The 288,358-nt window shown below is 36.7% G+C and overlaps 1 protein-coding gene across 6 annotated transcripts; it reads left to right on the top strand.

Annotated features, from left to right (window-relative positions):
- The first annotated feature begins 148,839 nt into the window (after positions 1 to 148,839).
- Positions 148,840 to 286,501, top strand: Tle4 (TLE family member 4, transcriptional corepressor). Of its 6 annotated transcripts, none has more exons than XM_027951338.3 (20): positions 148,840 to 149,701; positions 150,541 to 150,638; positions 151,739 to 151,802; positions 152,919 to 152,963; positions 182,348 to 182,410; positions 196,616 to 196,690; positions 218,600 to 218,801; positions 220,041 to 220,057; positions 265,539 to 265,658; positions 266,546 to 266,599; positions 267,074 to 267,226; positions 268,557 to 268,689; positions 269,032 to 269,225; positions 269,721 to 269,797; positions 278,896 to 279,145; positions 280,212 to 280,459; positions 282,211 to 282,358; positions 282,585 to 282,735; positions 283,092 to 283,168; positions 284,782 to 286,501. In XM_027951338.3, exons 1-20 carry the CDS (start codon positions 149,657 to 149,659, stop codon positions 284,887 to 284,889), a joined length of 2,322 nt encoding a protein of 773 aa, XP_027807139.1. In that variant the 5' UTR covers positions 148,840 to 149,656; the 3' UTR covers positions 284,890 to 286,501. The 6 variants fall into 6 exon arrangements, with proteins under 6 accessions (XP_027807139.1, XP_027807138.1, XP_027807143.1 ...); XM_027951337.3 differs by having other exon boundaries at positions 218,597 to 218,801; XM_027951342.3 differs by lacking the exon at positions 196,616 to 196,690.
- The last annotated feature ends 1,857 nt before the right edge of the window (positions 286,502 to 288,358 follow it).

Here is a 288,358-nt window from a genome sequence, read left to right as displayed (position 1 = left end):
GAAGTAAGTCAATCTCAAAAAACCAAAGGCCAAATGTTCTGATATCCAGATGCTAACACACAATAAAGTTATGGTGGATAGAAGTTTGTTGGATTAGACAAAGGGGAGTGAAGGGAAGGGAGGGGAGATGGGGAATAAGAAAGACAGTAGAACCCGGGTACAGTGGCACATGCCTGCAATCTCAGTGTCTTGGGAGGCTGAGGCAGGAGGATAAGTTCAAAGCCAGACTCAGCAAAAGCAAGGCACTAAGCAACTCAGGGAGACCCTGTCTCTAAATAAAAAACAAAATGGGGATGGGGATGTGGCTCAGTGGTTGAGTGCCCCTCAGTTTAATCCCTGGGCAAAAAAAAAGACAGTAGAATAATGAATCAGACACAATTTTCCTACATATATGTATGAATACACAACCATGGAAACTCCACATCATGTTCAACCTCAAGAACAGGATCCTAATTAGAATAAGTTTTCCATGTGTGTATAATACGTCAAAATACACTCTACTGTCATGTATATCTGAAAATAACAAATTTTAAAAAATTAAGTATTCTTCAGGGATGGCATTATATTCATATTCTATTTTTATTGAACTCCTAAACTACTCCAGATGAGCTGAGGTCATGTATGTGATACACTGTCCTTGAATTCAAAGGAACTTAGACCTTATTTGATCTAGCGCTTTCATTTTGCAGATGAGCAAACTGAGCCCCAAAATTAGGTATTTCTCAAGTTCAAACAGCCAGCAAGTTACTAAGTCAGCAGTATAAGAGGAGGCAAGGAGACTTTGATTTGTAGAGTGCCTGCTTTTACACACATTTTCTAACTTAACTCTAACAACAGCCCCACAAGGTAGATATTATCTACATTTCACAAAACAAAGAGCTAAAGCTCAGAGAAAGTAAAAAACCTACCCAAGTTCTCATAAATGGTTTTAATAGAAGGCAGAAACTAAAAGTAAGCCTCCAAATCCTATGATTTTCCTCCTTTATAATCTTCTAAAGACATGTACTAGAGATGCTTAGCTCACATGATTCATCTAGTGCTATAAAGAAAGCACCCAGCTTCAAAGCCACAGGACGCTTGGCAGAGGTGGTTTTCTCACACTGCCAAACATGTAACTCACCCTTGGCGTAGTTCTGGCAAACTTTATAAACTAACTTTGGTCATTTATAGACTTACCTTTGACATTCTTCCCTAAAATTAAATTGTGCATGTGTCTTCATTCCGTAAATGCTGCTTCCCTTTCAGGAATGCCATGAGGTAAAAATCTGGCTGTAGTATTTCTGTCATGCCTTAGTCATACACTAGGTCAGACTAATGAAGCATTTATTTTCATCACCAAATATAGGCTTACCCAAGGCTTAGTTAAAATTCAGCTTTTGACCATCTATTAGTCATATAGTGTGGTTATACAGTAATAGACTCACTCTTTACACCCCCCGCCACTCCACCCCGCCCCCCCACACAAAAAAAAAACAACACACTACAACTCTTACCCCTAAAAGATCCTATACTTTTCAAAGGTTGTGTTAAGAAACTAGCTAGATGTTTACACCCTGGTCATTTCCTCTCCTAGCTGAGTTTGTGACAAGATTACATTTCCCAGCTTTCATTTTAATTAGATGTGGACATGTGACTTGAGTTCTGGGCACTTAAATGTGAACAGAAGAGAACCACGCCCACTCCACATCTGTCAATAAGCCCTTCAGCACAAGCATCCATATTTCATCTCTCTCCTCATATCTTGGCCACACAAAGATCTGTTGGAGAGTCTCTAAACAATCTAAGAAGTGATGAGTCACTGAAGGTAAAGAAACTAAATCCATCTGACCTCTAGCAACCTGCACTGGACTGCCAAAAAAGGAGAAAATAAGCTTATTATGTTAAGTCACTGAGATTTGAGGTAATTTGCACAGCATTTAGACAGCCCTGAAGATTCTAAAGCAATTCCATTGGAAGGTGGTGTTCCATGGCTCAAAGGTTAACAGCTGTTTGATTTTCTTGTTCCTTTTGCATCCTATCTCCCTTTGTTTGAATAATTCAGGAAGGACAGCTCCTTATTGATTACTTGCAACAATGAAATGATATTTGATATCAAGTTTTATAAGATTAATCACATTGATCAAGAAGGTTACTAATCAAAAATAATTAGTGATTCTGCTATTGTTTAGTTATGATTTCTCCTCTAAAGATTTATGTGCAGGAAGCTTGGTCCCTGGTGTAATGGTATTAAGACAAAGTGGGACCTTGAAGAGATGAAACCTAGTCAGAGGTGATTGAGTCACAGGGGCACCATCCTTAGAAGGGATTAATGCCTGTCTTACAGGAGTGGGCTAGTTCTTACAGAACTGGATTAATTACCACAAAAACAGGTTGTTGTAAAGGAAGACAGGCACCTCCCCTTAGTTAGTGTCTCCTCTCCTCTCTCTCTCTCTCTCTCTCTCTCTCTCTCTCACACACACACACACACACACACACACACACATACAGTCCTTCCAAATATGCTAATTTCCTGTCAACGCTTCTCCACCAATGGATTGAGAAGCCATAGTCCACGAGAAGGCACTATTCCACCCAAAGGACTAGTATCCAGAGTAAATAATTGCATAACCGGAAGCTAATTAAATGTGTCCACTGATCATGGATAGAACTGTAAGGCAAAATAGACCTCTTTTCTTTGTAACTTACCCAGCTTCAAGTATTTTGTTACCAAAGGAAAAAAAAAGACTAAGATTCTAATGCAAATTTGGACCACAGTTAGGTTTTTATAACTAAAGTCTTATTGCAACACAGCCATGTTCACTGTTTATATACTGTCTCAAGTTGCTTTCACATGCTACAACAGCAGAATTGATAAGTTGCAACTTAGCCTACAGATTTTTAAATAATCACCATTATTTAAATAATCACCTTTATAGAAAAATTTCCTGACCCTTAATACTAAAGGAAAATAAATAATTTCCTTCTTTAATTGTCCTTCAGGCTTTGAAAGTAATTCCAAAATAGAAATTCCAAAAAATTTCAGGAGTGTCATTGTAGGACCAATTATAGAAATCAACAAAAAAATTATGTGGAAGACACAATTCTCTTGTGAAAGTATATGTTCCTTGAGGTTGGTTAAAAGGTAGTCATCCACTTCCTAATGCTTTAAAGAAAGTTAAAACACAAGTTATATGCCAGAAGAAAATATTTGTTGATAAAGGATTAGTGTACAAAATAAGCACAGAAATACTGCAAATTAATAATAATACATAATAATAGAATATGGACAAAATATATGCACATGCAATTAACCAAAAACAAAAGTCTTAATTCCACTGAACATAGGAAAATGGTTTCTATCTCAGTAATAACCAAGGAAATACAACCTAATACAACAATGAGGTAACAGTTCACCCCCCAAAAACCTGACAAAACTCTAAATTGTAAAAACTTCAAATGGTGCCAAGAATTCAAGAAAGCAGAAACCTTATTGCTAGTGAGTGTGCAATTTGTATTACCACTTTGGAATACAATTTTGCAATTCCTAGTCAACTTGACTTCATGCATGCACATCTTACAGCCCAACAATTCCAATTCTAGAAATGTATCCTATAGGAATTCTCACATTTGAGCATAAGGAGACTATCCAAAGAAGTTCATTGCAGTCCTGTTTGTAACAGAGAAAAGTGGAAACCACCATCAGTAGGAGGCTGAGTATTAGAGTGGGGGATAAGTCATGTTTGTAAAAGTATACAAGAGTTATAACGAATTAACCACTTCCATCTAGATAAACTCAAAAACATGATGGTGAATTAGAAAGCAATTGCAAATGAAATACAAAAGAGCATACCATTTGAATAAAATTTTAATACACATGAAAACATTTTTATAATCTTACTACAATTTTTATATAGTAAGATTATAGATACAAGTTTAAAGTAAAAAAAATGTAAAAATTGACAAAAACACACAGAGATCAACTTCAGATGATTGCTAAGTCTGAGAAGGGAGAGAAAGAGAATGGATGAGGTCTTATACTGTACCAGTAACCTCATGATTCTTTCTTTAAAACAGACAGTAAAAGTAAGTGTGATAGTCAGCTTTTCAACACAGTGAACAAAATACCTGACAAGAAAAACCTAGGGGAGGAGAATTTTATTTTAGGGTCAGAGTTTCAGAGGTTCAGCCCAGAACCATCTGACCGCATGGCTCAGGCAGAGCATCATGACAGAAGGCGTGGTGAAGGAAAGCTGCTCAGCTCATAGCAGCCAGGAACCAGAGACAGTGAGGAGCCAGGGACAAGGTCTAATCCCCAAGGACATGACCCCCATGACCTATTTCCTTCCTTCATGGCCCACCTGACTGCAGTTACCACCCAGTAGTCCGTTCAACTTATCAATCATCATGTAATAATTTTTTATTTGGTCAATGATGAGCCACATATATAATAGAGGCCCTGTAAGATTACATCACATAGTGGCACCATAGCTGCCTTAGATTGTTTAAGTGCACTCTATTCTCACAATGATAAAATTCCCCAGGGACACATTTCTCAAAAACTATGCCCATCATTAAGCCATTCATGACTGTGCATGTATATGTGCGCACACACACACACACACACACACACACACACATATATATACATATATATATACTGGAAAGGAAAATCATACTCAGTCACTTCCCTTTACAGATGCACTGATTTCTGGCTTTCTGAACACATTTAGACACTAGACAGAATGTACCACATGACACTTGAAATTCAGGAGACCCTGCATTGCCTTTCCATTCAGGGCTGGGCCCACCTAGAGAAGCTAATTCTTATGATTTGTATTATTGCCTTATAATTTTTGAAAGAAAATGATCTGTGGACCTCAAATAAGTGTGTACCTCCTTGCTTCCCAGGAGATTAATGCCTCACAAAATCACAACTTTCACATATTTTGAAATGTTAACCTATGATTAAGCTCCTTCCCTTCTTCTCCATAACACAGGTTTTCTTCCACTGCATCTGAACACAGATGTAACTGATAGAGATTCTGCCTCAATGGCTAAAGTTTGCTCCTACCTCAGTCTACACCCTTGTCAAGTTTCTGCAACATAGTCACCTTCTTGTGGCATTTCTCCTAAACATTAATCCCCCTCACATTTTACCCTGTCGCTGCACTCTTCTCCTCTCACCTTGTAACTCATATTAATCATGGGTATTTACATATGATTGATGTCTGTCTACCTCTCTAGATTGTAGGCTTATAGGGCATGGCTTTAGACTTGTCCCCAGAGCCAACTTTTGTGCCTAGAATAAAAGATCCACTAATTATTTGTAAAATGAAAGGCTTCTAAGCTGCAGAAAGAACTCCTTCTGCAATCGAAGCCTGGGCATGAACAAAATATATGTTCTGTATCTGTTTGGTAAAAATACTAATAAATAATGCGTTGATTGAACTCGAAAGGTTGGATTTCCAACCCTGGCTTTGCCACTTATCAATTCTGGGATCTTATGACATCATCATTGAGAGAAGTCTGTAGCCTCATATGAGAAGCAATCAAGTCAGTCCATGGGAGGCCCAGCTCACTCACACACTATGTGGTCTTAAGCCATTCTTTAACATCTGAGTTTTTTTTTTTTTCCTTATCAAAAAACAGCAAGGAATCATTTTACCCATAGTGTGGATTGTAATAACTATGAGAATACTGAATAGAGATCCCTAATTTTATAAAATAATCAAAAATATAAGAGAGAAGAGGAGGTGGAGGAGAAACTATAGAAAAGTTTGTAAACAAGAAATAATAACACAGTATGGTGGTATTAGTATTCCACGCAAAATATCATGCCATGCTCTACAGAAAATGCATAAAGATATATGTTCCTTGCCCTCAAGCAGCTTATGGTCTCAAAGACAGAGAAAAGTGTATACATGTCTATAATGAAGAAATGATCCAGCAGTAATACTCCTTGGCATTTACCCAAAGAAGTTAAAATGTAAGTCTCACACAAAACTGGCTCACAGATGTTTATAGAACCTTTATTCATAATTGCCAAAACATGGAAGCAAACAAGATGCTCTTTGGTAGGTAAATAAGGAAATAAACTGCAATGTTCCATTCCAGAAAATGAAATATTATTCAGCACTAAAAATAAATGAGCCTATCAAATCACAAAAAGGCATGAAGGAAATTCAAATGCATGTTACTAAGTGAAAGAAGCCAACCTGAAAAGACTACATACTGTATAACTCTAACTATATGACATTCTAGAAAAGACAATGAAGATGATAGAAAGGTCACAGTCTGTCAATAGTGAGGGAGGCTGTATGTGGACCTAAAACTGTTCTAAAAAATAAAGGTTATAAGCTGGGGTTGTGGATCAGATGTAGATGCTCGCCTGGCATGCGTGAGGCACTGAGTTTGATCCTAAGCACCACATAAAAATAAAATATTGTGTCCATCATAACTAAAAAATAAATATTAAAAAAAGTAAAGGCTACTTTATAAAGGAGTAACACAAATAATGCAAGAGAGTTCTAAGTTTCAGGGTTATAGAGTAGATCAAAGTCAGCTCAGGCCAGAGGACAGAACTGAGTGTGGTCCCACAAACACAAGAACAATCCATTAGGACTGTTTGGAATCCCACCTGGCCTAACCCTGCACAGGAGGAAGAGGAAGCCCCCTTCTTCAAGGACATATTTAAAAGGCGATTAGCCAAAATGTTTTTACTAAAAAGAGCAGTAAACACTCATCTCAATAAAACTCCTTAAATACAAAAATATTTAGAATGCCCATTCTGGCTTCTCTTGGTTATTTTTTTTTTTTTTTTTTTTTTTTTTTTGTTAAATACTCAATGCAGAATACAATTTACTTCTCCATTAAAAAAAAAAAAAATCTTTTTTCCATTCTGTTTTGGTTTGTGGGTTTTTGTTGTCATTTCTTCCTAAAGCGCTGTTTCCTCACATTTGCATCTCCCAGCCTTTTTAATGTGATATTCCATTTAAACTGCCTTTTAATTGTATGTGCTGCCTTGGCAGAACATGACTGATGTACTCGCGTTAATTAGGGCTCCAGTCAGCAGCCCGTGCCAGCTGGAAACTGAGAAACAAGCGTAAATTATTCTGTCATCAATCAGCTCGAAAATGTTTGAATCACTAATTAGTTTGCAATTTGGGTGACAGTTTATCTGACGCAGGCGGTGTCAGAAACTTCAGATCCTAGATGAATAATTTGCCAGGAACAAGCACAGATTCCCTGCTTTTAAATACATGAAGGTTTATCTGCATGTTGAAAGGTGGCTCAGCAGTCTTCATTAACTTCCAACTGGGACTATGTAAATCAGGAATCAGTGTGAGCCTCTTCAGGCCATGGTGGCTTAGCAGATGATATTTAGAAAAAGAAAGCCTCTTTTTTTCTTCTTCTTCTTTTTTTTATTAATAATTCATAAAGTGATAGACAAGGATGTTTGGGCTTTAACAGCTTTTAAAAAATCACAATGGTTTTCAAAAAAAAAAAGCAATCATTCCCCTTTTACATGAAAATTAGTTGTGCTGCATCTTGCTGTTTAACTGATTTATTCTCCTTCTCCATCATGTGACTAGAATGTTAAACGGTAGTGATTATTAGCCCTTGTCCTTTCAAGAAGGATCGTTATTGGGGTTTTATTAAATGGCAGACTTATGTTTCCTCTTAAAGGGAAAGGTGTATAGACTAGGAAGAGGGCAAGAGGAAAGAATAAGCTGTAAAAATAGAAAAGACAAAATTTTGTCTAAAAGCATCATAAAATATATTATTTATCCAGTTAAGGATGTTAGAATAGCCCCTGGTTGTTGGAATCAAGGAGTATGCCTCAGTAATAACTCCCTGTGTTAACTGTCGATGGGAGGAGGGGGGTCATCTACAGGATATTTTCGGATTACAGTGCGATTTGGATCTGTAGCTCCATTATCCCTGCATTTATAGGCCACACGTTGCTGTCGCACAGAGGACAGAGGGTAAAGAGAGTTGGCACCTTTCACAATTCATTTGCAAGAGGTCAAATTAGTCCACCCAGCGAATTTTAATAGACCTAGTAAACTGGGGGCAGCAAGACCAGTGCTCTCCACTTCTAGCATGGAGAAGAGAAAGAAAGAAAGATAGGTGAGTTTAAAACACGCCACACCCTACTCAGAGCTAGCCATCAGGGTCAGTGGAGCTGACTAAAAAAAAAGCAGAGATTTAAGGTGTCCCCTTAGTGGGTAGAGGCTGTGGAGCAGTGGACAGCCAGACTCCATGGCTTAGTTTTATGTGAAGTCTTCAGGACCCTGAAAGGCAAAGACATGGTGAGAGAAAGCAAAAAACTTTTACTTTCACTTTTTTTTTTCTCTCAAAGCAACGCCCTTATTTCTTTTCCAAGGAGTTTCTTGATAGTCTCTCACAGTCCCACAGCTTGGCTGTCAATTATTTTAGTTCACCGTTTTATTGCTGGTTTGGATGTTTGTCCTCTACAAAACTCATGTTGAAATTTAATTGCCGTTGTAACAACATTAGGAGGTGGGATCCCTACAGGTGACTAGGCCTTGGGGGCTGCACTCTCACTGGTGGGATCGGGCTATTATTAAAGGGCAAGCTCAGCCCTCTCTCTGCTCTTCCCCTGGAACAGTATAGCTCCCTTTGCTCCTGAGGATGCAGCATTAGGACTGCCATCTTAGAAGCAGAGACTAGCCCCTTACCAACAGAAACCTACTGGTGCCTTCATCTAGGGCTTCCTGGCATCCACAACAGTGAAAAATGAATTTCTACTTTTTTTATAGGTTACTCACTCTGCATTCTGTTTTAGCAACACAAAACAACTTAAAAAACAACCTTATGCCACCACTTTATTAAGACCCTACAGCTTTCTCATGTATTAAAAAAAACTCCCACCCAGCATCTCCCTTCAATCTCTTCCCTTCCTCCTTCTTCCAGCACCCCCTATAGAGCCATTAGAACTCATTCTTAAAGAATAAGTGGATGAATGAGAGAATAGAAGTTCTGTCTTTCTTTTTCCTTTTTTTTTTTTTTTTTTTTTTGGTACTGGGGATTGAACTCAGGGGCACTCAGCCATTGAGACACATCCCCAGTCCTGTTTTGTATTTTATTTAGAGATAGGGTCTCACTGAGTTGCTTAATGCCTCGCTTTTGCTGAGGCTGACTTTAAACTCACCATCCTCCTGCCTCAGCTTCCCAAGCCACTGGGATTACAGGTGTGTGCCACCACACCCTGCGAAAGGACAGAAGTTCTATTTTCCAGGGCAATGAAATATCTAAAGATAAAGAATGTGGAAATTCCCATCCATAGTGTGTTGAGAAGATGGCAAAAATATAATCTAATAAATGTCATAAAACACGGGTTGTTTAGGTTGAAGGATAAAAGATTTATCCTGTGGATAATGGGAAATTATTTTAAATTTTCAAATGAGGAAGTAATATAATGAAGTTAGTTAACGAAATACATAGTGTCTACAATTTGAGTAATATTATTTAAATCATATTCTTAAAATTGGCTTATTTGAAACAGAAAAGTTTTAAATATCTTCCCCTCTGATCTGCTTGAAAGTCCCTCATTTAATTGAAGATAAACTTTTAGGAAGTTTTTATAAAAGCATAGATAGGGATGTAGCTCAAGCTAGCATGCGTGCGGCCCGGGGTTCAATCCTCAGCACCACATACAAACAAAGATGTTGTGTCTGCAGAAAACTAAAAAAATAAAATATTAAAATTCTCTCTCTCTCTCTCTCTCTCTAAAAAAATACCATTGGTTTAAAAAAAAGCATAGATACAAAAAAATTGTAAGACAAGCTGTATATTCAGGTAGAAAATTGTTTCAAACCATATATTCAACAAAGGACTAGTACCCAGAGTACATAAAGAATTCTCAAAACTCAATGGTAATAATAATAATAATAATCCAAATAGAAAATGAGCAAAAGATCCAAAGTGAAATTTGCCGAAGAGGATCTACAGATGGCAAATAGCACATAAAAAGATGTTCAGCATCATTAGCTATTAGGGAAATGCAAATTAAAGCCATAATGAGGTATTACTTCATACCTGTCAGAATGGTTAATATACAAAATAGCAGGATCACCAAATGCTGACAGTGATGCAAAGAAACTGGGTCAGTCATGAACTGCTTGGAGAAATACAAAGTAGTTCAGTCACTCTGACATTGAGTATAGCAATTTCTTACAAAACTAAATATGTAATTACCATATGACCCAGCAATTGCATTGTTAGGCATATAGTCTAGAGAAATGAACACACATTTACACAAAGAACTGTTCATAAATGTGCAAAACAGCTTTGTTTGTAGTAGCCAAAAAACTCATATATTCTTCAGTGGGTGAGTGTCAAACAGATATACATCCATACCATAGAATACTCCTCAGCAATAAAAAGAAATAGATGATTTATACATGCAACAACTTGAATTAATCTCAAAAAGATGATGCTGATTCCAAAGAGTTAATCCCAAAGGGTTATGTAGTATGTGACTGCCTTCTATGTAACATTATTGAAATGACAAAGATCGAGAACATGTTGGTTTCTAAATGTATATGGGACTACAAAAACATTATGAGGTATTTCTGTGATTATGAAACTGCTTCTGTATCTTGACACAGTGAAGGATACACAAACTTACAAATGTGACAAAATTCCATAGAACTATGCAATTGTGCACATGCAAACACCCACACACACACTCACAAATGAGTACAGTAAAACTTGGAAAACCTGAGTGAGATTAGTAGACTTTATCAATATCAATACGTTGGTCATGATAATGTACTATAGTTTTTATACATTTTTACGATTGGGGACAAATGAGTAAAGGATATATAGCATCTCTCTGTATTATTTCTTCCAACTGCATGTGTATCTATAATCTCAAAAAAAAAAGTTAATTTTAAAAATATATATATATTCTGGCACAGAAGTGGAAAATAGGCATAAATAGGAGAGACTCATGGAGAATTTTTTTCTCAATATGTCAGGGACAGGAAAGGAAGTAGATGTTCTACTACAGAAAGTTGTTCAAAGATCCATGCTGATGGTGGCTCTACCATGTTCTGCTCACAGCTTCTAAAGTAACTTACAGTGTAGGTGAGTGGAGACACCATTTCAGACAACTGGAAGAATATGAAGAAAGATACAAGTAAGATTTCAGGACTCATGCTTGAAAGAGATGCTCCCCATTTACAAACTTGCTAAATGAACAACAGCATTCATCAGAGCCAAGGGGGTGACTCTAGCAGTACTCCAAACCTTTACTTCCTCAATACTTATGCAAGGAATCAAAGTAGCCTCTTATAAAAACATTGAAAATCACATTTCTAGGAGAGAAAAATGAAAGATAATGGTGCTATTTACTACTGCCAATAACAGAAATGTATCTGTAAGTCTTGATTTTTTTCAGATCATCTATTTCACTATCCAGCAATTCACTAAAATTTTTAAACTGACCACAAAATCAACGACAAGTATGTAAGGTAATAGTGATGTTGATTAGCTTGATTTAGCCTTTCCACAATGCATACACATGTCAAAACATTGTTATACATAATAAATATATATAATATTTTCAGTTTAAATTTTTAAAAAGTTGGAAAAACAATCCAATGATCATAAGATTAGTAGCATCTAAATTGCCTTATATATCCATTATATTGATATAAATCAAACATCTGAGGGAACAGTACATGAGATAAAATTCTCTATAGGAAGGCAAGAGGAAAGATAGGTTCAAAGTCTGTTTTCAGGAGATCACTCCTGGGTAGGGCATGACAGGAAAGTGCTTAACAGAACTTAACTTACAAGGAGATTAGACCTCACTTTCTTCCCAACCAGTTATCTGATCTTTCCAATAATCCATTTCACCAATGTTCACAAACATACAAGTAGTAGGTGCAGGGAATTCAATAGTTAGCAAAGTAGACACAGCCTGTGCTCCATGGAATACATATCCCCTTGGAGAATCCAGACTTATGGAGTGAACCATTTCAAAGTGTAATTCATGCTCTATAGGGGAATTCACTATGAGAGCAAATAGCAGGAGTCTAGCCTTAATCAGCAAAGACTTCCATGTGGAAGATTAAGCTAACACCTGATGAGTAATGAGGAATTAACTAGATGAGGAGGGGAAAGAGACAGAACTCTTTGTATTGGATCAAAATTTTTCTCTTGTGATGGAAGCAATTATAACAAAGAAGTAGGGAAGTTTGGGTGAATATCCATGGCCCCAATCAATGTAAAGAAATGGGAAGCTTGGAAAGGAGAAGCAAAGTCTAGATGCTTTGTAAGTTCAGACACTGGGTCTGAACTGATGCCCAGGAATGGAGTCTGGTTATAGCAGAAAGGAAGTCAACAGAAGAAAACACATTCTTACTCTGTACCTTTCACTGCCTTCCTTCTGCCCACTCCTCAGTGATAAAGACAACTCAATCCCCAGTTGTGTATCTTCTTCTCCTAGGAAACATCTTTCCCAACGTTAATTCATTCATTCAGCCCCATGCTTCAACCTTCTGGAGAATCCCTGAAATATTTATATACAGTTTTTTTAATCAATTAGACTATGGGTTCAGCCATTTAGTTATATTTCCTCCCTATCACTAGAGTGTTGCCCTAAGGAGATCCAAGATGGCTCATCACTTTGTTCATAGGCCAGCCAGCAAAAACTGGGAAGAGTTTGGCTGGGCATGTAGCTCAGTGTTATAGTGCTACAGTGTCTAGCAAGCACGAGGCAGTCACTTCAGTCCCCAATGCAGCCACACACACACATACACACCAAAAAAAAAAAATGTAGAGAGGGGCAAGGGGAACAGGGCGAATGTCCCTTCCTGCATATGAAACTTATAACCTCCCATTCACATGCCTCCCACAGGTCATATGACTTCACCAATCCCATAGAAAGTCTGGGAAATATATCTTTTGTTTTAGGTGGCCACATGCTTGGCTAAAAATTGGAAAATTAGTTACAAAAAGATGAAAGGGAAAAGGAATATTGAGACAAATGGCAATCTCCTCCAGCCCATTTTCTTTGAAAATGATGGAGCCTTCATGTAAGAGTTTAAAGTAACTTCAACCGAGACTAGCCCAGTAGTGCAGTTCTATTGATGCTGAACTACAAAGAAAGAAAGTCATGTTATCAAAAAAATCAGATCATTTACTTAATGGGGCATATCAGAAAACATTATTTAGGCGTATAAATCTGTAGACTAAATAAAAACAATTTTTTCCACCAGTCATCCTGCATTATGCACTCTGAACCCCCATAACTTCGGAAAGTTTTTCTGAAATTAGAGAAAGATTTTTTTAACCTAGTTTGATTCATTATTCCTGTTTAAAATTTGAGAAAATCATTGGCCTGCTCCTTTAACCTATCTTATAATGTCAGAACATGGTATTTCCACTCAAACCCTATACAAATAACACCACTTACATTCTACCTGCAGCTTCTGGCTGGCTCCAGGCTCCTAGCAGCTTCCTGGAGGGAAATAATACCTCCCTGCTTTAATACTGACCCAGTTTTCTCCTAGTTCTGCTCAGACCTTGGTATTCTAATTACTCAAAGATATGGTTCATGTCTAATTTTCATTTCTCACTGGCAAAATACTTACCTTGATGCCCTTTTCCCCTACAGGTCAGTTCCTTTCTCATAATTCCTTTTTAAGGCATTTCTTCTGTGACTCCCTTCACATTTATAGTCTTCAATAACTAGGTCCCTTCATTCTCTAGGTAAAACCACTGCCCCATTCATCACCTAATTCAATGATTAGATTCTTGAACTTCAACTTCTTTGGGAGAAAAGCCATTGCTGGACCAGTCCAGTCTTAAATTATTCTATAATCCATTTATACAAGCTTGTTTCTCTCTCTCTCTCTCTCTCTCTCTCTCTCTCTCTCTCTCTCACACACACACACACACACACACACACACACAAACACACACACACACACACACACGGAGCAGAGATGGGTCCAGTATTCATCTCTTATAAATGGTACTAGAAGTTGTGTCTACCTGTCCTTTCCCATATTAGCTACTTTCCTAGTTTGAGATCTGCATGGAGCCTTAAGATTGCTATTCCAGTGTATTCATCCTTGGGATCAATGATTTGGGCCCTAATTCCCATGTTTGAACTTGTGGTATTTTTTTTCTTTCTAGATTTCTGATATCCCAGAAGAGATAGTCCATCCCTACCTCAGCTGGTGTGTACCTTTTTGGAATGATGTTCTGGTCAGTTTTTGCTAGGTTGTGCTACAAACAAACCCACAATTTGAACAACAAACACTAATTTCTCATGTTATATGTTGGCAACAGTTTGGGGGGAACAAAAATCTGAAAACATCACTATTTGAGGTATGTCTATCTCCAGGCAGAAGAAAAAGAAGAGTGGCACAGACAACGATGGCTCTTAGAGCCTGTACACAAAAATGTCATGTGTCACTTCTACTCATGTACCATTGGCTAACAGAAGTCACAATTCCAAGTCACACACCAATGCAAGAGAAATTGTAAACCATCCACAGAGACAAGCCTGGAAGAAAATGACTTAAATCTTTCAGAAGAAATACAATCCACCAAACTTTTCCAAACTGTCCCTGAAAGCTTTCTATTTTGTTTGGAAATGACTATTTAAGACTTGGGAAACTTCTCTGAAATTGGAGAGGTTAAAAATCTACACATGTCTCATACTTTTCATTAATTGGTTAATTGTTTTTTTTTTTCCATTCATTATTATAAATATCTGACACTTATAATCCTACTGATAAAGCTACTTTGAATCTTAACTCATAAAAAAGAGAGCAAAGAAGGGGAGTTGAGAAGGGCTCCAACCTGGAGCACAAACCACAGCACTTCCACCAGACCCCAGAAAAACATGCCATTGTGCAGGATCCAAGAAATGGGAGACTGTATGCCTCCAAGGTAACCTGTGATCCTTAATCCTCGTTCTTAACCCCACTTGGCCCAGCATTCTGGAGTTCATTCTCACTATGGTTTTCCATATTGGGGTCTAAATTTTCAGGGCCTCATCAACAGGCCATTTTTATTTCCTCCTGCTCAGTATCATAATTAAAGTAGCAAACAAACCACAACCTTTTGTTCCAAATAGCCTGGCTTCTCATAATCATGGTTAACTATATCAAAAATATTTTTTTAAGGAATTTTTTTAAGGAACATCTGCATGATGTTCCTTAAAAAAAAGTCAGTAAAATAGCCAATGCCAACAATTATTAACATTAGTCTATTATCCTTCATTTTTAAAAAAATGAGCATAATCTAAATAAACTCAAATATCAAGGCAGCAGTAAGAAATGATCCTTAGATATTTAATTTCCCTTAGCAAAATGAAGAGATGCTGTTTAACAATTTCTCTTATTTACTGTATAATAGTTGTAAAAAGTCCTTGGGCTTGAATGGTTTCAAGTTCTGCCAGGAGCTTCAGAATGTGTTGGAGTTTTGACTATGTGACAGAGATCATTTAGTTGCTAAAGTAACTCATAACAAAGTTCAAATGGGTTAGATCTCTATTATCACATTCCCAACTATATTTGTGGAAGACATTAGCAAACAATCCCAGCACTCTTTCCTTCCTGCTCCAAATTCTTCTATAGTATCCTGCTCTATATAGTATTCCTGGTAGCAACTTACCATTGAAAAGGAATCATGCTTGAAAATGGAACCCATCCACCACCTTTGTCCCAGTGGTAACTTTAAATCCTTTCTTTAACACAACATATGCCAGTAATCAAACTCTTCCTCATCTAGTCCAGAGGTGTTTCTCCAAACTCTTTGTTTCCTTATTCTATGAATTCAACTTCTTTCTTTAATATATTCTGGCCATATGATTTTAATTGAGGAAGTTTGACTTTGATTATGGAAGTTTTCTTCCAGTCAGTGTCACTTGTTTGTTGGCTACCCTTATTTTACTCCAAATACATAAAACTACATAGAAACTTGCAGCAATGCTAATAATTTCTATAGCAGATTACCAGCTCGCCTAAACACCTCTGCAAGCATCAAAGTTTTTTTGTTGTTGTTTTTTATGGTACTGGGGATTGAACTTAGGGGCACTCAACCACTGAGACACATCCCCAGCCCTATTTTGTATTTTATTTAGAGACAGGGTCCCATTCAATTGCTTAGCCCATTGCTTTTCCTGAGAATGGCTTTGAACTTGAGATTCTCCTGCCTAAGCCTCCCAAGCAGTGGGGATTACAGGCATGCACCACCACGCCTAGCAGCATCAAAGTTTTGAGCAGAGATAAATAATAAATTTTACTAAATGAATGCATGAGGCATTAAACAAGCAATTGCAAATTCTGAGAGTAATAATTTCCCAAAACTGCCATAACAAAACATCACAAATGGTTGGCTTAAAATAACAAAATTGTTGTCTCAGAGTTCCAGAGGGTAGAAGTCCAAAATCGTGATCTTGGATGGCCATGCTCCCTTTGAAATCTGTAGGAGAAAATCCTTCCTGGCCTTTTTCCTTACTCCTGGTAGATTGCCAGGGATCCTTAGTAATCCTGGGCTTGCAGCTGCACACTTCCATCTCTGTCTCCTTTACCACAGAGCATTTCCCCCTCATATATCTGTGTCTTTTTGTCTCTCCTCTTCTAATAAGGAAGCTAATCATATTGGATTAGAATTCATTCTAATGACCTCATCTTAACTTGATTACATCTAAAAAGATAATAAGGTTACCTCACAAGTACCAGAGGTTAGGACTTCAGTATATTGGGGGTGGGGGGAGACACAATTTAACCCACAACACTGCAAAACATGGGTTTGGATGTAGTGCTAATTACCTAAGTTAGCAGATTTGAGCTGGTGCCTAATTGAGGGAGATGATGCATCATCTTCGTGTGAGACGTGCATAACTCAGGTATTTCATCTGCTTGTCAGGGTGTGTCATTTCAAGCATTCCTGTTTCCAAATGAGGCGCTGTATACCAAGTGACAAAAGATTTATTGTTTACTCTTCACACAAGCAATCTTGCCCTGAAGGAACAGTTATTAATCCAGCAACTGCTCTAAATAGGTCCTAAGTCCTCTTCTTAGAACAATATCTTAATGTTTAATAGTACCCTTTGCAAGACAAAATGAGTTTGGATGAAAAGAAATGTATGAATTTATTTACATAGTTATTATATATTATGTATAATTTTTCTCCTTTCTATAAAAATAACACATTACCATTAGGTAAAACAAAAAAAGGAAACCTGAATAGTATTAAAGAAAAATAAAACATAATAGTCCATCATCCTTATCCTATTAATATTTTTATGTAACATCTTTTAGTTTCTGTGCATGTATTTTTGAATGCAAATACAAATATGCATATTTCCTAAGTAAATGACTATAAATATATAATTGAATTATGATGAAGGAGGCAAAGTTCAGTTGGTTCCAAAAAGAAAAATACACTATTCATTAGCCCCAAATCTTAAAAGTTACAGGGTATGAGTGAACAGCTTTCATTTATAATAAATAACTAAATATTAGGTGTCAGGTTTATAAAAGATAACTAAGACATTATATCTGCCCCAAAGGTGACTATGTATATAATGCCACCTTTTGTTCCCATCAGACTCGAAGAAGATGATGGCAATTTATTTAATAGGCATAAGTTTGGCTGTGGTTATCAGGTAAACCTAAATAACTAGCAATGTAGAATCCCATATGCCTCCACCATCACATCCCTTCTTGAGAAAATAATATATCTTTCTTAGAGCTAGTGAAATATATGAGAGAAATATGAGGCAACATCTTTAGTTTCTCACTTGTGTTTCCTCTTCTCTCATCATTCTCAGCAAGTTCAATATATCTATACTGACAGTTCAGCTGACATTTTGACCTCTGCACCAGTCACTGTGCCAATAAAGTTACTCACTGATGAAGGCACACCTGGAATCCCTGTTTCACTCAGAATCTTCTGTACCTCTAGCTACAACCTGCTGAACTTCTATCTTATTCATTTTATTTATTTGTTTGTTTGTTTGTTTGTTTGCAGGAAATGATCCCAGGGGTGCTTAACCACTAAGCCACAACCCCAGCCCTTTTTATTTTTTATTTTGAGATAATTTTATTAAGTTGCTCAGGGCCTCTCTAAGATGCTGAGGCTGGCTTTGAACTTGCAATCCTCTTCCTGTAATCCCAGGCTTCTAGCCATTGAGACAGCACGCCCAGCTCATTCTTTTATATTTAAAGAATGTCCAGTTCCTGGAAAATTATCTATTTTCTTTGTTTAAGAAGTTCACCTTGACCTCAAATGTCTTCATCTGCTCAAGTAGCTATAAAAAAAACTACCAACTGACTTAGAAATTAATTTCTCATACTACTGGAGGCTGGGAAGTTCAAATCAAGGTACTAGTCAATTCTTTTCTGACCAAGTGCTCTCTTCTTACTTGTAGATGCCCATCTTCTTACTAGGTCCTCACAAGGTGGAGGGAGAACTCTTCACTTTCTGGACACCAGTCCTATCATATTAGAGCTTCACCTTTATGATCTCATTTAACCTAATTACCTCTTTATAGGCTCTATCTCCAAATATGGTCATATTGGGTATTAGAGCATGAACATGTAAATTTGGTGCGGGGAGGGGAGGGCACACAATTCAGTTCACAGCATCATGTTTCTGTACAAATCCTTAATCTTTAGTCCTGTACCAATTATTTTCTCCATGGAACAGTATAGCCAAAAATCTATGCTAATTTCAACTAAGTGTTCCTAGTTCACTGTCTCAGTCAACGTACTAGGACTCCACAATAATTCTTCTAGTTTTGTCATTATTTCAACTCTTAATTCCTTACCAAGATTCACTCTCCACACCTAGGAAATGACCTCACCTACAATTGTAAACAGAAGGTCAAGGCCTTTATGGTCAGGCAGATCAGGGACACAGTACAGTGTAACCTCAGGAAAGTCAATTTACTCTCTGCCAGTCCCAGGCCTATTGTCAGGATGAAAAACAAATGAGGTTTGTAAAAGCACATCACCCATCGCATGTAAAGTGTCAAAACCCAACAAATGTGAGCAAACCAGAAAAGTCGAATGTTAGACAGTTGCCTACATACTCTGTATTCATTCCAGCCCAAGCAGAGTTTCTCACATTCAAACTCTACTGTCACAAAGACTGAAGGGCTGGAAGTAGGTGATGAGACCCAATAAGGATTTGAGCCTACTCAAGTACTATCATTTGCTTTCTTTTGTTTTTCTTGGTCTCTTTCCAAGATAGCTAATGTTAGGATTTATAAAAACCATTGAAGAATCAGCAGAGTCACACTGGGTAAAATCAGGAGAAGGGATCCAGTTTCATCAAGATTGACTAAGTTTCCTGTGTTCACTTGCTGAAACTGGAATGCAGAATTTCATGTCAGCCAGTCCCAACTGAATAGATTATCTATGACTTAACATGACTACTAGTTAGGCCAAAGTGAGGTTTCAAAAGTTTAGGGCACAGTGAGGTTTCAAAGATGTCTTTGGTGACACTTTTCTGCATGTATTTAATGTTCTCCACTGTCAACAGGTCCTTCATGTTCCTATGCATGCCCTCTCAAGCAATTCAGTACTGCACCTAAGTCTTCTCTTTCTGGTGAAAACATGGACCTCTCCTTTCTTTGAAAATTTATCTCCCCTGTGTTCCAGTCTCTGGGAGCTAAGGGAGAGCCACTCTAAGGCAGGAACTTTGCCAAAAATTGACTGATATCCTTATGAGCTGTATCTCTCCATCCTATCCCAGCTAATATGTTTTCTCATTAACCCAATGTTATGGCTCTGAACATGACTATTGTGGCCATTTCAACAGAGATTAAGGAGACTTTCAGTACTCTGTAACCCTACTGGTAGAGGTGACTGTCTTTCTAGTTTATGTGGAAAGTTCAATTTGCTGTCAACAGTCCAGAAATAGCAAAACTCACAGCTACTGATTCAAAGCAAAACAAGATGCTTGAGTAATTTTGAGGGTTAATGAATGTTGTGACTCACATGGGCTGAGTTCGATGATGTACAGGTACTATAAACCAAACTGGAACTCACCTTTCTAAATCAGGTCATTCTAGGAGATATGAGTTCTGCAATGTGCTAGTCATTAGATAATTTTATAAACAAGAAAAACAACCTAAACTAAATTAAAAGTCCTTACCCAAAATAGAGGAGTATAGGATGGCTATGTACGTATATATGTGTACAAATATGTGCATGTACATGCACACATACAACCCTTTTGAGACAGATGCTGTGTTAAAGACATTCTGCTACCATTCACAAGAAGAGTAATATTTATGGGAATCTGAGCCAGGTGTTATTCTAAGAACTTTACATTTAATAACTAATTTAAATGCTCACAATAACCCGGTGAAGCAGGTGCCATTATTAGCTCCATTTTACAGAATCCAATGTAGAGGTGCACAGCTGGGAAGAGTGAGACACAGATTATGTGCTGCCTCAGTCCCTGTAGCAATCTGTGATATTCATGTTATTATCTTCCCATTTTGCAAAAGAGACAACTAAATCTCATAAAATTATGTAATCAGAGGTAGGTAAACATTCTGTAGATTTGATTCCAAGTCTCTGGCTCTGCAGCCTGTTCACATTGCCTAGTGCTGTCTGATTTTCAGAAGTCATGGGCTTCTCCTTCATGCAGAAGTGGCAGCTGACAACTGAATGGCTTCCTGTCAACAGGCACAAATGGGATGGATGAATTCAGGTGTCTTGGCAGATCTCCTCTGTGCATTATGGGCTCAGCAAGGAGGGCCATAAAACAAGGATAAAATGAAAGGGCTTATGAGTACTAAAAGGCTATAAAATCTCCTTGGATTTGGTTTCCAACAAATCAAATGTGGAAGAAAAGCCATCCTTTTTCTGAGCTCTGCAGAGGAAGTCTAATTCTGAGTTTTTTTTCTAAATACTTCAACACTTTGCAACACAAAACTCAATTTCTGTTTTCAGAAGCCTGCTATTTTGCATAGTGTACTTTTTAAGTGGGTCTTTCTTCTAGTAAGAGCTCTTGATTATTATCTGATTTTTGGACTGTCTAAGAGGATCTCCCTGCCATCTGTTGGAAGAACACTTGTATCCCCACTCCATTCCACCTCACATATTTCTGACTTCAAAAGGACTGCTTTGCAACATGTGTTAGTATCTGTTTTGATTTGAATATTAGGTGTCTCCCAAAAGCTCACGTGTGAGACAATGCAAGAAGGTTTGGAGGAGGAAGGATTGGGTTATGAGAACTTTAAACCCAATCAGTGAATTAACCACCTGATGGGATTAATTGAGTGGTAACTAAAGGCAGGTGGGGTGTGGCTGGAGGAGGTGGGGCATTGGAGGGTGTGGCATTGGGGTACATATTTGTATCTGGAATGTGGACAGCTCTCTCTCTTCTTCCTGACCATCATGTGAGCTGCTTACCTCTGCCACACTCTCCCACCATGATGTTCAGCCTCACCTTGAGCCCAAAGGAATGTAACAGGCTGTCTATGGAGACCTCTGAATCCGTGAGCCCTTGAATAAACTTTTCCTCCTCCACAGTTTTTCTGGTTGGGTCTTTAGTCACAGCAGCGAAAAATCTGACTAAAAAAGTATCCTGCAATGGGGTTATCACTAATAAAAGAGAAAGAAAAGAATGTCATAGAATATTAGGAAGGATGTGTTTGGGCAACAGAATATTTAGATGAGTTTCATAGAAATATAAAAGTAGCATAACTTGCAGCCACTTGGTGATTTAGTTAAGAATTTTACTCTGCAAAGGAGAGCTTTATAAATGTTTAGGTTCACTTACTTTTTTAAGAGTTTGATATTTACACAGCATTAAAGATATTCCAAACACATAGTAGGGACTCAGTAAATTGTTGTTGAAGGAATAGATTAACACAGTTATTAAGAGGAGATAATGACATTTTTAAAATTACAAAAGAGAAAGACAATAAAATGTTTTAACATTCATTATTTTATATATTGAGGAAAACTTCTTTTAAAATATTCATTTCCTTTTGCCTCTGCTTTTGTAGCCTTTCTCTCCTTATGAATAATGCTAACACATTATGTAAAAACTACATGTTGTTAAATATACTTTATTAAGACTGTGGCTGCTGAGTTCTTGGGGATTTTCTTTTCCCCCAAATGAAAAATTTTCACTAGATTTGGCTGTTGTGATTACTAGGGAATGACAAATCAGTCAAGGAAAGGGGCCATGATTTATTGTTCAATCTGTTGTCCTCACCCTGGACCTCAACAATGGCCACAACCCCAGCTATCTGTCTATATACATAGAACTACATTGTTTGCTGTACATTCTGTATTCTGTTCATGCAGTTTATCCAAAGGAAGCCTTGACTTCCAAATTGAGGCTGGATTAATCCTCTCAGTAGAAGATAAGGACAGAGCAGAACCTGCTGAAATAGGATGTATCCAAGAGGGAGGGGGAGTGGTCAGTGGTAGTTCAGGTCCTTATTTAAAAGGAGATTTAACAGAAAGAATCTTTAATAGGAAGCCAGCCAGAAGAAGCAGTAAAATTAGAGTAGAAACAACAGCCTGGACATGGGGTTGAGGGGCAAGTGGCTGCAACAATGAAAGATAAATGTCAACCATTCCAGGTAACATTTCAGGTCTTCAGCTAGTCCGACTGGGTGAAGTTGTGATGAATAACATAGTACAAAGAGTGAGAGAGTCCAATTCTCAATGAATCCTATGAAGGAACATCTGAAAACACATAGGGAGAAATGTAAATTAGACAAATGGGGAACCATTCAGGCAACACAAACAGTGACACTGGGTTGACTCAGTGTCCATAGAGGAGTTGACCAGAAGTGGGGGATGCCAGTGGACTAATGGGGTTGCCAAAAAACCCAGGCACAAGGCACTCCATAGATTACCTAGATTTCCTATAAGGGCATGGTAGCTCCATTGGCATACCTGGTATCTCTACTTTGTAGCTTAGAATAGGTGAGACTATCCCAAACTTCTCATATAGAGAGAAGATGCTCTAGACCAGGGAAGAAGGTCCTGGGGCAGGCTGAGAAGAGTGAATAATGTAAATAATTGAGTCTCAGGATTCATTTATTTGATGTGAGTTTATGTTGCCAATTTGCAGTGGTAGACAAATGGAAATGGTCATTCTAATGTGAAATTTGCAAGTAAAAAGACATTACAAATGCAAAGTAAAAATTGCTGCAATGTTAATGGCCAAAGGCTTGATGAAAACACCTATTTGTGGGAATTAAAGAATGTTTACAAGAAGAAATGACTCCTAAGTTGAAGCGTAGGGATAATAAGTAGTTCTGCAGATAAAAGGATATGTAGAGTGTTGGAGTGGAAAGAAATTCAGATTTCAGAGTGTTGAAGTCTTCACTGCATAGTGCAATAGATAACTAAAAGTCATTCAGGTTAGTTGGAGTGGAAGGGATGTTCTGGAGAGATATCCAAGGGCCAACTCATGTTAAAGAGAGTGCTTAATCAATGTATTTTAGCCCACTCTGCACTTTCAATTTTTAGATATGAATGGTAGAAATCCCATCCTATCCCAACACTTCCCATACTGCAATCAGGCATATAAGTTTTGGGTTCGGTGAGTCGGGTTGGGTTAAGTTTAGTTTAGTTTAGTTTAGTTTAGTTTAGCTCAGATTTTTGTTGTTGTTGTTGTTGTTTGGTTAGTTGGTTCTGGTTTGGGATTTGGTTTGGTTTGGTTTGGTTTGGTAGTGAGGATTGAACCCAGGCACACTTTATCGCTGAGCTACATTCCCCAGGCCTTTGTCTCTGTTTATATATATTGTTTATTTTGAGACAAGCTTGCTAAATTGCTAAGGGTCTTGCTAAGTTTCTCAGTCTGGCCTAGAACTTGCAATCTTCCTGCCTCAGCCTCCCAACTTGCTGGGATTACAGGTACACATCACTGTGTCTGGCAACATATGAGTGTAAGGGTAGGGAAGAACTGTTTTATAACCTGACTCTGCTACTTATGAGGTGAAAGTGGATGATTCACCAAACTCTCTGAGTCTCAATTACCCCTCCTATGAGGTGAAAATTCTTTTCTCCTACTGATGTAGGAGATAGTTATTTTTAGAATTAGAGTGTTTCTCACATGTAAAGGGAAGTTATCCATTTGGGGAAGAGCATTCAGTAAATGGGAAAAATGATTCATCCAGATTTCTTATTATCTTACAATACCATTAGAATTCTTGGTGTTTTCATTAGGAAAGGACAATGGATACAGTACTGATAGAAAAGATAGATTTAAATCCCCTTCCTTATGTGCCACTAACAATGTGAGCCAATTCACAGAGTAATGCCGTTTCCTTTCTGAAAAACAGGGGCAATAACACTTGATTCCTCACTTCCAGACACGTTGTAAAGTTTAATTAGATGTTATCCATAAAGTACTATGAACTTCTCAGGGAGAGACAGCATATAAATACAAGTTACAGAGCTCTTATTAATTCATCTTCCTTTTCTGATTTAACTACAAGCCAGTCCCTGTAACTCAGAACCTTGGCATTTTCTGTCCATATATTCCTGATCTTTCTTTCAGGAAGAGTCAGGGTTTTATTCTTTTTATCCATTTCTTGACGTTCGGTACTTTGAATTTCACTTATCCCTCTGGTCATTCACTTATTAAATCCTCTGATGGATTTCCTTCACTTACCCTATGCACTTGGGTCAAGAGATGTTTCAGACTATGGAGAGAACTTGATCTTCCTAAGTACTCTTCTGAACTTTCAACTTTAAGTTTTAATGGGACACCAGTCAGATTCTAATCAAGGCAAGGCAGATTATTGATTATTTGGTCCACTCGTGTTTGCACGGTTCTCTAAATCTTTTAGGCTCCCTTGGTTTAAATCGGTTAGTCATTAAGATGGAGATGGTGCCCTTCTAAACTGAGACAGATTTCTAACTTTTCAAGTCACTTGTGGCCTAGTGTGTTTAGTGTCCATAAAACAGTCATTGCTGCTTAGTTTCATTTTTTATACGTTATTAACCAAGACAGATGTCATCACCTGCTTTCTTCTCATGAGTGGGACTTCTTTTTTCAGAACTAAAAGTGATGTGATCCTATAGGACAGTTAAGCCCTGTGAATATGTCTTAGCTCCCTATCTTCTCAAATGAAATTCATTGTTTTCATGTTTACTATAAAACAGGGAATTAATGTTTTTAATGATTAATGGGAAATTTTGAATTTTAATAGAAACAGTGGGGTTTTTCAAGGTTGAACTCAACTATTAGTCTCTCTGGTATTGTCAGTGTTTACAACAGATACTGCCATATGTCACAATCCACAACTGACAAAATGCTTTTTTACCAAGAGTAGGAAGAGATCAAACAATTTCAATGTATTTTAGAAGGTTCAAAAAACTACTTGATTTGATCATTACACATTGTACACATGTATTATCAGGCCGTAAATAGTTACAAATTTTGGGTAAAATTTAAAAAATTAATTTCTAATTAAAAGTATTTAAATAAATAAATTTGTCAAATCAGAAATAAAATGCAAGAGCATTGAAAAAATACTTAGATCCTGTAAGGATGTTATTTCTAAAAAAAAAATTAGTCAGGGCATAACAAATTTATATATCTTACTTCGAGATCTAATTCTAGAAGCAAGATATATAATAAGTTCAGGAAGTGGCTCACACAGGTCTGCAATTGTATTCAAAATATGGAAGTTCCTTTAAGAAGATCCAAAGCAAATAAGCAAAAATGCTAAGACTTTATAAGTGGGAAATACATGCATATTCATTGCAGTATTTTATTGATACATATTTGAAATAAGAAGTACTACTTAAAATAGTTGCTGTTTTGGAAAAGAATAAAATCGTACATGAAAAATGGTTTCCACCTGAAGGAATCTTGACTCTAGCCAAGGACCTTGTAAGACCTCCATGATAGTAGTATGCTGTGGCTGAAAGCTGACAATGAACAAAGAAGCAGAAACCCTAACTCTTGTTTTGAGGGTGCCATTTTTGAACTAATGCTACAGTCTTCGCACTACAAGCAGAAACTTAAAATTATCCTTGTGACTCTTTATCCTATGGGCCCACAAATCTAACTGATTTATTTCTCTTAAGAGCATTTATTCTCATAAGACTGACACACATATGGTTTTTAAAAATAAGTGATACAGAAAAAACTCACTGAAAATGCCATCCTCCAGAAATAAAGCCATCTATGCAACTTTTCACTCACAAATTGAATGGAAAAAATAAATAAATGTTATTAAATAAAAAAATTAATATTACTTTAACAGAAAAATATACAATGCATCTGAAAGAACTGCTGGCCTGTAGATAAGTGGGTGTTTTCCACAAGAGACAATTTTATGCTCTTGCTCTATGTTAAAAAGAAGGTTGTAAACTTCCAACTTCTGATCCAGTGGGTAAGGAGTTTAGAAGTTGCCATTCCATCCTAACATACAGCTACTTCAGAAGACAATTTGGTAATTTCTTACAAAGTATATGTATTTTTACCATGAAATCTCATAATCATATTCCTTGGTGTTTACCCAAGAAAAATGAAAATTTATCTCTACACAAACACCTGCATACAGATGGTTATAGAAACTTTATTTGTAATTGTCAAAACTTAGAAGCAACTGAGATGTTCCTTGTAGGTGAATGAAGAAACAAAAGTGTAATAACATTACAACAATTGGATATTATCTATCACTAAGAAGACAGGAGCTTCATGACACACACACAAAAAAAAAGCATAGAGAATTTCAGTAAGTGAAAGAAACTAATCTGTAAAGGCTATTGTGATGCTCAGTCTTGACTGTCTACTTGATTGGATTGGGAGATGCCTAGGTTAGTAAAGCAAACTAGATGTGTCTTCAAGGATGTTTCCAGGGATGATTGACATGTGGAGTCAGCAAACCATGATGGGAAGACCTATCCTGAATATGGGCAGCACTATCCAATTGACTGAGGGCCCAGCTGAAATAAAAGTGGAGAAAAAGGAAGCCTGTAATCTTGTACAAGCTTCTTTTTTTTTTTAAGCAGGTGCATTTTTTTTTAAGCAGGTGCATTTTTTACAGTTGTCATCACCAAGTACTTCTGATTCCAGCTTCTCCTCCAGGGGTCTTCCAGGCCTTGAGTATTGGAATGGAGTTGGATCACTGGTCCCTCTTGTTCTGAGACTTCAACTTCTTTAGCTGAAAAGTTGTTTTCCTCAGCTCTTCATTACAGACAGCCATTGTAAATACATATATATGTGTGTATACATATATATACATGTATACATATATAATGTATATATATACATACATACACGGTGCATATTTACATATATACTTGTGTATTACAAATATATAAAACATATATTTATGTATCATAATAATATAGTTTTTCTAGAGAATTCTGACTAATGTAGCTACATAGTGTATGATCCCAACTATATAACATCATGAAAAAGGAAAATCTATAGATACAGTAGAAAGATTAATGGTTGTTAGGGATTGAGGGGTGTGAGGGATGAACTGGCAGAGTACAGATGATTTTTAGGACAGTGAAATAATTCTGTATCCTAATCCAAAAGTGGGTACATCATAATTTTCCAAACTCATTCAATGCACAGCATCAAGAGTGAACCCTAATATAAACTTTGGATTTTAGGTAATAACAGTGAATATAAATTAACCAATTCTTAATTTGTTAATTAGTACAATTAACAAATTTACTAATATACTTCAGAATGTTAATAATAGGGGAAGTTGTGGGTGCTGAGGGAACAGAAGGTATGTATGGAAACTCTGTACTTTCCATTCAATTTTGTGTTGAATCTAAAACTGCTCTAAAAAAGTAAAGCCTATTTAATTTTTTAAAGCACATGGTGGAAAACCAGTAAAACAAATTTAAATCATTATGATTTTAATCTACTCACTGATTCTGAACTGTGAAAGATAAACTAATTCATTATGATTTTAATCTACTCACTGATTCTGAACTGTGAAAGATAAACTAATTTTTATTTCACAATTTCCTACTCTGCCACCTGTTTTTTAATAACACACAATGTAATGGCTGCTTAGTAATTTTTGTTAGGTCAATGGAGGTGGCTTAGAAACAATGCGCCAAGCAACCCACGTGGGAAAGAAATACCAATCAAGCACAGAGGGAACCACCTGTCAATCAGCAAGGTCTCCTGGCCAATCCTGGATCTTAGCCAGCTTCCCCAGCCAACCTCAGTAGGACAAGGGACTCTTGAAAACTCCTTTTCCTGACCCAAGCCCTCCCTTCCTGCCCTAAGCCCAATAAAAATTCCAGTCTGGAGCCCAGTGCGATTTTCCTCAGACCCACTCTATTGGTCTGAAGGTCCCGCCCAGGAACGAAATCTGATTAAAGCCTCCTTCCGCAGCCTTTTTAAATCTGACTCCTTTTGGTCGCAGGGGCCGAACTTACAATTTTACATATTGTCTACATTCTTGATTCCCTTATTTTGAGTTTCCATGCTGTGGGATAAATAAAATAGTATCACTGTGAAGTTCTTACATGTGTGTTGTATTCCCAAATTATTTGATGCTTAAAAATATTTTCCTGTGGCTTTCTTGTTAGACCTACAACTTAGCATTGCCAGAGTTGAGCATTCTCAAGTCACCCACAGCTTCCCATAGAGGTCTATAGCATTTTTGGTACTGGGAAGAATGAAGTCTGATTTTCCCCACTTGTACCTATTTTTTTTCTATTGATCCCCAATGTTTTACCTTAAAATTTAATAGCTTTGCCAGGATATGCTTTGATATTTATCATTCAGTAGAAGATTTATGAAATATAGGGAGCCTTTTGATGTACATATGAAATTATTTCATTCTCCTTAACTATCTCTGAAATTTTTTTCTATTGTCTGTTTGTTTCTGTAAAAGTCAAAAGCAAGTTACATATATCCAATATACAGTAGCATGTAGTAAACATTCGCATTCCAAAAGGGAGAAATGGGGGCATAGAAATAAAGGATGAGGTCAAAACAAGACCAGATCAGACCCCTTAATTCTATGAGCAAAATCTAGAACACTTGGTGGTGAGCAGTTGTTTACAAAGGGCTTGGACAGCCCCCCCGCCTTGGACCTTGCTGGTTCCAGCCCACATGATCTCTCTCTTATACAGGCTTTCTCTGCAGACAGCAGCTATTCTCAGCAGACAGTTCATGTTACTCTTAATTCCTGAGGTAACCATTCCAGTTTAGTATTACCTTCATAGCTTTATATATTGTCCACTCAGGGGCAGCCCACAGTGATTCCAACCCTGCCTCACTTTTCTTGGTTGTCCACATCTTCCTTTGAAGTCTCCAAGGAAGACTCCATGACTCCTTAACTTTAGCATTCTGTATTCCTAAAGAACCAGCACCATATGGATGATTCTGAGGTCTGCTTCTAGTTCGTACAATACCTGGTTCCCCTGCAATCATGGCTGCAGTGACCTCTGAGTATCTGCATGTCTCAGCATGGTGAAAACAATTTCCTACATGCCCCTGTGCAAGCAGGCTGCCCCCATTACCTTTTCTCAAAGGAATTTTCCCTTCTGTACTCTGGGGCATGTAGAGGGTGTGGTCTTGGAAATTTTTGAGATTCCCTCAAGGCATCTTTCCTATTGTCCCTGTGCAAAGTACTTAGCATCTCTTTAGGTGCTATAATCTCCTCACAAAGCACAATTTCCTCCATCCCAGATTTACAAGCATATATCTACCCAAACTGAAAGTTTGTAAAATCCTGTAACTCATTTTGCTGATCCTGAATCTCACTATAAACCTGGCTAAAAGCTGCCAGCAATATCCATGCCACTGACTGACTGCTGTTGTCACAATGGGCAAAAGTGTGACGTATGCAGTCAAGGGGAGAAATAAAGAATTTCCATGCACTATGCCCTTTTCAATGCTTTATTCACACAAAATCACTGAATACAATTTAACTCTATAGGTTATTAATCAAGAAATGACAATCCTTAATGCTGGGCACTGCAATAGACATAATCAATTCAAAGCAAACAAATTCTAAGTTAACTCCAAGCACTGCAAATACACTTAATCATGACAGACCTATAACAGACATTCTCTCTGCTTGCTAAGCTTAATTTACTAGATTTAAAGACCTAAGTCTTAGGTCTTAAGTCCAGCAGATGCACACTCACTCAGAGCTCAGTGACCAGGTCAAGATCTGATGGAGGTTTCTCCTGGTGTGGGGTTGATAGCTGGCTGAGGAGACGGTCTTAAGGAGAAGTCACTTTTCTCACCAGGGTCAAGAGGCTGCTGTAGAGTTTGAGAGCCATGAGGGTGATGCAGAGGATCAAGGCAGATGATGAGAAGAGTTGGGATGTCAGTCCAGGTCCTCATCAGGCTCTTTGGCATGTGTGCATCAGTATCGGCTGGCTTGAATGTCTGTTCATTTGTTTCATCATTTATACTCAATTTGGGGGTTTCTGCACACCCTTTGGTACCAGGTTTCTTAGTGACATCGTACATCGTACATCTTGGAGAGGACATATGGTCTGGTGGTTTCCACCCTGATATTACCCTTCTGGATCTTATCGGGGTTAAGGCAAATGACATGTGAGTTCACCCTGACTCTTATCGGGGTTGTAGAAAGTGACTTGTTTTATCAGGCTATGCCCAATGACATATTGGAGGGCTCTGTGAGCTTGCCTGGTGAGACTGCAGGTGTATTTTAAGATGGAGTTGCTTAGGTTGAGTCCATCCTTACAACTGTGCTGCCTGAAATTTAGTCTGCCAGATTAATTAGTCCATTGTCTTTAATCTCAGCCTCACATAAAGTCTCAGGACATGAGCAAAATGTAGCCAAATTGTTTTGCAAAATATAAGATGAATGAGTTCTAACCCAGCTCCCAATAAAGCCCTAATTTTCCTCCGAAATCTCATAAGCACAGTTCGCATAGGAATTGGCATTCCCATCTGAGCTCCCACCAGAATCATCCATTAAACTACCCTTATAACATTCTAAAGCTTTTTCAGCCTTAATTCCCAGACTTCTCAAATTTCTTTCAGCAACTGCTCCAAAGGCTTCTGAATCACACAATCAGGTTAGTCACAGCAAGGACCCCACTTCTTGGTACCAGTTTCTGTTTGCATCACTGTGACCAAAATGCCCAATAAGAACAATTTAGAGGAATAAAACTTTATTTGGGGCTTATGATTTCAGAGTTTTCAGTCCATAGATAGCCAACTTCTTTGCTCTGAGCCCAAGGAGGGGCAGCACATGATGAAAGAAGGTCCCAGCAGAAGAAAGCTGCTCAACTCATGTCAGGGTCAGGAAGGAGAGAGACGAGGAAGGGGTCTCAGGGAAGATGTACCCCTCTAGGCAAACTCCCAGTGACCCACTTCCTCCAGGCATGTCCTACATGCCTGAAGTAACCACTTAGTCAGCCAGTTCAAATTAGGATGGACTTAGTAGGGTACACCTCTCATAATATAATCATTTCACCTCTGAATCCTCCTGCAGAAATGCTGGAGCTTTGGGAAGGGGACACCTTCCAGAAAGATCCTGAAGGCCTGAATAAAACAAAAAGGCTGAATATTAAGGAATTATTTCTGCTTTGATGTCTGCAAGCCTAGACACCATTTTTTCCTGCCTTTTGACTCAAACTGAAACATTAGTACTTACTGGGTTGTGAACATGATGGCTTTGGGGCTCAAACTACACCATTTGCTCTTTTGAAACTCTGGCACCAGCTGTAAATTTGGGGACTTGTCAACCTCCATAATCCTGAGAACCAATTCCATATAAAATCTCAATATCTATCCCCCCTCCCTCCCCCCACCCCATATATTTTGGTTCAGTTCCTCTGTAAAATTATAATACGATTTCTTTTGCCAAATTCCACTAGGAATGCTGCTCAGTGGTAGAGCATTTGCCTAAATACATGAGACTCTAAGTTCAATCCCCCCAACTCAAAGCACAAAATAACAAGAAGTTTGGCATGGCACAGATACTAAGCACTCAAAACTTATCTCTAAGTTTTTAAAGTTTTTGCTTAATTACCTCCAAATAAACCTCAAACAAAATTTCAAAGATATACAACCCTGAAAATCAGAGAAGAAGTTTGAGCCAGAAATTTTTTAAAGTCTTTTTAAAAATTTTAATCAGTCTATAATTTCAGAATCTGTCTTTTTCTCTTGTGGAGAACAATGTTTACTATCTCTATTCTATAAGTTCTCAAATATTCAAATCGTCTACAAGTTTACCTCATAATGTATAATTCAACTGGGCCTAGAAATCTAAAGCTCAATTAGCATTCCCAGGTACTTTCTTGGTTAACTTTTTTTTTTTTTTTTGAGAGAGAGAGAGAGAGAGAATCTTTTTTGTAGATGGACACAACAAAATGTCTTTATTTTTATGTGGTGCTGAGAATCAAACCCCGATCCTGCCCTTGCTAGGCGAGCGCTCTAACGCTGAGCCACAATACCAGGCCCTATATTTTTACTTAGTACTTTAATTTCCTCTTGAAATATTTTACATATCCTCCATTGTTTGAAAATTATTCTCCCTGAGGAAAAGATAGAAGAAAATTGTGTTTTGGAAAACACATTGGTTTTGAAGACACAGAGTTGAAATTTCAGGGTGACAAACTACCATTAAGTCACTGTTTGGTCTTTGGCAAATTATTCATTCTCTTTGACATGCAAGTTCACTATTATAAAGTGGGATTTAATAATATTCAATGGTGCAATGTTTAATCAGAACAACAGTTTGATTAGCAAAAAACACCAATAGACAACAGACACCATTTCTTTTGGGGCTATTAAAGAATGAATACAACTACTTCTCACAAATGGCTTCATAGCTGAGAAAGACAGCATCAATTCTCTTGGTAGAGAGAAGCTTCCCTGATCTTCAAAATCCTATAAAGACACTCTAGCATCTGAAAGTATGTTCACATGATTAAAGAAGCTTTCTTTGCTATTCTGTTAGTCAGTTTTTCATCACTGTGACCAAAATACCTGACAACAACAACTTAGAGGAGGAAAAGTTTATTTTGGTTCACAATTTCAGGGATTCAGTGCACAGTTTGCCAATCCCATGGCTCTGGGTTGAGATGAGGCAGAACATCATGGTGGAAATGCATGATAGAGGAAAGCTGATCCATTGGTGGTAGCCAGTAAGTAAAGAGAGGGACGAACCAGGAGGCCAAGATATAATTCCCAAGGGCATGCTCCCAGTGATCCAAATTCTCTGGCCCTGTATCACCTGCGTATAGTTACCACATAGTGCCATAGTCCTTTCAAATTATTAATCCATCAAATGCATTAATCAACTGATTAGGTTACAGCTATCATAATCTAATGACATTCCTGGATTGTCTATCATATGAGTTTATTTGGGGACACCTCATCTTCAAACCATAATAGTTATTATCATTCTTCTTTTACTTTTCCTTTGGCTCTTCTGACTTCTCTACCCTTCTTATTAACTAGATCTCATTAACTGGTGAAGCCCCCAATATGTTCCCACAAGAAAGTCTTGAAGGGTATTCTGCTTCTTTGGATCAATTTCCCAAGTGACCATCCCATCCCTGGTCATAGCTTTAGGTTTGCTTAAATATATGCTTTCTTTCCACTCTTGGGGATGTTAGGAGGATCAAAGTGTGAAGGCACTCAGAAAAAAAAATACTCAAGAAATATAGTTCCCAGATAATTTTGCACAATCTTCCCAATTTTCTTGTCAGTTAAGAGTATTTTGGTTGCAAGTGACAGCTAAATGCAAATAGTCTCTGATAGTAAAGAGTATTTGTCATCTCATAAAACTTAAATTTTTAGAGGTAATTCTAACTTCATAAGAGTAATGACCAAATAACTCACTGGATCCATTTTCTCTCTTCTTCCCCTTTGTTTTAGAAAAAAAAATGGTTAAAACAGTTTAAGATGTCATATTGTTGTCACACCAGGTCATCTAAGAGAAGGAGTGTCTCATGGCTCTCACAGAGGCCTGAGATTCATACTTTTTCATTGGCCCCAACTGAGTCAGATACCCATCCTTGAATTAACCATAGTGGTTATGAGACACAAATGGACTGGATTAAATTATTCAGTGCCTATCTCATGGACTGAATATGTGATCATTTCTGCCTGAACTTCAATTGTGAAAGTGAACTCTCAAAGGAAAACTGGGAGGTGAGCTAGACAGAGAAAAAAGGAAAGGATCCTTCTATCAGTTCATTTTTTTTCCAAAAAAGTACTTCTTACCTGTCCCTAACCTCAACCCTCATAATGTCTTTCCCAGGTTCATACTGCTCTCTTGTAGCTGTCTTTTTATTACCTGTCCATCCACCCTCATCTACTATTTGTTTCAAAACTTAGTGTATAAGAGAAGTCCTGTGCCACCATGTTGATTTCAGTAATTGGTTTCCCTTACTTTTCTCAATAGATTATTCAGGAGTACATGGTTAGAAGTGTGATTCAGGCTCAGCTTCCATAGTTTCTTTTATATGTTTACTATATCTTTCTCTAAAGTTCTTAATAAAGGCACCTGACAATAATGACAATTATAATGTTATTAGGGGAGCTACAGCAAGCATGCCAGCTAACCCCATTTCTTTCTTTATAGTCTCCAGGTATTCTATATTTGATAGTGATGGGAGAGAAGTATAAACACATCATGAGATTGAAGTTGAAGGAAAATGTATTTTAATTTCTATTAAAGGCAGAAAATTTACTGATTAATCTTTATAGGGGGTCCAAAAAATTTTGACTCTTGACCACTATCCTAGAAATCTTTCTCCATATTTCTTCTACCTAGACCCACCTTTCTCTGAATCTGAGTTCCCTTTTTGTGAGAGTATGAAATATTTGTAATGATGAAGAAGAAAATACTCTGGCTGATTATATGCCATTGTGTTTTATCCGCACAACATCGGCCCAGGTAACTGAGAGTTGACTCCATTTCCCACTCTTACTGAAGTTCTTCATTCTCTCCTACCACACCTCTCTCTCTCTCTCTCTCTCTCTCTCTCTCTCTCTCTCCCTCTCTCTCTCTCTCTCTCTCTCTATATATATATATATATATATATATATATATATCCCTATTTCATTCTCCCCCTCTCACACATACACACTCAGTCTCATATAATGTCTTTTATCTGAAAATATAAGATATTCTAAATATTCCTGTTAGTAAGGAACCACTTGACACCTCTTGTAATAAGTTGGAAATATGGAGAAAGGTGGCCAGGCTCAATGAATTTTGTTTCAGCTGGAATTTTTATAGGTTTTGATGAATAAATTATGTGCACGTGTGTTCTTCATTTATTATTTTTAATTGCTCTGACTTAAAAATTTTTTTAACTGTATAATAAATTATTCACAATGAAGAAGTTAGAGGTAAGGTTTGAGTATCTCCCCTGCCTATGCAAATTAAGATATCAGAATTATCTAATTATCTTTAACTCCTACTTCCACTTCACAAACAAACAAAACACCCGGAAGAGGATTTCTCAGATATATACCTGGCAGTTTCAATGACACATTTAACCATATAGAATGATAAATTTCTCAGAAACATTAACACTCAATAACAATAATTATGACATATGTGTCTATACCTTCTTCCTCTTCAATTTTTGGGATAATTTTATTAAGAAAAATTCAACCATAATTTCGATCAACCCCTACTAAGAGATTCAACGTTCATAATTGAATTTTTATCATTGAATAAAATATTTTACCAAAAAAGTTAATGTTTAGTTCAGCTCACTAGATACCTTATGTTAAAACAAAATAGAACAATTTCCTCATTCCTTTTATTATAATCTAATCTATTTTACCATATATATTATGTAGACACCAATTGCTATGGGAGATTTGATACAAAACCAATAGTTAAGCCTTCTAAGGAAATGATAAATTAGTTCTTAACTTATTCTTAAATATATGTCAGATGTGTTGAAGTTTGGATCTGCAATGTTCCCAAAGGTCTCTTGTTGAAAACATGGTTGCTAATGCATCAAGGCTTGGAGGTGAGGCTTTTAGGCAATGATTAGATTATGAAGGTGCTGATCTTATCAGTGGATTAATCCACTGATGCCTGAATGGATTACTGGGAGGTGGGAATTATCTGGAGGACATAGGTCACTAGTGGTATGCCCTGGAAATTTTTATGTTTTCTTTATCCCATCCTTTCTCCCTCCTCCTCTTCTTCCAGTCTCTCTCTCTCTCTCTCTCTCTCTCTCTCTCTCTCTCTCTCTCTCTCTCTCTCTCTCTCTCTCTCCCTCCCCTCCCCTCCCCCACCTTCCTGGCTGCCATGAGTTGAGCAGTTTTTTCCACCATGCCCTTCCACCATGATGTTCTGCTTCACCTCAGGCCCAAAGACATTGAAGCGAGCTAACCATGGACTGAGATCCCTAAAAGTAACTTTTTTTTTTTCTCCTCTAAGTTGTTCTTATTAGGTATTTGGGTCATGCCCACACAAAGTTGACTAACACAAAATGACTTATTCATTGATATTTGAACTTTAAATATAAATAATTGAATAACACCACCATACATCCTTATTTTAAGACCCAGAAAATTCTTTTTATTTATTGTTTCCAGGTAAAATGTTCTAAGAGAGATTTCACAGTAAAAGTAAAAACCACCTTTGTTTGTTGCTCTTTACCATAAACACATCCCAAAGGCTGTCTAGGATGGAAAGTCACTGTATTCCAAGGGACCACATGAGGCTTACCAACTGATGATGGAGCCAAGACAGAGAAACTGGCTGATGGATTCAGTTGTAAGAGACCAGCTGGGAGAGCAAAAACTCAGTAGTTCGTTCCAAAGCTAAAGTCCAATGGGGTTCAAAGATAACCAGAAATGTCACAATATTGGGAATGAATATCCTTATCGGGTTATAAAGTTATGGGTCAGTCCCTTGGAGATAGATGGGTTAGTAGAGCTCACAGAACATGGTAGAGTTTGAAAGTCAAAATGGGCCACCTTGCAAGGGTGAGATTTGTCACCCCTTACATCTGCATATTGTGTTTCACTGGCTACTTCATGAATTTCAAACTCACAAAACTAATTTGAAGAGCTTATTATAATTGCTAATAGATCTAAGATACTTGAAGATGAGGAACAATTTGTCATCAATTCCGTCCTCCTCCTCCTCCTCCTCCTCACTCTCTTGTGCACGTACACATGCGCATGCACACACACATACACGTAAGTTTTTAAAAGGTATTAACCATATAAATCCAAGCCAACCCAGGAGTCCTTTTGGAAACAATTTCATTTAAATCATTAATTAACTATTCATTAACTTGTTAATTATTTGGAAATAATTTTATCTAAATATTTAAAGAAGTATTATCTAAGCCCAGGCTTGGTGGTGCACAACTGTAATCCCAGCAGATCAGGAGGCTAAGATAGGAGGATTTCAAATTCACAGCCAGTCTCAGAAACTTAGCAAGACTGTAGGGAACTTAGCAAGATCCTGCTCCCCCCGCAAAAAAAAATTAAAGGGGACTGGGCCTGAGGGCTCAGTGGTTAAGCCCCATGGGCTCAATCCACAGTAAAAAAATAAAAAATAAATCCATCTAGCATCTAAAATAATTGATTTCACAGTCAAATGTCCACTAAGCTGCAAGGCTTGACTGAGGGGGAACAATCAGTTTCCAAGATGATCACTTACACTCTGCTGTTGCAGAAGACCTCAGTTCCTTGATCTGAGCCCCCTGCCTCTCCTTAGGGCCATGTGAGTGTACTCATGAAATAATAAGCACCTTGCTTTGTCCAGTGTGGTGAAGACAGAGCATGGTGGAAGATGTAGTAACTTTTATGGCCCAGTGTCATAAGTCACACACACCATTACTTCTGTCATTACATCTGTTCAAGGCAAGTCCCTAGGTCTAGACCCTACTCAAAGGAGAAGAACCAAACTCCACAGGAAGCCTGATTTTGTGGATATATTTTTAAATCACCAATTCTACAAAGAATCTAGTCTTCCTATCCTCCCTTAAATAATTCTTGACTCTGTTCCCTATATACCTGGTTTAGGATTTCATCAAAGATAAGATTATAAAACAGAATACCTGAACATATGATAATGATAAGAATTATGTATTTGGCAAAGTTGATGTCACAACTCAGCAACAAAAAAGAAATTGTTATTTTTAGATATTTTGCAACACATTGGAAACATTCCATGTACAGGGTATTAACCCTTTATTTTCCTACCCAAAACTTTTTTAGAGTGATACTATACAGTAAGAGCTAGAAGATACAATCACCTTCTTTCTCAAATCAGACTGTATATATTGTGTTTCCTCTGTAATAAGCATGAGGAAACTGTGTGTCTCCCCCTTCTATAGTGTTCTCCATGGCAACATCAATTGACCTACATTTGGCATTCTGAGTAATGACCATGTTCCAGAGATTGCAAATTTAGAATAAAGGAAGATGAGGTGGGCTAAGGCAAAAGGCAAAAGGGGCATTTTACATTTTACTGAGAGTGCCAGAAGTGCCATAATAATAAAGAAAGGGAAAGGGAAAGGAAAAATATAGGAAGGTGTAAGAAGATGGGCACACAGAGAAGAGAACCCTAAATACCCAAGACTAGAACTCTAACTACCCAAGGTAGGAAAGACTTCTCCAAAAGTTGAAAACAGCAATGACACAGAGAAAAATTTGCACTTAGAGTTTACTTTAAGTATATGAGTAAAGACAATTCTGATTCAAATACTTCTCAAGACAAGAGTGTAAGACATCAATTCTCTGTTCATTCTGAGAAGATTTCATGGAAGAATGGAGTTTGGGAAACTAAGATAATGAAGATCTTGTTAGAAAGTATAGATTGGATTCATGCTTGGATAAACACTCAGAACTGGCACAAATGACTTGGGAGTTGTCTAAAAATTATTTTAAGAGAAAGGAACATGGAAAGCTGCACTCTAGATATGAATTGGATTTTGAAAAAAACACTTTCGAATTCTAAGACTTACTCATTGAGATTGTGGTTTTTCAACATGGATATTGAAGTACTTTATGTCCTTCCAAACATTTAGCAAGACACTATTTGCCAAGACCAAAATATGTTCATAGAATTCTATGGAACAAAGATGAACTCACCCTATGGGTAGGCACTCTAAGTTGCTAAAGAAGAGAATCAGGGCAACTGCTGTTTTTCATCTAGTCTAATATACCATGTATTTGATCATAAGATATACCACTATTTTAACCAGTGCTACCAATTCTTTCTTCTCACTTAAATACTTAAAAAACAGCCAGGTATGGTGGCACATGCCTATAATCACAATGGCTAGGAAAGCCAAGGCAGGAGGATCACAAGTTCAAAGCCAGCCTCAGCAACTTATCCAGGCCCTGTGCAACTCAGTGAGACCCTGTTTCTAAATAAAGTAATTAAAAAAAGTGCTGGGGATATTGCTCAGTGGTTAAGCACCCCTGGGTTGAATCCCTGGTAGCAAAAAAAGAAAAATACTTACAAAAACAAATGTTTGGGTCCTTAGAGATGTTGTCACTACAGCATCCCTGGTAACTTCAAGAGGATTGGTTCAGAAAACGCCCTCTGTTACTGTCTCCAGTGTTTTCTTCCAGGTCACTTACATTCATTTTGCAAATTTTGATGACAATACCATTTTAATTAATTGAATCACATGATTCTTGAAGCTAAGATGCTTCTGTTCAAAGGCAGCAAGACGTTTCTGAAAATTTAATGCATGGTGTCTTACACAATGCATGAACTGGTTCACATGTGTTTCTCATTGCTTTGAATTTTTTTGATGTGTTCCAAGGGATTTGGCAATTTCTCCTGGTTTACTTGCATTACCAAGATACAAGCAAATGATGGCCTATCACTCACTAACAATGTAGAACAAAGCATAATTTTCTTGTAGGCATCTTCCTTGCTTAGGTCAGATAAAGCATGCAGGTACTTTGTTTACTAGAAAATATAAAACTGAAATCCATTGTCCAGAAAAAAAAAATGCCCTGCTGTTCAGGATTCACACCATTTTTTATATACACCTTTTCTTTTTAATGAAGAATCATGATATAATTTTCAGGACATCTTATATTGTACACATAAACAGATGTAATGTCAGCATGCACAAAATATAACAGATGTAACAAAATAAAAATGACTGTAAGTATTACTGTACTTAAAACTATTATTTTATGAAAAAAATTAATAAAATTTTCATCTCCTACCACACCGCAAAATAAATTCCTACTTCTAAATGTTCTAATGTTAGTAGAGCAATAATAACTTTGATGACTACTGTCTGCCAAAACTGATTGCAAGACACCTTTCAATTTCAAAGGTGAAATTTTAAATGAGTACATCTATGGCTAATGAAATAAAAATTTCTTGTGAAAATTTTCATGTTGAACAATACTGTGTGTTAACCAACTACTTTGAAAGCAGTATTCCTGAGGATAAAGGTGGGAGGATGTCATTCAACTTTCTCTAGCAAATACAATGCTATGGCTATTAAAATAAAATAAGAATAAGTAAGAACAGTCGATAAAACAGCATGGAAGACCCCCAAACATGCCCTGACATGTGAAAGGATTATGCAAGAAGATACTTCAATATGGAATCATGAGATAGAGTAATGGGAAAATTGAACTTGAAAAATGCATTTATTCTTCATGAAAAACATTCAATAAAAATTTATTTCCTACCATACCCTAAAATAAATTCATATTAAAGATTTATATGAAAAGAAGAAAATTATAAAATAATTAGATTATCTCTGGGTGCCAGAGGCTGTCTTCTAGCAAAAGAAGTAGATTTGGTGACATTAACATTAAATGTTCCTATATATAGTAAAAGGCAAGTGACAAATGGAAAAAAGTTTGTTGCATAAATATAAAACAATAATAGTATCCTTCATATACAAAGAGCTTTTACAATTTAATAAGAAACTAATACCCCATAGAAACAGGGATGAAAGAAATACAACAGATTCATAAAAGAAGCATGCAACTAGCAATAACCAATGAGAAACATTAAATCTCAACAACATTTTTAATGCAAGTTAAAGCAATAGTTAAATATTTTTAATGCATCAACATTTTTTTTGCCTTAAGATTCAATCACCATCACAACTGAGCAAATAAAATGAGTACTTTCATACTCTACTAGAGAACTATAAATTAATGCATCTTTTCTGAAGGAAACTTTTAAGATTTTTCAAATATGTGTATTTCTCTTGGTAGAATTACTCAATCACAATATAAATCCTTTCAGGAATTTATCCTGAAAAAAAATTTAGCTGTGCGCAAAGAGATTTACACACAAATTTATTCATTGAAATATTAGTTACAATACTTTTAAAAATCAGAAATTGTGCAAAATTGGATGAATAAATTTAAATTTATTATTGTAAACCTCCCTAATGGAGTAATGTGCAAGCATCAATGTTTGTCCCTTTTTAGACTTTACCATGACATAGAAAAATTATATAATGGTTAGTGATAAAATCAGGACACAAAACCATATTCCAAAGGAAATATTTTTTAAATGTTAGAAGTAACTGCACTGCGTGGAAGGTTATTTTTATTTATTTCTGATACTCTTCTATGTCTTCCAAGATGTCTACAGTAACAGTGTTATTTTTATAACTAGGAAATGAGAAAAGCATAAAATAAGGAGAATACTTGAGTAAGTGTAATAAAAAGGCAAAAGCAATATATTCTTTTTTTCTTATCAAATAATGCAGATGCTAAAATTAAATAAAGTAGATGTTATAGTAATTCTGACTTACAATTCTTTCCTGTGTTTGGATAGATGAGAATATTATCACTTTATGTTTTGGATTATGAAGAGGAAAAAGGCAATATTTTTATTGGTTAGGGAAAAATTCAATTTACATATGTATTTGTATAATTTTCTCTAATAATTATTATGTACTTCTGGATGTTAGTCATGTTATTTCATAATATAGGAGTTTGATGATTAGTAGCCTCTTATATGTTAATCAGACTCTTGTTATCTAAGGGTTAAGATGCACTCAAATAGAGACAAAGAAAAGGCAGCATTCAGCAGGGAGATCTAGATATTTATTTCTGATTCAAAATATAGGAAAAAAAAGATATGTAATTGTAGATAATTTTTTAAATAAACCAAATTTTTCAGAACCAGAAGTGGAAATACACCACTGTGTTCAGATTCGAAATGATCACACCAACAGAGGAAAGTTTTCTCTAAGACAGATTAGAGACTAAATTTGTCATCTTTATGGGACTGGCTTTTTCACCCTGTTCCTCCAAATTACTCCAACTCTGATTACCTTCTCGGGATGAAGGCAAAACTCAGCCTACATACTCATAAAGTAGGAGATATTTTGAACATCCTGCCACTTTCGTCAGCTTGCTAAGAGAGACAAATTTCTTTCACTTTTTGCTAAATCTCTGACACACAGAAAGAACTCAAAATATCTCCCCTGAGAGTGGAGGTTGAGCACTTAGGTGGTATTCTGCTCTACTATCTGGCTCCAGGAAAAAAACAACAGTATTTTTTTCTAAGATAGTGGAAAGCTGAATGCACAATTCACCTTACTTTGATTGATGGATTTATCAATAGTCACAGAGCAGTTATGTAAGTAGTGCAGTTCCCCCAATTGTATTATTAAATGACAAGTACTGGGGAGAAAAATCATCACTTGCAGCATACAAAACTTTAAAACTGTCTCAAAGTAGAGGAAAATTGAGTGGCAGTTTACCCCCATTTCATGCTGCAAGATTTAACACACTTCTTTTTTTCCAAAGCTGCGCAATTTTAAAGTGATGTCTGTCTGATTTAATGTGTTTAAGCAAAAGAAAAAAGATTCCCCAAAACATATCTCATTTGAAACCGCTATCTGGGTGGCAGCAACAATGGCATCAATTACAAAAATGTTACTGACAACAAAAACATTCAATTCACCAACAAAGGTCAGCAGTAAATCTCTCTAAAATATGTACAGCTCATAAAAGTAATGGTTCTGCAACTGTGATTGAAACAGATGTTCATAAAATCAGCATTTAAACATGAAGACACTGTAAAATAAATGAAGATGAGATTAATTTAACAAGTTAATTCCAAAGCTGAATGGGGGAGAAAATTAACAGATATGCATCCAAGGCGAGTAAGTTGCTTTGCAATCAAAGAAAAGAATACTTCGGAGGGGCTTTCAAACCAGATTGTCTATGAAGGACCGGTGGGTGTAAGGAGTGGTTTAAATACAGCACAAACACTTACTTTATACTCTTTTGTTTCAGTAAATTGCTTTGTATTCTCAGATTATATCTCTATACATATATAACATTAAAAGATAAGGATATTTTGTCAGTTTCCTTCTTCCTCTTTTGGAATTTGGGAAAGGCAGGGGTTTTCTTTCAGCCAACTTAATCTTAGTTTTACCAAAACCCCCATGACAAAGAAAAAGATGATAGTACAATCAACAACTACTGCCTTCACATGCCAAGCGTGGGGGTGCAAAGGCAGCAGTGGAACCAAAATGGGAGTTCCCAGAACACCTAGGGAATGCTGAAGAATGTCTCTCCCAAACAGGTGCGAGCAATTACACAAACCTCATAAACATGTGCCTACAGCCAGACTGAAAACAGCCTCCCTGTTTGCATTTTGTTTCTACAAATAAAGGGATGTTGCAGAGGGTCATTTCTGGGGCAGAGAAGCCTCATGCTACTTTACATATCCACACACAAAGCATGACCCTGAACCCTGAGGCATTTCCATTATGCTCCTGAGTGTGAAGTAAAGGACTTCTTAAGCATGCTCTCACCACTCTGGAGCAGCAGGCAGAATTTGGGTGGCCTTGCTGTGTTCTGGCCTCCTGCTGTTAGCTGCAATTTTTCTTGTGGACACTGATGAAGGGCAGAAGGGCAACATCGACTTTAAATCTTCATAAAATGAAGACAACTGTGACTGAAGTTTGGATTGGACTGCTTGAATAACTAAAACGGGACAAAGAAGTAAGCACTGGCTGGGGCAAAAGGACTTGATCCTAAGGTATGTTTCTGAGAATTTTGCTCTCAATGAAAAGTAGATTCATACTTGAATAATCTTTCATTGTCCACTTTAAGAATGACTCCCTACAAGACTCTAAAGCTAATTCTTGCCAAAATAGTTTTATTTGAGGTCATTACGATTTTTGACAGAACTCACCATATAACTTGGTCAAATCAATTGACCTTGATATAAACCTTCAAATAATTAGATGACCTTCTTAAACAAAAGCAAGTTTTTACAGTCATCCAAAAATTCACTATATTGGACTTCCTGAATCTCTTGTGTTTCATTGACTTATTCTTTCATGTATATTTTTACCCTAGAGTGATTTTTATTGAGTGAATAAAAATACCAAACTGACAATTTTTCAGAGTAACAACTTAATATAACTAGTTAATGTCTTCTGCAACTAACAACAATAACAAAAAAAACAACTTTTTTTCTCATTTTAAAAGAAGTATGGGTTTCTTTATAATTTGGAACACATAAATATACAAAGAGAAAAATTTTGAATTGACCATCATACCACTACCTAGATAAAATTATTATCAACATTTAAAAATATACCTTTTATTTTGGAATTAGAAAACCTTTGGCTTTTGAATTATCAAAAATAAAAAAACTGCAAAGATGATTCTAAATGTTCTCATATACACAACACTCAGTTTCCTTTGTGATTGACATATTAATATAGTATATTTGTTAGAATTAATGAACTAATATTATTACATCCTTATTAAATCCAAATTTTATTTGGATTTTTTAGTCTTCCCCCCACAAACCCCTAACACTATGGATTGAACCTAAGGGTGCTCCACATCCCAGCCCTTTTTATTTTTTATTTTGAGTTAGAGTCTCAACTCAACTCTCCAAGCTGGCCTCAAACTTACAACCTCCTGATTCACTGGGACTACAGGTACGCACCACCATACCCAGCAGATTTTTTTTCACTTTTTACCTTATGATCTTTATTTGTTCCAGGATCCTACCCAAGGTACTGCATTATGTTTGGTTAGCTTTCTTCTTAGACTACTCTCGGCTATGACAGTTTCCTCACATTTTCCTTGTTTTTGATGACTTTGAGAGGTTTGAGCAGTGATCAGGCATTTTGTGCAATGTCCCTCAGCTGATATTTATTTGAAGTTTTTCTCATGATTAGCCTGGGATTACATCTTTAGGGGAGAAAGACCACAAAGATAAAATCTCATTTTCATCATATTGCACCAAGAGTACATGACCTGAACATGACTTATCATTTGCTATAGTCTAAATCTGGAATGTTCCCCAAAGGCCCATGTGTTAAAGGCTTGGTGGCAAGCCTAAGGCACTGCTGGGAGATGGTAGAACTGTTGGGTGGTACTCCTTGAAGGAGATATTAGAACCTCAGCCCCTTCGTCTTTCTCTTTATTTCCATGAAGTGAGAAACCTTTCCAACAATGTACTTCTTCCATGATGTTCTGCCTCAGAGACCCAATGCAATGGGGCCAACTGACCTTAGAAACCTGAAACTGTGAGCCAAAATAAAACTTTCCTTCTTTTAATTTGATTTTCTCGGGTGTTTTGTCACAGGAATGAAAAGCTGACCAACATGTCACTCTTGATGTTAACCTTGATCATTTGGTTACTGTTGATCAGTCTTCTACATTAGTATGTTATTCTTTCCACACTTCACTCTTTGGAAAAAAGTCACCATACACCATACACATAAGGAATGGTAAGTTAAGCTACACCTTCTTGAGAACAATGTATCTACATAAAGTATTTAAAATTATTTTGAATGGAAAATTTATTTATTCAAGTTTTATGAATAATTTCAAACAAAATATCTTTAATGTATCAATAATTTATATCAGGATGGACTCTCAGGCTATAATCCTATACTACTGTATTTATTTCCTTGCTCCGGTTTTTTTCAGCTTTGACTGCTGGGAGCTCTTTCAGTTGGCCCTATGTCCCTTTACATACCCCTATCATTGTGAGATGGCTTTTGATTTGGGGTGTTTTGGACAACTTCCTTACTTTCAGACTTCATGAATATCATGAAGCCCCAGTCCTAGAATCGGCCATTTCTCCAATGCTGGGAGCCATTAGCCAAGTAGGTATGGCAATTTCCTTGCCAGCGTACCCCATGTTGCTTAGTGGAAGGACTCGTGGAAATAGGACATTTTGCAGTGACATTGCATGTAGGTAACCTTGCTCAAGGACCAAGGCGGATCCGGGTTTAGGGTGTTCCCGGTTTAGGATGATCTGAGTTTAGGGCGTTCCCGGTTTAGGACTATCCGGGTTTAGGGTGGTTCCAGGTTTAAGATTATTCCTGCTGGGAATAGGGCGTATCCTGCTGCCTGAGTTCCCCTTGAGTTCTCACGGGATTCAGACAGTATTTTTTGGGAGACAGAAGCCCAGTGGGGGTGGATTTGGGCAGAGAACGTGGATTTCCCCAGAACGTGATTGTAGACGGCTGGTGTGAGTTCGGGAATAAAGAGTTGCTGTTTGAATCTACAAGCTGTGTGGTGGCTCGTGATTTTGTGCCCAGCCAGACTGTGGCACTCCAAGAAATCCTGGTTCTTTCTATTGGAAAATAGTATCAGGACCAAGAATTTGGTGCCAGGTGTGCTCATTGTTGCTGTAATGTCTTTATTTCTGAGCTCTTTCAACTGACAGCAAGGAAATGTATGTGTATGCTAAAATGTTCATATTTATCTCTAAATATTTCTATATGTGGCAGTTATATCTATATTCAACGTGAGTTCATAGTGAGGTCTCCAACTCTAATCCATCACCACTTTAAAGATTCAATGACAATGCCCATTGTCAGTTTTTTGAGTTTGAATCATCCCTAATATGTGAATAGTGGTGGTTTTAATTTGCAGTTTCCTAATAACAAATGATTTAGAGCATCATTAATATCCTTATTTTTCATATGTATTTCTTCTTTGGTAAAGTATCCTCCAAAATTTTCTTCTTCAGTATTAACTATTCAATATGTTTTGCCTTTTTATATAAACCTTAAAATCAGTTTGTTGGCATCTACAAAAGAGCTTAATGAGATTTTTATTGATATTTCAATAAAAATGAACTGTAGACCAAACTGGAAAAAAAATGTACACCATTATGTTTACATTCCCAATCCATGAACATGGAATATCACTCCATTTCTTTAGATCTTTTTAAAATTTCTTCCATCATAGGTTTGTAGCTTTCTGCATATAGATCCTATGGATATATGCTTAGATTTGTATATAAGTATTCAGTTTTTCTGGTGTGATTATGAGTGGTTCTTTTTTGTTTTAATTTTTGAATTCCAATTGATTACTTCAGGTACCTCAGAAAACAATTGACTTTTTATAAAGCCTGTACCCTGAAACCTTGCTGCTGTATTTGTTTATTAGTTCCATGAGACCTTTTTGTTTTCCTTTGTTTACTGTCAATACTTTGGAATTTTCTAAGTAAAAAACATGTCACCTACCCCCCCCCCCAAAAAAAAAAACTCATTTTATATCTTCCTTCCCCATTTGTATATACGTTTATCTTATCTTACTGTCTTGTCTGGTCCCTTCAGTGTGATGTTGCATAGAAGTGATGAGAAGGGATTTCTTTGCCTTGTTCCTGACCATAGCTATAAAGAATTCAGTTTTTAATTATTAGGTACCATGTTAGCTACTGGATTTTTGTAGAATTTTTTTATCAAGTTGGGGTCTTTTCCCTCTATTTCTAATTTGGATGTTGGATTTTGTCAAGTTCTTTTTCTAAATTAATTGATATTATCAGATGACTTTTCTTTTCCCCTCTTAATTTTTATTGGTGCATTATAAAAATACATATGGTTAAATTTATTGTTACATATTTGTACATGCACATAACATAATTTGGTCAATTTCATTCCTCAGCATCTACCCTTTCCTTCTACTCTTCCCCCTGATCCCTTTCCCATACTCTTCTGGTCTCTCTTCCAATTTCATGAGATCTCCCACACACTTTTTCCCCCTCCTTTTTTTCTCTCTAGTTTCTACATATGAGGAAAAAAATATGACCCTTAACTTCCTGAATTTGGTTTATTTCACTCAACATAATGCTCTCAAGTTCTGTCTTTTTTCCTGTAAATGACATAATTTCATTTTTCTTTATGGCTGAATAAAACTCCATTGTGTGTGTATTTATGTATGCATACATATATAGGCAGGTGGTAGAACTCTCTTTATAGATAGATAGATAGATAGATAGATAGATAGATAGATAGATAGACCTCACATTTTCTTTATCCATTCTTCTGTTGATGGATACTTAGACTGGTTTCATTACTTGGTTATTGTGAATTGCACTGTTATTAACATGGGTATGCATTTTCACTATAGTACAATGACTTTAATTATTTTGCACAAAAGTGGTTCTTTACTCTTTTGATGCGGTAGATTACATTGATTGATTTTTTAAAATATTAAATCAGGCTTGCATACTTGTAGGTTTCACATGATTATGGTATGTGACTCTTTTTACATATTCTTAGATTAGACTTGCTAATATTTGGGAAGGATTTTTGTGTCCTTATTTGAGAAAGACACTAGACTATAATTTTCTTGTATTGTGTTCATGTGAATACAGTATTAGGGCATAGGTGTCACTAAAATGAGTGTCAAAATTCCCTTCCCTTCCATTTTCTGGAGGAATTGATGCAGAGTTAAAGTTATTGCTCCCAGAAATACTGGGTAGAATTCACCAATAACACCATTGACACCTGATTTTGAATATATTTTGATTGATGCAAGGTAAGGGTCGAGGTTCCATCTTTTGAGTAGACTGTTGAAAAAACTATTTTTCCTGCATTAAAAAACCTTGACATCTTAGTTTCAAATTAGCTAATTGTAGCAGATGGGTTTATTTCTGAATTCTTAATTCTATATACGTTTATCCTTCTGTCAATATAGTCTTGATTAATGTTACATTAATTACTCTGTTTTTTTTCTGTAATCAGGTTTATTAAGTTCTAATTGGTTTTAGTGGTTTCTTAGGGTCATCCATATAGAAAAGAATATCATCTGCAAATGGAGATAGTTTTAGGTATTTCTTGCCAATCTAGATGCCTTTTATTTATTTTGCTTGCCAAATTGGCCTGATTATCTCCTTCCATTTTGTGAGGGAGGGGTTGTTTGTTTTGTTTTGCTGTTGTTTTTGTTGTTTGTTTGTCTTTGTTTTTGTTGTTGTTGTTTTTGGTTTTTTTAGCGGGGATGAACCCAGGGGCACTTTACTACTGAGCCATATTGCCAGCTCTATTTATTTTTTACTTTGAGACAAGTTCTCGCCAATTTGCCCAGGCTGGCCTTGAACTTGCCATCCTCCTGCCTCAGCATCCCAAGTCACTTGGATTGCTAATTACAGTCACTAGGTATGTAAACCACCTTACTTCATTTTTGAAGGCTGATTTCTTTTAATATTAAATATCTCTTTCACTCTTTTGCTTTCCTGGTTTCTGATTTTAAAGTTCTTTGTAATTCTTGTTCTTGCTTTGCTAAATGTTTAGTTCTTCTCCCTCTGCTCTCTTTTATCACTGTCTTTGGGGTTTTAAAGTTTGGCCAGTCGTAGATGTAGTTTTGTTTTGTTTAGTTTGTTTTGTTTAACTACTTATCCTACTTGGTCTTCCTTAACTTTCCCAAATCTGTGGTTTAGAGTCTCTCTCACTGATTTTGAAAATTCTGGTCTGTCATTGTTTCAAATTTTTCTTCTTTTTCATTCTCAGTTTCTTTTTTTCTGATACATATGTGCTATACCTATTGAAATTATCTTATAATTCTTGGATATTCTGTTCTGATAGAAACTTCAAGCTCACAGATTCATCAACAAGCAGCTTGTTAAGAAAAAACTAAAAAAAAAAAAAAATTGAAAATACTGCAAAAAGTTTAGTTGCACATCCTTTCAATGTTAAATATAGCAATGGTTTTCCCTAGAGTAAGGCAACTGACTCTTTACTATTTAACAGAAATTCCAAGATAATTGAGGTTACTTGTTAACCTATAGATTTTTTTCAAGATGGAAATGCAATTTTTTCTTTCTTATTGCTCACGTAGTTTTGTATCTTAACTAACATTATTACACTAATATTCATTTATTAAATTGCTAATAAATGCCAACTCCCCAAATGCTCTTTGAGCCAGTCTTAATGTCTTATTGATTTCATCATTAATATGTAAAATACAATCTTTAACATGCACTTTTATATTTGCATTTTATTTTCACATTTTGAAAATTATTTTTTGGTGTAATTTATTAGCTCACCTGAACATCTAAAACTGTTCCCCAATTTTTTAGGCAGTTTTTCCTCACATTTGATGTTAGAAAGAGCATTATAGTAAGTTTAACTTCACTTTTAAAAAGTATGAATTTTACTCATCTCTGATGGTTCTTTGAGATAGATAGATTTCTAGAAATAAAAGTTCTGGATCAGAGTCTCAAATTTTGTACTCATGTTGGTAAATTGCCCAATAAAAAGGATTGTACCAATTAACTCACTGAATCACAGGGAATTACAAAAATGTTCTTTGTAACTTTAATCTCCATCCCCCCAACCATAAACATTTTATTTATTGTAAATAGTTGAGCAGTTGGTACACACAGTATCTAGTTGTTGATTTTACATTTTTGTTTACTAGATTTATTATCAGTGAAGTATATAGTTTTTATATATTGGGGAAGGGGTAATCTGCCCATTCATATCTCTCATTTGAAAATTGTGGATTTATTGTCCATTGCCTGTTTTCCTGTTGAGATACTTAACTTTTACTTATTTACTCATAAAATCTCTTTAAATGTTTTTAATGTTTTGTTGCAAAGGTTTTCCATACTTGACCTATGGGGGGGTTAAATTTAATTTATGGTATTTTGGATATGCATTTTATTTATATTTTATCTATTCAAAATTAGTTTATATTTTCCTCTTGTGCTTAAAATATTGGATTGTCAGAATTTGCAGTCCCACCACCAATGTATGGGTGTACCTTTTTCTCCACATCCTTGCCAACATTTATTGTTACTTGTATTCTTGATAATTGCCAATCTGATTAGAGTGAGATGAAATTTCAGTGTAGTTTTAATTTGCATTTCTCTAATTGCTAGAGATGTTGAACTTTTTAATATTTTTTTGATTGATTATATTTCTTCTGTGAAGTGCCTGTTCAGTTCCTTTGCCCATTTATTTATTGGGTTATTTGGTATTTCGATGTTAATTTTTTGAGTTCTTTATATGTCCTGGAGATTAATGATCTATCTGAGATGTAGGTGGCAAAGATTTCTCCCATTCTGTAGTCTCTCTCTTGACATTTGAATTATTTCCTTTGCTGTGAAGAAGCTTTTTATTTTGATACCATCCCATTTATTGATTCTTGATTTTACTTCTTGTGCTTTAGGAGTCTTGTTGAGAAAACTTGGAATGGAACCACGATTTGACCCAGTTATCCCACTCCTCAGCATATACCCAAAGGACTTAAAATCAGCATACAATAGTGAAGCAACCACATCAATGTTTATAGCAAGCTCAATTCACAATAGTTAAGCTATGGAACTAACCTAAATGCCCTTCAACAGATGAATGGATAAAGAAAATGTGGCATATAAACAGTGGAATGTTACTCAGCCATAAAGAAGAATGAAATTGTGGCATTTACCAGTAAATGGATGGAACTGGAGAGTATCATGCTAAGTGAAATAAGCCAATCCAAAAAGACCAAAGGCCAAATGTTCTCTCTGATATGTGGATGCTAACACAATGTGGGGTGAATAGAAGTTCATTGGATTACACAAAGGGGAATGAAGGGAAGGGTGGGAATATGGAAATTGGAAAGACAGTAGAATGAATCAGACATAACTTTCCTATGTTCATATATGAATACACAACTACTGTAACTCCATATCATGTACAACCACAAGAACAGGAATTTTTATTCCATGTATGTATAATATGTCAAAATACATTCTACTGTCATATATATCTAAAAAGAACGAATAGGAAAAAATGGATTGTCATTTCTGCTTTTTCTAATTGTCCAGTAGTTCCATTATTGATATTCAAATCTCTACTATTTCTGAAAACTTAACTTTTTTATAACATGTAATGTAGGGCTTTTTCCAATTGTTACCACATTTCCTATAAATTAATATTAAATAATCTTTCTTTTCTTGCATGATTTTTGAGATGGTGACTTCTAAATACACTACTGTGTATTTGTTGTAAATTGTAATGTATAAATTTTGTATCTACACTCCTTGTTCAGTTCTGGAAATCTGTATTTGCTCTTATACGAGCACTCATTGTGACTAAATATGGAGTGCTTTCTCACAACTACCAATCTTTTCTTCCATATCCAAATGTTATTTGTTGTTCTTGTCTGTTTTTTAAAAATAACTTTTAGAACAATTTGATAATTTTCCAATTTGGTTGTAATTACATGCTTAAAATAAACAGGGACAGTGTGAGATAAAATATAGAATATTTATGTCCAATTTTCTTTAATGTCCATTATAAAAGCTTTTTATCGTCTTCATTACTGGTTCCACATAGTTCTTCTTGAATTATTCGTAAGTAGTTTACATTTGTGATGTTTTGAAAGTCTGGAATATGATGACTTCTCTGTGTTCCGTAGTAATTTCAAAACTACACATATGGTTTTGGTTACAAAGAGTGCAAGATTAGGTATGAATATATTAAGTTGAATATTTTGAGTCATAGTTCTTAAATTATCTGTATCATGTCTATCTTGTATCTAGATGATCAGGCTCAAAAACAATTTCACAACAATTTCAGGCCTGATATTTATAGCCATGTGTGTCTCTAAGTTACTCTACCACAGGCATTAAATTGGGGTATGTCTTAATCAGAGATCTGAATTCTGACTCACATTAGAATCACCTAAGAAACTTTTTTGAAGTAGGAACAACTGACCATGCATCCCAGAATGATTTTAAAAGAACCTCTGCAAGTGAAGACTTGAACTTGAAAATTTTTTAAAGTTGCACCAATGATTCTGAACTGGAGTTTAAAAACACTAGCCTAAGTCATCATCATAATCATGTAGAATTTACAATATAATTCTATAGGCAATCACATTAACAAGTGGGTAAAATGCTATCCCGAGTGCTCAAGGTATAGCATATTAAGGCACCAGTGTGGTAGCCAGGTACCTGAGAGAAAATCTCTGAGCATTAGAAATCCAAGCTCTAATCCTAAAACTCTGTCCAACTCTACCTCCACCTCATAGCTCTTTTGCTATATCACTGAGACTTATTTTTGTCACTTGGAGTGTAAATAGGGTGAATTAAATTATCCATATCATGTACATATCCATATCATGAATTAAATTATCACTTTAAGCCCAACGATTTAAAAACATTTCTACACTGATCATAAGAGAAAGTCAAAACCCAAACAAAATAAAAACAGAAAATATGTTCAGATATACAAATATAATAGACCTGCTTAGCTTAATGATGAAGTTTAATACAGAATCTCAAACTCAAATGCCTTCAGAGGCCAAAAAGAACATCAATTTGTGAAGCAGTCAGGTGCAAGAATTATAGAATCTATGTCAACTTAAGACTCATGAAATGTCTAAAAGACTTTCAGATTCAATTACATAGACCAGCAGTCTTCAAAGTGGGGTGGATACAACTCATTAGATACACCAAGTGATCCAGTGGGCTGCATTAAAATAATAAGCTTCATTAATATTTAATATGTATATAAACAGCAATAAATATGTAAATTGGTCAACTAAAACACTATATTGACAAAGGATGCTCAAATTTCACTAATTTTTTTCACGAATTTGATACACAGTTTCAAAAGAAAGTTTGGGCACTACTGATACAGACCAATTGCATGTCCTTGAACAAGTTACTTCTCTGAATGCCAGTTTCTTCAACTGTAAAACAAGAATAAAAACAAAACCATCTTTGCATGGCTACAGTGAAATTTAAATGAGACACTACACACAAGTCTCAATGAATGCTAGATATTATTACAATCAATTAAACATCTAAAATAATTTTCCTATGGTCTACTGCAACCATTTCTTATTTGAACTTCCTGTTTAAAATCCTTCTCCTATATTGAGTTTGTTAACACAATTATTTTTCTAACAACAGCCTAAACATGTCATCATTCTGCTTAATGCACTTGTTCATGCACACACGTGCACGCACACACACACATGCGCACACACACACACAGAGATCAGTGGCTGGTTCCTCATTGCAAGCAGAACAAGCGCAACAGCTGACCCAGTAGTCAAGAGCATCACAAGCTGGCCCCTCCCACCCTCCCAGTCCAACATGTCCTCATCCTTGATACAGACCCAACAGTCCACCCATACCAAATGGTCCTTTCTTTGATGTTCCAAGCAGTTTTATGTCTCCTTGTTCTCTCTTTTGGGATTTCCCTTCCCCTACCGTTCCTCCTAAAGTCCCACTGTTTGTGCTTGTTGATTACTTAATGTCCCTAGAGTGTACCCAGTAGAAATAGTAGTAGAAAGATTAGAAGGTGTTTGGGACATCTGGGAAGACATCGAAAGTTACCAATTGTGACTAGACATATGGTGAGTTGTCATAAGACATAATCTGAGAAAGTCACCAAGTCTAAAACCATCCAGGTTTATTGCAGTCTCTATCCAGAGAGCTTAATATTTACTATGAAAATCAGAGGAAGCTAGAACTAGCACTAAGAGAAAGACAAACAATATGAAGGCTAATACAGCAGGTAGAAGCAAACACAATATTGATTAAAGTGGAAGTACTAAAAGCTACAAGTTGACCAACCTAGGAGTGTGATAATCTGCAAGTCATTCAGTGACTCTTGGTCTTTTTCCTCTTTAAAATGAAAATTAAAATTTAGGGACAGAAATTGAGAATATATGAGATCCAGGTTTTAACATTCCATCATACTATTTAAAAGACACAAACGATATAATACATAAGTTTTTATTTACATTGTAAAACTTTAACCTACTGTGTATACTCATATGCACACAAATGCACATAACCTTGAAATCAAAGGGAAAATGTACATCCTTTACACTTTGGACACTCCATAGACACATCTATAGTTAACTTTCTACACTGTTCTAAATAAAATTAGTGCCATTTACATAACTGAGTAAAGGTAAAGCAATTGTCCTCACAGAGAAGAATGATATTTCACATGTTAAATTATCCCTATTTCATTTTTCTTGTCCTCTCTATTACCCAGGAGGACCAAGGTTTGAATTCCAATTAGATTCCTTTAGTATAAGGATATATGGGTGTTTCTTGGTTTATATAGTGCTTGGGTTACTCTTAAAAAGTTGGTTTAAAATCATATTTCTATAAATTAAATCATTTGAAATAAACCAAGTATTCTTATTTTGCAAAGGAAAACTGTGATGAATTTCTGAAGTAAGAAGACTTTTGGTAAGATAGACACTTCTGTCTGAAATTTAGGCTTTTTAAAAGTTTAGAAAATCTAGAAATACATATATAAATATAATTAATAATAATACATAATTATAAATGTCTCTAAACTACTATGAAAGGCACAAACTTCAAAGAAAATAGTCAACAAAAGTGAGTGTCCAATCTGATAGCCACTAATCCCATGCAGCTATTAAGCCTTGAAATATAGCTAGTCCAACTTGAAATGTATTGTTAAGTGCAACATAGGTACAGGGTTTTAAAGACTTAATGCCTCATTTATGATTCTCATATTAGTTACATCTTGAAGTGGTATTTTGCTATGTAAGTTAATACAATAAATCACAAAATTAATTTCACCTATTGCTTTTTAAAATATGGCTGCTAAAAAATTAAAATTACCTATGTGAATTGCACTATATTCCTATGGACAATGGTGATCAATCTAGAGACTTGAAATATGAAGTTTTACCAAGAGTAATACATGTGTGTGACCTCTGAACCTGTATTCAGCACAGGTACAGGAAGCTGGAAATTATAGGTTTCAATTGGTTTATTTCTCTATTTACATAGAATTTGTTTTTCTTCTTTCAAACTGAACATCTAATTTGGAATGGATTCCTCCGCTGACATTTCAAAAAAAAATATGTGAATTAGATAAAAAATATTGTCAGTGATGTTGAAAGCCTTTCTTCATTAAAAGATTTCCTAGCTGTACTCGACATGAGCTTTCTATAGCCTGCTTAGAAAAGAAAGTGCTGGAAGTAGCAGAATATACATAAACAAACAGCATGCAAATATGGGAAGCCCAGAAGTGGCTTCAGTTCTGTGCTTTTAAAAATGCTCCGCTGCTTTTAAAGTCAAAAATACCCATGACATGTATTTAATTAGTCATTGAATACCTGGAGATAAGCATCTGAATCTGGCTTATAGAGACTTCCTTTCATTAAAAAATAAATAATAAGTAAATAAACTTTTCCTTGAAAAGTTTTGAGCCTACTGCTCAAAAAATGGTCTGGCTTGACTTAGATACATAAATTATTCAGGGACATTATATCCTTTGGTGTAACACTTTTGAAGTGGGACAGATACAATAATATGTGAGGCTAAAATTTTCAAGTCTCTGAGAAATTTTTTTTTGTTAAGGTTTGGATCTGTAACTAATTAAAAATGAGACATATCTATGGAGATTCAGGTTCACAATAAAACTGTCCCAATGGCAAAAACATTTTGGAAGATAAAACTTTGTTTTTCTTTTTTCCTGTTGTTTTCTTTAATGGCCAGCAATAAAACAGAAGGAAATACATTTTGGTTCTAAGACACATCTGGAAATGATATTTCAAATAATTCTCCTATGGGTTTCCCAGAATGAAGTTTAAGCACCCTGGTGACCAACTTCCCTTACCTCTAAAAACTCTCGAGGTGAATCAGGAGATTATTGACAGTGCTGTGATTTCCATGGGGTCTGAAGAAAATCAATACGCATTCCTTTCCCTTAAAACTCAGCAGTGATCATACTGCGCATAGCAGTACTATTCACAATAATCAAGATGTAGAAGCAACCCAAAGTTCTATTGATGGATCAATAGATAACTAAAATGTGCTATGTATGCACAATGGAATATTATTCACCCTTAAAAAGGAAGGAAGTTTTGACACATGCTATAACTTAGATAAACCTTGAGGACCTTATGCTAAAGGAAATAAGCCAGTCACCAAAAGACAAATACTGATAATTTCATTTACATGATGTGTCAAGATCAGTCAAATTCATAGAAACAGAAAGCAGAAAGGTGGTTGCCAAGGGTTGGGGGCAGGGGGTGTTGGCAGTAAGAATAAGGAATAGTTTGATGGGTATAAAGACTCAGTTTTATAAGATGATAAGGGCATATACTTAACATCACTAACATGTATGCTTTGAAATTCATGAAATTCGTGTGTTTTTTTAAACACAATTTTAAAACTTTTAAAAAGAAAGAAAAACTTTATCCTTTAACTATTTGGCTATTTGAGTCAATGATACTTATGTACAAAGAGGATGGCAAAAATCCACTTTGGCAGGAAAGTTCATGAAGTATTCAGTGCTGGAACTCATGGGCCTTAGAAACGGCTAACCTGCAATTGTACATGCAGGTAAGAGGTATGGGGCCAAGGGAGGCCAGATGACCTTGACATGCAATTAGCTGGCAGTTCAATGGGGGCAAACAAAGTCAAATTCCTTTGCATCACAGTACAATGTTTTCTTACTCACCTCTGGGACCCAGAAATAAGGTATTATTGTGAATCTTTTTTCCAAAAACCAACTTATGTGTTAGTCACTGCTGATGTCTTGTTTTTAATCAATCAATTGCTTATCCCAACATTCTCTAGGAAATGCGAACAGAGTGAAATGTGAGAGTGATGAGGTCTCATTAATGTACAACTTGTCTGAATGTCTGACTTCAGTCATTCAACTTGTGTGGTTTTGATCTTCTTCAACACTGATGTGAATAGCTGATGAGACATTTGTTCAGAGGGCCCCCAAGCTGCGAGATGGGGTATGGTGAGGTTCATGTGGTTGACATGTTGAGAAGACCAAAACTTTTAGGACTTGTGATTAGTCATAATAGTTTGTGCAGAATTTCTCCCTTAAAGAGACTGGGACAAAACATAGAGAAACAAAGGAGTGTGCACTGCACCCATCAGAGCTCCCTCCTCATTATTTAGAACCTTCAGATGGCATATTCATAATCTAAAGCTTCTAGGGGATCTGCAGAAAGTCAGGCTCCCTGAGCCACCGACAAACACAATTCTTTTAATAATTAAGATCAGCAACAACAACAAAACTCCCAATGTCGACAACACTCACATTCCCTTTCTATTCCAAATGAATTGTGATTCCTCAGAACATACTCCAAGTGGCTTTTGCTTTTAATTTGGCCAGTCTTTTGAGTACTAATATCTCAATAATAATGTTATTTTTGCTCACAGGTATTATTACTACAACTCTTTAGAACTGCTATTCCCAACCTGTCCACAAAGCAAACTTGAGTATGCTGCAGTGAGCTTAGAGGGCACCCTGAGATATTTTAAATCATTGGGGAGACACTGCAATTTCTCAGTCACAGGCAGCTTGGATGTTATATAAACTATTGGCTCCAGGGATTTGATAGGTTCAACATTAAATCATACTGCATTCTCTGATGATATCAGATTTTGGTGTTGCCAGTTTATTCAATGGTTGTTGAAACGTAAATCAGGTACTAAAACATTAATGTGAAGGTAGCAGTACCCCATTTGATTCCAGGGTTTGAGAAGTTGTTGTACAGTGTGTGACAGGTACATGCATCTCATTCTAAGTAATTATGGTTACTTAAGAATAAAATAACAGTATTATTCTTTTCAGATGATTACCAAAGTTATTAGAACACACATATATATTGTTTTATTTGGATCTAAGTGCTTAATAAACAACTTTTAAGTTTGGGTTGTTTTGTTGTTGTTGTTGTTGTTGAGTTTTGTTGGTTGGGTGGTTTGATCCAGTGACATGATGAAAAAAATTTACCAAAATTGACAGAATTTGGGAATTTCTACTCTGAAAGGTCATAGAGTTGATGCTGTGATAATTTAGAGTGGTTTGAGTTCCTGCAAAGCACTGTTCAAGAATGCCTGCTTGTTTTGTGCTGGATTATTGACGCGCCAACACACCATCTAGCAGTGATAACAAGAAAGAATCCCATTATAAGAAGAGTTGAGCAACAGCAGGGAATGAAAATCTACTCAGAAATACCACTGCTAAGAATTGAATACGACCTCCAATCTGAAACTCAAATAGATTCCTTGCTTAAAGAATGGTTCTGAAGCATATTGAAGAGTCAGCTATCAGTCACTCCCCTCTTCAAACAATAACTGAGAAATTCTCATTCTATTTTAAAGCAAAAAGGGTACAGGGCCTAAACAAATTTCCCTCCAGGCTTGACACTCCAACCTTGGCAAATGCATCAAGGAAGGAACATCCAGGGTGCACCAGGCGTTCCAGGCAGGTACTTTTAGGTAAGAATTTTCATTACTGGCTGATGTCAAAGAAAAGAGTGGAGAAGATAGAAAGGGTCAGGGAAGGGAGGTTTGGAAAGCACTTCCAAAATACAGTTACAGGACGAATAGATTCTAGCATTCTACAGCACAGTAGAGTTACTATAGTTTACAACAACCTATTATGTATTTTATGATGAACTAGAAGAAAGGAGTTCAAAAACGCCACAAAGAAATGATACGTGTTTAAAGGGATTAAAATGCTAGTTATCCTGATTTGCCCATCACAAATTGAGTACATGAATCATCATGCCCACTCTATAAATATATACAATTATTATGTGTCAATTAAAAAGAAAAATTAATTATAAAAGAATTTTTATTATGTTACACATTTGGTTTCCAGGATCCCAAGTGTGATTAGAATGTTGTAATAAAACCCACAGAAAGAAGTCATGTATGGATTTCCTATGTTACCATGAAAACCAAAAATAAGTGATATTTTTACTTCCTGCATAATATTATTAAGCATTTTCTTCATTACAAGACAGATTCAAATGCTTGCAGTGCCCCTAATTTGGTCTTAAATGGCCCCTGTTATGGTTATAATTCTATACGAATGGTTGTAATGCATGGGCTACAAGCAGTGGTCATTTCTGACCATGAGTTTTGCTTTTCTATACCAATTTTACTTGCTTATGTCTTTTTCTAGAAGCTACCTTAAATACATTGGAGGAAAAAAGTGAATGAATGCATTCTAATAAAAATTATAATGAAGCCAGATACTGTACATATAGTACCAGCTACTTGGCAAGCTGAGGCAGGAGAATCACTTGAGCCCAGGAATTTGAAGTTAGCCTGGACAACATAGCCAAACTCTCCTCCTGGTCCATCCCCTGCCAGAAAGGGAAAATAATTGCTGTGAAGATTATCTGGACTTCCTTGAGACAGTTTCACCAACAAAACTGATTTCTTATTATTCAACATGTTCCTGCATGCTCAGCAATAGTAGTCAAATGAGGGGTGACTTTTGGAGACCTAATAATCTTCATCCATGATTAATTAATGACCAACAGACAAATAAGAATGTATCCTAGATGTTCCTTTGCCAGTATCTAGTCTTCATTCATTATACCATAAGAGATTTTCCTTGTTAAAAAGCCATGTGGCTGGAACAGATGGCTTGCATGTGTTATCTCCATCTTTATCAGCATCGAGGACATTTCTGTTGGGGTGACTTGACAGTAGCAGAATCTTCAGGAGTCTCTTCTCTACAGCCATCTGGCATTGATTTTTCAACTACAACCCCTGAGGTTTCATGAGTGTCTCAACATGAAGGAGGTAATAAGTCTGGCTACTGCAATTGCTGAAGCAAGTGACCAGAAATGTCTATACCTACTGATGTAATGTATAAATAACCTGGAAATAGATGTTATCTACTTAATAGTCAAAAGTTTATGAGGTTAAGCTGGGAGTTTGCTTTATGTTCACAGGACAACATGTAAATTCAAAGGGCCTAAGTGCAATTATAGCCCTTGAGCTTAGTAGCAGTAAAAGCTTATGGGTGCCATATATGTCCTCAACCTCAATTACCTTGTGTGTAAAATGGGGATAAAATTAACACCTAAATCACTGTGGCTGGAAGATTAAATTTGAAAGTGATATTTGAATGATTTACTATAATTATATAAAGGGGAAACTGGTGGTATAAATGCAGTGGGCTTAAGTAATCTGATTTTAGCATTTTTATTGCCTTTAAGTTCCTGTTGGTATTTTGTTGTGAATTACTATTATAATCATGATACCTCAAGAATATTTCTGCAGTATCAAAGTGCTTCTGTCAAAGGCAAGTTTTTTTACTACTTCCCATCCTTAAAAAGATACCTTTTTAGTCCCTAGGTAATATATAACATAAACCTAGAGTTTACTGCAAATTGTTTATAATTTGCATAAATATTTCACAATAACAGTGCTGTATCACCATCACCTTCTTTTCTTTTAATCCTTGAAATTGAACTTCTGGAAATTCTCTTCTCAAATTCAACTCCAATTTTCAATTTGATCTTTTTCTCTCAAAAGATGTAAGGATGTGTGTGTGTGTGTGCATGTGTGTGTGTGCGTGTGTATGTGTGTGCGCACGCTTGTGTGTATGTGTTTCCTAGATTTGTTTTCTCCTTAGTTGCTCTTAATTTGGTTTCATGGCTAGAAGGTTCCAAATGTCACTTTCTTGATAGACATTGGCAAGTGGAAGTCAAGAGGGAGGCATTTTGAGTTCTCAGAATTTTCCTTTCCACTCGCCTTCCTGTTACACCCGACCCAGAGACAGACAGTTGCCTTACACAATTTCAGTAAAAAATGTCCAATCCTTTATTTTTTTTAATTGACTCAAGATTGATTTAGTCTGAGGCTTGCTTTTGATGCCAAAGCTGACCATTCTGTTCCTGTCAGAGTCTTAAGAAAAGGCTTCCCCCCCTCTATTTGTCAGTTAATCCAAATCACTTGCATTACATTCTTCCCTTTTGCTGATTCTGCCCCACAGATGCAAAGACAGTGATAAGGACTGATTTCCTACAGTTGAACAAAATGAAGGCTCTTCAGTACTCTTAACATCAGCTTGGGCCCATGTTAGCATTTGACTTGGTTTTGGTGAACGGTGCCTCCCTCCTTCTCACTCAGTGAGAGTTTTAATTTTATTTAAAAATTTCAATTATAAAGAATTTCCTGATGGCACGTACATTGACCAAATACTAAACAATTACTTAAGGCAAACCTTACATACAAGGAAACACATACAGACTTTTTCCTAGATGTCCGCTCAGCTTGGGATAATGCTCCAATCACCAGCTTGTCTTGGTTGGCTTGGGACTGTCTCCATTTTGGCACTGAAAGACCAAGCCTCCCAAGAAACTCTCAGTCCCAGGCAAACTAGGAAAGGTGGTCATCTTAACACTACTGAGCATTATGATTGATTTGGCCTAACGCTCCCTCCTTGGGACAGTAACTTACTCTGACATCATTTCCACACAAAGCTCCTTTTATAGATATGAGCTCTGTATTAAAAGGTTCAACTTGTTTAATCATGACTTGAGGTCAGAGAATTCTTTGCAAGTGTGCCCTTCATTCATGAAACACTCTCTTCTTCCTAATTCCTAGCATCCTATTTTTATCCCTTTTCTTGTTGCATCCATTTGTAGGCTTTGGAGGATTTTATAATATGTGAACCCATGAGCTCTGTTTTTATGAATTAACTTGTTTGGTTTTAACTTAAGCAATCAGTTCAAAGAAAAAATGCACAATGTTATTTAAAATAGTAACTGAATTTATCATATAGGAAAGTTCTACATGATTTTCTTTCTCTCTTTCCTAAAAAGGAAAGTGGATTCCTTATACAAAACGAAATCTTATAAAAAATAATTTAGAATTAGATTTTAAATAGTTTCAATTAAATATGGTTTACGGTGTTCACCAAAATAACTTGTTATAAGTTCACCAATTCTGCTCAGGGATGCCCGTAGGAGCATACCTAGGAAATTATCTAGATCCTCTGTCCAAAAAGGACAGCATGCCCAAAAGGAAGACACTGGTGAGGATCCAAGAAATAAAGTGGGAAAGTTGAAGTTTTGTAAAGCAGGCCAGCCATGTGACAAGCTGACACAATCTGCTGAAGAATGGATGAGATGCAGGACCAACTGTACAGTATTTTTTTTTAAGTGAAAGTGTTATGGATAAAATACTCTCAAAGAGAGTGGGCTTAAGGGCATCAGGAATGCAAGGTAGGGTGGGTCAAAGGACTACAATTGTAAATTGCAGAGCAGTGAGGGATTCACCTAGTACAAGTTCTTAAAAGGAACCACAGAGTACCTCTGGCCAACAGCGAATGAAAACAATTACATTGGAGAAGTGTATCAGAATTCAGAATGCTAGTTGACATCCGACCTATAGGGTTGGTAGAACAAAAGGGTTAATGTCAACTGAATCTTGCCCAATTTGGGCCTTTTTAACCTGCAAATCTGTCTTTATTTCTTTACTGCAGATAAGATGAGCAAGGTCAAGTGCCAATAGTTTCCAAAATATTATATAGGGAACTAAGGAAAAGTTATTTTATACAGCATCATCTACATTAAAATTAGATTTTAAATAGTTTCAATTAAATACAGTTTACAGTGTTCACCAAAATAACTTGATGTAAGTTCACCAATTCTGCTCAGGGCTGCCTGTGGGAGCACATCTAGGAAATTTTCTACATCTTCTGTCCAAAAAGGACAGCATGCCAAAAAGCAAGACATTGGTCAGGATCCAGTGTTGTCTTCTACTGTGATCTGGGGTAAGATATAACCAGTTAGAATTCTCTGAAAGGAGAAAACAGGTAAGAAAGATTTCCATTTCTATTTTTTTTTCTAATGTCAAATGCTCCTGAAAAAACAAAAAAAAACAGTCTTTACATTTTAATTAATGGCTGATTTTCACATACACATATACACACACACACATACACACACACACACACACACACACAAACACGAATACATTCAATTGTGATGTAAACGTGAACAAAAGAATTTTTAAAAGATTTTGAACTACATAGATAAATGAAGCCATTAAGCCAATAATAACAAGAAAGCCCTTTGGTGAGAAATGTTACATTGCCAGTAATCCAGGATGTATTTAAAGTTTCCTTTTTAAAAAAAATTCAGTCTTGGAGTAAGTAAAACTCAGTTCTGTAAAGGGTGCAAAAAGAATATGTGTCAATGAGATGGATGGATGAATGAAAGCAGAGGTGAAGGTAATCATAGCTACAAACCTTCCTGCATGATGAAGACAGCCGTAGATCTTCTGTTGCTTTTCATTATAAAAACTGAGCCTCCAGAGGAGAAGCACTATACAGATTATGCTGTTTAAAAATTGTTGTGTTCATTATGAGGTGCTTAATTATGGTCATCATTTACCAAAAAAAAAAAAAAAATCAAGGTCTTGTCAAAGAATTCATAATAATGAATGTTTCTTATTAAAAATTAATGAACAAGTGGCTTATCTGAAGGACTGAAGTCTGTAGAATATCATTATTTTCCTTTCTTGTTTAAAAGAATTAATAATCATGCATATGAGATCTAAATTACTACTGTTTAGGCAGATAGAGGCAGTACTACAGATTAGGGATTTGTTTTTTATCAGAGAATAAACATAGGGCTGGATTATGCAATGATAAACAACCTTAAAATCTTGAAGGCTTAATGAAACAATGTTTCTTTCTTGTTCCTAAGAAGTCAAAGCACCCCTGGAAACTCCTTCTCAGTGACTCCGCACACTGTGTGGCTTCTGGTTTAAATCTCTACCATTTCAAGTTGCAAGATCATCATGGAACAAAGAAAGGGAGCAGGTAGTGTGTCAGCTCTTAAAAGCTTCAGCCTGAGGTAACACAAATCACTTCCGCTCACAGCTACATAACTCCAATTAACATAGCAGGGATATGTGAGGAAGTAGATGGATATTCAGTGAACAATAAGGGAGCTACAATAGCAGTATCAAAACCAAAAGAAGAAAATTGGTTCAAAACAAAACAAAACAAAAAGTATGTTATGTACCTACCTGGTGGTACTGCTATGATCATTTACATAACACAGAAGAGGGAGAGAGGGCAGAACATTCCAAACCATGGCCAAAGATAACTTTGTGTCTTGAAACAATAAAGAAACTCATCAATTCTTAACTTAGTGATATAATTTACATTGTGTCCTCATCACTGTAACGGTGCAATAATAATTGCCCATAGTGTGGGAGGGATCAAGCCATCAGCTCAGAAGATATTTCTCTAAGGAAATCCCTCTCCCTAAGGTGAGCTGAAGGAATTGCTTCCAATCTCCCTTCTTCAGGTGGATGGACTATTTATTTAAGTCTGAGGAATGCTCTTTTCGCCAGATTAACATGGTAGAGAATGCTTTGACTAGAAAGGAAAAGCTCCCAATTCTGAAGTCTTGTTTGAGCACACAATTTAAACTTCACTTACCTCTTCATCCCTAGGCTAAAGTAGCAAATAAATGAAGGACTGAGTTAATTAAATGCATATTTTAACAGCATTTATCTGGCATTGATTGGCTAAGGCCACTTACAGTAAAGCATGGAATAGTTAATACAAGTGTTGGCCATCTCCTAAAGGAGGTGACCTCAAGGTTATATAATTGTAGCAGTAATTTATTTAGCTTAAAATAAATGTGTTCTCAATTAGGTTGGTAGGCATTATAATAACACGAGTGGGATTTATATTTGCTTATGCCTTGGCTGCAAGGGTTTAGTTATTGGATGTGTTTGCCTATATTTAGTCCTGAAATTTGTGATCTCTCCTAGTAAAGTTGGGGTGGGGGTTCATGCTAATTAATAAGGGCCTAAATGTTATACTGTGGATATTGGCCTGATTCTGACAGAGGCAGTTAGGGTACAGAAGTGGCACAGATACCAGAAGACAGTGTTATGTGGTGGGTTCTGCTCATGGGAATTATTTTTTCCCTCAGTTCAGGATCTTAAATTTACCCCATAAATTGGTGCTTAACATGAAAATATACCACCACTAGAGCACTTTTTATCTTACTGGAATTCTTATTTTTCATACTTCAATTCCTCTGATCTGCTGCTGAGAAAGATGGCCTACTCATGACACTCTACTCTCAAATTGTGACTTTTCTTTTAGATACCAGAACCGAAGCATCTTTATGACTTTTTAAAAACTACATGTGAGATTGGCTGGTTCTTTACCAACTAGATCCACTAAGACCTCTGTAAATTTTTCAACCTTTATACATAGGCTAAGAGTATAATTAGTAATTTTTCATGGCAAATACAATAGTTATTATTATCATTTTCATTTACAGCCATGTACCACATAATGACACTTCTGTCAACAACAGATTGTGTAAACAACAGTGATCACATGAGTTTGTTACCTAATGATACCCTGGCCATCTTAGTTTATACAAGTATACTTTGTGATATTGACATGATAATGAAATCCCTCATAGATACATTTCCCAAAATGTATCACTGTCCCTAAGCAACACATGACTGTATTTACAAGTTTGTCAGAGATGAAAGGCCTGGCCAACAGTGGGTGCCAGTAGATTGGTCTACAAGCCCAGAACTCAGCCAGTAGATGTCTCTGTTAGACTCACAACACTGAAGTATTCATGCCCCCTTGGAAGGGTGCCAGCTCTTGACTGCTAAGTGTGGCTTGCTTGCTAAATGTATATTTCTGTCCAAAATTTTTAAAAAATCAAAAAAGGAAATCTGGCACCAGTTGTACTTGTGTTCCAGTTTACACTATCATCCTCAGAACATAGTTTCTGTTTAGATCACCCTACAAGGTCCAAGAGCCCACACATTCTATTAATGGAAAGAGGGCTATTCTCCTGATTACATCCCCAGCATAAAATATAACCCTCTGTACAACTTTCCTTCTGCAGGGAAATTGAAGCTAACACTCACCTCATTGTTGGCTCAGTGGCCATCTGCTTTGCTGGGTAGGATTTTGCCAGCTCAAATTTATGGTCCTTGGTAATAATAGAGAGCTTTTTTTTTTTAATTTAATCTCTTATGCAACAGATTCAAGTAAGTGATCAAAACTGTGAAACATGCTGGAGATGAAAAATGTCACCAGAGCAAGAAGGGAGGTAAATAGATCTGTTCTCCAGAGCAAAGCAAACTTGCCACCAACTCCTTTTTATTTGATGTCCATTGAAGAGAAGCAGTTTCTTTAGGTGTATGTCAGTCTAGGAGAAGAGAATATAAGGTCTTAATATTTAAAGTTTGCATAACCAAATCTTAGTTATAAATATGCTTCTAGTCTTAGGAAATACCATCCAGTTGACAAAAAATTGGGCTGGACATTAGCAGACCTGTTACTTTCAATTCCACATTATTCTCTGTGTAATATTGTGTCACTTGACTTCTCTGATTCTGTTTAGTTCTTTGTGACATAAGGATAGTGAGATTTACTTCTTAGGACTGTCCCAAAGCTTAAATTAGGGTAATGTACAATATAAACTCCTCCTGAATTGATTTCGATAACTGTTAATTTCTTTTCTCTACTTTCTTTTCTTGTTAATCTAATCAATGGCAAGGTTAAGAAGGTATTTTTAAAAGTTGAAAAGGGAATTAAGTATCTAGAATGAAACTTTACTATTCTAAGGGTATGTCAGAGACTTATTTACTGGACTCCAAAACACCCTCTCTGTTTCTTTGAACATAGGACATGTCTTCAGAGTCCAAAGAACAACACAGGTCCTATACTGTCGGATTGTTCACATGTTCTTGGGTATTAATGTTATTGATTGGTCTGTCTTCTTAGCTACCAATTTTGGTGGAAGAAGGACTTTTGCACCAACAAACGTAAACTATCAGAAATGTGGATAATTTCTGTAACAGCCCACTCATCCATCATTGGTTCATTCTCATATTTTATTGAGAATGTGTTTCATGTCTGGCCTTCTGCTAATAGGAAGAAACTCTCAGGTTCTGGTCCCCACTGTCAAGGGCTCACTCAATAACCCAGGGTGAACATCTCTAAAGTAATGTTTCCAAAGCAAAGTGACAAACTGAACAGGGAATTCGAATAAGGGAATTCTGCATATTCAAGATAATGATGAGAGGGTTTAGGATGGTTCCCCCCAAAAAACTAATATATAGCCAGGATTGGTGGCAAACATCTGTAATCCCAGAGGCTCAGGAGGCTGAGGCTGAAGAATTGCAAGTTCAAAGCCAGCCTTAGCAAAAGAGGCATTAACCAACTCAATGAGACCCTGGTACCAAAAAAAAAAAAAAAAAAACAACACTAATATAACAGTTGTACCTCAATCAGTAAAAGGAAAAATAGTTGGACAACAGATGAAGGAAGACAACCGAAGAGCAAAAGAAGACAATTTTTTTGGAAGAAGTTGAAAAATTTTCCACTACTTCACTCTTAAAAAAAAAAAAAGTGTCCAGGCACAGTGCTGCAGGCCTATAATCCCAGCAGCTCAGGAGGCTATAGCAGCAGGATCATGAGTTCAAAGCCAGCCTCATCAACAGCAAGGCACTAAGCAATTCACTGAGACCCTGTCTCTAAATAAAATACAAAATAGGTCTGGGGATGTGGCTCAGTGGTTGAGTACCCCTGAGTTCAATCCCCAGTACCAAAAAAAAAAAAAAAGTGTATGTGAATTGTGAGTGAATACACAGATGTGCAGAAAAATGCAAATTTTCATTTTCTAATGCTGCCATGATTTTCATGAGTACTGAGAGAAGGAAGGACTAACTGTAATCTACTTCATTTTAAAATCTAGTCCAATCCACCATTGAAGCAGCCTCTTCAGGTTTGACTCCTGCTCTTTGTGGTGGTTAGTCAGTCTTCCAGAATGTTCTTCCTTTCTTTGATTTCTCTCCTTTCCAACCTTCTATTATAGGATCACATAACTCCACTACAGAGCAATTTTGACTTTTGTTTAGTGTTTCCCACATCTCAAGAGAAAAACCAGACTTCTCAATCCATCTAATAAAGCTGTAAAGATAGGAGGACTAGGAGCCATCCTGACTCAATCCCTCCACTTTCTCAGTCTGCCCTTTTCAAATCAATAGGCTGGAAGAAAGAGTCTTGCCTGAGCTGCTCATACACTTTTCTTTTACAAAGTGACATCCATTCTCCTTGTTTTCCAAACGTATATGTGTCTATGTTATAGTGGGAGAGAACTGACTGAACTATCAAGGAAAATAAATTAAGAGAGCATATATAATATATTTGAATATTCCCTTAATTTATATTATATATACATATATAATATACATTCAAATATATTTTATGTATATTTGAATCCTCTCTTAATTTATATTTTATATATACATATATAATTTTTGAAATATATATTTTAAAATCATGCAAATAAAATGGTTCTTAGATATGTGACTTCACTTTCTAAAATTGCTCTTTGAGCACTACAGAGGTAACTAGGTCAAGTTTGTATCTTGTTCACATTTTAGATAATCAGCCTATACACAAGACACTTCTCATTGTTTTGAGTTTTTACTCCAAATTGACAGATAAGAAGAGGTTCATTCTATTGAAACATATCCTTTTCTATAGCACTGATGAGATGGCCATATAAAATTTACACCGGACACAAAGAGAATAGCACCTAACATGAATTTACTTCATGCTAAATCTTTTTTCCCAATGTCCAATTTGTAATGCTTATCAGGTCCAGTGAAAACATGGCACAAAACGTCACAAGTACAGCCACTCAGAAAGTAATAGAATTTTTTTGAAAGAGAAGTTTCTAGAAAAGAAACTTTGGGATGCAGGCAGCTCAGAAGCACTTGTGCTTTAAGTCCGTAAATACTCTGATCAACAAAGTGATCATGAAAGCTCGATGGAGCTCTTATCATTGTGCTGCATTAAAGTGAGGCTTTCCCCAGAAGATAAGGAAGACTGGTCTTGTCCTACAGCTGTTTTTTTAAGAGTTTGGGATAAATTTCTATTTTAATTTCTATTTAATTCCAATAAGTTCAATAACTTCTATTTTAATTTCAATAATTTCATTGGCATTACAAGGCAGACAGCACCCAGCTAGGAATTGTTTTCATAACATTTCTTTGTCCACAAATTTAATAATGTCAACAATAATATTCATATAGGTAATATCTTTTTTCACTTGTTTTTATGGACACCTTGCAAATATGACTCTGACTTAATTTTTAATGTGTTTATACTATGTGTGCCTATTTAAAACACCCCCCCCCAAAAAAAATAAACCAGCAAAACTTTAACAGTGGTTTTCTCTGTAAGTTGAGTTTACATATTTATTTTCTTCATTGTTTTCTGATTTTTTGCAATTTTTGTAATATCAGTGTGTGTTATTTATATGTTACTTTCATGTGGAGAAAAAATTTTTAAAAAACAGAGTAAACTGTATATCTACACCACTAAATATAATATACTGGTAGGTAAATTATGACATAGATACATTTAGCTACTTGAAATACTGGTTGTGAGGCTGGCACTTTGAAGTAAATGACATGTTTTAGGAACTTAAGGAGGAAAGAAATAAATTTTTAAAAAAGGAATAACAAGAAGCATCAGAGACTCCAAATATCTGTGCTCTGTGTGGGCATTTATAATAATCTTTTTATAATAATTATCTCCCATAGACAGAGATCCTAGGAAAAAGACGGAATTAGATAGAGTGGTTTCTTTATCTTTGTTTTCAAAAGCCTTCTGGAAATACAATTAAAACTCCATAAATGTTTGTTAACTGACAAATTATGTAGATTATACTCTAAAGAGGTTACCAGAGTGAGATACATACATACATACACATTTTATATTTAATAATTTAATAATTATACATATATGTATATATATATACAGACACACTAGATATTTTTAAATATGAAATGAACTTTAATGCATGTGGTAACAGAAAGAAGTTATTAGTTAGATTTATGAGGATTAACAGAATATGCCAGTGCTCGTCTATAACCAGTTCTGGGAAAGACTTTATGTAACATGAGTGTGTGCACATAGAATTATTACTATAATCTGCAGCAGTGGTTGGGCCCAAATTCCTCCATAATAACACAGATTAAATTATGCAATATAATAACTTTGGGAATAGCTCTATCATGAAACTGGATGTGTCCAGTGATTTTTATATGGCTCAGACCTCTTAAGGATTGTTTTCTCTAACACAATTTCTATGGCCTTATAAAACTTCTCCTATGTTTAATCTGTACATACAAGACCCACAAGATGAAAGTCCAATACTGCCAAGGTAGCAATTGCCTTCTCTATAAGGAAGACCACATGTTCCCATGAACTTTAAAGATAGAACGTAATTTTATTGTTCTGTATTCTTCATGGGATATTTCTGATACTTAAGTGTACAACATAACCTAAGCACATTTGAGGTTCTTTTGAAAGCTACTCAAGGATAAAACTGAATGTACATGGAGACTCAAACAGTTGTGTGTGTTGAAGAAGGACTGGCTGTTCCGTCATAGATCACTGACTTATGTCTCATTGGCATATGTGTCTCTTGCTTTCACAAAGATGACTTGTAGGCAATTGAATAGAAACTGTTTTCATTCTGACACTAGCAGATGAAGCCCTACTTACTTCTCCCAAAATAACTACTACACCATAGAAGACACCACTCGGCCTCTGCTCAGCCATGTCTGAATTCTAAGAATGGCTCAGAGCAGTTTGGTAGGAAAGACAGTGTTGCCAGCTATTTCAGTACATTTTTAATAAAATTCTTTCCGCCTTGATCAATCCATGCTCTTCAATTTAGAGCTGAGATTAATTTTCCAAGACATATTATGGTACAGTATTAACACTTGAAATCATCTTATAACTGCTTGCTTTCATATTTGGCATAACTATTGTACTACCTTAGAAACTGCTTCTATTGACCTTTAGATTAAAAATATGTTGGATTATCATGATTGACACTTTTAAAATGACTCATTCTTGCCAAACACAGCATAACAACTTTTTAACATTCCCTTTTCTTTACAACTGCCTCCACTTTTATTATGTGAAATATGGCTGTATTATACACCTCCTCTCTCATTGCGTAACATGCTTTTTTTTTTTTTTTTTTTTTTTTTTTTTTTTTTTTTTTTGCCAGAGTTCAAGAAGATTTACATTTAGAGTTAAATGTTTCAGTGATTGCTCTGTTGGGTTTCATTATACCAGTGTAGTTAATCAAAGCAAGCCTGGCCTTGCTACCATGATTCATTGTATGGTTTTTTGAACTTAATCATTTACACAGAATGAATATACACATTATCACCAGGGCTGGATTTCTTTAACAGCCTGCATGACATGGTACTGTAAAGCCTTTGTCAACTGCTGGTTTCTAAGAACCCCACAGTTTGATAAGATATTTCATTGATGAGCTTTTGATTAGACAAAAAGGGAGATAGGAAGCTCCTAGGTGGAGCTGCAGAGAGCTGAGGAAACGCTGACTGCTTATCACCAAGTTGGGTTAACTGGGAATCCTTTCATTTGTACATAATGTTGCTTTTCATAGTGTGTGTGGTCTTCACAATCATAATTAACAAGCAACCTTTCTTCACTCTCATCCCTAATCCTGTCATAAATTATTGGCTGTTGGCATCTGGGTAGGATTTGGCAGACCTTGAATTTTAAGGACAGCCTGAAGGAATTATAGGAATTGTTGCTTTAAAACTGAAGAAGCTAATTGTATAAGTATTAACATATGTGAACCAGGCCTAACAAGCTTGACTTCTGAGCAGCCAACAATGATGCTCCTTTAGACATCAGATTTGGAGGGGGCGGGGGTTGAGCAAGAACTAGTGGAATCCTGGAACCTGTTCTGGATTCACGGAATGCATTCATTAATTTTTGAAAAAAAACACTTTTTAGTTGTAGATGGACACAATAGCATTTTATTTATTTATTTGTTTGTTTGTTTGTTTATTTATTTATTGTAGTACTGAGGATCAAACCCAGTGCCTCACACATGCCAGGCAAGAGCTTTACCACTGAGCCACAACCCCACCACCCCCCCCATTGTCCATTTTTCAGAAATTTTATGAGGCAGGTGTTAAACATACCCATTATCTAAAATAAATTAAATAAATTATATATTTTTTAAAAGTTCAAATTTTCAAAATTCACTAGTTCCCAAATAATTTGCTACACTGTAGTGTTACCTATTCTCTTAAGGTTGTCATTATCTGTTTGTTGGAAATACTACAGAAGGCATGTTCTGCACATCTCTTCACACCTCTACATTCAGTAATGTCATATTGGAAAACTTACATCAGCCATGTTGTATTTACACAGTGAAAATCACAAATGCTATAAACTTGGACTTTATTTGCTAGTTTGCTTCTCTTATGTATGAGGGAAGTACAACTGGTCCCCTATATTTCTGTATTCCAGAGCCACAGGTTCCACATCTGCTGATACACTCAACCACCATCAGAAACCATGTAGCTATGCCTCCAAAGGTTGCACCTGTACTAAACATGTACAGACATTTCTTCTTGTCATTGTTCTCTAACAATGCAATATGTCCACTGTTTACATAGCATTTGCATTGCATTAGGTATGATAAGTAATCTTGAGATGATTTGAAATATACAGGAAGATATGTGTAGGTTATATGAAAATCCTGTGCCATTTTATACAAGAGTCTGGAACATCTGTGGATTTTGGTATCTGGAGTGGTCCTAGAACCAATGCTCTGTGGATACTGAAGAAAAACTGCACTGTTTCCTTTTACCTACCAAAACTCTAAGTCTCAGGGAAGTTCAATAAATGATCTGGTCCTAGGAATCCACTGTAAGGTTTTCGTTTTTCTAAATTCATTCTCTTTAAGTTTCAAATTCTATACTATTTTTAGTGGCCTTTCCTGACATCATATCATATACACTCATAAAAGCCCTTAGTGGCGTTAACTAGTGTTTGATTGGTGTGTTCACTGCATTCCTTGAGTAAGGTACAACTTAAGTACATTTAAGTACACATTTTTTTATGAAGAGTCAGTTACACATTTACCAACAGTTTTTGTCCTCTGGAATTGGGAGTTTCAATCGAAACAATTCTATCATTAGGAATGACCAGCTTACCCTGTAGCACTGCTATTGTTCGACTTCCACATCTCCATTGCCTATTTTCTATACCATTTTGTAACCCAAGAACACAATGAAAAGTATTTCCTGGAAAAAAAAATATTTCCATTCATCAAAAAATCCAATTACTAGAATTTACAAATCGGCAAAATGTCTCACGGCTCTTCTTCCACTATTCTGTAAGTCGCCATCACTACCACCAACTTGTTTTCTCACACCTCCCCAAATGTTCTCATTTAGTTTTAAAATATGCAACATGAAGTCTCCAGAATCTGAAATGTGTAAAGGAGGCAGTTGAACAGACATACAAAGAAGCACTAGCCCAGGTGCCTGGTCTTAGCAGGCTTTGAAAGAACAGGGTCTTGGACAACCTAAGAACATCTTCTATGTCATTCAGATTTGCTTTCCACAGGGAAAACAGTCTCTCTATTGGGGAACATAGAATAATTTTTCAACCAAATACTGCATTGCTGAGAAAGGGTGAAGGAAATGAATGGCTCAGTAGCTGAGAGAGAAAACAAGCCTGACAAAATACATTGGGCCTACCACTTCTGTTTCAAAGTCCCATACCATTCTTCGTGAGACTATTCAAAAATAGAAGTGAAATTTCTCTCTCTCTCTCTCTCTCTCTCTCTCTCTCTCTCTCTCTCTGTGTGTGTGTGTGTGTGTGTGTGTGTGTATTTAAACATCTTACCAGCTTTATGATATTCAGTTTTTGTTTGGGGATGAGAAGGAACCTGCTCTATTATCAGCATATCTCTAATGGATTGTTTAATTTCCACTCTTTTCATGAAGGTGTTTAAATGATGATCCAAAAACCTGACCTCCTAACACATCTCAATCTTTTTATAACTATTGGTACCATGCACAGCTAGAACTACCTTCAGCTTCACCATTAACCCTAGATGTCACAGATTTCTCACAACTTTATCTGCTATGGCATGAGGATTGTTTCTTCAAAACCATCAGTCACAGCAAATGCTTTCCTCATGTGTGCCTCCATTGACATTTTTGCCTGTATGGTAATTTCTAGTATAAAGAAACTGACAAATTTCTGCCTCACTCCTGTCTTAGAAATCATCTGGTGTGTTGCAGTTAGATACAAATCATACTCTTAACTTTCCAAGATGATTTGTTATAAAAGGCAAGAATATAAATTATAGCACCCCTCTTTAAGCAGCTATAAAATTTCTATGTAAAAGTGATATCAAAGAAAGAATTTACTTAACTGCAAAACTTAAAAATTAAAGAACTGAAGAAAGCTAGTCACCAAATTATGTCATTGCTGAAATTCTCTTTTTATCCACTCATTTAAAATGCACTATGGCACTAGTTTTTTTTTCTATACACGTGTACATTTTCCTCCTTTGTTGGACTAAGAATGAAGTATTGTGCAAACTTTAGGTGTGTGAAAACACTCGTCCACTGACGACATTAAAAACTGTGGGATTCTACAAATTGACCCATTAAGCAGCTGCTCCCACCTAAAAGTTTGTCCTATTAAAACTAAAATGCAAGGTTAGACATCACACAGATTTGGTAATGACAAATTTCATCTAGTGTTTAAATTCATTATGTCAGAATTCTAGTCAGGTTATAGGAAGCTGGGAACATAAGAGCTGAGATACCTAAAGATTTGACCTTTCATTCTATTTTATAAAGGAAAGTTTCTAGATCACTTACCTTGAGGTTGAACTGGAAGAATAAAGAATAAGCACTGATTGCATGCTGTAAACCCCTAGGAGAAAAAAAATTAACAATGTGCTTTGCTGAAATTCAATTTAGTTGAATGAGCAATTTCCATTCTGGAGTTTGGCTTTAAATTGCAGATACATTCTGTGACTTTGGCCAAGTCACTTTGACTTATCCACTGTCATACCCATGAAAAAGGGGGAAAGAATGCTTCATCAGAAACTATCCCTAGTTACAGAAGATAAAGATTCTGGCCTTGATATTGACACATGTTCGGAGGGCTTAGGTTACAAAGTTTTAGTGCATCCCTGGCTTGATGGCAATAGGGGAAAAGTCATTCTGAAGAAAATAGGCACAGCTGCGGAGAGAAGCTTTCTCAGCACATAGCAAGATCCTGGCCTCTTGAGTCTCCAAAACACTCAAATTCCCTGAACACAGATGAGGAGGAAGACTATATGTATTTATATATTGATCTGCATGCTGGGGTTTCAAATGTGATTCATTATGTACCATTTCCTTTACCCTAATCCATCTGCTAAGGTTTTCTTCGGCAGTACAGAAGGAATTTGAAAAAGAAATGCGACTTTAACTGAGAAGAGAGTAACAGCATGACATAGTTAGCACCACCTGCACTAAGAAAGATTCAAGATGGTATTTGTCAAATATTGGAAGATGTGTGTCTGCTAGCTGAGGGATAACGGGATGTTTTCAGAGACTGTTTTAAAGTTCTATGGCCAAAAAAAAAAAAAAAGCTGCATTTGCTTCTCATAATAGTGGTTATCATTTCTCTTATGAAATGTTTATCTACTGATGATCTCTCTATGGCTTCCTCTGGATTGTCTTCTTGTTTTATTTTCTCTCACTAGAAAAAGCAAACATTTTGGTTCCTTTCTCTTTCTATTACAAGTACTAAACATGTGCAAATTTAAAACAAAGGCTGCACACTTCCAAGGAACTAGATAAGTACTGTCAAGTGGATCCCAATGGAAACAGCATGGCATGGGCACTCAGTAACAAATACTTGTTGATTCTGAAAGAGGTGGAAGAAGAGATGGATGAAGAGGAGGAGGAAGAGGAATGGAGAGAGGAGAGAGAATGAAATACACATAAATGCGTAGCCACTTAGGGAGAGTCATTAAAGCATTATCAACTGTGCTTTATGTCTACATCCTATCTAAATGTCATCTGTTGAAATGGGCTTGTCTTCAACCAGGAATAAGCAAAATTGTAGATCATATCTATGTAGGCATTTAAATTTTTAATCATGTAATTTATTATCTATATATTTTAGAGTATATTAACTTTGGCTTGGTCAAAGCATTTTTTGTAACTTTGTTTTTCCCTTTTATTCCCAACTCAAAAAGAAATTTCTATCATCAAAGTATTTTAGCCATGATACTAAAATTTTGAAAATAGAAAAAATGAGAACAAAGAGCTATAAAGTAACCTGTGACTACCATAAAAATGTTCGTATGTGCCTTTTGCCTTTTTTGTTTGTTTGTTTTTCTTCTTTTACTTGCATTTTTACATAATTTTAATTATTTACACTCTAATATTTTATCCTTCCTATTCTCTACATTACATTTTCAGAAAATAAATTTTTAAAAATAATAATTAATGACTGCATATTATTTCCAAGTAGATTATAATTTATTTATTTGGCATAGAATAGTTTATAGAATATTAATTTATGTTACTTCAAAATCTGGGGTCCAAAAGTAAACAGATTGAAATATACTTAGTTGGTAAAAGTCAAAAGTATTACTTTATAATAACTCCTCTGCCATTTTATGTACAGTGAAGTTCCAGAAGTTCCGGTGTGCCCTCTTCTCAAAGTTAATTATACGCCATTTTTACCATGGACAGCATACAACATTGGTGTTCCCCAGAGCACACTTTGTAAAGTTATAATTTATTTTCTTATTGTTGAATAGCTAAGTTATATGAAAATTTTCACTCTAGTAAATAAAGAACTTAATATTGTATACAAACAGAACTTTTCTATATTTAGAATTATTACCTGAGGATAAATTCTCAGAAATTAAAGCAAAATAAAACAAAGTAAAAATGTTTGTATATATATATATTTTTTTTAATTTTTTATTGTTGGCTGTTCAAAACATTACATAGTTCTTGATATATCATATTTCACAATTTGATTCAAGTGGGTTATGAGCTCCCATTTTTACCCCATATACAGATTGCAGAATCACATCAGTTACACATCCATTGATTTACATATTGCCATACTAGTGTCTGTTGTATTCTGCTGCCTTTCCTATCCTCTACTATCCCCCCTCCCCTCCCCTCCCCTCCCCTCTTCTCTCTCTGCCCCCTCTACTGACATTCGTTTGTCCCCCTTGTATTATTTTTCCCCTACCCCTCACTTCCTCTTGTATGTACTTTTGTATAACTCTGAGGATCTCCTTCCATTTCCATGCATTTTCCCTTCTCTCTCCCTTTCCCTCCCACCTCTCATCCCTGTTTAATGTTAATCTTCTTCTCATGCTCTTCGACCCTACTCTGTTCTTAGTTACTCTCCTTATATCAAAGAAGACATTTGGCATTTGTTTTTTAGGGATTGGCTAGCTTCACTTAGCATAATCTGCTCTAATGCCATCCATTTCCCTGTAAATTCTATGATTTTGTCATTTTTTAATGCAGAGTAATACTCCATTGTGTATAAATGCCACATTTTTTTTATCCATTCATCCATTGAAGGGCATCTAGGTTGGTTCCACAGTCTAGCTATTGTGAATTGTGCTGCTATGAACATCGATGTAGCAGTGTCCCTGTAGCATGCTCTTTTTAGGTCTTTAGGGAATAGACCGAGAAGGGGAATAGCTGGGTCAAATGGTGGCTCCATTCCCAGCTTTCCAAGAAATCTCCATACTGCTTTCCAAAGGCTTTGATATATAGTGCCAAATTTTCTTTCCAATTGGTTTACCAGTATATTAAATATTCTTTTGACAAATATAATGTCAAAATCACTACTGCTCTTGGATTTTAGATTGAGTGAGGAAACAAACCAATTTATAATCAGCAATAAATTTTGATACTATCCTAGGGACACACACTAGTCTCCTGATGCATATGCCCTGTGAGGCTTATGGACTTAAAGAGCTTCAAAGTAAGTGCTATGGTTTGGGTATAATTGAAGTTTGTTCTCCAGTTTCATGGGCTGAAATCTTGGTCCCCAGTATAATAGTGTTGAGGTGGTGACCCAGTATAATGTAGTTTGATCAAAGAGGTTTCACCTTCATGAGTGAATTACTGCAGGTCTTGGATACTGAGTTAGTTCCCAAGAAACTGGATTATTATAAAGTGAGGCCACACCATGCATTTTGGCTCCTTCTGCCCTTCTCCTCCTTCCCTTTCATTTCTTCACCATGTTGTGACACAGCCAGGGAACCCCTCACCAGGACATCAGAACCATGCATTTTGGACCCTACAGCCACTAGAATTGTGAAGTAATTAAATCTTTTTATAAGTTACCCTGCCTCAGGTAATTTATTATAGTGAAACAACCTCCTTTTGACTCTGATATACTCAGATTACAGACCAAAATTATTTTCTACTGGTCATAAAGAGGCTGATGATTGTAGAAGGATGTTTTGGGGTACCTAGAAAGTAACTGACACATGTTATATGCCTAGTAATTATTTACCAAATTAATTATTAAATGCATGAATTCATACACAGAAAATGTTTCCTGCTGACCACCTACTTTGTGATAGGCTCTGTTCCCATCACCCCCTTACCTGGGCCTCACCATGGAGCACTTAGGTAATGCTCTAAACCACACATGATCCAGGTTTGTCATGGAATTTCAATATGGCTGACTGGTACTTGAAGTACTTAGAAATGCTCATTGAAGACATTATGGGAACAACAGACCTTGGGAGTTATATGTCCTTGTTTAGTTCTATGACCTCTTAGACATCTCTGGGTTTCAAAATTTTCCTATAGGAAATAGAGATAATAATGCCCTTTTCTGGTTGTCTAGAAGCTCAAATAGAAAAAAAAAATAGCACTTAGAAAGGTGAAAAATACAAGATATAATTGTTATCACTTTTACCAACCTCACAGTACCCATCCCAAACAGTGAGAAAAGCAAGAGAATAGAGCACTAGGGGTTTGTAGATGACACAAGAAAGGTAATAGAAGCCTTATGATTTCATTTTCCCTCAGGTGGCAGGTCTCAAGACAACATCAATGTTTTTCGAAAGTCTTCCTCCCTGCCAGATTTCCAGATTCTTCAGAAGGTGCTAGAAGCCACAAACCCCAGAGTAATTTGCTGACTTAAAAATACATTGTTGACACCTGGGATTATATGGTATCTCTTTTATGCTAGACTTTGAGGTTCCCTAGTTTCATTGGGTTTTAATCATTGAGATGCTTTGAATCCTGGTGTTAAGCAATATAAATAAAGGTGAGGGGAAAATAACAGTAGTATTATAAACCTAATAATAAATAAATGAAAGTGTGGTGATAATTATGTGTATTTAGAGCAGACACCAGAGATTCATGAAGCATACAGGCAAAGACCTAAATTGCAGTGAGAAAAGCAAGAGAATAGATCACATGTGTTTCTGTTGAGAGTCATGCATTTCTTGTACATAAGTTCATATCAAAGTAGCAATCATTTCAAACTTTTGAGTTTAAAACTTGCTCTCAAGTAGTAATTTTGGCACTGTATGGCATATTTTTGTGAATAGTTTCATGAATCTATTTTCCTGGTTCCTGTATAGAATTTATGATGATTTCGTCTCTTGTTATCTACTTATGTCACTACCAAATAGATAGTACACTCATTTCCCCCAAAAGTTATTATCCAAAAGCCCATTGTTCTTTAGTTTTTACAGCTCTTTGTTTGTTTGTGTTTGTTTAACAGCACTGGAGATTGAACCCAGAGGTGTCCTACCCTTTTTATTTTTTTCCTTTTAATTTTGAAATAGAGTCTTACTAAGTTGCCAGGACCTCAATTTTGTGCTCTTCTTGCCTCAGCCTCCTGTGTAGCTGGAATTACAGACATGTGCCACTCCACCTGGCCTATTTTTTTAAGTTTTACTGAGGTGTAATTGATATAGAGAAACTGCACATTTATATTTTGATGAATTTGGACATATATATATAACCATGATAACATACCCTTTATTACCACAGTCAAGGTAACACACATGTCCATTACCTTTAAGTTTCCTATATTCTTTTGTCTTTAATTTTTTTAACTCTTTCCATAGTAAGAACACAACATGAAATATGAAATATACCCTCTTGACAAATTTTAGTGATATACCATCATAGTGCCAACTACAGGTGCCATGTTTTATGCACATATTAGAATTTATTCCTCTTGTATAATTAGCTTCACACCCATAGAACAACTCCCCGTTTCTCTCCCCTATCCCCAGACAACTACCACTCTTTCTATATTTGCTCATTTTTTCTCTCCTCCCCTTTCTTTCTTTCTCTATTCCTCTCTTTTTTTTCTATTTCTTCTTTTTAAAAAAAATATTGTTTAAATGTCAATGGATCTTTATTTTATTTATTTATATGTGGTGCTGAGAATCAAACCCGGTGCCTCACACATGCTAGGCAAGCACTCTACCACTGAGCCACAATTTCTTTCATTCTTGATTCTTTTTTTCTTTCCACTACAGCCCTGAAACAACCCTGGGTATATATGCTGGCATATACCCAGTAAATATTTGTTGAGTGCTTTCTTACATTTCTTCACTTCCAAACTAAAAACTAACAATTGTTTTTGAGAGGAAAAAAACAATTTATTTTTACTTCTTTACAAAGAAGTAAAGTGGGTTTGTTTTGGTTTTATTTGTTTTAATTAGTTCATGACAATTACTATATATTATTCCTATCTCTGATGTTCCCATCTACATGGAAAACCGTAATAAAATAACACACTTTGGCCTCTCCCTTTTACTCTAGGATAGTGGTTCTCTACCAGGAGTGATTTTTTTCTCAGCAGTATCTGGAGATGGTTGTCACCACTGGGCAATAGGAGGGACACTATTATCATCTAGTAGATAGAGGCCCAGGATGCTCCTAACAGTGCACAGTGTCACGGTGTACAGCACAGTCCCCCAAACAACAAAGACTAATCTGACCATAAATGTCTATAGCACCAAGTATGAGAAACCCTGATCTAGGAAGAATAAGAATAATATTGAGCTTAGGACTGATTGAGGATTCTTAAGCCAGTCTCTTGCCTTTTCTTTTTCTATTTGAGATTTGCCCGCCTACAGAGAATCCGCTTCCATCTGTTTGCACTTTTCCATGGGTTAAGTGTTAGTGGGGCAGGATCTGCTGCCTGCAGGAAGGTCTGCAGTTGGAGGGTGTGTGTTCAATTCAGAAGAGAATAAGTAAGTCCGTACACATGAACTCTCTAAACCTTATTAGTGAAGAAGATGAAATTTTAATTTCCCTGTGCACTTGTGTACTGCCTCTCTCTCTCTCTCTCTCTCTCTCTCTCTCTCTCTCTCTCTCTCTCTCTCTCTCTCTCTCCATTCTAAACATGAGCAGGAAAGGTTACTATTTTTGAGGTTTCCTCAGGCTTCACAATTGTATGTAATGAAGAAACATGAGATATGAATACTTAGCGGCCAGCTGGGTTTACTAACTAGTTAAGGATCTTCCTTCCTCACACCAGCTCCGCTAATTAAGAGTTGAAGTAGTGAAGGTTGTAACAATGATTGCTGAAGTTCTGACGGTTGGGAAAATTAAGATTCCATAGAGAGATCTAGATAAATTGAAGAGTCCATTTATATAAAAATGGAAAAATGACCATGAATGGAAACAAAATATAGACATGGTCCCCATGAGGGGAAGGCCTACTAGTACACCTATCCTCAACTTGGTCACTAAAGTGGACATACTTCATTTTGGGTTGTCCATAATACATATTTTCACAGCAGAACTTACATTTCCCCTGGGGAATCACCTTCCTACAGTCTTTGTACAGGGGGGCCAGCTCCACACCTGGCTTCAGGGGCAGTCATGAGACATAAACACATTCCACTGCAATCTCATCTACCTTGGGCCTCTGTGAATGGATCAACAGTGGGCACAAAACCTAATCAAATCCAATACCAGAATTCTTCTGGAGCAAACAGAAAAGAGACTGTTTTTTATTTCTGCTATACTTGGGCTATGAGAATGTTAGCCTGAGCTGTCTAAATAAGATTCAAAAGATAGAAAACAACATAGAGAATTTATAGAGGTGCAGCCAATTTAGAAAGCAGTATGGAGATTCCTTGGAAATCTGAGAATGGACCCAGCTATTTAGCTGGGTATATATTAGCTATTTGACCCAGCTATTCCTCTCCTCAGACTATACCCAAAGGGTCTAAAAACAGCATACTACAGGGACACAGCCACATCAATGTTTATGGAAGCACAATTCACAATAGCTAAACTGTGGAGCCAACCTAGATGTCCTTCAGTGGATGAATGGATAAAAAAAAATGTGGCATTTATACACAATGGAGTATTACTCAGCACTAAAAAGAACAAAATCATGGCATTTGCAGGTAAATGGATGGTGTTAGAGAAGATTGTGCTAAGTGAAGTTTTTAGCCAATCCCCAAAAAACAAATGCCAAATGTTTTCTCTGATATAAGGGGGGTGATTCAAAGTGGGGTAGGAAGGGAGAGCATGGGAGGAAGATTATTTCTAGATAGAGAAGGGGGTGGGAGGGAAAGGGAGGGGGAAGGGGAATAGCAAGGATGATGGAATGTGATGGTTATCATTATTCAAAATACATGTATGAAGACTGAATTTGGTGTCAACATACCTTATATACAGAGAAACAAAAAAATTGTGGTATGTATGTGTATTAAGAATTGTAATGCAAAAAAAGTACATGTATAATGGCATAATTTGGTGTGAACATACTTTATATACAGAGTTATGAAAAATTGTGCTGTATATGGGTAATAATGAGTGTAATGCATTCCACTATTGTCATATATTTTAAAAATAATTAATTGAAGCAAAAGAAACAAAAGAAGAATGAGGAGGAGGAGGTAGAGGTAAAGAATTCTCCAGGTCCTAATGGCATTATTTGATCACTGAAATACAGTTATGCCTAAACCTTGGATTTCTCAGTTACATGAGGCAATAAATTCTAGCCCCCTTATCTTAAAAAGAAAAGAAAAGAAAGAAAAAACAAATAGTGCTAGGGTTGTGGCTCAGTGGTAGAGTGCTTGCCCAGAAGAATTGGGTTTGATCCCCTGTACCATATAAAAAAAACTAAATAAACAAAATAAAGATATTGTGTCCATCTACAACTAAAAGTATTTAAAAACAAACAAATAAAAATGAAACTTTACAACAGAAAGAGTCTTGAATGGTAGAGACATTACCGCTGGACTTCCAATTTCAATCTGTCCCTAAATAATTCCTCCCAATTCTGGATATTTACCTTAGTGGCTATCTTCCCAAATATAATGCTCTTGGTTTCCTTCTTAATTTCATTTGTTCATCTGCTTTGGTTGCATTTGAAAACATATCCTGTTTGTCATAGATTCTCTCTGACAATCACAGTTAAACTGATGGCACAAACCAGGTTCCAGGTGAAACGCCCCAAAAAGAGGTGATCTCAGTACTTTCCTGAACAAGCCCTTGGACAGACAGACTCACCTTAACCAAATGCTATTATAAAACAATGATTCAAGTAACAACAGAGTAATTTTCCATAGGTCCTACCACTGATGAGCATTTTACCACTTTTCATATTCAGCCATCTCTCAGTACCCATTGGGTGATTAGTTCCAGACTTCCAGAATACTAAAATAAAAAAGCCCAAGTCCCTTCTATAAAATGACATAACTTATGCACATCCCCCATATACTTTATTTTTTAATATTTTTTAAGTTGTTGATGGATATTTGTTTTATTTGCTTATTATATGTGGTGTTGGGAATCAAACACAGTGCCTCACACACAAGAGGCAAGTGCTCTACGGCTGAGCTACAACTCCAGCCCCCCCCCCCCCGCCCCATATACTTTAAATCAGCTCTGGGTTACTTATAATACTGACAACAATGTAAGTGCTAGGTAAATAGTTGCTATAATGTATTGTTTAGGGAATAGTGACAAGAAATAAGTCTGTGCATTTCAGAACAGACACAATTTTGTTTCAAATATTTTCAAGCCATGTTTGGTTGGATCCGTGGGTGAAGAACCTATTGCTGTAGAGGGAAGACTCTATTGTGCTAAGTGCTTTCTACATCATCTCATTTGAGCCTTCTCTCAACCCTGTAATGTAGTCTTCATTTTCCCATTTTAACAAGGAAGGATCTGAGGTACAGCAAGGTTCAGCAACTTCCCAGAGCTAGCACAGCTAACTGAAAGTGGCAGTACTGAGAATCAGATGGGACTCCAGACCCTCTGGTCTTAACCATTCTTCTCTCCTAGTTCTCATGAATACCCACTGGGGAGTCTTTGCAGCAAGGTCTCACAGAAGTCAAATGATGGGAATCAATGGTAGGCATTCTGACTGGTCTTTCTCAGGACATTCCTTCATAAAGTGATTCCTTTTTGGCATCTACAGAGAATGATTTTAAGATAAAAGATTTATGGGTGAAAAATACTATAGGAAACATGATGCTCAAACAAAAGATGGAGATCCAAAGTCACTTATCAGCAGCAGCCTGTAACTTTCATTCATCTCTAACTCTCTGTCCCCTGCACTGCAAATAGAAGAGGTTGTAGTAGCATGGAATGATAATGGTGATCATGGAGGACCTACTATGTGCATTATAACTGACTCTCTATATCTAGTGACTTTAAGCAATCACAAATATCCTATTAGATTACAAACTTCTGTAATTACAGACTCTATGAATTAAAATGTTTTGGAAAGGGACATGTGATAATATAAAAATACAACTAGTTGAAAGAGTTTGATTAAAAATTCTGAATAATACAATCTCCAAAAAGTTAATTTTTGCCTTTAATCTTCACAGGGCAGCATTGTTTGTACTTGGCAAGTGCACACACTGCGGCCATTATCCTTGTTCTGGAGCAGCAACCAATGACTTTGGTGTGACTAAGAAATAAAGTGCTTAGAGCTGAGCTCTTGGTGGCCTCCTGAACCTTTTGGCTGAGTCCAATTGCCCTGCTGACACCCAAATGGACTTGTGAGAAGCCAGAGTGTTTTGTGAATATGCAGAAGTTTTCCCCAGGGGCACGAAAGGCCTCTATGACTCAAAGAAAATTAGGTTCCGCAGCAGTAAACTGCCCTTTAGGGGGAAAAAAAAAAGAGAGCAAGAGAAATTCCAGAGAGAAGGGGAAAAAAAATGAAACAATAAACTTCAACTACTCCTCCCAATTATAATTAAAACAACAAGGGCAGTAAACGACAACTGCAAATTTTAGATATTCGTCTGCCTCAGAGTCATCTTCCAGCTGGTTTCCTCTGCATGTATTTATTTTTCTTTAAATATCCCAGGACATGCACATGATTATCTTTGTGGACATCTTTAGTAAACAGGGAGCTTAGGCATGTTTGCATTGTTCTGGCTTGTTGCAGTTATTGACCTCATTGGATCATGCACTGCTTTGATCACTTAAAAATGAAAGCAGTTTTTACTGCAAATTGCACTGGAATGATTTGAAAACTAAACAAACCAAAAGGACATGTTCTATTTATTCTTTATTACTCACACATTTAGAAGAACATACAGCCTTCCTTCCGTCACTCCCCCAAATATGAATATGTTTAGAGCATACTTTTAAAACCACCTTCTTTTTTAACATTCTAGGCAAAATCTTTGGAGGATGCTTGGCAACTTTGGTGTGGAAAACCACACACAATTACTTCAGCAGACCCTCACTCAAACCCTGTGATACAGACTCGGATATTTCTATCAACTCCAGCACTTCCTGGCCATGTGTGCTTGGGCACAAGAGCCAAACTGTGAGTTTCATTTTCCTCATCTTTAAAATGAAAAAAAAAAAAAATAGCTCAAAGTGTTACTTAAAGAACTAAATTATCTAATGTAATGTAGGTGTTCAAGGAAACAATGGATACAATCTTTATTTTGTGGTGTTACTTACAATTTACAAAAGCGGAAACTGGATCCCAAAGAAACTGGGTGACTACTCCAACTACTCACAGCTTACAAGTGGTAAAGCTCAAAGACCAACACAGTTCTTACACTTTAATTTCACTTGTTCCTCTCTTCATATAATAGAAATGTCTAAGCAAAAACTCTGTGCCTGCTCTACACACATGACTTTATAGTGAGTCCCTTGTCACCCCCATTAGATTGTCAACACAAAGTCCTTCATATAAAGACATTCTAAAGCTGTCATTTTCTCTACCGTATTTTTTTATTAAAAAGTCCCCTAATTAAAAGATACTATCAGGAAAATGAATTGAGATGCAATGATTTTAAAACCACTATTTGCATAATGATGTATCTATTGCTGTAGTTGCCTTTTCTTGTCTTTTTGATCAACAGCAATGATAGCTTTATCTGCTCAATGCTACAGTCATGAGGTTATTAAAAGGGACCAAATACCCTAACAGCCTTGTACCTTTGATTTTCTGCCATACTCTCCAAGTTAATGAGTAAGAGGGTCAAGGGAATTTATTCCTGTGCTTTAGGAAATCTACAAACAATATTAAAAGAGAAGTTGGTGGCAGATTAAGAAACTTTTAATAACCTTGTGCAAACCTTCCAGACACTCATTACTCAGCTTTGGTTAGCACATATAGGTGATTGAAATATGCAATTTCAAAATATGCTGTGGGAGTTAGGAGAGAGCCAGCGGCTGACAGAGAGGTAGTTTGGGCAAGAAAAAAAGGTTTCAGGGCCAAAAAGTTCAGTGAAAGAATCAGCTCTCCCCTCACCCCCACAACACTGTTAATTAAAACAACCACATAAGGAAGAATATTGAAAGCCTTGAAGGGTCTTCCATGCATAGCATTTTGAAATCACTAAATAAAGACCGTGGGTTAATATATCTGAGGTATATATGCTTGGGTTAAAAGAAAACACAGTATTTCTCTCTCTCTCTCTCTCTCTCTCTCTCTCTCTCTCTCTCTCTCTCTCTCTCTCCCCTCCCTCCCTCCCTCCCTCCCTCCCTCCCTCCCTCTCTATTTCTCCTTAAGACACTAAATTCTTCTTCAAGCAAGCAAGTAGTTTCCTGTTCTATCAGTTCCAGCCTAAGAAATGGACATTCCATGATATTTTGCTATTCATCTTTGCACAACTCTTTTATCTTCCTAATGCTGTTTGTCAGAGCCAACTGTAGATTTGTACACCAGTAGAGATTATCAACTGGATTCCAACTCTTAACTTGGGATTCTTTAGCTCTTTCTGGGAACCTGAACCAGACACATAATGGTTTAATAATTTTATCCACATTTGACAGACAGCAATCTGAGGCTCAGAAAATTTATGAGACTTGTCCAAAGTCACACAGCTCCTGAGTGACTCAGATGGAAGTCTTTGATACCAGGCTGCTTCCTGGCATCAGTTTCTTCTTTCTAAAGTCATCGTCATTATTGTTGTTGTTGTCTTCCTCCTCACCATCATCTCTGCTCCTCCTTCTCACAGAAATTTTGTGAAAATCAAGTGAATATTTATTTGACTTATAAGTGCTTTATAAATTCAATGTAGCAATGAACAAATGTGAAAGATTCAGAGAGTAGAAGAATGTCAATCATAGTGGGGGAAACCTCATGGAAAGACAGAATCATGCCTTAGATACAGTCAAGATCACACAGATGGCAATGGAGATTCACATGGTAGAGCAGAGGCAGCAAATATTTTGCTATAAAGGACCAGTGAGTAAATATGACAGGCTTTGCAGCCCATCTTTCGCATCTCAAATACTCAGCCCCATAAAAACAGACTTCACTAATACATAAATAAATGAGTGCAGCTAAATTCCAATAAAACTTTATTTATGGACATGGACATTTGAATTTCATATCATTTTCATGTACACAAGACATTATTCTTCTTTTGACTTTTATTTTAAGCATTCAAAAATATAAAAACCATTTGTAACTTGTAAGCCATTCCAAAACAGGATAAATTTGGTCCACAGGACACAGTTTACAGATCCCTGCTATCAAACAATGGAAATGATAGGCAGTTCAGTGTTACTAACATTCCTTAGCAAGAAAATTACAAGACTATCTCAATTTGGAGTGGCTTGGGCTTCAAGGAACCTCCCTGGACTATAAAGGAATTTATCATATACTTAATCTGACTATAGGAATTTCTGGGTCCATTTACAAGTTTAAGTGTCATTAGAGATCCAGATTTTTCCATCCCTCTGTTCTTGATACCTTGGCCATATTTACACGTCATCTGAAGGTGTAATACAAGGATCCATAGCTCGGAGCATCAATATCAGTGTCATCATGAAAGACTATTGGCTAACTGTCTCCCTCTTATCAGTCTCTTTCTCGGGAACCAAATGCTTTCTCAGAACCCCTACTTTAGACTACCCCTTTTAAATTGAGCCACATGATCAGATCCTTGCATTACAAAGGAAAAATGGAATTTTTGTGATTGACTCACATTAATTATCAGTTATAATTTAATAAAATTGACCCAAACAAAACTGGAATTCCAGGAGCAATAAAGAAGTGAATCAATGGCTGTGGGAAAGTCCTTCATGAAAATTCTTATGGGAAATTGGGCTAAGAGGAGGCAGAATGAAATTTTAATTTTCCCACAATATCTCTATATTACCACTTACCACATATAATGGTATGTATTAATTAACACTTCTGTTTTGTAAATCGACAAAAAAATTGCCAAAGCCAAGCCCATATCTTTTTCATTATTATGGTCCTTTCCTTCTCTCTCTCTCTCTCTCTCTCTCTCTCTCTCTCTCTCTCTCTCTCTCGTGCATGCCTGCAACTCTTGAGGCTCCAAGAATATTTGACATGTTTAAATGTAAGGGCTATAGATAGTGTTAAATGAGTATTCCAGTTTAAAGAAAAAACAGAAATAAAGGAAGGAAGGTAGGAAGGAAAGAAGGAGAAAGAAAGAAGATGAAATAAAGAAAAAACAGAAAAGAAAAAAAGTAAAGAGTCTGAAGGGAAAGAAAAAAGAATAAATGGAAATAAAAAAGGAATTTTTATGAATTGAGACACATGTGACCTTGACTTATCCCTGTGGGTGACACTGAAGTCCTTTCCCAGGTCTCCTGGTATTGTTATCTTCAAGGGGATGGAGAAGACTGAATGTATTTTTGCATCACAGTGAGCTAGCCCCCAAAAGATATCAGTGTCCCACTGATAGGGCTAAGGAAAAATCTAAATAGATCCAAGAGAAGTTTCAATAAAAATGAGAAGACTGACCATATTGTGGTTATTTCATCAATAAACAATGGGAAGCTAGCTTGCCAAAAATTAGAGATTTCATTTTTCTGCTCCCTTGTTTTATGAGAGAGATTTATAAGAATATTATAGTCTCCTCTGACTTGTAAATTGGTGGTCCTGAACTCTGCACCCATGGCAACACCTAGTGAGTAAGGTAAGTAAGATTTTTACATGAGCATAATATGAACTCCTTTTGTGTCTAATTTTTGAAATCATATGGTGTAAATTCAATGTGTCATCAAATAAAAAGTATAACAAAGTTACACCATTAATAATCTGCTCATTATTTGTCATGCTGCATGGGAAAAAGACAGAGAACAATTAGTTCATATACGTGGCCATAATTATTATTATCTTATGTAGGAAAGCCAATATTTCATAACTTGTTGTTAGTCTACCATTATCTCTAACTATGTCAATATTTATTACCTTCTCTAACATGTGTATCATTTTATCCCTATCACACAAGAGGACACATGTGTGTTCACAGCACAAATCATATCCAGTCACACACTCATTTATAGATGAATGTCTGAGTTCTGCCTCCTTCACAGCCAGAGTTTCCTTTGTGTTTCACCTTCTAAGCCTCAGTGTTAAGGCCCCAGTTCCATGTACCCTCACATTCTTGGTTGCTTCTTGTACCCATCCCACTCTTTCCCATTTTCCATTTACCTCAAACAAGGATGACAAGGGAGACTTCTCTAGAATATAAATTCCAACTGAATAGTACTAGTTTCTGGGGGAGCTGAATTGAGAAAAAACTGAGCAATGTCTACTGTGGGTCTGGAAGGTAAAGAGGGTTGGTGGGTCTCAGAAGCTATCATTGGAACCTCCTAAGAGCTAAGGAGAACCAACCTTCAGTGTGGTCATCAAGGGCTGCTGCAACCACAGGGGCATTCAGCTTTCAAGGAAATATTGCTTATGACTGCTGGGGAGAGGCCACTGAACAACTTAAGACTGCAAGAAGGATGAAACAGCAGTGGTCCCAAACAGCAAGAACAGTTCAGTCTGTGGTGAGGAGGAGGAAGAGGAGAGAGAGAGAGAAAGAAAGAAGGATGATGATGATGATGATGATGATGATGATGATGGTGGTGGTGGTGGTGGTGATGGTGGTGGCCGAAGAATGGACTGAAAGCAAGTATGGATGGAAAGAACAGACAACTGAACGAATGGACTTGAGAAATAAGCAGATAAAAGAATGAGGAGCCATTTAAGCCAAAGGAACTCTTTTCAGACATGATGTCTTATGCCAGCAAAATCCAATCTCCATACTCATGATCTTTATGGGAACAACTCTTAAATAAACCAGTTATAAGACACACACAGTCCAACCTCTCTACACCATTCACGTTCCTTCAGCTGGATCCTCACCCTTCTTTGGAAGCATCATCGTTTTCCTGGATTCCCCTGTCGCCAAGGGGGACGTGTTGTGCAGCCTGGAGTAAAAAGCTTCAGCTATTTTCTTGACAGTATGCTGACCTGGCCTAGAGGTTTAGTTTTATTTTAGGTGCCTGTGTTTCCAGGAGAGAAGAGTGGGCAGCAGATTACAAATAGAGGCCTTAGGCCAAAGTAATGGAGGGCTGGTGCAATTGAAGAGGGAGGCGTCCAGCTTCCAGGAAATAGTGCTTCTGACTGTTGGGGAGAGGCCAGAAATTTGCTACTAGAAATAGGAAATGCAGACAATAGTCAATGACTCCCAACAGCATGTATTAAACTCTCTGGGGAATCTATTTGGAAGATTGCATTCAGGTTAAAGTCCTACTCCTTTTTATGGTTTTATTAGTGCATTGTGATCACCCATGATAGTGGGATTCATTGTGACATATTCATACATGCACATAACATCATCAGATCACTCTCATTGCTCAGTACCTCTCCTTTTCCTCTGCTTCTCCCTCCCCTTGATCCCCTTCTTCTATTTTACTGGTCTCCCTTCTATCAATATTATTTGTTAAATTACTGCATCATAATTACTCATAACAGTGGGATGCATTGTGGTGTGTTGAACATAGAAATAGCATAATTTGGTCAGTTTGGTTCCCCCAAACCTCCCCCTCTTGTCCCTCTCCCTTCCTCTCAATCCCCTTCCTCTGTTCCATTGGTCTCCCTTCTAATTGTGATGCGTGCATATCAGTTTTTTAGATCAGTACAATTTAAATTTATAATAGCAAGTAATGGAATCAGCCTACATGTCCATAAACAGACAAATGAATAAGAAAATATGGTACATATACACAATGGGGTTTTATTCAGTCATAAAGAAGATTGAAATTATGTCATTTTCTGGTAAATGGATAGAGCTGGAGAACGTCATGCTAAGTGAAATAAACCAGACTCAGGAAGTCAAGGGTCAAATGTTTTCTCTCTTATGTAGGAACCAGAGAGAGAAAAAAATAAAGAATATAAAAGTTGAAGTCCTACTCTTGAAACTAACCCTAAGTAGTACTAGCATTGATTGTGTAGCCCTTCCCTAGCAGTTTACCTGAGGTCATTTTAAATGCCACCCTCCCCAAAACCTCTTCCCATCCACTTACCTGTCATCATTGATCCCTGGAATTCTCAAACAGAACCTAAAAACTTCAATTCAGTTCACATCCACGGGCCATGTGTAGTGTGCTAGGTCTAGGTGTTTGGGGAGATGAATTGTGTTTGCCTCAATGAGTTTACTGTCTGTAAAATTAGGGGGGGAAAGTATGAACTAGAAATTTAAAATTCTTTCTTAAATAGACACTAAGGTGCTTATTTCTGTCACCATCATAAATGTCCTCTTTGGTCAATATTGTGCAGTAATGAGAATGAACACATATGGTCCACCACAATCCCAAAAACTTTTTTGGAAGAGTCAGGCCTTATGTCAGTGAATCTAAAGCAAGTGTGATTTTTCCCCCACCCCGCCCCAGAGGAATGTGGCAATGTCTAGAGATACTGGACACGTACATCTATTAGGAAGAGGCCAGGGTGCTGCTAAACATCCTAAAACACACAGGAGAGCCCCACACAACGAAGAACTATTCTGCTCCAAATATCAAGTGCTGAAAAAGGTTGAGGGCTCCTGCTTCATACTAAAATTCAGGCAAATTTTGCATTCCACTCAATGTTCAGTATAATATTTTATATGTCTTATTTTTTTTCATTGAGTATAACTGACACTATAAGAAAATAAGTCATGTGTATCTGGCATTCTGACCTGGGGCTTGGCCCACAGCTGTGCACCATGTTTTAGAAAGGATGACCTATTTCTCTCTCGTCATTGATTGCACTCATCCCTCTGCCACCTCCTCTGAAAGCCATACCAGAGGTTCACAGCTGAAAGTTATCATAATTTAGCAAATAAAAATGCAGATGGTTGGCTAAGTCTGAATTTCAGCAAATTAATAAATAATTTTTTGAAGAAATATGTCCCCTGCAAAATCCAGGACAATTAACATTTAGAATTTGAATTAGAATTTGGAATTTAAACTTCAGATAAACACTAAATAGTTTTTTTTTAATGTAAATATGTTCTATGCCATATTTTGGATACAGTTAAACTAAAATCTAATCATTTATTTAAAAACCGAAATTTAACTTGAGTATCCTACATTTTGCCTGGCAATCTTACCCCAGCTTTAAGTGTTCATTGTCTCCTTTCAATTCCTATTATTTATAACTTTTATTCCTCCTCCTATACTCACATTAATGACTCTGTATAATTAATTATCTATAAGTGAACATATTTTAACCCTCCAAGTAAAATCTAAGTTTCATGAAAGCACATTTAGGCCGCACAATTTTGAGGTCATTTTGCCTACAAAAAAAATGTCATGAACATTGCAAAAACTCAATAAACACTTTGTGGATAATGCATCGTGTCATTTTAGTGCAGTACTGGGAAACTGGAAACGTAATCAGATATCATCACATAATGGGCACTCATAAGAGCAGGATTATAGCAGTGGGTATAAAATATATTAGTTAAAATAGTGGCAGTGAATACCAACAAACAACAACAACAACAAAAAGGTCATCATCCCTACTGTAATTGTGTGCTTCTCTCTTATGTAAAAACAGGCTGGAGAACAACAGGGCAGAGTTGGTGTAGCTTCCATGGCCAGAGACCAAGCTTTTTCCACCTTCTCACTTTACCATCTTTTAGAGTGTGGTCCTTATCCTCCTGTGCCAAATGGTTGCTGGAGATCCAGCTCTCATACCTGTACTCCATAAACCAAAAGGGCAGAGAAAAAGAAAGAGAAAAAAGAAAGGCTCAACTTCTGAATTGAAAAACAATTTCTTCCACTTGCATCTCACTGATAGAATGGAGCTATATGGCCAAACAGCAGCTAGGAAGGTGACTAAAAAATGTGGTCTGTATTCAGGGAAGAAGTGGGTCAGGTAAATATGGGGTTAATTCAAGGGTAAAGCAGAGAATGTATATTGATGGGAAAGGAACAGACTTTGACACATATTTCTTCCAGCCTCAGTCACTAACTTCATTATTGTTTGAAAGTTACTGGGAAACAGGCACTGGAAGAATTACTGACCCCATCAAAATTGTTCAGATCCTTGCCATTTATTTGTAAATGCCACCTCCTTCACTGAGTCTTCTCAGGTTCTTCCTCTTGCTTGTTTATCTTCCCTTTATGTACTATCCACGCACTTTGATGTGCCTTCCTTGGGTCCATTTTTAATATGCATCATAGTTATTTTATGTGAGTTTGCATTTTCCCACTGGATTATAGACATCTTGAGGACAGTCAGTCTGGAAATCATGTTTGTATTAATATTTCATGTGTTAATACATGCAAGGTGTTTAATATTGCATGGGTGACTGACTGCCTCACACTTCTGGAGGAGAAGTGACAGCTTGGCACATGCACACAGGCATGCAGGGTAGACGTCCATGTTATCTTTAATGGTTGCAAAGATAACATATTGTGGAGATTATTTCATTTTGTTAAGCGGATTTGGTAAAGGGGGAAAATGAGTATGTTTGGGGACTACAGGGAGTTTTTTAATATAACTGATGTGAAAGTCTCAACTTGGGATAAAATCCTACCCCAGCCTGCTCATGAAAGCCGAGTGTCTGCAAAACTTACCATTACTGAATGACATGGTGCAGAAAGGCTGTTAGGGAAGGCTAATGCCTATACAGCTGGTGTAATGAAGAAATGGGAGGTTTAGGTGCGGGAAACCGCAGCTCCAACAGAAGGGGCTGAAAAGATATAGATAAGATTAGTGACATATGTAAAGGCCCAGATACTGTGTGACAAAGTCTACCCAGCTGAATAGGCTGAAGCCAGAAGTAATAGGCAGGCCATGTTCTCCCTAATCCTCCAAGATAAGCTGTTCCATCCAGAATTATCAGCCAACAATCTTCAGGGTATCAGGCTGAAAATGAAGTTTCAGACTGCTTTGATTCCTCATCCATAAATGAGAAAGTGCCTGAAGGATCTTTATTTATTCTCGCTCCCACCGAAACACTCTTCAAAAAGTGCCAATATACTAGCAACAGATGCATAAAGCCTCCCTTCCTTTGATTGACAGAACATGATATAAAGCAACCCTCACTTGACATTTCAGTTTCATAAGGCTCCTAGCAGGGGGAAAAAAAAAATCTTGGAAAAAAAATCCACTAGAAAATAAAGAAGATTTATGCAAACTCACATGAATGTTTTCAGAATCAAATTTAACAGTTTTCTTTCTCTGCAGCCCTTATTTGATGTTTTGGGTTGCAGATAAAGAATTTCAGCAGGAGTAATTTCAGCCATGTGCTTATTAGTGTTTATAGCTTATTAAAACAAAGTATTTACATGTTAATGTTTGTTGATTACTGGATGTTTAAGTTGCTTAGTTATAAATGATTGGGATATTCACTCTGGGGAGGAGATGTTTAATTTGGTGTTGTGTGTGCTTTAATTTAGATTTTGAAATAAGTAATTGAATGAGAAAATGTCATCCACACCTTTGCATTTCAGTTTTGAAAGGTCATCCTGTGGTTAGTTTGTACATTTTCAAATTCTTGTCACATTGCTCAGTAAGATATTAAAGTCAACTGTACCCCTCTACATATTTCTCACAATTGACATATAAATGTTCATTTGAAATAAGAACTGAATTTCATACCTACACACATCTTGAAGAAAAAAGGTTGAAGAATTTTCCAGATGAGTCCTCAAGAAATACACTAATTCTTTTTGTTTTATCAAAGGGATTGCTTTATATTTAATTTCTCTCCGAGTTTCTTCACAGATTCTCTGGCGTTGAAGTTATTCATGCTCTGTGGAAACCATAGTGTACTAGAACTCCAACATTTTCCTGAAAAACATCAAAGCTATGTTGGATCCCAGGATTGACCACATGTCACTCAAAGAGCATTTCAAATGCTAATCTCCATACTGCAAGGAAAACTTGAGGTGAATAAGAGCAAAAGATAGAATATACCATACTTGGCAAAGTTTGGTGAGATGAAAGTCAGATTTATTTCAAAGACAATTTACTTCTCTGCATCCTTTTTTTGCTTGTCCCACTTTCCAATAAGCTGAATAGCAGAAAGCAAACAGGTGTTGCTAATAATCATATTATTTTGGACTGTAATACAAATAGTATTTATGGTTGATTTACCAGAAGGAAGTGGAAACTTGAGGAACCTAAGAACGACAATATTTCTAATATAGTGTCTTTGCTGGCACAAAGATCCTCTCAAAGAAGCCAGAGAAAAGTTATTGACTCATTCCTCTATCCCCCTTGTTTTGGTTGGATGAGAGATTGCTGTTTCCAGCTGTCAACCAACTACCAAAGGGGTTCTAGGGATGGTTTAATGAAGAGCAATCTTCACCTTGGAAGAGGAAACCTTGTTTGAATTCCTACTGCAGGAAAGGGGGAATTAGATTGAAAAGCCTGGCCAGAAACTTTAGAGATAGAAGTATTTATGTAAATTTAAAAGAACTCATTTTAAAGATAGACTCCTACTCTCCTTCTCATTTAGCATTGAAATAGTCATCTTTGGTGCAAATTCAAATTAAACATGCAAATGAAAGGGAATGGGATGGAGTGGTGTACTGGGTCTATGTAATTAAGACCCAGGAAAATTACGACTTAACTAAATTTTACACATAGTTCAACTACAGACCTCCAATTATAATAAATGGTTAAATTTTAAAGTATACGTAAAACTAGTTCTTAAGAAGATCAAGGCTTCACTACCAATGACATCAATGGAGAGTGTATTTTGATATTTCGATCTATATATCGGTTCACTTGGTGATCAAATAAAGCACATCATGGCACAGAATATCTTCTCTCTATTTTAATCATGACTCTCAGAGACACCTAAGACGATACAGACCAGGAGAGGGGATGTGGCAACAGGAATTTCCATCCTCTCTGGGAACTATGAACATGTCCTACAGTATTTCAGATCTATTTCATCATAACCAGACTTTAACTAAGGAGAAACACACAAATTCAGCAGACAGCATTAAAACAAATCTGGTTGGTATAGAAGTTTCTTCTGAAAAATAGTAGTCCTCTTTTTAATGCTCCTGATGTGACTAGAATTCCGTATACTTTTATCTCATTGATATTTCATGATATACTTTTATCTCATTGATATTTCATGATAACTTCAGGAGATGAGCAATATTATTATCCCCATTTTACATAGAAGGAAACAGAGTCTTCTTCTTTTTTAGCCTCATGAGCAAGGTTAGGTAAATTGCCCAAGATTACAAGTTGCCGGATTCTTTTGCACATTCAGTGTGTCTAGCTGCAAGCCTAGCTGTGGACACTACTTTATGTTGCTAATTACTGTCTCTTTTGGTTGGAAGTCACTTCTACACATCTTTTGCATAAATATTTACTTACTGTTGTAATTTCTGTAAAATGATTTCTGTATTTTTCAGGAATGATGAAAATATTTCAGAGCCTGCAGCATGCACAGAATTGTGACAATATGATTATATGGTATCAATTAGTGTGGGGTGTGTGTGTGTGTGTGCATGTGCACATGTACGTGTTTAAAAGAGTCATTCTATCATTCTAAAATATATTTCCCATGCATAAGAAAGTATGCTTTGCTAAAGGCAGCATGTCAGAATGACAATTATAATTTCAGGATAAGCACAAATTAAGTCTAACACTTAAAATGCAAAAACTTCAAATACATAGATTGGATTCCAAAAATGGCCATTTAACATAGAATTGTTGAATAATTCATGCTGTACTATATAGGCAAAGCTTGCACTCAGTTGGCATTGGTACAAGTCACGTATAAGCTTATGCACTCCTGGTTACTATTTATTGCCCAAATTTCTTACAAATGCATAATGTTGGTTATAGAGGCACCAGACAGAAGTGTGGATGAATCAGTCGTGACTTCCTTAACTCTCTTACCAGACTTTCTGTACAAGTCAGCAATAAATGATATTTATAAATAAAGACTATTTTTCTTAAAAAATGTAACTTTAATCATATATTCATTAAGCAGAGAAAAATGTATCCATAGAAAAACGAATGCTAAAGCAAATCAGTCCCATATATGTCCACTGTGGGATATCTCCTGTGACACTGTGTCTCTAAAAGGCAGCTCAATCATCACATGTGCCTAAGACAGTCCCTGTTCAAGAGCAGGTACTCAGTAAATAGTTGTTGAATGAATGAATGGATTGTTCATTCATTTCAACTCCCCTGAAGTCATTACATGCCTTTGTTTTGGTCAGCTTTTTGATCTCTATGAACAAAACACATGACAAGAACAATTTAGAGGAGGAAAATTATATTTGGGCTCACAATTTCAAAAGTTCGGTCCAAGGTCAACTGACTCCGTAACTCTGGGTCCAAGGTGAAGCAGAACATCATGGCAGAAGGGTGTGACAGAGGAAATCTGCTCAGGACAAGGCAACTACCAAGCCAAGAGAGAACTCTACTTATCAGGGACAAAATATAAACCCTGAAGGCACACCTCCAGTGACCTACTTCCTCTAGTCATACTTACCTGCCTACTCCTACCTCCCAGTTAATCCACATCAGTGGATAATCCCCTGATTAGGTTACCTCTCACAATCTAATCATTTCACCTCTAAAATTCTTGTCTTGTCTCAAACATCAGATTTTGGGGATACCTCATATCTAAACCTTAACCGACCTATCTCTTTTACATATAGGCCACACCTTTTAGTCTGTCCTCCTGTCCATAGGGATAGCTATCTGTCTTTCACAGATCCCTATGAGGGCCTGATTTTTACCTTCTGTTTCCCCATCTGTTGGCTTTCCCCTTGAGAGCACTTCAAGCCACCATCACCCTTAAACTTTCAAAATTCTACTTGATGGTCTTCCTTGCACAGTTGCCCCATCTCTGGAATGTTTACACACCTTCTGTCAGTCATTGGGGGTAAAGGTTGTTCTGCTGAACACAATGCCACAACAGAACTAGGGACTCAGAAGAGTCAACAAACTGACTGGCAAACACTTCAGGTTAAGGAATGGATCTTGTGATCTGTTCCCATTCACAGATGGCACAGAATGCCAATGCTCTCTTTATCTGTACCAGCTGCCCTGTCACAAGGGAATTGCATATTAATTATATTCCTTGGATCTTTAAGGAGAATATTATTGAAACAAAGAGTAATATAACAAATCAGTTGTGTAGGAGGTAGTCCTAAATGCATGCCTGTATTTGATTTAGATAATAACAGATTTGCTCATTCTTTCATGGAAATACAGCATGCTTACCAGAAAGTACACAAGCCTAAAATATATACTCTGATGACTCTCCTCAAAAGGGATGCACCCACCGTATGATCCAGATATAGATCATCACCAGAAAATGAGAACCCTCCCTCAAAACCCCCTGGAGTTATCACTTGCTCCTTTCCTACTCCACAACAAAGAAATTCTGGAATCTGTTACCAAGCTCACTTTGCTTCTCTTTTTACCTATTATAAATATATACTTCAGGGTTGGGGTTGTGGCTTAGCAGTAGAGCACTCCCCTTGCATGTATGCAACCTGGGTTCAATCCTCAGCACCACATAAAAACAAATAAATAAAATGAAGTTATTATGTTCAACTACAACTAAAAAATAAAAATATTAAATATATATATTAAAAATTTAATATATATATTTGTATATATATTATATATATATACTGCAGACCCTTTATATAGAGGGAACTCATCTGTGTCTTCTTTCACTCAATCTTTTATCTGTGAGATTCATTCAGGTTGCTGCAGGAATATATATATGTATGTGTATATATATACACATACATACATACATGTATATATATGTAAATATATATATGTATGTTTTAGTCAACTTTTCGATGCTGTGACCAAGGGATCTGATCAGAACAAATGTAGAGAAGGAAAAGTTTGAGAGCTGACAGTTTCAGAGGTCTTAGTTCATAGAAGGCCAGATCCATTCCTCAGGGCTCAAGGTGAGGGTTAGGCAAGAGAGGGTGGTGGAGGGAAGTAGCTCCTATCATGGTGACCAGGAGACAGAGATAGAGTCTCCACTCTCCAGATACAAAATATATATTCCAGAGCCACGACCTCAATGAACCACTTCCTCCAGCCACAACCACCTCCTCCAGTCACCACTAAGTAAATCCCATCAGGCATTAATTCACTGATTAGGCTAAGACTCTCTCAACTCAATCATTTCTCCTCAGAACCTTCTTATGTTGCCTCACACATGAACTTTTAGGGGATACCACAGCTAAACTATAACTGTGTGTGTGTGTGTGTGTGTGTGTGTGTGTGTGTGTGAAATTATTGGGTTACAGGAAAAGCAGATTTTTAATTTTTAGAAGGCAATGCCAAATAGTTTGTCAAAGTTACGAGAATTCCAACAAATTTACACCCATCAAATCCTTGGTATATCATGGTATGATTTGGGGGTTTGTTTGTTCTTGTTGTTGGTGGTGGTGGTGGTTTTGGTCTTTTGTTTTGTTTTTGGCTTGAGGTGTAGTCTTTCTTGTGGATGTATAAAGGTGTACATGTGGCTCTATATGCATTTCCCAAATACCCAATAGTGCTGGGCACCTTTGCATATGCTCATTGACCATTTAGATAGTCGCTTTCACAAAATGCCTGTTCAAATTATTACCCACTATATTGTTGGCTATTTTTTTCTTATTGATATACAAAAGATGGAAATATATCCCATTTAGGAAAATTTCCTAACTCATGTAAAAACAAAAAATACTCTCATATCTTCTAAGAAGCTAGATGGCTTCAGCTTTCCCATTTAGTTCTTCATAATCTTTCTGGAATTGGTTTTTGTGTATGGTGTGAATTAAAGGTCGAGATTCTTTATTTATTTTTTAAAGTTGGGATATTGAATTAATCTAGCACCTTTATTAATGAACATTGTTTTGCATTGTACTACAATGGCATATTTGCTTTAAGTATTTATGTAAATATTTTTTCTATACTTTCTTATTTATAGTCAACTATTTGTCCACTTTTGCATCTATACTATTTTAATTAATGTAGGCATGGCAAATGTCTAATGAGGCCTCAATCGTTCTTCCTGTGTTTCAAGATTAGGCTCCAGAGTGGTTACACCAATTTGCAGTCCCCACATCCCAACCAACATGTATTGTTGCATTTTGAGTTCTGAAAAAATTTTAGGAATATGAAGGAATCTGGGAACTGAAAAGTTTGGAAATTGCAGATTTAATTGGTAGGACACTCAAGTGATCTGATCACCAAGGACCTCCAAGAAAATGATTGTTTTGTGAAAGACAGTATGAATTTCTATCAATGAAATCTGTATCCACATGTTCCTAGTCCTTAACAACAAAATAACTACATTAAAGTAATCTTATTATACAGTGTTATGGAATCTTATTAACTAACATCCTATAATATATCATTACTAGGTGAACTGCTGATTCTCAAGATGATATTTATAAAGTGATCCCTGCCAACCCTTTAACTTTGGACAAAAATTTGAAAGCATTTGCCTGGAAGCTGAAACATTCAAACATCTCTAATGTTCCATAAACCCCAATGTTTAGTCATTTATGGGCGAAACATTCTGGATATTGAGTGAGCGTGGGCAGGGGTCCACAGCCAGAAGAGTTCTCATCCAATTATTTGGTTCCCCATAGACCCAGACTGAGCACTTTCCATTTTAATTGGAAAACTTTGCAGCCTCTTGTTTATAGCACAGGGGATAGGAAACCAGGTATCCTTAAGTGAAATAAAAATAGATTCAACTCCTCAATTTTAACTTCCACAGTTTTTTCTTTGAAATGTTGCCTACAGGTCTCTCCACCCAATTATTCTGCACTAGGACTGCTCAGCCACTGTCCAAGATGATCAAGTATGAACCAGACTCCATGAAATATTCAATAACTCCACACCTTGGCCTGCTCTCTGGACACCAGGAGCACAGTATCTCCATTATGTTTTAATCTAGTTTTCACTCTCATTTATAAAAGTAAAAGTAATGAGATTGCCAAAAATAAGAGATCAGCTACTCAGGAAAAGCTTCTTCAACATTCATTAAAAAAAAAAAAAAAAAAATCCTAGGTTGGGCTGAGGATGTAACTCAGTGGTAAAGCAATTGCCTAGCATGCTCTAGGCCCTGGATTCCATTCCCAATATCATAAAAACAAATAAACAAACAAAAACAATTTCATCTTTCTGTCACTTTAAAACATCATCTATATAATCAACAACAAAAAAGAATATCACTAAAATATTTTTTTAAAAGTTGAAAATAACTGAGCATATTGGCTCATGCTTATAATTCCAGCTACTTGGGAGGTTGAGACAGAAGAATTTCAAGTTACAGGACAACCCAATGAGACCATGTCTCAAAATAAAAAAGGACTGGAGATGTAGTTCAGTGGCAGAGTTCCCTGGGTTCAATCCCCAAAATTGAAAAAAAAATTTTTTAATATAAAAATAATTGAAATTAGACTTACTTTAAATTGGCAAAATTTTGTCCCTAATCTGTTAGCCTTTTTTAATGTGCTATACTCTAAGAAACACAAATGATTTCACCATATTTTGCAAGAAGAAAAAATTACCATATTACTTTGAGAATTCTGTTTAAATTTAACCTTTTGCAAGATTTGAGCCTACTTTTCCTATTGTAAATATTCCCATGCATATTTATACAAGGTAATGTATATGAAAGTACTTTACACTATAAATTTATATACTAATATTATTAGTACAAGAAAGCAAAGTAAAATATGATCTGTTTAAATAAAAGCTGTTGACAATATTCCTACCTAATCCTCTCTATCAATCTGTAAGAGTGCCTTCCTGAATCCAAAGTCTCCTTTTCTTGACTAATAGAACACTTCTAGATTGACTCTTTCAAGAACATATGCCATTAAGAAATCAATTGGTAATTTGGAGTCGTCTTTGTTTAAAGATCACCAAGTGCTTTTTGAATACTAACTAATCTATTCCCAAAAGACTCTTTTAGCAAAGTTCTACAACATGCATTCCCCCCATCTACCTGAGTATTGAAATTAAAATAACAGTGTGTGGATATTATAATGGACAATAACCAAACTTCTGTGGTATGTTTATAATTGCTTATACTAATTTTTAAGTGTAATGAAAAGAGGCGAAGGTCTGCACAGAATTGCTTATGAGTGTTATAATTCTTTATTCAGCAAAGCTTCTATATCCCATCTTCATTTCCTTGACCATTCTAAAATGAAGAAACGGAAAGAGCAAGATATGAAAATATCTTTTTTCTTTAATGTTGTACCATCCTCCACCAAACACTGTTGAGAATCTCACCCCTACTGAGAAGAAGAGGAAGAAGAGGAAAAGGAAGAAAGAAAATTAATCACAGATATCCTAGGGTGACACTTCCTATCCTAAATTACATCATGCTTAGAAAGAAAGATAACGTTCTTAAGAAAATAAAGAGACAAACGTGAAATTTCAAGTTTTAGCTTTATGACATACGTCATTTTTGCTCTAGAAGAGAAAGAAGAACCAAATAATTTCAAGAGCCTTCACCCATTCCTGCGAAGCAGTGGCAAGTGGCATGCCCTACACTGCCCAGCTTTAATAATTACAACAAAGAAATCGTATGTTTTGCCTGAATAAATTCATCTGTCAATCATACATGATAAATTGTATTATAAAATTATCAGAACATAGCTAAATGCATTTAAATTGCCATTTGTACAGCTGACAGGAATTTATATAAATGTTGACTAGCCCAAGAACCTTATATAGCAAGAGAAATGTTGCATTTAGCATACATCAAACAAAATATTTAGGGTTTTGTGGGCTTAATATTTGATGGCATCTGAACACTTTTTATTAACATTTCAGGTCTTTTGTTCTCCATCTTATCTCTAGTAAATGTTGCTAATGAACAATGAGCCTAAAGTACCTGACCTTCCCATTCCCCTGGTTGGAACTCAGAAATCAGTTGACACAGTCAAGGGGACAGCAACTATTGTCAGGTCTACAGATCAAGATATGGGCTACCTGGGGGGTATTGAAAAGATAAGGAAATAAAAAATACTGGGAAGCAAGTTTCTCAGTATTGGAGGAATTACAAATATGGAAAGAGTGAATGCTTGAAATATCCCTGAGGTGCTAAATTGGAAGCATCAGGTATAATAATGATTTTTAAATATATATAAACAAATAAAGCTGTAATTATCCATCTATGGTTGTGCATATTCATGCATAAATTCCCTACCTCTATCTTCAGAAAGGGCCTAGATGTAACCACACTATGATACCAAGTATCCAAAGTATTCAGGACTTGATTTCTAAGTAGCATTCTGTACCAAAGGAAATCAAGAGTCCTGGGGATGTGGCTTGTTTTTGAAGGTGGGGCAAGAAAACAATATGAGCCTGGAACATCTAGTGCCAAAAAACAAGAAAATGTTCAAAAAATTGTGAGGACAAGTCAAAAGAACATAAAAGCCAGCTAGAAGGGGCTTGCATTGACAAAACTGGGGATAATTCAACTATTAAAATATATCAATAATAGCAACAACAACAACAATGACAGGTTGTAAATCATTGAGTAAAATGGGATTTTGAGTCAATATTTGTATAAATGGTAGGTAGATACATCAGATCTAGGTGGAAAGTTCTACCTTATACTAGAATAACAACAGAAAAGGAATGTGAGATCTTACAAAATCACCATTTCCCAACTATTATAGAGACAATTGATTTAGGCAAAAGTCAGCAAAGAATGGTAAAACTACTGAGCATGGTGAAGCACATTTGTAATCCCAGTTACTCAGGCTGAAGCAGGAGGATGGCAAGTTTAAAGCCAGCCTGGACAATTTAACCAACCCTGTCTAAAAATAAAATTCTTTTAAAAAGGGTGGGGATGTAGCTTAGAGGTAGAATGCTGCTGGGTTCCATCCCCAGAACACACACACACACACACACACACACACACACACACACAGCATGGTAAAACCAGTGAGTAAACATTTGATAAGGAAGAAGATATATATGTACTCTCAAAGGATTCCCCACAAATTATTTAATTAATAATTAATAGGTACAGGTACTCAGTAAGTAACTTTACAAAGAAGAAACCTGGAAAATACCCATGAAACTAAGGGTTACAAATTATAAAACATTAAGAATGAAACATACTGGCACCAGGTACCTCCTGAATGTATCACTTCTATGATGCTTCTGCCCAAAATTCACAAATCTCAAGAAAACATCAGATGAACCTAAAGTTTGGGATATTTCACAAAATAAATTTTCCACAATTTTCAAAAACATCAAGGTCATAAAGACAAAGACTAAGGAACTGTTCCATATTGAATAAGACCGAAGAAACATGTCAACTAAATGCAATATGTTATCTTGGATTGAATCCCAGACTTTACAAAAGATGTTATCATTAGGACCATTGGCAAAATTTGAATGGGAATGGGATCCTAATGTGGATTAAATGGCAATATTTTATCATTGTCAATTCCTTGGTTTTAAAGGTTTAACTATGACTATGTAGGAGAATGTTCTTGTTTTAGGGAAATATACATTGAAGTATTAAGAGGTAATGAGATAACATCTGAAATTTATTCTCTATGTTTTAGAAAAATATATAATATGTTTAATTGTATATATGTATTTGTATTGTGTGAGACACAGAGGGGGAGAGCAGAGAGAGGGAGGGAGAGATTGGCCAAACACATGTACTAAAATGACAATATTTGGGAATGTAATTCAAGGGTACTATGGTATGAATATTCTTTGTCCCCTCTGAAACCATATTGAAATCTGCTTGCCATTGTGTCAGTGTGGGATGTAGGGCCATTGGAGGTGATTGGTTCCTTAGGTGGGATTAATGCCTTCCAAAGGCAATGGAATTAGTCACTACAAAATCAGGCTATCCTGAAGCAAAGTTGCCTCTGGTGCTTGTCTCTTCCCCATACACTTGGCTATACTTCCACTTTTCTTCCATATATGATACAGCTTGAGGCCCTGGCCAGATGCAGCCCATTTAATCTTGAACTTCCAGCCTCCAGAACATTAAGCTAGATAAATATCCTTTATAAATTAAGACAGCAACAGAAAATAGAGTAAGACAAAGGGTATATCAGAGATCTTTGTTCTGGGTTGCACACTGTCAATAAATTTAAAATAATTTTAATATAAAAGTTAATTCAAAAACTTAATTTTCCTCACCCCTCAATAAAAGAACAATAAATCATGACTTTAAAAAAGATGAATGTACACACACACACACACACACACACACACGAGAAACAATGGCCCAGAGAGTCTACAGAAAATAATTCAGGGTTCTATTAACCTATCAAAACATAAAAAGGAAAAATACTTGTCATTTTTACACCATTCTGCCTCCCAAGAGATGGATCTCAAAATTTGGGTTCCAAATTTATATCCACTTTTCTCTATTTCAATTTATTGGTTTTCAGTTTCTCAGAGAATCATTTTGGCAGACTGCATCCTTCCCAATCCTTCTCAGTGAGGCCACTTCCAAATATCCTGCCTAAGGCACTATAAATGTTGTCAAGATTAGCACATATAGGAAAATGAAGATTTCTAATTCCTGGACAATACCTAATATTTTAATTTGAGGTATTGTGCCTAAAATTTTATCTTATCTTTTTTCTCCCTCTAGCATTTTTGAACTTAAAGGAGGGGCCTGGATGGGAGGCAGGGAGGAGGGATTTATCACAGAGGCTTTTTTTCAGGAGAGAGGTTTTATAATACCATTTCATGTTTTTGCTGCAATTTTCTGTAATTATACAGATTCAGTTTCATGGTTAAAGCTTAAAACTATTTTCTGGAAACTTGTTTGTTTTTGGTTTTCTTAGAAGGGAATCTTGGTTTCAATAAGCAACTCTTAGTATCTTAGTATTCTGATGTTTAATATTATTAGTAACAATTGTGTTTTATGATGTTAAAAATTTTTCCCCCAAAGAAATTAAATACTGTCATGGGAAGATGAAATAATTGAATGTAGATAGAAATCCAGTATTTAAAGAAGTCCCAGCTAGAGTAATGATGGTCGTGGTGGTAGTGGTTATGATAATCATAAAAAAGCAGGTTTTAGAGGAATGGTGTTAATAATTTTATGTGCTAACATTTAAGAACTTACTTAGGTCCCACTTTAAGTGTCCCACATTCTCTTTCCATATTTAATTATTAAACAACTCTGTGAAGTAAGTATTGTCATTATGACCATTTCACAAATGAAAGAAATGGATTCCAAAGAGAGCAGGTAAGTTCCCAAAGGTCACGGAACAAAAGGTAAACTCATGCTCCACACTCTGGTCAGTATGTCTCTCTCACACTAATATGCTGAATTAGGACTTGCCCCCTTTTCCTGTTCCCCTCTACCTACATAAACTGACTAGCTACCTGAGATTTCATAGAACCCGGAATTTGAATGGTAAATAATTATATTCCTGTTTACTCTTGTAGTTCAGATGTATACAGACCTGTCTGACATACGTGTGAGGCAGGGAGACTATATAAGCAAGATTATAGACAGCAACCAAGTAGCCCGTGTGTGTATGTGTGTGTGTGTGTGTGTGTGTGTGTGTGTCTGTGTGTGTGAGAGAGAGAGAGAGAGAGATTGAGATTCCCAAGTGAGCAGCCTCAGTAACTGCTTGAGGGGAATGAGAACATTGGTTCACCACATAAAGGAGACACAGCACTGAATTTCACACTAACCCAGAGTCAGGTGTAGCTCTCAGCCCTAGGAAGATGAACATTAAACTGCAAAACCAAAAGAAACGCAACTGAAAGTTCAAGAATTCTGACAAGTGGCCCTGTTTCCCAACATTGCAACTGACAAAGGAAACATGTTATAGAAAAGGCATTACCCAGACACAGGGGTTTAAAGCAAATGGTGTGTCTGCACCAGAGCCTGGGTAGCCTAAGCAGATACTTATCATCAGAGAACCCAGCACTCCGCCACCAAGAGGAACCAGGTTGAGGAAGAACTATAGCCAAGGAAGACAGAAGTACTGCAGTGTACATTTTACACCAAGCATCTTTTTGGAAACCTGAACTGAGACCCAAGAAAACTCAAGGACCACAATTTTCTATTTGAGAGATGGAAGCTCTGGAGTTCTGTGACTTAGAAATAAAATCTTAAAGTGACCATTTGTCATATCTACACATTCTCAGCACCAAAGTTCACCTAAGTTAATTCTAATATTGAAGAAGCTATTCTATAATAAGAATCTATATTTTCTATCATTACATTCTTAAGATCCCTACTTCTACTTCATAACTTTCTGCTGCCATGGAAAAACAAACTATGATTCTGAGTATTTTCCTGACAGATCATCCAAGCATCCAAATGTGAAAACTGATGCTTTGCTATCTTTCATGCTGCTCTTCCCACACACTGGTAAAAGCTTGTTTAGACATTTAAACAGATCTGATACACTACCATGACTTCACTCATTCACTCATTCAGCAAATATTTGTTGAGTGTTAAGACTATGCCAAGTACTTGATATACACACAGTGAACAAAGCAAAGATTCCCAACTCTTGTGGAGTTTATACTCTGAGAACAGAGATCATTAACACAATACATAATCAATAAGTTAATTATTTGGGATATTAGCAGATACAACTGCTATGGAGGAAAGAAAAAGTAAAGTGCAGTAAAAAGCATCAGGAATGGCAGATGAGGGCTGAAGTATCAAGGTAAAATATTAAGTAGTATGAATAGTTTTGAGGTTTCATAATGGGAACTAGCCTGAATTGTTTAATCTAACTCATTCCTAGGTTGCCTCCAAATGTCCTGACAAATAAGTCATTAAAAAGTTGGATGAGAATTTCCAATAGGAATACTCTAACTAAAATTATTTAAATTATTAGATTTAATCATGTAACCTTGTATATGATGACATATTTGAGTGATACATTATAGAACTGTGTATTTTTAGAAATGAAAAATTTTAAAAAAGGTCTAATTAGAAAACTACTGGCTTTTTATCCCATAGATAAAAAAAATTAGACCCTGAGAGTTTAAGTGATTTGCCCAAAATCACTGAGCCAGTAAATGGCATAGAGAGAACCAAAACATAGTGACATCAAAAAGATCTCTTTTATAAACACCATTTTCAATCTTTTTTGTAACAAGTTTCATCTTCGATTTCCTGTTTGCATTTTATTCTTCATTCCCACCCCAACCCCAAATCACTCTGTTCCTCCCTGCATTGCTTCTTAGCAGTGTGTGTGTGTGTGTGTGTGTGTGTGTGTGTTCCCTTTATGTGTTTCTTTATTCAAGTACAAAAAATATGTTATTTAATCCCTTTTAAGCACAAAAGTAGCATGTAAACACTGAGTATACTTTGGTTTACTTAGTTGATTTTTGAAGAAATCCCTTAGCTCCTCACCTAAATTCTCCAGTTTCTATCTTGTAGTGAAGGATATAATACTAACAATGATCTTTTCTTAGTGGAGATTGGGACTATGGAACAGAGTCCTTTAATCAAGGTTTCAGTTAGAAAGGACACAGTTTGACTTCAGATAACAGAAAACCTGATTTACAGAGACTCAAACAAATAGGCATTTTATTCTTCTCTTAGAACAGAACTCTGGAGGTAGGTGTTGCTGGCATTGAGTCAGCAGTTCAATGATGAATCAGGGGCCTGGATCTTGTTTTTTCATGCTATCATTCTTGAAAGTTGGCATTTATTTTTTTGCATTTATCTTGCAATTGTAAAAGGCTATTGCGCCTTTTGGCTTTATCTATTTGGGAAAGTATGGGGAGGAATGGTATTAAAAGGTCGTTCCCCACCCCTTGAGCAGATTTGCATCATTATTCAGCTCTCGCTAACTCCTGACCAGAACTGAGTCATATGCCCACTCCCAGACCAGTCATGGGGCAAGAGGAAAAGTATGTTGGCCCCATAAATCAATTAGCCTTAGGGGTTGAGGGTCAGATCCTATTCTCCCAGAGATCCAGGGATCTTGTCTGGTATCTGAGCAAAACAGGATTCTCTCAGCCAGAAAGAAAGCCAGGAATAATGATTAGGTGGGCAACAGCCACCAGCTGCTAAAAGTCATGTGGATTTAGACCTACATCTAATATTATAAAATTGAATATTTTTAAAAACATGAGGGTCCTATTAGCTGTTAAGGTTATGTTATCTTCTCACAACCCAGCTCTTGTGAGTGTGTCACTTGTTACTGTATCAAATACTTGAGGTAATCAACTTCAAAAGAAGAAAGATTTATTTTAGCTGACAGTTTCAGAAGTCCTAGTCCATGGGACTGTTGCTTTGGGCCTGTGGTGAGGCAGCACGTCATGGTAGAGAGTACATGGCAAAACAACCTACTCATCTCATGGCAGTCAGGAAGCAAAGAGAGGAAGAGAAAGGGCCAGGGTTCCAATATCCCCTTCAAGGGCATGCTACCATATGGCTCAAACACTTCCAAAGATTCCACCATCTCCCCAAAGTGCCAAGGGCTGGGGTTCAAGACTCCAATACATGGGCCTTCAAGTACACTTATCCAATAGCAATTAGGTAACTTTGTTTTAATATGTATTTTCAAGGACACAAATTCTTAAAAATTAAGAGTAAAAAAATTCATGAAACAAGAAAATGAAAGAATTGGAGAGGCATAATATCTCAGATAACATATGTGAGAAGAAGAAAGGAAAGCAGAGGTTCTATATCTGGCTAGTTTGAGATAATCCCAAAGAACACTATAAGTGTGTGTGTGTGTGTGTGTGTGTGTACATATACACAACTTCTGAGCTCTGCCATTTTTAATACTTACTAGCTATAAAGGAGAAACCTTCACAGCAAAGAAACCTGGAAGATATCATCGTAATCAAGGGATCAAAGTTAACATTACCAGTAATCAGATAAATCAAAACCATGTGCCACTGCATGGAATGCAATGAGAAGAATATCTTGCCAAATAGGAATAACCTATATCTCATCATGAGGAAATGTAAGACAAGCTCAAATGAAGAACAGTCTCCAAATTAGCTGATCTGAAATCATCAAAAGTATCAAGATCATATAGGTTAAGAAAAGAGAGGAACAGTTTCAGGGTGAGCATGGAGACCAAAACTCAATGACAAGCTAAATGCAATGCATGATTCTGTACCATATGCTTTTTCTATAAAAGCATATTATTAAGATAATTACAAATCATGACAGGAGTCTCATAATTATATGGCAAGAATGAATTGATATTAATTTTCTGATTTTGATGCTTGCATGTTTGTTTAGGTGTTATGTAGGAGAATGCCCTTTTTTGAAGGAATATATACTGAAGTATCCAGAAGTGAAACAGCAATATAACAACAGCTTATTCTCAAGTAGTTCTGGAAATTAAAAAAAAAATTATTCTTGCAAGTTTTCTGTAAGTTGAGACTATTCCAAAGTATAAACTCCTTCATTGCTCACTTAATTATCTATAGAGATGCCAGTTACTTATAATTGGAGAATAGTATTCCATTATATGGAAATAGCTAGTTGTCCATTGATGGACTTTAGATTGTATTCAGTCTTAAACTACTGCCACCTATGCTGCAATGACTTCTTTCTCTCTCTTTGTTCTTCTGCAATTGGATGACCCTGCAAGAAAATCCTGGCCAGATTCTGTCCCCTCAATCTTATACTTCTGAGCTTCTAGAACCATGAACCAATAAATTTTTGTTCATTATAAATTATCCAGCTGGGCATGGTGGCAAATGCCTATAATGCAAGTGGCCCAGGAGGCTTAGGCAGGAGGATCACGAGTTCAAAGCCAACCTCAGCCACTTAGCGAGGCACTAAGTAACTCATTGAGACCCTGTCTCTAAATAAAATACACAATAGGGCTGGGGATGTGGCTCAGTGGTCAAGTGCCCCTGAGTTAAATCCCTGGTACCAAAAAATAAATAAATAAAAATAAGTAAATTACTCAATGTGTGATATTCTATTATAGCAGCTAAAATGAATTAAGACAGAAAGATATATAGTGTACAATGCAACCTGATAAAATATTTACTAATGGTATTATTAGGTTGATGGATCTGGTTTAATACTGTTTTCATTCATTAATTAAACTATTTTTTGTTTGCTACCATAGGGCAAGTTCTGCATTCATTCTGGGAATGTACCTATAATCTTTGCCTTCAAAGGACATAAAAGTTTAAGAAATAGAGAATGCTGAAATTGATTAATTTAATTATTCCAATTTAAGGTATATTCTAATATTGATAATTGTTACATTGAGAGCAAAAAAAATTAAAAGCCCTTTTCCTCCTTAAGGTACATATAAACATTTTTTTCAATACAGAGAGAGAAAGTTTTAGATACTTTACTACACATTTAACAGCTTTAGTGTTGCTATTAACATATCATTTTTTTCATTGTTATGGTGATTTCAAATAAGTCCAGTTTGCAGTTTGACATGTTGATTCCTCTGTTTTTATTCTACAGTTTAAGGTTTCAGTGTACCTCCCTGGATGTAAGTTTTGTCAACCACCTCCTGAAAGATACAGAACAATAGCCCATCTCTGAAAGAAAAAAAAATATTTTCAAGGTTGTTTTTGCACATATTGCCCAAAAAAAAATCAGAAGCAAAAACATTCATAAATATATTTTAAACATAAGTGGAGGCCACTAAAGACACTCACTCCAGGAAATTGATACTTAAGAGAGCTGACAAATTGCATAAATGGCCTTTTATGGATATTGATACCAGCTGTGCAGACAGAGGAGGCTCTCCACTAAGAATTTATCAAGGAGATTCACAAAATAAATAATTGTATAAATCTCAGGATATGCCTAGCCAGCATTGTCAAGTAATAAATAATAACAAACAATTAAGGCACCAATTACAAGGAAACAAATCTCTTAAGGTCAAAAAAGCAATTGCTCTATTGAGGGCCTTTGAGTTGTATCTAGAGCTATCATCCAAATTTGAAGTCAATCTCTGGTCTTCATAGGGCCAGGCCACTCACTGGTTGCAAAACAGTATATTGGTTGGAGCATAGTGATGGCTTTGGGTCATAGCCTCAGTAATTTATAGCTGAAGCATCCCACAAGTGAGTAAGTTGCCTTCTCTAAGTCTCAGTTTTTTCAGCTAGTTGATGGAAGCAGACACTGACTTTTTTTTGGTGTGTGGAGGGGGTAACCAGAGATTGAACTCAGGGGCACTCAACCACTGAGCCAAATCCCCAACCCTATTTTTATTTTACTTAGAGACAGGATCTCACTGAGTTGCTTAGTGTTTTGCTTTTGCTGAGGCTGACTTTGAACTCTCCATCCTCCTGCCTCAGCCTCCTGAGTCCTTGGGATTACAGGTTTGTGCCAATATCTATATTTTTAAAAATCTCAGGTGACCTCTAGATGGTTTGCAACATGTTGCAATTAATACTAATACGTTAGTGTGCAGTTTGATTTTTGTTGGGCTCCTTTGTTGGCATTATCACTGTAGACCTTCCTGGACTGGCTGGACCCTGATTTTTCAGCCTCACCTCTCTTTATATCTGACCTGGCAAATAACACATAAGGAAAGGAAAAGTCCCCCACAATGCCTCACTGTAGTTTTCCATGACTTTTCACATCTTCATTCTTTTTGGCTACAATACCTTCTCTATTTTCTTCATGATCAGCTCAAGGGTAACATTGACAAATAAGCCATGCCTTGTTCACCACTGGCTTTCCCACTGGACCAAGTCAGGCATGAGCACGGGTACCTGTGTGTGTTGGAAGTGGGAAGAGGAGGATAAAGGGATAAGAAAAGGAGGAGTGCAGCAAATGGAAGATGAAACAAAAGAAACCCTTTGGAGCCAGATTGAGAAGAATCTAATGTGTCATACTCTTATACCTAAACTTATGGACAAAATCTTATGGAAGATAAGGGGAGTTTTAGCAGAGGATATATATATATATATATATATATATATATATATATATATATATATATATATATTATTTTGGAAGTGAGGAGGAGACATTAGAGAGTGCAGTAATATCACAAATTCAAATGGAGCCTGCTTGATGATGAGAAAAATGTTCCTGCAAACCTCCTTCTCTTCTCTTTTGAGGTTTCCAGGAGTTGGTAGTTCGTTGTATGGGCCCATCGAGGGTGGTTTTAACAGAAAACCTAGAAACTTCTAAAGTGGGCTAGTGTCAAGATCCCTGAGGAGTGAGTTTGATTGTGGCAGGCTTGTCTGTCCCCAAGGTCTGTCTCAGCCCCTTTCCCCTATAACAGAAAAGAGAAGACAAAGGCCATACCAATATATCCTATAATGAAAAAGTAGAGGGAGAGTTAGAGCAGCTAATAAGTGAAGAAGGAGCATCCTGGTCCACAAAGATGTGCCAGGGGCTTTTCTTGTTTCAGTGGATCTCAAATTTTAGCCTGCACAGTAATCCCCTGGAAGGCTCATTAAACTTAATTGTTCTGTAGGTCTGAGGTGGGGCTAATTCTTCGCATTTCTAAGAGATCCCTTAGGAGACTGATGGTGCTGTCCAAGGGCCACACTTTGGGAACCATTTTATCTTTTCTGAGCCTCTCAATAACCTGGCAAGATGGTATTGTTGCAATAAAAGTGGAAACAGTTATTAAAGATTAAGTAACCTGCCCTCTGTCCTAGGTCAATTAGTAAGTAGAAAACAAAACTTGAGCTCCATGTTCAAAAGCCCACTTTTTTCTACCTTTCACTTCCCTCCCTGCACAGCTGTATTGAGTCTGTGCAAGACAGGCAGAGCACCTCCCAACTATTTCCTTTCTATCAGTGTCCAAATTGCCCACAGCTCCTGAGTGTGAGGATGGAGTTTAAAGGAACATCTGTTCTTTTGAGAGACTTTTTCTTTAGAACCATTTCAATGCCTTGAGTTGCAGATCCTCATTCTGGCCTTAAAAGTGATGTTCAGACACTAGGTAAGCAGTTGAGTTGCTCATATAACATTTCCCCTGATTCAGATTCAGAATAAATGTCCAGCTTGTTCTCACGCAATATGATACATGGAAGTGTGCAATCTGCCCACATGCATCTTTCCTCAGATGCCTTTCCCTGTGAATTGAAGCCTCCCCAATGCTTGCATTATTTCCCCCACACACTACAACTTCCAGGTGGTTTTATATGGAATTGCTCCACTGTGCTCCCTGCAGCTCTTTCCCTGTTTTTATAAAATATTTCCATATGCAAAGAATGTCCTGCCAAATACTGGTTCTAACTTTGGATCATTTGTTGTGTGTCTTCACTTGAAGTCCACTTTTGGGGAAAAAAGGAAAGAGAGAGAGAGAGAAGAAAGAAAGGCAGAAATGAAGAAAGGAAGGAAAGAAGAGGAAAGGAACAAAGCAAAACAAAACACCCAGGAAAAGCATTCATTTTTTTACCTACCTGTGCTTTGAAATTAATTATTTTCTCTGCAGGTAATATCTCTGTAAAATGCCACAATGCTTGTTTTTGACCAAAGGCAATACCTTAACCCAATGTTTAATTTTCATTGTTTTCTAAAGGGTTTTCAACTTGTAAAGTGAGCAAGGTTTGCTTGAGGAGTCTTATAAATTCTGCAGTTTACAAGGTCTAATTCTCCATATTGCAACAATCTGAAAGTTGGTGTTTGGTTCATTTTCTGTTGCTAATAACAAACAAACAAGCAAAAAAACTACTGAGTAAGTTACAAAATGAAAGGTTTATTTTGGCTAATGATTCTAGTTCAAGCTTGAGCGTCTATATTGGGTGATAGCATTCTTGCTGGCAGGACATAACATGGCAAGAAACAAAGAGCATGCCAGAGACATAACCAGACTGGCTTTTATAGAAAACCCATCCTGTAGATAACCCATGAATCCATTAATCTCATGTTCATAAGGGAAGAACCTTAATCATCTTTTAAAGACCCATCTGGTCCTACCTCTTTAATATCTCATAATGGGGATTAGATTTTTAATAGAAGATATAGAGGAGACAACCATATTCAAGCCATAGCAGTTAGTTCACTTGAGGTTTGTTGTTGTTGTTGTTATTGTTGTTGTTATTTTCTGCATGAGGTTTTGGTTTTAGTTTTTGTCTGAATAAAGTGGTAGTAAAAAATAAAAATAAATTTTGCCTACCTAACTCAAAAGAGAGAAAAAAATTAAGGGTTTTGGGAGACCAGGAAAATGTCAACCTAAGTAAGCACAAATACCTTGAGAACTATGGGGACACTGTGGGCCTGTTTAATTCTCATGTTGACCCTGAGATACGCTGAAAGTTAAAGGTAATGTGGCTAAATGCCCAGACTGCCTTCTCTACTTTATCACCTAGTCAGTATCATGTATTGGAACTGAGTTCTGGAAAGCTGGAACTGAGTTTCAGAAGGAGATGACAGTGCTCTTTAGTATCTCTGAGAGGAGAGAAGTCCACATCAACCTACCCTAAAAAACACCCAGGAAGGTGAGGCTGGGGAGTAGGGTATTGAAGAGGGTGTTAGTACATACTTCATTGAGGTGTCATAAGAATTAATGATATCACCGTGTCTGATACATGGTAAGTGCTCAATAAATGATAGCTATTGTTAATTTTTTTTAAAAAAGTGCTTTGTCAACCATAAAACACTATACAAATATTTATATTGTGTAATTTTTTAAAGTACTGTCATGATTAGATGCTGGTTCTTAAGGCTTGCAATCTACAACTCTTTGCAAAATGCCACACTAGCTTATTTCATGCGCTATTACTTTAAATTGAGCCCTTTTTCAATAAACTGCATTATATATACTTGTTCATAAACAATATTTTTGTGCATGGGTGCTGTGTATCTTTCAGATATTTCCATAATACATACACACAATGTAACATGGAAACAGATTTTTCTTTTAAAGAGCAAAGCTTCAGCAGTTTCTCTTGAATTTTATTCTGTCATTTGACTACATTATATTTTTGATGTTCAATTTGCACTGAGTACATTATGGACTTCTCTAGGGAACAGAAAGAATTTTTTTAAGTAAACATAAAATGCTTTGATAAATCAAAACATGTGAATGAAATTTCTACAAAAATGTTCCAATCTGTTTTGAGGCTTGAAATAAAGCTTAATCTTTAACATAATAATGCCCCTTAACCTAAAGGCAATAACAAAATAACAACTTATTTATTATAGAAGTAATACACACGGCATATTAAAGCTTAAATAACATACAAACAGAATCTTGCTGTAAATTAATTGTAAAGAAACTTAAAAGCTGTTAAAGTCTGTGCTGCCTGATTTAAGCTAGCAATACATAAGTTGCTTGGAATCCATATATAATCACTTATATTATAAATTAGCCATAATGGCTCTCATACTTTAAAAAGTCAATCACATTCTAAACATCATGGAATCTCACCTCAGTGTTGGCTCTATAAGAGCAGGGTCCTTGCCTGGCCCGTTTGCAGCTATATTACCAGAAACTAGAATAGTGCCTCTTATATTAGGGATAAACAGTGAACAATATACATAGAAATGTAGTGATTTAAGAAATCCCAATAATCAAAATTACAATTCAAAATAAAAAAAAAACCCTCAGGTAATTGGGGAATTATAATTGAAAATAAGGAAGAGTCCTGTAAGCATATAAGTTTGCTCCAAGTCAAAGTGTACTCAAATTGAAATCTTAAAATCTCACCTCAGCTAATTAACTAGATCTAATTTGTAAGCTACATAGCTGTGCCATTTAACTTCATTCAGTGTCAGTTTCTTCATTCCTAAGTGACCCGAAGCAGTAGGTGATGGCTGGAATTAAAGATTCTAAGGCCCTTTTCATTCTAAACTTCTATGAAACTTCTATGAACTGTGAAATATTAATCTCCACCCTAAGGCATCTGTTTGTATGTTTATTCATTTCTACCATCAAAATTGGCAATGTGTTAGACTATGTAGGTGTCCTTCAATACCTGTTCTCAGTTCTTCCTGTGCGCATAGTGAGGCTACATTTCCCATCCTCCTGTGCAACATGTTGCTACCATGTGTTCATCATATTCTATGGAATGGAACGTTAGTAAGTGATGTGCATTGCCTCCAAGTAATGCTCATAAAATCTCTCATGTATGTTACCCCAAACTCCTGCTCTTTCAGCTGTCTGAAATGACCCCACACATACATACACTGACTTGCTTTACAAATCATATGCTGAACATGATAGAGTTGCCCTCAGTCCGAATAGTCTAAATTTCTAAATAGCTTTATGCAATAGGACACCTATTCTCTGACTTGCCCCAGAAAACTTCAGAGACAATCCAATAGTCACACATTCATCTGTACATCCCATGAGCAGAAACATTAAATGCCTTCATTCTAGATTATCTTTTCAAGGACAGTTGTGTAGTGAACAACCTTGTAAGAATCTCCCTTAGATTCAAAAGGCAGGTTTGCTTATTGTCCAGAATAATAAAGATAATGCCTCCTTCCAGGGCAAAGGGCAGGTTTGCTTGCAGCTCATTATTATAATTTCTTTGTTCCCTAAATTCAAGGATCCTTAGCTCACTCCAGGAGCAGCATTCACCAGGGATACTTCAAATCTCCTTTATGGGACTTGAGGACATACATACAAATGTGAAGCTCTTGTTGCTTTCTGGAATGAGTAATAAAGTCATTTGTCTCTGACCCAGGAATTTCATGTCTTTCTGCCAGCTTCCATGAAACTAGGGTAGGCAAACTTGTGAATTTGCAAGTAGAATAAGGCCTAGGGCTGGGGTTGTGGCTTAGTGCTCACCTAGCGCGTGTGAGGCCCTGGGTTCGATCCTCAGCACCACATAAAAGTAAATAAATAAAACAAAGGTATTGTGCCCAACTACAACTAAAAAGTAAATATTAAAAAAAAAAAGGATCTACAACATTCACAGTTCTTCACATTCACTCACTCTCCCACCTCAGAAATGCATAGGACTTTTATGTGAACAAGACATTACATCTTAGATCTCTTTTTAAGCAATATAGTATAGTCAAATTTCTACTTTAAAAATCAATAAGTAATTAGAGTAAATCACCTATATTTATCAAATAAGAAGATGAAAATAAGAGACATGATTCTACTAAATGAGGTAATTGGGTTAAATAAATATTATCCAAAATGTATCATATGGTTTAAATATATGTGCCCTTCTAAAAGTTATATGTAGAAATTGAATCTCCAATGCAATAGTATTAAGAGGTGGGGCTCTTAGGAGATGATTAGGTCATGAAGACTCTACTCTCATGAATGGAATTAGTGACTTTATAAATGGAGTCTAGGGAACCCATTTGATACATTTTGCCTTTTATGACCTTCTGCCTTTCTGTCATGTGAAGACACAGCAACAGGCACCATCTCGGAAGCAGAGAGTTCTTCCCAGATACTGAACTTTCAAAAATATGAGAAATAAATTTCTATTATTTACAAATCATCCAGTTTAAGGTGTTTTCTTATAGCAGCCAGAATGGACTAAGATAGATACAGTAGTTGCAAAAGAGATCTAGAGAAAATAATGCTCATATTCAGATATTTTGTAACACATTCACTGTTTCATACCTTATCCCTCCTCCTTGGAAGTCAAAGATACATTAGTTTACTAATGATGCTGAGAAATCCTGTAGCAAAAAAAAACTATTTGCATTATTTAAACAGCAACACTTCCTGAATTATACTGATTTTTTTCAGTACACTCCATATTGATATTCTATAAAATGAATGTTCCATGTAATGCAAAGTGGTAAATTCAGGGTTAGATTATTTCTAAAATAGCTTTATGATTCAACAGTATAAGAATATTTAAGAAACACATTTGTCCATTTATTAGACAAATGTGAGTCTATTTTGGTGTTTGTTAAACCTTAATGCACAAACAGGTCACCTGGAAGCTGGGTGTGGTGGTGCGTGCCTGTAATCTCAGCAACTTGGGAGGCTGAGACAGGACTGCAAGTTCAGACCAGACTCAGCAATTTAGCAAGGCCCTGAGCAACTTAGTGAGATCCTGTCTCAAAATAAAAAATAAAAAGGACTGAGGTTGTAACTTAGTGGGAAAGCCCCCTAGGTTCAATCCTCAGTCAAAACAAATAAACATATAACCAAAACCACAAATATGTCATTTAGGAATCTAGTTAAAATTACAGATTCTGATTCAGAAAAAAATCTGTGTATGGCCTGATATTCTGCATTTCTTACAAGTTCCCAGGTGATGTTAACACTGCTTGGACCACAGACCATTTTTCAAGAACCCAGACAATTCAGGATCTAGAAAAATAATAGTCATACTTGTGATGACTGTGTTAGGACCTTTAGCAAATTGCTGGATAAAGGTATGTTACTGCAAATAAGTTTTAATTATATATTTAAAGAAACATAGTTCTAGTGTGTTATCTTATAGTGCACAGGTTGGGGGTGATTTCAGAATTTCTCAGTATTGCCTAATGAATTCAGGTACATTGTTACTTAAGTAGAAAAATGTATGAAAATAAGTTTGGGATTCTGCACCATCATGAAGCCTACTCCCAATTTAGAAGTTTGAACAGAGTCAGGGCTTCAATAAAGACACCGAGAAATATAGTTTGTGCGCTAATCCAACAGAGGTGACATATTGTTACTTACGTGCTCTGGACCAAAAGTGACTAAAATTTTATTCTCTTAGAAAGAAAGAAAGAAAGAGAGAAAGAAAGAAAGAAAGAAACAAAGAAAGAAACAAAGAAAGAAACAAAGAAAGAAAGAAAGAAAAAGAAAGAAAGAAAGAAAAGAAAAAGTTGCGGGCTGGGATTGTGGCTCAGTGGTAGAGCATTTGCCTAGCACGTGTGAGGCACTGGTTTCAATCCTCCAGCACCCCATTAAAAAAAATAGAATTGTGTCCATCTTCACCTAAAAATATATTTTTTTTTAAAAAAAGTTTTCCTCTTTTCTTTCTTTTGTTTTCTCTTAGATCAGCCTTGAACTTCCTTGGCCTTCATTTCAAAACCATCTTTTTCACTTTGCTCTAACAGTTCTATAGCAGAGTTTTTTCAATAAAATATAAAGATGTGTGAGATCAGGTAGAAAGGTTATAAGGAGGTGAGGCTCTGGGAGCATAAAAACTTAATATCAATGAAATGACTTCCAGGAATAAAAATAAAAGAAAGTTTGGCATGTGCTAATTAAAGAGTTTGATATGTGTGAATTTGTTTCCAATTATGAGATCTGAGTCCAATAATGAATTCTTTGAACCTGTTTCCAAAGTAACATATTTGGTGCTAGAATAAAATTTCATACCAATCCCTAAAAAAAAATAATAATAATTTGCAAACTTCATGATACACAAGAGGAAAAAAAAATGTCAAAGGTTCATCTACACTCTCAATGGAAAAATAATAAAAAAAACTAAAAATCATAAGCTAAAAGGAAAATTCATGATATAATATTACGTAAAATGAAAATGAAAGAAAATGTATCTTTCTCATCTGTAGACAATAAAAAAATGAAAGAAGTATGTGCCGTCACTAAATCCTGATTCAATTTACCTTTGCGGTCACTAAATGCTGATTGAATTTACCTTTCATTTGGATTTCTTTATCTATCTATCTATGTAGATAGATAGATATCTATAGATAGATAGATAGATATCTGCTATTATATAATTATTTCTGCTATTAATGGACACTTATTTAAAATAAGTCTGTTAAGAGAGCTTTTGCTAATGAGTCTATGGAAATAATGCTAGTAATGTCAATAATGCTAGTTATGTTGTTTTCTAATAACTGAATTGGAAGAAATTTGATTGATCAGATTTTTGTCAATATATGAGATCAGACTGTATGTACTAAATAGATAAGAAGTGCAGCCAAAAACAAATGACAAACCTAAAGTGAACACTTTAGGGGAGTTTAATAGACTATTTACAAAGACATGAACAGCAGTATCCCTACTCCTTCTGATAATCCAAATTTCTCAGGTTTAAAGAAATCAGCAAAGAATAGGCAGCTCCAGAGGGAGGGGTGGAAGCTGAGAAAGACTGCTACACTTGGGCTGAGAGGGGCAAAGTAGGAGCAGTCAGTGGAATGCAGGTTGGATTGCTTAAAGGAAAGGATTACCAAAGGGAGGGAAGTAGCTGATGAATGGCATCCTGACAGGGGGAGCCAAAAGAATAGATGCCCAACCTCATGTTTGGGAAGACTCCTAGCTGTAGATCCCAACCAAAGTTTGTACCTGCTTAGTGCAGGTTAGCCTCCCAGTGCAGGGATAGAGAAGAGAGGAACGTGGAAGTGAAGGGACATGTGGTTGAGAGGTAGAACAGGTGTATAAGCAATGCAGAAAGAGCATCTGTGCTTTACACAGAGGTTCACAAGGGGCTTACTTATGCCAAGAACTTCAGGATAATGCTAATGAAGAAAACTAAGGCTAATGGCATTTCTGAAAACCTAGAGCAGTGCATAAACATGTTTATTTCTCCTTATGTGCAAGAGTACCCATGCTGTGTTTGCTTGGCTGAAATAAAATGTTCCAAGACATCCTGCACTCTCCTTTGCATTGAGAGAAGTGCTAATACATCTTTGAAAGAGGGCAAGCATATCAGACCTTTGCTTAAAAATATCTCTTCTATGGCAAATTTTATATATAATGTATATATTATTTATAAATTGTCCTTATTTTCTCTTGACTTTCTTGACTTCCAAATTTCCCCCCAAAAGATATCTTTAAAAAAAAAAAGTTGGGTGTTTTTTGTTTGGTTGGTTAGTTGGTTGGCTGGTTGGTAAAAGTATAAATTGTTGGGCTGAGAAAGGAATTCAGTGGTAGTGTACTTGCCTAGCATGTAAGAGGCCATGAGTTTAATCCCCAGTACTGGAAAAGTAAACAAATAAAAAATGAATTGTTGGTGATGATGTTGATGTTGATGACTATAGTGATTCACTTATTGAATATGAACTATGTCAAAGTTCCTAGGAGATAGGAACTATTGTTTCCTCCATTTTAACATTTTGTGGATGAAAACTAATTCTAAAAGAAGTCCATTAAGTTCTTCAAATCATATCACCAGAACAAAAAAAAAAAAAAAACATCAAAGACAGTGTGAATTGAGCAGAGATGGCAGATGAAAAAGATTCTAAACTGATTTCCATCTACATGCCAGCTCCTTTAATTTAATTAATAATCCTGTTCTGTTTTTTTCATTTGAACTGGATGTTTGTCCTTACCTTTTCTAAATGATTGCTGTGATACTTAGGGGTTAAGTTTGATAATTTGGTTGAATCTCTGTTAAAGCCCTACATACAAAGCTCAGAGTGGTTCAGCCACAGGCCTGAAGTTTATCTCATGTCAGCTTTGTTCAGTGAAATTCTTAAAAATATGATGGAATTGTGTGATTTGTATATGGCCACATCATTTCTGTCACTGTAAACCTTTTTACACTAACATGTTAAAATAAGTTTTTATAAAGCAAAAGTCATTACTTAGCTTGAAAGGCCTAATCTGGCCTCTGCCTTAACTGGGAGGGAGCTTTAGGTGGGAAGTTGTCAGGATGCTGTGGCCTGCTTGAGAGGGAGCAGTTGTGATGTCTGACAATACTGCCTTGTGATCATTTCTAAAATCAGGAGTAAAATAAAATGGAAGATTAGAGACATGAAATAAATAGTTCAGAGACAACACTCTGGGAAATCTGGGTTATCAGAAGGAGTAGGGATACTGCTGTTCAAAGGATAGGTGAGTTTCCCTGTCCTTTGGTTCTTAAACCTGGTAGGAGTCAGGCAGAGAGCTAACCATGTGGTTGAGCCACCAGAGCTCACTCTGGAGAGCAGTGATGCTAATTCTACCTAGAAGTGGAATGTAGGCCACTGCTGAATGCACTAACCCTGTTGATATTTACTCAAGAAAGCAGATGGTCCTGAGCCAGAGTCCGTGAGCTCTTTGGTAACTTCAGCTGGAGAAGACAGAGTCAAATAAAACAAGGTCCTTGCCAACAGGTGCAGCCTGAGTTCCAGCCCCAGAATAGGTCACATGCACTGGCTTGGAGACAAATCCAGAGCTGGGCCTAAGTCCTTGGTTGGCATCTACCACTGGCTAATTGTATGACCTTAAGCAAAGGTTTAAGTTTATCTATACCACAGTTTTTTCATCTAAAAAAAAAATAGTTCTTTCCCCAGAATGGAACTTTGAGGATTAAAAGACAAATGTCAGACACTACTTTCCTATATGCATATATGAGCACACAACCAATGTAATTCCTTCATGTACAAACAGAAGGATGGGAAGTTATACTCCTTATATGTATAATATGTCAAAATACATTCTAATGGGCTGGGAATGTGGCTTAGTGGTAGAGCACTTGCTTATCATGAGTGAGGCACTGGGTTCAATTCTCAGCATCGCATATAAATAAACAAAATAATGTCCATTGACAACTTAAAAAATATTTTAAAAAAATACATTCTACTGTTATATATAATAAGAGCAGGATGCTGGAGTTGTGGCTCAGTGGTAGAGCACTTGCCTGGCATGTGCAAGGTGCTGGGTTTGATTCTCAGCATCACATAAAAAAATAAATTAATTAAGTATACATTTGATGTTAAAAAAACTCTCTGGTACCAGCTTGTATATTTAAAAAAAATTAAAAAAAAAACAAGACAAATGCTTGTCAAATATTTAGCACAGAGTACATTCTCAGTACATGCTATTTCACCCCCACCCCATACCCCTATATAGCAAATAAGCTGGATGTACCATTTCCTACACACACCCAGGGCTTTCCATGTTTACACATTCCATTTTCTCCATTTATATTTCCCTACTGAAATACTACCCATCCATTAAGATTTAATTCAGAAGTCACTGCTTTCATGATGCCTTCCTCCCAACTAGATGGAATCTTTCCTTCAGCTCTGGCTCTTTGTAACACAAAGAAACCACATACAGGGCAGTGCTTCTTAATCCTGGCTGCATATTAGAACCACTTGGAAATCTATTAAAAATATTGATGCCTGGGCCCCAATCCCAGAAATTCTGATTTAATTGGTCTAGGGTGAGGCTCAAGCATCAATATGTTTAAAAAGCTCCCCAGGTGATTCTACTGTGCAGCCAAGATTTAGAGCTACTGATGGGTGAATGAGTATGTTCTTAAGTAATGTTTATCAATGAATTCAAGCTAAGATATTAATGGCTTAAAGTTTAATAGACTAATCTTTAGAATACTTGCATTTTTATTAAAAGCAACGCAATACTATGCTCCAAGAATACAAAGGTAAATAATATTTTTTAAAATAATTAGCCTAAAGAAAGGAATCACAATTTAACTAGATAATATAGATACAGCTATGAGCACAGAATGTGATGTATGAATGGTGGTACCCTAGAAATGTGTCTAAAGCATATTAGGAACAAAGAGAGTAAAAGCCCACTAATATGGAGTTAGCAGGAAAAGGTCTTTGAAATAGTGGATGACATTGACCTGAGCATCAAAGGAGGTGTCAAAGTGCATGGCTGATTCCAATTCATATGCCTTCCTAACACAAAAAATGAATTGCTAATAGAGGGGAATTGCAAACACAGTGAGAGTCTGCTCTGAGGCAGGATGGCTATTTCCCAAATCTCATATATACTAATCTACTTTGGTTGCCGTGGATCAGCTCCCAGCTTGAATTGTTTTGAAAGAGAGAAAGACCATTAAAATCAACTCACAGGAAGAATGGGTGTGACATGGTTCAGGGATAACTGAGAATGACCCCCAACACCCTATTCTCCCCTTGTCCAGGAACTGCTTCTCTCTAGATGTCAAATTCTTTGTCATAGATTTGCTTTGTCCATGCTGCCATGGCTGATGCCAGTCTCTGAATTCATGGATTCTCACATCTTCCACTTATGTGTCTTGAGTGGCCTTAATTAGGCCTTGTCCATTCCTAGATCAAGCACTGAAACATAATATTGGGTAAGTTATTCTATCTGATTAACCTAGATTGAGATAGCTGTGGCAAAGGAAATGGAGTCCATAGAAACTTTTCTACTCCCAGTTAAGTAAATCCTGTGTTTGAAATAAGAATTTCTTAGAAGAAAGGAGGTGTATGCTGCTTGTAAAATAATGGGAAAGAGGTGGGAAGATCTTAAAGATGACTCTCCACTGTCCATCTCTTGGACACCTAGTTCTCTCAAATACTGCCATCTTATTTAAATAATTTCCCATATGATTCTGTGGTTGATTGACTACAAAACTGTCTCCAATTCTCCACTTTTCCCTCTATCCACATCCTCTGCAATATGACTTTGCAGCAACTTCCACCAAGAGATAAAGTCTATTTCCCCACGCCTCTTGTGACTTGCTATGGCCAACAGAATAGAACAGAAGGGATCATGAACCAGTTCTGAGCCTAGGCTTCAAGAGGCCCTACATGCTTCTGCTCTTCCTTTTAAAACCCTACCATCAACGTTAGAACAAGCTCAGTCTAGTCTGTGGAAGATAAAAGATATTGTAGGCAGAGCCAGATTGTCTAGGTGAGCCCATTCTAGGCTAGCCAGCCAGCAGCCAAACCACCAGTTGAGTCACAGTCCCATGAGTAAGCTCAGCCAAGATCAGCCAAGCCTAGCCAAAAGTAGAGGAACTGCCCAACCAAGCCACAAACTTATGAGCTAAATAAATGGTTGTTGTTTTAAGCTACAGGATTTTGTGGCTACATGTTAACAGAATTTTTGTGGAAATAGATAACCAATATAGCCACCAGTTTACAAAACACAATAATCCCACATATAACCACAGATATAATCAGCCCACCTCATGCCACTAGCGTCATATCCCGCATCAGAGGGTGAGGTCTGTACCTGTACTTTATGTGTAAATATGGCTTTTTCTAATGCTAATATTTAATTCTGGAAAAAATAGGATAATATCAATCAAAACATTCTGCTTATGAATGGGGGGAAGAGAAGATATATGCAAGGGCAAATGCTATGTAGCATTGATCAATCCCTATAGATCCTTGCCCCTGAGTGCTCCAGTTTCCTTTGGGAATTTCCCTCAGGCTCACTTGTTCTCTCCCTCCCTCCCTGTGTGAGTGTGTCTGTGTGCATATGCAGATATGAATGTGTGTGGTGTATCCTTGGCATGGAGGTTGATTCCAGTCACCCCATCTACACACACAAAATATTTTGCTGGACAAGGATAATAAGATAAATGATGGCTTTATTAGGTCTCATTGGCATCTATGTGTTGAATCATTGTCCTGGCAATATATTGAGTTCTTTAATTGGCCAATCTGGTAGCTCTGTTTCTGCCAGCTGGGTGGTTTTCCTCCTCCATTTTCTTCAGCCGAAACCCTGAGAGAAGAGAAAAGAGCTTTGGGAAGCTTAAACACCGCAACCCTTCAACTTACCTATAATTGATGCAGAGACTCTTAGAGGGCTAGGAATTTCCTTGGGGTTAAGCAATCGCTGGTTTCTATATTCAAGTTTGGGATTTCTTCTAGTCATCATTGGTAGAAATGTGGTCCAGCCTGATATTTGAACTATACATGAAATCATTTCTTTCTCCTAGCCTCTGTCTGCATGGGTCTTACTTTAAAGAATTAGATCTCTGCCTTTGGCTTATGTTTGAGAAGGTGGGTAGACAAAGCAGGCAAAACTAATCTCTCCTCTAGCCCCAGGTAATAATTGGGAGGGGCCTGAGGGATCAGACTTTCTAATTCCCCTGGTTTTCTCTGTTATCTCACTTCAGTTTGGGCTGAGAAATAATTTTTGCGATTTTCAAGTGCATAAATGCCAGACCTTTGGCAGGACAGGACCACTGCTGAAGCACAGGAACAGATTTATTTAACAAAGCTATTTCTCTCCTGCTAGTCTGTTTGCTGCATGAGCAAAGTACATCTTTGTTTTGCAGCACCACACTGAATGCCCCAGAGGTAGGCCCACCCTCCACTCTCATGCCATTTTTCTACCACATCCTCCCAAACTTTAGCCTTGATGGACATGTGGTTTAAATTCCAAGAGACCACAGGCTACAGTTTAACCAACAGCTTCAAATCTACATAACCACCCAAGATTTGAACCATAAGCTTGAAAGACTGTTTCCCAAAGCAGAGTGCTCTTCTCAGAATACCAACATACTGGGTAAACAGAACAAATCCCTGACCACTACAACTCTATACTGACTAGTGCTTTAGAATTGCCAAGTCTGATTGATTGGTAGGGGCTGCATTCTCTGCTACATTGAGAGGAATTTTGAGGCCATGTCTGGATTCTGTGCAAAAGAATGCCATGATTAATTAGTTATATCCGCTAAGATCAAGAGGTGGGAAAATAGCAAGATATATGTCTTCTTTTGCCATTCTTCTTCTACACCAATTAAGCTTAAGATCAAGTCTCTTACGTGGCTTTTTTCTTTACAAAATAAGAATCTGGGAGTTTGATAAGCATTTGAGATAAAAATCTGAAAACAGTCTAATATAAAGAAACAATCACCTTAACTTCCCAATAGAATGCCTTCACTTCAGAAAACTAGTTCCCTTGTATATATAAATCAACACAGTTCACAGAAGATTTTGTTTGCACTTCAAATATGTCATAGTCATCCCCAATTGAAAATGTCACATAAAGTTACACATCTTTTTCTTTTTAAATAAAAATTCAGATAATAACAGAATACTTTATATTCTATAAAAACAATCTCGACTTTTTGAGGCTCAGATATAATACCTGCTCTGCCTGAATCTCAGTTTGGTGAAGATCAAATATGCTTTGAAAATGTTAAATTACTGTATGAAAAGGGTTTTTTTTCCCCCCTGCTTTGGACTTTGAAAATTATAGTACTCTATGTAAATTGTTTTTGCCATCATTCACTTTTGTGTTTGGGGCTATCTAGCATTGATCCTTCTCCCCAGTGCGCTCTAATCTCCTTGAGAGGTTGTTCTCAGATATTGGGTGGCCTTGGTAGATTGGTGATTATAGCACCCCATCCACAAAACCAGAGCCAGGGTGGAAGCATTGGATCCTGCTTACACTCCTTCTCTGAAATTGCCTATGTGTAGGCATGTGAGGAAGCTAGGCAGAATTTGATGCCTGCTCCTAAGATTCTGGCTTTCAAACATCGGCAGAAGTCAGCAGCAGCCCTAGATGTGATCACAGTCACAGTGGGGACTGTGATGGTGGCAGAGCCCTGGTTCTCACTCAACCATTCCTAGAAGTCACCCCTAGCTGTGCCTCCAGATGCTTGGTCTCCTTGTCTTCCACCTGTCCTTCAAGTCACATTTTTTAGTCTTCCATTAAACTTCTCCCCATCCAGTTTTTTTTTCTAGGAATCCCTTCCCCCATTTTATTTTATGCATTTGTTGCTTAAACCAGAAGTAATTTCTATTACAAACAGGATCTCTGAATCATACAATACCTGATAGGAGTAATGAACACAGACACTATATCCGGTCCTATGCACTAGACCTGATATGTAGCAGGTGTTCAATAAATAATTGTTGAATAAATGCAAACAAGGTATATGACTGGCCTCTGACCTCTGTACTGTAATCAGCCAATGAAGCTCCCAACCATGTGTCTAAACTCAAGGCAGGAAGGGACAGGCCTCCTGAGTCTCTTTTCTTTGATGAAGGAGGTAAAATCTTTCCCAGAAACCATTACCCAGTATTCTTTGGCTTACTCCTCTTTGACCACCTCCAGATGCCATGAGAGTTAGGAAATCATGTTTCTCATCTGGGGCTGGGTACTTTGTTGCCACAAAAAGACATGAAGTTCTGTTAGTAAGAAGTACTTGAATGGCCGGGCATGGTGACACACACCTGTAATCCCAGAGGTTCGGGTGGCTGAGGCAGAGGTATTGCAAATACAAAGCCAGCCTCAGTAAAAATGAGTCACTAACCAACTCAAGGAGACCCTGTCTCTAAAAAAAATACAAAAAAATAGGGCTGGGGATGTGGCTCAGTGGCCAAGTGCCCTTGAGTTTCATCCCCAGTACCACCTCCACACACAAAAAAGTCGATGAATGAATTGGGCCTATGACTAATGATGTCTACAGGGAAAAAAAATACAAACTAGACAATAATTCTGGCTCTTGAAGAATTAGAAATCATGGGAATCTGGACCATTAATCAACATCAGCCTTTGTCCCTATAGTCCAGCCTCTCTAACCCAGGATAAGCATAGATGTCCCTACAGAGGACCTTTTAAACTTGAGGATGGGACCCTATCTTCAGATGCAAGCATGCAACATCTGCTGAAGTGAACTTGTTTATTTAGAGAAACCAGAATTACTACAAATGACCAAGGTCTTATAGGCCAAAGGAGTTCTACCTGAAGGCAGAGGTGGTCCTCAACTGTCCACAATGAAAGGCTCAAGTCTATGATGTGTTTCAGTGATGCAGCATTCCTGGCCAACTATTTACTCCCTGTGCAACCAGAATCCGGCCAAATCCTATACTAGCTGCCTTATAGGGCTGCCCCAGGCTCCTGATGTGGCCCTGGCCTTCTCCTTTAGGATTCACAGTCCCATGAGACCCAACTAACCCAGCAATGACCCTTGCCCCTCTAACCTTTCTCTGAGCTCCTCATCTCTGACCACAAGAACTAAACAGTCTCATACTCTGCCCCATGAAGGCTCCAAACACTGGGCCCAAGGAGGAGCTAATTGGTTTTTTACAAGCCCAAGATAATCCAGACATTTAAATATTGATGTTCATTTCTGGGTAGCTATAAACACAAAAGGGGGGACAGAGCATGTTTAACTGCTTCCTCTCATTCAGTCTCACCATGATAATGGCTTTGAGTCAATAAGCCCAGCTTTATGAAGAAGGGATTCATTTCAATCCAAAGGGATGATCCAATATACTCTGTCTCATTATTGCATAATGATCCATCCACTTGATCTCCTCCATTCTGTTCACCAACACACATCCCCATCCCTCCACCCACGCAAACTCTCTCATATACACATATAGCCACACGCGCACACACGTTTTGAAGTAGGAGGAGGGCAATGGGAATCCTGAATCTTGGAGTGAAGGAAAAATAAGGCAGACTATTTTCAATGCTCTGTGAAGCATATCCCCCACAGCTGATGGGTCAATTCCAGGGGGACAGAGGTGGGCAGTTAAGATGCCAGGGTTAGACCACTGAGCTGATATGACCAAGAAAGAACCACAGTGCCATTTCTATCCCTCTCCCAATCTGTTTATCTCCTCCAATATAGTCCTTCTATGCTTGCCTTGTTACGTCCTCAAACACACTTTTTCCATAAGACCCTGACATCTGTTTATATTTTTTCCTATTATTTCTTGAAAAGGCCCACCAACAAGCAGACAATAGTTTGTTCCAGTGCTAATACTTCTGTTTTCATATGTATCTGGCTGTTATCACGAATGTTGTATAATCTACCCTTAGGATCTGCCTTCTTTCTAAACCAGGACAAGGCATAGCATTAAGATATAGTAATAATTGCTGGGCGCAATGGCGCACGCCTGTAATCCTTGCAGCTTGAGAGGCTGAGACAGGAGGATCGCAAATTCAAAGCCAGCCTCAGCAAAAAGTGAGGCACTAAGCAATTCATTGAGTCCCTGTCTCTAAATAAAATACAAAATAGGGCTGGGGATGTGGCTCAGTGGTTGAGTGCCCCTGAGTTCAATCCCTGGTACTCAAAAAAAATAAAAATAAAAAAAAGAAAGAAGATATAGTAATAATCTTAATAATGGTAGTATCCTTTGGTTCAATAAGAACTCTATTAATATTACAATACAGGTCGCTGAATCACAATTTGTCTATTTACACATAATTGAAAGTTGATCTGTCACAGACTTTTAAGTTAATGGGTAACTTACGTTGTATTTATGGAGGTTTTTATATTATAACTGTTTAGATTCTAAACTTCTTAGGGGTAGTGCCTTCATTAATCTGAGGTCCAAGGGCTACACGTTCACCTAAATTACCAATCAGATATTTATAAGAAGCATAGTTTATTTCATTTTTCTATTAACTGATAAACACCTAATTTTGCAGCAAGGAAAACTTTTTAAAAAATATCTTTTTAGTTGTCAATGGACTTTATTTACATGTGGTGGTGAGAATTGAGCCCAGTGCCTCACACATGCTAGGCAAGCACTCTACCACTGAGCCACAATCCCAGCCCAGGGAAAACATTTTTTAAAATTAAATTTATTTTTAACATTCAGGAAATTTCATCTTATTCATTTATGTTTACAGATTTTCTTCCAAACACTTGAACGATTTTGGAAGAAATGCTCAGTCTTAGATTTCTGCTTGTGCTCCCTGTTCTTCCCCAGTATGGCTTCTGGGTAAAGTGGAAGAGGTTGATCTTCTGTCTGTTTTATGGTAATAGTGGAGAGACAGGGTCTTCAGAATAGCAGAGGCCACTCTGCATCCTTGTGGCCTGCAGAAGATCCTTGGGCTCGGAACTAATGGCCATGGAAGGAGGTTTAGTAGTTCTGTTTTCAGGACATTCTGCTGGAAACTGATCCTGAAGCCTGGACTTGTGTAAGTGATGGTCAGTATTCTCTTTCAGTCTGATTTAGAGCTGGTCATCTCTCTAGTGACTTAATCCCACATGTGCCTTTGCAGGTGCCGAAAGCTCCCAAAGGCTCCTTGTCAGAAAGTCTACCCGACAGTCCTCTATTGCTGTTCCTAAAACAAGGACAACTTCTTTTAGAAAGTTCCTACCAGATTCTTCATTAAGTTTTCAGACCTTTCTTAGGTATCTGGGTAGAATCTTGCTCATGCCACAGTAAAGAGATTGCAGAGAAGAAGTTCTCTGCTTTGGCTCACCTTGAGGTATATCTGAACTTATTTTGATGTGGCCATTCCTGGTTGCTAGGTCAAGTCACAGGCTCTGTCTTCATAGAGCCCTAAGTGGAAAGAGAATAGAAGTTCCCTCTCTTCCTTTTTCTCTTCAATACAATACATTTCATTGACTCTATGATGCCACATTTCTTTTTATTTTCTTGTGTAACATTAAAGATAAATAGCATTGCCTAGGAATCATGACACATCCTGATTCATCTTGATTTCAGAGATGGAAGAGTGTGAAAATACAGGTATATGAAAACAGTAAAATAATTTATGTGTCTGATATATGTTCCTACCCAAGGAATACTAAATCTAAGAGGAAAGATGGTAGCCTGACCACCACTAGCCTTTCTCTTGCTTCCTTTTCTCCAAAATCTCTCTGGGCCAGAGAAACAGGCTCTTCATAAAAGGGGAACCTAGGTCTTCATAAAATGATACAAAGGCTTTTCATTTCTTGTCATTGTTTCTCCCATTACCCCAAAGGAGCAAGCTGTATTTCCCCCCACTGTGGAGGAAATTCATCTAGTGAGCTTTTATTTAGTATGAAGAGATTGAATCCAGAAGCACTTAGCCACTGAACCACCCATCCCTATTTTATATTTTACCTTTAGAGACAAGGTCTTGCTAAGTTGCTGAGAGCCTCCCTAAATTGCTGAGGCTGGCTTTGAACTTGCAATCCCCCTGCCTTAACCTCCAGAGCTGCTGGGATTACAGACATGTGCTGCCAGAATGCCTGGCCAGAACAAAGACTTTGAAAAGACCTCTCTGTTTTGACAGAGTCTGGCTTTCAAGAGTGCATGGACTTGAGGCCAGATGCCATAGTGCAGAGCTGTAATCCCAGTGATTTAGGGGGCTGAGTCAGGAGAATCCTAAATTTGAGGCAATTTAGTGAGGCCCTAAGAAATTTAGCAACCTATCTCAAACTTAAACAGAAAAGGCTGGGGTTGTAGCTCAGTGGTAAGATCCTCCTGGGTTTAATCTCCAATACCCCCACCCCCGCAAAAAAAGCATTGACTTGTGACAAAATTCTCTTTTGGATATCAGAAATCAGATAATAGTTGTGCTTTGGAACTGGAATGTCCCCCAAAGGCTCATGTGTTGAAGACTCGGTTCCTGATGCAGCGGTGTTCATAGGTGGGACTTTGAGGAAGTGATTGGATCATGAAGATTCTGATTTCATCAATGGATTAATGTATTGATGGATTCATAACTGAATGAACTATTGGGAGGTGGTGAAAATTACAGGAAGTAGGACCTAATTGAAGGTAATGGGCCATTGTGGGTGTGCCCTTGAGGTTTATATCTTGTCCCTGGAGCCTTCCTGTCTAGTTTCTTCCAGGCATCTATGAGGTAAGCAGCTTTACTCTACCATACCCTTCCCACCGTAATGTTCTACCTCACCACAGACCTGTGGCAATGGGGTCAAGCTACTATAAATTGAAACCAGTGAAACTGTGAGTCAAATTATATCTTTACTCCTTTAATTGTTTTTCTCAGGTATTTTGTTACAGCAATGGAAAACTGACTAACATATTAGTTTTTTGTTTTTGAAACATTTCTGTAACAATGCTAAATTTTTCTGAAGCATGTTTTTTGGACGCCTCTGGCAAAATGGGGAGGAAGATTCAGTTAAAGAAAATACAAACAAGCAAAAAAAAAAACAAAAAAAAACTAAGGCATATTAAAATCTTACAAAAAAAATATACTGTTTTGTTTTTATCTTTCCACAAGTCCTAGCATAGAGCAAGGAGCAAAATGGGCATACAGTAAATTCTAGCTAAAAAACAAAGGACAAAAATATTTCAACTTGTTCCCTTAGTTTCTTTTTGTGAATAACTTGGAAGGCAGAATTCATATCATTGAATTTTTTGATAATTTCACACAACAAAAGCATTATAGGTCTTGTTTTCAAGGGATTCAATGTGGATGCTGACTTAGTAGTTGACCCCTTTGCTATTTCCAAATTGATAATATCTCTCCCACCAAAAATAACTCTGAAACCCTGTACACTTTTGTATTCTTTCTGTTGCAATATTTGGGTGAGGAGTGAACATTTGCTTCTTTTTGCTATTCTAGTATTGATATCTCTCACAGGCAGAACAGAGGTTATACATGAAAATTGATACTATTATCCTGTATGGATATTACTTTTTTAATATTATTTTGGAGCAATCCAAAAGGGAAACTCCAGGGGCAGATCTTATTGTACTGTAGAAGTCTGGTCTGTGACCAAAGCTTTTTTCTTCCTGGCATTCTTTAAAAAAAAAACCTTCACTGAGATGCCTGTTGAGGTTATAGGAGTGGCTTCTCTAGTCAGGACTTAACTGTTTGGATGAGGAACAGATATCTCATAAGGGCTTGGCTCTTTTGCTAACATGTTCCCTAGATACTAAAATCAAAATCTAATTCTAAAGTAATTGGCAGGTCAATAGTTGATAGCATTGCAAGTATTCAAAAAAGAACATAATATGATTGCATTGACATAAATTGGTAGCTGAAAGAAGAGAAAAACTTTCAGAATCCCCTGGAATTTTTCCTTCACATTTTTCTGCAGCAAAGCCTCATTCTTTCATACATTTTCAGGTGCAGTATTTTAATCATATAACTTGAATTTAAAATAAAATTTTGGGAAAAACTATCATATATCTTTAATTGTGCATTTTGAAGTATGTTTGCACAATATTCAGTGCAAAATAGTATGTGTCTCTCTCTCTCTCTCACTCTGTGTGTGTGTGTGTGTGTGTGTGAATGTGCATGCATGCAGCATTGTGTGCAGCAGTGAATCTCTACTAAACCTAAGTTTGATATGAAACTCATCAAGAGTGGAAGTGAAACTGGGCATGGTGATACACACCTGTAATTCCAGCAACTCAGGATGCTGAGGCAGGAGGATAACAAGTTTGAAGACAGCCTTAGCAACTTAGGCTCCAGATAAGAAAATAAAATACTGGGTATATAACTTCAGTGGTAAACTGCCCATGATTAAATTCCCAATACAAAAAAAAAAAAAAAAAAAGAGTGAAAGTGAGTGGATATTTCTGAAATTCACTTTACAGATACGGATACCAATGATAATGCCAACTTATTACCAGTTTTGCAAACTGATTTTTAGAATCCTAAAAGAAAGAAAAATTTAAGTTTGAAGATTTTTTTTATGTACTGGAGACATTACTGGAAAGGGAGCATTTCTTCTTAAAGTTACAAACTATTAATAACTTTTTTAGCATCAAATGTGATCTAATATTTCCTCATCAGTTTTTCCTTCTGTTTGCAATAGTTCTGAGCAGGGTTTCCCACCAGCAGGTTAATAGGATGCAACACAGAAAAAGGGCCAGTGAATCTGTTTGTTACAGTCTACTTAGGAAAGCTATGGCTACAATGCTCAGTGCTGAAGTCAGGGGAAAAGCATCATCCAAACACAATCCAAGGAAAATGCAAGCTGATACAGCACAAAGATGCTTTGTTTAAGAATGGCAGAAATTTCCAGCAACTATCTAGAAAACAAAAAAAAAATTGCAGGATGGGAGGGAATGTAATCAAATAACAAAACAAACCCAAACTAAAAGAGAATCTTTATAAACCAGCACAAGGACACTTTGTTTTTAAGTGCACACAATGAATTTTAAAGATCTTTGTTCAGAAGGGAAATAAAGTATTATGAAGGATTGACACATTTGATGGATGGATGGTTTCTGAAAAACCACATTATCAATTACTTTTTCCTTGTTTGGCTCCAGTCCAGTAATTTTTATTTGAACAAGCCACATGCTAGCACAGTTTTGATTGCAGGAAGTGACTGGTTGTTGTTAGAGGATACTATTTCACTGATGGGCTTATCTCTTCCTTACCTACCCCCCCCCCCCCACTTTCTGATGTGACTCTGATATGAAAGGCACAGCTTCAGTTGTTATAAACAGAGTCCCGGATTGTTTTATAGACCCACCCGTGTTTTGCTTTCAGTTCTGTGGTACAATCCAGACAACGTATTCAGCAGTGCTTCAGAAGACAAACACTTGAATTTGGTATATTTCTGTCCTCAATTATGATATGAAATTTTTATTTCTCTCAAGTTTGCATGTCATATAAATGTTAGCAAAAAAGAGTTGTGAATATTACACCATTAAAAAATATAGATTACATACTATCTCTACTGAAGAAAAAAGGATCATTATGAAATAGTCAACCTAAAACTTATCAAGGATCTTTTCAGACAATACAGTGCTTTGTTCTAACTTTGCTTGTTTTTTTTTTTAAATCTTATTAAAACAAGTACATCAAACACCATTTATTAGTGCAAATATAAGAAATACAGGTAATTATGTTATATTATTAAGTACTATCAGTTTTCCTCTGTAATTAAAGAAAGATTTAAGGGAAGTCATCAATAGGCAGGAAATTATCTATGAAATCAACTGATGACACTCACAGGGGTACGCATGTGTGCCAAAATCTGCTATTCATAATTTCCTTTATGATCATATTTTTTTTGTCTGTTACCAGGCTTGAAACTTAAAATATTTCTGAATTCCTAGGATATTGTGGAGAGTCTAGGCTTGGGGTGGTTACTTCAATATGTTTCCTACTTCTATATTTTAAGCACTAATTTTAGTGATTATTCCTCTGCTCAGAATTAAAAAATAAAATGATGGGCCTAGAGAAAGGCCATTTGATTATTCATCAAAAAATGGAAACAATTTGAATGAATTAGAATTCAATCTTGCTCAATGGAGGAAATATAAATTAAGCAACCATTTATTGACTCATTGGTTCTTATCAAAATTCTTCTAAAGAAGAGCTCATCACCCATATATATACATATAATACTATATATATATATATATATCTATATATATATATATATATATATATATATATCTACAACTTATTCCCTGAAAATAAAATAAAGAAAACAATTATATCTAAATGTCTTATTTCTTTCTGGCATGGAAGAAAATGGCTTGGAAAACAGCAAAATAATTTTCTAGAAAAATAGTCTTGGGTTTGAATCTTACTCCGAAATTTGCTGGTTGGGTGAATTTGGGCAAGTTAGGGAAACTGCCTTAGTTTCCATAGACTCCCCTGTAAAATGATAATGAGAAGGAGACTAAGGTATTATATTTAAGCATTTATATGACAGTATGTGGCACATTCAATGTTAGTTACTGACGGGGTAACTTGGGGGGTAAACCCAGGTCATTTTCAGGATACAACAGAGCTCAATGTAGCAAGGGTCATCATCTGAACTTTTCAGTGCTCCAAGTCTTTACTCTTATAATGTCAACAACAAAATCACGCATACCTTTTGTCATTGTTAAGTTTCCCATTGAATTGACTAGTTAGAACTTGATTTGGCAACTCTTCCTTCCGAAGCTATATCTTTGTATATATTTGGTTTTAATAATTAGTAAAGTTCTAGTTGTTCATGCAGTAGCTTTACAGATAATAAAAATTTAATTAGAGTTACTTTGATGCAACTTTGATTATAAATTTTCCTAAGCATGGCATAAATAATTCAAAAATGAATGTGACTAACATACTTCATTCAACACAAATCTAAAGTCCTCTTGAATTTTCAAAAGCTATGAGTTAAATGCAGTTGTTTATGTTAGGCTATTGTAAACATTCTGCTCTCAAATTGATGGAAAATGTACAGTTAGCATACGTTGTGTGCAAGTACAATTGTTATTATACAGAGTTTTTATAGCTTAGAGCTGATCTCTGAATCTCACTAGTCTTTACAACACCATTCATATGTTTACTGTGTTCAGTGCAAATTGTTAGAGAATAATGATTGCTACATAGAAATCTAAATGTTATAAAAATGTTGCTAGATTCATTTGCAAAAAAGATATGACAATTTTTTTATATTATCAAGTTTTTATTAAAACATTTATACATGAAAATCACCAGCATAATAAATAATTTTATAAATGATTAATTATATCCTAAAAATTCAAAAAATAAGATCCTCCAAGGATTTAAAAATTAATTCAAGAAAACCTAAGTACCAAATTTCTAAAGCTTATAAAGGAAAAATCATCTATACGGTATTGCTATTTAAGTCCTGGATGAATGTAATTCCTGGAGAGTATAAGATTATTTTCAGCACAACTTTCCTTTTAAAAACCTTAATTTCTCTTTAAATTCTCACTGGATAATTTACAAAAGGTGCCTTGGTTTGAATTACAAATTGAGAATGGAGAATAAGTGACTTATTTTTGCCTCTCTCCCTTTCATATAGATGTTGCAAAAAGTAGTCAGATTTAGAAATATACACTAAACCATAAAAACACTGCACAGTAGCAACTGCACTGGAAAAAGTATGCCAATCATGCTAATCACAGATGTCCTATGAGATGAGGGTAAATGAAGAAAGGAGAGTTTTTAAACTGTTTAGTGGCTTTTGCCATCAAGCAATTCAAAGGGGTAGAGATAACCAAGGACAGGATAGTTAATATTACAATTTCAGCAAGTGCACTCTGATTTGTGACTCCCTCCATCACCCAAACTTTCAGTAAAAATGTTTATCACACACAGTTTGTGTCAAGGCACCTCTGAGAAGTAAAGATGTCTAAACTGTAGTATGGGAAATGGGCAGATCTGCAGAGGCATGTGATGGAGATCGAGCTTTCCTCCCTCAGAAAAAAGAAATCACAGCCAGCGATGATTCAGAGAAACAGAGACCTCCCAGAATCCCTGGAGCTACTGAGAGGATATTGGGTTTCTGATCGTACATGGGTTGATGGTGAGTCATTCTTGTTTAAAGCTATAAAAACAAGAAATCCAGCAGTCTGGAAGATGAGGACATCCAATTAGCTGGGTTATGCTGATAATACTTCCTATTTTTTCTAAATGTAACTAACTATCTTAAAATATGAAATCATGATTTTATATGGCTATAACTATAAATTTACAGTCAATATATACTTATACTTACTCATGAGCTGGGCTAGTTACTTTTTTTCTGAAGTACACTTTTCACATTTATAAGATGGTCAAAACAACACCTGCTTTCCCTACCTAACATGGTTTAGTAAGAAAGGAAGAGGTATTTGGAAACACTTTGTAGGGCACAAAGCATTATAATTACTGTAAGGCATTAACATTAAAGAAGTGGATTCTGAAAACTCAAGGTTTTGACTCCCAACTTGTTCACTTACAGTCTGTATAATATTCAAGGGGCTGTTGGTTTTTCTAAACCTCTGTTTCCTAGTCTATAAAATGGGGATTATAATAACCACCCTATCTATCTCTTGGTGCCATTATATATTATTCGACATAATAATAAGTCATGGAACTATGTAAATACTTTGGTCTACACAGAAATAAGGTGTTAAATATTCTCTTTTTGCAGGCATTTAATAAAGAAAACAACCCCTATAATTAAAGCAATCAAATTTTGTTCTGTATAAAACCAAGCAGCAGATGCAGAAAGTGTTTCCATCAATGAAAACATCTCAGAATATCAAAGCCCTTTCTAAAAGTAGTAGTGCACTGGACTAGATAGTGCACTGTAAATGATGGCTCATTTACACTGTTTTACACAGAATGCTATTAAAGGAAATCGTGATTTGCCAGAATTGTTTCAAGATATATAATATTGAGAACAGCTTTTGAATTGAATAATAGCAATGAGAGCCCACATGCAACTAGAATTAAGATTATATTCCCTTAGAGTTGAGTTTACTTTATAAGAATACTGATCAATTTTCAACAAAAAGTTATCTGCAACTGCTTCCTCCAAACCATCTTCATTCCAGGGATTCATTTCTTGGGAAGTTTAAAAAGGTAGAAAGAAAAGGTCGTCAAGTTTAACAGGTGATCTTGAATAAAAATCCTCTCTATTATGACTAATTCAACTCTGAGATATAAAAAATAGGCCAGAAGCAGTGGCATATACTTGTAATCCCAGCAACTGGGGTGACTGAGGTAAGAGGGTGGCAAGTTCAAGGCCAATCTCAGCAACTCAGTGTGACCCTTGTCAACTTAATGAGACCCTGTCTCAAATTGCAAAATACAAAGTTCTGGGAATGTAGCTCAGTGGTAAAGGTAAAAGCTCAATCCCTAGTACCAAATAAATAAATAAATTAATAATAATAATAATAATAATAATAATAATTTTAGAGATGCAAACTTTGCATTTAGGGTAGAAAAGGGTTTAGAGATTATACTTAGCTCCATTCTAGTTGAGTCACCATATAAATGAGATCAGAAAGTTTAAAGTTACCAAAGTTAACCAGATAATGGTAAATCACTACGTGGACTCCAGGTCTAGTGAAAATAACAGTGAACTTTCACGAGTTATTTTCTTGTACAAAGCAATACGATTTATAGTTATATGTTCCTACACACCTACCTAGTTCCCATGCTACCCATTTCAGAAAGTAAATATGCAGTTTTTCTCCTGTAATATCTGCCCTGCAGGCTGTTGTGATAGTTAGCAAGAGTGGGAGCTTGCATAAGGCACAGGGAGAGCAGCTGCATAGGTGTAAACCTGCTGTTCATTGAAAGTAAGAGGAATAGAACTTCAGCACCCTTCATCTCCCTTGAACCTCTTTTATCAGACCTTCAGACACTCCAGGATGGGGCTGGTTTGCTTGCTGCAGCCATGGGAATCCTCAGGCTCAGCTTTTACCCAGAGGCAGCTGCAATACAAGTCATTCCCTGATCTACCCTCCGCCCCCATTTCAGCAATAAAACATCTGCTTGAAAAGGCATGAACCAAGCAGGTGAGTTGAGTCGTGCTTAAATTACCTACTTTAATTGAATACACACTTGTGGAGTTCAGGTTCATGCAAGGTATGAAATAAGGAGGTAGACAGGAGTTCTGATCTCCCCTTCAGTACTTTCAAGCTGTAAAACCTTGGGCAAATAACTTCTTTCTGATCTTTAAAGTGGAATAATGATACCTTGTTTGTTTAAAGGCAGGTAAATGAAACAGAAAAATCTCTTAGAGTTCTTCTCTAGATTCAAGGAAGGTAAAGATAATATGAGCTAATAGGAGCTTTTCTTATGGAAGGAAGTCCTTTTTCTGTTTTTGTTTTCCTAAAATGGGGTCCTGTTGTACTGCCCAGGCTGGCCTTAAATGTGCAAACTTCCTGCTTCAGCCTCCCAAGTAGCCAGGATTACAGGTATGCATTACTGCACCTGGTGCCTGGTCCAAACACCTTTTCTTTTTCTACTTATTTTTTATTTATTGATTTATTGATTGTTTAGTTTGTTTGTTTTTGGTACTGGGGCTTGAACTCAGTTTTAAATTTTTTTAGACAGGGTTTCACTAAATTGTTGAGACTAGACTCAAACTTGTGATCCTCCTGCCTCAACCTCTGGAGTTGCTGGGATTCCAGGCCTGCACAACCATGCCCAGCTTTTATTTATTTTTTAATAGTGTAGTTCTTGAAATGATTTCCTACATTCAGCATAGAATATAAATAAATTCACAGGTCTTTTTCACTATCTAAGACAATTGTTCAGACTAGTTAAAAGTCTAGGGTCTCCTTCGGGCCCACAGAACTAATGCTGACATAGATGTGACTATTGATGACAGAGGGATCTATACACACCTTTATCATCCTCACACACTCAGTCATTCGTCCCATCCCAAAGCACTCCATTAGTGCTAATGTGATGAAGGTGAATTCCAAAAGGGAATTCCTACCTGCAACCAACAGATATTTCAGAATGAGAAAGACTCCCACTTCCTGTGTTGCAGCTAGTGAATCATCAGGTCACAGGACCATACTTATTCAAGTGAGCTCCAGATGACCCTTCCTCCATTACACACGCCACTCCTGTGAGGGGAGAAAGGCCTTAGTGTTCCTTCCAACAAGCAAACTTAACTGGGGACCATCTCAATGGTTTCAAATAATATATAACATTTCAGTAAAGAGGGTTCTTTTTTCTCTGAAGTCTTAGTTCATATATAAATTTGTCCATTCCACTTCTAAACCAATACCTTTCACGCTCTACCCACCCCAAAGTCAAAGGGTGCCCACTTGCCTGTTATCCACCAAGAAAGGACATTCGAACACAAAAAAGGTTTGTCAGTCTCCACCACTAAACATAGAGGTAACTGGTGATGACAGCTCTATCTCATCAGATAAGTTTAGAAATTTGGCACTCTCTTAAGACACTGATGTAGTAAATCTTTTCCATCTTTTCTTTTTTAAATTATTAATTAATTAATTAATTTTAATTAGGTATATATAACAGCAGAATGCATTTTGATTCATTGTACACAATTGCAGCACAACTCTTAATTTTTTCTGGTTGTACACTATGTAGTGTCACACCATATGCGCAGTCATACATGTATCTAGGGTAATGATATCCATCTCATTCTACCATCTTTCCTGCCCCCATGCCCCCCCCCACTCCTCCCTCTCCTTTGCCCAATAAAAGTTCCTCCAATTTTCCCACTCTCCCCCACTCCCCATTATGGATCAGCATCTACTTATCAGAGAGAACATTCGGCCTTTCGTTTTTTGGGACTGGCTTACTTCACTTAACATGATATTCTCCAACTCCATCCATTTACCTGCAAATGCCATAATTTTATTCTCTTTTATTGCTGAGTAATATTCCATTGTGTATATATACCAGTTTCTTTATCCATTCATCTGTTCAAGGGCATCTATGTTGCTTCCACAGTTTAGCTATTGTGAATTGAGCTGCTATAATATTGATGTGGCTGTGTTATAGTATGCTGATTTTAAGTCCTTTTATCTTCATCTTTTCATAGATGAAACAGTAATGAGTCAGCTACCGAGGAAGCCTACTACTGAACTAGAAATGGATCTGCATGTTCTTGATTTTCTATGACCACTGCTGTTTTAGTTGTATATTCAAAGCAGAGCCTGGCATTTCTGAATTGTGTACACAGCCTCTGTCAATTAAAAGTTTGCCATCAGTCATTAGTGGGATGAGACAGTGGCAGAGCCAAAGGAATGTAGGGAAGGGAGGGTGTGTGCCTCTAATCATCAGCTGCCCCAAAGTAAAAGAAAAAATAAAAAGATGGAAAAAGGATGCGTTCCTAATTTTAGGTTAAGAATGAATATGGGTTCCTTAGGACCCCTTTGAGATTGGTAATCATCCTGTCACTCTCTGCCTATAATCCTTTCTCCCTCCACAAGTGCTTTCTATTACACTCAGAACTGAAAATAAATGCCTTTATCACACATAACAAGTGATATGTGACCCAGACCTGTAGATGTGGTCAGGATTTAATCTTATATTACTCTCTCTTTGACATATACTAGTCTAAAAAAAAAATTCCTCACAGTTATCAAAACCCTGAAATGGGGCCTTTGCATTCACCCGAAATTCGCTTCTTGGTATTTTTTCCATGGCTGACTCTTTCTTTGCATTCAGTTCTCTGCTTAAATGTCACTTCCTCTGAGAAGCCTTCTATAACTTCCCATCTGAGCTAGTTTCATCACTGCAGCACTTACCACTACCTTTATATAGTACCCCTACTTGCTTAAATCTCTCTCTCTCTCCATTAGAATGTAAGCTGCACAGGGCATGGTGACACTCCTCTATGATCCCAGCAGCTCAGGAGGCTGAGGCAGGAGGATCACAGATTCAAAGCCAAACTGCCAAACTCAGCAATTTAGTGAGGTTCTAAGCAACCTAGTGAGACCCTGTCTCAAAAATAAAAAAGGGCTGGCAATGTGGCTTGGTGCTTAAGTTCAATCCTTGATACCAAGAAAAAAAAAAAAAAAAAGGAATGTAAGCCCCAACAGGCTTATATTATTAACTCTATCAGTGTCTGGGTACAATCAGGAGAGAAAATAATTTGAACAATAAAGTTCAGTGTAAAAAATTATCACCTATTTAGGGAACTGGAGCCAAGAAGGACTGGTAAATGGAAAGAACTCTAAAACATACAGAAATAGCAGATAACAGGAGCAACTGACCCTAGGGCTGAGATAGATTTACCCCCACAAACGCTCTTTCAACATCCATACACATTCTAGGGCTGAGATCCAGATCTTATGGTAAGGACACAGCTGTAGCTCTCTGAATTGTGGGCAGAAACTGCAGGAAACCTGCCTTGTGGAACTTGCCAGAAACCCACACTCCAGAATTCTCTGGAAATTCATTTTCTGCAGTGCAAGGGGGAAGATGTTCAGGGAGTTGTGGGGGTTCTGGAGGAAGCTACTGGGTGCTACATCATGACATTTGTGCTTTAGGAAAATGCCTATCATGCATTCTATAACCAGGAAGCAAAACCCATTCCTCCTGCAATGCCTCTCCAGTGCCCTCTATTGACAAAACTTTTGTTCAAAGATGGAAAATATTTCAAGGGCCCAGATCCATTTTCACTGAGCCAGAAAACAAGTTGAGTTTAGAGCTAAGAGGCAATAAATAAATAATACCCACATTTGTTGTTAAATTTCCACATTATAGCACATAATAGGTGCTCAATAAATATTTTGGGAAGTAGGAAGTAATTTACAACATTTAACCTGAGTAAAAAGTGTACCTGCTTGGCATGTATCAGAGATTAGACATCCCCCAGGTCTAGCTCCAACTTGAATAATGCTGCTGGGCCCCTCCCACATGAAAATTCTGGAACCTCTGCCTCCCCCCAGTAGGAATATGACAAGTCTTCGAATGATTTCACAGTTTGGCTCAATAATTCATGGGCGCAGAGAAGGAGACAAAACAGTCATGAGCCCTACCCACCTGCTGTGTCTGGGCCAGAGCTGGGCATGGTTGCCTCACTTGGCATCTTTCTGAGACACTGCTATCAATTATGTAGATCTACCACATGGCCAAAATGTGGAACATATCCAAGGACTGTAGTTTAAAACTGTACTTAAATTAAAAAAAAAAAATTACTGATTTCTCTAACCACTTTTCTGTTGACATACAGTCAAGAGAGATTAGGGGAAAGGTCTCTACTATAAGCTATTTGGTATTTCTTAACACAGTGTAATTTCTCTTCTGTTCATTAACCTTTTCAATAGTTTTCCAGGTTCTATAATTAGAATTCTCACTTCCTATCCTGGGAATTAAGTGCATAGAATTTCAATAAATATGGTCCAAATAATGCAACAGCTTTCTATATTGACACAACATGGTATTATTATTCATTAATGCTATCAACAAATATTTACTGAGCACCTACTATGTGCCATTCATCATTTTGGGCATTTGGAGTGTAGTATTGAATACAACCAAGTTCCTTTTCTCATGGAACTTGCTAATATTCTGATTGAAATAAAGAACATGCAACTCCCTACAGAGACACTATGATGATTTAACAAATTATTGGAAAGTTCCAGTGGGAATAAATAACCAACTTCAGAACGAAAGATGGTTGTTGGTATTCTTAGAAAATTGAATGTCTTAGTGTATCACTCAATTTTTCTAACTTTTGATACTTGGGAATGTTTCAGAACAGCATTGTCCAGTGGAATATGTGAGCCACAGAAACCAACTTAAAAAAATTCTAGTGGTCAGGTTAAAAAAGTAAAAATGAGGCAAAATAAATTTAGAAATATATTTTGTTTAACTGATATATCCAAAATGTTATAATTTCAACGTGTAATCATTATAAATTAATGAGGCACTTTATTATTATTTTACCAATTCTTCAAAATTTCCTGTGTAATATGCACTGAAAACCCCTCTTGTTTTGAACTGACCACATTTCAACAGCCATATATGCCTATATTTGAGGTGGTGAAGGTTCTGAAAACAACTAAAGTATTCCTTTATTCTCTTATTTTGGGGATAGAGGAGAAAATATTTGTTGAATTGAAACATTCTGCAAATGTCAGTTCTGGATTTTTAGGGGGAAACTGGAGGCAGGTGGAGACCAGCTTTATCCTTTGCATTATCCTCCACAGTGACCAGCCCATAAGTCCAATAGAATGTGATAGGTTAGACTTTAAATCCTTGATTCATCCGCTGAGGAAAGGATATCATTAAGCAAAATGGCTTTCCACTTTTGTTCTAACAACACCATCTCAGCCAAACTCAAGTTAGAGTAAGAAAAGGACGCTCAGAAATGGACGTCTGCAACCCGGTTCCATTAGCTAATCCTCTACTTGACTTTTTCTGAATCCTTCTGAGTCCCATTAGGGAAGGCTGTGGGCTCCAGGAGACTCCCCTTAAACTGAGAAGCTGCCCCCGGCTGGATGGGCACCAAGAGTGGCTTGGCCCTTTCCCTAAGGACGTCCTTCCTAGCTAAGGCTGGTCCTACTTTCCTTTCTGCAGCCTTTGCCCACTCCCCTCCCTCCGGTAGCCCACCCTTCATCTTTCTGGGTCTGCGTGGTCCCCCCGCTTTGTTTCAACTCGGGACGAACTTGACTTGCTCCTCTAAAGACGGGAAAGAAAGAGGGCAGTCTTCTGATGGACCTGGGGGAGGGAAGAGCCAGGGGCTTACAGGGACGTTTTCTGTGTCCGACACCCAGCTTGCCTGCTGACCTTTAATCTGCGGGATTCGGGTGACCCTCGTGACAAGGATTTTTTAGAAATGGGGCGACCCGCGCCCCCGTGCCTTTAGCCCCACAGAAGACTCCACGGTTAGGCTCGCGCGACCCCTGGGCAGAGAGTCTTGGTCGCTTTCTTCCTGAATCACTGGGGGAAGCAGCCCTGCTTCGGGGTTAATCTGCAAGCGCAGACCCCTCGAGGCCAGGCAAAGGGGGAAAGCGGGGAACACGCTCCCCAGCGTCGCCCCCTGCCCCAGCTACCATCTAGCGACTCTGTCTTCGGCTCTAAACAAGAACAGCGGCCCGAGTCCGCGTTCACACGGAAAATTATGCCGGCTCCAGCGGCGCGTAAAATTGATGTGAACCGAACGAAGTGGGATCAGCGTGATCCTCCCTCTCTTGTCTCAACAGGGGTTTCGGCGCGTTACACAAGGCCGAGCTTGTCTCTTTAAGAAGACATTGGACCCTAATTAGTCTACCTTCCTGGAGCGGGCGCGGAGCGAGGGGCCGAGGGTGTTTGGGTTGGGTTGGTGGGAGGATGAGACTGGAAGGTCTTCTGACCAGCCACCAGTCTCACCGCCCCTCCACCTTCTTTATTTTGCCGCCACCACCGCCACCAACACCTAGTTCTGAAGATGCAGCCAGGGCAGCAGCAACGGCAGCCGCGGCTGCTACTCCCGGCCCCACGTTACTTTGATTGACAGCTGAACAAATGTTTCCCCGGTTCGAACGCTCGCGCTAAGGAACGTCAGCCAAGGCGAAGCTCCGCCTTGGGCGGTCCGTCTCCTCCCTGCCTCCGCCAACTCCATCTCTTTTCGTTCATTGGTTAGAGCGACCCGCGACGCTCGACCCCCACGTGGGTTACAGGACGGTTGGCTCCTCCTCCCTGGCTTACCATTTGTCAGCAGTGAAATGATGGGCAGTAACACAGAACGGCGATTAATGTTCAGCCATCTCTGATTGGTTGCTGAAGACGCCTACCGTGCCCGGGGAGGGCGGGGCGCTTGGAAAGCGCCCCAGAGCAGTCGCTTGGCCGGCCGGTGATTGTAGTCAATCTGGCGGGCTATTCAGCCACGGTCGCTCGGGGCGGACTACATCTCCCGGGATGCTTCGCGGTCCCTCCGCGGAAGGTTGTGAATATGTATCAGAATGTTAATGATTAGCTGCTGCTAAATTTGGTCAAAGAAGTCACCTACACAGAGCGTGTTGTTAGAGCTGTTCTGAGCGGGTGTTTGGGCTGTTGGCTGCTTTCTACCCCCTCTCTTACACACTTGTATATTATTTTGAGGTGGTGTTCGCAGAGTTTGAAAGGAGAGAATTTTTTTAAAAAGCCGCAAGCGTTTCACTCTTTATTTTTATAATCCCCTTCAATTTGGGGTTAAAAAAAAAAGACAAGAAAACAGGAAGGAAGAAAAATAAGGAAATGAGATGTGGTAAAAGAAGCTAAAAGGTGCCTTTTAAAAGATCGTTGTTCTGAACTGAAAAAATCTCCAGAGAAACCAAAAAAGCACCGCCGAGACCTCTTCCGAACCAAAGGAGTTTGTGTTTGCTTTTAGGGAAGAAGAGAGATCATTCATTCGGAGGAATAACAGCCAATTAAAAGACAAATAAAAAAAAGTTTGGAGTGGGACGCAGAGCGAGCGGGCGGCGGTGCCGGCGGGCGGTGGGCGCGGAGCTCGCACTTTCCCGGCCGCAGCGCCGGGCTCGGCGGGCGCGCCTCGGCGGAGCGAACGTCGGAGCGTTGCCGCGGGAGACGCGCGCCGGACAATGCCCGTGGCGGGCCAGTGACGCCCGCGGGGAATGCGGAGCGGCCCGGCCGCCGGCACCCAGCCGCAGCGCGTTCCTACTGCCCGCGTCACGCGAGACCCGGCGGGGACCGGGACCGCCCGAGCCTCCCCTCGGACCCGGCCGTCCGCCGTCACTACCACCACCTCCACCACCGCCTCCTCCTCGGGGCCATTAAAGCCAATGAGCCGCGCGCCTCTGCCTAGCGCAGCCAACTAAATCGGTTTGGATGATTCGCGACCTGAGCAAGATGTACCCGCAGACCAGACACCCGGTGAGTGCGGCGGCCCGGGCGCGGGTGCGCGGGGGGATTCCCCGCGTCGCCCCCCTGCGCGCCGAGTTGTGTCTTTTGGCCGGAGGGGCGTGGAGAGCTGCCCGAAATGGGCACTAGGCTCCCGGGGCCGCCCGCCTACCACCAGGCCGCCACCACCCCTAACCTCCCCGGCTTGGTGGCACTCTTTGAAGGGGTGTAGAGAGGCAATTGAGTTGTGGCCATTTTCTTATTGTTGTCTTTGAAGCCCCTGGAAGCCGCGCGGAGCGGTTTGCCTTCTCCGCGCCGCGACTCCGGGGGGCGGGGGGAGGGGGGCGTTCAGCTATGAAGGAGGCGCGACTCCACGCCTGGGCGGAGAGGGCGCCCTCGGCGGCGGCGCTGCTGGGCCGGCTGCGGCTCCGGAGTGCGGGGCGCTGGCCCCTGGCGCCGCGGGTCCCCGGGGCGAGTGAATGAGCCGCGAGGGCGGCAGCTGAGCCTTGCTGCCCCCGACTGACCGCGGCCCGACGCCATGGCGCGGGTCCCCCCGACGGGCCAGTTTAGATTCCGGGTGGGGAGGCAGTGGGCGCGGCGCGCCGGCCCCCGGGCGCCCGCCGTTGGCCAGGGAAGGGAGCCCGGCTCAGACCTGACGGGAGCGGGTGGCCGCGCCGCGTTGGGGGCTACCCCGAAACCAGTCCCTGCCGGGCTGAGGGGGCGACCAGAGTGGGCGGGAGGAGACTTTGGATCGTGTTCAGCCTGCCTTTGCGATTAACCCCCACCCCCTGCCAGCGCCGCTCGGAATGTTTTCTCCATCTCTGCTTCGCCTGTGATGTGGGCTAATTAAATATTTTATTGTTGTTCTTTAGGCACCGCATCAGCCTGCTCAACCCTTTAAATTTACAATTTCCGAATCCTGTGATCGGATTAAGGAAGAGTTTCAGTTTTTACAGGCTCAATACCACAGGTAACGATATTGACTTTAGCTGATCCTCCTGTTTGCTTAGCTCTTGTCGTCTACCCCCCACATACACACACAAACACCCTCCTTCCTTTTTTTTTTTGGCCTCCACAAAGGTATTATTATCATTTTTTCCCACTCTGGGCAGAAGGGCATGTCAAGGCCCTTTTTCCTTTAGGCAGGTGTAAAGAAATTAAGCATATCTTTTTTTCTTCCATTGAAAAAAAAAAAAAAAAAAGGAGGCAGAACAATCCAAACTGGGGAGTCTTGGAAAATGCTGAGACAAAACTTTCCATATTGATTTGTTGGAGCCAGGAGAATGGAACGTTGAGAAGATTCTGAGGCCTTTTGACTTCCTTGGTTCTTTATTACTCTAGGCTTGAATCCTTCTTACTTCTTTTTGCTATTCCACCGAATAGCCAAGAGCAAGTGAGCGATTTCATTACTTTGATGCTGAACAAAATGTTTTCATCTTAGAGGCGATTATTAGACCTAGAGTGCCTTTGAGACATATTTCTTTTGCTGGCTTTTTAATGATGCATAATTCTTATTTCATAAATTCAAGAACTAAAAACAAGTCACTGAACCAGATCAACACTTTGCCCCTGGGTGGTGGTATTCAACTTGTCTGTGTGTTTTGGAGGGAAAAAACAAGACATCATTCATAAGACTCCTTGATTCATATTTTCATTAATCTCTTCGTACAACATTAAAGAAAACTTGTGAAATTTGGGAGGAATTATTTGTGTGTTTATGTGTAGTCATTACTGACATTTATTTCCTTGTTCTTGTTTTATTAACTGAATTTAATGAACATTGAATTCTGGATGAAGTTCCAGAAATAAATTGACTCGAGGGTTTATTTCTTTAAAACTTATTTAAAAAGTCAAAAAGAAAAACCCACATTTGATCCTTACTGAAGGGACATACATGTTCAGGCTGGTTCTAGTCTAACCTTTCTTTCCTCCCTTTCATAATGAGGTGATTTTTAAGATTGTTGATTTGGTGTTTGTAGGTGAGGATTTAGAGGAAAGAATGTGTATTTAGATTTGAAGGATATAAATTAAGTTCTACACTGTACTTAGATTTTCCTATGTCTCAAACAGTCTGAAGCTGGAGTGTGAGAAACTGGCCAGTGAGAAGACTGAGATGCAGCGGCATTATGTCATGGTAAGAAAACTATCACAGATTCAAAGTGTCTAGTAGTTTGGGATACCAAAAAACGTTGAAATTGCTAGAGGCTTCAGGATAGATCACAGTGGCCTTGCCAGTGTAGTTGAGGTTGTGGGAATGTGAACATTAGTAACCTGTAATTCTAGGATGTTAGAGCTTGCTTTTGACAACCAGCTTTGATTTGAATTTTCAAAAAGTTCAGTTGCATAGGGTATAATTTTCTGTGCTTTGTTTTTACAAATTGAAACAAAACAAAACAAAACCTCATTTATGTTTTGTTCAGTTGCAAGCAAAATGTTTTTGTTAGTGGTTTTCTTTGTTGTTTTATTGCTCTTGCTCCAAACAATTTTAACCAGTTTTTCTATGTACTTTTATAAAATTTTAATGCTTTATTTTTAAAGTGATGGCTTAGACACTGAAACTATTCTCTAATTTTTGCCTCATTATTTGTTACTATTACGTGTGCATTTTTGTGTATGTTTCAATTTCTGTAGTGTTATATTGGTTTGAAAAGTGTTGATTTGTTCTGCCAGAATTTCTGTTTACAATACATGTTCAGAAAAATTAGATCTGCTTTTACAAAAGTATCATGAAACATATTTTTAAGATTGTTCCAAAAGGCACCAGAGTGATGCATTAATTCATTTTCTCTCAAGCTTTTTGCTTTGAATGTGTGAATGTGAGCAGTACCCTTAAAATGAGAAACAAGCCTTCAGTAATAGTACCTTTACTAACAATTCAGCGTTTGTACAAGACAAAATTTCTGCTGTACTTAGGAGTTAGTCGTATGGTACTGAATTATCAGATTTTTTTTGATTCATCTGCTTATGATGTATAAAATAATTGCTGCTAAGAATGCTGTGTTTGAACATTAATTTTTTTTAGTTTTGAGTCTCTGTCTTTGAGTCTGTGTCTTAAGGTGGCTTTTAGCTTATTAGGCTAAAGATAGTAATTGGGCATCTCTTTGACTTATTGGCATAAGAATTAGAGATCTTTTGGTTACATTAGGCTTTTATGTTTGTTGTTTGTTTTGAACGTACTTGGGGCATTTTGAACACGAGGCAGATTATTTGATGAAAGGCACAAATTTAATTGCTTTTCCTTCTTTGACAGTATTATGAAATGTCCTATGGGTTGAATATAGAAATGCACAAACAGGTAAGTTATTATTTCTTTATAACCATTTTAAATGAGTAATACTGATGCACTTTGGAAACAAAATTTTGTTTTGTAGTTTTCTGCACATTGTTGTGGCTACCTGTATTTTAAAAGACTGGGTATTGGAGAAAACATTATTTTTTCACAAGTGGTTCCCCATCTTTCGTCTGCATTAACCTAATTTTAAGCATTTAAAATATCTTTACAAAATCTGAATACAGATTAAACTTTGTTCATTTTCAAGTCTGGATGCTAAATTTTAAAATATATCTTTATCTTTTGAGAGACTTGCTTTATGTATTTTGGTCATTGCAAACATGTCATATAGAAAACCTTTTCTTTGAAAATATTGAAAAGTAAAATTATAAATTATATATAGTCTTCATTGGCTTGGTGTAAAAGAATAGATACAGGGTGAGCAGGGAGGGTCAAAATGAAATCTGTGGAACTACAAAAGAAATTGATGTAAAATCCTTGTATTGGTCCCCTGAGGCTACTTAGTTGGGTCTTACCAGGAACTGTAACCGTTACTTCCAAATTTGTACAGAGTAAATGAGCTTGATAGGAGGATGTGATAATGTTCAACACTGGGTCTTGAAATCTAGCAATTAGTTCAGCCAAAAAAGGATTGGGGTGGGGGGAGTTTATGATTAGTTGAAATCATTGAAATAATGTGACTCAAATAGGCTTTTTTTTTTTTTCTTTTTGCAGGAGAGCAAATGAAATAAATGGTTTACATTTTCTAGACAAACGATACTGTGTGTGTGTGTGTGTATGTATATGTATGTATACGTGTCTGTATATGTGTATATCATGTGGGAGTTGTAATTCCTTTAGGAAAGTATTTATTTTTAGTGGTCTGCTAGTGAAACTTCTTCAGGTCTCATTAACCATTTCAGAATAGGTGTGTATATGTTTGCCTGCTGAGAAAAAGACAAGAGAAAAGTTCATGGTCTTTCTTATTTATGGTCAAGGTGATTTTCATTACCTTCTAAGTTTAGAAATGATGAAATGACCATATATCACTTAGTGGATCTTTAAAAGATGACTGATAGACAGTATAGGCAATCATAGTATTTGAAAACAAAAAATTGAGGAAAAAATGTGATATTACTTACACTGGGGACTTTATTTCGGATACTCTTTTACTTTGCTATTTGGTTATGCCAATATTAGCATTATAATATAGTTTTCCAGGTGTTAAATTCTTATTTTGACATCTTTACCATTTTTGTTTAGATTAGTAATATAAATATTTCCTGCTTAAACAAAATCCATTCAAGCTTATGGATGAACTTAGCTCTACTTCACAGGAATAAATTACATGAGAGATATTGTTTGTTAATCATGCATTTAAGGTTTGGATCTTGTACATGTCTTTTTTGTTGGTGATGGTGGTGTTCCTCAGTCCACCCCCTCCTCCCAGGATTAATTAAAGATCAAACCAGACTAATGTCCCTTTATTTCTCCTTCTGTACCTTGTTTACCCTAACCACTTAGTTTTCAGATCCCCTTGTACCACTTTTGTTTCTGAAGAGCACATAGCTTGTATTTCTATATGTATGTATTTCTTTTTGCTGTTGGTGGGTTTGTGAGATCCCTTAATTTTACACATTTTATACCTCTATAATTCTGTCATCTTCTTGTCCAGCTGGCCTCAAACGCTATCCATTTAAAATTGAGAAGAGAACATTTTCCCTTTTTTTCTCTTGCTTTTAAATTCAATCATATCAAGAATCCTGAGGGCAGTTTATCACATTATGAAATACAGACAGCCCTGCAAACCACCTACTTATTATATTTTCTTTCTTTCTCCCCTTAAGCACAGAGGCATATCTGTCTTTATTTGTTTTCCTAGGCAGACAGTCTTAGTTCCTCTTAGCCTCTCTTCCAGATGCACTCACTGGATACCCTTGTAATGGAAAGCAGCAATAATGCAGGGAAGTTGCCCTGCGGCATAATTGGGACCGTTCTCAAGATCGGGTTAGGCTTATTCACTTATTAGATTTATGTCTCAAAGGGTTCAAGAGTAGGAGTCCCAGGAGTCCTTGGAAGTACCTTAGTAATTGGTGGCCCTGATATTTGAAACCTTTGTGTATTTTTTTGGTTAACGTTCCTGTTCTTTATGGCTGCAGCCAGCCACAGATTATTTATTTTTAGAGAAAATTTTCACTAAAACAGAAAATGATGGTTGTGATGGAGTCATGACTCTGTGACTTAGCAAACTGATAAAAAGAAAAGTATGAAACAGTGATAAGGGGAGAGGGGCAAACATTCTCCTCCCTCCCCTTTTGGTGTGATGCTCATCATCAGTCACCCTGTGTTGATTCTGATAGAGAACTATAAAGTGAAACCTATGGGGAATTTGTCATTCTGAAATGAAAGCTAATGTAATTAGTACCAATTAAAGTACATTTAGTAAATTGGATTTAATCTTAATTAAGCCTGCATAATGTTGCCAATTTTTAACAATTATGTTTGAGAACATAATTAATTTAAATTTTGGTAACTGAGTAAATAGCATTAGTCTGGTAGAATTAGTGGATTTTTTTCTTTTTAAAGGGGAATTCAGTGACATGACATGGAATTGGAGCATAAAATATGAATCTAATTTCTGGTAATCTTTAGTAGGATTGATAGAACTGAACAGATGAATCTGGAAAGCAACCAGAAAAGTTAGGGTGAAGTATTCTAAGCTATAATTGGAATTAATGCTTCACCACTGTCTTAAGTTCTATTGTGAAAATGAAGATGATAAATAGTACATGGTTAAAATGGCATGTTTCATTATGATGTCTTCAAAATGGAATTTTTAAAAAGTGAAAGAACATTGGCTTTTATTCCTTAAGGATTTCCCTTAAGTGTGGGGTTTTGTTTTTTGTTTTGGATGAGACAGGGTTTAGTTGTTACTACCTCTTGCTGATTGTTCTTTATAAATATAGTGTGGCTTCTAAATGGGTCAGCCACTATGGACAGATCAGAGTGATGCATGCACTTGATACATTACTAAATGCTGCTTGTTGCATCCTTCACCTGTAATTAAAAGACGTCCTCCCCAATGGAATCTGACAGCAGTGGTTACAACTCTAAAAAGTGAATATTGGATATAGATTAGGAGCAATGGGTATGTGAATTCAACTTATGGAAATTAAATAGATGACCATGCCATATTTGAGAATGAGAGTATCTCCGGTTTTCTGTAGTCTGAGGTCTCTTTGCTTCTAAGTTTTTATTATGTTTAGTATATGAATTTTAGAAATCATTAGAAAATTTTAGAAATCTGTAACACTTAGAATCTAAAAGTGAGTGCTACACATTTATATATAAATATATATTTATGTGTATGTAGTCTGTGTGTTTGTGTGTATTATTTATTTAAAATCAAAGCAGGAAAACTCCTGTTTCACTCCAGGCCATGTAAATTTTATTACAAGACGGGCCACAACCATTTGAGTGCTGCTAAAATATTAATTGAATAGAAATGAAAGGGCCTTGCCAGCTGATAGGATATCATAATCATAGCCTCTTTGGTCGATGGTAAATGATGATAAATGACATTAGGAACCTTTTAGCAAACTGTAATAACTACAAGGAGGGAAGCAGTATGGATTTGCATTATATCTGATACCCTCTAGTACCAAGTGGATTGCCAATACTGCTTGTTTAGCATTTTCTAAGGGCAATAGGATATTGATTTCTGACTTACAAGGAACAGCTCTATTTTCACCATTGAAAAGTATTGCAGGTTGTTAAGAAGAAATTGACTTGAAGAGGCCGACTGCTGCCCATCATGGAGCAAATAAAGCAAAACTGCCGAAGCATGGTGGAGCAGCGAGACGGGCCCTCAGCAATTTGTTGCTATTAATTTACCATGCTCGACAGCAAATCAATCGGCATCTACTTCATCTGCTGGAGAAAATGCTGTCCAGGGCAGATAAAAGGCTCGGCATGGTACAGAGAATAGACTGGATTGGCCAAAAGGAGGCTGCAGATAATGTGTAAATAAGTGAAATCAAGGCCACTGTTGCAGAGGAAGCTGTTGTTAATTAGGTTGGTGCTTTTTAGTGAACTATTTTAGAAAGCAGCTGAGGATTTGGAAAATAAGAGACTTATTGAGGTTTAAGTAATATATGACTGGCATGACATTCTAGCCTTGAGTGTACTTGATTCTAGGATGCAGTAAATTTATTTGGGGGCAGTGCTTGCAGTGGAAGTCAATTCATTTAAAGTTCGATTTAGACCAGATTTTTCCTTAAGATAATTTTTTTGAGGGGAGCATTACCAACTTCTTGCACATGTCTTGTCTTGGAAGAGTACACGGAAAAGCAGGTGTTAAGAGTATACAGGCAAAAACGGTTTTTTACATGGTGATTTTCTTTTCAGAAATGGATGTGTTTGAATTCTTGTATATTAATGAAAGGGGACTATTATCAAATGTGGATTCTTCTACTGAAAGTAACCCACAAACCAGTGAAAGTTTTGCTATCTTAATTTTGCTTTGTTGTATAAACAGAATAATCTAGAGGGGCTGAACAGTGGTGGATACCACTGGATTGCACAAATCTCAAAAAGATAAGTGAAATTTTGATGAATGTATAGATTCTATAAAAAGTTAGAAGCTGAGTTTGTGTGTTTGATATGGTTTTTTTTTTTTTAAGATTTAAAGTCACCAGTCAAAACACTACTTATCCTCTAATAATATTCCACAATTAATATTAAACAAATGGAAGTTTTCGGTGGTATTTTTTCCCTCTTACCTCTCATTTGGTTATTTTAGGTTAGGGGACAAACTTCACTTTCTTCACTAGATGTATGTGGATTTTAAATAATATCTGTCCCCAAACTGTCACAGGGTCTAGCATTAGGTGGTAGCTCTCGGCAAGACCCAGTGAGCTGTCTTATTAGTTGTCACAGGCCCTGAAAGAGAAGCAGATCGAGAGGAGGAAATGCAACCTACCAGAGTGTGTATATATGTTAATGGGAAGTATTTTCTGAGTACTGTGTATTTCCCCTTTTCACATATTAGATTCTTAATGTCTTTCTTAGGGGTATTATAGGAGAATATCTGTCGATTTTTAACTTAAAGCAGTGATTATTGAGTAGAATTAGAGTTTTCTTCCAGTGGAAGGGAACATTTATTATATATCTGGCATGTGCTCGCCATGGATCTGGGCATAGTGCCAAAATTCTTTCTTTTACTTCTTACAGTGACCCTAAGAAAGGGATTATGTCCCATCAAAAGGTGATTAAACAGGGTCAGATTTGTAAAAGGTGATATAGTTAATGGGTAGTAGATTTAGGACTCCGATGAATTTACCTGGGAGGTTGTCTCTTGGGAGATGTCACCCATGAAGTATAAATTTAGACCCCAACTCGTTCCTGGAATGAGGAAGCCCTGGGGGGCTGGGATAACCTCTCAGTTTATCCTTGAGCCCCAGAATTTGGGGCTTATACCCAGCACCCCTGAGTGAGGGGGATTTTCTGTAAGGCCTGGAGTCTAGGACTAGAAGGCTGCTCTCAGTGGTTGAAAGGGGAGGGTGGCTTTTACTCTTTCCCACATGTGGGCTAAGAGGGCTGCTTAGTTATCAAAACAGTTTGTTTCCTCCCTAGGCAACCTATTTCTCATTTGTTTACAAACTTGTTCTTCTATTTAACTTTTATCTTTTCCTTGTGGTTTCTAAGACTATGCCTAAAGACAAGGGGCTGTTTGTTAATCATCATCTTGTGGGTTTTGAAAGGAGAAGCTGGGAGGGGAAAATGTGATGTTTTGTGGCCTCTTTGTAGTTCAGAAAGAAGTTCATAGATGCAGGAAATCACAACTCAAACTTTTAAATGAAGGCAGATGTTTTGCTTGTAATGTCAAAAGAATTTCTTTGCAGCATTTAAACAAGGAATATTTCCTTCTAACGCCCCTCAATCCCTGCTACATATTATTTATCATTTTGATAGGTAAGTTCTTTGTATCTTAGTAGGTAATATTGCTCTGAGTAGTTTGGACTGATGGACTAAAGACAGAGCTGCATCTTTAGGAAATGTTTCTGTAGCCTTGAGGAAGGTAATAGTACAGGACCATTATTTTTCATGTTTTTTCATTTACTCTTTCCTAGAATTTTACTTTTTTTCTCTCTTTGCACTATGTACCAAGTCAAGGAAGCCAGTTGGGAATTTAGTGTTAGAAATGTGCATTTGGAAGTTATTTGTGCCCTTTTTTTTTTAATACTTTTTAGTTGTTGATAATCCTTTATTTTATTTACTTATTTATATGTGGTGTTGAGAATCTAACCCAGTGCCTCACACATGCTAGGCAAGCACTTTACTGAAGAGCTATAACTCTAGCCCCTATTTGTTTTTAATGAGGAAATTTTTAATGTCTTTGATGTTATTTGATAATCTGGTTTGTCATTTCTGGACAGCAATAGAGTTATTTAGTGGCTTGAAAGAGAGTGAAAGACATGTGATTTCTAGAACATACTTTCCTCGATTCTTTCCCACACTGTTGAAACAAATTGCAGTTATCTGGCAGTGGTGACTTAATCTAGTGGTCTTAAAAAAGGTAAGTTATTGTTGCAATCTGTGAGAAGCAGCAGGCTATATATTTCAGCGTAGGCAACTGAGTACTCTGATAATGACAGTTTGCAAGGTTTATGATTTGTCTGAAGTAAGTACACTGTAAACAGTTTACAAAATTATTACGTTGTGGGGGAAGGGCCTCAGAAGTTTAAGTCAAAGTGAAAGTTAGAGCTGTTCTGATTTTGCTGTATTAACAATGGTCAGTGGTAGTTGCTTTCTTTCTGTAAAGGGGAATAGCTGGCATTTGTCACTACAAATCTATATATCCTCTCTGTTTTCATTGGAATTGACCCAGTGTTGGTGCCAGGCACTTGCCATCTCTGTATCAGTGAGCCAAAACTTAACCTCAAAAAGGTGCAGTATGTAACCTTTCCTCTGTCCAGGGACATAAACAGACAAGGTGTGGATTTTCTTAGCTGGCTCATCAAAGAATAATACTCCAGTACATGTATGAGGTACTCTGTCCTCTGGTGAGTAATATTATCTTGTCATCCTTTTTGAAGATTTTGCTCACATACACTTCAAAATTTATACTGTGGGGAGAGCATTGTCTACATTTCACAGAATGAAAGGATAACTTCTTCTCTTGTGGATACCAGATTATTTCTCTGACCTGGACTGATTGTGGTGCACTTGAATCTGCAGAGCCCTGTTTTTTGCAGCAACCTAGGCAAAAGAGCTGTCAGGGGAAGGAAGAAGGATATTGGCTTTCTGATTTCTTAGCAGACTTGTTTTTCTTTATTGTAATCAAGTTTCATTTGTTATTGTTTTTTTAACTGCATTCTGCTTCTGAAGGTTTGTGGATTCTCTTAGTTACAGAATTTGGAAAGGCAAGGAAATATAACTAGGAAGAATAGTGATAGTAGAAATTATAAGCATGAGTACTCTGTAACACTCTTTCTTTACAGAGAGCTTAAAGTATTTTATATGTTCTCCTTAATCTTCTTGATGTTCCTGTAAAGCAGGTAGCAAGCGTGGATCCATGTATTTATTTAAATAGCTTCTGTCAGTGAAGTACCCGACAGTTTGCCAAGCAGTGTCATTCCACTGGCCTCCTTTAACAGATGACACTGAGGCTTAAGGGCTTAAGAGACTAGCCCAGTGTCACGGTCAGGGAGGATCAGCATGTGGGCGGGGATACCACAGTTCACTTAGGTTGGTGAATATGCCGGAGGTCACATAGTGAGAGTCACTGACAGAAGAGGAAATAGTAGATTTCTTGTGTTCCCTTCCATAGCTTCCTTCACTGACTGTGGCTGTGTTCAAACAGCAGACAATGCACTTGTTTCTGTGATGCTCTTAGCTTTCTGCAACATGAGGAGCATGGTAATGCTACTGGCAGTCCAAGGGTATTACACTATCATCTCTAGTGAGAGATCTGATCTGTGTGTGTGTGTTTGAAGTACAGCTCCTCCCTCTACTTCACTCTACCCTCCAGTGCCAGTGCCCTGTCCAAAAGGAGTCTGGGATCTGCAAATTGAAATATAAAGCCAAGTTCCACTTTTAGCAAAGCATTTAATAAAACTGTCTGCTCCCTCATTCCTAAAATGTACTACTTAAACATACTATTCTAGATATATACTAATTTATTATTGCCTGTCTCCCCTCTCCAGCTAGAATGGAGCGTCATAAGAAATAGGGGTTTTTATTATTGTTTTTGGCTTTACTGGTGCTGAAAACTGTCACAAAGTTAGGTCTTGGCACTCATGAAATATTTGGTGAATAAGGGAATATTTGGATTCATGCAGAGCGAGGCAAAAAAATCTGTGATTTAATGTTTTCAAGGTTGTATTGAAGTTGCAGGATAGAAAACCAGTGCTAAACCTTTAAGTATACTGAGGCATGTGTTACCTACTGGGTAAATTTGTGGAAAATGACATGGGAAAATAGGAAGTAAAAGCAACTGAACTTGGGTATCTTTCAGGAATGAGTTAGGATAGTTAAAGTAGAATATATATATATTTTGGCATGCTGAGTCTGCCTTTTTAAAGATAAAAATATAAATCTTTCCTAACTGAGTTTAATAAATTCAGTTTGAACATCATTTTTATCACTAGTCAGAATTCTGAAGAATTCTTTGCTATTAATAGGTCTGTGTACACGTAGTTTGAAAGATTGTGGGGAGATTTTGATCTTAACTATACTGTGGTGTGTTTAGCTAACTTCCAAATCAGTAAAATGCAAGCTTCTAGTTCTTTTAAAGGGACAAGGAACTTTGAAGATACCATAGCTTTTTCATTAGTAGAGATGGCCTTGTGTTGTTGAAGAAAGTCATAATATTAAGCAGTTTTAGAGAGCTTATTGTGCAGGTAATAGTTTACTTATTCTCACAACATGATTATGAAATTACAGCATTGTTATTATTTATTTCCATTTTACATATGAGGAGGCTGAGGTACAGAGAGCTTAAATAACTTGTTTTGAGATCAGTCAGTTAAATAGATCCTGGATTTGATTCAAGGTCAGAATGCTGGTGTGATAAATGCACCTGCCTAATTCCAAATTCTGTTTGTAATACTATACTGCCTTCCCCGAAGTACTTGACCAAGTAAGGAGCCTCAGATTATAATTCTGGCCTTGCTAATAACCAGTGACATGAGATGAAAAGCACCTTAACTTATCAGGGCCTTACTTTTCATAGCTTAAAATTTGAGTATCAGTGAATGCTTATTGCTTTTAGACTATTTTGATCTAACATGATAGTGAACCAGAATTAAGACTTGTCCTTTCTTTTTAGTCTCAGAAAGTTTCTTTTACAACTTTGAGATTTTTAAATCCATAATTGCCTAATGGAGCTAGAAGTAGAAATGTATATTTATTAAGAAATTTTTATTTTAAGAAAGTACTTTCATATTCACTTTTCACTTATGCTTCAATAATGTCAGTAAAGCATCCCTATCTTATGAATCAATAAAATGAGACTCAGATATTATGTGACAAAAGTTCCACAGTTAATTAGTAGATGATTCAGAATTCACCAGTTCTTTTAGGGCCGGTATTCAGGCTAAATAAAGTTGATGCAGAACTAGAGAGGTTATTGTAAAACATGTAATATAAATATATCCAAGATAAATTGTAATAACAGTGCTTTCTTTAAAGTGACCAGTTTATGTACTTTGTCGTGTATTATATAGCTTTTGAAATTGTATGTTATAATGTGATGCAATAGTTTTCTTCTAAAGATGTGTGTGCAGAGGGAATATGTAGTCGTTTATTACCTGTTGTGTAATTAGCCCCTGGGATTAGTTATCCTTCCGGAATTCAATGTAGGTAGATGTCAGTTTCTCTAGCTAGGGTTTACCTCATGACACTTAGGATATCTGTATGCTTGAAATGGGCTTGACATCTCAAATCCTCAGGGCTTTCTTGCCTTGTCCCACTAGTAATTCTTAGAGAAGGTCTAGACTTCAACTTAGTTTATAATGAGTTTGTCATAAACAAGATTAAACATCTTGACCTTACTTATCAAGACCTGAAGAAATCTATTCTTTCCATGAAGTAGAAGCTCCAAAAAGGAAGAATGTGTTTTATTCATTGCTGTACCCCTAGTACCTGGAACATATTAGAGGGAATGAATGAATGAAGAAAAGTTAAAGGAATGATTGTTGTTTTCATTTTATTGTATATTCTACAGTATCCATAATTCTTGAGTGTCAGTTACCTCTATATAAGTTTTCTTTGGGAAGACTCTTAGGGAGGACTTGACTTTATTATGACCAGGAAGACTAGATGGGGTATTCACAGGTTGGAAGATCTTATCCCAGTTCTGCCACAGGCCCTTGAACTGGTGATTAGCCATTTTAAAATATAGGTTTATATTCATTGCCAATGACTTATTTCTAAGGTAACTTTCAACTCTCTCATATGATTTAAAAATGATCAGTTTTAACAAAAGATCTATCCCTAATTTCATTGTTTGGCATGAGAGACATGCCATTTCAGCAAGTTAAGGTTTAATATTATGTTATTTAAGAGAAAGTGTAATTTTTTTTTTTTTTCTGTTTAGGTAGAACATCACTTTGAGCAGTTTTAGACTTTTACACAGCTAAAATTGTCTTAATGTTACTAATGTTTAACATCCTAGAACTATCTGCTGTGGTGTCTTTGGTTGTCCATTTGTTGAAGTTACAGCCACATCTTCCCAGTTTTTTTCTAGGGTGAGAGCTTATTAGAAACTCTGTATAGTTACAAATTTTCCATGTGTATATCTTGGGTTAATATTAGTGATATTAATAACTGTTAAGATCTAATGAGTTACTAGCAGGTACCAGGTGATAACATGGAATGCTTTAGATATATTAATTTCTTTAGTTTATAACCTTTTTGAGGAAGGCATCTGATTATCCATTTGTTGAAGTTAACAGCCACATCTTTAGGGCTGTGATCATCAGACAAACACTAGTAGAATGTGTGGTAAAATATGAACTGATGAGTCTACTAATCTAGAGCACTTGTTTACCCAAATAAAATAAAATCATATCCAAATGAGACCATTGTAATATTGAAGTTTCATTGTGTACAGAGCGCATCAACAGACTATCTAGATATATTTAAAAAACAAAGACAAAACATACCATATTAAAGTGATCATGATGTAGGAATTCCAGTGGTTCAGAACTAGGACTCCGAAGCCAGACCAGCAAGGATGGGGAAGAACTTGGTTTCAGTTATGACAGGGTGCTGTGCCTACGGAGGAGGAAGGAGTGAAAGAAGGAAGAGGAATGAATGAATGAATTTGTTGCTCCTTTGACCTTCATATCATGGCTTTCTTTTCATCTCTTCTGCAAGATCTGTGCTCTTGCTAAGAACTTTAAGGATTCTTTTCAACATGACCTCTGAACTTACATTCTATACCCAGAGCATAACATATTTTTCCAGGAAGTTCTTTGTGGGCAGTGGTTGTAGGAACTGTTCATTTAAGGAAGGCATTCGATTCTTATATGAGTGCATGAGTTTTGCTTGATTATGATCACAAAATGATTGTGAATCATTTTGCTTGATTATCATCATTACCTTTATATTGATTTAATGAAGTTTGTAAATGATTTTAATTTTTACTTTTTGCTCTTTATAGGATTTTTACAAATAAAGATAGGGACAGAATCCTCTAAATTATTCATCACCCAGTGAAACTGTGCCTTAGTCGATCTTTTCTTTCTCTTGTTTTTGGTTTTGCCAACAATTCTAGATAGGTTAGTGTTAAGAAATTTCAAGTAAACATGAGGCTGAGTCTATAAATGTCTTGAAAAACTACTGTGTTTCAAACAAAATCATGAATTCTCTTGCTCATTATGTCCCTGATGAGCTAAACACCAAAATTACAATAGATGCTTTAGTCATTGTGAATTATTTGTGTATGGCTAATTTTCTTCTTTTTTTTTCCCCCTAATGTGAGGCATACTCTGTATTTTAAAACTTCATCCTTTTAGATACTTGTCTTAAGCTGCTGTAGCTGAGTGAGAACAGCAGTGATAGTAAGGAATGTTAAGTAAACATGAAATTATAACGGCCATAGAGTGTATTTTGGTAAACCAAAATATTGTTTGGTGGCATAAAGCCACATATCCAGTCCAAAAAAGAAAACATGCAGAAATGTGGTTTTACTGTCTGTCATTCAGTCTGTTTCAACTGTCAGAAACATAAGTTGCTTTATAGGGTGTTTTTTTTTCAAGTCTGACCGCAGCTTTTAATTTCCTTCATTCTACCCACACCTTCTACCAATATCCTCATGTATCTAGTGCTAGTTTATGGACGATTTGAATGTAATGACATAATCATCAACAAGCAAAAGGGTCAGAGCTTGTGGCAAAAGTATCCTTCCCTGGAAACTAATTATGAGTTCTGCACATTTGGAAACTTTTACAATCATGACACAACAATTGTCTTTGTTCTTGGACTTCTCAGTTTAAGTTATATTGAGGGCTTTAAAGGTGTTTTTTAAGTACTTTTTCTCAAAAAAGTGACATTTAAGAAAATTAATAATTTAAAGACATTTTAGAAAGCAAAAGAATCACCCATGGTTCTGCCACTCTATACTAAATGCTGACCAGGCAAAGGCCAAAGGCAGAAGCTTCGCTGTGTCTCCATCATTGAGTGCTGTGGCTGGTGGAGATAATGCCCCCCTCATCAAAAGAAGTACTGGTCAAGATTAAAAGGAATAATGCATAAATATCATGTTTTTATTTCTTTTTAAGTAATAAAAAAGATGAAAACATAGACTTTCAAATTGTTTCAGGTATTTTGATAATCATGGCTTCTTCAGTTCTTTATGGACAACACATTCCTTCTAAATATTTTTTTAGGAGCCAGTCCTAAGTCAATCAGTAACTTGTTTTGGGGAAATTATTTTAACTTTTCTGAGTCTCATTTCCTCATCTATAAAAGCAGCATGGGTAGGACTGGATTAATGCTTTTTATAAAATGATGGTTCCAGGGCCCCATAACGGGGGACTTGGGCATTGGAATTTTTCTAAAAGGTTCAGAGTGATTCTGATGCACAGCAGGGTTGAGTATTAGTGAACCTGAGCAGTTTTTCTGAAAATTTAATAAATATACAAATATTTGTAGGAAATTTATTAAATGCAAGTTAAAGCAAAACTCAGTTTATTTTTCTACATTATTTATTGGTCCGTTGTAGTTCTACATGTTGATGAAATTTGTTTTACATGTGTGTACATGTACACAGTACAATAATATAATTTGGCCAGTATCACTTCCCAGTACTTCTCCCTTCCTTTTCCACCTCCCACCCTTTGGTCCCTTTCTTCTACTGATCTCTCTGTTAGGAGATCCACCCCTACCTTTGTTTTCCTTATTCCTTTCTAGCTTCCACATAAGAGAGAAAAAAGACTGTAAGTTTCTGAATTTGACTTTTATTTTGCTTAACATGATGATCTCTAGTTTCATTCATTTTCCTGCAAATGCCATAATTTCATTTTTCTTTAGGGCTGAATAAAATTGCATTGTGTATATAAATATATTTTTTTAATAGTAACAGGGATTGAACCTAGGGGTGTTTAACCACTAAGCCACATCCCCAGCCCATTTTTATGTTGAGATAGGGCTTCCTTAAGTTGTTCAGGTCCTCACTAAATTGCTGAGGCTAGCTTTTAACTTGCAATCCTCCTGCTTCAGCCTCCAGAACCACTGGCATTACAGGTGGGCACCAGCTACACCCAGCAATATGCCACATTTTTTTTATCCATTCATCCATTGTTGGACACCTAGGCTGGTTCCATAGCTTGGCTATTGTAAATTGTGTTGCTGTAAACAAGGGGTATACATGTATCACTGCAGTAAATATTTATCTTTAATTCTTCAGGATAAATACCAAGGAGTTATATAGCTGGATCATATGGTGGTTCCTTGCCTAGTATTTTCTTTTTCTGAGTGGGTACCGGGTGATTGAACTCGGGGGCACTTGACCATTGAGCCACATCCCCAGACCTATTGTATTTTATTTAGAGACAGGGTCTCACTGAGTTGTTTTTGCAGAGGCTGGCTTTGAACTTGCTGACCTCCTGCCTCAGCCTCCTGAGTCCCTGGGATTATAGGCATGTGCCACCAAGCCTGGCCCTCACCTAGTCTTTTGAGGAGCCTCATAACTGATTTCCATAGTAGTTGTACTAATTTAATTTACATTCCTACCAACAATGTGAAAGTGTGCCTTTTTCTCCACATTCTCTCCCATATTTTTTATTATATATTCAAAAATTAATTTTATTGAAAAGAATACTGTGATCTCAAATAGGGAATATAAAGTATAACTCAGCCAAGGTTCAAAATTATATACACGCTAAACATGTTTTTATTTATTTATTTTAATCTAAACAGATTTTTAAAAAAGCATTTGACAAAAGTAAGCAACAATTCTTGAATGTGTTTTGTGCCTGGTGGATGGGCCTGAGCCACAGGGCCTTCTGGAATAAAAAGACCCGATCCCAGTGGGGGCGTTATTCCATGAAGGTGAACCCATTGCATATTATCCCAGAACTGAGGGTACAGAGGCTCAGAGTGGACCAGTTACATTCTCAAAGACCCATCGCTGGTCTTTGGCACCACTAGTATTCAAATGGTTTTTGTTTGTTTCTAAAGCCTGTCTTTTGCGCGTGACATTTTATCTGGATTTTTTTATTATTTATATTCTTTTTTTTAAAATTTATTTTTTATTTTTTTTTAATTTTTTATTGTTGGTTGTTCAAAACATTACAAATTTCTTGACATATCATATTCCACACTTTGATTCAAGTGGGTTATGAACTCCCACCTTCACCCCATACACAGATTGCAGAATCACATCAGTTACACATCCGTTGATTTACATATATTATTTATATTCTTGATGACTGTCATTCTGACTGGTATGAGGTGAAATCTCAGGGTAGTTTAGATTTGTTTTCCTAATTGCTAATGAGGTTGAACAATTTTTTATGCATTTGCTGGCCATTTGTATTTCTTTTGATAATCTTCTGTTTAGTTCATTTTCCTATTTGTTAATTGGGTTATTTTATTTTTTTGGTATAGTTTTTTTTAAAAAAAATATTTTTGTTTTACTTGTAGTTGGACACAATACCTTTATTTTTATTTTATTTTATTTTTATGTGGTGCTGAGGATCGAACCAAGTGCCCCACACATGCTAGGCAAGTGCTCTCCTGCTGAGCCCAAACCCCAGCCCCTTGGTGTAGTTTATTATGCTTTCTATATATTCTGAATTTTTTTTTAAACTAGGGATTGAACCCAGGGACACACAACCACTGAGCTACATCCCCACCCCATTTTTATTATTTTTTAAATTTTGAGACAGGGTCTGACTATGTTGCTTAGGGCTTTGCTAACTTGCTGAGGCTGGCTTTGAACTTGCAGTTGTACCAGCACCATTTGTTAAAAAGGCTGTCTTTTCTCCAATGTGTGTTTTTTGGCACCTTTGTCAAGAATCATATGACTGTGTGGGTTTGTCTCTGTCTTCTGTATCATAAAAATTCCCACTTTAGAAGTATATTATGTTGTGAAAGAAGCTCAGACTAATGTCTTAAACTGTAACGTTTACCATATCATTCTCTTAACCCTGTCATTTTTTGGTTTTTAGAAATAAGGAAATATTTATAGTTTGTGGTCCTTTATTTTTGTTTGCTGCAGCACAGCCCTTCAGACTAGCAGATGGTGCTGACCTAGTGGGAAACTGAAATGGGATTATCTGAAGAATTAATTTCCAGGCTTTCATTCACCCACTTGATAGTTTTATAACTGATTATTTAACTTTTCTAAATTAGCCAGGGAGGAGACGAAGGAATGCCCTTTTCATAGGATTGTGTTGGAGAATTTTGTTTCCTAGAGGGAACTTACCTATCATCTAGAGTCTAAGGTAGTAAGAAATCATAGATTTGAGATTTAGGAGTGCTGCATTGGAGTTGTACTATACTCAGAATGTAGTTGGTGGACTGGTGCATCTCTGTGAACTATTGCTTATAAATGGTGATGAGATAAGAGCTTGTAGCATAATATAAATGAATACATTACATCCTTCATGGACAGTGTCCTTTATAAAACAAAATTTAGGAAACCTACCTAGCCAAACCTAGCAGTTGTTGATTTATGTCCTGGCAGAAGCCCATTTTCTTCTTGCTGTTTGGTAACAGTTTGGGGCATGGCAACTTTCTGTATCACTGTTTTAAAATTTGTAATCAATCAAAAAGCTTATTAGGATTACTTACAAATTAGGAATTGACTAAAGTTCATAACATACAGTGTAACCTCAAAAATAATAATTTAAAAAGCAAAGTGATATGGCATGTTGCAGCGTACTTAAGGCAGTTGACAGGGATTCACAGGTTGGAAGCTGAAAGAAGCACTGCGCTTGGTACTTTGGTTAATGTAAAATCCATTTAAGTTCTTCTTAAAGCAATTCTAAATTCTCAGAAAATTTTTGTCTTTCTTCTTTTTCTTTTTTTTTTTCACCATCTGCTGAATGGGAAGAATATATTTCAGTAAGTCTCACAGAAGTTTTATTCCGTAGTCTTTAATTTCAGGATCATAATATATGTATTATCAGAGAAGCTTAAAAATTAAGCCTGAATTACCTCCTTCCCCCAGCCTGCTGATATTCTTTACTCTTTACTCCTATATATAAATTTTATTGTATCCAGAGCAAGTATCTGTATACCAAGAAAAGAGGAAGAGAGATCTTTGCCAGTAGCAAAAAATAAATACCAAGAATGTCTTTTCTGGGTCACAATGCAAGAAAGTGGAGAAATAGCAAATTTCTGGGGGGTTAGCCTGTGACCTTGCTCCTTCCAGTCAATGAAGAGGCACTGTCCTCTGTTACTGTACCATTGAGTCTAGTATCCTTTTACTCCTTGGATCTGTCTCCAGCTACCTCTTGGACCCTGCAGCCCTTCTGCTGTATAAATTAGTGAGGGATGCTTTCTTAATTGAACGATAGGAAAAGCCCTAAGCTTGAATCGATACCTAACAATACAGTCACTCAATTTGTAGCAGTATCTAATCTCTGTTCTGTCTTAAAACAGAACTACTTACTTACCTTAAGGGATTTTATTCATATGTCTTTCCTCATAAATATTTCTGAAAACTTGAACTGTGGCTATTTCCATTTTTTTCATGGTTGTAGAAATGGAGTTTGGAATCATTTGGGGGAGAGGTTGTTTAAGGTCTTTGCTCAACTAGATTAGAAATTAGCCAGTCACTCTGGGATTTGGGATTCTATAGTTGGATCATTCATAATAGATGTGTTTTTTAGAATGTTGGTCACTTGAGTCTGAATTCTTCCCATGCTTTTCCAAAACTGTTCCTACAACAAACCTTACCCATATGCCTATGACTTAGTATTTTAATGCATGGTAGGTCATGCCATAACTAGGCTTCACATTCTGGAATCATGAATTTCTTACTCTTCAGTTATACAAATCTAGTGAAGCCACCACATGTTGCTGGTCCTTCCTGTGCAGAGTATCTCCTTTGCTGTGACTATGGTCACCATGCTTATCCTTATGCTAGAGTCTGTGTGTCCCCATATCTGTCTCTTGTCTACAGCCTTTGCCTCCTTCTCTCTCTTTCTCTTCTATAGGGTCATTTTTAGGGGCTTTTCTTCGTACCTGAAAATCCTGCCAGTATTCCCAGAATGGCTCTACCCTCTACATCCATTTTACCCTTTTGTTTAGGTGGTCTCATCTATTCTGTTAAGTAGGTTAATCTCAATCTCTCTCTCTCTCTCTCTCTCTCTCTCTCTCTCTCTCTCTCTCTCTCTCTTTCTCTCTCTCTCTCTCTCTCTCTCAAATAACCCAGACCTCTCTGAGACTATTCTCATAGGTACTTAAATTCAACCGGTTCTAAAATTGACATCCTCCCCTGCAAGCTTGCTTGAGGTCCAGAGAGCTATCTGAGGAAATGCTAGCTCTATCCATCCAGTTTTTCAAGTTAGGAAACATGCAGGGGGAGGCAAGTGATTATTGCCCACATGTCTCCTTCATTAGCTATACCCAGCCAATCATAAGGTCTTCTGGAATTTGTTCCCTGTTATTCCTACACATGTTTACTTCTCTTTAGCTATCTATGTCATCATGGTGACTTCATAACAATTTACTCTTCTTAGGCCTTATCTATAAAATGGGGACAAGAGTAATCCTTTTAAAATTGCTTTGAGCATTAAATGAAGTATCTGGCATATTGCAAGCTCTCCATGAATTTTAGGGTGGATATCATGATCATAATCCAACTCTTCGTCACCATATTTAAAATGACTCTCACTGTGAGTAACATAGTAATCTCCTAACTGGTCTAATAAGCCTGATCTACTAGGCTCTTCTGGAGTTACTTCTTGAGCCTCATCTTGTGCTGTCGCTGCCACTGCCCCTTTCCCCTTTCATTCTTCCTCTTCTCTGAATTTATGGTACAGCAGGCTCTTTTTGAAATGGTCTTTCTTTTCCCTACTCTCTTTTTTGTCTCTCAGAATCCTTTCACCCTCATTTATTCAGGAAAATAGTCCTGTGTTAATAATTTAAAATACTGTCTTTTTAATATATTTCTTCATCATCTTTATAAATCCTATCCCCTATTCGCTTTCAGACTAGGACACTGTACCAGGGAGAGAGTAGTACACAGTTATTGAAAATTGGGTAATTAATATGATTTCCAAAGTACTTTCACCAAAACCAAAAGGGATTTCTCCCCTTCTCGGACTTCTCTGTGTCCCACCAGGACACTTATACTTGACATATGTTATTGGGTGTATTTGGTCTTTTCCTGTTTGGGATTATAAGCACCTCAAGTGGCCAGGTGTGGTGGCGCATGACTGTAAACCTAATGACTCCATAGGCTGAGACAGGATTGCAAGTTCGAAACCAACTTCAGCAAGGCCCTAAGGACATACAAAGCCCTAAGGACTCTGTTTCAAAATAAAATGTAAAAAAGAGCTGAGGATTTGGTCAGAGATTAAGCAACCCTGGAATTCAGTTCCTGCTACCAAAAAAATAAAATACATACCTCAAGTTTTCAGATCCATTCTGCATTCACTACTCTTTCTATCATAGTTTCTAGCTTAGAAGAGTAGCAGCCAGTACCTGAAAATACTTTGTTGAATTTCCTAAAACTGGAGTGCTTTGGGAATTCTATTTGAAGTTAACTTTCATTCTCTTGTCTTTCCTCCTGTGGTATGTTTTGTGGATAAAAATCTCTTCTTTCACAGCCATTTAAACATAATTAGTGGCAAGAAGAGGGTAGAGGACAGAGTGCACTGAAGTATCTTTCGCCATTTAGTGTTAGCATAGCTTTCCTAGTAATTGTCCTGGATAGATCCTTGCTGCCTTCCAAGTAAAGGACAAGCTCTTTAGTGTGGCATTCAAGACCATTCACAGTCTGACCCCAGTGGATCTTTTCCTGCCCTTATTTTCCACTGTTTTTTGTTGTGTACACCCTTTGCTCTATCTTAATGGCTTTCAATCCTGCCTGCACATTAGAATCACCTAGGGATCTTTAAAATGAAATACTGAAGCCTGGGTCCCACCCTGGAGATTGTGAGTTAATGGGTGTGGGGTGAGGTCTAGCATCTGTTTGTGAAAGGTCTGCTGGTAATGGTGATGTAAAGCCAGGGCAAGAAACCACGGACCAGCCCTGTTTCCTACAGAATATTATTTCCTCTGAGAGCTTCTAGGAGAAAGGGTTCCATAGTCGGGGAAATTTGAGTAGTATTGCTTTTGTTGTGCTTCTCTCCAAAGATGTAGAACTAACACTATCAAATGAAAGCCTTTGAGATGTCCAATAGGAAACAAAGCTGTTTAACTTGCAGAGGCAAAGTAAGGCCATCCAATCAGAGAGTTCTTTATGTATATAATACTTGTTACTAATATCTGCAAAATGTAATATAGAACATGCTCTGGGAGATGTTGTTTTCAGCCACATCTCAAGTTTTAAGTCACTTTATTTATCTTTGCCTGATCATGTCATTCAAACCAGACTGGCCCCTTGCCCCAAAGTTCTCTTTTATCTTATTTGTAGCACTTCTGACATTCCTCTTCATGTGTTTGTGTATTTGCTTCTGTGTCTCCCTGTCCTTATGATGTGAGTGAACTCCACACAGTAGGGATTTACTTGTCTTCTGCTTCACTCCTTTGTCTTCATTTAGCAATTAAGAGTCCAAATAGTCAGTAAGCCACCTAATAAATATTTGCTGAGTGGACAAAAAGGTGATAATACATTTATGATTTGGGCTTTTTTTTTTTTTTTGAGGTACATGTGTTTTTTGAGGTACATGGAGATAAAATATGTCTTGTTGCTTCCATGGATATATAGGTATTCTTAATGAGAACTTGTTAAAAATACAAAAAATAAATTGCTTGCATAATTTAAAGGCAGCTTGAAGTACAGTTGTCCCTCTATGTATCCATGGTTTTTACATCTGTGGATTTAACCACGGATTGTAAATATATGGAAAAATATCGTGTTAGTACTGAACATATACAGATTCTTGTCATTATTTCTTAAAGAATATAATATACATATATCACATGTACTTTGTATTAGTTATTATAAGTAATCTAGAGATCAGTTGAAGTATTTGGGAGGATGTATAAAGGTTCTGTACAGTACTGTACCATTTCATATGATGGACTTGAGCATGGTCAGATTTTGGTATCTGTAGTGCGTCTAATTCCTATGGCTACTGAAGGACAATTGTATATTTTAAAAGTAAAAATATAGGAACACAAGTAGATGACAGTAGTTTCCTTTACCTTTAATTTTTTCAACTTGGTGTAGTGGATTATTAAAAAAGAAGAAATGAAGCAAAAGTAGAAGCCTGATTACAGAGAAAATGGTATTATTTTTCTGATCATAAAGAGCTCTCAGTCTGTGGTACTGAACTTCTTTTTTAAAAATATTTTTTAGTTGTAGTTGGACATGACACTATTTATTTATTTATTTATTTTTTATGTGGTGCTGAGGATTGAACCCGGTGCCTCACATGTACTAGGTGAGCACTGTACCACTGAGCCCCAACCCCAGCCCCCTTCTTTTTTGTATTTAATTCCTTAGCCTGCCCCAGGTGGCTTTCTATACTGTATGTGAATCACATTTTGTGAGCCATGAAAGAAGAATTAGGATTGGATGAGGATTCAGTTAGTGTATGCCCACTTTTGTGTGAGATATAGCATCCCAACAACAACAACAACAAATAGAAAGGAATTAGTTTGCTCTTGGTAAAACTTCCCTGTTATGAAACTGTCCAATAGTGAGAGTATTCACATAGGTTTGTCAGGGACATTGAGGAGGCAATTTGTGTATCGGGATATATATGTGGGATGTTGAATCAGGTTATCTGCTGCCCAGGGATGAAGCAATAAGTGGTTCCTGTAGCAATTCCTGGCTTGTTCTCTACAGGTGTTATACTGCAGCTGTCCATGGCTGCCCAAGCCTGACTCTCATGGTCCAGGTTTTGAACTGAGTTAGTAAGTATGAGCTGGGTCTGCACATACTACAGTGGGTATAGTTCCTGATATATACCTTGAGTTAGTGGAACTGATCTTTAACTTTCTGTGAGCCCAGTGATGCTATAACATGACTAGGGTCTTTCCTCGGGCTGTTACAAATCATCAAATTGGTTCACTGTAGGTCCCATTCTAGAGATTTATTCTGAACTCTGCATATAAAGTGCTCTCTCTGTGTGCTTTATAAACACATACACTGAATTCCAGTGACTCAGGTGCTCAGTAATCCTGTATAAGTAATTTTAGAAAGGAGAGTGAACTGAGATCCTTCATTTTGTTTTCATAAGAATTGTGGCCTACTCCTAATTAGAAAAGGAACAAAGTGATCGGAAGGTGGAGATAAAAGGTGTCTAGTTGCTTCCCTGGATATGTAGGTATTCTTAATGAGAACTTGTTAAGGTCCATCAGTCTGGGTTGTTATGTTTGTTTGTTTCATTTGTTTTGGGTGGTACTGGTGGTGGAATCCAGGGGCTAGCACTTGCATCCCCAGCCCTTTTTTATTTTTTAATTTGAGACAGGGTCTCCCTAAGTTGCTGAGGCTGGTCTCGAACTTGTGATCTTTTTGCCTTAGCTTCTCAAGTAGCTTGGGATAATAGGCATGTACCAGCTTTAGTTTGTTTTGGTTTATTCTTATATCCCAGGTTCTCCATAGACATTTTTCACATCATTTTGATCGCATGTATCATGTTGGGAAAAAAATCAAGACGATCTCCATCTACTGTGGACACAAGGAGTATATGTCCCATTTACTGTGGCTAAATATGAAAATACTTAATTGTAAATGAACATTCAAAGATACCTGCACATTTAAAAAGAGGGGAGTAACAGGGGAGAGGGAGAGACACAGAGAGAAAGATGGCACATCTGAGCTGGGGAGAGTGGGAGCATTCCAGTGCTCAAGAGAGAGGAGAAAAAACAAAGTGGCTGTCGGCTTGGTAGGGCACATGGGCAAAGGAGTTCTGAGGAAAGAAACATTTGCAGAACTTGGGTATCTTATGAGTAGTCAGGTTCTCTGACTAGTTCCACTATGTTTTGTGAATGCCAAAGTTAAATTTACCAGAGAAGTAATTTTCTTTGCCTAATTACAAATAACATCCCTTTTTCCCCTCCCATCCTTTTTTTCCATTTTCTTGCCTCTCCTTTTTGGTGGAGTGGAGTAAACCACCATAGGATGAGTTACAGTGTTTTTCTTCAAACTGGAGAATTGAATTGATTTGATCTTGTCTGAGTAATTATGGATGCTTGACAGCTTTCTCAACTTTGATAGTTTATCATTTTCTTCATCAGTTTTCACATTGGAAGAATATTAAAACCCAATAATCAGAGCCCAGATGTATGTAGGCACTATTTTAGATTTGCCTTAATGAAATACTTTCTAAAAAGGTCACCTGGTAAAAAAGGAAGGGTCACCCTTTTTTAGCCATTTATAAATATCCATCCACAAAATACCTCTACCTTTTGGGATAGTTTGGAATAATTTCGTGAATGTAGGTATGCTGGGACACTTTTTTGAAGAACATTGCCTTGCATATTCCTTTATGAGAACCATAAGCAGTAGCACCATATATCCTATTAGGACAAACAGAGTACTTCTGTATATTCAGTTAACTGAGCTGGACACTGGGTACTTTAGCATACTTAACATGAGTAAAACAACATAATTAAGAATTCAAAACACAAACCTTGTTGATACTGCTGGTATTACCCTCAGTAGTATCATTGTTTTAGTTAATCTCATTGGTGTGGAAGTAAAAAAAAAAAAATGGAATTTTCTTATCAAGACAACACTAATTGAGCACTCCATAAATGATACTCTTTCTCACTGCAGGAAGTGGGACAGGCAGAGCTTTAAAAAACAGCTTTAATACTTTGTAAAAAGTTTCTGTAGATTTAACCAGTCTCTTAGGAAACTGATAGATGTCCTGTTGTTAAAATGTTCCTTATATGATATTACTTCATTTTATTGTGCAATCTTAAATATATTACATAAAAATAAGCACTTGAACTCTAAAGTAAAATTTAGGACATTTGGTTTACCAATTTGTTAGTAATGCTGACAGTACTGTTGGTCTAAATCTCTCAGCCTAGACTGATTTTTTTTAAATGTATTGTTATGCTCGAATTTGGGACCCCCAAAAGACCACCAGAGGCCAAGATCCGATGTAAGCAGCAAAAGAGCTAGCTCGGTCCTCCGCGCACACACAGCAACAGGTGACGCTGAGAGGCCCCGAGCCCAGAATTTGCAGTAGTTTTATACATTCTTTGGAGAAGGCAGGGACCCCCACATACATCATAGCATCTCTTAGCAAATCATCACACACCAGGGGAAAATCAAATAACAACTCTAAAACATGATTAGCGTATCAAGTGGCGGGAAAGGATCTGGAAAGAATTATTGGTTAGTTCAAGGGGTTGATGCACTTAAAATTGATTGGTTTAAATCGTGAGGATGTCGCAAGGGGGGTACGTGCCAAACTACAGGGCTTCTAGTTTAGATATTGGTCACCACACCTAGGTGGGGGCCATCTGGAATTTCAGATATTTCGATATCTTGGCCTATCTTAGGTGATCACCATCTGCGGCTTTTCCTAGAACTGTTTCCACAGAGCTTTTCTGTGGTATTTTCCTGACTTTAGGACTACAGTAGGTCAGAGGTTAAGTTTCAGAGCAAAATGAGGTCCCAAATAAAATGAGATTGCTTAGGTCTTTCAGTATAAAATTTGTTTTATAAAGTTTAAGTTTGATGGCAAGGTAAATATTGAGTTTTTAGTTGTGTTAGCTTGCTGTTGCCATAACAAAACACCTGAGATAATTAACTTAAAAGGGGAAAGGTTGGTTTTTGGCTCAGAGTGTTGGAGGTTTTAGTACAGGATTGGCTCTGTGGGTTTTGGGCCTATTCAAGGCAATATATCATGGTGGGAATCACATGGTGGAATAAAACTGCTTACTTATGGATTCTAGGAAGTTAAAAAAAAAAAAAAAAAGGGGGAAAGTTCAGGGTCCCAATATCCCCTTATCTCCTTCTAGGGCATGTCTCCAGTGACCTAACTTCTGTCCTGTAGGCCCTGCCTCTTAAAGATTTCACTACTTCTGGATAGCTCCACAGGTTGGTAACCAGACCAAGCCTTTAACACATGGGCCTTTGGGGAACACTTATCCAAACCATAGCATCAGTTTAGAGTAATATTACTACTTGAATATTTTCCCTTATTTCTAGTCTGGACTTTTAGGAAAGAATGAATTTATTAGTACTCTGATTAATAATCTAGGGTTAGGCAAGATTAGTTTTCAAAGATGCATAGGTTCTTCAGGAAGATTGGAATAAATCAAGATAATTTATTTTTCTGGTGAAATAAATTTTAAAAATGTTAGAGAGTTCTTCAATGGTGAAGTATGGGAGAAGGTTGCAAAATTTATTTGTGCTTATTCCAAAAAGGATTTCAGGCAGGGTGAGTAGGAATTTTTTTTTTTTTAAGTGATTATATATAATGGGTGAGTGTATATTTTTGATAAACATTTAATAAAAAGATTAATCTTTTAAATTTTTTTTGGCAAAGAAACCTACTATAGAATATCAATTAATGGTAGAATGTTATTTGACATTATTTTGTTAATGTCAAAAGTGTTTTCCTTAAATTGTATTTGCTCTTTTTTTAAGCTGACTGCTGAAATGGTTTCCTAATAATGCTTTGTTATTGATTTATTTCAACAGTACATATTTAGAAATGTTGTTCCTGTTTCAACAAGAGTCTAAAAACTTCATGAAAAATTTTTTAAACAGATATTTGGTGTTTTTTTGTTCAATTTTTTTGGGATTGAACTCGGAGATGCTTTATCACTGAGATACATTCCTAGCTCTTTTAAATTTTATTTTTGGGCAGGGTCACCTTAAGTTCCCAAGGTTGACATTGAACTTGCGATTGTCCAGCCTCAACCTCCTAACTCACTGGAGTATAGGTGTGCATCACCATAATTTTTGGATATGTTTCTTTGATTGCTAAAATTGTATCATATAGGTTTTTTTTTTTTTTTAGAAAGAATGTATATAGGCATAAATAATCGAAATAAAAATTAGGTTTTTATTATATCAGGTCCATGTGAGGGATTCTAATTGAATTCAGGTATAGTCTTGACTAGTTTTTTTTGTCTTAAATAACTAGTGTAATTTGTAAGGGAAATATATATGTGATATTGTGTGCCTTACACTTTGTTACTTTTTAATCTGTTGAGTAGCATTCTTTTCAGTGCATGAGATTACTTTTTTTATGATGTAAGGTAGTTCAGAAATTTTCCAATAATTCTTAAGTACTGGAGTATGAATAAAGAGGAATGAAATATTCTTCATGGTGTTTTCTCAGTTCATTATTGACTGGTCGTGCTACTGTTCCACTGTCTGTCTTCACTTTTGAGTTAGCCTGTTGGCATTCATGTGCCAGGTGTTTAGTGAATGGCCAAAGGATTTTCATAGAATGCTTTTTGTTGTTGTTACCTTTTCCTAAGATATTTTGTCCAAACTGAGTTTTTTGTTTGTCTTTAAACAGGGATGGTCATTTTTTTATATTCTTTTTATTGGAATATGATGTAGAGGTAGATAAGTAGAAAGAGAAGATAGAATGGTGGTGAGTTGAGGGTAGAAAACGTATCACTTTTTTTTCTTTTAAATGAATATATCTATAGATAGGGGAGGACATAATAGCATTGTCAAAAATTGGGAATATATTTGACAAAGTGTGACTGCCAAAATGAGTTTTTTGTTTATACTTGAACATAAACAATTATCCTTTCATTGAGGCCAGTAATGCTATTTTGGACTACTATGAATCTAAAGGCAGTAGTTTAGTGTAGTGTCCATAAAGCATTGAATACCATTATAACATAGAGTAACCCTAACAGCAGTTATGTCAGAATCTCTTCCTGTGTAAATGGGCTATCTGTGAATATACTTGCTCAGGGATGCATGACCCACATTACCTATAAATTTGATTGGAAGCTACAGAGCTGGCATAGGCTGATGGATAGCAGATTAGAGCCCTGATTAACCATGTGATTTGAAGGCTGGGAATATATTGTCTAAGCAAGATTCATCAGATGCAATCAGAATTTCAAGTGGTCAGATGAAATTCAAATATGTGTTGTGGCTTTTCCTCCCCTAGTGCTTTTCCTCCTTGGTTGCCTTTTTTTTTAACTTCTCATTCCCCAAAGCTGAAAAATACTTCTTTGATGAATCTGCTCCTTACCCTAAAGCTGTCTGTCTGTTATTCATCAGAAAGCAGGTCGCAGTTCAGTGAGCAGAAGAAAAGATTTTAATAGAAGCTGTGCCAAGGGCTGTAATGCATCATTTTAGGGCCCTAATTACATTACAATGACAAATATCAATGGTGACAACAGCAATAACCTACATCCTTTAATGGCTGTGCTGGAAAAGGAGTTTGGGCCCCATGCCATTAGATTAGACTCAGTTTCAAAACATAGGCCATTAGAAGTGTGTGTCCACAGTATTATTGGCTGATCGCTGAAGCCCAGTGGAAAGGCTTGTAAATAAATGATGCCTCCCTAAAGCTGGGTCCTGTGGGACAAAAGAGGCAAAATTAGATGACCATACAAGCAGCAGTGTTTCCGAGGCAACTTTAGCTTTCAAAGTGAGGAATGACCTGCTTAATTTTATGAAATCACACACACATCTCACCCCACCCCCCACTGCCAATTAGCCTGACTATGAAAATCCATTGGCATGACAACTTAAATAAATTAAGAAAGTCTTTTAAATACAAGAAGACCTTTAAAGGAAAAGTTCCTTCTTATATATATATATATATATATATATATATATATATATATATATATATATATGTTAACATACATGATTTAGGTTTTTCTCTTTTTTATACTTGTTTTTAAGAAAATGTAGGATTTTTCTTTAAATAGTTGGTCAGACTTAAAATAGCCTAGATCCAAACTTAAGGAACCAAATACCCTTTTGATCTTTATTTTGCCGAATGAGTAAGTTTCTTGAGTAGATTTTATTGTCTAGGTTATGTAGGCAAACTAAAGAACTCAGTTTTCTTGTGGGCCCACACATTTTTCAACCCTCCTAGCAAGGGACTATTTTATTTATGTAAACAACATAATGAGGAAAATATGCTTGGCAGATGGTTCTAAGCATTAGAATCATCAGTTTGGTCTGCCCCAAAGTGTCTCATTATCTTTTATTCTCTCCCCCTCCACCTTTCCCTACAAAAAGCTTAACAGCCAAATGCCTTTGAGATGTATTGCTTTCAGCCTTCTGACTGCTACTCTATTTTTTTTTTTAACTCACCCTGGAATTTCACCCCATATCCACTGTGGTATTTTTGTCCAGGTGGAGAGTGGTTTGGTGATTCCCATTGCATCTTTTCATGGTGGTTTAAGCATTCTTAAAGGATGGCTAAGTGCTCCATGGGGCTAGTGCAGTAAATTAAATCGGGTCAGCACAGTTGGGTCCTTATTCACTGCTGCTTATTGGAGTTGGGTTTTTGTCCATCCTTTTAGGAATGCAGGCCAAAGTGGAAAGCTTGCTTTGAAACTTCATGGTGAATTTGTGTTTTCTGTTGGCTGGCAAAGTTTTTAAGGTGTTGGCATTTAAAAAGATTGCATAGCTGCAAAGTCAGAAGGGTTGCTGATGAAAGAAGGAAGCCTAGATTGCACAAGTAGAGTGTCACTGTCATTCTGGTAATGACTTAGCAGGAAAAAGAGAATTTTTGCCCTCTTATAAAATGAGGAACTGACCCTAGATGGAACCTATTTTAAGAATGTCTCAGGAATAGTAATTGGTTAAGGTTTTTTGGCTTTCAACGCTTCTTCCTCTCATATTCTGTACCCCATCATTAAAATATAAGCTATTTTGTATGTATGTCTAAAAAAACTATTTGCTAAATTGAACAACATATCATCCAAAAGTACAAATTAAGATGAACATTGCTTAAATTTGAGTAGCTTTTTATAAAAATCATGTAGTGGTAGTATTTTTCTGCTTCTTAAGCTTCATGTTGGTATGAGGTTTCTGTACTTACTAAAAGTGTTATAGAATAAATTCTGATTTCTGACAATCTTGGAACTTTTGCAGATGGACAGTAAGAAGATAAGGTTCCCAAGATTATTCCCTAGATAGACTCTGATTACTTTCTGCCGAGTGTAGTAAGATGTTAGCATGTTTCCAAACCTCTACCCACTGAATACCCTGATGGGACACATTTGGAAACTTTTACTATGGTTGAAAGCATCTCATTCCTCAACAATTTATAACTAAGAATCTGAATTAATCAACTTACTTGGTTGCTTGGGTACTCCTCTTTGAGGAGGTTGGAAGTTTAGGTATAAAATCCCAGTGCTCCTGTTTAAAAGTAAAGTCCACAAATGTAGCAATCCAGTGAGTTAGTAATGGAAAATGTTGGGTTGTAGGAAAGATGTTTATCATGTAAATGCTTAAAGACTTAGTTTTATGAGAAACATGAGAATGGGCAAGGATCATGATGAAGCTTTTGAAAACTGATTTCTACTAATGAAAATAAACTTCTTTTTATATTGCCTTGGTCTTTGAAGATTAACTTTTAAGGTACATCCTGGTTAATAAATTGTGCTATTTATGTGGCACTGTTATCACTGCCTCCTTTTAATGGGCTTGCTGACAACATAGTTTTCCTTTTAGGAAATAAATACTCAAGCCAGAATATAAAGTGTGTTTTAATATCATCCTGTTAATATTTCAAAATTGGTAATCAGCTGACTGTTCTCTTTATTGCTATTCTCTTTTTAAAATTTTATTTTTATTTTTTATTTTGCAGGCAGAGATTGTCAAGAGGCTGAATGCTATCTGTGCACAAGTCATTCCTTTTCTGTCCCAAGAGGTAAGGTAGTTGATTTTAGGCACTGGACTAGAAGTTGGCATTTTAGTGATTCTTTAAAGAAGACATTGTGGAACTGACTCTGGCCTTGCCAGTCTCTCAGTATTTGTATTTCACATTTCTAAGATACAGTGTTCTCGTTCCAACTTCTGTACCTTATTAAAATTCAGTGGAGTGTAATTTAAATGTGTTTATATAATGTGATATTTTCTAATGTGCTAAGTAAAATTCAATTGTTAAAATATTTTGCTGTCATTATATGATGTAGTGTTTCTCAAAATTATGCTTGTTTATCATAATGGCATCTAATAGGAAAGATCGAAAAATTGCCAGGAAGACAAGAGCTTGTTCTCATTAAGAGTCTTTACAAGACATATCAAACGGAAAGGCTTCACATAGTAAACAAATGAATGTAACTTTTGGCTAGCTGTTTTTAAAAAGTTACTTATTCTTACCTAAGTCTTTATATTATCTATGTATCTGGGAAAAGATATTCAAGATGGACTCAGTGGACTAGTTTCTCTGAGTGCCACTTTCATCAAAATTAGGTTTTGTTTACAGGGGCCTTCACACATTGCCAAGACCTGGCATGTGGCTCACTAGCTTTGTCTTGTTCCTCACCATTAGGGGAAGTGCACATTATTGACAGATGCACATACGTTGGAATGAGGAGGTGCATTTCTAGAGCTTGGTTCCTTCCTTGTGGCATCCTCTGTCTTTGCTTGCTTGCTTTTGGTAGTTATAAAGTTTAGGTGAGAGTATTGGAAAGAGATGATTTTTGCTTCTGGATAACTTAACCTTCCTTTCCTTGGGTAAGATGAGCTATAAGGAGGAAGAACTACTAACAGAGTACCCTGCATGCTTTGTTTTTGGGGCTCAGAAGGTATTGAGCACATTGCTTCCACTTTTTCAGTTGTGTCAGCCTGTTGTGTCATTGCTTTTCAAAAGAGCTGTTCATCCACCTGCCTACTAGTGGCCATGTGCTGATGTTAGCATTAACATTATTTGAGCATGCATGTGTCTTGTGGATATATGGATTGCTATTTGTGACTTCTTTTTTGGTCTGAACTGGGTTGGACATCAAAACCATGAGTATCCTTAATTGAGCATATATTGGGAAAGGGCACACATATTTACAGCCTTACCTAACCTCCAGAATCTTCTGGATCACAAAAAGCAAAGGCTCTATTGCCTTTTTTCCCTTGTTGCTGTGACCACAAAACTATCACCAGTCATATCCCAATTTACCTATTTTTACTTAGGGTTTTCTTGTGTTTGGATTAGATGGCAAGTTGGTAAGAGTTGTTAAGGAGCATATTTTGGATTTCTTTAGGAAAGCCAACTACCGTTTACTTGATTCATAGTAGTATGTATTTCTTTAAGCAGCTCAGCTTTATGAAGATAGAAGTAGGAACCATGTGCAATCCAGGGAACTGTAACCAGGATGGGATTTCATACCCCAAGGCAGCAGGAAAAAGTTAGAATTATCCCCAGGGTGGTATTAGACTAGGCCTCTGCAGGTACAGACCCCTATGTATAATTACTGAAACAGCTTTGGTTTCCATGGCATTTCTGCAGGATATGTGGATTATGTTCAGAAATGGAAGGCGGTCTTGGGGGTGTTGGTGGAGCTGATTTGCCAGTAAGTTGTTTTCCCACATGAGTTATATGGTTTGTGTGAGCAAGCCCAGTAGGAATGGAATGTGTAATGGTAGTGGTGCTGAGCAAGACTGGACTGGAATTAATTGGCTAAGGAAGTTGTACCTGTACAGGAAAACGTAGGGAAATACTGGTAACTCTTTTGTTCTTCAGACTAGGAGAGTAGGTGTCATATTCTGACCATTTATTTATTTCCCCAATGCTTTGACATTTCTTGGTTGAAATTTTTAATTCATATGTAATGTCCTATGTCAGGATTTCCTAAATCTTCATTCTGTGCATAACTTTTCTTCTTTTTTCTTTGTATTTAATTTGCTCTTTTTCTAGTTCCTTAGATGTATGTATATTTTTAAATATGTGGGCTACAGATGTTTTTGCTCCTGTCAAATCTGGTCCTCTCTGATGTTTTGTGTCTGAACATTGCCCACCTTGTTTCATTTTCAGGGCATTCTGTGAGCATTAGACTCCTCAATTCTTCCCTGAGGCCAGATGGACTGTAATCTGGAGGGAGTGGGGAAGGCAGGTTATTAGAGGAAGATGAATTCTATTTCCTGTCTCTTCAGAGGCATGGAAAATCACTCTTGCATGGCTGCAGGCGTCACTCAGTGCCAGGACTGAAGGCTCTTAATCTGATCTTTTAACACCGGCTCTCTGTGTGACAGTTTCACTGCCAAAACAGCAGCTGTGGCATTAGAATTTATTTTAAAATGTTTTTATTTAAAAATTAAATGATCTATTTAGAAAATAGAAAAACATTCCCTGAAGACTAGTGCATAAGCTATAGGACAGTGGTAAGTGGGATTTTGAGCTCGTAAAAGTCAGGCTTTTGGGAATTTGACAGGAACAAGAGGTAAATTTACATCTAGGTGAAATCTGTTTTTAATTAAGCCCCCAAATGCTGATTAATGTACCTGCTCAGTATTGTTTGTTTGTGGTTTACCATATTCTTTAAATTTGTGTGCATGTGTGTGTGTAGCGTATGAAATGACTACTGTTAAATAAACTTAGTTTTTTAAGACTATTTTTAAGATGTGTAATTGTAGCTCAAAAGTAGTTGATCAAGGTGTCTATATATAAAAATCACAGAAAAATTTTTCTATTAAATTTCACTATAATGTTAAAAAATTATAGCCAATATATATATTTTAATGTTGTACTGTTGCACCTTACATATAACTACTTTCAAAGTCCTAGTTCTAGGCATTAGACAAAAGATATTACTAACTCTTGTCATTAAAAGTGAAGATCCATCACTTAAAATTTCACAGGATTTCTAATATCAGAATTTAGAGAAACCTTACCTCATCTGTCTGAAGCTGTTCTTTTCTCCACTTACTTTTGGCTGTTAGGAATGGGTAAGATATATTCTTCTGTTGTCAATTTTTTTCTTAAAAAGGCACCTGTTAAGGTATTAAGTATGGGAAGCTTTTCTCTTAAGTTGGGTCTCATTAGCAGGAGAACTATAAATAATCAAGTTGGCATTTCCATAAACAAGAAATGTGGGGATGATGTCAGTAAGATCTGGGTCAAGTTCTGGTCTCTTTATTATAAATTGGATGGCTTACTCTTTTAACTAAGCTAAGCTGTGTGACCTTTAGCAAGTGATTTGCCTAAGTCTCGGTTTCCTCATCTATAGGATGACATTAATAATAGCATGGAATGCATTCAGTGACTGTGAGGATTACTTGGGATTATACCTGAGCAGTTTAGCACATAGAAAGCACCACTTGCCACAGCAAGTCTTCACTACTACAGCAAGTTTTCACTGCCACAGCAGTACTGGCTGTGGCAGTGAAGACAGAGCTCTCAGTTCCTTTTGGGATTACCTGGAACCAGCCCTCCCTCCCCATTTTGGAAGAATATGAATTGGTTATCTTCCTTTTTTAATATCTGTTTTTTAAACTTTTTTTTTTTTTAAGTTGTCAGTGGATCTTTAGTTTGTTTATATGTGGTGCTGAGAATTGAACCTGGTGCCTCACACATGCTAGGCAAGTGCTCTGAGCCACAACCCCAGCCCTAGTATTCTTCTTTTAGAGGGAAAAAGTAAAAGTGACCCCAGAATCTGAACAAGCTGAAAATCTCAGTGTAGTTTCATTAGTGATTTCAAGATATAGTTTGTAGACCCTTAGTCCTTTTGGGTCCTCAGCAAAATTTGAGAATGCCAGTAAATATTGTCTTGGCCACCCCCACCCCATTCAAGGAACATACCTTTAAGGTGATTCTAATGTGGATTGAAAACTCTGCATCACCATGGCACCACACACCATGGCAGTAGGGACAGCATTTCAACTGATTTGAAATTGGATCAGTTGTGCCTTTTACTGGCTTTGTGTTAGGAAGTTTGATCTCTTTAAGCCTTAATATTTCAATGGAATGAGGAGAATAAACCCCATCTATATAATGTATATTATAGTTTTAATGTTAAGTACCTGGCATAGTAAATACCCTCTTTTCTGCCCTCCTTTCCTATTGTACTTTCAGGGAAATGGATTCTATTCCAAGTTATTTTGGTCCTAAGACATTGGAGAGGAAGAACTTAGTAAAAACTGAGAAGCTCAAGGTAATCTTCCAGAATGAGGTGGCTATTGGTCTTCCTGGGAAGTTTGCTAGGTCTTGCAGCTCCAGCAGTAGGCAGTTAGCTTCATTACAGATCCATCTTGGAGAAAGAAGGGAATTTTTTTTTTTTTTTTTTGGTAAGTCAGTGTTTGTACTAACATTAATTTAAGTTAAATATTGGGCACATTAGTTGCAGTTCTGTTTTAGGGGACAGTTGTTTTTTTGGATATTCCTTTTTCTTTATAAAATTCATTGTTGAGACAGGGTATGTGTGGTCCATATAGTTGAAAGTCTTTTCCTCAAGATACAGTTGTGTTTTTCAGAAACTGTGGCCCTGATTAAAAAGTTATAGAATTCATTGGAAGAGCTATATTATGTGAGAAACAGTGTGATAAGAACCTGAAGTCAGGGAAACTCAGGAGCAAATCCTGGCTGGGCCACTTGCTTCCTTTTTGACGTTGATCAGAATACTTAGTTTTTCTGGGCCACAGTTTCCTCATCCTTGTATAGGGATGCCACATAATAGGGTTGTTATATGAGGTTTAGTGATAACGTAAAGGACCTGGCTGGATATTTGGCTGCTTTGATAGAGATCAAAGGAATAGTAGTTAATGGACATAAAAACTTGTCTCTCTTTCTCATAACAGTTGGCCTAGAAGTACCTATGGCTCATTTGGCAATTCTAGGATGTTTTGAACTCATTTGGCAATTCTAGGATGTTGTTAACTCAAGTTTTGTATTGATGTTCATTGTCCCTAACATCACATGTCCTGCCCCAGCCAACAGGAAGAAGAAAGGAGGAAAGGGCATATTCCTTTTAAGGGCATGATGTGAAAGATCCTCTCATTTCTTGACCCCTGGCAATGTTCAATACCTGGTTATCTATCTACAACCAGCTGCAAGGACACTTGGAAATTTAGTCTAACTGAGTAACTGATATATCTACATAAAACTTAAGAAAAAGGGTCTTAGGGGACAACTAAAAAACTTCTACACACAGTGGTATGCACAAAATAAAAGTAATGGTGATTGTTATTGTCATTATCAATGGTGTATTACATGATAAACACTAACTTCTTAGCACAACTCATAAGATGTAAAATAATGCATAGTTCTTTTTATAGAAGACTCTTCCATACTTAAGTCTTTTATAGAAGACTCTCTGTTCTTGGAGAAGAATCATCCATCAGATATTATTTATCATTTATATATTTACAGAGGATAGAAAGGAAACCACATGAATAGTTATGGGCTGTCTTAACAACCCACAGAACCTATATAACTGTTCATGTTTGTGCCCATTAGAAAAAAGGAGAAGAAGAATGTAGTAAGATTCTTGAAAGATATTTCTCAGTTGAAGAGTAGATTATAGTAGATCACACATGGTCAGCTATATTGTAGTAGATTTGCTGGAAGTAAATTGCTAGTTGATAGAGAAATTGCTAAGGAAATCTCTCCTCATTTGAGGTCTTTCTTTCCTCACGTGTGTGTGTGTGTGTGTGTGTGTGTGTATTTTAGTTGTAGTTGGACACAATACCTTTATTTTATGTATTTATGTTTTTATGTGGTGCTGAGGATCAAACCCAGCCCCTCGTACATGCTAAGCAAGCGCTTTGCCACTGAGCCACAACCCCAGCCCTCACATGTATTTCTTTGTAAATATACATTGTCCTTGAACTACAGACAATGGATTCAAATTTTTGACCATTGCCTTTCCCAAGAAATCATTGTCATTCTTGACTTTGTGGATTTTATGATGTCTTAGAAAAATTATCTCAGGTTTATTGTTTTGCAGAGTAAAGTTTATCCACTTTAATGGCTTGGGCCATAGACCATTTTGATGCTACAGCTTGAAGTAACCTGACATATATCTATTTTTGCTGGAGAGAATAAAAAACAGAAAATGGTTTCTTACCTCCAGTGGCTTGTCTTTTGTTGTTGTTGTTCTGGGGATTGAATCCAGGGGTACAATACCACTGAGCTACACCTCAGCCCTTTTTTATTTTTTATATTGAGGCAGGTTATCACTAATTTGCTTAGGGCTTATTGTTGATGAGACTGGCCTTGAACTTGTGATCCTCCTGCCTTAGCCTCCCAAGTCGCTGGAATTACAGGCCTGCACTACCAAGCCTGGCTCCAGTGATTTCTTAATTTCTGTTTCTTAAATCCATTGGTCCTTGTTACTCTTAAGAAATGGCCTTCATTTTTAACCTTGCCACCAACTTGTGTTTAGTCAATCAGCAGTAGGGAGGGTGGACATCTGCCCCCTTTCTTACTCCTTTAATTCCATAGCTGTTTTTTTTTGTTGTTGTTCTTTGAGTTACTTGAAACAGAAGTGGAGGACTGGGGCTGTAGCTCAGCAGTAGGGCACTTGCCTCTCACGTGTGAGGCACTGGGTTCAATCCTCAGCACCACATAAAAATAAATAAAGATATGTGCCCATCTACAATTATAAAACAAAACCAAAAACAAACAGAAGTAGAACTGTTTAGGGTTGGTGGAGGAGCCCTGTAGGCTAGTCCTCACACTGACTGTGAGAGTGGATTTGGGAACTGAGATTATAAGAGAGCAGAGATGGTTTTTCCATGCATTTATTATTAGATACTTGGTTTAACAAATGAAATACAGGATTAACATTATTCTGTTTAAACATTTAACAAGAGTTCTCTGATTATTATAATTTTTAGAATATAAAGGGAAATTAAGAGAAAAATTTCAGCCTATTTTAATTCTAATATTTATGTAGGGGAAAGGTAACATTCCAACTTGGATGTTTTCTTGTGCAACAGTAATTTTAACTTAGGATTTGTTTTTAGTGCCATTAGCTTCTCTAGTAAGTAGTACCAAATAGTGTGTATGCCCCTCCCCCCCAATTCTGTTGTTTTGGGCACTCTATTATAACATTTAATTGTAGAAAATAATACATGATGACCAAATAGTGATAATATGCACTTATTTGAATCACAATTCTAGTAGATTAAAATTAAAATTGTCATACCAAATGATACACAAATTTCTGTTTTGAACATGCCATAAATTTGGTCCTTATAAAGTGAGGGAAACAAACTCCTCTACTGCCTCTTATGAGATACAGGTATATCTAAAATGCTATTTGGGCAACTGGGTTAATATGGTACTGAGTTTCTCTGAGCCATGTTTTGCATATATAGAATAATTGTGAAATGGAAGTTAAAAAATGTCATCAGTCACTTTCACATTGTGTCTAGGGAGGAAATGAACAAAATACAGTGGTTGCATGCACTGGTGGCAGTGCTATCACCTCATAATGGCACCAAGTTAACTCCTTTTACTGCTTGTTAACTTTGAAAAGAATCAATGATTTGTGATAACATAGTTTGATGTAGGTGAGCTTGGCTGAAATCATTGGAAATGCCCTGATAAGCATGTAGTGAAACCCCTAAGACCATCTTCAAAGAGTGTTCATTAAGTGCCAGCAGTCTGCATAGAGTGTGTCTGCTTCCCAGTTGGGGCCATTTTGTTGGTCTTGGCATAATGTGTTATGACAGCCCTGTATATCAAAAGAATGTCATGTTGAACAATACAGATGGATTGGGGCCTTAGAGGATTTGGTCCAGATTTCTAATTTTCACATTAGATATGGGCATGGGTAACCTTTCATTTAAAATAGTTTTTCCCTCATACTACTGAATCCACCATCAGAGAATGTAATTCTGTCCCATGTTTCATGGTTGACTGATTGGCTTACTTTACCAGATCCTGCAATTGAACAGTAATGGAGCATTTGGTGGGACTGCTGTGATGGCATTACAGGTTTTTGGACCTCAGGAAGTGAAAGATGATTCTAGGAGGTAGAACTTATTTTCCTACAGGTTTTAAATGTAGGTCTCTGTCCAGAAGCAGCAGTGCCAAAACTTTTATCTGCACATGTGTCAAGAAATTAACATGTGTTTAAGAAACCAACCCATTTCTTCGACTTTTAGTTAGATAGTGATTGGATTATTATTACTGCTGAAACTGAACTTTAAAGTACTTTAAGTAGGAGCCCCATTGTCCAGTATAGTAGTGGTTATGTGGATTTAAATTAAATTTAAAGTTTAATAAAACAAAACATTCATTTTCTCAGTTATACTAGCCACATTACAAGTACTCAGTGTAGCTAGTGGCTGCCATATTATTAGCACAAATAAAAAACATTTCCAAGTGCAGGAAGTTATCTTGGACAACACTGAACTTGTAGAGCTGATTGGACATGGCAGGGAAGAATACTCTGTCCCTCTGTGAAAATCAGAAGGCAAGTCCAAATGGTCAATTGGGAGAAGACTCTGGCAGCATATCTAATCCCATGTTCCACATCCAAAATTGTTTAGGGAACCCTGCATACACATTCATCCTCTCAGAGCTTTGTAGTTCTGAGAAGTCATACAGTTGACTAAAAGTTTGCCCAGTTAAACCTCTGGGTTGATCGGTGGTGGTGTTGTTTTGTTTTTTAATCTAATTTTTGTGATACTAACATTTCTTTGAACACTGTCTAGGACAGGCAGACTTTGGTGTTTGGGTTTGGGTTAAATGTAAAGCTGATTTGTGCCCCCCCAAAACCTTCAATATAGTTTCAGAAAAAATCATAGTAGAATTTTAATCTGACTTCATTTGGATTTTAACTGCTCAGCAGTACTTGGTGTATTGTGTTATACTCATATCAAATATCACCGGGAGGGTAGCTAAAAGAATGACTTCAGAGCCATTTGCACAGGGAAATGGTTGAGTGACCTGAGGATGTTTAATCTGAAAGAAAGGAAACCAAAAAAAACATGCCGTATGCCATTTTCAGATACTCCAAGTATACTTGTTCCCACTGAATCTGTTTTTTTTTTTTTTTCCTCTAAATTCTCCTCCATGATTCCGTGGTAATAAGTTATGGGGAGGTAGATTTCTACTCAGTATTAGATCTCATTAACTCAAAATAGAAAAAAAAACTTGACCTTAAGATATAGTGAGTTCTTTTCCACAGGAGGTGTTCAGGCAGAGACTGACTGACAGCTGGTTAGAGTGTGACAGAGGACATTCACCCACTTTATAGTAGTGGCCTTTAACCTGCGGTTGGTACTGGAATTCAACCATCCCAATTCCCTCACCCAGACAGCATTTAGAAATCTGTGTGCATTTGAAAATGGACAGTCTTTTGTTTGTACTTGGTTGTTAACAATGCCTGGGGTACTACTGGCATCTGGGTCTCATGATCTCTAAAGCCCTTTGCAGTTCTGAGTTTCTATAAATGAGTAGCTTTTTATGTATATGTGGTTAATGGTTTCTATTAGCTGGGAGGGTATTCAGTCCAATTTCAGACCCAAGTGTCTTTCACTCTAGAATATTGCATTAGTTCTAACTGTTCTCCAATCTGGTTTAACTCTGCCACTCAGCTTTTTTACTAATCCAAGATCCATTTTATTAACTGCAGAACTGATAGCACTCTACTGCTTAAAACTTTTTTTTATAATGTCTCATTCCTACCAAGATGAAGTCCAACTTCTTTTCATATTATGCAAAGCCCTTTACTGTTTGGCCTTATGTTGTAATTCTTCTCACCTTAGCCATTTCCCACTGATCTGTGGTTCTGTAGAGTACGCCGCTCTGTGTGCATGTCCTTAAGCTTTGCCCTTGTTGTTCTTTTTGCATGTGTGTCTACCTAAGAAGGCTCTACAAAATTCTAACCTGCCTGTCCCTCCACTCTGTCCCCCTACCTGTTCTCCTTCCACCATGCAGATACTCATTCTTTTGGGTGAAAGACACAAGCTTCCTTCTGTTTCAGGAACTTTACCAGTCTTTTTCTTCTTTCTGAATTCTTTTTTCCCGTTTCTTCGTACACAGAACTGCAAATCCCTCAGTCTCTGTTGTCAAGTCAACTTCCTTAGGAGAATCTTCCTTAATCCCCAAGATTAGATTGATATTTCCTTGATAAATGATTGCACAGCATCCTATAATTTTCTTATGGAATTTACTAGAGACTTTTTTTTTTTAGTATTATTAATCCATTGACTGTTTTTCATGATAAACTTTAAACTGAGATCATCAAGATCTGATCTAGTTTGATAAATTGTAACCTCAGTGTCTACCACAGTGTAGTGCATGTTAGTGTTAGGTACTTAGTAAATATTTGAATGAATGAATAAAAAAAAAAAAAGACTTTTTCCCCCAAGAAGTAGGCTTGCCATTCTTTCTTAAAACCTTTGCTAGTATTTTATGTCTTATGTTACTATTATAAGATGTGTCCTGTGTCTATGAGTTCAATGAGAACCAGGACTGGTCTGTTTTGCTTTTACATCCCCACATGACAGAGATGTTAACTAATGTTAGTTATAAGAATCCTAGTTCATTTTATATCTGTGCCTTTACTATTTCTTCCTTAACTAAAACTTTTTCAATGGGGGGAGATTTTTCTTTTTTCTCTTTTTGATTCTCTATTGTAATAGAGTTTTTTATTGCTATTTTAATACTGTAATATTGCAGTATCACATCTTTTGTTAAGCACTAAAGTATTGACATGGCAGGTATTATCATTGTACTCTCTTCTGAGAACATACATCAAACATCTACTTTATACATGCGAGTTCCATTCCTCATTAGGTAGATTTTAATGCAATCATCATGGACTTACATTGTTTTAGTCTCTTGTAGAAAAAAAAAATTCTTGAATGAATGCTAAAAGTAATTTTATGATGAGGAAGTAAACAGGAAAGTGATTCAGTGTACAGTTTATTTAACTGGCTGTTTTTCCCTTCCAGCCATGCTTATATTCTTTACATCACAGTATTTTTTTTAAAAATCAGTTTTATTAAGGTATATTTACATGCCATAAAATTCACTAATCTTTTGTACAGCTCAGTAGTTTTTCAGTAAGTTTATGAAGTTATACAGCTCTCACCACAATCTATTTTCTTTGTTTTAGGATTTAAAAAATCATAAATCACAATATATTAAAGAATACAAAAATTCGATATTTTTCATTTCCTTCAAATCCTGGTCAGTCCTCCCACCCCCACCACCTCTTACCCCTGCTTTTTATTATGTCCTTGGTGACATTTTATTTGGTAGTGCTAGTGGGATGTTGTCACTTATATTTGAGTGAGCAGCTTGAGCAGTAAGAAAGGCAATAGGATTATTACCTTCTGCAGATTGGCTGGGACCAAAGTGGCTGTCATCACTGTGGTTTGTTGGCAGGGGGGATAAGCAGGAAGTGGGACAGGAAATGTGATGAGGGTGGAGTAGAAAGAGAGGACAGATGGGGAAGGGGAAGAAAAGCAGAAAAGATGATAGACATAATGGGAAAGCCATCAGGGTTCTAAAAGATGTGAAACACTTGATGTATTTTCTGAGTCAGAGAACTTAACTATTGAAATCTGAGAATGGGGAAAAAAAATGCTTGCTGGGTCAGCTTTTTGGGAATACTTCAGGCTTCTTTCTTAAGTGTTCATTTTTCTCTTTTGTGATCTTTTCACCTTCTTCCTGAGTTTTGATTTTCACACCTACCTCGTGGGTGCTTCTTTAGTCTGTGGTGTAATATGTTTGCTGTGTGGTGGAGTGAGTAATGTCAAGGTGTTTCTGGCCCTTTCAGGGCACATGGAGGGGAGGGGCAGGAGGCTTGTTTGCCTTAGGTAGCTTCAGTTCAAAGAGTCCTTAAATAGTAAATGATTCACGAATTGTGAGTAGAAATAGGGAAGTAGAATTATGAACTACAGGTAAAGTACAGATACCTTATTTTAGTCTATGGCTATTGCCATCAAAGAGGAGTTGAATCATGACTCTCATTGTCATTTTAACTTTCAAGCAGGTCTCATTGGTGAGAGTTTCTGGTTTTCTCAGAAAATGTGCTTGATTTTAAAGCCGAATCACAAAGATTCCCACTGCCTAAAGCGTCTCTGCCCATTTTAGCAATAGGAATCTAGTATATGAAGCAGGAGTTGAATAAACTTAATGGTAGAGATATCCTAAATTAGAGGTGTTTTTCTTATCTCTTTCTCTTGTAACTATTTTTTGAATGTTTAATAAAAAAAATACAAAAAAAGTCAGTAAAATGGAGAAATGGCAGAGAAAGAGCTTAAAAATTTGAGTGAATGAATACATGAATGGAATGAATGATATGCATGTTAGATGTCTGTACAAGTGATTCTTTGTTTCAGTTTCTAGCAAGTTTTAAGTACTGTTCTTGAATATCAGAAAGCAAAAGGTAGTAAATTGTGTAATAATTTCTATCCATAATTTCACATTAGAGTATTAAGTAAATCTCAAGAGTTTTCTTACACATTGCCTTTTTTTCCACTAAGAAAACTGTCAGTTTTTGCTATTCTAAGAACCAGCTTGACTTTAATCATGAGCTCTGTGTTCATAGTAAGTGCTTAATAAACACTGAACATGGTCAGTCTGAGTTTAGGGGAAGCTGATGTTACTATTAGTGGCCATTATATTGACTACCTCTCTATTCCTAGTTTTTTTTTTCCCCCACAGAATTTTCACTTTCTTCAGAGAAAGAAACAAATTATTCACATAGGCGAATATTTCATTAAAAGTAAGAGAATGAACAGAGATAACTGTAAGGGCTAGGATTGCTTTTTTAAGTTCCTGTTTTGAAACTGAAACTCCTATAATTAAAAATATCAAAAGATCCCATTAAAAGCTTAAAATGCAGTGATCCTAAAATTTGATGTTTTCTTTGTTAGTAGTTATAAGCACAAAATACACATTTCTGCTGAGAAACAAAAATGAAAACATTAATTATAGATAACTATTTAAGACAGTTTTCTTTCCTACTTTGCCTCGACATTCCCACTACACAGTTCATAGGTAGAAATTGTGGTCACCCTCATTAATCTCATTTGAAGGTTTTGAAATGGGAACCAGGTAGTTCAAGGGGAATTTCACATTTAATGGATAGCTCTTTGTATGTACAAAGCAGTATGATAGTTGAGCTTCATAGATTGACTTCAAATAAGTGAAGAAAGCTAAATTTCTTAACTTGAGATCAGCCAAAACAAGACTCTTCCATAGAGGAGTGCTTGTTTCATAGCACAGTCCCTTTGGTTCTTCATTCATTAAACCTAGTTTAAAGAAGTAAAGAGACCTATTTTAGATCAATTTTGAGACTGTAGATACTAAAATGCTCAAGTACATTTAGTTGGAAATTATATTTACATTTTGGAGGTAGTTGTATAATCAGTTGTATATGTCCAGATGTGAGTGCCCCCTTGCAGAGACATCTATACTACTTGATTTTTCTAATATTATGAAAACTGCCAATATCAGTTTTTGCCCATTATCTTTAGAACAGAATCATGACTTTTCCTGTACTATGCATCCTAGTTTTTAAAAATAAATAAATTTGTAGGTTTTAGTTTTTCTGTTGAATTTAAAAGAAATACCTGACAACCTTAAACTGAGTTTTTTTTTTGATCTCTTATGTATGCAGCACTTTATAACAAGGATTAAAACATGAACACGTTTCACATTTCCAGAAGAAACATAAATGAATTCTAAATGACCTTCTAGTATTTAACAAATACCAGGAGGAGAAATACGAAAAGAAGGATATAATTAAATACAAAAAGTAGGATATAATTAAAAACTTTTAAAATTTTTTTTTATTTCTGTAGATAGCAAAGAGAAAAGGGGATACTAAGAAAATGAGTGAGTTGGGTTTTATTTTTTAGTACTAGTGGAAGACATTGGTCAAAGTATATCACTGACTTGAAAGTGAAATTTAAACTGATTCCACCGCATATAGGGGAGCATCCTTCATAGGCATGGTCCAGATACCTGTGGTTGATTGTTCAGTTATTCCTAACCAGTCTGCACCCAGACATACCCTAGACATTTGGTCATCCATCACCTGGGCCTTGTGATTGGAAATCTGGAGGCCCCAAATGCTATTTTGCATGTAATTAAAGTTAGAGGACATGTTAGGAAAAGCTGTTCTGAGTAGAAAACAAATAATTGTATTCTGTTTCTGATCTTCATTTATAGCACCAGCAACAAGTGGTGCAGGCTGTGGAACGGGCCAAGCAGGTGACCATGGCAGAACTGAACGCCATCATTGGGGTACGTGGCCTTTCCATTTTAGCTCTGATCTTAGTATTTATCGCCAGTTCTCTTGCTGTCTCTAAGTTTTGTTCCACCAAAGGGGCAAAAGGCAATAGCGACCACAGAGTGAAATTAAATCTTTTCCTTAAATCTCATGTGAAATTTGATGGCCGCCTCAGAAACTTTGGATCACCTTCTCACCAATTTAAGTTGATGTTTTCGAAAATTCTCCCCTAAGGAGAGTGTTCTTTTTCATATTTCTTCCTTTTTGCATTCAGCTTCTGTTGCAGAGCTAGGCTAGGAAACAAAGATACAAATTACCCTGATGTTAAAATGATATGATTTCTTTTTATCTGTTCTCCAATGATGTGGAGTGTCTTAAAATCATTTTTAGTAAAATGTATATTTTCACATCTCCCCTGCTACCTTTCCTTCCCTGTGATGAGTGGTTCTTAAGGGCTAGTGTCCATTTGTAGTACAAATAATAGATGAACTGCACTTTTTCGGAAAATCAGTGGCCCCGTTAGAAAATCATTCCTGGCAATGGTGATATTATTGCTGCATAGAAATCCTGCTGCACTTCATGGGTTTGGGCAGTCACTTAACTCCACTTACTTTTTTGTTCTCTCAAATTAAGGTAAAATAATCTGCTAAAATTTAGAAATAACAATAAAGGCAAGAAATCCTGGCTATAAAGTGTACTGTATACACCTCTGTTTGTGCAGATAGTACAAGCAGTTCCTTACTTTGTTTTGATGAAGACACTATTACTGTACCTTCCTCTTTCTGCCCCTCCCAAATGCTTTCTTTTGTGTATAGATTATACACAAAGTCTTTCCTCTTTTTTTCCCTCAGTATATCAAACACACTTTGAAATGCTAATTATTCCATTTACTTTCATTAAAATTCAAATTGCTGAGTGAAGATGCAGATAAGGGTTGGCTGATAATCAATCTGAAGTGAAGATATTGCTTCAATTATGCCTCTGTCTTTTTACAAGGAAATCAGAACTCTGGGATCATTGCCGCTAGTGGGGGCGCAATAGTTGATGTAGTTTGTTTTTAATGGGCTATTTGGATCTCTATTTTGTGTCCCTCTGACCACAAGAAAAAAATGGTACCAAATTAGCAGGCATAATAAATGGAAAAGAGTAACCTTTATTTCCTCTAAATGCCCCTTGGAAAAAAGGCTGCATCCAAATAAGCCACATAGAATCAGGAATAACATTTATCATACATTTTCTGTGTTAGGTGCAGTTAGGATAGGTATTAAGAGATGAAAACATTTCACAATTAGATTTTATTTCTTAAAACTCCAGAAAACAGCAGCGCTTGAGCTTAATTGTTGAGGACATTTTTTAAAATTAAGTATACATGTATACACCAACTATACTTGCATGAAACATCTTGTGCTTGAATGTGTTGTATTCATGTTGGGATGGTCTGCATCTTTTTGTTATTAAGTCTTTCATAGGTCAGAAGTGGTAGAATTTTTATTTCACATCCACTGTCGAGTTTTTTGTGTTTGCTGTATAAGGAAAAAATAAACAGAGTGGTGCCTTATAGGAGAGCTTGCCAGGGTCATGTCATAGTGTTTATCATTTTTGTGACTAGCTATAAGACAGTCATTGCCTTCCCTTACCTCTCATTGGTGGCCTTTTTCTAGGAATGCTTCCTCCCCACCACCCTTTTTTGAGTCTTTTAGTGAATGTACTTGTACACAGTGGAAAGATTAAGTTAAATTTAAAAAATGCATTGTTTTGTTTTGGATGTTGTTTAAAGATATGAGGGGAGGGTATAAAATCAAAATAAGTTCCCCTCTTCGTCACATCAAATACATTTTTATACTGTTTTCTATTTCATTTTTACCTAGTTTATTTTGAATGGGATGACAGATTGCCTTTTCTCAGGGAAATGATGATTTATTAGATTGTTACTGAGCTACTGAAAGACATATTGTGTATATCTGGATTTAATTATTAAAATAAAGGTAGTTTAATTTTGTGATCTAAAATTTGAAGAATTAACACAGTAGAGCTAAATGCTATCAAAGCAACATGTGCTGTATTGGTAGATCTTGAGGAGCTTCAAACTAATTGTATTCAGGCAGAAAATGGACTCAAAATCATATAATCTATTTTGAAAAATAGATTGCAGAAATAGACAAATGTCGTAGTTTCAGAGAACCACAAACCTTGTGAGGAAGAAAGAGCCCAGTTACAAACTCACTTGATGAATTGTTGCTAAGGTCCCTCTGTCTTTTCCATCCCTGGTAGTGTCTTGTGGGTTCAGTAGCTTTGAGAGTTGTAACATTTTGGAATGTTAAATGGACCAGTTGTGTATCCTCCTGGTTATGGCTGTGTTGTGAGGTGCTGGTATTTTGACCTGCTAACAGAAATGATGATTATTCAGGTTTAGATTTTTTAAACTTGATTTTTAGAGTGTATCATCTGTGATTTTCTGCATTGAGGGGGGAGTGACAAGTTTTTCTCCTAATAGGTAAAGACCCTTCTAAGACCCTGGGGATCTTCATTTATTTATTAGGGCAATGTATCTATTTTATATGTATACACACTATCCAGACAAGAGCAAATGTTCTGATTTAATGAAATCTGATGAAGCACCTTTTTAACTCTGCAATATTATTCTAACTTCATTGGTAAATGAGCCAAACCAGTGATCCATGCAGTTTAAATGCAAAATGCTGAAGTGAGCCCAAAAACCTAGAGAGGCGGCTGTTCTCCTGACAATAAGCTAGTTGTGCTTAATGAAATGAAACACAGTTATAATGATTTCTTTCACAGGTCATGTTCAGTTTAAGACTGTTGATAGATTGAAATAAGTTAAATACCATTTTTCTTTTATTTATAAGGAAGAAAACCAGAAAAATTCCTGTTTTATTTTCTTTTTACAGTTATTTAGTATTTTGTGTTTTAGTTTTATGCTTGCTTGAATTTTCTCTGAGTTCCCCCAAATAGGCTAGGGGAATATAATGTATTTAGTTTGATCTTATCATGTGTCCTACTCCAGCCACTGTGTTTTTAAATTAGAATCTCTGAGAGATCACACTGTTGGAACAACACACAAATTGTAGCTTTAAATTAGTAATATGATCTAATTAGAAATGATGTTTTCATTTCCTGTATTATTAAATTGAATCATCTGACTATCTTAAAATGCTTTTTAAATCCATTACACTATATAATCAGTGCATGCTGTGTGAATGTGGTTATGCTTAATAAAGGAGACTAAGTTAGAACCTTATAAGAATTTCAACAAAGCAACTACCATTGAGAAAGTTTCAGTATGAACATTCGTGGAAAAAAATGTTTCCCTTGTAAAATAGAAGAATGTGGTTCTTTTGGAACTCCACTCCACCCCTTTAAAAACTCTTGAAGAAAAAAACAATGGTAGAAACGTATGCATTAAAATAAAAAGTCCCCCCCCCCCAAAAAAAAAAAAAAAAAAAACCTTAAGAACAGGTATGCCACGGTGTTGTAGGAAAATGTAGTTTGGCACTAGAAATGCTGAACCTCAATTTTCAGCAGTGACATTTTAATGATAGGAAGTCTGCAAAATTATTTGCCATCAATTGTGAAGGCAATAACAAGCCTTGGTGGTTTTTCACACTCTCTGTGTTAAGTGCTTTCAGAATGACAGCGTAAACTGTGTTAGAGAACTCCAAGGAAGTAAAACTGATTAAAATGTTCATGCTTGAATGGTGCTGATGGAATAGTTCATTTGGACTTTCTCTACCTCCTGCAGCTCAAGCTGAAATATTAAAATTCAGTGGATTTAAATCTCTCTCCTCTCAGCTCAGGAAAAAAACATTACATTTTAATAGGTTTTAAACCCATAATTCATTGGTTTGGAGCAGCACTGTTAAATCTATTTAAATATTACTTGTATTACTAAGGAAATGATTTAAATGACTTTGCCTTTACCATCCTATATGTGTTTGAATTAGTTTAAAAAAAGAAAGACAATACCAAAGGGGAATTGTTCCCCCCCCCCCCTTAGATTTTTCTTTCATTGTCCTTGTCATATGCTTGACCCTTAAATTAATGTGTGTGTGTCTGTGTGTGTGTGTGTGTGTGTGTCTGTGTGTTCTAGATTGACTTTTTGGGAGAGGGTCTTGCAGTATGACAACTTAAAAATGTATGTATGGGCTGGGGATGTGGCTCAAGCCCTAGCGCGCTTGCCTGGTATGTGTGCGGCCTGGGTTCGATCCTCAGCACCACATACAAACAAAGATGTTGTGTCCACCGAGAACTAAAAAAATAAATGTTAAAAATTCTCATTCTCTCTCTCTCTCTCTCTAAAAAAAAAAAAAAAAAAATGTATATGTTCCTCCTTTTCCATTGTAGATTTCAAAATTGCCATTTTAACTTTCAAAGCCATTTGGGCAGTGAGCCTTTATGGTAATTTCCCTTGTTTTCTTAAACAAATTGGCCATTAGGCAAAAATTAGAAAGGTATAAATGTGTGGAGGTGTTTAAAAACAAATGTGTGTGTTTCTCTCCATCAAAGGTGTATGATGTGTATGTCTGTGGACACATAGCCTTCAGTAATACAAAACTTGAAATAAAATAAACAATACAACTTCACTTTTAACAAAAGCAAAAATATATTAAGTATCCAAAAGCAGTAGTTTCATTCCTCTGCATTGGCTAATAAAAGGTCTTCAAAAGGTATTGTTAATTTTGTTCTGCTTTTATCCTGTTTTGAAAATAGCTGTACCCACAGAGTTGAAGCAATATTATTTTTCCTAGGTCCATGTCAATCCTTTTCTCTCTAACAATTGCAACTATAACATAAGTCCCAAGGCTTGGACACCAGACTGTGTAGAGTTTTCTTTCTCCCAGTGATTTGTTTGAGACCTTTGTTGGAATCCACCCTCTAGCAGGATGCAGCTTTACATGCCCAAGTTAGTAGAGAATACCTCCTTGTTTGGGTTTTCCTTTTTCCTGATTTTCTTTCATTAGGCCCCCACTCTTGTTCTGGGATCATTTCAGAATTATCTTCAGCCAAACTCTGGCCCTTCATTTTTATTGGAAGATCTAAGAAATTCAGGATTTGACTTTATAGGCTTCAAGCTATTTAAGGGACTTTATGATGTAGATAGGTAATTGTAGTACTGTGATAGAATTATGGCTGCTTTTCTGATGTGAATTCTATGCATAGAACTTAGTCCTCAGTAGCTCAGTTTTTACAACTCATTGTTCACATTATTTTTTAAACCTGTGCTTATAGGTAATCTCCTTGTCTTGTGTTTCTCTCAACTCATTGATACTTTCTAAATGTATGTAATATGGAATGGAATTTTAAAAAGCTGTAAAATTGATTTTGTATTTTCTTGGAGGTTGTTATTTCATCTTTGTGGAAATTGTTATTTCATCTTTGTGACTGTCTTTACATGCCTGAAGTTTAAAGGCTTCTTAGGCTATGCTGGCCACAGGCTGCATCAATAGTCTAGGGGCAGAGGCTGGCTTGAAGATGTCCTATTTTTTATAATTGTTGTAGGGCTATGCTCATCTGCTCTCAAAAAGCTGTGATGGCATTAAAACCTAAGGAGTTTTGTATCACATCCTTCTTTATCTTCTGTTGGTATGCCTACCCATTCCCCTCCACTTTTAAACTGGCTCATTTGCTGTGAAGCAGGAGACTATTATTGAGTGATGTAGTCATAATCTAATCTTTCTGCTGCAATTTGATGAAGCTCTAAGAGGCAATAATTTCCCTTCTCATAACAAAGACTAATATATTTAAGTAATATTTCAACTCAGCTGTACTTCAGAATTGTGTCCCCCACCCCCCCAACACACACGCATACATCTCAGGGGGGGAAAAAAGACACAAAAGCACTCCTAAGGAACAGGATTTCTGATTTGTGGTATGCACTCAGTTATTTCCATTACAAAGGTTCTCTGGGAGAAATATCTAGAAGCTCTTCCCTGAAACTAGTGATGATCTGAAGTGCTGATATATTTCTGTTTAGGAAGGAGCCTGCCTTCCCTTCAGTAAATGCACTTCCATAGCTCACTTCCATAGCTCAAGAGAGAGTCTGGCACAAAGTGTTAACAGAATTATAGAATATGGGTGGGTACATCTGTATCAGTTAAGGCCTGTGGACGTTATATTTCCTAGATCTGCAAATGTGCATTCATTTACATAGGAGCACAGTGTGCATCAAAGGGGAAGCACTGTTACACAGTAAAGCAGGTTTCACTTCAGTTAGCTTGCAGGGAAACAATTGGAAATTATTAACCCTATTATTGTTTTGTTTTTGTTATTTGCTTTTAATAAGTCTCTCTCTCTCTCTCTCTTTGTGTGGTACTCTGGGGTTGAACCCATGTGTGGTTTTTTGTTTTGTTTTTATCTTTGATTTTATAATTCTTTTTCTTAATAGTGTTCCTCCAAGCAGTATCACCAGCTGCCATTTAGTCAAAAAGACTTTTATCCTTGTGGACAGTGCCTGCCTTGTATCCGTCAAAATTGAGAGGGAGGGAGGAAGAATGGACTATAAGAGAGGCATGCTTACCTCAAAGAGGTAAATAAAGGGCTAATGGCTGCTTGACTCCTAGCATTTAAGTGAAGTTGTTAAGACTTCAGTTTTGTGTTTTCAAAGCTTCGTAGGAAATCAGTTTAGAAAGGCTTCTATCCCAAAGTGTATTTGTTGTCTTTAAGAATTCGCTTAAGGACTTTTGTGAAAAGATTAGAACCCTTTAATTTAATGAATAATAAAAAGGGGAGTTCATAACCCACTTGAATCAAATGTGTGAAATATGATATGTCAAGAACTATGTAGTGTTTTGAACAACCAATAATAAAAATTTTTAAAAAAAGAATGACTTGATTGTTATATCCCGCTTATTCATTCATTCAAATATTTTAGTACCTTCACCAAATCCTATTGCAGAAGGACATTTTATTTTGTTCTTTGTAATATTTTAAAATGCTTCTGAAATGTGTTTTGAAATGATTCCTTTTTTAAATATTTATTTGTTTAGTTTTAGGTGGACACGATATTTTTATTTTTTATATTTTTATATGCTGAGGATTGAAACCAGTGCCCCCTGCTTGCTAGGCGAGCACTCTACCACTGAGCCACAACCCCAGCCCCATGAAATGATTCTTCAATTACTTTTAAATCATTTTATTAAGTTGGTAAATGTAAGCTTTTTGGTTTTACATTTTACTACATGTAATCAACACATTTATCTTATTTTCATAAGAGAAGTTTCCAAGGATATTAGTGAAAGAAAACCGTAGAAAACATGATAAAATGATACTACAGGCATTTGCAAATTTTGTGTATTTTTTTTTTTTTTATGTTTTCAGGCATATTTTAAGATACTTGGAATTGGCAATTTAGAAATATACATTATGGATATTTGATGTTCCTTTTAAGTCAGATTTATGGAGGTAAATTTATATAAAGTAAAATTTATCCTTTATAGCATAAAAGTTCAGTGAGTTTTGATAACTAAATATAGACACATGTCATCACAACTGAAATACAGAATAGCTTTCCCCCACCTTCAATTCCCTAGTTTGCGGACAGTTCTTTCCCCTATCCTCAGCAACCGGCTACCACTAAAAATATTTTTTCTCCCAAAGTGAGAGAATGTCCTATATACATGGAATTATGCATTGTGTAACCTTTTTAATTTTCTTTCATTTTGTGTAAACATTTGATATTTGTGTGATTGCCCATATCAATAGCTCAATCCTTTGTATTACTGAATGGTATTCCATTGTATGGATATACCACATTGTTTATCCATTCTCTCCTTGAAAAGGACAGTGGGATTATCTTCAGTTTTGAGTAATTATGAGTAATTCCACAAGAATATTCACATTGAGGTTTTTCAAAGTAAGTTTTCAATTCTTTGGGGTAGATTACCTAGAAATAAGATTGCCAAATAAGTAACATGGTAAGTGTGTATTTAACTTTCCAAATAACTGACATACTGTTTTCCAGAGTAGCCTTATTATTTTGTCATCTCCTGCGTATGAAAGAACCTATGCTCTATATCCTTACCAGTACTTGCACTTATAGATTTTTGAGGTTATTTCAGCTGTTGTAATAGGTGCATAGGGATATTCATCATATTTTTATTTTCCCATAACAACTAATGATACTTAATGTCTTTATGTGCTTATTTGCCATCTCTGTCTCTGATAAAGTATCTGTTCAAATCTTCCTTTTTTTCTTGAGTTTTTTTTAATTGAATTTTGAAAGTTTGTGAATTTTGAAAATATATTCACTCATTCTATAGTATATCTTTTCATTTTTTTTAAACAGTGACTTTTAAAGAGCACATGTTTTTAACATTGATTAATTCCAGTTTATTATTTTTTTCTTCTGTGGATCTTACTTTTGGTGTTGTTTCTAAGTAACATTTACTTCAACATTTAATTCAAGATTACAAATATTTTCTTAATATTATTCTTCATGAAGATTTTTAATACTTAGCCCATGATTCAGTTGCGTTTTTGTTTATGGTGTAAGATACAGCTTAATTTTTCTTTCTTCAGATGGACATCTGATTAAATTGTTCCCACGCCATTAATTGAAAAGACTGTACTTTATTGAATACCCCTTGCACCATTTTTTGAAAATCAACTATTTGTGTGAATCTATTTCTAGACTCTGTTCTCTTCCATTAAATTCTTCATTTCTTTCACCAGTGCCACACTGTGCTGATTACTGTAGCTAATTAGTGATGTTTCTCTTTCCCTTGTAGGCATATTTTTTCTTTGTCTTTATTGCCCTTACCAATACCCCCCTCAGAACTTCAGGTCTTTGTTATCAGTATTTTAAAAGACTGGCTAATAATTTCGGGTGAAGAAATCCAAGCCCACCACTTTTGTCAAAAATGGTGTCTTATCTGCCTCCTAATTGTTTTTTTTCCTACAATGAATGCATCTTCCACCTGCCCCTAGTTCCAGGCACTCTCCCAGCTTGTCTCCTGTGGTCTACTCCTATAGAGATATTGTTTGTGCATTTGTCTTCCTATACTTTATTCTATACCTGGTAGCCAGAGTTATCTTTTTCTAAAGTGATCTTTTTCCATTCCATAAATGGAATCCTTTTGTTCCTCTGCTTAAAAACCTTCAGATGGTCAGCTTTTATTTAGGACAAATTTTTGAGTTTCTTACCATGGTCTACAGATAACACAGATTCAGCATGAGCTGACCTTCCTCTACCTTTATGACTCCACATGCCACTCACACTCCTCATTTAACTGTCATAAAGCCATGTTGGCTTTCTTCTTCTGTCCGTGGATCATGCTTAGCCTGTTCTTGATTGGAGTTCGTGCACCAGTTCTTCCATCTTTTAGAGTACTCTTCTCCATGTCTTGATGTGGTCTTCCTCATGCTCATCTTCAAAGATTCAGCTCATTTGTTTTCTCCTTAGGAAAGAATTCTCTGGATTGTAGCCCTTTTTATGTGTTGCTTCATCTAGTTCATTCACTGCTCCATTAGACTGTTTTATTTTCCTCATAGCATGTAGTAGGATTGATTTGTTTGTGTATTACTTTTCCTTCACTAGCTGGAAATATCTTGTTTACTTGTGTAGCCATGGTGCTTAGAATAATAGGTAGCTCATAATTTTCAGTAAGCAGTTGTACAATAAAAAGTAACTATTTGTTCAGTAAACATGCAATAATTTGTCTATAATATTGTTCAGTGAATATTAAGTGAATAAATACTGTATTTTGACCTATTTTTTTAATTTAGTTCCCCCTACCCCACAGTTTTGGGCCCAGACTGAGGAAAAGCATGGAGTAATAGAAAATACACAAACCTGAGGGTCACTTATATTTTGACCTTAGGAATTTCATTTAAGTTTTCTGATCTGTCAGATGCAAGGCTAGCAAACTATGGAACCAGCCTAGGTGTCTATCAGTGGACAAATGGATTTTTAAAAAATGTGATATATACGAAGTGAAGTTTTATTTAACCATAAAGAAAAATGGATAGAACTTGAACGATACGTTAAGCATAATAAACCAAGCTCAGAAAATTAAGGACTGTATGTTTTCTTTCATGTAGAAGTTAGAGAGGAAAAAGGAAGAGAAGTGTGCGTGGGTGGGGAAGGATCTCAGGGAAATCAGTAGAGAAAAGGGACCAGGAGGACGGAGGAAGATGGGGAAAATACTAGGGAATGATAATGGCCAAATTTTATTGTGTGGATATATAACCATGTAATGATGAATTCTACCATTATATACAAGCTCTAATGCATCAATAATAAAAGGAAAAAAAGTATAAATGAAGGGAAAAAAATGTAAGACTGGTGCTGATAGACACCGAAGTACTATCTAGTCTAACATGACTTTGTTAGCCTATTTGTTTTGATCATTGTGGAATTTTCATTTTAAAACTTGGTGTCCTTTTGTATCCATTATTTGTCTAGATTTATCATATCTCCAGGCTTTTTTTTTCCCTAAAAGGGTAACTACAAAGAGTGAATGTTTATTGAATATTTGCTTTGTATTAAGTACTGTGCTAAGTAAGCATTTATATGAATTATTTAATCTTCACATCAACCCTGGAAGGAAACAATATTATCTGAACTTCACAAATAATGAAACTAAGGCTCTGAAGGGAAAAGTAGTTTCCTGAAGCCACATAAGGGGGAAGTGGCAGAACTGGAATCCAAATTTCTAGTGAGTTCAGAGCTTACCTGTGTAATCACTGGGCTGCTCTTTTCCTTTATTTGTTCCCTTTATGCCATGTTCTTTTTTTTTAAACGCTGGTATCATATTCCCTTTATCCTGAGATCCACTGTTAGGATTGTTCATAGCTTAGCTTTGGGAGGAAAATGAAAATTGGGTGTGCTTGAACCACATGTGAATTGGTTAGCCATAGATTGGTTGGATATGCTTGACTCATACTGTGTTTTATCTTCCTGTTAGTGTAAGAACCCAAAGTTATCATTAGGTAGGTTTGATGATACTAGGTCTTTAGATCTAGGATTTCAGGCTTGGGCATTGGGCTGTCCATTAAGTCCCCAAAACATTTGCAAAATTGGGTGTATGTTTTTTAGGGGAGGATAGTATACACTTTTTCAATAATAGTGTTTGTGGTGTTTATATTCACAAAGGGCCCAATGATTTAAAAATATTTAAACTTGTGCCTTTTGAGAATAGAATAGATCCTGATATGAAATACTAAAATCATTTGTGGGATGCATTAGAGAGAATGTTATGCTCAAAGATTGTGTTGGAGGGAAGCTGCCCACCTCATGGCAAAGAGTGAGGGAAAAAAATGGCTGGGGACAGGATATAGTCCCAGTGGGCATATCTCCAGCGACTGACTTCTTCAAACTGGCCCTACCTCCTACCAGTATCCACCACATCCCAGTAGCATCATCAGATTATTAATCCATCAATGCAGTAATTCATTGATGAGGTTAGAGCTGTCATGATTTAGTTACTTCCCAGCCCTACCTCTGAACACTGCTGCAGTGGGGACCAAGCCCCACATAAGTCTTTGGGGGAAGTCTCTATCCAAAACATAACATAGCCAGTGAAATACTCAGAAATAGATCTACACATACATGTCAGAATGGGCAAGCAGATAAGTAGGGAGAAAGCTGGATCCTAGTAACTATTAGTAGGGGGACAGTTTTTCTTGTATACATCTCATCATATGTAGAAGTCAATCCTAGAAGCATTAAAAAACAGAACTTTAAAAACCTCAGCGAAACAAAAAAATCTAGAACTTTTTTTTTTTAAATCTCATAGTAAGAGTTCTTAAATGGATCACAACTCAAATCATAAGGAAAAAAATTGATAGTATTTATTACTTAGTTAAAATGAAAAAACCTGTACATCAAAAGATACCTCACAGAAAATGAGAAGACAAGCCAGAATACTAGGAGAAGATATTTTGCAACATATATAACAAAGAATGATTATGATACAGATCATACCAGATAAAGAGCAAATAAAAATTTAGCTTTAAAAACAACCTGAAAACCACACTCTAGACAAGAGCTTTCATTATTAAAATTGAAACCCCTTAGTGTGCACTGTCTGATTCCCAGAATACTCATATTCTGTCTAACTTCCTCCATGCTTCCTGGGTCATCAGTCTTACTTTCTCTTACTTGATCCCAGCAGGTATCTGTTCTGTTCTGGGCCTTGCAGCTGCCTTTTCTCTTGCTTCTGATTTGTTCTCTTTGCTCTCTGCAAGGTACTGTCATTTGCATGCTGCAGGTCTCCATTCAAGTGTCACTTTCCCAGAGCTGTTGCCTCCATTTATTCTTATGAATGATCAGACTAGTTGAGAAAAGGACCTGCCTGATAGGGCTGCTGGTATATTTCTGGACCTGGATAGTGAAGGCTATGTACTTCATTTTCTTGCGCCAATGCCATCTTTCACTGATTGTTCCTTTACTTCACATGGGCTGGTATTGGCCCACATTAGTCTTCAAATTTCAGAAGATTCATGAATGTGGAATGAAATCAATTCACTACTCACAGTCAGTATTTTTTAAAAGAATATAGAATAGAAAAATCAGTGTGTTACACATAATAGTATTTGGCATTATTTGCTGAACTTTGATTTACATTTATATTCTATGAAGATGTGTGCGCTCGCGCGCACACACACACAGGTGCAATACGTAACTGTTGGCAAGCAATTCATGTTGGTAACATCTGAGTTTCATTAATCTCTCAAGTAATAAGAACAAAAATCAGAATTACCTAAGAGCCTAAAGTAGATAGTCTTTTCAAATGTAGCCTTACTTTTAAAAAGTAGTATGAAGTAACTATAGAAAGCTTTTCTGAGCACATTTCCTTTACTTGATGACTTAATAAAACTCACAAAATAGATGTGTTGATCTTAGTCCCTACCTTTTTTTTCCTTAAATAGCATAAAGAAACCTTCAAGGAATTGTACTTTTATTATTAATTTGCTTAGAAGTACTCTTTTGGTAAGCTTTAGACCAATTCAGAAAAAGTGCTAACAAGATCATCAGTAGGAAAGTTAAGGGTTTATTTATTTTTTTCTTCTTCCCTTGTTATTTCATGAGCTAGGTAGCAATTTGGGACAGTGGAACCCTTGGCTCGGGTTTCCTGAGATTTGGTTGCTTTGCCCTTTTTTTTTTTTTTTTTTTTTGTCTGTCTTGCTCATCTGAGACCAGCCCAGATATCTTGAGGTCTGTAGAAATCTGTGGTTTGTTTAGCATGAGAAACTTAACCCTTCAGTGATAATCTTTCTAGAATTGCTCTAAATGCGTGTCTTTCTCCTACAGTAAATTCCAAGTTTTAAGTGATCATAAATAGTTATAAATGAACTTAGCTTGAAGGAGATCTTCTTTTTTTTTTTTTTTTTACTTGTGTATCTTTCCATATATTCATTTAACCTTTAGCTTTTGCTAGAGATGTTATTAAAATCAAGAATTGGTGTCTTATGGCAAGAAGAGCACATCTTATTTTCCTTGCATCTCACAACTTCAGGGAATTTGAATAGTAAAACAGACACTGTATACTCATCACCTAGATTCACCAGTTATCATTTGCCTACATCTGTGTGTGCGCATGTATGGATTTTTTTAAGTGTGTTGAACTGTTTGAAAATAAGAGGACGGTCATTTCATCTGTTAGTACTTCAGTGTGTATCTTCTTGGAACAGGGATATCTTCTTATGTAAGCACAATACTGTTAATACATTCCTATATCCAGTAGTACCATTCATAGTCATATTTCTCTGATAGCACTTTTTTCTTCATAGCATTTTCCCCTACAATTCAGAATTCAACACAAAAATTGCCTTTGTTGTCATGTCTCTTTAGTCTTCTTTAATCTAGTAGAATAAATCCCAAACCATTTTGCTTTATGACATAGGCATTTTGAAGATCTCAGGCATGTCTTGTGAAATCTGGATCTGATTGTTGGAATGTTTTCTCAAATTTAGATTCAGGTTATGTATTTTTAGTAGGAATGCTACATTGTAGATAGTGGTGTGTATTTCTGGTTGTATCACCATGTCATTGATAAAGCAAGGTGATATGTGATGTGATATTTTAACAGTGTATAACGTGTTTCCAACAATGTTTTAGCACCTGTCTTGGAGGAATCAGTTCATAACATGAAATGGTACATTTTAAAATAATTCTTTCCTTTTAAATTAAAGAAGAATCTTTCCTGTTCTCTCTTTCCCCCGTCTTTCTCCTTCCCTTCCTTTCTCCGTGTGTTTGTGTATGTGTAAGGTGTAAGTGGATACCTTTTCTTAATAGCACATGCCATAGAATTGTCCTAGTAACATTGGGAAGTAGATTTTATAATTGCTTCCACTTCTACAGGAAGAAACAGAAGCTCAGAAACATTGACCTGCTCTTGCTCATATAAATGATAGAAACTCTATCTGATTGTGGTGCTTCATCAGTGTTAAGGAGGATCTCCTTTCTCAGACTCCATCCCGTCTCTACAGACAGAAGCCAGGTTAGCAGAATTGTCCATATTGAACAGTATCTTCCCAAGCTAGGGATTGCAGATATCAGACCAGTCTTTTCTTGCGGCTCAATTTCAGAGTCTCTTACCTCTCCCTCTGACTCTTCTGAAGGTCTGTAGAGTCTACCCTTTACTTCTGTTCTGGAATAGTGTGTCCCATTTGGATCAAGACCAATGCTCAATGCACCTGGCTTGGTCAGCTGTTGTAAAGGTGGGAGTCATCTGGTCCTGGAGATGGAAAGCTGGCACTGGCGTGGGAGCTATTCTCAAGCTCTTGGCTCCAGAATGCCCACTCTACCTGTTTTCTTAAGGTACGAGGGACTTCACTTCTGGAAACTTTTTTTTTTTTTTAAGTGTTTTAATCTATGAGAGTCTTCATTCTTAACAATGCTGGGAAATTGTTGCAAGCTTTATCAGCAGCAGGGACCTGTTAAGTTTTGACTCATTGTCTTTTTGATACTACCCGTTAGTCTAGATAGCTGTCTTGCTTTCTGGCACAAGATGTTGCAGGTTCATTTTGTACTTTTAGAAATCAAGGTTCAGGCATTTAACTGTGCTTTATTACTACTGAGAGGTAGCAATTGCTTCTAAGAAAGATGCCTATTTTTTGAGGATTCTTCTCCTGTTAAGAGTTTAGTGGAGATAAGGAGTAGCCAACAAGAAAACCTCTACCTGAATTTCAGTTGGAGATGTCCAGAATTCTAGGAAAGTGTGGTGAGGGTAACCTCACCAGCTCCTCCTTAGTCATGAACCAGTGAGTCCTTAGTGATCAAACAGTTGAGGACCTTCCATTAAGAGGAATTCCTATTTTTGCTAACAGAAAGACAACAATTTCTAAAGACATTTCCTGTGAATTCCATTTTCTAGTGATTCTTTTCTTTCTTTCCTACCAGATTTGAAGCTCTAAGGAAATAATTCTTTTGTTACAGAAAATCCAGTTGAAAGCTATTAACAGAATTGAGGTTGTGTCTACCACCTCTCTGCTATATATTTTCAGACATAATTACTGGCTATTTTTCAGAATTAAATTAATTATCTTAATGGAGTACTTACTTGCCTAAGTTTAAAGTTCACTCCATTTTAATGTTTATTCTCTTGGATGGTCCATCAAGAGAACAGAAGAAAGTTTTATTTTATATGTGGTTTGAGATAAAGTCCCGCCCCCCTTTACTTCTTTTTTTAAAGGTACCTGAAGGTAGTATTGGTCTAGGAAGATCAGTAAAAAGTTTTTTCCCCAAGATACCTGTTTTCCTCTATAGGTGTTTCCTCAGTTATGCTTCCATGGAGTACATTTATTTTAATGTGTAATTGGCACTACAGTTTATGCCCTCCACTTTGATTTTTTTGGATTGAATATTTAGTTTTTTATGAGCATTTTTTTAACTTGCTGATTTGTTATTATCTTAAATTATTTTAATAATAGATTGGTGTGAAACTACTATTCTTAATATCCATTTCCCTTCCTTTGATCTTTAAAAAGAGAGGTAGGTTTTACCAACCTAGATGCTCTTCAGTGGATGAGTAGATAAAGAAACTGTGGTACATATACACAATGGAATATTATTCAGCAATAAAAGAGAATAAAATCATGGCATTTGCAGGTAAATGGATGGAGTTGGAGAATATAATGCTAAGTGAAGTTAGCCAATCCCCCAAAATCAAATGCCAAATGTTTTCTCTGATATAAGGAGGTTGATTCATAGTGGGGTTAGGAGGGGGAGCATGGGGAGATTAGATGAATTCTAGATAGGGCAAAGGGGTAGGAGGGGAAGAGAAGGGAGTGGAGGTAGAAAAGATGGTGGAATGAGATAGACATCATTACCCTAAGTACATGTATGAAGAAACAAATGGTGTGAGTGTACTTTGTGTACAACCAGAGATGAAAAAATATGCTCTATATGTGTAATGTGAATTGTAATGCATTCTATGGTCCTGTATACATTGGAATATTAAATAAATCTTAAAAAAAGAGGTTCTAAACCCTTGTTGATTATTTGCTCTGTAATTAACACAGACGGGTCAGAGATCAGAGGACTGTGGGCCTTCACAGTGTTGTAGGGCAGTCCATTTGATTGTGGTACTCTCAGCTCCTTCAGTAATATCCAGAGAACCCGGATCCTTTTCCAGGGAATCTGCTTTGAGTTTCCCTCTGTTGACTAGACAGTTAGATAGAAATTCTTTTTGAAATTTAATTCTGGAATGTTATTTGATGTTTGATAAATTAATTTTTTAATGGAGATAAAGGGTTAAAATTTAGTTCAGCCTTTGATGACTCACTGCTTTTATTTAAAGAAGTAGTCTCTGATGTTTTTATTCACCAATCATTATCAATTTTAAGTACATCTGTCACTCTAATTCTAGGGTGTTTCCTGGGTGAAAATTTACAAAGAAACTTAAATATGACCTCTAAATACAGAAACAAGTCTGTTTTATTGATTAAAAACATTTTAAAACCAACTATAATATTTCAGTATTTATATTTTTATGAAATAGCTCTTGGTGATATGTTAAATCTCATTTTGGTCTATCTATACTTTTATATTTTAAAAATTTCATAACAAATCTTTCCTTTCTACATGTTGCCATACTGAGTATGTTTTTTGTTTGGTATTTTATGTGTATAATGGGTGACTTATGATGTGGGTTTATGATAGCACCCTCTCATTTTCTTTTCTGCTTTAAGTTCAAGGCATATTCTCTTAACTAATATGGCTATAATTTGATTGTTTCTATTCATAAGAATTTGAAAGGACTTTTGTTATAATGGGTAAAAAATTAAAGCTTAAATGTGATATGGTATTCTGGGACAGAAAAATAACATTAGTGGAATAATTAGGGAACTCTGAATTAAAGTCTATATTTTGGTTGATGGTAATATGCTGGTGTTAATTTCTTTGTAATAAATTCTATGGTTGTTTAAAATTAGGGGAAATTAGGGAAAGCCAGGTAAAGAGTATATAGGACCTCTGTATAGTAGAAACTTATTAAAAGCTTAAAATATGTGGATATAGGATAAATAGTTTCCTGGTTTAGAGAAAGTTTAGTGATAGTTGTATTTGAACCCACTTTTGATTTGTAATATTAGGAATTAAAAAAAAAGCCCAACAATAAAAATAAATGCATACTTTTCATATTGAGGGCCAAGCCCAAAGTTTGATCACTAGAATATCCATCCTGTATTTTTTAGATTATTGCTGCTTATTTTAAAATTGTCGAAATGAAGGGTTATTGCAGAAATAGTTAGCTTTTTCATTTCTTCTGGTTCCTTTTTAAAATTTAAAGCTCGAGAGGTCACCAAGAATAGAACTAAACCTTACCACTTTTAAGATTGTTGCTGATGTCAGTTGATAATGTGTTTGAACATCTACTCAGGAGTATCTAGGTACTGTGGAAAATTTTAAAGACATCTCTAAGGGGTTATGGTGCGTGCGCGCGCGCGCACACACACACACACACAACCTTTTATTATTTTTGGTTGCTAAGTGTCATATAAATGATATTGGCCTCAAGTACTGTGAGAATTTAGAGGCGATGATAGAGATTACTTTGAGCCAAAGTGATTAGGACTGTCCTCATAAAAGAAGGTAATCAGGAGTATGGCATGAAAGGACAAGCAGAACATAAATATATAGATACAAATGAGATGGCTACGTTTATATGTATGTCTTGATTATTAGAGATGTCTTACTAAATAGACTAGTATTGTAGGCAAAGAGCTTCCTGGATGATATTGCACAGGGATGTGCAAAGTTAGGTTGCTAGTTTATGGAATGTCTTTAATTCTTAGAAATTTGAACTTTTATTTTTAGATAAAAGAGGTCTATTGTTTCTGAAACCAGAGAGTAAACTTTCAAGGATTTTATTTGTTTTTACTGGGTCTCTCTTAACCTCCCTTCTCAGACTCTAAATTTCGTTAAGTCTGCATCTGATACATACCTAGCCCTATGTGACTAGAGACTCTGAAACATTTACAAATTATTTGACACATTAAAAATACATTGTTTCTTTATACATTAAAAAAAAAACTCATCCAAAACCAATACCTTCAATGATTTAGAAGTATTGTTTTTATTCTCTCAGAGGATAAAAAAGAACCATAACTACTCTCATTTTTCCGCTCAAGCAGGACCTTTTCAAAGGCAGAAAATATATGTGGTGTCTGTTTCCACGTGACATTCATAGTAAAGACTTCCTGGGATCCTCAATTTATTTTGTTCCACCTCTGCACTGCTCTCAGGACCTTACCTTCTCTCCTCCTTTATGTCCACCTTAGAGGAAGAAAGTTCTTTTCCCTTTGAGGTTGACCCCTCCCCACCTGCATAGCCCACATCATCTTCCCTTCTTTGCTTTATTGCTCCTTCAATTCTCCAAATTTCTGCCTCACATCTCCAGGTGTTCTCTGTTACTGATGTGTCCTTCTGCTTGGAAGCTTAATACCAGAGCTTCTTAACATTTTGTTTAAGATGAATTGTCCATGTAAAGTCAAAAGAACTTGAGGCAGCACTTTTTCAGGGGGGATAAAAATATCCTACATTTTAATTGATTTTTTTTGTCTGCATAGTGCTTTACACACAATAGGTACTTGATAAATATTTGTAAATTTAATTAAAATAACTTTGTTTGCCCTCTTTAGTACTGCTCTGGATCTATACCCTGTCTTCATACTGCCAAACTTTTTTAACAACTCATGTCGTTGTGTGTGTAGAGGAGATATTAAGAAGTGGAAGTAGCACAAACACATACTCTTTATACCCTGAAATCTGGACCCCAGGTACACCATTCTCTCATATTCAGAACCCAAGGCCCACCATTCTCATGAAACTGAGCACTACTAAGACTAATTTAAATATGTCAGGTTTTTTTTAATCTCTGACCCATTTGCAGCCACAGACAGCATATCTTCATTGCTGCTTGCTTGCTTCAAATATTGAAATGATCATCATGATCAACCTCTTTATAGCTCTCTGAATGCTCCTGTTGTATTTCCTTTTGTCTTTTTTTTCCTTTTGCTCCTTTACTCCTGTCTAGCATCACCTACCTTTATGCAAATGACTTCTACCTCTCAAATTTCCCTACCCCTAATCTAACTTCTTGCTAGCCAATTCCACTTGGCAGGCCAGCACTGACTGAAAGTGAAAAATGTTCACAAGACCTATAGGTAACTTACATTGATCACTATCAATTTGTTTTTCTTCTGTGTCCTTATATCCATATCACTGAGTCCTGTCAATCTTCATATGTTTCTACTGCCACTATACTCTTATTACAGGCTCTTTATTACTCTAGACATTAATTACTGCAAGGCTCCATAAGCTCGTTTCAGTTCCAATGAGCCTGTATTGAATGATAGTGGCTTTTACCCCCACTAAATTCATGTCATTCTTTGTGCTTTAGAACAACCCCCACATTACTTATCTAAGTTACATTCACCCATTTCAGATCAGCTCATGTTTCACTTGTCTTCTAAAGTTCTCTCCAAATATCCTGTGTGTGTACTGTCTTGTAGGACTCCCTGTATCATTTGTTGCCTTATAAAGTCATTGTTGTTCATCTTTTATAAGAAGACCCTGACTTGCCAGAGACGCTGAGACTCTGGAAAGAATAGACCAGCCTTAGGCCTCTTTGTATCCTGGTTTCCAGCTCAAGTCCCTCCACACATATAAGCAGGCTCTTATAAACAGGCTTTTCATTTGAACTCAGACAGTGGCTGTGTGCCTAAAAACCATACACCTGAAGTATTAGGGAAATATAGAGGAAAAAGAGAGTTGGAGCAATTTTCTGTGAATAAGTTGAACAAGAATTTGAAGTCAGTTTGCCAAACAAAATAGGGTAGCAAGGAACCAAGCCTTGCTACCCTATTTTGTTTTCTTCATATTCATTTAGAAAATATAATTTTATACTCATACTTTTTGGTCATGTCTAAATTACAGTATGTAAAGAATTATGGGTATGATTTTAGCCACTCAGATGAAGAACAATCTAACTTAAAAACTACCCAGTTAGGAAAAACTTTGGCATGATTTTGCACATGGGGCTTGGTTGGTGGAGTGTCTAGGTACTATTTCTATTTTTATTTAATCTAAACTTGACAAAAGTGTTTGTACTTTATTTTATTGATTGTATTTTAAATGCACATAGCCAGAAAATAGATGCAGGTCAACAAGAAAAAAGAGCTAATTAATGCTATACTTTTGACTTCAGTCAAATATAAGAAGATAAGAAGAAGAAAACAAACAGAATTTGGAAAAGAGAGAAAAATATTCACTTTTTTCTTTGAAGTGTTTTATGAAGGCATTTCAAGATCCTTTTTACTAGGATAATTTTATTTTTTAAAACTATTTTGTGAAATCTTGCTTACTGTCATAAGTTAGGCCTAGATAGTGATTTATTGTAAGACAGTAATATTTAATCACTACAAACATTAATCTGAGAATTACTCGGCACTTGTTCTGATAGAAAATTGGAGCAGGGTTTTGAGTTGAAGGAATTTCTGTTGAGGGACATGTTTAACTTAATACCCTCCCTACTCTTTTCCTCCTCCCCCTCCTTCCTTTTCCCACTCAGAAGAGGCAACCAGGCCGCCCACAGCAGTTCTTGTAGTGGAGCTTGGTGCAGCCTCAGCTGAGGTCAAGCACTCCCATTCCAGCCTCTCAAGGGCTTTCTCTATGTGTTGCCAGTGTGCTGGTAAAAATGACTTTAAACTCTTGTCAGTGCAGTTACTGGTGCATGCATCACAGTCCCACTCAAATAAACCTGTCACAACATAGAGTCGGCCGCTAGAGAAGAGTACAAGGGCAGGCCTCTAGCTTTTCATTCGAGCATCACTAAACGTGCACAGAGTGCCCAATTATTTCAGCATTATTGAGCAAGCCTACAGGAGGACCCAAGCCTTGCTACATTAGATTTTCTTTAGTAATTTGCTCAAGTACCGCTGAGGACACTTAAAGGGCTTAAAACGGTGGCTGCAACCAGTTTCCTTTTCTGGGTTGTTAATTCAGGTTTTCTCTTTGAAATTAACTCTCCCTGCATGCTGTGCAGTGGTTCTGGGAGAACTGTTTAACACTAATTTTCTCAATTTTCAGCCTTTTTTGTTCAACATAACTGCTTTAACAGTTATTCACATACATGTTTTGATTAGAAATGTATGATAGCCAGCCCCCCCCTTTTGGGAACAAAACAGGCTTTTTAAACTCTAAATGTTAAGTTAGATAATTTTACTATTTAAAAGCTAAGTTATTTACTGTTCATGTACAAAATCCCCAAATATGAGTAAGAAAGGAAGCATTTACCATCTATACATTTCTTTTTCTCCTCCCCCCTTTGAAAACATGTACATTATAATTATTTCCTTCATGTTACTGGATTTTTCATTTTCTATTTATGAGTTCTTTTTGCTGGGGTGGTGGATTGATAGAAGGGACAAATTCAATATCTGTGTCTAATTTTTCACAGCAGCAACAACTCCAGGCTCAGCATTTATCACATGGACACGGTCTGCCTGTGCCTCTGACTCCACACCCTTCGGGGCTTCAGCCCCCTGCCATTCCACCTATTGGTAGCAGTGCTGGGCTTTTGGCCCTCTCCAGTGCCCTGGGAGGTCAATCCCACCTTCCAATTAAAGATGAGAAGAAGCATCATGACAATGATCACCAAAGAGGTGAGCAATCCTCTTGTGTTAGTAGTCTGAGATTACCTACCTGCTGCTGAGGGTAGGTTCCAGATACCATTGTTGAGTCTATCTCTGAATTTAATTTTACCAGTGACTAAACAAAATAAGATAAATTCATTATTTAAAGCAGTCATTTGTCTAGTGGTTGGCAAGAGTAAATCTATTCCTTAAAGGCAAGTGGATCTGTTTTCTTGATTATTGCCTTTGATCCCCAGCTACCCTATGTTTCCTGAGACTAAATCAGTAATAGTCTTATGATGTCCTGTATTTGGAGTAGTGTGTTCCATTAATAGCTAATTTTGATCAAATTTATTTTGGGAAAGACTTACTAATAAATGCCCACTTGATATTTGACTAAATCAATTATTACATATAAATCAGGTGAACAAACTCAGGGCAGTAAAAATCTTACAGGTAAGAAAACAGTTCTGGTGGTTTTAGTAATTGAGAAGGTAGAGCACAAATTAGTGACATCTGTTGATTTAACTGCCTCTCTCACCCAGTCTGTTTAAAAGCATAAAAGTAACTTATTTCTTACTATAAGAATAGCACAATTATTTATGTAATTACTTGATTTAAAGGCCAGTTGTGCTTCTTTTAGGTTGACTTCTTCCCTCCTGTGAGAAAGTTGATGGTATAGAGACATTTCAGTGTGACTATATGTTTGTATGATGCTTTACTAATAAGTTTTAATAGTTAAAGTCAAAATAGATGAAAAAGTCTCCCAGCATTCCTTTGTGGGAATTTACTTAGCACGTGGTGGTTCCTTGGTTCAAAGGGTGTGGTTCATAATTCAAAGCTTGTTTCTACTCCTGTTTCCATGTCATGTCCATGAATTATAATCTTGGATAAATTATTTTTATCACATAAGTATAAATTTACCATCCCCGACATGAGAACCACTCATTTTTCTTTCTGTTATCTTAATGCTATGGTACAGAGTTGACTCATGATTATAAACATTTTTATAAGTGGAAAGGTTGACAAGGTACATAAGTAATAAGCATGGTCAGCTTTGGTCCTTCTGAAATTGTGTCAAAGGTAGACTTGCTTTGTAAATCTGGTAATGTTAATAATTAACTTACAGCAAAGTTGACATCTGTGCAATTTATTATTTATCAGAGATCAAGTTTGATAAATATATGAGTTTGTGTAAACTTAACAAGTACTTTTTTTTTCTTCTTTCCACTACTTTATCTGCTTGTGTTGCTGCTGTTTTGCCTACAGACAGAGACTCCATCAAGGTAGGACTCAAAATTCACAAAGAACTAGCTTAAAAGGGCTCTCTAAATGATAGGGGTAAATCTAGTATGTATTCTTTTAAGTTTAGGGAACAGTAGGGTGTTTTTTTTTTTTTAACCAAATAGTAGTTAACTGACTTTTTAGATGTGTGGTTGATATTTTTAAAAATATAATCCTGTTTCTCTATAAGAATCATATTTGTAGAGCAGGATTGAATCATAAAATCTGATTTGCATTGCTCCTTATTATGTCTTACCACGTGAAAAAGAATAACTACTTTCTTCACTTAAGCTTTGGCTGTAAGATGATAATGAAACGAAGTACATAAATTGATTTAAAAGGAGATACATACAAGTTTCATGTTTTCAAAAAATTTCATCCTACAAAATTCTTTATCAGAATTCTTAATTTTGGGGGGCTACACAGAGATGTAGTTCAGTGGAACATCATGTGCTTGGCACACGTGAGGCCATGAGGCCATGGTTCAGTTCCAAGCACCTAGAAAAGAATTGTTGAAGAGCACTTCTGTTCACCAGTTTCTTTTCCTATCTCTCTCTCTCTCTCTCTCTTTCTCTGTCTCTATCTCTCTATCTCTATCTCTGTTTTCATTCAAACCTGAGAGTTGACTTTATTATATTAAGCATAAAAATTAGTTTGTCCTCACAAATAGTTAAGAGAAGGAAAGAAATTTTTACAAAATTAAAATGCCTGATTTGTGTTGGACATGGGAATCAAATACACATATTTGATATATGTTTAACTGGGCATGGAGGCACATGCCTGCAATCCCAGCTGACCAGATCATTGGGATGCTGAGGCAGGAGTATCACCAGTTTCAAAGCTAGTTATTTTTAACATCTTGATTTCTAGTATGGCAGTTCTCTTTGGGTTTTACCTCTGTCTTATCTGCCTTCTGTATCCCTTTATAGACAAGTTGTAAGGAAATACAAAAGTTATTTAGGGCCTAATGATTTGTATGTGCTTTATAATGCCACAATGGAATGTACTCAGGATATTTGAATTTCTTTAGGAAGCAAACAAGGCAAAATAGACTGCCATGGCAAGAAATGAGTAAAGTGTGAATGTTGTTTTAATCGTTTTTCCACCCAGTACAGTGTAAATATGCTATCACGTTATGCATGTTTTTGTTACATATGCCATTGTATTATTTACTGATTTAGAAGGAAAAGACAGTTTGCAAGTATTGGCCAAAGTACAAATGCTGCCTATTCCTTTTCTTATATTTTATAGTAATTGAATGTTGTGGAGTATAGGTAATTACATCTCTTGGGGTTTTTAATTAAACTTTGTATACGAAGACTAATATCTTCCCTGAAACAATCTGTGCTGTCACTTTGAATGCTTCTTTAAAAGGCTCCTTGTCTTTTATAATAAAAGGGGAATTTTTTTTCCCAGAGTCCTTAAATAATGGAAAATAAAAATTGAGTATATCTATTTTACTCTTCAAGAATCTTTGTAATTTGAAAGGGCATCTGCAACCTCATACAAATGTCAACATTTACAATTGGAGCTGCATGCATTAAATTATTTAATTATGAATTTATGGTTGTGTATTTTGTTGGATAATATGCATATCAGTATCTAGATTAAAAAAAAAATTCTTTATAGAGTCTATATAGTGTTCCACACATGTGTACTTTGGAAGTAGTAAGTAAATGCAATGACTAGGATAAACTGATAGCAGCACTGTGAAAGCCTGTGTAGTTGTTCTGAGGCCTTCATATAAACATTTCCTGGTTTCTTAATGATAAATATACACCTTTAGGCAGGCCAGTGAACTAAACTAAAGCTTTCTCTCATGCCCAATTCCCAGCTGACTGTGAAAATATTTATACTCCAGTCAGTGCACACTTTTGTGTTAATTATGTTTTATATTCCCTTATTTGAGTAGTGTGTGTTTTGAAACAATCTATAATCATGCATGGAGAGCCTGGAAGTTGGAAGAGTCTTATGCAGCTAGAAGACAGGGGGAAAACAAACAGGAATTAGAAGCTGATGATTTTAGCTTGATTTATTATGGAATGGTAGCTTATTATAAATTGATATTTTTATTGGGTTGGGTACCATTCTGAAACTTGAAGTTCTTTTATGTCAGGTCTGGGGCTGAGCTAAAAATCTGCAAAGTGAAATAGTTTGCTGATATTTTAAAATGTGTTCTATGATGTTCAGAGAAGTTGTTAGTTGCTTGTTCTTCCATCAATCGTCCTTATCCTCCTCTAAATGGTTTCTGGTTAAAAGGAGCTTTTTATGATTGTTGGCTGTGTGACTCGATATGATTTTTATCAGCCAGAGTGTGTCAGTTGCCTGCAGCTGGAGTCAGGCTTGTATGAAATAATTTATTCATGCAGGATAATGCTCCTTAACATTTAACAGGTAATGAACGTGACATAAATTTCCTTCTTGCTTTTAATTTTTCCCTTTCCTCTTCTAATGTGCAAAAGGCAGCTCTGGTACTCTAAATAATAAGTAATTTTTGGCCATCTGTCAAAAGGAAATTTCAATACAAATTTAAATTAATGGTGCCTGAAATTTTTTATAGCTCCTCTAAAAGCCTCTAATGTGCACAAAATTCTGAATCTGCTGGTAGTAATTAGTGTTGCATGTAATGAGGATGTGGGCAATGTTATACAGCCCCATTGTAACATTTTGATATGGTAGCAAAATTTTGATTTATACATGGTTGTGGATGGGTTTAATTTGAGAGACACTTTAAAAATGTTTTCTTGACGTTACAGATAATTAAATAGGGCATATTTCAGAATAGCTTATAAAATATAAATTTAAACTTACTCTGAAGTAATTAAGGTGTTTTACCTTTAGATGCCAAGTGAAATGAAAGAAATCATTTGGTACATGATCGGTTCTTTTTCTTCTTTTTCCTTTCTCTTCTTGAAAGTTCTGTAGCCACTAAATCACATGCTATTGGTTTTATTGATCTTGTTTTCTATAGCTGCAGTAGCCAAGTTCATTCCTAAGCCTGTTATTTGCAGACCTCTGTTTGAAATTTTTCAACAAGGGTTGAGAATGTAAATATGGATCTAAAGGAGAAAGCACTATAGGTGTCCAAGAATCAATTTCCTTGGTGATGAGAAACTAGAACCTTGTATGTAGTAGGGCTAAAAGTAAGGAGCCACAGCACCTGCAGCTTTCCTGTGGCTGTCCAGTGATTCCATGTGCCCAACTGTAAGACCTACATTTGAGGCTTGAAAACAGACAGAATCAGCCCATGGTCTACTCTCACCCTTAATAGTAGAGCGGAAAGTTCAAGTTTAGCTCTCCAAAAGGCCCAGAAATTAAGTTCATACTTCATTTTCCTTTATTTAGAACTCTTCTCCACATCTTTAGAAAAAGGCCTAAATAAAACAAAGCAAAGTGTTTTCTAAGGTGGTGGAACTGAACATGCCTATTCTTCCCACTGAGGACTGAGGGAGAAAAGTGGTTGGCTCTAAAATGCCCTCCAGAAAAGGTCATTTGGAGTACTGCCAGGAGCTTCCCAGTTCCTGGAGGTACCAGTTCATGAAGAAGAGTCAGTTGTTTGACTTATTAGGTTTTCACATCACTCTCTAGTTTTCATCTGAAAGACTGAAATGAGTGTAATGGTTTAGAGCTGTGAAAGTCAAGATGTCTAAAATTTGATATGAACTTGAGGTTGAGAAATTAGCCTTATTATCTTCCCTCCCAGTATCTAACTAGTTCTAATACCACCCAGCAAAGTGATCGGCACCTAAATCAAGACCCAGCTTATATATAAATAGCAAAATTCACTATCATCAAATATTGATTAACTCCATAGCATGTCTCAAGTTGCTACTATACTATTGCATTTTTTATTATGTCCATTTTATGTGTCTGCATAGTCCTCTCATGTTTTATCTTGAGTGCAATAACCCTCAATCCGTATCTTTGAGGAATTTTTAATTTTTTAATCTGCAACATGTATTTAGAAGTACATTTTTTTGCCCTCTTAAGTGTTGTATGAATATGATGGTATACTTTGATTTTTAAATTTACATATAATTATTTTTCAGACTGAATGCTTTTTTGTAGGTGTATATAGTGTGTTGTGTTGTTTTGTTTTGCAGTGGGAGATTAAACCCCAGGCCTTGTACATGTTAGGCAATCTCTCTACCCTTGAGCTGTGTCCCAGCCTCTATACTGTGGTTTTTATCCTGTGAATTCTTTTGGTTTTCATTCAAAGGTTTTCATAATTATCTACTCTTTAGTTGTGTTTAGGATAGTGCCTGTTTATTTTGTTCCATCTATATTTCAGTGTTTATTCTGTATAGATGGTAAAACATCATATATTGCTGTTCTCTTTTCTCTTTCTGTTATTTTCTGTTGGCAGTAATGGTTTCTTAGAGGAAAATTAGAATAAGGTTGTTTTCATGTTCAAATTAAAGTGTGTGATTCAGGCCAAGAAAGTACTTTTGCCTTATTAGTTGAGTGTTACAGGTGAAAGTGGAGTTTTAGCTGAATTAGCAGAATGATTACTTCTACTTGCACTTAACTTTGCAGGATAAGACTAAATGGTCAAGGTTCTAGTCCAGGATCTTTTGTAACCTGTGTGACGTGTGACGTGCCACCACCCTCCAACACCCAGAGCTATTTTTTTCTATCTCACAGGAATATCTGTCTAAAAGAAAAATGCTTTTAGCATGTTTAACCTTTTGAAATGTCCTGTGTGGGACAATAGTAGAGGAGATGCTTTGAAAGTCTTGTGAGATCAGATCTTTGTAAAAAGACAAAGGCATAAAATTATAGAAAGCTAAATTAAAAAGGGCAGAGGAAATGAAATTAAAACACTATAAAAACCAAGTAAACAAACTAGCAAGCAAAACAGTAATGCACTTGTGTTAATACCTGTTTTTCCCTCTGTCATCAGTAATCTGAGAATAGAAGCTATCTAATAAGGGGCACTCCAGTTTGTTCATTCTAATCTTGGAAAAAGTAAGATTAGTATCCACTGGGCTCTTTCATCTCCTCTGAGACTACCCCTGTGCTCTTAGAGCTCCTAGTTTACAGTTCACCTGTGAAAATAGGTGTTATGCTTATCCTTAGGTTATTTCCAGGGAAAGGTTTAGAGGTGCGAAGGTCCTGCCCAGAGTCACATAGCAGGTGCTATCCTCAAACGAAAGCTCTTTGGATGACTCAGTCTTATTTTTTGTTATTGAAAATTAGACACATACTATCAGGTACAAAGAATAGTACAAAGAACTGCATAAACCCGACATCTATGTACAGGAGCTATAATATTTAACTGTGTTTTTATCTATTCCTTTTGCTTTACTCAAATATTGTAAAGCAAATTCCAGAGAGCATGCATTTTGCCCATACATATTATATTTCATTGTGTAAAATCATCACATTTCTTTAAATGATGAATGTATCTTTTAGATAACCATAATGCCTTCAGTCACTTAATAAAGATAATTGTCTTCTATTATGCAACCTATAATCAGACTTTGATTATTTTAAGTAATTGATTTGGTGCTGGGGATGTAGCTCAGAGATATAGCACTTACCTAGCATGTATAAGGCCCTGGGTTTTATTTTGCACTGCCTTCCCCCTCAAAAAAAAAAAAAAAAAAAAAAAATTGATTTGCTTTAAATAAGATCAGATAGGGCCTATTCTATTTTGTCTTGATAACTCTTAGGTCTCTCTTAATCTTAGTCTTTCTCACTTTTTAAGTTTTTTTTTTTTTTTTTTAAGAATTATAATTTTATAATTCCCTTCTGATATTAATCCTTGATTTGTCTTCTTGTATGTTCCCACGAAAATGATTAAGATTCTTGTATCAAAGAGCTACAAGTATGATGGGAAAGACCTTGGGGAATCAGGGATATTATCCACAGGGAATGGGTGTACTTAAATATATTTTGTAAGTTAGATTGAAAAATATACTTTAAAAAGCCTATGGTAAGCATGGATCATACAGATAAAACTTTAGGTCCCACCCTAGAAATGAATTTTGAAATAAAACTATCACACCGAATGGTAAGTTTCAGCAATAAAGCTGACCATACCATTCGCCAAATTAACATAGTGGAAGTTGTATTTCATTTGGGAGGTTAGGTCATATGGAGATAGATGAATGTTTAAAGCATGCTTTGCAAACATCTGATGTTTTCCAAAATACAATGGTAATTTAAAATTGTTTTAACATTTTTGTTGCTTTTTAATTCTTTTAAAGGTATTTTGTTTTTACTGTGTATCTGTTTAGTTACCTTATCAGAGAACAATCAAGAACTTTGGTTCTGTTGGTTTATGATGCAGAAATTTGTTCAGTATTAATTGATTCCTGCTGCTGGGCATGTAAGCTGTGTGAAATGTAACAGGTGCCCTAATTCCAAAAAATGTATTGTAATTGTTTGTTTGTGGAACAGATGAATAAATGTCTTTAGGGCATAGCTGGTCCTCAGGTAGTGAGTATGAATGGATTAATGATGTGACTGGAGGGACACAGGCTTATTTTGCTGCACCCTCCTCCACTGATTGCTGAAGCAGAACAAATATTAATTAACAGAGTCCGACTGAGTGTCAGGCCTGCCTTCCCCAGCTGATTTTGGCAAAGGTGGTTTAATTCTTTTCCCCTTTAAACCAATACTTAGTTACTGGACAAACATCTTCATTCTGATATTTATTGTCTCTGATTTCTTAATTAATTAGAATGCGTTTTATCTCTTGGAAAGTATGCCAGTAAGCTTATGTTTTAACATTTTAAAAATTTAAAGAAGGGCCCAAGACTTGTTTGTTATAGTTTGCACTTAAATTTCAAAAGCATTTGTTTCTACAAATGTAGACAATTCTTCCAATAGAAATATTCCTAAGAATTGTTCACCATCTGTTTTCCCCATCTTATGATAACACTAACCTACTGTGGGGTGGTAGTGCAACAAACATAAATTAACCAAGGGAAAGGTTAGTACTACTCTTACTTCTTGCTTTCTTGAATTTCTGCAATATTACCTCTGTCCACCATAATTATCATATTCTATAGTGGTATGAAGTAACTCAAGTTATTTTCTGGGTTCAAAAAAAACTGTAGTTGGGGCCACAATTAATAAGAGTCCTAATTTTGGACTTGAATAGTCATGTCTAATAGTCATGTCTGTGGCAACTGCTTATTAACAGCTGAACAGAATTTCACAGGCTTCATAAAGGAGTAATAGAAAGGAAGTTTGCTGAGGGCTGAATGGTAGTACTTTCTGCAAGAGTTTTTAGCTTTTTTTTTTTTTTTTAAATAAACTTGCTGTTAAGTGAAAATAATAGTCATATCAACACCAAATAATGCTGCTTAGATCTGGAACATTAAAGCCTTAAATGCTAGAATTGAATACTTACTAAATATTAAACAATGTGAGTCACATTGTTTTAACTTTATCAGATTATTAATTAATCAGAACCATTCCAATTATTTCTGTATGTAATAAAATGTACAACTTTAAAATCCATTTTAGACTGTGAGTATTGGTAGTGTAGCCTAAGAAATTCTCATTTTAAGAAGTACCATTCTTCCTCTACCCTGAGTTCCATGATGTTCTAGTTCTGCTTCACTAGAAAACAGAACAACAGCATACACACCCGTAACCTGCTCAGGCGCACGGTCTGCTCCCCCCACACTATTTAATATTCCATCTCCTCTGCAACCACTAAATGTTCTTGAAAAGCTTATACTTACCTCTACCTCACCACTTTCCCTTTTTACTGAATTGCAGGCAATGAGGTGGAAGTTAAAATGTCTTAAGTATACTTGTTGTAAGTGAACATTCTAAGATATGGTGATAGGGTAAGTATGAGGAATTCTTTTTCATGGAAATGGACTCATTAATTGTATCACATCCTTAAGGATTCTTGAATTTTTTTTTTTTTTTTTTTTTTTTTTAAGATGCCTTTTGAGTCTCTGGCTATTCTCTTTGGAGGAGAAAAGGAGATGGTGGGAGATGGGGAAGAATAAACAAGTTACTGATGCCACCCAATGAGAGAAGCCCATAGGCAATGTAACTGCTCCTCACTTTTGTTTATTCCTCCTTATGGTCATTTTAATTATTTGGGAAAATTTTGAGAATTGTATTTTTTTCCCACTTCGGGTTTCTTGAGCGACATTTGGCCTTTTGAACAACAAAATAAAATTGGAAATGCTAATGTTTTGAGCCAACTAAAGGAGGAAAATAAAAATGTCACCATGGTAACAAAGCTGCTTTCTAGATGGTTTTCTAAGATATGCCTGAACTAGAAGCAGATGTCTGATTTGAGAATCTTGCCTCCTTCAATGTAAACAAATAACTTCTGGGCAGGTGTTGGAAATAATATGGAAATCCTATTAAGGGGCCCTGGGTTCCTGTCAGTCAGGAAGCCCATGCCACAAAAGGGCTGGTTGTTGCATAAAGGAGCAGAGTAAATTCTCATTAGGCTTGAGCTTTTCCCAGGAAATGATTGTCTCAGTGTGTTCTTTCTCCTGTGAATCTGAATGTAAGCTGTTGCTTCTATTGATCTATTCACTGGCTTTATTTTTCTCTTCTTCATTCCAGATCTTCCATTGCCCCTGCCAGCCGGTATTCTCCCTTATTTACCCCTTTCCTTTAGATTAACACTTGATCTATGCTGCTGCCCTGGGACTTGTGACATCTGTGATTTTAACCTCACAACCTGATAAGGGGTGGAGGAAGGGTGGGGATCAGAGGGGGAAGTTGTTTTGCTTTCTGGGCCTAAGTTATAGAGATCAGAGATGATGGACCCAATACTAGGGGCTTTTTGGAACTGGCACAATGAATGATGGTAGCAGTGGTTATGAATACCTTCCTGTGCACATTTATTGAAGTTATATTTTTATGAATTAATGTACAATTTACTTGGAGTTGCTTTTTTTGTGAATTAAGCAGAAACAAGAAGCAAGAAGAGTTAGCTTTTTAGCAATTTTTAAAAAATGTGTAGTTATCCAGTAAACCTTTAAGACTGTGCTGTCCAGTATTGTAGCCACTGGCCACACAAAGCTATTTAAAGTTAAATTTGTTAAAATGAAATACATTTGGGAAAACAAGCTTCACAGTTGCATTAGCTACATATTAGGTATGCATAACCACATGTGGCCATAGAAACTACCATACTGTAGAGATAAAGAATATCTTCATAATTGCAGGAAGTTCTGCTGGATGGCACCTAGAAACTCTGATCTCATGATCTATATTTTATCTGCATAAGCCTAACTCCTGATATTCAAAAGCAAGGTTCCTCTCAGTGCCTTCAAAACAAGGGACGTGTGTTTCAGTTTTGTAATGTCAATACTGCCCAGGGGTAGTTGGTATGGTTGACTGCACTAATATAGCAATCTGTAAATGGTTATAGTTTTTTTTCCCCCCTCCCTTAATCAAGGGACTAGTTGAGCAGTTTACAAGGGTCTTCTCAAAATGGATCCCCAGGAGATGCATTTTAATGTTTTTAGTTAGAAAGTTGTGGCATTTTGGTAAGAGGGTGGGGGTTGAAGGCTGTGCATAATGATGTTCTTTATAATACTCAGAAGGTTAAATGTGGATAAACACAAAACAAGGCTTCAGAAAAGCCACACTATTATTATGCAGCATTTCTCGGACTATAGTCCCCGAGATGCACTTCATAAAGCCAATAAAGCGCACACTGGTGGTCTCCTGTTGCCCTAGCAACGGACCATGGGGCACAGTGTATGTGAAATGCATGAACATCTGTGAATTAATCTTTTTTAGTTTGTTCTTTTCTTGGCACTGATTGGGCCACTCGGGCTTGTGCCTGTGACACTGCGTGTGGAGGGGTAATCTGGAGCAGTCCCAAGGGCCTTGCCCTAAAGTGGATGGTGGAATGGAAAGTGAAGGGAGATTTATCCCAGTAGTGCATTCAGCAATGGAAGGATTTAGCCTGACAGCACTCTCAGTGGGATGTTATTAGCTTACTTTCTGGTGCATGGGGAAATGAATAAAATTTTTTCTAGTAAATCTGGACATTATTGGGTTTATTGGGCTGCCCTGAAAAAAATAATCTGTTAAGAAAATTGAAATAATCACATATTTATACCATAGTTATCAGGACTTCAGAACTGAGTTATCAAACATCCTTGGCCCAGCCCCCACGTGGGAGGTTATAACCCTACCATATTGTTCTATCACTGGTCTGAATGAGACTCCTGAATTGAATGCTTAGACTAGTATCTGTTTTGATAATAAAAATTTGGTAGTAATGTAGTCTGACCTTATTTAGGGAAATTTTAAACTAGGCTGGTGACATTTTTGCCCTTGGGAAAATAAACTATGAATAAATACACAAGCCACCAGAAACAGGACTTTGGATAGTTACACCCCTTACAGGAGTGACTTCTTCATATCTTCCTCTTTCTCACTCCCCTCTCCAATTTTCAAACTGCCACCCTCCCTCTAGATGTTGGCATGACTCTACAGACTTTTCAGTTCCTCCTGTCAGTACCACATGCTCACTTTTAAAAATTATTTCGCTCATCTTTGTCACTTTCAATTTCCTTTTCTACCTTTTTTCCTCCTTGTCTGTTCTTCTTTATGGGGCCATGTCTTTCCATTCTGGGGAAGAATGAAAGAATAATGATACAAATGAAGTAGTTTTAGGATAGATGTATTCTGTCTGTTTAACATTTAGAGTAAAACACTTCTCTAATAAATTTATTAGGACAATTCCATGCTATATAATAGCCCACTTGATTTGCTTGATTGCCATTAATACTGAAGGGTTTGAGTAGGGGAAATTACTTGTCCATTTGTATATTTTCCTTTAATATCAAAAAAGGTGCAGCTATACCTCTGTAGCTGAGAGATGGTCTTGATTTTTTTGTTAGATCACTAATCAAACATTATTTTGATGGTTCCTGATTTTTGAAACCTGTGGGCATTAATGGATGAACTTGAAAACTGAGCAATGCACTCTAAATAAAATATTTAAAGTTAGTCATTAGGTATTGATTTGGCAGCTGGCAGACAAACAGGCCTGCACTGTGTCTTTGGGGTTCATAGTAAGGAATAGATGCAATCCCTTTCCTCAAATCATTTTCCTATTAGAGGTATGGAATGGGAGATACTCGATCATTCCTCTTCATTTCTCTGAGCTTCCTGTGAGTCCTGAATTCTTAAAAAAAAAAAAATGGGCATATAAAACTAGTTTATGAAGATTGGAATGCTAGCTCTGAAGATAGTCTTCCCAGGAAACTTCCAAGGCTGATGTGCAAGTACATACAGATGTGGAAACTTTAGCAAATACTGAAAGGAATGCTAGTGGTAACATTCGGTAGGTTCCCAATCTTGATGTATTTCTTTTACTTGAATTCAAAAAGTATTTTGTAGGAATAATCAAAACAATTGGTCTATGGTGCTAAAACTTAACTTTCAGTTTAAACAAAAAAGTAGTACTTTTTGTTACTTCTCCCATTCAGTTTAGGTAGTATTTTCATCTTTCAAAATTAGCAACGTTTAGTTAGCTAGCTTTAGAATTAGCCAGGCTTACCAGGCATGGTTGCATATGCTGAGAGGCACAAGAGTGTCAAGTTCAAAGCCAGCCTCAGCAATTTAGCAAGACCCTCTCTCAAAATAAAAAAAAAGGAGGGGGGGGATGTGGCTCAGTGATTAAATGCCCCTGGGTTTAATCCGCAGTACCTCTCCCCACACCAAAAAAAGAAAAGAAAGAAAGAAATAGCCAGGCTAGTTAGCCTGCCTTAGAAATAGACCAGTTTTAGAGCTCATTAGAAACCTTTAGAAGGAGGTATGATTCTCAGATTGAATTTTCATGTCCTGGACTACTATTTTTTTTTTTTTTTTTGAAAGCACAATTTCTTTATGCAAAGAACTACAAATCCATAGATCTCTTGGTAAGCAGCAAAATTTCACAGCAGTATGTGGCAGTGAATAAGTTGGCTTATTGTATAGTGTGGAGAGGAAATGAATTCAAACAGTATGCATCTCTACTGTTTCCTTCATGTGTGTTTGACAAAATGTCTTTAAAGCAGTCATTTTGTAGACTGGATGTTTGAGAGCTACAAAAGGAAGGGGAGAACACAAATAATCTAGAAGAGAAAAAGTGTCTAACATTCAGGTATTTTATCTCTACTATATGTGCTAGCTTGGCAAACAACAATTCTTAATTTTTATTTTTAATATTTTAATGCTATTTTTAAAAGTAGTTATAGAAATAAAATCAGCAATTTAGTTACACTTGTGGATATGTGGATCTATAAAAGTATTTAAGGGAAAAATTCTCATGTGTTTTTCTTATTGTGTGACATGTTTGGTAGGAAGAATGATTTCAATATTTCTCAAGAATAGGACTACTGAAAACTATACCTGCTATCATGCTGTTGGGCCTACTATATATTTGCAGGGCCAGGGACAGAATCCAAACTGACATCCTCATACCCTATGTTTTGGAAGACTCTAGTTCTTCTTTCAAAGCTTAATTTGCACCCTAATGGCTGCCCTCAAGTCCAGGTTGCATTCAAAGCAACAACAGGTCTACCCCTAGGAAGCCCAGGAAGAAGTCTAAGTAAACCCTGGAAGTGGGCCCATCGCCTTTTGGTGGGGAATTTCTGGGTTCTGGGTGTCCAACTCATGCTATAGAGGGATTAGACAAACGGTGATGGGGATATGTTCCCTTGAATTCAGGAGGAGGGCCCAGGCCGAAGTTAGAGGTTCTTCTTGCTGGGATGCTAATTTAAATGGAATTTCAGAAGCTTTATATATTTTAAAGTAAAGAAAAGCAAGGAGATCATGAAACTGTTGCAACATCTCAAAATAATTTTTTGAGTAAATGTCAACATTTTAATCACAATTAGGTTAGGGAATTCTAAAATAAAAAATAACTTTAGGAACAGGTTTTTAAACTTTGTCGTTTGTTTATAAATGTCTAAGTATATTTTTAAAAAATATTCCATGAAAATCCCTATATTTATATTGTATACATTGGCAGTGCTTGTGAAAGGGATAAGAGGCGCTTTTCAAAGTTGAGTAAATTAAGAATAATGGAACCCCAGGAGCTCCTCAGTGATGACTTTCCAGTTTGCTCTACCCCCAGTCTAGACCATGGTAAAACTCTGGCAGTAGTAAAAATGCCAGGCAAAGATTAAATCTAAAAGAATTAGTCACGAAGACTAGGGCTTCTTATTCTAGAGATTACCAGTGGGAACTAACTTGGGCCATGATTTCTCTTCATCTCTCTTTGTTCCTTTTATGTGCTTCCACATTGGACATCTCTGAGTGCCACAGAAATATTTGAAGAGCCCTGTTTAGTAGTTTATGTGAAAAAGTTGTTGAATAATTCACATAACAAATGATTAGACAAGCATTTGTCCATCTAACTGAATTATTTTACATGTTTGCTAAAGTAGCAAAGAAGGTGAACAGTGTTTCCTCCTCTGGAGGGTATACAGTGGCAGTATTGACCCATCTAGTTATTGGGATTCAGCCTTTTGTTGACATTGTTGTAAATGAAAGCAGTCCAGACGATCTCTGAGCAGCTGGACTGGATAATTGTGAAGGATTCATGCTTGTTGCTGTTACCCCCAGTGTTTGCAGTGGTTTGTTTGCTTTGACTTTTGTTGAACTGTTGACAAAAGCATTAGATACAAATGGGAACAAATAAAGTGGTGAGATGCCAGGAGGGCTTGGCAGGAGCAGTGGTTTTCATTCTGACTTAAATGGAGGATGGCGGAACTTATCTAGATGGGAAATAGAAGGTGAATTGTGTGTGTGTGTGTGTGTGTGTGTGTCTTCTTTCCAGATATCCAACTGGATAATGGTTTGCTGATTACATACTTTGGCTCACAGAGGTGAGAGAATCAAGGAGGCTACCATACTATATTTATCATGCCTATAAGATGTATTGCTGGCCAGAAATGTTACAACAGAAATATTTAGTTTCTGATTCCTCCTACTCAACTTAAAAAATATATACATATGTTTGTTTTTAAAAAAATAATGGAAGTATTTTGAATTGGGGAGATGACAGGCATGACATTGAGGTAGGGAGGATTAAGAAGAACAGTATACGCTAAAATAGTATAGCTAGCAAAATGGAAGTCATTTACTGGAACGCTTTTAATTTGGTTTAAACAAAATACTCTTTTGTATATTCAAATGGGGAGTAGCTCAGCTGTTGTGAAGCCAGAAAATTAATGATATTTTTAGTGAAATAGCAAAAGCATGTCAACAACATAGCTGCAGATGATAATGCTGGCATTTTATTCATGAGGAATTATTAATGCAGGTTACTGGACAACATAGTGTGACTGAAAATGATTGAGTGTTGGAGAAGCTGCTGTCCTGCTCACAGATTTCATTTTGTATTTAGTCTTCCCTGGGCTTCATTTGTGCATTTATTTTTTTCAATCACAAACCAGAATATAGTCATCTTGGCTGAGGATTGAATGCATATTTCTTTTTTTAAAATATGTCCAAGTGAAAGTTCCCTTTGAGTATTGACTCAGAAGCTGAGGAGTTTGTTTTCCATGCAGATGGTCAATGGAGGTAAGCAGACTTCAGAGAAAGATCCTCTGAAGAATTCATCTAAGTAAGTTTGTGGCAGTGGTCTGCACTGACCAGAAAATCTCTGTACAGTGTAGTAGATGGAACCTGTCACGGAATTTGCCTTTCCTGGAATGTAAAAGATTGGAGTAAGTATGGAGAACAGAAGAATGCTTATAAAACAGGAATGGATAAACTAAAATACCCTCAGAACAGTGCATTTCAGTGATGTGGTAATGAAGAGTAAAAGAACTATACTAAAATATATATTGAATGGACAGAAAAAAATCAAGCCATGTCTTATTTTGTTTGACCTTCACTTTTGCTCTAGAGTGCTCTGGATACCATCAGCACGACCATCTTGGTATTAACTACTTCTCAGCACTACTATGCACCCAGTGTGTGGGATGGGATCAGCCTGTGGCTTCTTCTTCCCTGTTCCATTGAATTCTTTTTCCCCACCATTCCAAAAAGAATGGATTGTATCTTTCTGTAATTATTTTTTGGTTCATATACTTACTGAGGCCAAATCTTAAGGAATTAATTGTTGTCAGGCAGAATAGTTTATAATTTAATAGTTTATAATATAATTATGAGTTTGTTAGAAGTGGGAATGATTGTTTTCGTCTTTGTACTATTTGTGGTCCTAGAGTCTAGTAATCAATTGGGAGGTCAGGACTTTATAAAAAATGAAGGTGTGCATTATTTAACAGTGCCTCCCTGCAGTTTGATAAAAGGGAATGCAAAATGAACATTCCCTGGGTTTCAACTCTCAGGTGATACTTTGCTTGTTTCAACAATGGCTGGTCAATCCAGTTGTTAGGGATCTAGATCTAAAGTTCCCGTTCTGAGTGGGAATAAGGGCATTTACATGATTGAAGAGTTGATATTTCTCCAAAGGTTTAGTACTCAAGGGAGAGATGGCAAAATTGGGAAAGTTAGAAAACTTGAAAAAATAATAAGGCAAGAAGTTTATTATCCTTAACAAATTAAAATGAAAGGGAGAGAGTGAGGCATCACATACTTGACTTAACATGACAAAAATTAGAAGAGACCCTGGGCAAAACACAATAAAAACTTACAAGTAAAAGGAGTGAGTTCAAGAGAAATATACTTAGGCCATGGAAAACAATTTGGTATACTGTACGCTCAGGCAGTGGCCAGGGCTGCAAGGGTAAAATAGTATAGCTAGCTATAAAATAGTATAGCTAGCATAGATTCTAGTAGAATCTATTCAGATCTGCCTCAGTCTTCCCTCCTCTTCCTCATCCTTTTCCTTTCCCACTGCTGCAGTGCTGTTAAAGCTAAAATAACACTCTTGTAAAAGGTGACTCATGGTCACTGCTCACTGTACCTCATTTTTTCAGGTTTGGAAGCTGGCATGTATTGGGACCTGTTCTCTTTTGTGGATAATGACACTCTGTGAACTCTTAACTAGCATGTAGGCAGAAGGCAGTGTAGGTATGCTGGTTAGACACTCAGGCTCAGGAAGCAGATGGTTCAAGTTCAAAAAACCTTTTGCCATTTATAACTTTGTGACTTTTTAGGCAAGCTCTTCAGTGTTCTGTTTACTGTAACATGGGGGTGATTAAGGTGACCTACACTTAATAGGTATTTATTGTTACTTTTTGTTTTATTGTACAAGGTGGGTTAGGTAATTTAAAAATGACTTTGTTTCACATTTTTCTTTGGAGGTTAATATTTAGATGTCTTTCACAAGCAAGTACCAGACTGAACAAAAAGAAGCAAACTTGAAATGTGCCAAGCCGTGGGATAAATTATTCTAGGATTACAATTTTTGGTGCTAAAAATCTACAAAATGGATCTTGTACATGCAGATGATTGAGAATTAACTTTAGCTAATTTGATCACATAATTACACAGGAAATTTTGTGTTTTCGGATGGTTCTGCCTCATCTGAGAATGTGAATTGTGCATATTTTACAGCCAGACCACTTGCCACTCATTGAAATCAAAGACCAAACAAGGTGAACATTGTGGGTTCCTGAGAGTCCAAATTTTGGTTTTAAAAGATATTCATTTGCTGTACTCACACTCTCTGCTTCTGCTGGTAGGAGAAACTTATAACTACTCTTGCAAGTGCTCAATGAGTGGCCTGAGGACTGTGATCTCGTGGTTTACCTTGTGTTTTCAAGAGAACCTCTTTTATTTTCATGTCAGATTATCTGTAAAATGGACTTCTCCCTCCAGTGTTGTAAACCAGAACAATGCTGACATTCCTCTAATTGAGTAGGGAAGGAGTATATCCAACAGATGCTTGTAGAGCAGGAGAGACTCTTGGGACTTTTCATTATTTTACTATACACACATCTCATCCCTATCAATAAGTCAGCTATTTGGGGGAAAGAACACATCTCTGCACTATAATACTGATTTATTTGCAGTTCCTTTTCTTTAGGCTGAGTTAACATAGGAGTCTCATGAGGCATTGGGAGTCAGTCTTTAGCAGAGGTGCCTCTAAAGGGAAAGGGGCTTTTGCAGCATTCAGAATGCTGAAGGACAGAAGATCTGTGTCCAGCAGCAGAGGCTACAGACTGTGCCCATAACCTTTATTTGAGAAGTGAATTGAATACTTCTAGTATGAACTGATTGCTGTGTTTTCAGTAAAGACTAGCTTCACTTTCTCTATCAGAATTCTGTATAGACGATCTTGTATGTCCTGTTTTTTAGGCCATTGAAACAAATGTGTTGCCTTCTCTTATTTTGTTGGTCTGTGCCCTTTACTGCATAGCTGTCTTCTAGAGTTACAAAATGAGGGATTCTTCTTGACAGACAGGAAGGTGACCAAAATGTAAATTCAGATAGCTCAGATTCAAGCAGATTACATATTTTCTTAGTAGGGGGTTACAAAGGAGGCACATTTCTGGAAAACAATAAACACTTGGAACATAAAGTATTGCTTGCCTTGGTGGGGAGAGTACAGTTTTCTGATAGGAGAATCTGGGACAGTAAGCTGACATGGCCTTATTTTTCCAAGAGAGGCACCTGGGTAGATAGGATTTCAGCTTCCCATGTGGACCTGAGGTATTCTGGCAAAGGCATAGGAGAATAGGAGTTTTTTTTTTTTTTTTTTTTTTTTTTGTAAATCTAGAAAAATCTGTTGAAAAATTGCCAGTTACAAAACAAGCAGTTTTTTACAGTAGCTGGTTCATAAACATAATTATTTAATACAAGTAAAATTCCCATTTGCTATATTATTAGACTATTAGTTCAATATTTCTGTAGAATGGTATGAAATTATATTATTAATTTAAAAGGTAATAGTAATTTTCAGGTATTAGTTAGCCTCTTATACAGTCTGGTCAGTGTTGGGAGAAATCTTTTAGAGAGATCTGTTTTCTAAATGTTATCTCATCTAAATGTTATCTCATCTTCCTTGACGGTTTTTGCAAAACAGGAGCTGGGAACCATCAGGCCATACTTGGTGCAGTCCATTCTTAGCAACTACTACTGGAACTTTGTTTTTAGAAAAGTGCTATCTCTACTGAAGGCCCAGGAAGCCTTTATGGGATCCTCTGTGCTTGAGACTTCTTGAATCTTTATTATTTCTCTTTTTGCATGTTTACTTCAAGTTTGGAATTAAGAAGGATTCACGGGGGGGCGGGGGGGGGTGCTGGGGTTGTGGCTCAGTGGTAGAGTGCTTGCTTAGCATGTGTGAGGCACTGGGTTTAGTTCTCAGAACCTCATTTAAATAAATAAAAGGTGCACTGACAACTAAAAAATACTAATAAAAAAAAAGAAAAAGGATTCACATTTTCCATAGTCATGAAAACTAAATATCAATTTGTTTTGTTTGTTTTTTGAGATTTACTTATTTTAAAAGATAAGGGATGGGCTGGGGTTGTAGCTCAGTGGTAGAGCACTTGTTGAGGCACTGGGTTCGGTCCTCAGCACCACATAAAAATAAACAAATAAAGGTATTGTGTTCATCTACAACTAAAAAAAAAAAAAGATAAGGGAAAGAAGGAGTATACATTTTTATAGCTTGGAAAACCATGAAAGGAAGGATTTAGATTAAGTGGAAACTTCCCATAACCACAGTTAGAGTTACTGCTAAAGAAACAAGGACAAGGGGAAGTCAGAAAATACTCAGCCCAAAGACTCAGTTAAAAATGCTTTTAAAATGTAATTCCAATCAATTTGGATAGTCTTAGAACATTGTGAAATGTGTGAAAACATGCTTTAAATGCCAGCAACCAGTGAAAAGGGCATGATTTCAGAAACCTTGCTATAAATTATGTGCCTTTGGCTTTCAAGAACGTGGAAGACACATCACTGAAATATTTAGAATAAATATCAGAGTATTGTACAGTCTTTTCATTCTACAAGGAATGAAATATTTAAAAAGCTAGTTTTGTTTGGTTTTCCATCCTGAAATTTTTTTATGGTTGTCAAAACATTTATTTTGGTAGAGGTACAAATCAAATCTGATTATGACAAATATCATTACAACAAAAATATCTTTATAATCAAACAATTTCTAGCCCCCAACCCATGGTTTGCTATGGGCCCATCACCCTGGGTCTTCCTTTTTTGTGTATGTGGGGTTGGTTGGTTGGTTGGTTTTGTTTTATTTATTTATTGATTGATTGATTGAACCAGGACCTTGGGCATGCTAGGCAAGCAGTCTGCCACCTAAGTACTTCCCTATCCTACTTAATGTTAATTACCCTTGCCTTTTTTTAAAAATCACCTCATATGACATGTACCTTAGGCTTCCCTTTAGGGAGCCCTTCACAGATAGAACAATTGAGAAATAGTCTTTTGCTTTTTCCAATACTTAGGGAAAAAAAAATAGAAGACTGTTTAGTATGGGATGAAAAGTGTGTGCTCTGTAACTATTGTCATGGTTTTGGAGGTAGCTCTGCCACATGTCTAGTCTTATGAGCTTGAGTGATGTTGATAAAAATTACAAGAACTAAACAATTATAAAATGGTGTATTTACTTTCTGCTGGCTGGGTCCTTATAGCCACCATTCTGTTTAGTTGTTATAATAGTCCATTAAGGTGGTGTTTGCTCTTACCTCCTATTGCAGATACTTAAGTAAGACATGGTGAAACGAAGTCGCTAGCCCACAGTCACTTAAGGTATAAGGGATGAGCTGATTAGAACCCAGTTAGTCTTCAGAGGCGTCTTCATCATCTTGGTTATAGGTGGGTGTAGGTAAAGTGTGAATTAGAAATACAAGGAGCCCCAGAAGAGTGCCTGCCACAAAGGAAGGCACTTAATATTATATGAGCTTCTTCCCTTTGGTGCCTATCAAATTAACGAAAATCCACAAAATAAAAGGATATTGATTTTGTATAGTTTAATTGCTGTTGTGATATGTTTCTTTTTTGTGACTTATTTGTCCTGTACTGTTGGAATGTAAGCTTACCTTGTGGCACAGAGATTGTTTTAATATTTTATATTTTGTGGACCTTCAAAGTGGTAGCTCAAGGCCGTTTAATAACAGCATTTTAGAATGTCATGACACAGTATTTGTGTGTTTTTGTGTTAAATTTCTCATGTGCGGCAGACATATTCTCCTCCCTTTACAGCTCTGAATCTGTTATCTGATTAATTAAAATAAATGTATGCAAAGGAAAAAATTCAGATAGTTTAACTTTTAATCTCATCAGTTTCTTGGAGGTTAATCAGAATAATCTTAGAGTTATAGGCTATAAAAACCTTAATTTGGGTTTTACAGCCTTGTAGTTTGATGTCAGTTCCGTATCATGGATAAACAAAGGATAGTTTCTTCATAACATTAAGTATCTATCATAACTCATAATTTTAAAATCTGTTCATCTTTTCTGCTTTTTCTTAATTGAATATTTATGCTTTCAATATTTAGGCTGTTTTTTCCTCTCAGCTAACCAGGGCATGGGTGAAGTAGATGTGTGTCATACTGCGATGAGTTTTCCTTTCCAGTCCTTCCATTACCTCCTTAACTCCTACTTCCTCTTGCTCCTCCAAAAATATGTTTAGAATAGAACAGATGGGATATTTTGATGGCAGTCACAAAAAATGCCTGATTCTAGTGCTATATCAATTCGTGAGGGTGACTTAAGAAATTAAGTTGAAGTCTGCAAATTATGGTGAGTTAGACTTTTAGAATACTAAATTGGGGCCAATGACTTGACAGAAACATTTGTTGTGTTGGTTTGTGAATCCATTTAATAAGAATTTAGACATAAGAATTAAATCTCATGGATTCTTTACATAACCAGCCACCTTTGGTAAAACAAAAATAAAGTATGAAATCAAGGCTGTCTTTTAAAATCTAAAATTTAGTCATTAACCATCATTTGTGACTAGGGCTTCATCATTTTTAAGATCTCTGTTTCATTCACTGTCAGTGCCATTCTTGTTTTTCATTTTGGTTCTCTTTCAACTACAATTCTCAGCCTTACTTTAGCAAAGTAAGATGAAGTGAAAGATGATGTCTTAGAATTCTATACCAGCCACTTTGATCTGATTGGATAATAGGGTCATCCAAGATGCTTGAAGCTAGAATACCTGGTGAAGTGGCAGTAAGCGATTGCTGTTTTATAATACTTCCATGTTTGATGGTCTGTTAATTACCACAGATATTTGTTTTAGATACTCTAATTGATTTGATTCTTTGCTGTGTTTGTTCCCCAAGGCCTTTCTGGTAAAGGGCAACAGATAAATAAATTAGTGCTTTTGTTAGTACTGAAACTGTTTTGGTTTAGTGCCCTAGTTCATTGAGTGTATTATTTTCTTACAATGTATAGAAAGAGAAAAAAGCCAACTAGGCATATAGTTGAAAGAGCACCTTGCCTAGGATTCCACTATTGTCTGAGCTCACTCATGTCTTCAGTTCTTTCAGAGCTTCAGTTTTCTCATAAACAAGGATTTCAGGGGCTGGGGTTGTGGCTCAGTGGTAGAGCACTCGCCTAACATGTGCGAGACCCTTAGTTCGATCCTCAGCACCACATTAAAATAAAGGTATTGTGTCCAATATGTATTTAAAAATAAAAATATTTTTAAAAAATTAGGATCTCAGACTGCATGATTTCTGAGGTTCTGAACAACCTAGAGAGTTTATGATGTATTATATGGTGAGCCCTCTTAAATATTTTGTTTATTTAACATTTAATAATAGTGCTTTCCTGTGCAAAAGCCCCAACATATTAGTTTGAGCTAAATGCTATTTTGTACATGTGTGTATTCTGAAGGAAGTAATGGAGCTCTCCACCTTGTCTCTGCCTCAAACATAGAAATCAAAGGTTATTTGGTATTTTAATTTACTTTATATGTTTGAAGGTACATCTTCCCCCACACACCATATCCATGTGAGAATGATGGTTTTAGACATGAATAAAACATTATGTAAAGGAAAACATAGTAGCATAATATCCAAAGGATAAATCTGGGATCAAGTCAGTCTTTCATTGACTAGAAATAGATGACTTAGCAAGTGGCTCAGTTTCTTCCAATTAAATTATTTTTATAATAATGACAATAGCATTGTCCATTTTCTTGAGCTCTTTGAAAATTAAATGATACAGTGTGTATAGTACCTTGCAAAGTGCCCAACATTATAGTCAATTCAAAATGCTATCAGTTTTTATTCAAAATAGTATTCTGGCTAATTCCAGACACTATTTGCATGCTAAAAGCAGTGTTCTGTAGCATGAATTCAGTTTGTGTAGAATCTTTATGATTTTTTGTCCTTTTGAAGATATAGCCATCACAGAGGAAACTAGTAGCAAGGTCTCCTACAGCATCTTGAGCCCTTATCCTGGGCCAGAAATTAAGCATTTTCTCACTTTAGGGCCACCTTTTTCTTCAAGATGGTAATTTTAATACTGGTAAGTACTGGACTGTTATAACTGCAGGAGACAGCATGGTGGAAATTTTTATTTTTTTTCAATTTGTTTGTTCATTAAACTTTTGTAAAAACATTTCTCTTTTTTGAATTTATATATAATCAGGGATAAACTTTTTTTTTTTTTTTTTTTGAAACAAGCTTGCGCCTATACCATTTAAGAAGTTTTAAGACGTAGCATCCTTAAAATTATCGTGCTTCAGAATTTGGTAGTCTTGTCATTATTCTTACTTCTGTGTAAATGTGGCAAATTGTGTCTGCATTTTTACCTATAGAATCAGAAGCAGGTGGTTGAAGAAATTCTTTACATTTATCAAACTCTGAAATGTAAGGAGGAAGATTACTGACAAGTAAACTAACCACATGCCTTTGGTACAATTGTTTTTTCTCTTTTGACTGCCTGTTAGAATGCCGAACAAGTAGCTTGTGAGTAAAGCAAGTAGTGATAGAATTGCTAAACAATTACAAGTCTCTGATACAGAATTTAGAAAATGTGTAAGCTATCTTGTGAAATACATGAAGTGAGGCAGAAAAGAAATTCTTATCAAACATCTAGGATACTGAGGTCCACAGATGATGATCTATATAAAGTTATATGTGTGATTCTATGTCTTTAATAACTAGTGCCTTTGTTTTCTCTCAGTCCTGACTCTGTGATGAGCCTAGTGCAATAAGGCAAAAAACAATGTATAGTTTTTAATCTGTATGTACTCTATTAAGTAGATATGTCCTCTTTATCAGGAGAATTCCATTGCATGTTGACAGCCACATGCAGACCTTGCTTTAGGAAAAGTCCCTTATCTGTTTTTACTCAGTATTAACACCAAAGAAGTTGGACAGGGAACATTTTAAGTTTGTATGTACATCAAAAAAGTTAACATTTGATCTGGAGAAAATTATGTACTGACAAATTAGAATAATTCATGGATATACCCACCCCCGGTATTAAAAGGCAGTCACCATCAACCAAATCATTGTACAATGTAATGTTTTATTCTTCATGTTACGTACGGTGTACATATAAAAATAGCATATTTATGGGAAATGTATGTATGTTAGATAAAGAACTTCCTTTACATTGTAAAGAACTCTTCACATATAGTGCCATAGAAAAGCAAAGACTGTCAGCCATTTTTCTCATAATAGGACATACATATTGAGAAGACCTCTAGCTTTCTTATTAGGTGTGGGCATGTTTTCCAATACCAGTAGATCTGATGTCCACGATAAGGTAGCACTTGTAAGTGCATATTATCATTTTTAGTCACATAAACATAAGTGTCCAATGATTTTTCAGCTCATTGGTAACAAAACTGAACCTGGCCTGAATTGATTATAGAAATATTAATGTTTGATTATAGGCTGTTACCACATTGCCCATTTTCAAAAGGCCCCAAATACTGATTTCCAAACACATCTGGTTGATGGTGACTGCCTTAACAGTTTCTAGACATGCCTTTTCCAAGTCTTGCCTCAGAATTCGCTTATCTTATTCTAACCCTTAAATTAAAAAGATGTATCGAGGGCCAAGATCAGATCCTTTTCAGCTTTTAACTTTTCAATATTCCTGTGAGGGAACTCTGTTATAGTAGCCATTTGTACACTCTTGACTAACTCAGTGAAGGAAGGAGGAATGTTCAGCCAGTGGTTTCAAATTAGTCAGCTAGCAGTTTAATGTCCAGCATCCTAAGCATAAATTAAGCCTTGAAAAGTCAGTTGCTTGATAACTAAGGTTATCCAACAGAAATTTAGGACTTTTCCCTTGCATTTGAAATCATGAAAACTAAAATGCCTAAGCATTTCTGGGTGATAAAATGACTCTTCTTGTGGAATTGCAGATCATGCCATGCCCACACCATTGTATCACCTATCTTGGGTCCCAAAGAGTGCATCCTGAGAGTGCCAGAATTGTGGTGATAGTCTTTATAGTACTTACACATACACAAACACACACACACGCACACACACAATATTCTTTTTTCAGTTATGTAAAGGGAGGGAGGAGTAAACTATAGCCACAGGACAAATCTGTTTCCTAGTTTGCTTTTGTGTGACCTGTGAGGGAAGAGTAACGTTTACATTTTTAGTGCAAACAAATGAGAAAATGCAGCAGACCTTATGTGGCTTGCAAAGCCTTAAAGTGATTACTACCAGAAAAGTGTGTCAACTTTTGATATAGAGTATTAATTTAACTCCCATCTTCAACTTCTCCATTTTTAAGATTTTTTGCTTCTTTATCCTTTCAAGAGTCTTCTGATTCTGTTGTCATTCATCCAGGGCTTATTGATACATTTTTTTCCTTTTTCATGAAATAATAACCCTACAAGATACTTTCATCCAGAGCGTATAGAAACAAGTAAAAATGAATCGTAGAAATTGAATATAAACATTAATCTGAGTTATTTTAATATTGAAATATGGAGAGAACAAATTATAGAGCTTCAATGATGCCTGTCTTAACTAATTTTATAAAGACTGCATTGTTCTTGCCCCTTTATCTTAAAAATTCCCTTGATTCACAAAATTATGTATATATTTGAATACTGAGAATTGTTTAAAAATATTTACTTGGGAAATGTTCATTACTCTTAAATACTTTTACAATAATAATACATAAGTTATATAACTCTGGAATACCAATGTAATTTAGGAATCATACTGTAAGACATTATTTTTTCTAAATTATTGCAATTTTATCAATATGCAGTTTTTTATATCTTGCCTTTTAACCCATGAATCAGTGAAATGTGAGTGGGCTCATTGACCTTGTCATGTTCTCCATATTTTGTGTCAAGGGATTAAGTGAAAATCATGGGAGGTCAGATTATTACTTCATAATACTTCATATGAGTTTCATTTGCTCACCACTAACATAGTGGTAATAATACTAGCCTAAAAATTAAATTTGTGAAAGCCAAATATAATGAAGCATGTGGAAGTAGTGTCGATGAAACAGTAATGAGTTTGTTTTGATAGTTGATCATTTTTGCACATATTGATTTGTGCAAAACGAATGGATGAGAACCAGAAAGAATGAGATTGTTTAATTTACATTATCATCATCTATTCTTAATATAGATGTCCTACTAGGGGGAAAGGGCATATATTTCTATAATGCATAGTTTCAATTATGTTATCAATTAGTTGTGTAGTAATACTTTCCAAAACTTGGTGGTGGTATAAAGTGAAAAACATTTGTTGCATCTCATTAGTCTTTGCATTGGCTGCAGAGAAAGTTCTCTATAGGCTGTACTAATCTGAACTGAATTTGCTCATGTGTCTACAGTCAGCTAGATGGTCTAGGAGGTCTTCAGTTGGAGTAACCTGGCTCTCCCTCATTTATTTTTGTTTTTAGCAAGCTAGCCCAGGCTTATTTTTCTGGCAGTAGTGCAGAGAACAAAAGAGTTTCTCTGTATCCTTGGCTACTGTACCAATGACCAAAACATGTAGTATGGCCGAGGCTGATGTCAGTGCGAGGAGGCACTACTAGATGTGGACAAGAAGGTGTGAAAAATCATAGGTACTCTTGCAGCCGACTCACCACAGTGGTATTAGAGGTAGGAGAAAATTTGCCCAAGTGGGAACCAGATTAGAAACTGGAGCATGAGTCTGGTAGTCTCATGTCTGTTTGAACATCTTATGTAATTACAGTGTCTTCACCCTCCCATTCCTTCTTACTGAACTAGAACTTTGGCAGCCTCACCATTTGACTGCTTTGCAAGGACTAGCCCACGCCCAAATATGCACCACCTCTCATTTTTGAAATAACACAAAGAATATTGTTTCCAAGACAACTTTGATGAAATGTCAGCTTTCTCTGGGTTTTAAACCCATATGAGAAGCATTGTTATCCTCATTCATGCTGGGTAATTTGTATACTGCAGTAGTTTGTTTGGAAACATGCCTGTTGTTCTTAAAAATATGCTTAATGCTAGATTACAGAACAGATTTTTTTATTCTGTTTATGCAAGCTCATTTCTAAACGCATTTAAAATAAAGAGCTTGGCCATGTATGGTATTTAAAAACCCTTCACATGATGTTTTTAAAACAGATCAATTTCAGCATTAAAATGTTAGGAATTCAGCCAAGGAAAATTCAGCTTGGATTGTATAGCTATAATGATAATGTATTATAACCATCTTCTTTGAAAGTGATTGTAGCAGCAAAGTTGAACCTGGTGAATTACATAATTTAAAATGTTTGCCAGAACACTGTTGTAGGGGGATTATCCAAGCCTTTTCTAAACCAAAGCAAAATGAAAGGTGGATTTTATTATGAGGTACTTAAATCACAAGAATAGTCATTACAGACTATCTAAAGATAACTGATTTGAATTGAACAGAAGGTCATATGTCTGAATGTCAGTTATCACGCTTAACTACTTGGCAGAATATTAGTTTGTAAAAGAGCATGATTTCTGGTTTTAGCTACTTTGGCTTGAATTAAAATGTCTAGAGTTTGCTTATTACTTACCCCCAAATATTGTCAAATCACAAGTAACTTTGTGATTGAGATTTATTGATTTCATAAATTAAATTCCCAAGTAATTGATTACTATTTATAATCACATCATTTAGCCATGAAATTAAATGTTTTTTTCCTTTAAGAAAAAGTTTGTATTCTTGCTTCATCCTTAACCTACTAACCCTGTGTCTCACAGGACCATCCACTGAGTAAGATACTTTTTTTTTTTGTAGGTCTGCTACATCCTGTCTGCTGTAGTCCTCATTCATTCAAGATTTCGAGTCAGAACACTTTAGAGGGTGAAGTTCATAATTTTGCAATGTAAATATTACTTTGGAGAAGTGCTACAAATTGAATTCCATTAGTCCTTCCTAAGGTGGAGATAAGGAAATACTCCTGAAAGAAATGAGAAGGGCTGGGAAAACTTTAGTTTAGAGATCTTGTCTTTAAATAGCCAGTGCCTCTAGCCAGGTGCAGTGGTGCATGCCTATAATCCCAGTGGCTCAGGAGGCTAAGGCAGGAAGATTGTGAGTTCAAAGCCAGCCTCAGGGAAAGTGAGGTGCTAAGCAACTCAGTGAGACCCTGTCTCTAAATAAAATACAAAATAGGACTGGGATGTCGATCAGTGGCCGAGTATCCCTGAGTTCAATCCTTGGGTACTAAAGGGGGAAAAAAAAAAGCCAGTGCCTCTGCCTTGACTGATGCTAAACATGGATGTGGTAGGAAAGTTGTCTAGGTTGAGGAGTTACAGAAATACTTAAGTGACATTGTGACTCTTACTGGAAGAGTGGGTAGGGGCAGGGAGGTACACGGAGAGGACATTTTTCAAGTTGTCTCATCTATAATGTTAGGTCTTCTTATGGATTGAATTGTGTCCGTCAAAAAGATGGGATACAGTTCTGGTTTCTGCTGTCTGTGAATGGAACTTTATTTGGAAATAGGGTCTTGACAGTTGTGATCAAGTTGACATGAGAGTCATACTAGAATAGGGTTCTAGCCTCTAGAACTATGAAGAGAATGGATTTCTTTTGTTTTAAGCCATCTAGTATTTGGTAATATTTCTGGCAGCTCTGGGGAACTAATAATAGCTCCCACAAGGGAAGTTTACCTGTCAACTTTTTTTTTTTCAATCTGTCAGTTTTGTTTCATCATCAGTGTAGTAATTGCTGTGTGAGGCTAAATTCAGTAAACATCTACGTATAATAATCCACAAAACTATTATATGTTTAAAACTTGTAAAATTTTGTCATTTAGGAACTGTATTTGGGATTTGGGGATATAGTGTTGGTTAAAGATAAGGAAGTGTCTGCCCTACTGGAGCTCATATTTCACTGGAGAGAGACACGTTAATATTCAGTTAATAATTATAGTGTTTCCTCAGCTTGCTTTTATTTAGCCTTCAGTCTTGATTTTCTCCTTAATTCCAGTTGACCTTCAGACTCAACCATAAGAGAGGCAGCTCCTTATTCCCTCATGGACTTGTATTAGTGTGGCTACATACAATTTTTCAGAAAGCACAATTCACATGGACTCTGATGTTAATGTTTATGGTCCTCCCCAGGTTGTGCAGTCCACATTCTATACAGTCATCTTTGGAGGTCCTATGAATGTTAAATTTTCTCCCTTGCCTCCCTTTCCCTTAAATAAATCTCCAGGTGGAGACCTCAGAGTTTTTCTTTCTCTGGATTTTTTAAAGTATTGTAATATTCTTTCCATCTTTCATAATTACAGTATTTGCAAGTTTTCACTTTACACATGTTTGAGAAAATTTTTGGCCCAAGTCAAATAGATCTGAACCCAGATCTATCAGCCTTATAAAGCAAGCCCCCTCCCCGCCCCCATCCCCAACTCCTTCTTTGTCCTTTTTTCTTGATGTTGCTTTGCTGTTCTAGGTGCAGGTTGGTTTCTTTCCACAGTACATCCTTACCTGTGCCTTTTATGGCAGCACTTAAAATCATAGGATTGTCTTCTAGTATCAGTCCTTTGTAACCCTGTGTGACTTACCTCATACCTTAAGATTTAGGTTCCACCTCCTCTTCCTCCCTGCTCTGTTCCTAGTTGCTCTCATTATATCAAAGAAGACATTTGGCATTTGTTTTTTAGAGATTGGCTAGCTTCACTTAGCATAATCTGGAAAAGATTAACATTAAACAGAGACATGAGGTGGGAGGGAAAGGGAGAGAAAAGGGAAATGGAAGGAGACCCTCATTGTTATACAAAATTACCTATAAGAGGTTGTGAGGGGAATGGGAAAATAAACAAGGAGAGAAATGAATTACAGTAGATGGGGTAGAGAGAGAAGATGGGAGGGGAGGGGAGGGGGGATAGTAGAGGATAGGAAAGGTAGCAGAATACAACAGTTACTAATATGGCATTATGTAAAAATGTGGATGTGTAACCGATGTAATTCTGCAATCTGTATTTGGGGTAAAAATGGGAGTTCATAACCCACTTGAATCTAATGTATGAAATATGATATGTCAAGAGCTTTGTAATGTTTTGAACAACCAATAAAAAAAAAAAAAGATTTAGGTTCCAGCTATATAAAATGAGGCTGAAGTAAATGAGTCCTTCTAAAAACTTCCTTTGAGCATGAAAAGCACATGTGTTGGTTACAGTGCAGATTCTGATTTAGTAGGTTTGAATGTTTAATAAACTGAAAGTCTGTATTCCTCATGAGCTCTCAGAAGATGCTGATGTTGCTAAACAGTAGCCCACACTCTTGAGTAGCATGGGGCTGAATTATTTCTCTGATCCTCTTAGCTAAAGATGAGAATTTTTCTGTTGTAGCTGGGAACTTCATGTTGAGAAGGCCAGTCTTGCTGGTCTTCACTTTCTATTGTCACCATCATCCCTTTGAGCAGTGTAAAGGAAAGATCAGAATATGCTAAGTATTGAATGATGGTGCTTGAAAAGACCTGCTTGTTTACTGTTTTATGGTTTGGCCTTTTGTTTAGTTTTTGTTTTGTTTTGGTTTTTCAGGCTAAAACCTGAAACAAAATTAAACCCCATTCCTTCATCTCACAGTAAAGGTAAATTTATTACCATTCTTGTAACTGTGATTAAATGTCAATTCTTTTGCTTTATGTGGTGTTCTTGGCCACTTAATTATACTACATTAAATGTTATGATGTTGCTGTCAGTGCAATCAGATTGTAGTATGGATATATCTTTGGATTATTTTGAAAAATGTTCCTATCGTACAGTTTGAGCTTGAAAATAGAAGTGCTGAGTTTGCATAAATGATTTTAAGAAATTATTTCTTTATTACTGTTTCGTTGAACTTATGGTGACACTAAACATTGAGACTTTGATGTTTTATATGGTATTCTTCCCCACTAATTAACTGGACTAATGAAATTAATTAGTGGGGAAGAATGCCGTATAAAACATCAAAGTCTCGATGTTTAGTCACAACTTAAAAAGGAGTTTTATACTCTTCGATTGCCAAACACATTCCAATTAACTGAAAGAAGGTCAGAAATTCAGTTTTCCCTCTTCTGATCTTCAAAGCCTTTCCAGACTCTTCTTGTTGGCCATTGGTTACTTGAGCCTGTGTGTTAATCTAGAAAAGCTGACAGTGGCATGTGGAAGGCAAAATATTTTCTTGTAAGCTAAAAACCAGCCCAGAGACTCAGTTTCTGCAAAAACAGAGACTTCGTTCCTGCAGAAGGCACTGAGGACTTCTGTGTACTAATTGGAAATAAGTACATTTGGCAGAGTAATGGATTATAATAGTCCATTTTCTGTTGTTTGTAACAAAATACCTCAGTCTGGGTATTTTATAAAGGAGTTTTATTTGGCTCACAGTTTCAGAGGCTGAAAATCTAAGATGGGGAGGGCCCATTTGTTGGCTTCTGATGAGGTACCAATGATGGATCTCATCACATTGAGGGGAGAACAGGAAAAAGGGACCATATGGTGAGACAGGAAGTCAAGAGGGATTCAGGGACCAGGGTTGTTCTTTTTATAACAACTGACTTCTGCAAGAACTACACTAATTCCTTGCAAGGGTAGCCCCCTCCGTGACTTATTTGCATTGAACTAGGTGCCACCTCTTAAAAGATTTCACCACTTTTCAACACACTGGGGACCAAGTCAGCACATATCCTTTGAGGGACACACTTAAACCATAACTAAACCATAGCATGGGTTTTTGTTTTTCTTTTATGTTCTTGATTTTATTAATTTATATTCACTTCATTTTTCTATATATTACCATATATTGCTGTTCTAAAGCCACTTCTCTAATGTCTGATAATTAAATTTCCATAATGAGCCAAGAAAACGTGTGTAAAAAGTCTTTGTATGTAAAGTCTTAGAATATTAAATGACTGTGCTGAAAAGTTGATTATAAGAATTTCTTAATGACAGTAGTTGAGCAATAAGAACTCCTCAGGTCATTTCCCTGTGGTATGTGTTCTAGTGTTCTGTTAGTTTTTTTTTTTTTTTTTAATCAAGCGGATTTTACAATAGCAATAATATAATTCAGATAAGCAATTATTGTAATTGACCTTGGCAATGAGTGTCCTTGGCTTTTACCACAGTTTGCTTAAATCCTGAGGATGACCAATTATCTCATAATGCTCACTTTATTGAGATTATTGTTTTAATTATGGCACTCAAAATATATCAGTTTGTCAGCATTATAGAGTCACTCATGGAAACAGGCTTTTAGAAATGCATAGAGTGTCTAGCCTCATTTTATGACAAGGTTGTGATTGTGTTTTTTTTTTCCCAGCTCCAACGTGATTTTGAAATATGTTATTTCTTACCAGTTGTTCGTGACACAATCAGTTTTACAGGGAGATAAAGTCTGTGATCTATCGCTGAGTTAATTTTGCTCTTGGAATGTTCTTTAAGGTGACTTGGTGCTAATAGCTAAGCAAGTCTGTTGATTAGGAGTTCTAATTGGCAGCAATCACAGTGGCTTGTTGATTATCAGATTATGCCTTAGGTCAGAGGTTGTCAACTTAGAATCATCTGAGAGCTTTTAAAATAGCTCATACCCAGCCCTTGCTCCGACTCCTCCTCTCTATGGAGAGAGAGTGATTTAATTGGATCAGTTCAATTTCCTTCCTTTATCCCATCCTTTCCTTTCTTTTCCTATCCTATCCTTTCCTTCCTCCCTCCCTCCCTCTCTCCCTCCCTCTATAAGTAAATCCCCTAGCTGAGAACCACTACCCAGAGCTTGCATTGTTTGTTCCTTCTGATTCATCTCACCCCCACCATGACCCCACCCCAGACAATACAGTACCTTTTGGGGTGTCTTTGCTGTTCTGTGTCTTGGTCTAATTCTGTTTACCCCTAAACTTAGCTCAGTTTCCCTTGTGTGTCTGAAATAGCCTTATTCTCTGCAGGGTTGGGTCCTGGAGCTACTTACTCCTCCTTCCCAAGAGGTTCACCAGTGGGAATTCTCCATGGATAAATCTCACCCCTTTATAAATCTGAGAGCACTGTTTCTTGCTAATGGCTCACTATGCTCTATAATTAATTTTTTTGGTTGTTGATAGTGTAAATATATTATTTTCGTAAGTTTTTTGAGTAAGGATCAGAATTCATTCTTTAGCATCCAAAATATTTGGGATGTCACTCTGCTAATTTTAATTCTGCTTGATGAGATCAGTATAGTGATAAAAGGTCCAGTTGTTTTTTTCCTCCTTCTGTGATGACTTGGAGGTTGCTGTTCATGTGCATTATACAGTCCAATGAGCTCTTTGTGGTTAGCATTATTCTCCTAGGATACCTAACACCCCTCCCCTTTTTTAATTAACCTATATGGGATTGCAGGTGCATGAAGATGACATTATTGTTGAAAAGCTTGATTCCATTTTTTTTTAACACAACACACATCTGTATGAAGGGAGTCACTACTCAGTTAATACTGCAAAGATCTTTCTCATATCCATTCTCTTTGCTCTTTTCTCCGTTGCTTATCCACTCTTGAGCTACCATCTTCCTGCTCTGGACCACCACATTAGCTGCTGACCACTCCCCTGCAGACACCAATAATGATAAAAGCTTGTCTTTAATGACCCAATTTCAAAATTTGCTATTTTAATTTTAGTGTACATGTAAGATTTATATACTGCACATCTATTGTTGTTATTTTTAATTTGCTAAGGATGGAGGTAAGCAAGGCAATCTTTTCCTTTCAGGGCTTTTGAAATTCTTATCCTGATTTTAACCTTCTTTAATATCAAACTTTTAAAGATTTCTGGGTGTTATTTAGAACACAAGAATCATCACTGTCCTTAAGTGGCACTTAGAATAAAACAGACCTCACCGTGGCCTGCTGGGCCTAACTTCTCTGGATCCCCCTCTCCTCTGTGATGTCTTCTGATGCTTCCCCACACTGTTCCTTCCAAATTCAGCACCCACATCTCTCGTGTACAGTGTCACGATATCACCATTTGCAATTGCTGTATTAATTTTTACTAATGTCATAACTTATAACTTATTTATTTTATGTCTTCTAACTAGAACTAGTACTCTGTAAGGGTATGCCCTTTTTCTTGTATTCTTAGTGTCTTGGGCCCAGCAGAGTACTTGGCACAAAGTTGGGAATCATTGTGTAAACCTCATGCTTTTTTAATTAAAAAATTATGTGCTACACACACCTGCCCCAGCTTCTACCATTAGACCTGGTGTATCACTCCAGAGTCATTTGTCAAATTTCAGTGAAGTGTAGGGGATGCAGATCTAGACCTCACTAATGCTATCATCAAGGTTCTTTTAGGCTTTAGAGACTGCAGTTAAAGCATAACTTCTGAAGAGGACACTAAGCCAAGAGGGGAGGTAGAGATGTGGACTGGGAGTATGCTCTGAAATGTTTGCATCTGTAGAAATGGAATGCCTCTTGCCCAACATTAAGGCTTGAGAAAATACCTATTACCCTCTTTCCAAAGTGAGTAAGTAAGGAGCAGAGGAGAAAGCCTTCAACTTCCCAGATTGGTTTTCTGGCAAAGGCTTGGCAATTGGCTTTTTATTTTGGAATAAGAACAAAAGGAAGGGTGACGTGTCAGCTACTTCATCTAGTTACCTCAGTTGTCTTGACACTGTTTTGCTCTTAAAATAACCATAAACTGAGTAGTTTAAACAATAGAAATTTCTTCTCACAGTTCTGCAAGATGGTAGTTCATGATAAAGATGCCACTGGTTAAGTGTCTGATGAGGACCTGTTTTCTGGCTCATAGATGGTGCCTTCTAGTTGTGTTCTCATTGGTGGAAAGGGCAGAGGAACTTCTGTGGGTCTCTCTTATAAGCATGTCAATTCCATTCATAGGCTCCTTCCTCAACCTAATGTCTCCCAAAACTTTCCCTTTGGGATTTGGGTTTTAACATAAGAATGTTGGGTGGGACACAAACATTCAGACCATAAAAATGAGGATCCTGTAGGACAAATGCCCTTGTCTCTACTTTTACAGGTATGAAGATTAAGACCTGGAGGTGGGTTGACTTGCCCAGAGTCTCACAGTTGATAAATGTTAGAGTTAAAAATTAAAACCAGAGCATTCTCTATAGCACAGGCCTATTTCATCCCATCCCCTTTCCTCTATACTCTAAGGATGTAAAGCAGGAGCCTTATTCACTTTTGTGTCCTCAATGTCTAGCATATTGCCAGAGTAGACTAGACTACAGAGTAGCCATTCAGTTCAAGTTGTAGGTTTTAACTGACATTACAGTCCCAGACTGTGATTGCAAACTCTTGGTTATTCAGATGGAGAAATAAACTTCATTTTCTATCTACCAGCTAGTATTGAAAGAATTTATTCTGAATCATTCCCACCTAGTGGTCTGGGTGCCCTTATAAAGGCTGCTCATGACCTCTCTGATCCATTATTTATTTACAGCAGAGGGATGTCAGTGGGTATCTGTTTTGGCAAATTTTGTCAGTGACTTAAACATCTGTGACATAACATTTGATTAATACCATTCTCCTGGATCCTTTCTTTGAAAGCACTAAATTGTGAGATCTTCTGCATTTTGATTACTGCTTCCTGGGTACTTAGAAACCACAGAACTCACAAGATAGACTGTTGACTGTGTTAGCAAGAGGGATACCTTGGGATATGACAGGAGAATTCCTATGGGCACATGTGAAGAGAGAGAAAGACCAGAGTACAAAAATCATATGTGTATTTTGAATTGTTTTCATCTTCATTCATTGTGCAAACATTAATTGCATTGTCCTTGCATTGTAAAATGAAGGGTTTCCATTAAGCTGTATTTAGTATTTAACAGCAAAAGCATAAACAAACACTGAGCTAATGTTCTTTCTCTTCTAATAAAATAGTGATTGATTAAATGGTGTCCACTTCATTTTTCTGTGTGGTGAGTGAGAGTATTTTTCTTCCAGTTCATTTTGAGCAGGCCGCTATTACTGCACCATTTAGCTCAATGCCAAATTGCAGTTGGCTCCATTCAGTTCTGTTTACTGAGTAGTGCTGTAGTGATTAAATGTCACTGGGTACACTGAGTATACAAAAGTAATTAACCTAAAAGGACATGTTAGAATAAGGGTCAGCAACCTCTTTAGCCCATAGTGCCACCAGCAAGACTAAGTATTGACAGAGATATTGCTGACAGGGCTGGGGCAGAGTGAGGGATATGTAAAAGGGAAAGGAGAGAAACAAATGGCAGTGAAGTAGGAAGGAAAAGGTCAAGAAGCAGGAGTACTCACACTTGTCTGGGATGGCAAGTAGAATGGAGTCTAAGATATTTTTCATCAACCTTTATAATTTAGCTCTCTGACCTATAATTGTTTGGGGAGAGGATGAGAGAATAGACCACAACTTGAATTTCCTATCATTCTTTCAGTACTGGTTAGTGGAGTGTTCTTTCCCGGTTAAACCAGGGTAATCTTGACACTTGCTTAGTGAATCAGATTGTTCTTGCAGTGTTTTGTATATATTGTCAGACCCTTACATTTTTAGATCTAGTTGTCATGCTATTTCTTGAAATAATTTCTTTAGAATGATTTTGATATGGACCTCTAAGGGTCTATATCTCATTTGCTTTTTTATTCCTCAGTATATTGAAGTCACTGTCAGTCACAACTGATATTAATGCTTTATGTTGCTTTACATACTAAATTTTTACATAAAACTCTAGGTAGCCTGTGACTTAAAAATCAACCAGTATAAAACACCTTTTTTTAAACAGGTGTTGTATCTTTTTGTCTTATATTTGCTTTTTTCTTTCACCGTCTTTATGTGGTAACTTAACTACCCGGGGCGGCGGGGGGAACTGGGAGTGCTGAGAATTTTTCTTTTTACCACATACTTCTTGAGGAATAAACATTGCCAGGAAATCTCCAGGAACCTCTTTTCTATAAATGTATGACACAGAAAAAATGCTGATGGCAGCATTCTTCCTGTAGTGGGTCTGTCAGGGATAGTTCCTTTAAATCTTGTCTTCTGTAAATCTTGTCTTTTCACTGGTCAGTTTTCAGGAAGATTTGATTCTCCCTGGTCACAGACAGCTGGCGAGTACATGATGAGAAATAAGGAAGAGAGGGGGACAACAAGTTGAAAGTAGTCTCTCTTTCACTAGAGATTTATTACTTTTAGAAGAAAGAATAAAAATTAGTGGCTTTGATACATTTATTCAACAACAATGTTTACTGTATATGCAGGCAGAGGACAAGCCTGAAGCAGACCTTGGAGTGGGATCTGTACTCTCAATTGGTGGAGAGGCAACAGGGAAAGGCACCGAGTTGGACTCAGCTGCTCTACCTGGCACTATTCTGGCACACCTGTTTTAGTCTTTTTAAAAAAAAAAAAAAAAAAAACACTGTTTCTTCTTACTGTTTTTTTAGCATGGTCTTGAAAATTGTTTGTCATCCTGCCACTTCCAAAATCGCCACATTGAAGGCTTTCTCCTCTGGTTTGTATATACATCCTTCATATACCACACACAGCTGTGTTACTGCAAGAGTCAGTATAGTGAGTATTGAGAATACAAAGAAAGAAGATAAAATAGTACATGCCTTTGGGAGTGCATAATCTCAAATTGCAATATAACAAAAATAATATGAGAATGAGTTAAAAGTATGCATAAACAGCTCATACTTTGTGCTCTTTTTTGTTGTTGTTCAACAGCTGTTAATTAAGTCATTAAAATGTTGGGCTGCCATGGTGATCAAAGCAGGCAGCGGTCCCCGCCTTCACAGAGCTTCCAGTCAACGAAGAGCAAATAAAATACTGGCAGTGATAAAAATGCTAGGAAGGACACACACAAAAACCTGTTGATAGGGATTTAGAGGTGGGGTCCTTGGTTAACATCACAGATGAAGCCTTTCTGAGAATGTCACATATAAGCTGTGACTGAAAAGATGTTAGGCCAGAGAAGAAAGTTTTTCACAAAAGCCTGAACAAAGACTCTGAGGGATAAAAAAAAAAAAAAAAAATTGGATGAGATTGGAAGTAGACAAACATGGATCAGATCATGCTTGTACTCCTATAAAGGGCTAAGTACTTGTTTAATGGGTGTTGAGTTCCATTATAACTTTAAGAACTTTTGGACTTAGAAGCCACAAGTGGCTTTTCCAGTCACAGAAATGTAGCTGGTCCAAATTGAGTTGTGCTATAAGTATGAAGTAGATACCAGGTTTTTAATAATGGGACATAAAATATCAATAATCTTGATATATTTGGTTAAGTATATGATTAAAATTAATTTTACTTGTTCGTTTTACATTTTTAAATATCTGTTAGAAAAATGTAAAATACATGTGCAGCTCACATTATATTTGCCAATTCTGTTGTAAAGAGCAACTCATTTTAATATTGAAGGACCTTAAGACCAAATAAAAGCTATAACTGATCATTGAAAACTATTTAGCCATTTTGTGATTGGATGGATGAAGACCTGGAACTTCTGATTAGCCACCTTAAAATTGCTAGGCAGCCTTGCTTCAAAGGGATACATTGTTATTTCCTTTTCTGTTCTTGCTGAATCACCCTCAGCTATTATAGAGTATATTTGCATACATAATACATAAGAATATATATGAGGTTCTGTGGAGTTAACACTCTTTGGAAGAAAAAATGTTGAGCCTTTCAAATTGATTAAAACAGTTTACTGGAAAAAGTGGCAAAATGAAAAGACTTCATTTTTCCAATAAATTTTAATAGTTACTAAAATGAGGATTCTGGTCCATTAAGATGTAGCTTGCCAAGTCTTAAAGCTTAATCACTTATTTTTCTTTGAACCACTACACTACATCAGCTTTTTTCAAAGCAGTTGTTAGAATTATGTTGATATTTTGACAAAAAGCACAGTGTAGGAATAGGTCTTCCAAAAAAATTCAGGAGAGAAATTTTTGCCAGCCTTCCTCCACTTTTGTTTTTAGGGCAATTAAATTTATGTACCCCACCGTTTGCCAGTGAGACTTGGTAACTAACCTAGGTTATAAGGCAACAGGTAAATAAGGATTCTAAAGTATATTTTATAAGTGCCAGGCTGGGAGGGAAAAATCCCAGAAGAAGGTGGTCAATACTGTATAATTTATACAGAGGCAAGACATAAGACTTACAGATTCCATATTAATGAGGTCAGGGAATTCTTGGGAGGGGACAAAAGCACATGGAGTGTTTGGGTTTTTGCAAACTTTGAGAGTTCCTTTGGATTGAAGGACAGGAAATAACTTTGGTCAATTAGATAATTTAAAAGATGTATGCAATATAAAGTTTTTGCACTTTGCTGATTTTTATCACCATTTCTGGTGGACTGTTAATACTAGACCATCAGAAGTGAAATTACTTGGTTAATTCAGTTTGTGTCTTGGATTCTCACCTCCATAACAGTGAGGAGTACTTGCTTACTCTCATTTCTTCAGTTCTTTACTCATGTGGCCCACAGCTTGGACTGCATGCAGACTATAGAGAGGAAAACTAAACTGTGTACACAAGAATCAAGCTTCTATCTTTGGTGTCAAAGCATCGTGTTCCAGCAGCTGAACTTGCCAGCCTAAGTAACTGTATTTAATGAAATTTTTGGGGCAAAGCCAACAGCTTTATTCCAGGAAGAGGAAATAACAGTCAAGAATCCCCAAGAGGACATTAAGATAACGTTCTAATTTAAAATCAATTTTATTGATACCTTATAAATTATTAGGGCATTTTATCCTGGACAAAGTAATGCATACTGCTGAGGCCACTAAAAGAAAACATGAATGACTGAATATTGAAGGGAAGTAAGATGTTCCTAAGATGATGGAGGGCAAGGTGTAGATTTCATTTATATTTATGTTTCTGTATTTAGTAGATACTCAGTAAATACTTGTGTAATTAGCACATAAGTGAACTAAAATTAAACAGTGGTTCCCACGTTTTCCAGTGAGGAATAGAACTCTTCATGGGGGCTTATAATATGCTAAGTACTGTGCATCACAACATGATCTCCTTAATCCTCTCAACAACCTTGAACTGCTACTATTGTCATTTTTTCCACTGGGAAATGGGAGCTTTAGAAAGATTCAGTAACTTGTCCAAGATCATACAATACCAGCACTGTCTGACTTCAGTACTCAGAGCATGAGAATTATAGGTATTGCCTCTCAATCAGTCCTCTGTGAGTTCTTCTAGTTAGATAATATTTTGGTTATCTGCAAAAGAAACTTATCTTGACCCAAGTTTGTATTGCTTGAAGATATGCAGAAATACAATAATTTAATACAATAATAGAACATTTTAAAGAATACATTATTTATGAAAGGTTACAGAGGATGAAACAGTAAAGAACAAAGTTATCGTTTCATATGGAGATTATATTAAATATTTTTAACAAGGGTAGATCTTCAGAAAGTCCCAATCATTTTTTAAAATGAGTTTTGATTTATGCTAATATGAAAAAAGCAAATTCTGTGAGGGCTAAATACAGATTATGCTTTTAATGACTTCCTTAATCAAGCAGGTTATAAGGAAGGTCTTACTGTAATAATCAGTAAACTGACACAGTGACTGAACTCAAAAGTCCTGCCATAGTCACCTTTCAATAGCAGCATGCTATAAATTTTAGATAAACTTACATAAATTTGCATGCGTTGTGAGTTGACATGTGAGGCTTTGTGTTTTCACCAAATAATTTTCATCTTAAAGTTTTTATATTTTTCAAAATGAGAATTATTTTCACCATCTATTCTCATTGTTTCCTTAAATGAGATAATGCATGCTATAATGTTTTTTTAATACTTATTTTTTAGTTTTAGGTGGACACAATATATTTTATTTTTATGTGGTGCTGAGAATCGAACCTAGTGCCTCATGCATGCTAGGCGAGCGCGCTACCACTTGAGCCACATCTCCAGTGTCATGTTATAATGTTTTATCAGTTATAAGGAGCTCTGTGAATGAGAATATAAACATTTTATGTTAATACTATACAGTAAAATCTCAGAAATGCCACCAGAATATGGTACTGAGTTTGGTGTACAAAAATTTTATTAAGGCTATTACTTGTACTTCAGAATCTTTTGAAAGTATTTCCAAAATGTGTAATTCTTTGAGGACTCTTTAGTTGATTGATTATCAAAGGCCTTAATCTTCCTTGAAAGTTGACTCTGCTTGGTAGGAAGAGTACCTTGAATCCTTGTTTATCTGCAAGAATACTTCGGCCTTTCAACAAAGTCACCAATATTTATTTCTGGTCCAGACACAGGTCTTTTTTCTAAGGAGCTGCAGTGGAAATTGTGATTGAGCACTTTGTTGTGGCGTCAGTAAAGGTTCTAGAGATCTTTAATCTTCTCTGTCCTCCCCAAGAGAACAAATGCCCCATAAATTGTCCCTGATCCAGACTAACATTGGACAGTTCCTTTACTGAATGGATCACTATAGTTAGAGTAACTATATAATTTATCATCTAAACCGGGCTAGTTTTGAGAGTAAAGGGAAGCTTGGTCAATAGATGTAGAAAGGGCAAACCAGGACTTATAGTCATGATGTCTTCTGCCTCTTCCTTATCCCCTTTATCTGTTTGAAAACTGATTTACCCTTTTGTACCTAGGAGATGGTGTTTTTGAACACCAAAGCTGATGAACAAACAAGCCACAGCGAATGGATTTTAGGATTCTTGATCTTGGTTGTCCACTAGGCCTTTTAACATATCTGTTCTGGTTATAATCAGGGAAGTCTGAGCACTGCACCTGTATGAATGAAAGCAGAATTAGCTTTATGTACATTTGAATTCAAGTCAGAAAGTCCATTGTGCAGATGGTATTTATAGCCCTGCCTCAGTGCAGTATTGAACCAAAGCCTTATTAAATAGTGATTGTTGGAAGGAGTTGTATTTTGGTTAATGACAGCCTATTGAAACCCTATTATTAATGAACTATCTTAATATTTACATTGAGGGGAAGTGCTACACAAATGCCTAGAATAGTTTACATGAGGCTTAAAATAGAAAAGCCATACTAGCTTACCATCTAGGTTTCTGTAATAAATAGAATTAGCTAGACTGCAATACACAAGGATAGGATCAGAGTTGCTATAGCTGAGGAGACTAGGCTTGTACTTTATGTGGATTATTTTTGTTAGTCCTCAAAGCAGCCCAGGGTTGGGATGTTGTTATCCCAGACTACAGAGAGGCTAAGACTAAGCAACATCCCTTCGGCTACACAGCTATTAAGTGGAAGACTCTTTACTCACGACAGTCTGACTCCAGAGAGCTTCTTTTGCCTGCTATTAAAACCTCTGCTCCTTGTTATTAAAATTAGCTAATTATATCAATACTACCTTCTTGGGGGAGGGGAATACTTTATAGAATTCTTTCACATACAAGGTCATCTTTGATCTTGAGGTGGTAGAGGAGTAGGAGTGGAGGTGTGGGACAATTCCTTTCAAGTTGCCAGAGGTGTCACTTTTCCAGGTGACTTGATTAGTAAAGTCTAGGATAGATTTCAAATTTGAATCTAATACTTTGTTATTTTTAAAACACTCTGGCATACAATATTAGGAATAACTGTATTTTTAAAAAAACTTTTCTTGGGCTACCAATGTAAATATTTTTAAATATCCCAGTAAAAGTGTGTAGCTTTAAAAAATAAAGAACTTTCAGTAACCATTCACATTCAAGGGTGTTTCGCCTTTTTTGAATGGCCATTGCTTCTGTGACTCTCCATTTATAACATATGTGCTTGTATGTGATCAAACTGTAATGAAAAGATTTCTGTTTAATGTTTCTAAATTTGTAGGTTTGCACAGTGTTAGCATACAGCTCCAGTAAATTTCTTTTTTTTTAATGTTTATTTTTTAGTTATAGGTGGACACAGTATCTTTATTTTATATTTATGTGGTGCTAAGTATCGAACCAGTGCCTCACGCATACTAGGCAGCACTCTACCTCTGAGCCACAAACCCAGCCCCTCCAGTAAATTTCTTATAGTAAGCAATAGAACTAACCTAGCCAAGCTTTTAAAATAATAATAGAGATATTAGAGAAATAAAAATTCTAGTAAAAGCACAAACTGTCTTTATCAGTATTTACTTAATTTTTCCTATTCACATGCTCAGAAAAGATCCAGATGGATTTCCAGTGACTGAATGGTGGACTTCTAAGATTCATGATGAGAATCTGTGCCAAGTTCAATTTAATTCCAGAGCAATTATGTTATTAGAACATTGCTGATTACCCTAGTGCCCATTGTGCAGCTTAACCCTTAAATGCTAGTGATAATTAACTACTTTTGTCATTTTACTAGCAAATTCCGGGTGTAACTCTGCTCTACATGAAATTCAATAATAAAACATTTGTACAATCAGAAACAACCAGCTTAGGGAAAATAAGACCATTTGATTGTACATGTATGCAGATAAATAAGCATAAGATTTAAATAGACATTACCATTTAGTATTAATTTTTAAGAAAGTATTTCATCATTTAGAAATCAATAAAAAAGGGGCAGAGCTTCCATGTTACCAATCCCAGGGAAAACCATTATGCATATCTTAACTGTAGTGAATGGTATCTGTTCTGTGGCATTGTTCTTCCAGTGGACCTCTGCAGTGTGTCACATGAATTTTGGATTAAGATTGAAGAATGTGTTACAGGGGATGTTCAGTCATTTGTGTTCAAAAATATTTCTAGGCAGTTCTCTGGTGCTCACTATGCTGGGTGCCTCCACCCTCAGGGAATCCACAGCCTGAGGTGAGAAGTGGCCTTGTAAACAAACAGCATTTGTTGCACATGCTCTATTCCTTGAGTGAAGGAAATGTTAAGGAAACAAAGAAGACTGATTAATTCTGACAGCATCAGAGGAAGCTTTGAAAAGTGGCATTAGAGTTGTTTATTATGGGCAAGGATGATTTCAAAAGACATACTGAGTGAAAGGGCATTTCCATAAGCCAGGGTAAAAGGCTGTGGATGTGGTGAACATACATATATCTCTCTGGGGAGCACAGGCTGTCAGCAGTGATATGGGAGACAAGTTCAGTGGATTGGGGTGTGGAGTGAGGACTTTGTAAAACTTCTGTAAAATATTCAGAAATTTATCCTATGGATGGTAGGAAACTGTCCTTATTAAGGAGGAGTAAGGATAAGTGGTTGAATATGTCTTTGATAAATATAAATTTCAGACATATGGAGGACAGACTCAAGAGGGATAAACTAGATATCACAGGCATGACATGGGGTGCAGTAACTCGTGGATAATGTTTGTGTGCAGGCTTTCAAAGGTCATAAAAAACCTGATTGATTGGGTTGTGATATGAAAGCAAAGTAGGGCATTGAACCAAAATAGGGGCATTGAACCAAGGCTTGGGATGAGGTTTGCAACTCAGTGGAGACAGAAAAGTCAAGTAGTCTACTTTTAAAAGTTGTTAGAGCCTGAGGATGTACCTCAGTGGTACTGTTTGCCTAGCATGTCTGAAGCACTGTGTTCCACACTGAGCTCCACAAAAATAAATTATATAAGTAAATCAATATATAGTAAAAATTGAAAGTTATTTAAATTGTGTGGTTTTACAGAAAGCATACAAAATAATGCCCCAGAGTCTTTTCTGATACTTAGCTTAAAGTCTAGTAGGATTAGTTATAAGGTTTGGTGAGTGTACTTTTATAGTGTTCATATAAAATATTGTGGGGCTGGCACATTGGGGACAGATTCAAAAGACACATAGTCCTTAACAGTGGGTACCCACTCTTTGCTCCCATCTTCCTCTTCCACTAAACACCCACCCTCTAACAACATGTTTTGAAAGTTTAGAAAATGCCCAGCAAGTATGTGGCATCATGCTTCAGTGGAAATAAAATGGAACTTACATCCAAACATTCTAGAAACCGAACTGTCTTCAATAGTTAATTTAAAGGCCCTCATAATCATTGTATATCTTTATAAATGTTAATTATTACCAACCAAATAAGATAAAGCAAAAAGTTTTCAAGAGTTAGTTTTATATGAGATAAGTAAAGTTGTAAGTGAGGAGAGCTTTAGTGAAAAATTTTCTGAATTGATTTTGGATGCCAGACAAAGATGTTCTCGTGGTGATTTTCTTCTTCTTCCTAGAACGTTTTTCTTTAGATATTTTATTTCCAAATATTTTTTCTCCTACCCTCCAGAAATAGTCCATTCTTAACCAGGCTGGGTTAATTTCATCCTTGGGAGTTCTGCCCTTGTGCCCCTCTGAGGGACTTTGCTACTCATGCCTTTACTATCTGTCCTTAACAGGGCATTCCTGCTCCAGACCTGGCTCCCTCTCACACCTCACTTTTATTTAGCTCTTCTGTTGATCTGTAACATAGTCACTAGCTAATGGTAGTTCCAGTTTTATCTTCTTTATCCATGGTTTTCAGTTTTCATACCATCCAAATATGCTCAGTAAACCATCTGGACTTCATGGCAAAAAGAAACATTATCTGGCTTCAGATTTCCTTGCTGGTGTTTGTTTTCTGTGGGGGACTTCTCCAGCTGGGAGCTTCTTGAAAGAGCATAGATAAAGGAAGATGGCCTCAGACTGATCTCCCCAGGCATGGACCCTTTTCTCTACTATGAAAGCCTGTGTGTTCTTCTCAGGTTTCCAGAGATTAAAATAAAAGGAGCAAGCTCTAGGAGTCAAAAAGGAATGAAGTTCATGTTTCCTGCCCCTCTGCATCTCCCAGGCTCTCAAGATGTAGGACTGAGTAAAATTCTGTAAATATGACCTTTATGTCACATGACCACCGTTTTTAGTTGCTCTGATCCCTAAAAATTACCTCTTCCTTTTTAAAGTACTGACTGTCCCATTAACCAACAAAAGTTGTCTCCTTTTCTTCTTTACCTTTTCTCCTGTGTCTACTTCCTTTCCCAACTTTATGTTTAAACAGTATAAACACAAATGTAAGACCAAATTCATTCTAAGTTTATACTCTTCCCTGCCATTCTTTTTTTTTGTTTGTACTCTTCCTTCCTCTGCCTCCTATTTTCTTTATTCTTTTTCCCCCATTCCCTTTCCTTTTTTATTTTTTTCATGTTTTTTTCCCTGTATGCCTTTGTTTTCTTATTACTTTCATCTCCTGCCCTCTCTCCTCTCTCCTCTTAATAGCTTTGCAAGTATATACTGTGGAACAAAAGTTGTGGGGTGTCTCAGGCATTTAAAAAAATAAATAAAAGCTGTTAAATGGATAATCAATGCTTCTCAACCTTGCTTCCCTTTCTAATTCCAGAGCTCTTCAGTATCCCCATCAGCCAGTTTCCGAGGTGCTGAAAAGCATAGAAATTCCACAGATTACTCCTCAGAAAGCAAAAAGCAGAAAACTGAAGAGAAAGAAATAGCAGCTCGTTATGTAAGTTCATTTACCTTTGCTTTGGGGGAAGGCCAACTTGCATTGCTTTTTATCAGCAGCATCTCTACCTTTTGATTATTACCAGCCAATACTAGTACACAGGATAATATCTTTTAAGAGAAAAAGTATTTATTGCATTTATAGCTCTGTCTCAGTTGGCTAGCTGAAGTCCTGTGTATGTATATGAGAGGACACAGTGCTTCACCCAGCAGCTAATAGGAGATTTGGGTGTTCTATGTTATTTGTATGTATATTTACTTTCCCCAGTGTATTTCAAGAAGGTTGAAGTTTCTGTGGTTAGCTAGAAACTCTAAAGAGAAATGTAAAATCAGAAGATTAGTTAAAATGCCTCAGTAGACTCATGTGCTAAGGATGTGTCAGATTTTGCAAAATTTAATTTGCAGAGATAACCAAATGTCTCTACTTTGAATTGAAACTCACTTTTCTCTAGTAGGGCTAGGTAGGTTACATAAGAAAATTTAGAAAGCTGAATGGAAACTGGAGCCAAGGCACGGCCTATTCACAGACTCCATGAGAAGTTGAAAATCTGGATTTTTTTCACCTCCCTGTTTATATGTCTACTTAGTCACATTTTTTAAACAGTGACAGACCAAATCATACCCATTTGTAGGCCCAATTTAGCTTGGACATGGGACTCTGTAGCCTCCATTTCAGAGTTATAAGCAAGCCATCATCCTTTTTGTTAATCTGGACAAAGAAACCATTATCTACCTCTTAACATCACCATGAAGATTAAAGAAAATAATGTGTTGTAAGGCATTTAACATTGATATAGAGGAATTAATCTGGAGCCATCCAGGATCCAGCTAGCTTTTTTCTTCTTTTTGGCTGTGGGAGGAGGTAATGCTTCTCATTTGTCTATGCAGGACAGTGATGGTGAGAAGAGTGATGACAACTTGGTGGTTGATGTTTCCAATGAGGTATGTTTATGGTAGTTCCTGCTCCTACCAAAGACCTTTTTGTATTCATATTATTACCATCCAATTTGTGTTCTTATTTTTAAATAGATCTACTTGTTTTTACATAATAAATATGTATTACTGGTTTATATGTTATTCATTATTTTTTGTTGCTCTTCTCGTCTGAGAAGTACGTGACATGTCTCTCTGACCACAGTGAATCTGTGGTCAACCTACAGATCTCATTGACAACCAGCTTCAAGTTTAGTAGGGTTTTGATTTGGGTTTTGTTTTAAATAAATACCATAAATGTTATTGGGCGGAGGGGCTCCATACTGAATATTTTCTTTGGCATTGTCAGTGAAACTAACTTGTTACCTATTCCAGAACATTTTGTACTTCTGTTAAATGCTTTCAGCTAGAAATAACCACACCCAGGGACCCCAGTGTCATGAATGTACTATGAGCATTATTACCCTTGGTGTTCCTTTGTAGGATCCATCTTCCCCTCGGGGGAGCCCAGCACATTCCCCTAGGGAGAATGGCCTGGACAAGACTCGCCTGCTCAAGAAAGATGCCCCAATCAGCCCTGCCTCCATTGCATCTTCCAGCAGTACTCCTTCCTCCAAATCCAAAGAACTTAGCCTTGTAAGCTGCTCTTTTCCATCTTTTTTTTTTTTTTTATATTGCTAGTTTTATAATAGTTAGGTTTGATTTTGATTTTTTTTCAATTTTTTGTATTTTTCACATTTTTCTATAGGACTTTGATTTACAAATGTATATGTATATTCAGTAAAGTTTAACTGACAAAAGTATTTTTGGAGCAGAATGAGTTTACTAACTTGTCAGCAATTTGGTGTTTGCTTTGTGAGTTTTTTTGTAAATATAGGAGAGGGATAGGGAGAAATTGAAATATGTGTTAGATGAAAAATATACACTGGGGTTAAAGAGATGGTTTTGTTGCTGTGGTTTATGGTAAACTTAGTTTGGGGCTTTGATGTGATTTTGTTGCTAGCTTTGAATTGCCAAACTACATATGGCTGCAGTAATTTTCCCTTGCTATCTAAAAAATAATCTGTCATTTACAAAAGTCTACCTTGATTTCACACCACAAGTCACAAGTGCAGAATTGAACTGTTCACAAGACAGGATAATCTCTCTCTACCTCCTCCTGTGGCTTTGTAATGAATTGCATTTTTGCATGGTACATCTTCTTAGCAGTTATTTACTTGTAATACATCACCAAAACAAAACAAAAACCACAACTAAATGCAGTTTTCAAATAATCTTTTGGACTGGGGATATAGCTCAGTTGCTAGAGTGCTTGCCTCACGTACACAAGGCCTTGGGTTCAACCCCCAGCACCACAAGAAAAAAAAAAAGAAATCAAATAACCTTTTGAATTCACAGCTGAAGGAAAGGAAGTTCTACAATTTATCTGCAAATAAGGAAGATGTACCTTGCAGAAGGCTAGATTAGGGTTTTGTTTTGTTTTTTGTTTGTTTTGTTGTGTCTGTGTTCTTCTGGCCTTCTGGCCTTCTTTTTAAAATAACAACTCCTCTGAGTTTCTATGACAAGTCAAGCTCAAGTCTTTTCTAAGGGGACCTGTTAAACAAGGAACCTCTGGTGGCAAGAATAATTCACTAAGAAGTCTAACCAGTCTTAAACCAAAGACACCAGCAAGTTGCCCATCGCTAGGACATCATGATTTATCTTATCTATCACCTTTCTTTAAGCCTTTGTCTACTAGAAGTGATCTTCTCTCTTAGGTCCCCTTCAGTTCATGTGCTCCTGAACATGGGTCTGATTTTTTTTGCTAGATCTTTTTAATTAATGCAAGAAAAGATCCAAGCTAAAGAACCACTTTTAGTTTTATTCTTCCTTTCTTTATTGTTTTCCCTTTACTATTTTTAATCTTAATATCATTATTTAAAACCATGTTCTCACAGCTGGTTTATTTCATTACATCTCTTGATAGAATGAAAAATCTACTACTCCTGTTTCAAAATCCAATACCCCTACTCCCCGAACTGATGCACCCACTCCAGGCAGTAACTCTACTCCTGGATTAAGGCCTGTACCTGGAAAACCACCAGGAGTGGATCCTTTGGGTGAGTAAAAAAATATGTTTTCCTATGTTATATTTATGTTTCTGTTTTTAAAGAATCTAAAGCAACTTAAATAGTGTAATACATTAAAAGTACTAATAGCCAGTATTGAATGGCTGTTAGACAAAGTTAGTTAACCTATGCCAAGCCATTAACCATATCTGGTGCATGGTAGGTAATCAATGCAATATGGTTAAATGGACTCCTGTGAAGGCTTGGGGAATATTAAAATTAGTTCATTTGAACTGTGGATTGTAATTTTTTAAGCATGTTAGTAAGAATATTTTCAATATTATCTCCTATATTCTTCATTGATCTATTTTCTCCTTACATGTTGGTCTTCAGCATCCAGCCTAAGAACCCCAATGGCTGTACCTTGTCCATATCCAACCCCATTTGGGATTGTGCCCCATGCTGGAATGAATGGAGAACTGACCAGCCCTGGAGCTGCCTATGCTGGACTGCACAACATCTCCCCGCAAATGAGTGCAGCTGCTGCTGCCGCCGCTGCTGCCGCCGCCTATGGAAGATCTCCAGTGGTACGTTTGCAGGCTGTTATAAAACAGTGTTTCAGAGCACAGAGGATTGTCATCCATATTTGTATGTGAGTGTAGTTTGTATAATGTGAGGTATTACAGAGAGGTATGTATTTGTAAATTAAGCTACATGTGATTATATCTTAAGGTCTGTTTTCTTTTGGAAAGTGATTCTTCTTTTCTCTCTTTTTTTAAATTAGTATTTTGGAGATGTTTAACCTATAAATTAGACATAGTGTAGTGAATGTAATTAACCTCTTGTTTTTGTCATGGACTTCAGTAATCATTAGTATAGTTTTTTTTCACCCCAAGTTTGTGACTGTAATATCATAAACATCCTGTCACTTCATCAATAAATATTTCTGTGTATCTAAAATCTTATTTTCAAAGGATCTATTTCTCTATGTTTTACAAAAGATATTGAGTAGGATAAAATTATAGTTAATAGTTAATATTAACTATGTCCACTTTTTTCATTTTCCCTGGGAAATATTCTAGGTGGGGTTTGATCCACACCATCACATGCGTGTGCCAGCAATCCCTCCAAATCTGACAGGCATTCCAGGAGGAAAACCGTGAGTACCTTTGTTCATTTTGTACTAATTATATACCAAGCCCAGCCCCTTGTTGGCCCTTTAGAGTTGGACAACATTGAACTGTTCATACTTTCTTCTTGCAAAGTATTTTTTATTTTCTCTTAGAACAAGAAAAGATGGGATAAAGTGGGTCTTGTACTTTCCATTTAAAATATCAGGCTTATATATGGAAACGCAAATTGCAGAGGCAGCTTGAGTAGTCAGGTCTTCTCCATGTCTATTGATGATTTTAAGGCGGTTCTTTGTTCAGGAAGCCTTGTTATTATCTGCAAACCTGGATGCTCAAAATTTTAACATGTAGGGAAAAGACATGCCAAACTTCAAAGGCTGAAACAAAATAAGGGCAGTCTGAATGCTCACTTCTGTTTCCGGAAAAAGTGGCTTGCTCAGTTGATTGTTTCTGTTGTAACTAGGCCTTTGAGTTATAAAAGACCAAACACAACCCACTGGTTGTTTGATGGAACATTGAACATTCCACTTGAACATTGTAATCTCACAATATCTCATTTCAGTCTTTATTTCACCTCTTTTTTTTTTTTTTTTAAACTATCCAAGCACAGTTCTCTCTGCTGATTGGCTTTATATTCCTGGATACGAAGATTTCACTATACAGTAGTGCTGGCTCTGCCTTTAAAATCCCAGCTGGCTTTACTACTACTCTGTTTTGGGAAGCATCTCCTGAAGACCCTCATTGCCTTGTTAATAATGTATATATGTTTATCCTCATCAGTTCTTTCTTTGGCATCCTCTCTGTCTCTGTCGATACGTGCCACATACATGGCACCTCCTCAGTCTCTGTTGCTGTCCATACTAGACCTCAGTAGCAGCTTCCCTAGTAGCTTGCCTACCTCAGGACATTTACTCTATTAGTCTTTTGGCAGCACATTTTTATGCTGCTGACTGTCTCACTTCTGGTCTCTTAGATGCAATCTTTTCAGCATTCTGTCTGAAAATATCCCTTTTACCCTTCCTCCCTATTGTTCTACTCTCTTTATGCTTATTTATAACCTTTATATACTTCTCCTTGCTTAAATATTTAAGTTCTGTGAGAACAAAACTTTTTATGTTCAGTTATAGAATTCCAGTACCTTATATGGTACCTAGTTCATAGTTGATGATCACATATAAATTTATTCAAAGAATGAATGAATATGTACTGATTCCTTCTTTCTCTAGCCCCTCTTTGCTTGTTTCTTTACTGCTACGTACTTGGACACTTGGTTGTCACCTGGTATTTCCTGAGTATCCTCTTTTTTTCCCAGTGTGGCCTGCCCTCTCAGTGTTGAACATGTCTGACTTTGACCCTTTCTTCATTTTTCATCTGATCAATAAGCATCTTGGCTCTTCCTGTAATAAACTTCACTACAAACTCTACCCTAAACTTCCCCATTGCATCAAACGCAGTGCTGGTTCCATATCCAAGTTGCTCAGTAAATATTTGATGTATTAATAAGGGAAACAAGGCAAATTAGACGGAGTTCCTTGAGAGTTGAAGGTAAAATATCAATTACCATAAAATTCTGTGTACCTGTGTGTGTTCTGCAAATAGTTGTTGACTGGCTGACAATTCTTGTTGACCAAGAACTCTTGATATATTTGAAGGTGAAAGTTTGATCTATTTCACACGGCGACTAAATAACAAGGTCATAGGATTAATCAAATAACAACTGAAATACCTACAAGTTCCATGTGAACTGGTAAGATAAATGGAGGTGGGCCTTTAGGGAAGAGTTGCCTTCCCTTTTTTCTGGTGCTGCATATTTATCATTAAATGGTAAAGGTAATTAGAGGTTGCACCCAGAGCTAAATAAGTATATAACCATTAGAGCAGTGAAGTGAGGCTTCTTGCCTTGTTGGCTGCTGCCTTGAGGCACAGGTCTGTAATTGTATTGTCTGTATTTAAAGAAATAGTGATAGACTTGGTTTGGGAGTTGGACTAGTGAAAACCACTATAACTTTCATGGTACTTCTGAGCCTTGTGCTAGTTCCCTTTCTCCCTCCAGTTTTGACTCTTGTATTATAAAAATTTTAACACTTTTTTGGGTAAGTTGATGGATTAGAAGAAAGTTGAGAATTTTTGTTCCTGCAAGTGATGGAGTTTCACCTAATGCATTTGGCGAACAACTCTTCACCAGGAAAACCAAAAAGCATATAATATATGTAGTTTGGTTGGTGTGGTTGACAGAGTGAGGTTTCAGGAAAGTAACAGATCCAAGTTTAAATGTTGAGTAGGAAGGATGACTTTACCCACAGTTTCTTAACTTTGTCAGCTCCATTCAGTTCCTGTGTACCAGAGATGATACCTCTTCAACAAGAAGGAATGAGACTGAGCATTCTGATAATATGGTACATGTTCAACACGGTGCTTGATAATGTGGTAGCTATTTAGTCACCTTCAGTATCATTTCCTGTTCTATATATTATCAAGTTTGCCCCAGAGTATTATTAGTTTCTCAAGTACTTGTGCAAAAGAAGATACAGTGTGTTGTAGAGGGCAGAAATGATGAGGAAGATTGGATTGAGTAAATTGAATTCCATATGTTCTATTACTGGTATATCTTCATGTAACAGCATCAAAACAGAAATCCACGTTCAATTATACATGTAGAGATAATGCAGTTTCATTATAGATTATTTGGCATAAAAGAATATAACATTTATGTGACTCTCTGTAGATCATAAGATACAGAATTATGAAACTTGTTTTGTGCATATTTTCAACAGAAACCCTTACAAAGTGTTAGAACATAACATACTAAATCACCCAAAAGCCTCGTCACCACATATACTCAGAAGGTAACTGCCTTTCTCCACAAAGACTTAAAACAGTTGTGCATCTCTGTCCAAATAATTTTTACAAAATGAATTAGTAGATATTATCAAAACTTACAATGCATGCATGTCCCAAGTAATGAATAAAGTAGTATTTATTTGATAATTACATTAGATCCTCTTATTTATTCAGGTGATTGGCATGATTGCACAGTTTAATCTCTGTAGAACATAAGTGGACTTTCTTCTTTATCTGCTTCCTAAATGAGACTTAGACAGTACTAATTGTATTATGGGATATGGCATATAAATGTAGCAAAAAGTTTATGGGTTTCAGGCTGCTCATGATTCAGAAATATTTTTGTTGTTGCATTTGTAAAGTTGGCTCTGATCTACATATTGTGGGGTCAGGCTCCAAATTCCTTAATAGGACACCCATAGCACAAGAGTTAATAACAAGAATCAACAAATGGGACTTACTTAAACTAAAAAGTTTTTTCTCAGCAAGAGAAACAATAAGAGAGGTAAATAGGGAGCCTACATCCTGGGAACAAATTTTTACTCCTCACACTTCAGATAGAGCCCTAATATCCAGAGTATACAAAGAACTCAAAAAATTAAACAATAAGATAACAAATAACCCAATCAACAAATGGGCCAAGGACCTGAACAGACACTTCTCAAAGGAGGACATACAATCAATCAACAAGTACATGAAAAAATGCTCACCATCTCTAGCAGTCAGAGAAATGCAAATCAAAACCACCCTAAGATACCATCTCACTCCAGTAAGATTGGCAGCCATTATGAAGTCAAACAACAACAAGTGCTGGCGAGGATGTGGGGAAAAGGGTACTCTTGTACATTGCTGGTGGGACTGCAAATTGGTGCGGCCAATTTGGAAAGCAGTATGGAGATTCCTGGGAAAGCTGGGAATGGAACCACCATTTGACCCAGCTATTGCCCTTCTCGGACTATTCCCTGAAGACCTTAAAAGAGCGTACTACAGGGATACTGCCACATCGATGTTCATAGCAGCACAATTCACAATAGCTAGACTGTGGAACCAACCCAGATGCCCTTCAATAGATGAATGGATAAAAAAAAAAAATGTGGCATTTATACACAATGGAGTATTACTCTGCACTAAAAAATGACAAAATCATGAAATTTGCAGGGAAATGGATGGCATTAGAGCAGATTATGCTAAGCTAGCCAATCCCTAAAAAACAAATGCCAAATGTCTTCTTTGATATAATGAGAGCAACTAAGAACAGAGCAGGGAGGAAGAGCAGGAGGAAAAGATTAACCTTAAACAGAGACATGAGGTGGGAGGGGAAAGGGAGAGAAAAGGGAAATTGCATGGAAATGGAAGGAGACCCTCATTGTTACACAAAATTACATATAAGAGATTGTGAGGGGAATGGGAAAAAATACAAGGAGAGAAATGAATTACAGTAGATGGGGTAGAGAGAGAAGATGGGAGGGGAGAGGAGGGGGGATAGTAGAGGATAGGAAAGGTAGCAGAATACAACAGTTACTAATATGGCATTATGTAAAAATGTGGTTGTGTAACCGATGTGATTCTGCAATCTGTATTTGGGGTAAAAATGGGAGTTCATAACCCACTTGAATCTAATGTATGAAATATGATATGTCAAGAGCTTTGTAATGTTTTGAACAACCAATAAAATATATATATATATATATATTTATATATATTATATATATATATATATTATATATATATATATATTATATATATATATATAATGGAAAAAAAATAAAGATTTTTCAAAAGAAACAGGTTAAATAATAAAACCTCCAATAGCTGTGATTTGCTGGTTGGCATACAGGTGATCTAATTTGGTTCTTGAGAACCAAATTTTATATTATACTGTATAATGCAATATGCTTTTAATTGCGAATTCAAAGTCTAGTCCCATCCTATGAGGTGTTGAAAACTTGAAGATATTTCAAAGTCTAAGATAAATTAAGGCAACATAACAACTTGTCCTCATTAGTTAGGTGGAAGTAGGAAGGCCAAGAACCTTCTTGAAATATGCTTGGTCTTCATAGAAAGATGATGATTTAAATAAAACAACCTCAGTGCACAAGTTCTAAAAAGAGATAATTGCAAGTGCCTATATAGTTTGAAATATAGTTCTGTCAGAATGTCTAAACTTTTCTCAGCTGTCTTCTGCTTCCTTCACCATATCTGTTGGATAAATTACTCTTTATTCTTGTAATTCACCTGCTGTGTGTTCACATGTATAGATGAGTGCTATGTGCTTGTGGAAAAATGTGGGCCACTATTAGTCTGATTCCTTAAACCCTCTCCCTTCAGCCTTGTTTCTGGTTATTTGTTGGACTTCTCAGCTAGACATCCTTACACCTCAAGTTCATTATATTCACCAAGTACTATAGCATATTAGGCCTCCTTCCCAATTCACCCTCATCTTTTCCCCATAACTAATGTTTCTGATTTCCTAATTCACAGAAACTCAGTTATTGGCTCTCTCTTCAAATCATGTTAGTTAACTCCTACAGGATGTAACATCCACTCTTACTTCCAACTTTCATCCTTGCACTTGGACTATTTCAGGTACCCTAGTATTCTCGCTTAGATTATTAGAACCATTATTTCTTATTTCTTCTGTTCGTCTGTGTTAATCAGCTTTTCATCACTGTGACACAATACTGAGATAATAGATTGATAAGAAGGAAAGAATTGTTTCAGCTCAAAGTTCCCAAGGTTTTAGTCCATCGTCAGTTGGTTCCATTGCTTTTGAACCTGTACTGAGGCGCAGGATGTGATGGTGGGGACACATGATAAAGGAAGCTGCTCACTTCATGGCAGCAGGAGGCAAAGAGAGATAGGAAGGAGCCAGAATCCCAATATCTCCTCAAAGGCATTCCCCCAATGACCTAACTTCCTCCTACCTGGCTCTTCCTCCTGAAAGGTTCTACCACCTCCCAGTAACTCCAGAGGCTGGACCAACCTTCAACATCTAAACTTTGGGGGAGGACATTCAAGACCCAAACTAGCACCCATTCTCTTCCGTACTACAAAGTTTATTCTTTGAATGGCTTTGTCCTAGCAATGTCCTGTTTCTTTTTCTTCAAAAAAATCCTTTAATGAATCATATCTATGAAGTTCTTAGGCCAGAAATTCAGCTCTCCCCTTGTAACATGGTAAAATAAATATCTACTATATTTTGTCAGACTATGCTTTGGCCAACTCCTCCAAACACACTTATCATTGTTGAATGATTTTAGAAATAAATAAAATAAATGAATTCCTGGATTATACCCAATCCAGGGATTTCTCTGGTCGTTTATCCTCATCCTTTTGGAGTGCTTGTCTTCTGCTATTCCTACCACCATCTTCCTCCCTCCTTGGTGAAATCCTTCCAGCCTTTAAAACCCATCTCCAGGTGTTATAGCCAGTTTTGTATTTTCTCATTATTCCTAGATTATAAGGCATTTGTTGGCAGGGCCAGGTTCCTTGCCTAATTTCCTATCCTTAGCGTGGTGTTTGTATCATATAGTACATGGGTAGGAAGTACTTAACTACATTTTGGAGGCATTTAATTTTATATAGAGAAAAATAATCCTCTGAGCCTGAATTTCTTTGATTCCTGGAAGTGTTGGCTTCCCTTGCATAGTGCAGTACTTTTTGCTAATTATACATTAAAGAGCTTGATAATATGTTTTTTCTAGTTCTGAATATGATATGTATACTGATAACAAAGAGCTGTATTATATCCTTCATGCAACTGGCTCTTGAAGTTCATTTGGCTTCTCTAAGAATAAAGTGCCAGGACAGTAGTAGGTGCTCCCAGAGTAGTTAAGTTGAAGAATATCCTAATGAAGACCTTGAAGGAAAGTGTGTGTCTCATTTCTTAACTATTTAAATTCTCAGCTCTTTAGAGATTCTAGAGGGGAGAAGGGGATATCTTCTCAGACAAATTATCATTAAGAATGTATAACGCCATCTGAACTTGAAATAACCTTCCTTTTCTTTCCTTTAAGATTTAGTCTTCATGACCTCTTAATTGCTAAATCAATTAGCCTTTTTCTGGGTCAGCATCCCTTCGAATCTCAGCCTTTCTCTGCAAGCATCACTGCTTTCCCTTCCTTGTCTGAACTGAAACCTGGCTCTCTCCTACCCCTTCTCCTGAGTCTTTTAAGCCGGGAATGACCTTTCATTTTTTTCATATCCCACAATCTGTAGGACCAGTGATAATGGTAATAAAGGCCGTGGTTCTCCTATGCCCACTTCCCTAGATTCACTCAGAATGGTACTTCTCTACCCTTTGTGAAAATTCTGCTTTCTTCGGACAGGTGCCATTTGACTCTTCCCTGTCTTTCACCCTGTTGGGTTTTACCAATTTACTAAGACTTGACACATGGCTTAAGAGTCTTCTGCTCAGAGCCTGCTGTTGTCTTGGTGACTCTGGTGTCCTCAGGGACAGTTCCCCAGTAACTTCTTATATCAGACAACTCATCTCTCATGAATGGCTGACCTAAGTGGACTCTGTTACCGCCAGATTCTAAACGTCTCATCCAGAATAACCTTCTCTGCCTCTACCCAGCCAGAACCTTTGAAGTTCAAATTTGATTCCCAACTTTCTATCTCCCACACCCTAGACAATGACTTCTCCTGTGTAGTAGGCCCTGACTAGTGACATGCTTCTTTATCCTACCACCTACAAGACATTCTTCACCCAGCAACCAGAATGGTCATTTAAAGTGTTAACTTTGTGTTAACATTGTTATAACATTCAAAACAGTCTCCTTTGTGAGTCCCTTACTCAAATCTCTAGTGGCTTCCCATTTGGCTCAGATTCATCACATTTTTCATAACAGCTAACAAGGTCCTTATATTAACATGTCTGCTTCCCCTCTTGAATTTCTGTCACTCTCTACTGAATGCATTCTGGCCTACTTTCTTAGTTCTACCCCAGGACCTTTGCATTTGTTCCTTCTGTCTGCACATTTTCCCCTAAATATGTGCAATGCCTGTGTCCTTCCTTCAGGCCTTAGCTCATGTGCCATGCCACCTCCTCACAAAGGTGCCTTTGACCACTCTGCACCTTTAATCTCTTTTATCTGAAATTCTCTATGCATGTTTAATGACATTTACTGCTACCTAATATAACTTATTTAATATGCTTTTACAGTACCTGTTTTCCCCTCTAGGATGTAAGTTAGTATAAGAATAAGGTCTTTGTCAGTTTTGTTGATCTGATTCCCCAGTACCTGATAGTACCTGGCATGTATGAGGTAATTAATAAATTTACTTTCATCCTAAACCTCCCAGTGATTTTAATTCAAGCTTCTATCCTTTGTGTACCCAGAAAAAGCCCTTCACTTGGTTTATCTTTTGTAAAACTTCTTCCCATAAACAACATTCCTAAACTCCATGCCAAAATATAATGACGCCATTTCCAAAATGGGCGATGGCCCATGATAACCCCCAGGGAGCCTGTTGCTGGCATCTCCTGCCTTCAGAAGTCCAACCTGCATGCCTGCAGCCTTACATGTCCTCTTCCTGAGTTCAGTGCCCTAAAAATAGAGGTGAGTTTGTTGAAGGAGATGCTTTAACTTCAATTAATTGCATTATTAGATCGAATGCTTTCATAATCGAAGTGTTTTCAGTGGGTATGAACTGAATATGGAGATTCCAGATACTCACATGTATGCCTTTGGGGCTACACAGGATGCTTTTTTGGATTGACTAGGATTTGTGATTGTCAAGTCTGATCAAGGTGTTAAGATGGGACTTTATTTTTCAAAAAATGTTTGCACATCTGAAATTTTAACATCTGTGCTAGACACTCTTAACTCCTTAGAGGTTCATAATTTTAGCTTGATTTCTATTAGTGAGTCACTTGATTAGAAAGCTATACACAAAAATCTGTTATCAAGCCCCTCCCCCCAAAGGCAATGCAAGTTTTACAGTGCCCCTGGAAGAGTAGTTACTATATTTGATATTGATTCTCTTATTTAGTTCTCTGTAAGATATAGGTGCATTCTCTTCCATTTAGAAAGTAGAGCTAAGGTTCAGAGAGGCAAATAATAATAATTGATGTCACATAGCAGCTAGTAAACAGCCTGAGATGTCATGGATCTAATGCTCTATAACTTTGAAACTTTTGTTATTTTCACTGTAGTAGGTGAATTTGACTTATTCATACCTATCGAGTGGCATTGACAATGTTTTCTTTCTCACTACACTGAATAGTTAAATAACATTTTTTACATTCTCTTTCCTATCTTTTTCCTTTTCACTGCCTTAGAGCTTACTCCTTCCATGTCAGTGCAGACGGTCAGATGCAGCCTGTGCCCTTTCCTCCCGATGCCCTTATTGGACCTGGAATCCCTAGACATGCTCGCCAGATCAACACACTTAACCATGGTGAGGTGGTGTGTGCAGTAACCATCAGCAACCCCACGAGGCATGTGTATACGGGTGGCAAGGGCTGTGTCAAGGTCTGGGACATCAGCCACCCTGGCAACAAGAGTCCTGTCTCTCAGCTTGACTGTCTGGTGAGTGAACATGGATGAACCAGACTTAGACCTTCACTCAGAACACAGTAAGGGCTTAGTGGGAGAGCTGTATATGATCCAACCATAAAATACTGATCCCAGGTGGGTAGTTGATCTTAAAGACCTGTCTTCTTTCAGTTCCTGAGGCAGAATGATCTAGTTCTTGATGTATGATACATGCATATTACACTTCTCATTAATCCTGTCTCCCATGTTTTCCTGTCAGTTAAAGGGGTTTAAGAAAATTAGGATTTCACACATGGTTTCTCTGAAAGTGTTATTACAAATAATCAAGTGCAAAAAGTAACTTATATGTCATGTGGCAAATACTATAACCCCCATTAGCTGTTATCTTGGTATTTGTCCTTCAGTTGCATAGGAAGTTTCAGCCTGGTTTTCTTCCCTTATGCCAACAAAATCTTATGCCTTTTTTTGCTAAAGCAGAAGGCTACGTCAATTAAACATAATTAAATGATCTTAGATTCCCATAACTTCATGAACTAGGAGGAAGTTTTTGTTTTTGTTTTTGTTTCTGTCACTTAACACTCCTTGATTGAATCTTGTCTTCAGTTGATCCTGCTTTATCAAACCCATGTTTCTCTTTAGTTATATAATGCAGGGCCAGGCAGAGGGAACAGATGTCCTCAAGTCTTTGACTCCTAACATTTTGGCTGTAGTAGCATGACAACAGCAGTGGACAGTATGCCAACATTCCAGGTTTAGATGTTTTAGGACTATAAGAGCTTCTGCAATAGTGTGCATGTGTATCTCTGCAAATGACACAAGCAGTTGGTTAATTTGGTGTTGGTGGTGGGAGTGGGTCTAGATCTTTGTGTTTTGATGCTAATTAAGATTAAATATCTCAGTATTAAATTTTGTAGATCAAGTTTAAGTACTTCCTTAATTTCATGTAATTTTCTAGCATTAATCTACTTTATCATTGTCATAAGTATAAATGGCTCATTAAACCAGGAGGGAACACAATACTTTTATGGATTTCTGCTCTCATGTTAATGCTGTTTTCCTTTCCTCTTGAGTAATCTCTTGATGGTTTTTGTCTCTACAGAACAGGGATAACTACATCCGTTCCTGCAGATTGCTCCCTGATGGTCGCACCCTAATTGTTGGAGGGGAAGCCAGTACTTTGTCCATTTGGGACCTGGCAGCTCCAACCCCACGTATCAAAGCAGAGTTGACATCCTCAGCCCCAGCATGCTATGCCCTGGCCATCAGCCCTGACTCCAAGGTCTGCTTCTCATGCTGCAGTGATGGCAACATCGCTGTGTGGGACCTACACAACCAGACTTTGGTGAGGTAAGTCAACAGGATTTGTTTCTAGGTTGTGGGTAGGAACTAATTTTACCACATTCTGCTCCAGCATTGTGTGTGTGTCTAAATAAATGGAATATATTTATTTTACCAAAAATTATTAAGAATGGGTCCATTTTAAGATGCTAGTGACAAATTATTGATTTAAAATCATGTTTTCCATATTGCTTAAATTATTAAATGTGAAGTTGTTTTCTTGCCATTAAACTGAGCATCACAAATTTAAATTTTTCCAAATGAGGTCACTTTGACAATAATGTACACAGGTTCCCATCACCTCATGAGCTCATTGGACATCTCTAATTTGCCATCTGTACTTGCGAACGAACCTCTATTGTTAATAGTTCCTCATTGAGAAGACTCAGTGGTACTATCTTAAGTATTGATGCATTTAATCTTTCACCAAAAAATATTAGCATTTATCATGGGTCCAAGCACTGTTTTAGGTGCTGCTCACTCTGACCTGTCTACCTTACCTGTATGGATGGATAGACTGTATGCCAATTTTTACTTAGTAATGAGATGAGATTGTGTAGGGTCAATATTGGTAGGTAAATCTCTGAAATGATCTCCAGCTATCAGCACCTATCAGCCAACAAGAGTATGTATGATCCATTAAATAATATGAGAAGGTTATAATAAACCCTAGTTATAAGGCAAAATGAGTATATAAAAAGAAGAGGCCTTTACTGTACATCTCTTATTTTGAAGGACTGAACTCTGTTTACAATTCCAAAAACAAAATGTTATCACTCTTGTTGCTAGAACTGGTTCTGACTCTTCCTTCCCCCGTGGTCTGTGTTGTACATTTTGCCAGGAGTGATTCCTAGGGCACTCTGGGTGTCTTTTCTTGTTCCTTCCTTGAGTGTGGCCTTTTCATTCTGCACAGATAACCACAGGTGCATTGAACCTCACTGGCAGGACTTATTTCCCCATGCCCAGCTCTCTACAGAAAGGGAAATAAAACCTTACAGCCTCTTTCATATCATACTCATAGAACAAGTCTAAGAATTATCTCTGATAAAGTTCACACACACACATTGGTGGGTTTTCTTTATTTAATTTCAGTGGGAGACTCTTTTCCATCAGTGTATTATCATTCATGCTTTCATGTAAGAAGAATTTGGAGAACTTTCTAAGTGTTTAAAAATAAAATAAAAAGTGTAATGAATTCATCGTCTCAAAATTTAAATCCCTTTCTAAAACTATCTCTGTATTTATGGAGGATTAGTTCTAAGAACCCCAGAGAATACAAAAATTCCATGTATGTTCAAGTTCCTTATGTGAAATGACATAGTGTTTGCATATGACCTATGCAGATATTTCCACATACTTTAAATCATCTTTAGATCACTTATAAAATCCAAAGCAATGTAAATAATCACTACACATTGAGAATATTGCCAAGAAAAATGTCTATAGGTTCAGTACAGATACAGGTTTTTTCCCTGAATATTTTCAATCCATGGATGGTTATTAAGAATGGGTCCATTTTAAAATGCTAGTGACAAATTATTAATTTAAAATTTTAATTTAAAACTATGGATGTGGGACCCATGGGTACAGAGAACCAGCTGTATATGTTTCATTATTGCTTTGAATAATTAGAAAACATAATAAACCAAAATGAACTCTATTGATAAGAACTACACTGAAATTGATCACCAGGGAATTCCAAATTGATTTCAATCAAAAATTAACTTTTAAAGGGTTTTCCTCCATCTTGATATTTTCAGACAATTCCAGGGCCACACAGATGGAGCCAGCTGTATTGATATATCTAATGATGGCACCAAGCTCTGGACGGGTGGTTTGGACAATACAGTCAGGTCCTGGGACCTGCGCGAGGGGCGGCAGCTGCAGCAGCATGACTTCACCTCACAGGTACTGACTGTATACCTGTAACATTTTAGAAGTTTTATGAAACATGACATGCTGAAAGATGGAGTGGAACTTTTGATTGTAGATTACTTTGGGATCATCCATGTTACTTTAGTTTCTTTCTGTATAATTCATATTACCTTGATTTCCTTCATAATTTAAGTAGTACCACCAGAAGATATAGTAGTACCTCCTGGTTAAAAAGCTTGTCTACCTGTTTTAATTCTAGATCTTTTCTCTGGGATACTGCCCAACTGGAGAGTGGCTGGCAGTGGGGATGGAAAACAGTAATGTTGAAGTTTTGCATGTTACCAAGCCGGACAAATACCAGCTACATCTTCATGAGAGTTGTGTGCTGTCACTCAAGTTTGCTCACTGTGGTAAGCAAGCTCCTTTTGTTCATTTGACTGTAAATCAGAATTTTCCTTCTGTACTGCTGTTCATTCATTCCAAGTCAGGTTTTTTGATTCATTAATGTGCCCCTCTTCAGAATTGTATTACATCCTTATTCGTGCCTCCTTCCGTAGGATGCCGTGTAAATTTTTTGCATTGATCTACTTTATCCTTATCGTAAGTATAAATGAATCTTTAAATTCAGGAGGATAGACTTAGTTAAAAGAAATTTGTTGGTTACAATGGGATGAGTTTCTGTGAGTAGTTTGATGCTCTGTAAAACAAATCTCGGGTATCTGACCAACTCACACCAACACTCCCTTTTCAAAACTTTTTCCTGTAGGCAAATGGTTTGTAAGCACTGGAAAGGACAACCTTCTGAATGCCTGGAGAACACCTTATGGGGCCAGTATATTCCAGGTAACACCTAACTTGTGTAGCAACCACGTATTTTGTGCTCACTCCACAGCAGTGGTTTAACCACATGCTGTATGCGTACGCTCAGATAATAATATATACATACGAAGGTTCTGGGAGTTTAGAGCTAATATTATTCTCAATGTTCAGAGAAGGAAGCTGCCTGAAGGAAGTTAAGCATCATGGCCACAAGCCCTGGAGCTGGGAATCTTCTCCAGTGCCTCTGAACCGGGAACCAAGGCTGTACGTGGTGTACCCGCTCTTCATGCCTTGATCCCATTTTACCTGTTAGTGGAGATTTTAGTAGATCTTTTGTGTAATTTTCATGTGTTTATCCATAAATTTTTTATTTTAAAACTTGAGCATTTTGCTTTAATACCCTCATTAGTTCTTTGATTTTTTTTCAAAGATTGTTAAAGAAAAGTTAAATAACTGTCAGTTAATTTTATAAATTTTTATTCTTCCTGTTGACTCAGTGGAACCAAATTTTGTAGTTTATGAAATTATTTGTAGAAGGAACAAATTATAGAGGTGGTACAAATAAATACATGCAAACAGTATGTCTCCTCTCTTACTAGTATGTGAGGATTTGGAAGGCAAGATAAAGACTCTTTTTTTAAAAAAATATTCTGTATTTAGGATGGTATTAATATGGTATTCGTTTTAGAATTAAAATACATTTGCAGTTTCCTTGACTTAGTGATATATAGTCATCAATGAGTAGATCAATTCAGTTGAATCCAAAACATATTGAATGAAAATATCATGCAAAATAGTCAGTAGGACAAAAAAGTAGCATATTATTGCTGTCATGAAACTTGAAATTTAAGTATTCCAAGTATTCTTCAAGAGTCCTGGGTAAAATCCTGTGGGTTTTGTTGTTGTTGTTGTTGTTGTTGTTTATTTGTTTGTTTTGTAGTGAGTGCACCATTCAGTTACTGTTGAACCCTTTTAGCATAGTTGAACATTGTATACAAAATGCTTACAGTGGTATTTTTTTCAACTATTGTAAGTTTGTATTATATTTTTACTCTGGAAATATTGGACTTTTTACTAGATAATTTTATATTCTCTATCTCAAAAGATGCAGTGTTGCCATTTTCCATGTTGCTTGTACTTTGTAACATCCCCCTAAGATGGTAGGACAGGTAAACTAACTGTACCTCTTTGCCTTTGAAGGAAGCTAGGCTCAGACAGGTTGAGTGATAAGTGGTATTATGTCTGCTCTTCTGCAGTTCCACCTAGATCCAGGCTATCTGAGAGAGGTTGAGGGGCTTCCATACCACTAAAGCCCTACTCTTCACTGAAGAATAGGATTTGAAATAGGGCCTCGCTTCATCCTCAAAGCAGGTCATACCACTGACTTGCCTGCCTCCCTGATTTCCCCGGGGCAAGAGCTTCCAGGCTAACCTGGTGAGATGTCTCTTAAGAATGGATCTGATCCAATTCTGCCACTTTCGGGGATGCTGTAACTGCCTGTCCCCATTGAGGCTCCTTTTTGCTCCACAGCACACATTGCCTTTGCATCTACTGCAAGTCCTCCAGTCCTGCCTGTCAGTACTCATGGTTTTTTTCTTTCAGTATTTAACATTTTTGATTATATGTTTCTTTCCTAGTCCAAAGAATCCTCATCGGTGCTTAGCTGTGACATCTCTGTGGATGACAAATACATTGTCACTGGCTCTGGGGATAAGAAAGCCACGGTTTATGAAGTTATTTATTAAGGACAAATCTTCACGCAAATTGGACTCCTTTTCCTTGTAGCACTTTGCGCTCTCATCCTTTTTTGTTCACCCCACCCACTCCCACATCTAAAACCAAGAATTTCAGATACTTACTGCAGTTGTGGAGTTTAATCCCCTTCCTTAACCCCAATCCTCCCACCTCCTTCTCGCTATTGAATTGTGAATACTCATTAAGAACCTGTGATACCAAATCTTCAGCTATCTGCTTGGAAGAACATGGAATAAGCATACTTAACAGTGAACGGAATCTTTAATTATGTATTATACCTGTAATATATTTATTTTGTTTAAAGAAGGCTTTCTAACAATGACTGACTAAATAAAGCTGTCTGCTCCTGCATTGATGATGAAGGTGCATTGTATTTGATACCCCTCCCCCCCTTTTTTGGTAAAGTGGGGGAAAGGAAGGTTTAAAAATTATCGATTAAAAATCTCACTAAATGTAGACTATTGACTGTATAGAGATGTGAAATGTATAATTACACATGGAAGCAATATGTTGCTGTGTTACTGGGTTTTTATGTTTTTGTTTTCTACTTATTTTAAAGATGTTTTGAAATTTGGCTGAACAATTAGAACGTGACAGACCAAGTCATATTCATTTGAGTTCATTTGGACAACTTTAACCAGTACATCTATAGCTTTAGATTATATTCAATAAAAGTAATTAGACTTTTTCCTTTTTCTTTTTTTTTTTTTTTGACTTGTTGACAAGTATATTTGTAATGTTTTTAATTCCCTTTTTTATTGTATTATAAACAGATGAACAAATTTAATCGGGCCTCAAAGAGAGAACTTAATCCATTCTGGATATTTTTGCCACATTTCTTTGCAAAGGGGAGATGTATATCTTTGGGCAGTTTTGTTGTTATGAGAAATTATGGGCTGCCTTGTGGTGTTCTCTTTGGGATCTGCACAGATAGGGAAGGACTCCTACTGCTGTGCAAGTCAAGTCTTTTACAAAAATAAGGACAGCAGAGGAGAGTTTTCAGAGACTTCCCTCTGAAAAACACAAAGAATGGACTCTCCTGGGATGAGGACTTGCTTTCGTTACCTCCGGTTCTTTCCATGTCTTAGTTGGATGTCCCTGAAATGGACACAAGCTGTGCCATTGTGCCAGAAACATTGTGTTATCTTTTATGTTGTTGTTGTTGCTGTTAAACTATAATATGTGACTTTTTTATTATTATTTTTGTTTGAATGCTTTAAAAAAAATCCTTTAAGTCTGTGGATCTGCTGATGTACAGTGCCTTTGCTGCTATGGATCAAAATCAAAAGAACCGTGTAGATAAACTTTATTGTATAAGTAGAAAATTACTTAATTTCATACTAGAAATGGATGGATGCTGCAAGTTGAAATGGACTGTCTATTGACGTTCCTAATGTGGTAGCAGAAAAAAAAATGGTGTCTTAAGTGCTTAGTGTTTGATGTCATTAATAGTTTCGTAAAACTCTACAGTGTAGAAAGATTTTGATACTAAACTGTGCATTGTACATAGTTCTAATGCATTGTATTGACCACCAGTACTTCTATAATGGTAGATTGTTTGTGCATTCAGACTTTTAAGCATTAAACATAAATAACTTCTAATATGCCTATTTTTCTAATTCTTTGTTTTGCTGGCTTTAGTTTATTTCTTAATCTTTGAGTATACCACTCCTATATATTAAAAATTACTAGTTCTTTTCAAGATAGGCTGGTGGTAAAGCAATGTGGGTTTTGTATTGTTACTGTTTTGATTTTGTTTTTATTTTCACTTGAGCTAAAAAGAATAGGAGATAGAAGTAACCAATGACAGGTTGTCATCAAATATTTGAGCACCTCTTTGATTCATAAAAATACTGTCAAAAAGTCAGTCACTCAACACCTTATTCTTTCAGGGTTGTACTGTTCTTTCTAGTTACCATTTCTAGTAACCATTGTGGAGATTTAAACTTTATTTAAATTAAATAAAAATCTGAAATTCAGTTTACCAATAGCAGTAATTACATTTCAAGTGTCAAGTAGGCACATGTAGCTTAATGGTTATTGTAAGGGACTGCAGTAATTTATAGGACATTTTCCTCATTGCCAGAGGTTCTGTAGGACCAGCACTGCTTTCAAAGTTAGCCCTACAGACTGCTACCAGCTATTTGTTTGGGTTATTTTTTCCCTATAGCTTGCTGAAGTCTGGGGAAGCACCAGGCTTCTTGGGCTTCTACTGGTTAGGTTTATAATGATTCTGCCAAAGAAGAACTTTAAAAATTCCAAAAACCTGGGACTCAAAAATATGACACTTTTTGGGATCCGCTGGGGAGCTGGGAGACCTGAGGTTGTCTCTGTGGCAAGCTGGAGGGGATACCAGCTCTAGGTGCTGTGTAAGAGGAGACCAGTAGTGTTCAACCATTTGGCTCGGAAATTCCACAGTGCCATTGGACATGCTGCATCACAGAATGACGTATAAGTGATTTGAGGCCTGCGAGAAATGACAAAGAGAAAATACAGAAGCAAGTGGTCATCTTCAAAGATGCATCTCTAGGCAGGTGAGCAGTGTTTTTCTTGAACTGCAGAAAGGAGGAATGTGGAATATCTGCTGTATACAGAGCACTGAAATGACTTCTGTTACTTAGTCACCTATACATGAAACCTCAGATTTGTCACAGCTTATATTATGTATAGTTCCAAAGATGTAGAGAGAGAGAATAGAAAACGGGTCAGAGGATGGATATATCTGTACACACCAGAAAAGGTGGGCAACTAGGAGGTAAGTAAGTTACAACAAGTTGGCCTTGGGCACTCTTGTGTGACACGATGAACCAGACAATGTCCTACTTAACAGTATCTGATCCTGGATATCTTTGAAGAGAAGGTGGCAGTCCCTCATAGAGTAGCTTCCTCAAAGTTGGACAGCAGCGTCACTATGGCCAACACTGCAAAGTTTCATTTCCCTTCCTCACAGAGGACACTGTTTCCGCCTCCCCAAACTAGTACCAAACTATCCGTAGTATTTGCAGAGTTAGGTTTGGGATGATAGTGAGTATATACATGCAGTTCTTTCCATTTTTATTCCTTCATCAGTGGGTGTGTAGCCTTATTAAGATTTTTTTAAGCTGATAAAGCTTTGGAGTCAAAACTTGCTTTGGCACAAAAAGCATTATAATGTGCACAGTGTGTTTATATCCTCTAGGAGGGCAAAGTTCCTTAAAAAGTCAAAATTAGTTTTTGGTGGCTGATCATTCAAGTCTGATCCCCTCAATTCTCTTAAGAGTAACCAAAAAATTGATTTTTGAACTGAATAAAAAAATTGAGAAAATGCATAAGTGGAGCTAACTTTCTGAAATAAATGGGCATCTGTTTCCTCTCATTGCCAATGTTTTATCAGATGAGATTTTTATATCTGAGGCCTGGCTTGTGCACAGAAGTCTTGATGTTGTAATTAGAAATTTAAAAGTAATTGCTTAGGGACTA

This window comes from Marmota flaviventris, chromosome 13 (assembly GCF_047511675.1).
Source record: "Marmota flaviventris isolate mMarFla1 chromosome 13, mMarFla1.hap1, whole genome shotgun sequence".
NCBI lineage: Eukaryota > Metazoa > Chordata > Mammalia > Rodentia > Sciuridae > Marmota > Marmota flaviventris.
This window is presented reverse-complemented; position numbering and strand designations above follow the sequence as displayed.

Excerpts from the sequence above, each read along its gene's own strand:
- Tle4 (XM_027951337.3), top strand. The coding sequence starts at position 149,657 with ATGATTCGCGACCTGAGCAAGATGTACCCGCAGACCAGACACCCG. Across the intron at positions 269,798-278,895 it reads GGCATTCCAGGAGGAAAACC|AGCTTACTCCTTCCATGTCA; the intron begins GTGAGTACCTTT and ends TCACTGCCTTAG. Across the intron at positions 280,460-282,210 it reads CACAACCAGACTTTGGTGAG|ACAATTCCAGGGCCACACAG; the intron begins GTAAGTCAACAG and ends TGATATTTTCAG.